Here is a 288,358-nt window from a genome sequence, read left to right on the forward strand (position 1 = left end):
ATGTATTACTCTTCCAGCAGATTGGAATAATCGAGTAGCCCAAGTTGTAAAAATCCTCCAATAGCACCGCATAAGTAAATATATTATATATACTATTTTTTCCTATTTATAACACAAGGCCTTTCAAAAAGCAATAATAATAACAATACTAATAATTAAAAGTGTCAGATTTTTTTTTTCATCCTCTGGGATCTCTGTAGTGCGTTATGATGGCAGTTGACAGCAAGACAAGAAATGAAAACATGAAAAAGACGATTTCTGCATTTCTGGATGAGGTCAGCCTAAACCTAATTCATAAAAGTCTGACTCACTTTCTTTCTTTCTTTCTTTCTTTCTTTCTTTCTTTCTTTCTTTCTTTCTTTCTTTCTTTCTTTTTCTTTCTTTCGTTCTTTCTTTCTTTCTTTCCCTGCATAATATCCTCAAGAATGGGGCAGAATATCTCATCCGAGTTCTGAACTGATGCCAGGGGAATTTAGAAACTAACCCATAGGCTACTACAGATTCTTTATACCAGCATTCTGTGAAATCCAAATAGGGCATAAAAACTGGGATGACTTTTATATTTCCCAGTCTATAATCTTATAGGAACCAAACCCCTGCCTACCTGCGTTATCTTTAATGTCTTTCGTTGCCTAAGATACTCTTCCGAACTGTTGATTGCTGGAGAATTGATTCAGAAAAGACTTCCAGGTAACCAACAAAGATGGTGAATTTGCACCTATTTTAGGAATGAACTAACCGACAAACCCACTCGCTACTTTGATTTGCTTTTCTCAAGGAAAGTAACTCTCTCTCTCTCTCTCCAGAAAGAAACTGAAAACATGCCTAATGAGAATTTTAAAGCTGGTGCAACTTGTGTGAGAGCTTCTACTTCGCTTGCCCGCTTGCTCCTGGTGTTCTGTTACCAATGTAAATTTATATCTGGATCTCAACCCTGCTACAATCAGCCCCTTGTGGCCAAGTTGCAGAGATATTCTGCAGCAGTTTTATGCAGTCCCATGATCCCTTCAAATACTGCAAAGGAGAAACAACCTCTGCAAAACCTTTACTGCGCATTCGGGAGAAATGGGTTTGCAACTACAGGGGAGGAAAAAAAAAAGGCCAGCCTTTGGAAAAGCAAATCCAACCATCTCATTTCTCTGAATATCCCATCAATGTTTCCTCTGAATCTGAAAGGAGCAAACTAGAGAGAAATCTCTTCTGCAAACAGCTGTACATTTATACTAGTCCACGCAGTGCACATCTGTCTTGGGGTACTGCGCCCTGGTGCAATAATTGTGCAAATGCATTGCTATTTGTGTGTCTCTGGGAGGCGTCATAATAATGCAGAAGAGGATTTATCAAAATGATTCTAGCTCAGATGCAGGTCACCCAGTTCACCTGGGTCTGCGAAACGGCCTGTCCCAAACTAGGGAGAATGGTTGCCCCTTAGTGTAAATGGACTTGGGTTAGATGGATCAGCAGTCACATTTTATGAAAAAGCAACTTCCTAAGATCCTATGTATTGGCTAACAGTCATGGTAAACCACTCAACTTCAATGTTAGGTATATATTTAGAATTTAAAAAAAAAAAAATCTACAAATCCGTGGATGATTCCCAGCAAGGCCAAAAAAAAAAAAAAAAAAAGAAAAAAAAATCAATCTGAAAGAGAAAAGTAGCAAAGGAGACTACAGAGGAATTTTCTGTTAAAGATTACTACATCTGGAAATGAGGGATATTAACAGATCACAAGGCTTAGAGTGTTTCCAAAGTTAAGAGGGGGAAAAAAAATGGAGAACTTAAAAAGAGGCAATACCATAGCCCAGTGATGGCTAACCTTTTTGCCATTGCGTGCCAGGAGCGGGAGGAGCTCAGGGGAGGGTCACGCGTGCCCGTGCCCACACCCATAATTCTATGCGCTCTGTCCCCACGCATGCGTGCACGATCCCTCCACACTCCGCCCGCTCCTGGCAAACGATAGCCCAGTAGGCCCGTTTTTCTCTCTCCCCAGGCTCCAGAGCCTTTCTAGGAGTCTGGGGAGGGCGAAAATGGCCTCCCCACCCTGGAGGCCGGAAATGGTCCATTTGCCAACTTTCAGTGGGACCATAAAGTCCATTTTTTGCTCTCCCCAGGCTCCAGAGCCTTTCTAGGAGTCTGGGGAGAGAGAAAAACAGGCCTTCCCCCCCCTCCCAAGGCCCTCCAGAGGCAGGAAACAGCCTGTTTCCCTATTTCTGGTGGGCCCAGAAGGCCCAAAAATCAGCTGGCCGGAGCTGAGTTCGCGTGCCCACCAATATGGCTACACATGCCACCTGTGGCACGCGTGCCATAGGTTCGCCATCACGGCCATAGCCTTTTCTTTGACAACAAAGAAAGGTATAAAAATCACTGGGAATGTAGAAATAGCAATGTCAAATGCTGCCTCTTGTCTCAGGGCTGTAACCCTTAGGAAGGAACCCCAACACTTCATGGATCAGATTCCTTCCTCTTCCTCCTCCTCTTTTTTCTCTAGAACATCTCGCTTTCTCCGTCACAGACAAATTAACAGAATATTAACAGAATTGGAAGGGACCAACCTCTAAACCAACCTCCTTACACTGCAGACAACTACCATTCTAATTCCATTGCTTGGAAAATAATTTAATACCGTGTTTCCCCAAAAATAAGACCCTGTCTTATAAGCGCTTGGCCTTATTGTCATGCGCTCAAAAGCCCAATTGGGCTTATTATCAGGGGATGTCTTATTTTGGGGAAACAGGGTATTTACTCTTTGTTGCAAGCAAGGGCTTTTCCTAGCAGTCTTGCCCGGAGAGATGGCAGATGGAAGTAGAGAAATCTGAGCTGTTGGGAGGATATTAATGGGGGTTTCATTTTTTTTTTTGGAGTTTCCTCTCTATTGGTTCAGGATCCATAAACAACAGACTCAAATGAAAAGCTATGTTCAGTTTGGGCAGGGGGAATGCTATATCCAATCAATCAGGATGGGCAGCATTTTTGAAGTTGGGGAGGCATAATTTAATTTAAGTGTATTTCTGAAAGGGCAAAGGCAGAATGTTTCCCTCCCCACCCCCGACTTTGCAAGGTTTGAGAATTTACCAACAATAAAATAGCCAATAACCCTAACTAAGGGTTAAAGTCATACTGTTAGATGATTCACTGAAACTATGAGTTGGTTGGTTAACTGTTTGATCTATAAACCAGTTGGTGGCAGCCAAGAGTTATAATTTTGGTTTGTCTTGGGTGCCATCTAGTGATCATCTGGTTTTATGCAGCCATTGGGGAAGTGCTGTTGAAAAGCTGGAACTAGAGGAATAGCTATGGGAACTGGTGGAAGAACTGTAAATTATCCCAAGAATTTTCCAAGAAGAGTGGAGAGGTGAGATGTCAAGAAATTAGGGCAACAGCAACTACGGTACTAGCACAGAAATTTTCTGCCAGGACTTTCTCTGACTTAATGCATTCAACTGGAAGTATAAATAAAAAAGACTTATATTTCTCCCTCACAGCCAAAAGGACTGAAGAACAGATCAGGGATTAGATATTAGAGAGTGGTCTCCTAGGAAAACAGCAGAATTAATTGTCCCAAAGGGGCTTTTCCAAAAGGCAGCCGGATTTTCTTTTTTCCTTGAAAATGTTTTGCTTCTCATGCAAAAAGTTTCTTTAGTTCTGATTGAATGCTGGGGAATCCTTCCATTCTCTACCATTCAGTCAGAACTGAAGAAGCTTCTTGGACGAGAAGCAAAACGATTTCAAGGGAAAAAAAGCAAGAAAGTCCAGTTGCCTTTTGGAAAAATACCTTTGCGATCTGGATGATTGAGAATCTCCACAGACAGCAAAATTAATTGCAGCTACAAGACGTCACCAACACTGAATATGTCAAGTTGGGCTGCTCCATTCTTGTGCATCAACGCACCTAAGTTGCCCACACACTGTTTGGAAGCAACATCAGAGGAGAAATGCCTCTTCCAGAAAGAAACATCAAAAGCTGTGAACAGACGGCGAGATACTGGTGTGGCGTGAGCACAAGACCTCTAGAAATCAGGCAAGGCAGGAGGCTGGGTGGATCTGCTCCGTCAGGGGAACGCAAGGAAGCAAAATCACCGACTGTATCCAGAAGTTGATTCATGGCAACTGGACTGCTTTTCTTTTCTTTTCAACATTTCACTGTGTATCCAAGTAGCTTCTTGGATAAGAAGTTAAACTTTCAAACAAACAAACAAACAAACAAACAAACACCACCCTGGAAAAGAAGTCCATTTACCATGACTCAACTTACAGACAACTCTACCTGGAGAATCTTCATCGACATATCACCAATTGTGGTTACTATATAGCAGGGGGTCTCCAAATTCTTGGCAAATTCAAGACTTGTGTACTTTAACTCCCAGAATTACTCAGCTAGCCATGCTGGTTGAGGAATTCTGAGAGTTGGAAGTCCAGGAGTCTTAAAATTGCCAAGTTTGGAGACCTCAGCTCTACCGTGTGAAACATCACAATAGGGTGGAGTCCTGGTAAAAATATAAGGAACCTGGCCTTCAAGTGCAGCACCCTGAGCGTGTTGAAATTCAGACTCTCCATCAAGGGCAGGGAACTTCTGCCCTTCCAGATGCTGCTGGTTAATTCCTAAGCCCCAAGGGACATGGTAGTAATAATCAGTGATGAAACTGCTTGAGGTTCAACACATCTGGAACACCAGTTTCTCAGTCTTGCTCAACGGTTGCCTGTTTTCCACACTGAAGCCACAATTAGAAAGCCTTTGCGAAAGGAGACTTTCTTGGCTTGCCTACGGCCAAAGGTGGGCCCATCTCTTTGCCTAGCTCTGAATGCTTATTCCCAGCCCGCTTGTTTGCTTGAAAAAAGCGACCCAAGCAAAGTCCAAGTGTATTGGATTGCAATGCTTATACTAATTGTAAGATGAGACTTATAATTTAATACATATGAAGAGCACCGAGTTGGGAATGTCTGCTTCAAGACATTTAAAAAAAAAAAAATCAATGCATTTTTCCATCTTTTCCCATGCACAAAGAGCCTTTACTATACAGAAAACTCTTTGTTGTTTGACAAAAGGGAGCTTTTTTTTTTTTCCCCCCCTTCTCTTTCCTCCAGCTTTGGTAACTCAGCTTAAATAAAACTGGTGTGACAAAAGTATCAAATTCACATGAAGCACAGAGCATTACAGTCCTCCGGCAGAATGTTTAAATACTGTTTTCAAAAGTTTTCAAAACTTGTTTTTTGTTTTCAAGTTTTAAAACAAAATCCACACTGTAATGTTTTTGACACAAAGGCTGTTTTCCACATGCAGTGGCTCAGATGGTCGCAAGATTTTTGTTTTATGGAGTACATTAAGATGGGAACATTTCCCGTAATATGGAAGTAAGCAAGCTGGTACCTTTTCTTTATCTTGGACTAGATTCCGCAATCCTTTGCAATGAGCTGCTGGCAAGGGCTGATGGGAACTCAAAAACTCTGATACCTACAGCACTTCTGCTGTTAAATCTTTGTTAAAGGTGGTAAGAAAGGGAGGGCTGGTTATGGATGTATATAGGTAGTCCTTGACTTAGGAACCAAAAAGGACTTACAAACCAGTTTTGAAATTCCCACTGCCTCTTCTTGCAGTCACATGACTGCATTTTGGGCACTTCACAACCTGCCTATATTTACATCCATTTGCAGTGCCCTGTGGGGGGTCATGTGACTGCAATTTATGATGGTTTTGCTTGAAACCGGCATTTACTTCTGGTTTCCAGCAAAAACCGGCCTTTGGAAGACAGTGAGTTTGCTTAAAGACCATCACAAAAAAATTCATAAAATTAGATCTGATCACATGGTGACCCACTTTATGACTGTCATGACTTATGGCAGTAAGTGCCAGACTCAATTGCAGTTGTAACTCAAAAGGACCGCCTGGGTTTCTTTTAAAAAATAATTGAAGTATGAAATAAGCCACCTCACTAAGATTAACACTTGGAATTCTCTTGAACCACCTGTACAAGTCAGGGAAAGAAGGATAGAAAGACCACGATTTGTTCGGGTTTTTCTAGCCAATGAAATAAATGCCTATGTAATTGAAATTCTCTCTCCGGTCTATATATAATTATGCAGATTCTAATATTTTTGAAAACTTAAACCAGGATTCATTCTTATAGAAAACACAGAAGTTACAAACAGATGATAAGCAACAAGCTACTAATAAAAATATTTATATGTGTGAGACCCTTTGTCATTATCTATTTCAAAACTGCAGATTTGAAAAACAAAAAGTAATAATAAAATGCCTGGAAATATAATGCTATCTGGATGGATACATCTTAAAATCAGAGGCACCAGAAGAATAAGCTAAGTCTCCCATAGAAAATGACTGGAAAGTAAAACAAATGAGAATAATAAAAACCACAATACCAGTTATGAAAATTAAAGAAAAAACAAATGTGTGAATAGTTTTAAATGATGGAACAAATGAAGTAACTAAATTAGTATTTTTTTCCCTTGCGTACCCCTAACATCAAGCAGAAAGACAGAAAGGAAAAAATGCAGTAATTGAAGAATAACTAAATAGAATCATCAGGATGATTGTGTGTAAGAATTTGCAAGCAAATTCAGTGTCATGGAGCAGAGTAGCAAATCCTAAATTTCCCCCTTGAGCAAGACATTAAAAAATTCAACATGGAAGGAAACTTTTTTTAAAAAAGTTTTTGAAGTAAACAGAAACTCTCTCTGAAACAGAGAGAAGATGGGGTGGGGGGAATGGGCAGGCTGGTAAGATGTCTATATTTTATATAATTTGTTTCCTTTTTTAAAATTGTTCATCCCAGCATCACACCGTTTATTAGTTCAAATAAATCTAAGCAAAATTATAAGGATCAACAAAATTCAACCTAATTCCTTCTGTCTTAAAAAGTTTGGGGAACTTTTATAACCAAGGGAATGTCCCCATACAATGTGAGAGGTTTTCACTGCCATAAAATACAATTTTGAACAATAGATATCAGTGTGGTGAGTGTGGGCCTGTGTTCGTAACACACATGAGCACACACAGAAAAGAAGAAATCTGAAGGACCCCTATGGTTGGAGCAATTTCTCAAACTTTCGAGACACTAACCAGTAACATAAATGTTAATTACAGATGTCGTTCATCCTACTTTTATTGTAAAACCAAATCTTTTAAGAGTCTGCCATTCTGTGAAAGAAGCTGAACTGATTCGCCTGTAGATTTAAAGCATCTGCCTTTAACCTACCTACCCCCTTCCAAGTCTGGAAATATCCAAATCATCCCTGTAAGCTACTCACATTATTACACATGCTTGAGCCACCTCTACATTCGTTGTATTTCCAATCTATTCCAAATATCAATCTATTCCAAATATCAATCTATTCCAAATATCACAAATCAGCTCCCAAGAGAGAAAAGGGAAGGGCTGAATTCAATTCTTTTTCAATAACTTTCAATAAACCAAGATAGAAGCTCAACAATCAACCTCCCTAAGTTATCGCTGGAAAATTGGGGATGTTACAAAGCAGAAGAAAATGTACTAGAAATCCCCAGCCAATTCTCTTCTCCTCAGAGTCAAAAAGCTACACAAACCAAGACATCCATCTCTCATGGACATTTAACTGCTGAGATAACTGTGTTACTAACTATAGATTTAGCCACTATATGCAGAAGGGCATTGCATATTTGAAACTTCATTTTTGCTTGCATTTACAACTGGAAGACATGTGACAAAACCCATAATGGGAAGTTTTCCTAGTTCAGATTATCCCCCTCACTGCCATGCTAAGAAAGAAAGGAAATGATTGCTTATTATGAGAAAAAAAAAAACCCTCACATTTGCTTTCTACCTCAAATTGGAAAATACTTGGCTGATGCTGGGTCAAAATTCTATTCTTGATTTCTTGAAGAGTATCTGTTCTGCAGTAGGCTTAAAACAGGGACAAGATGCACACAGCCTTCCTGCTGCATTCAGCATTGCCATGGTTTAAAAGCTGCCCCAAAATTTGGGGTCCAGTTATAATTTTGATATAACAGGGGGGAAAAAAATATTAAAACACACAGGAAGGAAAATTGTTAAAACCCACAGGGAATATTCAGATTATACTGCACTACATCTGAATTAAGTCTAATTTAGTTTTATTCTGACACCACTCACTGTTTAAGAAATTCAACCTCTAGCATTATCTATTGTTCGAAGATCAGGTGGAACTTTTAAGATGAGAAATCTTAAGAAGATTCCTGGGAGAATAGGAATACAGGGAGTCCTTGACTTACGACCACAATTGGGCCCAAAATTTCTATTGAGAAGCAAGACATTTGTTAAGTGTTTTGCTCCATTTTACGACCTTTCTTTACGACAATTGTTAAGTGAATCAGTGCAGTTGTTAAGTAAGTAACAAGGTTGTTTAATGAATCTGGCTTCCCCATTGACTTTGCTTGTCAGAAGGTCGCAAAAGGGGATGACATGACCCTGGGACTTTGCAACCATCCTAAAATATGAGTTCAGTTGCCAAGCAACTGAATGGAGAGGCTGCAACGGTCGTTAAGTATGAAAAACAGTCATAAGTCACTTGTTTCAGTGTCGTTGTGAACTCTGGATGGTCATTAAACTAATCGTTGTAAGTCGAGGACTACCTGTATTGTACAATGATCAACTGGATATACGGATATCCAAAATATATGCCTTTAAAGACAAACAGGTTGCTTCACGTTGGGTTGAAACATGATGGTATGGCCAACATCATAGATTACTTATGGCTGGAGGACTCAGGGAGAACATGCAACCTTAACACGGATTTGCAACTGACAGGCAAAAAGACCGTAAACAAACAAAACACACCGCTTGAGAAAGCCTCAGTTTCTTCCACTCCAATGGGTTTTGGCAGGTCCTTGGGGAAAACAAACTAATCTACTCAACCTGTTTTCTGCAGGGTAAAAACAAAATAGATATTCCCCATGTCTTTTACACCAGGGGTCTCCAACTTAGGCAACTTGAAGCCTGGCGAACTTCAACTCCCAGAATTCCCCAGCCAGCTTTGCTGTTTTACACATGACTTTTAGCAATCCTAAAATGATCCTAAGGCTCCCAGCCCAGGACTTCTGAAGGAGGAGCTCTGGAAGAGAGAGAGAGATGGTGCCATAGGACCGATCTCACCGAGATCCTCAGTGTCCCAAGTGCTGTTTCAACCTATTCCTGGCCCGGCCCTGTCTTACTTACATCCGCTTCTTCCAACCTGGGGCTGTCCAGATTTGCTGGGACTGCAATTCCCAGAATTCTCAGCCAATGAAGTTTCTAAGCATTTAGGGAGCTGCTGCCCTCACAACACACCTGAAGGAACCTGAATTTTGGGTGGGGGTGGGGGGCAGTTTTTATAGGAATCTGAATTTGTAAGAAAAATGAACTGAAAAATCCCACTTCGGTTCCCCTATCCCTCCCATGCTCCCATCCATGGTTGGTTTTTTTTTGTTTTTGTTTTTGTAAAAAAAAATGGCATTATACCCCCCACCCCATGCCTCCCCAACCCTTTTTTTCTTTCTTTTTCCCCATTTTCCCCCCCATACACGCATCAAATAGCATGCAGCAACACCTGTGCATTGATCTCATTAGAGTTAATACGTTTTTGTTTTTTTTAGAAGGCAAGGCACATTATGTGGTATAAAACGTATTTTTCTTTGTCTCGTGCAAATTAGGAAAAAAAAATGTTAAGATTTTTTTTTCTTTTCTTTTCTCTTACTTTCGGCCCTCATCATAGATGTGGACTCAAGGGAAAAAGAAGGGGAAGGGAGGGGGTGGGGTGGGGGTGGAGGAAAAGAGCCTTTATGTATAATTGCCATGCACATTCTCAGCCAGCTGATTGGTTGAGCTAGGTCACATGAATTCCTGTTTAAAAGCACCATGCATTTCTATATTGTAAGGGTTAATTCTTTCTTTTTCCTTAAAACGTCGCCTCTTCATCAATTGCAGATTTTTTTTAGTTTCACTTAAAAAAAATAAAATAAATCTGATCAACTTCCCATATGAAGCCCCTCCTTGTCTCCGTGTTATAGTCCCTTGCTTGGAGACATCTGAGGAGGTTGGGCTTTCTGGGATGGAGGGCCTGTAATGGATATTAATTTCTTCTGCCCAATTCCCACGGATGGGTTGAAACATGGCATCACCTATTATTATAAAGGTGCAGAGATGTAAACAAATGCCGCTGGAAACTCCCCCTTCCCATGATGCCAGATTCAATGTGTGTGTGGGGGGTGTATCTCGGAAAGTCTTTTGCTGCCCTTCGTCCAAGGGAGCAGGTCAGAAGGAAATTTTGCATATTGTGAACGCAAGCCCCAGATGGGTACCAGGTAGCCTCTGGAGCCAAATTGCATGAAGGTTAAGATGCACAAAGGAGACAGGAGAGCACAGAGGTGGTAGCTTTTTGACTACAATGGAAGGTTCTGGAACAGAAGATCCACCTGAGAGAGGACTGTAGATCCACAGGAGTCATTGGTTTCTGCCAAAATCCAGGGCAAATGCTGCAGTAAAAGAGCAAGGGGGTGTTATAGTTTCTTCTCTGTTTAAAAAAAAAATCAATTACATGTGTTCCTTTGGACATCATTGGAAAGATCTGGAACATCTTGAGCCTGTTGGGACGCATAAGGAAAAAAAAAAAACCCTACTTCTCCCATCCCAGAAAAATAAAATAAAAATAAAAACCACTCAATTCTAGAAGTGGATCTCCTTTGTACATGGCAACAGGTTCACTTTGAAAGTTAGGAAACAAATTTATATTTGTATATTGAAGTATTTGTTCACATACATGGAATAGGATATGCATTCCTCTTCGAAGTTCGGAGAAATGTATCAAGGTGCAAAGAACTGAAGATTAGTGTTGGTTGTCCAAATTTTTGTCGTCTTTCCATCCTGGAGAAGATTGAAATGTCTTCTTCATATCTCATAGAATACAGTACAAAGGTAACTACAAGAAAAGATGTGAATACTCCCTCAGAGAATCCTGGGACATGTAGTATGAGGGTGAGGAGAATTCCATTAAAAATCCCTCATAGGATTGTAATATCTGTGAATTCCCTGGGAAAAGGAACTGCCATTCAATCATTTAAGTCCGTTGGATAACCACTCCATTAGTGATATACACTAAGTTCCCATCGCTTTCTAAGTAGTAAAAGTTGGCATTGTCTTAGGCCAGAGGTGGAAAACTATGGCCCTTTTATGACTTGTGGACTTCAACTCCCAGAACTCTTGAGCTGGCTCAGGAATTCTGGGAGTTGAAGTCCAGAAGTCATAAAAGGGCCGTAGTTCTCCAATCCTGTCTTAGGCCAACATATGGCTAGGTTAGCTTTACAAATCCATTTGTCTGTGGTTGAAGCATTTCATTTGAAGATACTGATGTTCTCTTGGGTTTTCTGATGAACTATCCCTTGCAACTCATTGGTCTCATTCGGTCTTGACAGATGTCTGCTTTCCAATTCAAATCCACTCCAGGATGTTATCTGGGAATAGATTCCTCTGCCTCGATGAGATTCCTCTGAAATCTTGACAGTTTGGCACAAGGAGGAGGAAATGTTACGAATGCTTTTAGAATCATGGCGGATGGCGCCAGCCCTTGGAGGAAGATTGTCCAGAAGCCAACATGGACTGACCAATTCATCAGCTGTCCACCTGGCCCTCACGGAGGACTTGGAGCCCAACTCTGTCACCCAAATCTTGGCTGGGGGGGGGGGGGTTTCAAGGAAGTCTGATCCGTGGCTTCTAAAGCTTTGGTGTCTGCTAGGAAGAAGGGATGGGGTGGGGGTGGGGTCGTCTCGAAGTGAAGTGGGCGGAGTGCCATTGCTCAGCCTGCCCCTGAACCATGGGGGGGGGGGAGTCTCCACATTACGAATGCCGCTTTCCGTAACTCAGCGAAAGGACTGGAGCATTAAAATGTAGGCACTTGAACCAGTCCTAGATGGCTTCTAGGCTCCACCTTGGGGCTTGCATGTCTGGTGGGGTAGGGGCAAGTAGAATGGAGTTCTCTATGAAGGGGCAATGATGGAAGGGGGCATCTCCCTCCTCTGCTCCTACCGAATCTATTTTTTATTTCCTTCCTCATGTCCTGAAAGGTTTCTGTGTAAGGCCCCACTTTGCACCATCCCGTCACAGTGGATTGGATAGTCACAATAATCCTCTCCACACAAATTACAGATACACTCTAGATTTACCTTCCTTATCCACCCTCCACCCTCCCGTTCCTTTTTTTCCTCTCCCCTCCTCTTCAAAAGTGCATTTCCTACAAAAAAAAAATAATAAATGTGCAATCCGTATTAGCAGTCATCAAAATCATCTCGAAGCTGGTCTACAAGGGCATGCATAGCTCTTTGTACACAAGGTTGGAAGCTCAGGAGGGGGGAGGGGGAGAGAAAGCGAAGCCCTGCTGATCCACTGACCGCCGCGCCCCCCCCCAACTCAACCGTCTTCCTGTCCCCCAAGTCAGAGATTCAACAAGTCACACAGGTCCCTGCTGGTGTTCAATCAGACTGGCTGCCCGCCTTTTGAAGAAAGGATGTTAAAGCTGGGCGGAAGCCATCTTGAAGGGAACCTGTAGGCTGTGGGTGCCATGTCCTCACCCCCCACCTCCGAGAGCAATTCCTTCCCCATAAGAGAACAGGCTGACAAAAGTCCATACAGGCTGAGAAGAAAGAGCCCATCTCTCAGCCTTGGTCCAACTTTAAGGCAAGGGTTAGACAGACCTATGGTCATGGCAGAGTTGCAGCAAGGGGAGTGCTGTTGAAACACAGTGTAATAGCAAATTCTTTCCTGACCCCACCTTTGAAGAAATGCCCACCCGCCCCGTCCCCCCTTTTCCCCCAGAGTTCATTCCAGCCCAATGAACGACACATGCGTGGTTTCAACATTCACAGCCAAGTTCCAATGTCTCCCCGCCCCCAGACAAAAAAAAAAAAAAAATCAAAACCCGCCACCATTCCAAACCATCTGGTTCAGGATTGCACTAAGTCATCAACAAAGTTAAATTTAAGTGGCTTGCATCTGTTCCCTTCTCCCACAATAACAGACTCTTTGTCAAACCAACCCCGCCTCCTTCCCCTTCCCCACCCCACACCATTGGCACTCAAACCCATTCAAAAAAATAAAAATAAAAATAAAAATGGGGGATGTCTTTTTGACACTAAAGCGCAAAGCATTCTGGGAGAGGAGTGCAGAAAACAAGCCACGTGTCCCCTTCTTCTCCACCAAAGAAGTCCTGGCTCACACCACGTCAGTAAGTGAGGGAGACCAGCAAGCCCCCATCTGAAAGCAACACATAGATTTCCGGGGGGTGGGGGTGGGGGTGGGGAGGAGGACAATTTCAATACACTGAAAAGGTGCCCAGCATTTTAATCTTTTCCCTCTCTCTTGAGGGGGGGGAATTAGCTCACGTTGCATCTTGACCTTGGCCCGACTTTAGCTGCTTGACCAGTCTAGATGGCTTGTAGTGCAGTCTCTTGGTCGCGCTGACCCCATTACCAAAGGAGGAGAAGCAGGGAGGGTGTTGAGCGTAGAAAAAGAGAGAGAGGGGAGGGAGGGCTCTGCAGCAGGCCAGATTAAATTCCACACACCCCCCCACTCAACAAGAGATGGAGAAAATAATCAGAAACTTTTGCATATACATCCCTTTTGAGTATGAGACAGACAGGATTTCCAGCTGGCCACCGACTGGCAGGGAGGATGGGGGAAAACCAGGCCCTCTGAAAGGCGTGTAGTGCTTCTGGCCAAAAAGCCTCCCCTGGGAGAGCTGCCTGCTTGAATTTTGCTCGTTTTCAGGAAAGTCGCAGTCGGCATGGCTGGAAAGCAGGGTCTATTTTTTCTTTATCTTTTAAAAAGAAGTTTGAGCTTTTCCCCTTCCCTTCCTTCCGTCCTTCTGTGATGTCTCTTCATGATGTTGATGTTAATCCGTGCTCTTTCTTTTCTTTTCTTTCTTTCTCTCTTTCTCTCTCTCTCCATGCTGCCCCCAAGGTTTGGGCCAGGGGTGGGAGGGCTGCACTGTTCTCCTCAAAGGAAGCCCAAAGCCCGGGGGAGGAAAGGAAGATGATGATGATGATGCAGATGGAAGCTGCAACTAGCCTAGGTACCAGGACTGGAAGAAGATTGAAAACGAATTACTAAAGTGGAAAGGGAACTTAGATCTCCACGTTTCCTCACCCACCCACTTACCTAAGCATCTATTCACAGTGACATCTAAGTGGAATGGGCATTTTGACACTAACTTCAACATTTAGCGAAAAGGGGTTCACCCGTATCATAGCAGCCACCTTCTGTAAGAAATGAAGACCATTTTCCTTGAGCGAGTCTCCCTGCTTAGATATTTATAACGAACTCCCTTCCCTCCATCTGGCTGCTATAGTGACTTATAAGGGGCACTATTTGTAGCTCAGGGTTGACATGAAGGGTTCTTGGTGCTCTCTGAGCCTGCTTGTTTTCTTACAGACATTTCATTACCCAAATTAGGTAACATCATGCTAATCACTGCTAAACCCTGATGATGTTACCTAGTTTAGGTAATGAAACGCCTGCAAGAAAATAACTGAATTCAGAGAGCACCAAGGACTCCTCATAGTGCTTTCTTCTTTCTTTCTTTCTTTCTTTCTTTCTTTCTTTCTTTCTTTCTTTCTTTCCTTCTCTTCCTTCCTTCCTGTCCCACCTTGATTACTTCTATAAATAAAGGCAGTAAACACACATTATATTCCTTCCTCCTCCTATTTTTCTCACAACTACCACCTTTGGCTGAGAGAGAGTGACTGTCCCAAAGTCATACAGCCGAATTTCATGCCTAAGGCAGGACTAGAACTCACAGTTTCCCAGTTTCTAGCCTGGTGCCTTAATCACTAGACCAGACCATAAGCACACCCACAGGTTGGCTTTGATGTCCTTCCCCGCACTTCGATTCCCAGAATTCTCCAGCCAACCATGAGTCTGGAATTCTGGGAGTTTAAGTCCGTACATCTTAAAGTTGCTGAGGCTGGTAAACATTGATATAGGCAGCGGCTCGTGGGGATATTTCCAGAACTGGTTAGTGGACCATTTTGCAACCAAGGAAAGGAGATTGTATGGATTTGCCCACTGCTCCAAATGCAGCAACCCATGAGGAAAAAAAACCTACATTCCCAGTAAATTTTAGGATGTTCCTTATGCCTAGGATTTTCCTGGATGTACTTTGTGGAGAACAGGTGTTGGGACAATATGGTCACTATACTTGCGAAGTATGATGAAGTCCAAAATTAAGGTTAAAATAAACAGAACTATTTCCAACTGCTTTTTTTTTTTTTGTTACTGCTTTCGAAAATGAATCTGCCAAGTCTAGTTATAAATCAAAGTGAAGGAAATTTGGCCACTGGCTGGATGAAAAGGGAAAAATAAACAACTTAGTCCAGGATAAGAGCCAGATAGCAACCTTTGGAGTGTCCACAAAGAGGACACAAATAAAACTTCACTGCCCCCTCCCACCTCCTTCCGGGAATTTAGAGAGAGACTGCTCTGAGAATACAGAATTTATATACTCATTAGAAGTACCAAGTAGAGCCTGGACAAAGTTCAAACTTTGATGATTCCAGCCAGCCATGCTTTTTTCATAACGGATCTCCAGGTTGTCTCGTTTTTCCCAACTGTCAGCCAACAGAATTTGGATGCAAACTACCCCCTCATGGTTAGGATCTAAGACATTCATTCATTAAGTGGCCTTGCTTCCAAGAATCTGTCTGGTCCAAAGCCAACTGGATCTTCTGACCAACTTCCCATTTAGCTACAGTGAGTCCTCGCATCTAAATTGGATAGTAAAAACAATAGTAGGTCAGGACCCCAGGTCAAGATTTTGTCAATGGAAGACTTTTCTTACAATTCTGGCGTCAGATAATTCATAACTCTCAAAGACAGGATGTATTTCATTAAAAGGAAAGGAAAGGAAAGGAAGGCTTCTCAGGAACTAGCAGCTGATGAGTGAATCAGAGTGTACATACAAGTCAGGATTTTGTGAAGCAGCAAACGAGTATAGCGATATTTCAATGCTGAATTTTTAACACTGAATGAAATGGAGGTCAGGGCCCTGGACAAATTTGCCATCTGTTCTGGGGATTTTTTAATCTGGCTGCCAGTTCCAAAAAGTCCTCTATTTACTATCTCCTGAGCAGAAGTACGAGCAAAACTCTTCTCTGTCGGGATTGCAAGCAGCAAAAGGGTTCAGTCTCAATTTCCCGTCAAATACCTCTGCTTGGTAAACAACAAAACAGATGAATGCTTGTAACTTCCCCTCGGCCTTCCAACTCAGTGCTGCCAAAGCTCTAATTTGCTCCTCGGTTTTGCCGAGTGGGGCTTTATAATTTGTGGGATGACTTTGGAAGCAGGAAACTAGAGAGAGTGGAGGTCAACAGATCATGACCGCACAAAGAGGGAAACGGCCCACAAAAGCCACGCTAAGGATGTGCCCGTGAACCAGAGCAGCTTTAGGATGGCTTGAAGAGATCCAACAATAGAGGAGGGATGTTTGGCAAATGTGTGAGGAAGAGAAAGAAGAAATGAGGAAGGTTTGATGGCTCTGAGTCCTGCTTGAAATCAGTGATCATTTACAAGCTGTCCTGACAAACTTTTTTTTAAAAAACTGAATGACAGAGTTGGAAGGGATCTTGGAGGTCTTCTAGTCCAACCCTCTATTTAGGCAGGAACCCCTATACCACTTTGGACAAATGGTTGTCCAAATTTCTCCTTAACTCTAGGTTGGTTCTTGATTAGTTTCCATCCATTCTTGTCCTGCCTTTGGAGAATAGGTTGACCCCTTCTACTTTGTGGCAGCCCCTCAGATATTGCAACACTGATATCATGCCACCCCTAGTCCTTCTTTTCATTAAACTAGATATACCAAATTCCTACAATTGTTCTTCATATTCAGTAGACATTGGATATCAAAACCTGAAGCCCTGAAATTAAAGTGGGCATCTAAAAGCCATGAATGTAACCTTCAGAACATTTCCCAAAATTGCCAATATTGTAACTTTTAATGGGACCAGAAGAAACAGGCTTACTATATTTGAGCTGCCAAAATCCAGATCACCACAAAGTTGCAGGAAAGAGGTATTAGGTATCTCAGTGCTGCTATTAGTGGTTCTCCAGATTTTTGCAGGCCAAATATGTAACCCCCGTGGAAACAAAATCATTAGAATACATGTAATCAGGAATCTGGGAGTACCTTTTCCAATGGTTGCAGCATATGAAATCTTGGGCCTTTTAATAAAAGACCTAGAAGATTTTTCGTTGGAAAAAGTGCTCCCAAGAATCCTATTTTTTTTTCAGGGGTGGGGCGGGGGGTATGATATACTACCATGGTTCTTCCCCTATACAGTATAAAACACATAAGAAGACATCATAACGTTGATATCTTATTACCATTAAATTAAATTATAAAATATTGTTTATGTTTGACTTTGCCCTTCTGGATTCTCTGTTCTTGTCTGACTTTCATTGTGTAATATAGCCCACAACCTAAATAAATATGTTGATTTGGGTGAGAGGTGCCTTCATGTCAGTGAAGTCTGCCTGGACTGATTTTCTTGGCAAGCTTTCAGAAGCGTTTTGCTATTGCTTTTTACTTCCAAGGGTTGATGGAGAGGTAATGGTCCAAGATCTCCCAGCTGGCTTCATATCTAAGACAAGACTAGAACTCACGTTCTTGTTTCTAACCTGGTTCCATAACCACTAGACCAAACTGCCTCTCACATATCACTGAGGTTGCCAAATATGTTGAGCACCCCTACAAATACATCCCTTCCAATGATGCTTTTTTTTCATGGCTGCAGAAAGGAGTTGTGTATGAAGGACCAGTAGATTTTAAACTCCCCCAACCAGTATTGGGTTGCTACTGGTTCTCCATGATCCAGGCGAGCCGGTAGCAACGATGACGAGGTACGAGCGAATTGGTTCGCTCCGACTGTCAGCTGGGCCCTCCCAGCCACCCCTGTGCTACACCTACCTATATTTGTTCGTTTTTAGCCCAGCTGATAGGCGCAGAAGAGCGGATTGCAGTGCCTCAGCTGTTCTGAAATGGAATGTGCTTGTGCGAAGCAAATCACGTGCAAAGTGTGTGCGCAAAGCGAACTGGTGGTAACACTGGTTGAAACCCACCACTGCCCCCAACCTAAATTCAAATTATTCTCCCAAATGAGATTGATTTATCCCTACATTTTCAATTAGTCCTGGGTTTTTTTTTTTCTTGAATGCACCAGGCTTAAGACAACGGGGCCTCTGAGCATATGAAAAGAGCTTGATATATTTCTGTAAAATGTTTATATCCCACCTATACTTTACATAGCTCACAAAATCATAAAAACCCCATATACAACTTGGTTCACCACTTGTTTCAGTAAATAAATAAATTGTTTGAAACTGAATGGTGCCTATAGGAAATTTAGATTTTTCTAACTGGGCAAAGGGAAACCATAATTATACATTAGCAGATTCTGGGAGCTGTTGAATTCATCTGAAATTATAAATAACAATTCATAACAATGAATTTGAGTCAAGCATCTCTTCCCAGATTCTGGTCTCTAAACAGCCAAGACTTCAGAGAAAAAAACATGTAGGATCCAATCTGGGATCAATCAACAAGCCAAAGGTTTTGTCTTCTGAGCTTTCGTACATTATGATAAATAAGTACATACATTCAATTTTGCAGCTACTAAGTTTGTTGGACAAGCAGGCACAAAAACAGCCTTCGGAAGTTGTGGGAGACTTTCAAGAAAAGATTGGACTGCCATTTGTCAGAAATGGTATAGGGCCGTGATGGCAAACCTATGGCACGCAGGCCACAGGTGGCACACGTAGCCATATCAGTGGGCATGTGAGTTCAGCTCCGGTGTGCATGCGCGTGCCGGCCAGCTGATTTTTGGGCCTTCTGGGCCCACCAGAAGTAGGGAAACAGGCTACTTCCCGCCTCAGGAGGGCCACGGGGCAGGGGGAAGGCCTGTTTTTTGCTGTCCCCAGCCTCCAGAGCCTCTGTAGGAGTCTGGGGAGGGCGAAAACGGCCTCCCCCCTGCCCCCGGAGACCCTCCAGAGGCCGAAAATGGCCCGTTTGCCAACTTCCAGTCCCACCGGCACATAGAATTATGGGTGTGGGCCCGCATGCGTGTGACCCCCCCGCCCATTCCTGGTGTAGGGTCTCCTGCTTGAGCAGGGTGGGGTGGTGGGGGTGAGGGTTGGACTAGATGACCTATAAGGTCCCTTCCAACTCTGTTAATCGGAGATCTGACCCAGGAAAGTGATTGAAGCCTGGGAAACAAGCCCTCTGTCAACAAGAGTGCAGATTTACCCCTAGTTTATGAGGTACTTAGGAGGGGGGAGAAGGTTGGCAGCATAAAGAAACAATAGCCAAGGACTTAATACCCAGCCATCAACACTCCAATCTACATCTAAAAAGCTGCACACAACCGGCACCATAGAAATACCATACACAGAATAGCCCAAAGCACACAGAGAAGTTCCCTGAGGATGGGCTTCAGCATGAGTCCGAAAACTCAGAAGACAAAACCTCTGGTCTGGGTCACCAACCCAGATTGGATCCTACAACATTATCCTGGGACACCTATGTTCACCTTCATTCATGAAAAAACTATGCAACTATGCCAAAAGCAAGGGTCGTGCGGGGGGGGGGGGTGTCGCACGTGCCCACACCCATAATTCCATGCGCTCTGCCCCCTGTGCATGTGCACGCAACCCCCCCGCGCTCCCCCCGCTTTTGTCATATGATGGCACGGTGGGCCCAGTAGGCCCGTTTTTTGCTCTCTCCAGGCTCCGGAGCCTTTCTAGGAGCCTGGGGAGGGTGAAAATAGACTTCCCAACTCCCCCAGGCCCTCCGGGGCAGGAAACAGCCTGTTTCCCTACTTCCGGTGGTCCCGGAAGGCCCAAAATCAGCTGGCCAGTGCACACATGTGTGCTGGTGCTGAGCTCACGTGCCCACTAATATGGCTCTGCATGCCACAGGTGGCACGCGTGCCATAGGTTCGCCATCACGGACTTAAGGACTCCAGAAGAGACTTTTGCTAATGTAACAAGGCCAAGGACACCAAACACACACCTAGCAAGCCCTGAGGTTCCAAGAGAGACAAGGTAATATTGTGGATAGTTTCCTATAAAAGCTCGGCAGCTTGTATGCTATTTTTGTATTTTCTCAAGGTAGCATGGCCAGAGACAGGATCTCAAGGAAATGTAACTTAGTTCAGCCTTAAAAAGACTTTAATTAGAATTGGAAACCAGATAGGAATTGAATGTTGGCTACTCTTCATGTCTGGCTATCAGCAACTATGGTTGGAAGGTTCCGTACATGTTGTAATTTCAAAATTCCATGAATTAATTGAAGAAATATTTGTTGGATGGGTTTTTTTGTTGTTGTTTTTTTGCATACTTATTTCCAGCAGGGGGCAGTACAAGCTTCTCCTTGTGCTTCTCTCATTTGGCTATAAATTTAGTTTCTGGGTTTAAGTCACTACAGTACTGCTTGCACATGCCATGAGGAAGCATAAATTTTTTTTTTTAAATGAACTGTTGTTCTGGGCACATGCTAAATGTTCCTAACAACCCATGGCTTTCTTTTCTTTTTTTAAAAAATAAATTAATCCCAAGAAAGATTTCTGTTAGAAGAAATCCTTCAAACACCCTCAAATATTTCTAGCCCATCCCTAGCAGTACCAAAGCCAGAATTCTGTAAAATAACCCAAATCATTTCATTGTTTCCTAAGAATCTCATTTTAAATTTGAAATAATGAAGACTTGATGAATTATATAGCATACTCTTGACATGTATGGAATATATCTGTTTTTACATATGCATTGTTTTTTATGTGCCACTCAAGGTCATGTCTTGTGAGATGGACAGCTACATAAATCTGATTAATACTTAAATCTAGAATCATAAGCACCCCAAGTGTCAAACCTTTTTTCTCCCCAGTAGGTATATTCTACTGATCTTTTGGATTATGAGAACCAGAAACAGTTCTACACTGCAATAAATGAGGAAAAGAAACATATCCATAATACTTTTTGGATAAAACATAGGATTAAAATAGATTAGTTTTCATTGTGTTTCTTTCTGTCTCTTTTCCCCAACATTAGCTGCATTTAGAGGAGTAAAGAGAATTGACTCCAGATTGGCCAAGTGAGCATCAGGATTGATTAAAGGAGTTGAATCCAAATCTCGTTCCCTCATCACTAGAGCTGCACGACCTGCCAGCAAAAATAATTGATATTGGCAATAGAAGATTGACTTTCCTTGTTGTAAAAATGGATTATCTGGGCAGCTAATTATTTTTTAAGTTTTTTTTTAACCCCACCTTTATTATTTTTTTATAAATAAGAAGATGAGCATATATAATACTCCTTCCTCCTCCTATTTCCCACACAACAACCCTGTGAGGTGTGTTGGGCTGAGAGTGTGTGACTGGCCCAAAGTCACCTAGCCAGCTTTCATGTTTAAGGTGGGGCTAGAACTCAGTGTCTCCTGGTGATTGGCCCAAAGTAACCCAGGCGTCTTTCATGCCTAAAGCGGGACTAGCACTAACAATCTCTTGGTTTTTAAGCCAGCACCTTAACCAAAGTAGCTTTTTAATTTGTAATTATTTTTAAAAAATTTTAACCTAGACTATACACCTGTTTATTAAATAGCTGCATCGGTAAATCTGGATGATGCCCATCACAATGGTGCGTGTGTGTGTGGGGGGGGGGGGAGCTACGCTATAATTCTTACAACGCTCAGGCAGCATTTGCAGACTCAGCAGTTCCTCATTGGTGAGATTCTTTCTCTCACTGATCTTTCTGAACTGCACCACCGCAGCCTGAATGCGTCGGCCTTCACTGCTTTGTACTTGCTCTCTCTGCAATCAGAAGTGGGGTGTTTTTTTTTTTTCTTCTTCTTCTTCCTTGGGGAGTTTTCAAACCACACAGCAGATTAAGCGTGCACAAAAAAGGACGCGCAAAGGGAGACAGCGAACACCTGGGTGTCTCCTACCTAGTGAAAGCAGAGCAGAAAACCTTGTGCTATTATTATGATTATCATTATCTAAAGACTTTGTGTGCAAAAGACCGTGTGCATCGCTGATTGCACTTCTCCCTCCATTGAGAAATCCTGTTTTGTTTACCCAACAATTCGTTTTTGAAGTTCATCAACGATGGACAAAAGAGGTGATATGGATTTAGCCTCTTGGTACTTAATTCCAGCACAAGGCTTCATATATCCCTGCAAGGAGCTTCCTACTTTTTTGTCATTATTTTTATTACTAGGCTCCTGTTATTGCTCAATGCAGTTGCTGCTGGTTTACCTTACATCTGCAATCGACGAAGTATGTGAGAAGAAGCAAGAACAAGGAGAAGAAAAGCTATACAACAGTCCAGGGGGTTCTCAACCTGTGGCCCGTGGACCCCTGGGGACGCACAATGTCATCACAGGGGGTCTGCGAAGGCTTGATGCAGTCTAGTGCTTTAAATTTTGAGTTAAGTCTTGGTGGTCCGTGGCCACAAAAAGTATTTTAAAGGGGGCCTGCGATGAAGAAAAAGGTTGAGAACCACTGCAGTGGTCGATTTATCTTGAACTAGCCTCTGAACAGATTGGGCCAAAGGAAAGTAGGAAAAGATATGAAGATGGAGTAAAACACATCAAGACCAGCTAAAACATGAAATGAAGAACGGTTGCAGGAACTGGGTATGTCTAGTTTAATGAAAAGTAGGACTAGGGGAGATATGATAGCAGTCTTCCAATATTTGAAGGGCTGCCACAAAGAGGAGGGAGTCAAGCTATTCTTCAAAGCACCAGAGGGTAGGACAAGAAGCAATGGATGGAAACTAAGCAAGAAGAGATCCAACGTAGAATAACAGCTTGCTGTTGTGGTCTGCCAGCAGCCTGCGGAGCTGGCAGTGGAGTCGGACAGCGATGAGGCCGAGGAAGAACATGGGCCAGTCCTGGAGGCTGGGGAAGGCCCGGATGAGGGCTCTGCGTCGGAGGCAGAGATGGGGCCAGGGCCATCGGGGAGTGATGCGCGGACTTAGGAGCCTCCAGAGGCTGACAGTAGGGAGGCAGAGGAACAGGAGGAGCCTGTTCCTAGTGCACGTATGAGAAGAGCTGCCAGAAGGCAGGAGCAGATAAAGCAGAGAGGACGATTCGGGAGTAGGGCCAAGAGATGATTGGCTCCTCCCATAAGGCTTAAAAGATCAGCAACAGCTTTTGGCTGGAAAACAACAGTTGAGAGATTTCCTTCATGTTTGGATGTATTTCTTTCTTGTCAGCATCTTCTGTTCCTGAACTGTTGTCAAGAAAAGCCTTTGGCAGTTTGCCTAATTATCCCAAGGTCAGAGATAAACTGAAGAATGGTGTTTTGAGGACTTTGCTTTCATTTAATTTGGAATACGCTGAGAATGAGTTAATTCTCAGCTGTTTCAATAAAATCTGCTTGTTTTTTTGGAACTGTTTTGTATTTAATATTAACTACGTGGGCCTGGGTCACAACACTTGCCTCCAGAAGTTATAGGTACTCCAACACTGGAGGTTTTTAAGAAGAGATTTGACAACCATTTGTATGAAATGATAAGGGTTTCTTGACCGAGCAGGAGATTGGACTAGAAGACATCCAGCTCTGTTATTCTGTTAAAAATTGCCAGTGTCAAAATAAAGGAAGAGATGGGCCCAGGCCTAATACCCCTTCAAACCTGGAACCAATATTGCCTTTGATCAAAGATCAATGAGAGACAATGACTGAAGAGAGAAGTTCCAATTTTTTTTAGCAATGACGAGTGTCTCTCTTATCAAGATACGAGTGTATCTTGTCTTTTTATGTACACTGAGAGCATATGCACCAAAGACAAATTCCTTGTGTGTCCAATCACACCCCCTTGTGATCAATATTGCCATTGATCAAAGATCAATGAGAGACAATGACTGGTCACAAAAGGGGACCTCCTTTTCCTCTTATACAGGGAAGTGTGTATGGATATATGAGGCAGGGATGACAAAGGGAAGTTTCTCCTCCAACTGTGGATCCTAGCCTTGCTTACTGATATTAAACAATTCCTTGCCATGTCCAAGCAACAACTGGGAAAGGGGCTTAATACCTAACACTAAAAATGGGTCTGGTAGATAGCAGCTAAGAAATGAAGTTTTAACCTTCCCCTCCAATTCATGATTTTTTAAAAAATAGATAATCTATTTCACTTTCTCTCAGCCTCAGTCTTTTTTCCCTGCAACATGGGAAAAATCATTCTAGCCCAGGGATGTCAAACTAGCGGCCTGTGGGCCGGATGAGTCATGCCTTGGCCATACTAAACCAGGCCTACCATGTCATCGCGAGATTTTTTTTTATTTTTTAAAATTTGATTTGTATGCCGCCCTTCTCCGGAGACTCAGGGCGGCTTACAATGCGTTAAGCAATAGCCTTCATACTTTTGTATATTTATACAAAGTCAGCTTATTGCCCCCACAAACTGGGTCCTCAATTTACCTACCTTAGAAAGGATGGAAGGCTGAGTCAACCTTGAGCCTGGTAAGATTCAAACCTGCAGTAATTGCAGGCAGCTGTGTTAATAACAGGGTGCTTTAGACCACTGTACTACCAAGGCTCAGAGATTGATACCTCTGTTCTTTAAAAAAGGTTATTTTCTCTGAAAAATGAGAATTACCTAGGTCAGTGATGGCTAACCTTTTCCAGACTGAGTGCCCAAAAAAGCCTGCACGCACGCACAAGAATGCACACGCGTGCCCAACCCCCCAAAATGCAATGCACGTGTGGCCCCAGTGCATGTGACCCACCCCTGCACATGTGCGAGTGGCCTCCACGCATGCACCACGCCCCCCCACGCATGCACAGCAGAGACCCGATGACCAGCTGGCTGGTGGGAGGTGTATGCGCATGCGCGGCAAAATTGAACTGGGACGACGGCTCGCGTGCCCACAGAGAGGGTGCTGCGTGCCACCAGTGGCACGCGTGCCATAAGCTTGCCATCACGGACTTAGGTAATGCATAGAAACTTACTAAAATGCCTGAAAGCTCTATCTAAAACGAGAAGAGACTACTTCAGATTGACTGAATTTGAACACTATGGAAGAAGAAGAAGAAGAAGAAGAAGAAGAAGAAGAAGAAGAAGAAGAAGAAGAAGAAGAAGAAGAAGAAGAAGAAGAAGAAGAAGAAGAAGAAGAAGAAGAAGAAGAAGAAGAAGAAGAAGAAGAAGAATTTCCTGACATTGACAGCAATTAATCAATGGAACAGCTTGCCTCCTAGAGTTATAGGTGCTCCATCACTGAAGGTTTTCAAGAAAAGACTGGGCAACCATTTGTCCGTGATGGTAGAATTCTCCTGCCTTGGGCAGAGGATTGGATTAGAAGACTTCCAAGTACATTCTAGCCCCGCAATGGCGAACCTGTGGCACGCGTGCCAGAGGTGGCACGCAGTGCCTTCTCTGTGGGCACATGAGCCGTTGCCCCAGTTCAGTTCCACCACACATGCGCGCATGCCTCCCGCTGGCCAGCTGGTCTTTGGATCTCTGCTGCGCATGCACGGGGGGTGGGGGCTGCATGGACATGCGCAGGGTGCATGCACAGGGCCGCACACACATTGCATTTTGGGGGTTCGGCCATGTAGACATGCATTTGTGCACAAGGGCCTGGTGGCACAGTGGACTAAACTGCTGCTGTTAAAGTAGTACTTAGCTGCCAGCTGCCTGCAATTACTGCGAGTTCAATTCTCACCAGGCTCAAGATTGACTCAGCCTTCCATCCTTTCGAGGTAGATAAATGAGGACCCGGTTTGTGGGGGCAATCAGCTGACTTTGTATAAAAAAGAACACCACTTAGGGGGGGCCAAAAAGCCCAACTAAGCAGGTATATTACAAAAGTAAGAAGGCTATTGCTTAACGCATTGTAAGCCGCCCTGAGTCTCCGGAGAAGGGCGGCATATATAAATTGAACTAATTAATAGATAGATAGATAGATAGATAGATAGATAGATAGATAGATAGATGATAACTAACTAACTAACTAACTAACTAACTAACTAACTAACAAATAAATAAATAAATAAATTTGTGTGCGCATGTGCTTTGGGCCCTCAGTCCAGAAAAGGTTACCCATCACTGTTCTAGCCTTATGATTCTAAGAAAGTAGCTTGAAATTGCTGAGGTTTTATTGTGATGCATTCTTCTTTTTTCAACCGAAGCGTTAACCCACTAACAATAAGCAAAGAAGCAGGGAAAGAGAAGGGAGTTCCTTTCAGTCCTTCTGTTTGTTTAAGTCCTGCTGCTTTCAAGAGCTGGACTTTTGACACCCTCGTCCTCTATTTTGCAGCCCCAAAGATTTATCAAGCTGCCAAGGCTGGGTCAGGCTCCCGTGTTCAGCTCTGCAGGCCTCAGGTTTCGCAGGGCCAGATTAAAGAGTCAATAAATTAGCTGCAAACCCAACCTCTTCCATAGAGCACCCCCCCGCCCACCCATGGAATTTGACAATCTGGTGTCATATTTCTTACACCTTGATGGTCAGATCCCAGAGAGGGGGAAGGAAAGAAAAGGCTAATCCCAAAATAATCCTTAAACCCACTTGCAGAAGGACGTACACCCTGGAGTTGTTATTCCTTGTGGGAGGTGGAAAGGGGTGGGGGGAAAGCCACTGTCTGTGATACCCGGAAGTCTTCGTCACGGCTTCGGCCAGAGCTGCAACTAATGGCTGATGCCAGGCTCCGACAACGCCAGAGGGGAAGGAAAAGGAATCCCATTGGCCAGGAGCCATCATGTTAAGCACACCAGCCAACTGTCTCTTAAGAGGCCAGGCAGAGGGAGGGTAAGGAGGAAAGACCGAGGTTAGCTTTGGCCTCTGAACTTGCTCCCTGTCAAGGCTGTGTGTGTGTGTGTGTGTGTGTGTATGTGGGCGCGCGTGCGCTTTGTTGTTGTTGTTCCAGAGGCATGCAAAAGTAATTGTAAAAACCACCGAGAGTTTCCCCTCGGGGCCTGGGAAAGTGCCAGGCGGAATCCTGGCAGGATTGATACCGGAGAAGCCAAGTAGACCTCAACTTGGAGCCAAGATACAGAGGACAGCATCAGAGAAGAAAAGGGACTGTAATTTGGGAGTGAACCATACTGAAAGGCCAGGATAATGACCTCCCCCACCCCCGGAAAGAATGGCAGTAACAACACGGAAGGCATGACGTGATTTTCCAGAGGACATTTTTAACCCATCTTCCAACTTTCACAAATAAGAGTTCTGGATTGCAAAGACATGTAAATCTGAGAGCCACCAAAATTTCCTGTTTTGTTTTTAGAGGCTTTTAGTAGGCTATGTCAGCAGCCACCAAACGTTACACCGAGAAATAGATCCTCAGCCTGAGAAACAAATTCTAGGATAACTAATCTGTCCCGGTATAAAATCTGACAATATTTTCCCCAAACCCACCTGGAGAACCCCAAGTTGGGGTGGGTGCAGTCTGATGAGATTGAGAAAAATAATATTTCTCAACTCTACCTGAATAAGTAACATCTGCTCTTAAGAAGAACTTCCAGATCTCTGTTTCTCCACCTTAGCAACTTTAAGATGTCTGGACTTCAACTCCCAGAATTCCCCAGCTAGCCATGGATGGCTGTGGAATTCTGGGAGTTGAAGTCCACACATCTTGAAGTTGTTACGGTGGAGAAACGCTGCTCTATATTCATGGATGTTTTTGCTGAAAATGGATACAGTTGAACTGGATTTTACTTATTAAAAACGGCTAAATGTGGGAAGAAGGAAATGACATTTTATAATTTGGGAGGGCAGAAACAGGATTAATTCGGTTTGTTTCTATTGCAAAGTAGATTGGGAACCACTTCTTTAAATACTGTTTTCTTTCTTTTTTCTTGATCTATTCTGTTGTTCACTCTTTTCTCTATCTATCTTTCCTTTTTTTCTTTTATATCCTTTTCCCTACATTGTCTTTTATTTTTCTGTAGCTTTTAGCTATAATTATTCTGTAGATTTTAACTATAACCTCTGTATTCAGAGATATTTTGGCACTTTTTTTTTTTTTTTAAATTGATTTATATGCCGCCCTTCTCCGGAGACTCAGGGCGGCTTACAATGCGTTAAGCAATAGCCTTCATACTTTTGTATATTTATACAAAGTCAGCTTATTGCCCCCACAAACTGGGTCCTCATTTCACCTACCTTAGAAAGGATGGAAGGCTGAGTCAACCTTGAGCCTTGGAGAGATTCGAACCAGCAGTAATTGCAGGCATCTGGTCTTAATAACAGGGTGCTTTAGACCACTGTACTATCAAGGCTCTTAATAGGAATAGTTATTGGGGCATGGAATAGCAATAATAATAGCATTTAGGCTTATATATGCCCCATATTGCTTTACAGTAAGAGTGCCAGTCCGTGGACTAGCAGAGCTGCAGCATGCCAGAAACTGGGCCACACAAACAAGCGAAGCCCCATCCATGGGATGCAGATAGCGTGCAAAATCACACACATCCTGATCCATGGAAAAACCTCTCTCTACAGACAGGTCCCTGGTGCCCCAAAGGTTGGGGGACGCTGCTTTACAGCACTCTCTGGGTGGTTTACAATGTAGAAGCATTATTTGCATATTGCCCCCAACAATCTGGGGCCTCATTTTATCGATCTCGGAAGGATGGAAAGCTGAATTAACTTTGAGCCTCATCAGAATTGAACTCAAGGCTGTGGGCAGAATTTACTTACAGTACTGCATCTTAACTACTGCGCCACCAGGGCTCCTCCCCAGGAAGGTGTTACCTTTTGTTCTGTATGGCTGCCACTGGAGGCAAGTTTGACTGTGCCACTCCTTCCCAGCAAGTAAATTATTGTAGGCAGGTTATTAATACTCACCTGTGCCTGATAGATGCTGCCAGGATCCCGTGGTCCTAATCCCACGAAGCGGTTCGCAGGGGGTGTGCCTGGGGTGGAGTAGGCTGGGGAAAAGGTGAAGGAAGAAGGAGGCAAAGAAAAGAAAAAGAGAGAGAAAGAGGACAAGAGAATATTCTTTTTAATATCAATCCACTGTTCCGATCAACAGTTCTCATCTCGAGATGGGATCTATTCTCTGCCCCACACTCCAAATATCCTCAGACTTTCTTTCCTTTGCAATTACAGGTAGCCCTCAACTTACGACCAGTTGTTTAACAGCAAAAACATGCCCATTCGGGAGAGTGGATTCAGACTTACGACCAGGAGTGCTATTCAGCAGGTTCTGACAGGTTCTGGAGAACCGGTAGCAGAAATTTTGAGTAGTTCGGAGAACTGGCGAGTATCACCTCTGGCCGGCCTCAGAATGGGGTGGGAATGGAGATTTTGCAATATCCTTCCCCCAGGAGTGGGGAGGGAATGGGGATTTTGCAGTATTCTTCCCCTGGCGTGGGGTGGGAATGGAGACTTTGCAGTATCCTTCCCCTGCCACGCCCACCAAGCCATGCCCATAAGAACCAGTAGTAAAAAAATTTGAATTCCACCACTGCTTACGACCATGAGATTTGCTTGACAGACGATTGAAAAAAATCAGGTCCGTTTATGTGGTGCCTCGACTTATGTCCACAATTATGACCAAAATTGTGGTCCCAATTGTGGTTATAAATCAAGGACTACCTGTCTGTTTCTTTTCAGCCGTTAACTTATTCTGAATATAGAGCTGACTTCAGTGCAAAATACCCATTGGCAGGAAGGCCAGAGCAACACATCAAGGGCTACTTTTCAAAAGGGGTTTTGGTCCTACCTGATACACCCATTTTCTGCAGGGGACGGAAGAATAGAGCTAAGAGACAAGAGTCAACCTATGCCTGGAGTCTGGAGTCCCCTGCCTGGAAAAGTCAGAAGTTTTCGTATTTAATTTTAAAGGGTGCAACAAGGTCCTTAAGTATACGCATGGCATTTTGGGGAGCAGCAAAGGAGAAAGGGCACACATTTTGCATCTCTGCTTTAAATCCTGGAATGATTTAAGACCTCTCCTGGGGCCTCAGCCAAGTCTGGCTAAAGAGCAAACTGGAGAATGGCCATTGTCAGAGATGATCTAACTGCATCTCGCACTTGTATATCCTGTAGTGAGTAACAGGTTGAACTACATGGCCTCCAACGATACTTTAGTGGTACAGGTAGGTTCCCTTACATTAGAAAAATAGAAAGCTGACTCAAACTAAGTCAGATCATTGGCATATTTAACCCAAGAGCATCGGCACTGAATTGATAACTTCAGGAAGAATATTTTTCAGCCCTTTTCGATACTCCAGGATTTCCTCCTGAGGCCTTCTACCTCCCAAAATGGTATTCCCGACTCTAGGGGGCGGTGCTCATCTCTGTTTCAAAGCCGAAGAGCCAGTGCTGTCTGAAGACGTTTCCGTGGTCATGTGGCCGGCATGACTAAATGCCAAAGGCGCACGGAACGCTGTTACCTTCCCACCAAAGGTTGTCCCTATTTTTCTACTTGCATTTTGTTACGTGCTTTCGAACTGCTAGGTTGGCAGAAGCCGGGACAAGCAACGGGAGCTCACCCCGTTACGCGGCACTAGGGATTCAAACCGCTGAACTGCCGACCTTTCGATCGACAAGCTCAGCGTCTTAGCCACTAAGCGGTGGCTCAGTGGCTAAGACGCTGAGCTTGTCGATCGAAAGGTCGGCAGTTCAGTGGTTCGAATCCCTAGTGCCGCGTCCCTATATTCTCCTACTGCTCTATAATGGCCATGGCTGGAGCAACAACATCAAGCTGGAGTAGATCAGAACTGGAGAAGCTTCTCAAAAACTCATCCTAAGCAACCGATACAAGTCACAGAAATGTAATCTGGAACTGTGCAGTTTGAACTTTTAAGCACGGGTAGCCCTCGACTTGCAACAGTTCATTTAGTGGCCATTCACAGTTGCAACAGCACTGAAAAAAGGGACTTACAACCGTTTTTTCACACTTACGACAGTTGCAACATCACCAACGGTCACATGATCAAAATTCAGACACTTGGCAACTGACTCATGTTTACGACGGTGGCAGGATCCCGGGGGGTCTTGAGATTCATTCCGTTTTGCGATCTTCTGACAAAAACAAAGTCAATGGGGGAAGACGGCTTCGCTTAACAACTGGGTTAAGTGCAACCGTGTTACTAACTGCGGTGATGTGCCAGACAACTGTAGCAAAGAAAGTTCGTTAAAATGGGGAAAGCTCATTTAACAACTGTCCCGTTTAGCAACAGAAATCTTGGGCTCAATTGTGGTTGTAAGTCGAGGACTACCTGTACAATTGGAAGCAAATCCAGGACATAAGCCCAACCCAAGGCCTGTTCAGCAGCAGCATCTCCAGCTGAAAGGATTCAAGCTCACACTGCTAGAAGGAAGAAAACCCACTCTGCCACCCTCAAGGTCATAAACCATAACCCTGCCCTGCCCCCATGAGATTACTGGAACCTTGAATCTTCCCAGGGAATCTATTTCCAATGCTGAGTTAAAAGAAATAGATCGATACACCTTTGTTGTACTTTGTTTCTGGCATACAGAAGAGCCCGATGTTACACAGCAGCGGAAGAATAAATTTACACCTTATTTGCTGCAGCAGACAGCCAATATATACTGTTTGTCAACATCTGGCTCAGGTTTCTTTTGACAGCGAGGTTAAGGAAGAAGATATTCCAAGAGAGGCAACCAGGTTTTCTGGATATCTTTTGCCTATGATGCAAACTTACCTGGATTATTTCCCCCCCCCCTTTTTTTTCTTTAATTTAGTAACATATATGATTTATAGGATTGATTAATTGACTAATTTAGAGCTGTATAAATTGAAATGTTATATATTATTGTATGGGTGCGTGTACATGCACACAGACATACATGTTGAATATGTAAACACACACACATACATGTTTACACATACACACACACATATACATGCATGCATATATGCTCCACTATTATTTTTTGTTTAACTAAACACGCATAAATACTATTCCTGTACGCTGTGCTCCTTATATAAATGCTTTCTTTCAACAGACTTAAAAATGCTTACTTGCAAAGTGGTGTGTGCCTGGATGTGCTAGAGGCAGCTACTGGAAATATTATTCCAGAGGATTTAGGCTTTGTCCCCGTGGATACCTCATCATAGCACATATATGCTGTGAGACCTCTTTCTCCTTTAGCATTCCATTGAAATCGCCCCTATCTCATCCCCAGACCATTTGGGAGACAGGATTAATGGAGAATATACACATAGCTCAGAGCTGAATGGTGAAATCCTTGGTGCTCTCTGAGCTTGTTTGCTGTCAGACATTTCATTACCAGACTAGATAACATAATCAGTGCTTCTGAGTGTGTACTGCTTGCTTTCTGCTTATATAGAGTAGCTTGCCTTGCCAATCTTGGTGGGGTGTGGTTTTTTCCCCCCCTTGGTATTTTCTTGAACGATCAAGCAGAGAACAATACCCTAATCAAAGAACTGCGAAGGAGAAAACCACACCACCACCCACACCAACCCTGGCAGGGCAACCTATTGTATATAAGCAGTAAACAAACGCAACACTCACCAAGACTGATGATGTTACCTAGTCTGGTAATGAAATGTCTGCCAGCAACAGCTAAGCTCAGAGAGCAGCAAGGACTCCACAGAGAGAATTAAGATGCCCTTCATTACCCTAGTGATAAAAAGGCATTTCCCCTCTTACTTCAACACCATTGAAGGCCGCTTAAAGTGTGCCAAACCTGTTAGATTTTCTTACTTTGGATGGAAGTCAAAGGACTAGCAGGAATAGTGACTGAGAAGGGAATTAATCAAGGCAAAAAAGGAACTGCAATTGGGATAGCCAATTTCAGCTGGCATCATTTTCTGCTAAGTCAAGGATGGGTAGATAACACTATAACTCAGAGGAAGCACTATGGGGAAAAACCTGTAAAAACTGTGTTTTTTAGAGCATTACTATATCTTACTGATAAATTGCGCAGCAATTACAATGGGTCCGTCCCCACAAACCTCATAAATTATTTTCCCCCCTCTGCAGTATGTACTATATAATGATAAGCAAATATTTGCAAATAGGCATAACCACAGCACCTACATGATTTGCTCAAGATCAGTGAGAAGGGAGAAGTTAACTTAGGTCTCATTTGTTACCCATGTAAATTCAGTTTGTTGGAATCTGGAATTCTGGGAATTGAAGTCCACAAGTCTTAAAATTGTCAAGGGTGAGAAATAATGGTTCAGAGTAGACCACATGCGAAAGAGGAGGAAGGCATCAAGAATGGGTAACTTTGGAAAGCTGAGGAGGAGAAGGAGGAGGAGGAGGAAGGAGAAGGAGAAGGAGAAGGAGAAGGAGAAGGAGAAGGAGAAGAAGAAGAAGAAGAAGAAGAAGAAGAAGAAGAAGAAGAAGAAGAAGAAGAAGAAGAAGAAGAAGAAGAAGAAAGAAAGAAATTTGTGAAAGACTGAAATGTCAGTAAATTGGAAATATCAGTAAACTGGATGAGTAGAAGAAGCTACATCAAAGCTGATGATATAAGCTCCTAGGAAGACCTCCCATTCTTATTAGAAGAACAATATGTTTTGCTAAGGAACCCCCCTCTTCCCAGCTATTAAGAGCACAGCAGAGGTATTTGCAAGACTTTTTCTCAGCAAACTGCAAAAGGCAAAACAAATTACACCAAATACACAGCCCTTAAAAGCGACATTTGGCTTCTTCCCTGCAATTAAAGAACAATGAGCCAAGGCACATGACCAGTCGAGTTCCAATCTATTAAGCCTCTAAACAAAAGTTTACGCCACTCCTCAGTTTCCAAACAGAGCATTATTGTTTTGTAGACATTTAGGAATATTATCTGGAAAGAAGAAAATGACATGCTATGTATTTTTATTAGTTTGCCTGATAGATTGGGAAAGTGCTAGGAATTGGATTAGGGAGTTTCAGTTTACATTATTTTTTTCCCAGATCAGCAATATTAAGGAAACTGGTTTGATGTGACATCTGACTGCACTGCCAACTAGACAGTAGAAGTCAACAGCCATACACACACACACTGGAATCAAGTCTATAAGCTTCCATTAAACCCAGTAAGATGCCTAGGTAAAGAACTGGTGAAGCATGGAGGAAAATAATAGTATTTTACCAGTAGGTACTAGAAAAACACAGCTTTTTCGAGATAAGGAAAATAAATATCCGTGTTGTTTGACGGAATGATTAAATAGAGAGGATTTGCATAATCAAAGTCATTATAAAGATTAAGAATGAACAAGGCTTCCCTTTACAGTAATTATTATTATTTCAGAGTGGGCTATACTAGCATTAATATTTAGATCATAAGCGAGCAAATTTTCAGAAGGTAAGGAAAACACTTGCCCCTTTTATACAGGATGGGAAATGGAAGATGATATTGTATGGGAGAGCAGGACTAGACAGACAGGGACAAAATCCCAACACTAAGACTTTTTAAAACCCTATCAAAATGTTCCCCAAGTTATAAGCAACATTCTACTTCAGGAAAATCTTGGGAAAACGCTATACCCAGTCATAATGTGCTAGGAATGGGCAGTATTTCAAATTCATTTCCTAAAATTGTCTTCAGAGCCCAGAGTCTCTCTTCAAGGGATTAAAGCAGCTACATCTTTTTCTGAGATTGAACAGCAGGTTCTTGGGAAAAGACACAGCTGCTTTAAAAAACTCAAAATGCTGGAGTTATGCTAGTGCCCCTATGTGCTTTGAAGGACCTTTTTGAAATCAAAATAGATGTTCTGTGGCTCAGTGGCTAAGACACTGAGCTTGCCGATCAGAAAGGTTGGTGGTTCGAATCCCTAGTATAGGTCTCCTGTGTGAGCAGGGGGTTGGACTAGATGACCTCCAAGGTCCCTTCCAACTCTGTTACTGTTAAAATGATGTCAGGGGAAATAGGATCCAGGGCAATATTTTTCCAAACTTGGCAAATTTTAACTGGCTAGGGAAGTTTATGCTGGCTGAGAAATTCTAGAAGTTGAATCTGCACATCTTAAAATGGCCAAGTTTGAAAAACACTGTTCTGGAATCTGCGCAACGCCACACAAAGTTGCATGGAGGCTGCTTCTCAGAGACCCCAAATTTAGAAGGCCAATCGGAGAGCATGGCTGATAAACTTTTATGTCTGCCATGTAACTACCACCTTTTGCTTCTGGAAAGTTTGGGATACCCTATAATTTTCAAGGAATTGGTCTTTTTCAGTGTCCTTAAACATGTAAAGAAAGAGCCAAATGGAACAATTTCATTCCACAATTGCTCTCTTAAATTCGAGCTTCACTTTGTACGACAGGCATGCAAGGTAGATGATTAGAGGCCTTGGATTATGTTCTACGGAGCTACAAAGGCTGTCTTTATCTGCAACCTGGCATGTTTTATGGCAGCATGCATGTTTGCATGGGTTAGCATGCATGTTTGCTCAGTTTTTTTTTTTAAATCACTGATTTAAATCAATGGCCATTTCTGATCATTTAAATGAGTGATTTGAACTTCTGTTTAAATCCATGCACCCTGCTGCCATCTCATCTCAAAATCCTCTCCCCCAGAATGGCCATCCTCCTCCTCCCCCCCCCCGCTTGCCCCAAAATCACAAGGCTGCAGAGCAGTCTGAATTGGTGAAAATGGCCAGAGGGTAGGGAAGAAGAATTAGTGACAGATGGCAGACAGGTGGACAAGGCCATTTGGGAATGGGTAGGTGCAGGAATGGTGAGTGGGCTTGCTTACTGGGAGACGTCGGCGAGGTGGTCCCTCCCTCGGAAGTTGTCGTGGTAGATTTGGTGTCAGGTGAGATTGCCAGGCGGGGCATACCTGGAGGTGGTGGCGCCAACATCTGGGTAGGAAGGTAATGCCCGGGTACCTTCACTTGACCACCTCCATTTAACTAGGGACACAATATGAAAAAAAAAACACAGAGCAAGCCATTAGCACTGTCCACAGGAGTCACCTGCCCGCCCAGAGGAACCTCCCCCCTCAAAATGGGGACAGTGGGCGGGCTTCACTGGGGACCCTGGGAATCTTGGCCAGCTCACCTGACTGCAAATATGGAAGATCTATTCAATTGTCATGACTAAGAGTAAAATGTACCCTCCATGTATAAAAACTCTTTTACAATCTCACCTAAATGGTCTAGCTCAGGGGTGGGGAATGATGGCCCCTTTACGACCTGTGGATTTCGACTCCCAGAATTCCTGAGCCAACCTGGCTCAGGAATTCTGGGAGTCGAAGTCCACAGGTCGTAAAGGGGCCAACGTTCCCAACTCCTGATTATGTGGCCACACTGGTTTCTAATAAATCTATCAAGCGGCTTACTGTGACACTGTGCTAACAAGCTGCATTTTCTGTGCTCTTTATTACTCTTTAGCATTGCAAATGTAGGTTTATATTTTGCGATTTTTTGCGCAGATTGCCAAAACTGAATTTATAGCCACAGCCACACAAATAACCCAAAATGCTTCATAAAATATCACAAAAAAAGCAACAGTGCTATTATGATATGTGCAGTGGCATCAAAATTCTTTTTCTCATGATTTTTATGTATGTACCTGAATACTGTATATATGTTCGTGGATGTTATCAAAACATTACGGTACACAAAAAGAATCTTGATACATTCATACGTGATCACATAAACTGCTCTCCTATAGCATATTATTTTTACAGTGCCAAAAAGGAAAAAATAGAGAAAGATACTGTCAATTGTGGACTGAATAACATTTGTAAAGTAAAAAAAAGAAAGGAAAGAATGACAAGAATGTTAAAAATTGGGAGGAAATCCAGAGGAATATATTTGAAAAGCATTCTTAGTGCTCCCATTGCAGTTAGCACAGTATTGCCTATATCAGTGGTTCTAAACCTGTGGTCCCTGGACCTCTGAGGTGAGGCCCGCTATCATCACAGAGGGTCGGTGAAGGCTTGAAGAAATGTTATGATTTAAATCTTAAATCTTGGGGGTTTGTGGCCACAAAAGGAATTTAAAGGGGGTCCCTGGTGAAGAAAAGGTTGAGAACCACTCGCCTATGTAATATCATTTTCAGCCAGGGGTGGGCTGCTGAGGGTTCGCAGTGGTTAGGGAGAACCTCTAGCTATGATTCTGTGCAGTTCCAAGAATCCCCAAATCCCACTCCTGGCTGGCCCCGCTCACCCCTCCCCGGAGCTCCCACGCAGCCTGTTTTGGATGCAGGTAAGTGCAGGGTGCGTGTGGAGGCTCGGGGAGGGCGAAAAATGGGCCTACCGGAAGTTTGGGAAGGCCGGAAATGGGCCCATTTCCAGCCTCCAGAGAGCCTTCGGAGCCTGGGAAAGCCGTTTTTGCCCTCCCGGAGGCTCGAATAAAGCCTCTGGAGCCTGAGGAGGGCAAAAAAGCCCTCCTCCCACCCAGCCGTGGTGCAGCTTTAATTAGGAGAACAGTGAGAATATTTACTGTTCAAGCTCTCTCTCTATGACTCTCCACCACCAATCACCACAATCAGTGGAACAACTTGCCTGCAGAAGTTGTGAATGCTCCAACACTGGAAGTTTTTAAGAAGATGTTGGATAACCATTTGTCTGAAGTGGTGTAGGGTTTCCTGCCTAAGCAGAGGGTTGGACTAGAAGACCTCCAAGGTCCCTTCCAACTCTGTTATTCTATTCTATTCTATTCTATTCTATTCTATTCTATTCTATTCTATTCTATTCTATTCTATTCTATTCTATTCTATTCTATTCTATTCTATTCCTATTCTATTCCTTCTGGTCTGACAATTTATGCTACTTTTTCTTTTATCTTATTTAACCTGATAGCTCTTTCAGAGGGGCAGTTGGCATCTTCAGCACATACATAGGTAGTCCTCGACTTACGACCACAATGGAAACCCAAAATTTCTATTGCTAAGTGAGACGTTTGTTAAGTTATTTTTTTTTGGGGGGGGTCCCATTTTACGACGTTTTGTGCCACATTTGTTAGGTGAATCACTGCAGCTGTTTAGTTAGTAACACGGCTCTTTAAGCGAATCTGGCTTCTCCATTGGCTTTGCTTATCAGAAGGTCGCAAAAGCTGATCACGGGACCCTATGACACTGCAGCCGTCATAAAGAAGAGTCAGTTGCCAAGCCTCTGATCACATGACCATGGAGATGTTGCAATAATCATTAAGTGTGAGAAATGGTCATAAGTCACTTTTTCCAGTGCTGCTGTAATTTCGAAAAGTCGCTAAATGAACTGTTGTAAGTCGAGGACTACCTGTACAGTAGCTGTGTAGGTGAGGCAGATCCTACTACTCCATCTGAGGATCTCAACAGTTTTGTCAAAACTTTTCTTTGATCCCATCCTAAGCATCCTCCAGGCCCCGAACCGGGGCAGTGTCACAATCTATTTCCTTCTTGCACACGTTCGCAGCACGAAGCCTAAATGAGTGTGAATTCATTACCTCTTCACTAGCATTGCTCCGCCTGTGAAAACAGCACGCAAATACAGGGCTTCTCGATCTCACTTTGATTATTATTTATCTAGTCCAAGGAGGATTATACCGTATCTTATTTCAAGATGTACAATGCGACTGTAAGCTACATTTTCCCTTCACTAAACCCTTTACATACCTTTGGTACAAATGGCATTGGGCTTTGTGAACTTGCCTGAGGCATGCTATGCAAATTACAGATAATTACCATCAATGTTTTGAAGATCCGAGGATTTAATCCTCCTCAAACGCACACGTTTTTTTGTGTCCTGTTCAAAACCCACATACGTGCAGGTGGCACTTAACAGTTTAAAAAGTCCTCCATTCCTGATGTACGTGTCCTTGAAGGTTTTTATTTCCCCTTGGTGACAATACAGTCTTCCTCCATGATGGGTTTGGGTATTATTATTTTTTTTAACTTCACAGTCTAACTTAGAGCCATGGTCTCGGATAACTGTAGTATTATTTGTTTATTTGCTTGTTTGTTTGTTCATTAAATTTCTATGCTGCCCATTTCACTGATATAGCAACTCTGGGAAACTTACAATATAATAAAAAGTTAAAAAAAAATACTGAAAAACAATTAAAATTAGAAAAACTGAATAGAAAAGCTAAATGCCAAAAACTAAGATGATGGGCAGCTTAGAAGTGGAGATCTTGAAATTTCATTCCCAGAAACATATAAGCCTTGATCATCAACCTCCAATGTAGTAAGCCCCTCTCAAGACCCCAGGCCAAGCGGCAGAGCTAAATTTTTAGGCTCTTCCCAAAGATCAGGAATGTGAGGGCGGACCTCACCTCCAACGGGAGAATGTTCCAGAAGGTGGAGATCATAGCAGAAAGGCTGTCCTCCTGGACCCTGCCAGCCAAAATTCTTTGGTCAACAGGCTCCAAAGTAGGTGCTTTCTGCAGTAGTAGTAGTAGTAGTAGTAGTATACACTAACAGATCTGACCCTGCTTCTCTCTGTTCAGCCAAGATCAGATGCTGCCTGCTAAGGCTTAGCTGTTTTACAAATGAAATTTCAAGAACAGAAGGACGAATCTCAGCCCCAATAACCATCCTCTGCCCCAATGCCAAGTGTCATCGTTTTAAATTTATTAAGAATAATCGCTTAGAACCAAGCTATGTCATTTTAAAAATACTTCAGGGCATTATGTGAAAGTAAAAATAACTGATGCCAGGACCAAACACAACACAACACAAAACAAAACATAAGAACAATGGTGAGCATTTCAATCAAGTATGAAAGTGGAAATGTGGGTCCAAGATTGAAATGGTACAATGTGGCTTAAACCTTTTTTTTTTCTTTTTACATTTGGCAACTTCAAAATGAATGGACTTGACCTCCCAGAATTCATGGTGGCTGTTGAATTCTGGGAGTTGAAGTCCACTCGTCTTAAAAGTTGTCAAGTTTGAAAAAACACTGGCTTAAACTTTGTTGCTTAGGGAGTCTGGAAGTCCCAACACATTTAGAGAACACCAGGTTGGAGAAATCTGGCTTTAAGTATAACAGTTAGAAAATATATAAGTATTTTTTTCATGACGGATCAAAAACACTGAAGAGCTAGAGGAACTGCTCGGTTGCATGGGTATTCCAAATAAACTGCCATGCCGTTCCTCCTTGGACTCAGGGAGTCATGAACTAGACCAGGGGTCTCCAACCTTGGCAACTTTAAGCCTGGCGGACTTCAACTCCCAGAATTCCCCAGCCAGCAAGCTTGCTGGCTGGGGAATTCTGGGAGTTGAAGTCCGCCAGGTTTAAAGTTGCCAAGGTTGGAGACCGCTGAACTAGACTGAACAGAGAGGCATTAGGGACTATCCACACCACAAGACAAAAGGCGACAGGAGTTATAACCCTGGCAAGTTCCTTACCGGTCCTGGTTGTTGATTGGATGGGTCACAAGCCAATGAGACGAGGTCTTTCAGAGGGTCCTGTGGATTCAGATGAGGCGGGTACCTTATGGCTGTGTGCTGGAAGTAGGTGGAGGCCGCCTGGGGCAGGATCGAAGTGGTGGGAAAGTGCAGCGCAGAGGAGGGGTGGGGACTTCGAGAGATACCTGCAGAGGGTGAGAGAGAGAGAGAGGAAACTGGGCGGCCTTCATCAACAGCATGCACCCAGACCCTCCTGCTCCCGAGCACCTCTGCCGAAACGATTAGAAGGGCCTTCCTCCATCTTCCTCCTCCTCCTTCTGGAGCAAGCAAACTTCCATCTCCTTTCCCCTCTCCAACTTCCCTGGGCAAGTCAACAAACCCTACAGGAATCTCTCACTCCCATTCATCTTTAGATCATGTTAAGGGGCCAAGCACCACCAACACTATCCTCTGGGGGGCAACATCTGGCCTTTGGCCACACATCCAAAACTGTACTCTGATCCCACAAAATTTCACTGCTAGCTTCAGAAAGGCAGCGGCACCTCCCTTGACTTACCGCATCAGCACTAATTCCCAAACTTCCTAGAATTCTGTTAAATCTTTACAAGTGTGGCTCTGCTGGCCTAAATTTTTAAAACCTAATCTCTCTCTCTCTCTTTTTTGCTTTTTGCAAATAAACCACATGCAACTTTTACTGGGAAATTTTCAAGAGAATTTGGGTTGCTTGATACACTGAACTATTTTTTCTTGACTTCCACAATTAATCGTATTCTGAAGAATTCTGGAAAAAAAAAAGCTGAAATGATCTGTAAAAATCCAATTCTACCCTATCCTGTGCCAGAAAGCTTCCTTCCCTAACTTGGTGCCTTACAGATTACCATGTTGATGGGAGCTGTAGTCCAACACATCTAGAGGGCACCAAGTTGAGGAAGGCTGCCTTTAATTTGAGCAATTCATCTGAGTTCTATAATAAAAACTATCCACTTGGTCTTGTTCTGGTCCGCCAGCAGCCTGAGGGACTGGCAGCGGAGTCGGACAGTAAGGAGGCTGAGAAAGAACATGGGCCAGTCCTGGAGGCTGGGGAAGGCCCAGATAAGGGCTCTGCGTCAGAGGCAGAGATGGGGCCAGGGCCATCCGGAAGTGATGTGCAGACTCTGGAGCCTCCAGAGGCTGAGAGCAGAGAGGCAGAGGAACAGGAGGAATGCATGAGAAGAGCTGCCAGAAGGCAAGAGCTGCTAAAGCAAAAAGGACAACTCGTGAGTAAGGCCAAGAGATGATTGGCCCCTCCCATAAGGCTTAAAAGATCAGCAATGGCTCTTGGGCTCTTTGTTGGAAAACAATGTTGATAGATTTGTTTCTTGTCTTGCTGCATTTATTTCTTGTCGGCGTCTTCTGCTTCTGAACTTTTGCCAAGAAAAGCCTTTGGCAGGTTGCCTAATTAGACCAAGGTTGATGATAAGGCTGAAGAATTGTGTTATGAAGAATTTGTTTTGAATTAGTTCGGACCAGGGGTGAAATGCTCCCGGTTCGGACCGGCTCGGGCGAGTAGGTAGTGATGGCGGCGGGCAGTTCGGAGAACCAGTAACAAAAATCCCTGCCCCCGCCCCCCATGTTCTTTTTTTAGACCTAGCCATTTAAAGTTTAGGAAGTTTTAAATTTAGCTGCTTTTATATAAAAATAAAAATAAATTAAAATAAAATAATATTTGTGCAGCTTTCTGAGATTTAGTGTGTTTCTGTAGTGTTTCACTCTAACTACACAAACACACAAAATCTCACAAAGCTGTATGTGGAATTTTGTGTGTGTAAAGTGTGAAAGTTGGTTTTTGTGGCTTTTTGTGGCTGTGTGAGGTTCCTGCTTGTTGCAGGGGCCATTTTGGGTCTAGCACAGCTGCTTTTACATTGTGGGTGAGCCAGTTGTGTTGTGTTGTGTTGTGTGTGTGTAAAGTGTGAAAGTTGTTTTTTTGGGCTTTTTGTTGCTGTGTGAGGTTCCTGCTTGTTGTGGGGCCATTTTGAGTCTAGCACAGCTGCTTTTACATTGTGGGTGAGCCAGTTGTGTTGTGTTGTGTTTTGTACGTTAAAAAGAGGCAAAGAAGTGACATTGACTTGGCCACGGCCACCCAGTCACCTTACCACCAAGCCCCGCCCACTAATTAAGCCACGCCCACAGAACCAGTAGCAAAAAAAAATGAATTTCACCCCTGGTTTGGACTACGCTGAGAATGAGTTAATTCTCAGCTGATCTAATAAAGTCTGTTTGTTTCAAACTGATTGCGTCTGATAATACCTACTTGGGCCTGAGTCACAACAGGTCTGCAGACACAGTTAAATTCAAAAGATGCTGAACAAATGTAATATTATAGAGAGAAAAGAAAAAAATTGGATGTAACGCAGAATCATAGAATTGGAAGGGACCTTAGAGGTCTTCCAGTCCACCTCCCTGCCTCAAATAACTAAACTACCAGAATTCACTCATTTCTGCAAGAGAGATCCAGTTTTCTTCTCACAGCTGAAATGTTAGATGCGTGTACAAGTAGTCCTCAATTTACGATTCTTCATTTAATAAGGCTTGAAAAAGTGATCTGTTCTCAATGTTCTGACCGCCACATTACCCTGATGGTCATTTGATCATAATTTGGGCCCTTGCCACTGGCTCATCGTTATGATGGTTGCATTGATTGTGGTTTCCAACTTTCCCAACCAGCTTCTGACAAGTGACATTAATTGGGGAAGCCAGATTTTGCTTAACATCCATGTGATTCACTTAACAACCACATGAATTGCTTAACAACTATGGTAAAAATTACTGTGAAATCATTTTGTAAAATGATGACTCGCCTCACGACCGCATCGCTTATCAACCAAACTTCTGTCCTGTTCCCAACTTCATAAGTTGAAGACTACCTGTATAAGCAGTGGAGGAATAGTTTAGCTAGCAGTCTTGCCCTCTTCCTATAGTTCATAATGGCAATTTTCTCTTCATTTGAAATGTTGCATTATGTGCACGTTCATCGCTTGCTTTGAGGTTTCATTTTCATTTCTTTATTTTGCTTTTTAAGTGCAAATAATTCTGGAAATTGAGAAAAGGGTGGTTCCCTGAAGACATAACAAGCACCTACCAGTCAGGGCTGTGTGCACAGCTGGATTCTGTTACAGAATTCTGGGATAATTTCTTCCCAAAGTTAGACCCCTGAGAGGAATAGCTACATTTTTGCTGATTGCAGCAAGGAGGCTTCCAAAGCAATCTTTTCCTCTAATAAAGTTATATTTATCTTAACTCAGGCAGTTTCCTTTGATGGGGGCTGACCTATGCTAGCATTAGCTGCTGAATCTAGTGTATTTTTGAACTCTTCCAGAACTATTGAATCTTCCATCCCATCTCCTAAAAGCATTCTGGCAATTGTTGCTTAGGAAGATTAATAGCAACTCTCCCTTGGAGAACTTCTGACAATGCAGCTTCTTCTCGTCTCTTCCCACATGTTGCTGAACTGCCATTCTTAGGAAGAAGGAATTACTATGAAAAAGAATAAGCAAGCGACCTTTTTATAATTAGATCTTTGAGACCTATGCCTACCCACAGGCTGTTCTAAAATTGGCAAACAGGCAGAACGAAAGGAAGGAAGAAAAATGAAGGTTTTGAATGCTCCCCTAAATGAGGAATTCTTAGAAAAGAAGCACAATAAGAAGACACTCGTGTCTGATGCGCTCGTTTTTCCATGGAGATATTTAAAAATAAGTAACATTATTAAAACTATCAGAATCCCCTCCTCTACACTTGAAATAGTAAAATAAAGATTCTATATCAGATCGGCATAATAGCCATAATCATCCTTGCCCCTCGTAAAGCAGCTTACATACCACTGTGTACGGCAATGACAGGACGGTGATGCTGAGTAAACAGCCGGGGTGAAGTGTCCTGCGGAGATGGGCTGTTGAAGGGAGACTTATCCATTTCTGTCTTTTTCACAGTTGGAGAGATGCCTGGAGAAGAGATGGGAGGAAGAGGCGTGTTACAATGTCATTGAAATAGTTGGTTGCTGGCATCACTATGCCCTCCAAAACAGTGTTTCTCAACCGTGGCCACTTCAACCACGGACTTCAACTCCCAGAATTCCATAGTCAGCATTGTTGGCTGAGGAATTCTGAGAGTTGAAGTCCACCCACCTTAAAGTGGTCAAGTTCGAGAAGCACAGCTCTAAATCGGGGAAGGTTCCCAATCTTGGCAACTTTACAATGTGTGGATTTCGACTCCCAGAATTCCCCAGCCAGCCATGGGTGGGGAATTCTGGGAATTGAAGTCCACATGTCTTTAAAAGTTTCCAAAATTGGGAACCCCCAGTTTAAACTATATTTCTGTTCTTTCTGTACAGCTTGGAAACCATCCTTTAACGACAGCATGTTTTTCAGAGATCCAACCAACGGAAAAATGTTAGCTTTTCCTGAGTCGTTAGTATCATTTACAGCAGTGCCCTGGACTTCCCAACTATAAAAAGGGACCAGGTGTTTTTCATGCAGCCCAGTTCATGTATGTGGCTTAGTTTTATTCATTTTATTTATATTTATTTATAATTTAATTTATATACCGCCCTTCTCCCAAAGGACTCGGGGCGGTGTACAGCCAATTAAAAACACAAGGTACAAACAACAGTTTTAAAATAGTTAAAAGTATTAAAACAATTTCGGCCCGAATTTAAAACCCAAAATTTAAAACACCCAATTTAAAATCATTTACATAGATAGCCTGCCTGGCGGAACAGCAGGGTCTTAAGGGCACAGCGAAACACACGGAGGTCGGAGATCTTGCGTATTTCCGGGGGCAGTTCGTTCCACAGGGCAGGAGCTCCCACAGAGAAGGCCCTTCCCCTGGGTGTCGCCAGCCGACATAACTTGGCCGATGGCACCCTGAGGAGTCTATCGAGCATATCTTGTTTTTTGTCACTTGGCATTATCCTTTCCAGTGGTGGGTTTCAAAATTTTTTACTATCGGTTCTGTGGGCGTGGCATGGCTTGGTGGACATGGCTTGGTGGACCTGGCACGGGAAGGATATTGTAAAATCTCCATTCCCGATCAGCTGGGACTCGGGAGGCAGAGAATACATGGGGGCGGGTCCAGTCAGAGGTGGTATTTACCGGTTCTCCGAATTACTCAAAATTTCCACTACTGGTTCGCCAGAACTGGTCAGAACCTGCTGAAACCCACCTCTGATTTTTTTTCCCATGTCTGTGTAGCTCTCTCCTTATGGCTCATCGGTGCTGAGCCACTATGAGCCACTATTCCCGGATACTGTTCAAGATTTACCTGTAGAAGTTTTTCTATTTTAATTTGTGACACATTGATGGAATGGAGCTTGCTCCTAGGTGGTTGTTTGGAGAATCCTACAAATGGGCTTCTATCCTTTCCTATAAATATCAAAGCCCACCCCTCCCCCATATGTGTGCATGTCTGCAACAGGATGCACTTAATCTCCTCTATCTGCTGGCTCAGATTTATCTGGGCCAGTTGGTTTAGTCCATGCCACTAAAAGGTTTAGTCCTTTCTCAGACACTCATTTGGAAGGATTTTACAGAACATCCAGGACAGGATTGAAATTAAACCTCTTCTTGCAAAGCATTTTAAACATATTTCTACTTAGGGAAAGAATAGGTGGGCATATTCCCCCCTTTTTTTAATTCTTTGCCTAAAGGCAGGCAAATAATAACCACAATAATATTGCAATGTTTATTGAATTAATTGTTAACTGATTATTTTTTTAAAAAATCCCTTTTGAATGAGTAAAAATAAAATAAGTTTTTAAACTAAATTTATTATTATACTATTTTAACTAAATAAATAGTTTTATTTTTTTTAAAAAACATTTAACATCTATATATGTTAAAACATTTATAACATCTGCAAATGGAAAACATTTTCTCAAATGAGCACAGAACCACCGAAAAACCAGATTCACTTAATGACTACATTGATTCTTTTAATAACTATGGCAAAAAAGGCCATAAAATTGGGCTCAATTAACTGCCTTCTTTAGCAATGGAAGTTCTGGCCTCAACTGTGGTCATAAATCAAGGACTACCTATAGATAGCTTTCAGAAGCAGCCCTGCTACAATCAGAGCTAATAAGTGTTGATCCCCAGGATTTCCATGCATTGGTCCAACCAAGGGTGGGTTCTAAATTTTTTTATTACCGGTTCTGTGGGCGTGGCTTATTTTGTGGGCATGGCTTGTGGGCATGACAATTCTTTAGGATTTAGCAGAGGTACTGGTCTACCAGGCTTTTAACTGCTTGCAGAGCTGTACCAGTGTACCCATTTGTTTTTGGAGGCACTGGTCTACTCATTCGTTTTTGGAGGCACCACACTGCCTTTTAACACTGATCAGCTGTAGGGCGGCCCTTTGAAGCCCCACAGCAAGAGTTTAAACAGTTTTTTTTCCTTCTAGCCTATCAGCTGGGACTCGGGAGGCAGCAATAGATTGGGGGTGGGGTAAAATAAAATGTAAGAATAACGCGGGGGGTGGGGGCAGGGGGGTGGGAGGGCCCAGCTCCCGAACAAAGAGAACCAGTTTGGTGACGTCATATCATCACTACTACTGGCTCGGCCAAACCACTGGGTCCAACCCTTTTTTGAAACCATCCAAGCTGGTAAGCAGCACAGCAATTCATCAGCAATATTTTCTCAGTATGCATCAGTTAAAATATTACATATTGAAAATAATCTTGATGTAATCATATTGTATGCATAATCATATAAAGATAGCTTTCCCCCTCTTCTGTATACATATATGTATATAAAACGTGGGTGCTGAGAAGGGAAAAAAACAAGTGGAAGTTATATACATTAAATTAGTAACTCTCTGATTCTGGAATTTAGTCTCGATATTATTCTACTTGATTCAGAATTAATCCTGTATTGTTAGTGAGACTGATTGTGCCCTCCTGCAGACTGTGTTTTTTTAAAATGACTTGAATAATCTTTTATTGTTTTTAAACTATTATTGTGGATAATTTTGGTTATTACATTTGCATGGTTTCATGTTTTTAAATCTGTATGCAGCTCAGAGTCACATGCGCGAGATGGGCAGCTGTATAAATGTACCAATAATTATATAAAAATTAAAATACAGTAGATAACACATTCCCAAACAATATGGTAATGGAATTAGAAAAAAAAATTAATTTTCCTCACTCTTCAAAGAAAGTTGTAAAAATCACAATGATTTCTTGATTTGACGGCTAAGTATTTCCTAGTTGTTATCTATCAATACAGTATTTCCGGCATATCTCTATATTCAGTAGTTCAGACAGATCTGCAACAATTACACTGAAGGTGTCCTTGGTGCTGTCTGAGCTTGGTTGTTTTCTTGCAGACGTTTCATTACCAAACTAGGTAACATCATCAGTGTCACCTAGTTTGGGTAATGAAACGTCTGCAAGAAAACAACTAAGCTCAGAGAGCACCAAGGGCCCCTCATTTCAACCCTGAACTACAAATATTCTCCTTTATGGGTACCAATTACACTCTTCACATGATTGATGGCAGCTCCTGGGGGCCTGGGATGCTGGCCCTGAAATAGGAAAACAGGAAGCCAGTGAAAATGCTAAATATTCTGCAAAATGTCTCACAGGGTGCTTTTTTTCCCCCCAAAAGGCAACTGGACGGTTGTTGTTTTTTTCCTTGAGGAAGAAGAAAAAGACATTTCTCTTCCAAGATGGTTCCTCAGTTGTGACTGGATGGTGGGGTGATGGAAAGATAGGAAGGACAGAACTTATCCTTCCAACATCCCTCCCCACCCTCCCGCCAACACCATCATCCAGTCACAACCATCACAGCTTCTTTGATGAGAAGCGAAATGCTTTCTTCTTTCTTCAGGGAAAAAAAAAATAGTGCAGTTCCCTTTTGGGGACAAAAAAAAAACAACACCTCTGAAACAACTATGATCTGTATGTCTGAGGAATCTCCATGGACATTTATTCTGCAAAGGCATTTACCGTATTTTTCGGAGTATAAGACACAACAGAGTATAAGACGCAGCTTAGTTTTTGGGGAGGAAAATAGGGGAAAAAAAATCTGCCTACCAGGTATTCATCTGGCTAGCGTCCTTAGTCTGGTCAGCTTCAGCACATTAGTTTGCTGGTTTTTATCCCCTGCTTGGGGATAAAGAACAGCTTCTAAAGAAACAACTGATCTTTGGAGAGAGAAGCAATGAGAAAAGCAGGCAAACTAGGGAGATCGCTTCACTCGCTATCGCCTCGTTAGGGCTGAAAAAAAGCTTCACAGCTGAGAGTCGGAGGGAGCAGGCAAAGCAGGGAAGCAGAGATCGCTTCACTCATTGCGCCACATTAGGGCTGAAAAAAAGCTTCACAGCTAAGAGTCGGAGGGAGCAGGCAAAGCAAGGAAGCAGAGATCGCTTCACTCATAGCGCCACATTAGGGCTGAAAAAAAGCTTCACAGCTGAGAGTCGGAGGGAGCAAGCAAAGCAGGGAAGCAGAGATCGCTTCACTCGCTATCGCCTCGTTAGGGCTGAAAAAAAGTTTCACAGCTGAGAGTCGGAGGGAGCAAGCAAAGCAGGGAAGCAGAGATCGCTTCACTCGTAGCGCCTCATTAGGGCTGGAAAAAAGCTTTGAAAAATTTTCAGCCTCTTTTTGGAGGGAAAAAAGTGTGTCTTATACTCCGAAAAATACGGTAAACTAGCAGGGAGACCAGGCCCATCTCCCGCAGACTTACTCCCTTCCATGTCCTCCGTCCAGTTGCGGCTGCTACTTGTGGGAGAGCTAGGGGAGGTGTAGTATTCGCCCCCAGGGCTGGTATCCAGATCATCCTCCATGGATCCTGACTTGTGCCGTTTGCTCCTTATGGGAAAAAAAAAGGAGAGACATGGTTTTAATAGCAATTTAAAAATCTAAGAACAGTCTCCTCTAACTACATCATTGTCTCTAAAAGCAGAATAACCCACTGCAATCCTCGACTTACAACCCCAATTGAGACCCACATTTCTGCTGTTAGGTGAGGCGTTTGTTAAGTGAGTTTTGTCCCATTTTATGACCTTTCTTGCTACAGTTGTTAAGTGAATCACTGCAGTTTGATAAGTTAGAAACGTGGTTGTTAAGTGAATCTGGCTTCCCGCATTGATTTTGCATGTCGAAACATTGTAAAAGTTGATCACATGACAGCAACAGTCATAAGTATGAGCTAATTGCCAAGCGTCTGAATTTTGATCCCATGATCATGTGGCTACTAATGGTCAGGTCACTTTTTTCAGTGCTGTTGTAACACTAAATGAACTTTGTAAGTCAAGGACTACCATGAAGGGCAACGGCTATCACAGAAGCTAAATTTTGAAAGGAACTTCCTCCTTTTTATACTTCATTGCTCTGGGTAATAATTCACTAAGTCCAAGAATTTAGGATTGCTCTGAGGAGCTTTACATGGTGAAATATGATTCCAAAGAGAGGCAAACGAGGTAAGAAGATCGAGACAAAGTAAACAAACTGCAACTATTCCCTTAACACAGTCCTAACATTATGGTGGAAGGAAAAATAAAGAAGAGAAGAGAAAATGGAAGACGTTTTGAAGAACAGGTGTTTTAGTAGCGAGCCTAGCACAAAAAGTAAAAGAAGAATTGTTTTAAGGGATAGGAACAAAAGACAGAACAATGATATATTGGGATATGTCAGTGGAATAATAAAAAGAAAAAAGGTAATGGAGGATTTCATAGGCATCTAAGAGCTCAAGAACGCCAAGATGGCAACCGTGATCATGTGACTGAAGTCCCACCCTTTTTTTCTCTGAAAGTTTGTGGATAAGGATTAGGACAGGGGTCAGCAACCTGCAGCTCCGGAGCCGCATGCGGTTCTTTGGGCCCTCTGCTGTGGCTCCCTGTCAGGTGATCCCACCACTGGCTGCCCCCCCCCTCACTCTCCCCTCCCAGTCACTCCTCGCCTGGCCTGAGAAGGTAATGGCAATGGCGGCGGATGGAGAAGTGGCCAGGGTAGATACAGAGAGATACACAGAGAGAGAGAGAGAGAGAGAGAGAGAGGGGAGAGAGAGAGAGATGTCAAAAGGATTTTGTGGTTCCCAGTGTTTTTTAACAACTGGTTCTCTGCCTTAATGACCAGCTGGGTAGGTGTGGATAGGGGGGAGGGGGTCATGTGACTGGTGGAAGTGAGTGACATTGAGTTGGCCATGCCCACCCAGGTTTTGTGGCTCCAAGTGGTGTTTTCTTTTCTGTGGGAAATGGCTCCAAATGGCTCCTTGAGTATTTAAGGTTGCAGACTCCTGGATTAGGAGTTTGTGCAAAGTCTGGTGGCGAGTAGCAAACCAGGCAGGGAGTGAAGGAATTATAAAAGGTAAGAGCATATCATCCCCCCTAGTTGAACATTGACTAATCTATTGCAACAATAATAGCTTCCCCACCCCGTGCAAAGCAGGTCTAGAATGTATAACCTTCTACCTCTAGGATCCCTCCCTAGATGTCTTTTGGTCTTTTTAATTCACTTTTTTAATGCTCTTGTCTAGTTTTGTTTTGTCTCTGTTAATTTTTCTTTTCTTTTTTTATTTTAATCGTCTAAATAAAAAAAAAATCGATTAAAAAAACAAAAGGTAAGAGCATTCACAGCAGATCATAGCTACATAGGAAAGAATTCCCCCCCCCCTAATTAAAAGGTGATGGAATTTCTAAAGGTTGAGATGGTAGCATTTTTGGCTCATAAGAGTATGTCACCAGATGATCACCTTTACAATTTCAGTTCTGATCCTAAGAGGACAGTAGAAGCGGTTGTTTCAATGATACGGAAAGAGCTGTCAAAGATTCCACCTTCCACTTTCTCAAGCAATTTGCATCCCAGATGTTTGAGACATGTGGATGTGATGTGGTTGAATAAGTCAGGATCATGATTCAGGTTGTTTCAAAAAGTGAGAAAGGAAGGAGAAAATTGGAGCGTGAAACCTACAGCCTTCTAGCTTGAAACCCTACCTTTTACCTCAGTTAGAAGAAAGACTGCGTTAAATCAAAATCAGAAAAAGAGAATAACCGAGTTGGAAGGGACCTTGGAGGTCTTCTAGTCCATCACCCTGCTCAAGCAGGGGATCCTATACCAGTGATGGATAACCTGTTTCTCTTTGGGTGCCAAAAGAGCATGCAATAACGCACACATGTGCTGGCACCCATAATGCAATGCATGCACCACTGCGCATGCGCGCATCACCCCCCACTCCTCCTGCACATGTGCAAGTGATCCCACCGCATCTCCCGTGTATGTGTGCAAGGGGTGGGATTCAAAAATTTTAGCAACCTGCACCACGGCAGGGGGCTGTTTTTGCTCTCCCCAGGCTCCGGAGGCTTTTCTCAAGCCCCCAGGAGGGCAAAAATGACTTCCCCAGGGCTCCGGAGGCCCTCCAGAGACTGAAAATAGGCTCTTTTCCAGACTTCTGGAAGGCCCGTTTTTCATCCTCCCGAGGCTTTCCCTGAGCCTGTGGGAGGGTGAAAAAGGCCTTCCCCTGGGCTCCAGAGGCCCTCTGGAGGCCAGAAATGGACCCGTTTCCGCATTTCTGAAATGTGCACGCCGCTCCTCCCCGCAACCCACGTACATCTCCCGCATGCATTCCGCCCCCTACCCATCCCAAAAGTCAGCTTGCCGGCAGGAGGCGCGCATGCGCAATGGACCTGAGCTGGGCGATGGCTCGCATGCCCGCAGTGAGGGCTCTGCGTGCCAGCTGTGGCACGTGTGCCATAGGTTCACCATCACGGTCCTATACCATTCCAGACAAGTGTAATGTAAAAATCATACATTGACTGCAAATACAGGAAATCCTTGACCTACAGCAGTTCGTTTAGTGACCGTCTGAAATTACAGTGGCACTGAAAAAAGTTACTTACCACTGTTTTTCACACTTACAAACTTTGTAACATCCCCATGGTCATGTAATCAAGATTTGGATGCTTGGCAACTGGCTCATATTTATGACGGTTGCAGCATCCCAGGGTCATGTGATCCCCTTTTGCGACCGTCTGACAAGCCAAGTCAATGGGGAAGCCAGATTCACTTAACAACCTGGTCACTAACTTAACAACGGCAGCGATTCATTTAACAATTGTGGCAAGTAAGGTCATAAAATGGGGGTAAAACTCACTTAACAATTGTCTCGCTTAGCAACATCAATTTTGGGCTCAGTTGCGGTTGTAAGTCACGGACTATCTGTAACTAGAAAATAATTTCTAGTTGCAAGGAATGGCTGGATAAAAATCCTAATTCTTGAAGACCCCCTTCTGGATATCCCCCAATTTTGTGTGACCTGGCATCCTTCCTATTCCATCCCTTGAATCCTCAGTGGGGTAAAAATTTTATTCCATAAACACACACACACACGTAACCCATACAGAAGGAGGGAGGGAGGGAGAGGGGGGGAGAGAGAGGGAGCACGCAAATGTAGACTTACCCACTGGAGGAAGTGCTGGGGAGCGTCCGCCTCATCCCTGTACTTGAGGGATTCAGGTCGTATGCTAAGTGCCCTTGCAACTCTCCCAAAGAGAAATTTGGACCTGTGCCTGTCACCACTGGTGCTGTGAATGACAGAGGGAGAAGAACCATCAATTATAGGAAGGGATAATGAATGATTCATAAAACAATGATGCGGGATGGACTTCTTTGCTTTCATCAGTGGTGCTCTGTCAGAGAAGATGGCATTGTTTCTCAACTTTTTACTTTTACTTTACTTTTATTTGATTTGTATACCGCCCTACTCCTGAAGGACTCAGGGCAGTGAACAATCAATAATAAAATACATACATACAAAATTTAAAAAGCAGAAATAAAATCGAATTAAATAGTTTGGCCCAGACAGATTAAAACCCCAATCAATTTAAAACCAATTTAGACTTTAAGTATTCAAGATATTAAAAACGTTAAAATATTAAAATTGTTTAAAAGAGGGAGAAACTATGGCAACTGTAAGATGTGTGGGCTTCAACTCCCAGAATTCCTCAGCCAATACAACTGGGCTGGGAAATTCTGGGTGAAATCCAAACATCTTAAAGTGGTTGAGGTTGAGAAACACTGAATTAGACGGTCAAGTGGATGTGGGGAATGCTGGGAGTTGAAATCCACCCATCTTAAAGTGGCCAATAGAAACACTGGATTATGGAGTGAAGTGACGTGGTATAATGAAATAACTATACAGTATCTATAAATATGCACTATAAAAATAGGCCAATATACACATATATATCAGTGGTGGGTTGCTCCCAGTTCTGTCCGGTTCTTGTGAACAGGTAGTAAAAATGGCGGAAGGCTCCGCCCACCCGCCCGGGCGTCATAATAGATGATCTGCGCATGTGCAGAAGCTTCTGTGCGTGCGCTCCCATTGCAAACTGGTAGTAAAAGTAAGTACAACCAACCCTTGATACAGGGGTGAAACCCAGCAGGTTCTGGAGAACCGGTAGCAGAAATTTTGAGTAGTTCGGAAAACTGGTAGCGGAAATTTTGAATAGTTTGGAGAACCAGCAAATAACACCTCTGGCTGGCCCCAGAGTGGGGTGGGAATGGAGATTTTGCAGTATCCTTTCCCTGGAGTGGGGAGAGAATGGAGATTTTGCAGTATCCTTCCCCTGCCACGCCCACAGAACCAGTAGTAAAAAAAAATTGGATTTCACCACTGCCCTGATACATACACACACACGTATGTATGTATGTATGTATGTACGTACGTAACAGTTAGAACTGAAGAAGCTTCTTAGATGAGAAACGAAACGTTTTCAAAGAAAAAAAAACAAGAAAGTCCAGTTGCCTTTTGGAAAAAGGCACTTTTGAGACAACCATGAACCTGGATGATTGAGAATCTCCATAGACATCAGATTCTCTTGTCTATAGATTGCATGGAATAAATTCGCAATGCTTTTGAACTCTATCTGGCTCCTGGTTTCGTGTGCCTGAAAGTAACTCCATCTTGCCTGGGTTCAGATTCAGCTTGTTTCCTCATGCAGAACCCAACAGATGATAGACAAAATTTCAACACTATAGCCATCTTGAGCATCATCAGAACCAACAGATGACTTTTCCCAGTAGCTGGGAGATAGATATTAAAAGTAAAAATACTGTAATTTTTACAGTATTATAATGGGGAAATGAAAATAAGGAAAAAGAATGGATTATATAAACAGTGTGGAAAAATTAGCAAATCCTACTCATGCCTGCATTTCAAACAATATAGCATAACTGACAAAAGTGAGAATTAAATAGGGAAAAAAAACTAATAAGGATACAAGTTACTCACTCCGGGAAACTTGGATAAGTTCTGTGACACTGAACACACCTGACGTAACAAAATTCTCTTGAAAATCTGCTGCATCTGCAAAAGAGATTTTGGACTCATTCAGAAACTGCTACAATAATCAGGTTTTTTTTTCTGAATTGTTCAACGTTTTCAGTGTCAGGTTTTGACTTACAGAAAGAAACTTCTTATACTATAAATCAGGTAATTAGCATTTAATCCTAAATATTCCAGACTGGATACTTTTTAAACTCTTTTCTCCCATTTATCAATTTTTTTAGACCAGAAAGAACAAGAGTCTGTGAAAGCAGCCAGCCAAAGAAGTTTGACCATAAAATAATTTAATATTTTATAACAGCCACTGGTTATGTCAGTTTTGGATGATGGAATAATAATTTTAACAGCATGAGGTTGAAGAAGGCCTTTATATAAAAAGTACCAAACTGAAGTAGTTTTTTTACAAGCTGGCTGTCAGTCCCCTTCTGAAACTCATTAGATGTCTGTATTTAACAATGACATGATTGGCTTTATTGATAGGTTTTCTCATTTGTCTCTTCCTCTTAAAAGTTGACCAAAGTTGAGAAACACAGATTTAGAGACTTGCTGACCGAAGCTGGTTGAAGATGTTCATTCCATGTTATCCTCAAGGCTGTGGTGGAATCTGATTTGGTTTGAAATAAATCAGTTTTTTGTTGTTGTTGTTTTTTTACTAAATTGAGAAGGTGGGAAGAGACAGAACAGGACTCCAAACCAATCCTATTTCTAAGCCTGCCTTGAGGTGCTTCTCCATTACTAATTCATTTCCTGATTGGCTTAACCCTTGAGAGAATCCATCCTTCCATCAGTCGGTTCCAGAGAACCATCCCACCTAATTCTTTCAGGATTTGTATTGGAGGTCCAGGGAACCACAGACCGACAGCTTCATACATTCACCCACACCTTTCCTCTGTCCTTTTTTTGGTGTTGCTCACCCAGCGTGATTATGGGTTTACTATCCTCCTGGTCAGAACCGATTCCCGTCCTGGGACTGCTGCTTTGATCTGAATCTGAAAAGAAAAGAATTGCGCATTACATTTTACAGCTCTACACAACCGGGGTCTACACACATACGCTTGTCTTCTTTTTGGTATTTGGTGTTGTTGTTTTTTTCCTTTCAGAAGTTGCTTTCCATAACCAAGAAGTTTAGAGCAGCATCCAAGGCTGGCTGACCAAAACACAATGTCAGAATTTCTTTAGGCAAAGTGAAGTGGCTTTTTCCCGACAGCCACTCATTTTGGGAGGCAAGAACATGAGTTAGTTTTAATATGATATTTTTGCTGTAAGGGAAAAAGATTTGTGTAAAGTTGGGGAGGGGGTCGGGTCTCCTGCCTGGTCATTCTCATATAACTTGTGGGATTTTAATATTAGACACATTGACTTAAAACACAGAACATAGAATCATAGGGCTGGAAGAGACCTTGGAGGTCTTCTAGCCCAACCCCCTGCACCCTTATACCATCCCGGTCAAGTGGTTGACTAGTCCATTTTTGAAAATCTCTAGTGATGGAATACCCATAACTCCAGGAGGCAAGCTATTACATTAATTGTTCTCACTGTCAGAAAATTTCTCCTTACTTCCTAGTGGACAACCATTTAGATATGAGCCAGCAGTGGGCAGTAGCTGCCAAAAAAGCCAACACAGTCCTAGGCTGCATAAACAGAGGGATAGAATCAAGATCACGTGAAATGTTAATACCACTTTATAATGCCTTGGTAAGGCCACACTTGGAATACTGCATCCACTTTTGGTCGTCACAATATAAAAAAGATGTGGAGACTCTAGAAAGAGTGCAGAGAAGAGCAACAAAAATGATTAGGGGACTGGAGGCTAAAACATATGAAGAACGGTTGCAGGAACTGGGTATGAAAAGAAGGACTAGGGGAGACATGATAGCAGTGTTCCAATATCTCAGGGGCTGCCACAAAGAAGAGGGAGTCAAACTATTCTCCAAAGCACCTGAGGGCAGGACAAGAAGCAATGGGTGGAAACTAATCAAGGAGAGAAGCAACTTAGAACTAAGGAGAAATTTCCGGACAGTTAGAACAATTAATCAGTGGAATAACTTTCCTGCAAAAGGTGTGAATGCTCCAACACTGGAAATTTTTAAGAAGATGTTGGATAACCATTTGTCTGAAGTGGTGTAGGGTTTCCTGCCTAGGCAGGGGGTTGGACTAGAAGACCTCCAAGGTCCCTTCCAATGCTGTTATTCTATTCTACGTGGGATCTCTCTTTGACAAGCTTCCACCCATCACTTCTTGTCCTGTCCTCTAGTGCTTTGGGGTCAAGTCCCTCTTCTCTGGGTGAGCCCCTCTTGGGTGATGGCAAAGCACGGTCAGTGGCTGGGTCATCTCAGGCTACTAAACGCACCTCTTGGCAGCAACCTTTGCTAAGACCCTCAGTCTTCCTTCATCAAGGTAATGATGAACAGAGGCCGACCACAAGTCCAGGCCCTACTAGGTTGCTACAGCAACCGCCAAACACTAATGGGTGCTTGGAGTAATGTAATTTTTGCAGTAATGGCTGCCCTCCTCCCCATAATCAGCCCTCCCTTGACAGCACTCACTTGGCAGCCCGGGTGGGTGATTAACGAGCCTCCAATGCAGATGAGGCGTCTCCCTCCTCGGCCTCCCTTCCCTTCCTCGGCTCTCAGCCACGCAGGCAACACCTGACCTCAGAACTCTGTTGGTGCCACTAAAGCCAGGCATGTGATGCCACTAAGGATCCTAACCCCGTGCTGTCTATTTGAGCATGATGAAATAAACATTGCCCATTGATGCAATCCTTCCCCCTTAGAGATGGGGAACACATGGGATGGTCTTTGGCTGTATTTGCTCTTCTCCCTGCAAGGTTGGGTAGAGATAGATTCTGTTGGGTCTCAAAGTAATTTGGTACAGGGCAGCAACAAAATTTCTGACTCTCCTTTCAAGACCAGCAATATCCAAGAATCCTTTCCCGGAGAAATCAAGTTGCTGAAAAGGAATGCAAGAACTGGAGCTTGCAAAGACTGAGTGGCTGTGGTTTCCGACGTCCCGATATAGCCAGTTGACGCCATCACTGACTATTGGGGGCGAATCATTGGCCCCCACGGAGAGGGCTCGCAACTTGGGCGTCCTCCTGGATTCACGGCTGTCTTTAGAAGAGCACTTGACGGCCGTGACCGGGAGGATTTTTTATCAGGTCCGCCTGATTCGCCAGTTGCATCCCTTTCTGGATCGGGACTCGTTACGCACGGTCACTCATGCCCTCGTCACCTCCCGCCTGGACTATTGTAATGCTCTCTACATGGGGCTCCCCTTGAGGAGCACCCGGAGGCTCCAACTGGCGCAGAGTGCAGCCGCGCGGGTGGTAATGGGAGCGACATGGCGCTCCCATGTAACACCTCTCCTGCGCGAGCTGCACTGGCTCCCGGTGGTCTTCCGGGTGCGCTTCAAGGTTTTGGTTACCACCTTTAAAGCGCTCCATGGCTTAGGGCCTGGTTATTTATGGGACCGCCTACTACCACCAATAGCCTCCCACCGGCCAGTACGCTCTCATAGAAAGGGACTCCTCCGGGTGCCGTCAGCCAAACAGTGTCGACTGGCGGCCCCTAGGGGGAGAGCCTTCTCTGTGGGGGCACCTACCATCTGGAATGAGCTCCCCCCGGAGATACGGAGGATCCCGGATCTGCGTTCCTTCCGCCGTGCTGTGAAGACCTTTTTATTCCATCAAGCGGGCTTGGCCTGATCTCTTCCCTTTTTAAAATATGTAAATTTTAATCTGTTTTTAAATTATTGGGGTATTTTAATTTGTCTGGGCCAAAAAGTTTAATTTGATTTTATCGGGTTTTTAAATTTTGTGTATTTATGTATTTTATTATTGGCTGTTCACCGCCCTGAGTCCTTCGGGAGTAGGGCGGTATACAAATCAAATAAAACCTAAACCTAAAACCTAAAGAGGGAGGGAGAGAGACACCAGAAAATAATTTTTGTGTAAAGGAATTTGTGTGGGCTCTTCGGTTCTGATTGCGCTGAGAGATACTTTTTTCTGAAGGCTCAAATCATGGATTATTCCACGGGCCACTTTGGGGCGATTCCTGGAGTGCCGGTACTATCTCCCGCTGTTCCTAGTGTCACCTTTCAGCAGAGTTGATTTTTGTAGGGGCATCGCAGCCTGAAATCTCAAATTGCAGGACTTTAATTTTGAATTTTGATACTCCCAAATTCCATAGAGTTGGTGGAAACTCCCACTTGGAATCGCCTCCCTAGTTCCGTGGCTCTTTTTCCTACTCCACATGGCAATGCTTTCAAAACGCCATAAAGTTCTCATAACTGCACGCCAGCGATTTTGGAGTGGTTTCTGCCTCTTCCCCTCCCCCAAGGCCCCCTCTCCAAAACCTGATGGACGTTGAAAAAATGATGAGAGACGAGGGCCATTTTTTAGCACACTTCTACGTGTGGCTAAAGGGAGAGCCCTTGTTATTAGGGCTGTGGTGAGTACGATTGGAAGCTGTTGAGAGAATAAATGCAGGGTTCACAGAGTGATGAGTGTGGCTGTGTAAAAATGCCCATACAGGTAGTCCTCGACTTACGATCACAACTGACCCTGAAATTTCCATTGCCAAGCAAGGCAGTTGTTAACTGAGTTTCATCCTATTTTATGAGCTTTTTTGCCACAGTTGTTAAAGGAATCACTCCAGTTGTTAAGTAAATCATGCAGTCGTTAAGCGAATCTGGCTTCCCCCTTGACTTTGCTTGTCAGAAGCCGGCTGGTAAGGTTGCAAATGGTGATCTTATGATCCCAGAACAGTGCAACTGTCATAAATGCATGCCAATTACCAAATGGACGAATTTTAATCATGTGACCAACAGGATGCCGTCACGGTTGTAAGTGTGAAAAACGGTCATAAATCTCTTTTTTCAATGCTGTTGTAACTTTGAACGGTCACTAAACGAATGGTTGTAAGTCAAGGACTACTTGTAGTCTGCTATCTGAGCCACTGTTTTGCAGCAAGAAACTACAGTCTGAGAAGACTGTAGTAAAGAACAAAAGAGCTTCTTGTAAGTTTGAAACTTGCTGATTACTCAGATGGTAGCAACTGAGTAACATGCTGGCTGGGGAATTCTGGGAGTTGAAGTCCACACATCTTAAAGTCACCAAGTTTGGGTGGTTTAAACGCACCAGCGTGCCTACTGTCCCTGTCCTAATGTTTCCTTTTATTCGTATCCATTTCATGTATTTATAATTATGTTTACACTTGTATCTGTCATAAAATACATGCTTGATGAAATAAAATAAAAAAATCTGCATGCAGTCTTCTGAATGAAAAGCATAATTTCTCCTCCTAATCTAGCAGCATTCGCATTGCATCATTCTTGCAGAGATCCTGCTCTTAACCCCGTCCAGCTAGTTCCCTTCTCAAAGGAAATGCACTTTGCACACAGTCAGGTGCCCTTTTTGCTCTCTGTTTTTAAGAACTTTTTTTAAACAGAGGGAAGAAATGCTGATGCCGGGGGTCGTACCATCAAAAGGTACTTCTATGACCCTTCTCCAAAACCATCCAGAAATTGGCAGACTTAAGACTAGGGGAGGTGATTAGATCACTCTGGAAGTTCCTTTGAACGTGACCAGTTTTGAATCAAAGGCAAGGGCTGAACCTCTCGACTTGAGGGAAGAGCCAGAGGGGCTTCTGCAGACAGCAGGAGCGAAGGCCACCCTCCTCTCTTCCACCCTTCCCACCTCCTGCTTTCCCTTCCCTCATCAGAAATACAACTCACGCCTCACATGGGCTGCATCCCAGAACTCCTCGTTCTCTCTCTCTCTCTCTCTCTGCTTTTCATCTTATCTAAAAATAATCAAGCTCTTTGGGCAGTCGGTGCAGACGCTGAGGTCAGCACTATAGGTTCCTACTAGCATCCTGGATTAGCCAACCCACCACCTCCTCCTTTCAATTGAGTCTCTTTTTACTTTCTCCCCATAGCACGGACACACATACACACACACACTCACTCACACACAGAGACATCCCTCACTTTCTTATGCAGCAACCCTTGGCTAGAATCCACACGTCCCTGAATATCCTTGATGCAGCCAGGAACATTTTAAAGTGTCTTTTTATTATCTCCCCCCCCCTCCCCAAAATGTGTGTGTGTGTGTGTGTGTGTGTGTGTGTGTGTGTGTGTGTGTGTAAAGAGAAGAGAGAGAGATGCATGAGCTGCTCCAGTTCACCTGACGCAGCCAATTTTCCTAAGACTCCGGTACTTGTTTTATTACTATTCTTACGATCTGCTTAAGGTATAATAACAGCAAAGTCATTCTACCTGCACAGGTGGTCCTCGACTTCTGACCACAATTGAGCCCCAAATTTCTGTTGCTAAGCAGTTGTTGAGTTGTTTGCTCCATTTTATGACTTACTTGCCACAGTTGTTAAGTGAATCACTGAAGTTGTTAAGTTAGTAACACGGTTAAATGGATTCGGCTTCCCCAAATCTTTGCTTGTCAGAAGGTTGCAAAAGGTGATCCATATGATCCCAGGATACTGCAATCAGCATAAATATGAACCAATTGCCCAGTGTCCAAATTTTGATCATGTGACCATGGGGATGCTGCAATGGTCGTAATTGTGAAAAACAGTCATAAGTCACTTTTTTTCAGTGCCGTTTTAACTTTGAGTGGTCACTCAATGAACTGTGTTGTAAGTTGAGGACTACCTATATAGACTTGCATATTTGCCAAATGGAGCACCAGCAGGAATATCATTATTCAGTTGTGAAGGTGGGGCGGAGGGGAGGAGAAGGTACCCCACCAGTAAGAGATAACTGTGCACAATGACCACAGAATCATACCAATATGTTACATGAAGAGTGTGGATAAAAATATAGTTGGTGAATTGTAAATTAAAGTATTCCTTGTTTAGTAACAACAATTGGGACCAGCAACGTGCATTATGTGAAGCAGTCGTTAAGTGAAACCATGATGTGCTTATGATTTTACTTCAGTTTTCCTTGGCTTTGCCGATCTGCAAACATTGTAAATGCAAGGACTGGTCAAAAAGTTATTTTTCCATCACCATAATACAGTAACTGCGAAGGTTGCTATACAAGGCAGTTGCTAAATGAGGACTATCTGATTTATACCATTGATGAGCCTCATTGTAGCTTTTTAAGAGTTCTTCTCTTCATTGCACCATAGAAATTCAGTAGCCCTTCTTTTTTCTCAATTTATGAAGACAAATAAAGCCTTTTAATGTAGTTTAGGGGGGGACTCCTTGTCCAATTGTTTACTTTTTAATTGTTTTCTGCTCTGCCCCATCCACAATAACGTCATAGTGCTCTTCCTGGCCAGAAAACAACAACAGTGTTGTCCATAAGGCTCTGGAAAAAAAGCCAACCATGATTGAAAACCCACTTAAATCCCTTACTATGGAAATCTATAAACATTATACAGTAGTGATATAAAAGCGAGATCTTAAAAGAAGCACTAAACAACCAAGCAAGCAAGAGATGCTAAAATCAAGATCGTAAACAATAAGCTTGGATAAAATAAGTAAAACGAAGAAGGATAAACAATCCCTTGATCCAAAAATTAGGGCAGGAGAAATTACTGAAAAACTGTATTGTAGCAATATACAGATAGTCATCTACTGAAAAGAATTCATTTAGTGACCTGTTTAAAGTTACAACGGCACTGAAAAAAGTGACGTATGAACATTTTTTACACTTACAACCACTGTAGCATCCCCATGGTCACGTGATCGAAATACAGATGCATGGCAACTGACTCATATTTGTGAAGGTTGCAGTGTCCTGGGGTCATGCAATCACCTTTTGCAACCTTCTGACAAGGAAAGTCAATGGCAAACCCAGAGTCACTTAACAGCCGTGTTAGTAACTGAATACCTGCAGTGATTCATTTAACATCTGCGGCAAGAAAGGTCATAAAAAGGGGCAAAACTCACTTAACAGCAGAACTTTTGGGCTCAATTATGGTCGTAAGTCGATAACTACCTATATCATGATTTGGAAAATGCTTCCCATTGTGATGTGAGCATTTGGAATACTAAACTATACAAGGAGCCTCCCAGTTTCCTAAATTATGTTCAGCACAGAGGAAGCAGAATGAATGGAGGTCCCTTACACCCCAGTTTCCCTATTTGCATGAGTAACGCATGAAGCATTCCTTTGCTGTTAGCAATACTCCTACGCCACTCAGGCTAATGCCTCCTACTAAGGCAGCATTTGACATCCAGCTGCCTGCAATAAGTGCGAGTTCAATTCTCACCAGGCTCAAGGTTGACTCAGCCTTCCATCCTTTCTAAGGTAGGTAAATTGAGGACCCAGTTTGTGGGGGCAATAAGCTGACTTTGTATAAATATACAAAAGTATGAAGGCTATTGCTTAACGCATTGTAAGCCGCCCTGAGTCTCCAGAGAAGGGCGGCATATAAATCAAATTTAAAAATAAAAAATAATAATAATAATAAAAAAAATTCCCATCCAAACTAGCTGCCAGCCGGCCAACCAAGGGCATTCAGTTTTCTTGCACAACTGCAGGTGCCGAGCAGAACCCACTGCCACCCGTTTCTGAACTCTTCCCACCCATGCGATTGGGGTGGGGCATGTTATTACAGTTAGCAATGACGTGATAGGATCTCAACAGCTCTGTAGTTAATAAAAATGTTGACCAGTACCATGATACTCACACACCCCCTACATTCTTCAGCAGATAATTTTATTTATTTGTTTGTTTGTTTAGCTGCCTACTTTATCTCAAGGTAACTCTGGGTCAGTTTGCAATCATAAAATATAAAAACTGTATAAACTAAAAACACAGATATGTTAATCCAAAAGCCAAACATTGTGGTCCAATTAAAAAATTGGGAAAGCAGCAGCAGGATTTGGGGTGGGGGGACGGACACAGACGTGGGATCTGTTGTAAACCACCTCCACCAGTGGTGGGATTCAAATTTTTTTACTACCGGTTCTGTGGGCGTGGCTTGGTGGGCGTGGCATGGCTTGGTGGGCATGGCAGGGGAAGGATACTGTAAAATCTCCATTCCCTCCCTACTCCAGGAAAAGGTTACTGCAAAATACCCATTTCCTCCTGATCAGCTGGGACTTGGGAGGCAGATAATAGATGGGGGCGGGGCCAGTCAGAGGTGGTATTTACCGGTTCTCCGAACTACTCAAAATTCCCGCTACCGGTTCTCTAGAACTGGTCAGAACCTGCTCAATACCACCTCTGACCGCCACTGTAATGCTTGCCCATTGGAGCCCTAAGACAACTGGCACAGCCACGTCTTTAGGCTCTTACTGAAGGTTGGGAGGGTTGGGACCAACCGAATTCTGGGGGGCAAAATGTTCCAGGGGGCAAGTGTGATGGCAAAGAAGGCCCTTCTCCTGGACCCCGCCGTCTTAGGCTGACGGGACTGCAGCATTATTCCTTTGCCAACCCAGGTGGGACGAGCCAACCCCACTCTTGACCAAATTTACTTGGTCAAGAGTGATGCATTAATATTGAAAGGGAGGGGCACTACTTTGCCAGACAACCTGTCATGGATAAGTCATGGGCAGGAGACAATATGTGCAGAGGAGGAGATTCTGTGCTTCATATTTCCATCACAAATCATAGGCTTAGGACTCTGGTATCAATCAACCTGATCTCTTGGCATTCCTGATGCAGAATTTGATATGATAGGGGTGGATGGGGGTATAAATGCATCTTAGAAAGTTAATGGGGTCTGCTTAGGTCTAGGAATAAAAAGAACTACACTTTTTTTTTTTAAAAAAAAAGATGGCTAAGCCTGGAAGACAGAAAAATGCACGCATCTACAGTATCATTTGCTACCTCTTGGGGGTGATGGATATTGTAATCCAGCACCTCTAGAAAATGCCAGATGGGCAAATATAATACTGTTTTTAAAGAGAATTTTGGAGGGTAATGTTTGTTTTAGAGGATTATAGTTTCTCAACGTTGTCCATGTAAAAATGGCAGGGAACCAGGGTGACTCTCAGTTTTCAACAGTCAAGGCCAGTGAGTTCTTCACCTTTTCTCTTGGATTGCAACTCTTCTCCATTGACTTTGAGACCAAAACAACATTCATATTTTTCTTTTCTGTGCTAAATTCTGATTTAAGTAGTTCAGGTCATTTTGCTGCAAATGATCTGTCAAGGCTCTCCATTTTTCAAGGTCTAGGAAGGCACTTTCATTTTCAGATTTTATTCGTTTAGCTTGCCCTTTTTTAAAGACGGCTAGATGGCTTAGTTTAAAAGTTTAATGCAATAAGAAATGTGATACACAAAAAAAATTCTTTCTACTTGAAAGGCCAAAATGACCATGTTTATTTGTATTACTGTGTCGTTCTTTTGCTTTAATTGCAAGCTGCTTGCAGTTATTAGCAAACAGGTAGGTCTCGAAATTTAAAGGAAGGAAGGAAGATCAAGAAGGGGGAAAGTAGATTAGTAGACAGCAATTTTGTGTTGGCTGGACCTAACTTAAAAAAAAAATTGCATTGCCTCAGCAACTGAAAAGTCATTTTACCGTATATTATTTGCAGGAATTAGTTCCTCGCCTATCCACTGATACACATACCATTGTGTATGAAAACACAAAATCCAATCCTTGACTTGCCAAATATGCCTCCTGTCAGCTTCTCCCTGCAAAATCCTTTGGTGCATTTATTATTATTATTTTTTTAAGTAAAAAAAAATAAGACAGGTGGTTCAGAAATGTTGTTGAGGCGAAGGAGTCCCATGTTCCTCAGCCAGCCAAAAAGGCCTAGCTTAGCAATGGCGGCTGTTCTCACCCGTCCTTTAAAGTCTGGCCCATATTTTCCTTTATCCGAGCCGATACTTGGCTGCAGAAACTGGGCCCAAGCCAGGTATCTGCATGCCAAATACTTTTCCCCTGCCATCTTTCTCTATCACACACACACACACACTCCTCCTGTCCCTTGCACGGCCATTGCTCTCTCTCCCTGCTGCCAGCTCGGCCGTTGGCATTTCACTCGGCTGCCTCTGCCCGATCTTCCAAACCGAGAGTCACCCCAGTCAAAACAAGAAGCGGCAGCCTTGCCAATCAGCCTGGCGGCATTTCCACATTCCCCCTCTCGCACACGGTTCCAAAAGAGGAATTTGGAAGCACACTTTTTTTGCCGTGCTGCAAAGAAACTTTCGCTAAGCTAGGAGCTGGCTTTCGGTCAGACTGCCCCATCACGCAAAAGAAGAGAGCTCCGTGCCGAAGGAATTTGTCCTCCATTTCATTGGGGGAGGGAGGGGGAATGATCATTAAAACCCACCAAATGAGGATGATCTTAGAGAAGAATTTCAGGCAGCACCTCCCCAGTTCATGTCACTAAGCAGGCGCGGCCATTTTGTGTGCCCCCCACATGCCAGTCTTTCCCCAATGCGGCCATTTTGTGCCGAGTTAAGATTCCCAGGGTGGGAAGCAGTCAAATGGAGCCTTGAGGCTTGCAGGAAAAACAAAAACTCTCTGAAAATGTTTCTTCAGATATGTATTGCTCCCACCAATACATATGCACAGAGTTAAAAAAAATTACGTGCTTGTTATAGCAAGGCTGGGGGGGGGGAACCCATCCTCCACCCCCCCATATAATTTTCCCCACAACCTGAGGAAACTTCCCCCCCCCAAAAAAAACTTGGCTTTCCACTGGTCCTGACATAAATAAGCAAACAAATAAATAAGGCATCCACTTGAAATAACCGAAAGCATTTCTAAAGCAATAAATGCATAATATTCTCTGTTTTTCTGGGGCCCCTTCCACACACACATTTTGCAATCCAATCTTTTCGTGTCCACGGCAAGTTGGAAATCAATAATTGTTTTTAAACAGAAACAGGAGAAGAAAAAAAAAGAAAACGAGACGGGAAGAAAAACGCAAAGTTTGCAACAGAATGCACCAGAAAAGAAAAGAACATGCAGTTCACAGGCTGTTTACTTAAGTGGAATTTTGGCTCTTGCAAGCTGGTTTTGTTTTGTTTTTTAAATAAATTCTCTCCAGGCCCCCCAACCTTCCCCGCCTGCTCCTTTTCTCCAATTTCCCCTCTCCACGCACACTTCCATTCCCCGGCGGCCATTTTGAAGGCAGAAAAGCACAATTATATGTGCCGCTTCTCTTGCTTCAAAAAGTTTATTTTCCCTCCTTCCCCTCTTGGCAGCCATCTTTTTGAAAAAGTGCCGTGAATTTCTCCAGCTGTCCTGCAGAAAAGCGGCATAGCAGCCAAAGAGAGGAAACGGTGCCAGGGCAGGGGTGGCGAATCTTCCCTCCTTTATCCTTCTTTATTTTTAAATTTAGCACGGAGCCACTATCTTTGGCAAAGAAGGAAAGCACACCTCCCAGAAGTGTCTGTGAAATGGGAGTGAGTTGTCTTGAGCTCAAAGAGAAACTGAAAAGCCTGCAGGAATGGATTAAGACAAGAGAGAGGAAAAGGCTAGGAAAACTTCCCTGTTGTACTTCAGTGCACACAACAGGCGCATTTTTGCTCAGGCTCACAAAGTGATTTCCTCTCCTTTCTCCTACTGCTATTTGCAAAAGTTTTACTTACCCCCTCTCCCAAACCAACTTTTTCACCAACTTGATTTTCAGAAAATTGTTCACAATGGAAATCAGCCGTAACACGCAGTCTAGTTTTGGGATTGGTGCAAAAGAGTATACAGTAAACCAGGAATTGAAGATTTTCAATTTAAGGATCAGGGTACAAGCTTTGATTAGAGGTCTGAAAATCTCCTATGGGTAAAAGAGTTGACAGGATCACACATTTATCTATTTCTGATGCCCACAAATGAGTAAGAGGCCAGTAAGATCACGTGCATTAGGCATGAACCATCCATGCTGACATATGTATTATTAGTACGGGTTGCAGGGTAGCGTGAAAGAGTAATGCACACACACACACAAATGTATGCATCTACCATTCATTCCTCTATATCACTTCCATGCCATGCTTTACAGAGCAGCTGCACGGAAGGACACGTGGCATTTACTAAACATTTTATCTTCATCTTTTATGTTCTATTGATTTCATTATAATTCCTTTGTTTGATGGCTGTGAGTTGTCCTGAGTCACTGAGAGAAGGGTGACATATAAGTTTAATAAATTATTATTTTTATTATTACCTCCTGCACCCCAACCAGGAGTGTATTACTCTGGGAGTGGCTATTAGATTAAGAGAAGACCCACCCACCCCACTGCTCCCAATGTGCATCTTGCTCTCTTCCTCGCCATCTTTTAATTATAAATTATTACGGTTCATTGCATGCTATTATTATTGTTATTTATTGTGTAATGTTTTACTGGTTTTTCATTCATAAGAAAGGCAGCATACAAGTCTAATAAATGAATAAATAAAAAAATAAAAATATACAAAATATTAATCTGAACATGATTGTGAGAAAGGGACATTAAGGAGACAAGGTTAAGGAACTAAAAAGGTTCTGGTTTGAACTTCAGATTCAAAATTGGAATAAAAGGAGATAGAAGAAAGTAAAATCATTCTGCCTCCCCCCCCCCAAATCAATTACACAGGAGTAGCAAGACAAACTATCTAGAAGGCTTGTAAAAATAATTTTCGGCACAGTGCCTGGGATTAATGCTACCTTTGCAAATTATGATTGCCAGATAGATCCTGGGGAATAAAAGTGTAGGCGGCTGGTAAATTCCTGATAAACCTTCTTGATCATATATTATAAAAGCCAAGGACAGGTGAGAGATAGATTGAGATATATTAAAATATTATTTTCATTATATCCACAGGATCAGTGCTTCTAATGATTGACATTCACATTTTTGTTTCTGACGTGAGAATTAATCTAAATAGGTTTCCTGGGCTGTATACAGCAAATTCCACTTTTCTAACTAGCAAAAAGAACTCTTAATCTAAAACATATTTCATATCACCCGCTTCAAGAAAAATCACATGAATATATGTTCCATTTTAGAGTCTGTCTAATAAGCAGCTTGTTTTAAACCATGCCGGTGCCAAATTTCAGCTGTCTTGCTCAAATGAGAAGCATACACACTCACAAACACACACGCTGTATATATATAATCATAATCTCACAAACATACAACTCCAAAAGTAGCGAGTCTCTATAAATATTCCACCAGTTACAAAGAAGACGGAACTTATCTACCACCAACATCTTGCTACGGTGTTCCTGCTGTTTGAAATAATCATCCTGTCCTCATTAGATTGATACAGCAAGAAGCATTGGACAACACAGATGTTCAATTTATTCATTAAGACCCTCTTAATCCTTCACTGTCTGCAATATTACAGGGATAGTAGTCTTCCTGCTAAGCAGCCAGATTCTTTGTGTGCATACTCTCAGAAAGGATGTCCATTACTAAGTTTATCATCTATACCTTAAATCAGGCGCTAATTTAAACCGCGATTTGTTAATACAAGACAGTTTCATAAAGTAGTTAAGTTTAAATTTTCTGGAAAGGTTGAGTTTTAATTTGTTCCCCCTTGATCATGGCAATCACTAGGTGACATTGGGCAAGTTATTTTAAGGACAGAACAAAGCAAGACCCCAAGTCTATGCTGAATGAGCAAACGTGGGAGTTAATGCAGCAAATAAATAAATTCAAGAAGTTAAATATTCCTTCTTGCACCATTCCTAATAAAAACTATGGTTATTGAAAGATATCCTTATCCACAGGGTCACTCTTAATAACCCAAAGTCTCTAAATGTCCTTTTAAAAAAGAAAAGAAAAAAAAATCACTCTGGACCTTGCTAAGTGTAAAATATGTGGATTTCATGGTCAGTTGGGGAATTCCGGGAGTTGAAATCCACATATCTGAAAGATCCCAAGGTTAAAGGACATGTAGTCCTCTACTTACAACCAGTTGTTTGGGAACTGAACAGTTACAATGGCACTGAAAAATTGACTTACGAGTGGTCCTCGCACTTATGACCAGTGCAGCATCTCAAAGTCATATGAACTCCGTTTGCAGCTTTCCTGCCTGGCTTCCGGCAAGCAAAGTCAATAAGGGAAGCTGAATTTACTTAAGGACTATGTGATTCACTTAACAACCTTGGCAAAAAAGACTGTAAAATCTAGTAGGACTCATTTAAGAATCACTTTGCTTAGCAATGAAAATTGCAAGCCCAATTATGGTCATAAATCAAGGACAACCTGTATGTATGTGGAAGGCAGGGGTTTCCATGAAGCTGTCTGGGGCAAAATAATTATTTTATTGTGCTGGAGTTGAAAGATATTTGGCTGGTTGGTTTTATGGTGCTGATGCTCTCTTTAAACAATTGTTAAGCTGCAGTTGTTAACTGAATCATGTGATCATTAAGCAAATCTACCTTCCCTTATTGACTTTGCTTGTTTGAAGCTGGCTGAGAAGGTTAAAAATGATGATCACATGACCCAGAGACAATGCAACTGTCATAAATATGAATCAGCTGCCAAGGGCCTGAATTTTGATAACGTGACCATGAGAATGTTGTAACGGTTGTAAATATGAAAAACTGTCATAAGTCACTTTTTTCAGTGCCGTTGTAATTTAGAACAATCACTAAATAAATGGTTGTAAGTCGAGGACTATCTCTATAAAGGATTTGAGGCAGGACATCACTCCCTACTGTCATTTGTACATTAATTGTATACAAGCAGCATTATACATAGAATTAAAAAAGAAGCACATGAGCAAATTTCCCCACCTTTTATTTCCACACTAGGACAATTGCCTCTTGCTAAATTTCCTCAATGTCGCCGTGATGCTCTCTCCCTTCTAAAACTCCCCACCCCTATTTGGCTTGAATAAAGCTGAAGGAGTCCATATGCCAACCTTCAGTGGCAGCAGGAAAAGGTGGACGAGTGCACAGAGAGCAGGTGTTCATCCTGGCAACTGCCATTTTTCTTTTTTGGAGGGGTGGGCAATCTGCAGCCTGCAAGCCCTGGAGTCTCCTCTGATCAGAATTGTGCCAAGTCAGCAGTGGGACTGCAGTCATTTTTAGGCAGGAAATAGGAAAAATGGGCTGTAACCTCTGTAAGGGGTTTAAAATAGTTTAAATTAAAAAGGTCTGAAAAGCTCTCCGAAACCCGTGAAAAAAAATGCCCAAATCTTGGCATACCTGTTTGCAAGATCTCCCACCCATCCATATACAGCAGCATCAGACCCTCAGTCATTGCAGCCCATCTCACCAGAAATTCTCTTGAAACAACACACCCTCATCAAAATAGTTCTGAGGGACTTCTGGGGAGAAATAGCAATGGACATATCAGGACACTATTGCACCTCCCGAATTTATTAGCCCTTTAGGATAAATTTTTAGTTTGGCTTTTGTTTAAAAGTACACACTTTTTTAGTTGTGGATTATGATTATGTGCCATCAAATCATTGTCGACCCTTAGCAACCACAGAGATATTCTGGACATGCTTATTATCTATTTGCAGTCAGCCAGATGTTCAGACTGGATTTGGCATTTTTGTCTGCCTACTGAGTCCTTCCCATGGACCTGGGACAGGAAGATGTGGATGTCTGATGGTGTTTAGTGGTATTGTTGTAAGCTGTCCTGAGTAAAGCTGCTTTTTGAAATTGACTGATGGTGGTTTTGTCAATGCCGATGGTGTTCAAGTGGCACTCCAGTTGTTTTGGGATTGCACTCAAGGTGCCTATGACTATTGGTACCACCTTTGCTTTCTTTTGCCACAGTCATTCGATTTCTATTTGCAGATCTTTGTATTTTGTGAGTTTCTCCAGTTCTTTCTCGTCTCTTCTGTTGTCTCCAGGTGTTGCCACATCCACTACCCAAACTTTTTTTATATTTCTTATTCACAATTGTTAAGTGTGGGGGTGTTATGTGGTAGGTGCTTGTCTGTTTGAATGTATTATCATTATTTTTAGTATTACCACTACCAATATAATCTCTTTTTCCTCTCTCTCCCAAACAAATCATAGTGAGAACTCTTTTTTAAACCAAGCCAAAAGAACCTACCTACAGACTCCTTCGGGACAATTTCCCATATATAGTTGAGGAATCTAATTTTAAATCCACTGATTAAGTAACTCATTAGTGCAACAAACCTCGACATTATTATTTAGAGGTAAATTCCACTGAGTTTAACCGTGTTGCACTCCAAGCTCTATCCTGACACAGAAGAGCAATCTCCACTTCCATAACTCTGAAGAAAAAAGGTTTTTCTTAAAAAGATAATAGGACTTCACAATAGGTGTCATCTTAAAAAAAATTACTTCCAGATGGACAATATGTGCTTTGCAATGCTTTCCCTCTGCAGTTGTTGTAAATACCTAATTATTTTAATTCTAAAAAAGCTATTGCTCTTTTTAAAAAAATTGGTTAAAGGTTTTTTACATTCAGTCATCTAACAATTTCACTTTTTTAAACAGAAGTCTTTCTTTCTTTCTTTCTTTCTTTCTTTCTTTCTTTCTTTCTTTCTTTCTTTCTTTCTTTCTTTCTTTCTTTCTTTCCCTCCCTCCCTCCCTCCCTCCCTTCCTTCATCCATTATCTGTTTACAATATCTGGTAGTTCTATTAAAGTAATTCCAAGATACATATAAAAAAAATAAAGAATAATTTTAAAAAACCTACTACAGTACTAGGTAAATAAAAGATCAGAAACTATACATGTAAAAAATTATCATGCGTATGGAGTACACCAGATTATAAATTATTATGAACTGTGGATTAGTGAAGCCTCTTTAATTAAAAAAAAATCACAGATAAAGTAATGAGATTCAGAAGCAGGAACCATGATTTTATCAAACTGAGTTGGCTTTTATTATTTATCTTAATAGCAATAGATTATAACCATTTCACTAATGAAGCAGTTCACTGCCTGTTTTCCTCTGCAGTAACAAATCCTAAATTCACTTCTTCCACTTAATGAAAGTAGTACAATAGTCCAATTGATCTCGGGAGAAACAGGACTACATAGATGGACCAAATATAATCTTTCTGGAACATCTCACTGATTTTCTCAATTTCAGGAAAAAGGAGACAAATACTGCATTTTTCCAGTAAATTGGAACAGGTCTTGCCAAGGCAAGGAATTTCACATCCTAAGTACTTCAATAGAAAATGGCTTTTGTGTGTGTGCGCGCGCGCGGATTCCTGCTAAAGATTTCAGCGAAAGGTGCAAAAAGCCAAATTATTTTTTTCTAAAGGAACTGGCATCTGTACCCCTGGCAGATACCCAGCCCAACAGCAGGAAAAGGGTTAAAAATAAATCACCTGAAATGTTATGGGGAAGGATGGACAAAGGAATATAATGGATATAAATGACCCAGCCAGCAAAATCAATAGGTTGTTTCTTCAATAAGAACAGGAATAGTGGGAGGTAGGGGAAAGGAGGGTAGGGCATAGTAGCTTGCCCAGGCCTGCTTCTTGTGACCTGATCCATCAATTGGCAACACCAGGCGCTTAGCAGCAGAAAGAGCTGTACACTGCAGCTCCGTAACCAGCACAGACCTGCCCTGCCATTCTGAAGCCCATCTCCACCTCTTTCTTCTCTGGCTTGTTGAAATTTGATTGCCCCACTTGGAATGGAGAAAAAACAGTTTTGTGCTGCTCCGTTTCCTGATTGGCAAGATATCTAGAATGCCAGTGCTCGGTAAACCCTGCTGGGCCTGGAAGCGAATTAAAAGAAAACCAGGCTCTTAAAGTTGGCAGCCAAAGAAATATTTCTTCATTAGATTTACGTGCCAAATTTCTTCCAAGCCATTCCTCCAATTTTAACTTTACAACAGCGCTGCCAGGTAGGTTATGGAAAGAAAAAGGCAGAAAGCTCAAACACGCAACACTATTGGTGAAAGTTTATCTTCTGGGTCTTTAAACTTAGAATTAAGTCTGATCCTGTAACTCAGCATTTTTCAGACTTGGCAACTTTAAGACATGTGGACTTCAACTCCCAGAATTCTCCAGACAGCTGTAACCATTGCACTGCATTACACTCTGTCTGCAGAAGTATGTCCCTTGAATTGTTGGATTCCAAATACTCAATCCCATAATTGTCTATGGGCTACAGCTATAGCGGGAAGAAAATCTGCAGTCTCAGATTCTTAAATTTAACTTTGTTAAGCCTCTGGTTTCCTTTAACCTGTAAAGTTACAGCAGTGTGCAAGTCAGATTCTATCTGACATCTGACTAAGAACAAAGCTTGTTTCTTCCTTCCAATACTTTGATGCTGATGAATGACTACTATTTAGAGCAACGGGATAACAGACAAGCATTCGTTTCCTATTTGAATGTATATAGCAAGATTTAAATTGTATGAATAGGAGGTGCAATTAAGTTCTTTTCAAACTTGTTAGGTAACCGGTACTTATGTCTCGCTGTTGTGTGATGATTTTCTTATTTAAAAAAAAAGTTTCTGATGACAGACCTCTAAGCTCTCCTTCGAAAGCGAAACACTGCGTACGTTCTGAGCAACCTGCTTGGTTATTAACATCTGACTCACGGATCAGAGTCCAAAATGACAAGCTCTTAAGCTTGGAAAGCAAGGAAACAAAGCTGCCAGGTTGTCATCGTGGCTTTTTGCAAAGACAAAGAAACCGGGGTTTTGCCACTGGGGGAAGAAGAGGATTCCCCTACCGGAGACAAATTTTCATTGTTTGGCTTTTTGCCCATGCAATTACAACAAACTGGGTAGCGGTTACCAACACAGCATCTGGGAGAGGCCCATAGAGAGAGAGAGAGAGGCGGTTTTTAAGGTCCTCTGATCTCTTGACTTTGGCCCTGGGAATGAATGCCAGTTATAAGAGGAAAAATAGTTTATGATCCTATTAAAGCAAGTAATCTACCCAGGATTGCTTTGATGTAAGTCCCAGAAATCTTCCCATCAGCTGGATTCTTTTAACAGATGGCGCTGGGGATCGGAGCGATGACATGCAAAGGGACTCTTCTCTTACAGAGACAGTGTCCTCTCTCCTATGCGCATGTAGATATGGCTGCTGCAGCATATGGAGGAGTGAACATATTGCAGAAGCAGGCTTGTATTTTTGATGCCAGGGATTACACCTTTGGCCTTTGCGAGTCACAAGAAATGGGGCTGCCAATAGCAACAGCCCTTAGACTTATATACCGCTTCACAACCCTCTCTAAGCGGTTTACAGAGTCAGCATATTGGTCCTCATTTACCAACCTCGGAAGGATGAAAGGCTGAGTCAACCTTGAACCTGGTGAGATTTGAACTGCCAAATTGCAGGCAGCCGGCAGTCAGCAGAAGTAGCCTGCAGTACTGCACTCTAACCTCTGCGCCACCACGGCAATGTTATCTGCATCGTTTGTATTTTTCATGATGTCTAATGACCTCCCTACCTTTCTAATGACCACCTCAAATTCTCTATTTAAAGGAGGCTTGAGAAATGAAGTACAGGTAGTCCTTGACTTACGACCACAATTGAGCCCAACATTTCTGTTGTTAAGCGAGACATTTGTTGAGTGAGTTTTCCCCATTTTACGACTTTTCTTGCCATAGCTGTTAAGTGAATCACTGCAGTTGATAAGTTAGCAACCCGATTGTTAAGTGAATCTGGATTCCACCTTGACTCTGCTTGTCGAAAGGTTGCAAATGGTAATCACATGACCTTGGGACATAGCAACAGTCGTAAGTATGAACCAGTTGCCAAGCATCTGAATTTTGATCACATGATCATGGGGATGCTACATAGCTGTGAAAAACGGTCATGTCACTTTTCTTCAGTGCTGTTGTAACTTTGAACGGTCACTAAATGAACTGTTGTAAGTCAAGGACTACGTGTACTGTACTATGGAGGTAGTCCTTGACTTATGACCAGTCACTTAGCGACCATTTGAAGTTAAAACAGATGCCAAAACGGGATTTATAGCCTGGATCTGACATCCAGCCCACCCCAAGTGGTCATGTGACTGTATTTTGGATACTCAGCAACTGCCCTGCATTTATTTTATTTTTATTTTATTTGTACCCACATCTTTATTATTTTTAGAACAACCCAAGGAGTGGGGGGAGGGGGGGGAGCGAACCAACACACCTTTCTTCTTCTATTTTCCTCACATCAACAACCCTGTGAGGTGGGCTGGACTGAGAGAAAGTGACTGGCCCAAAGTCACCCAGCCGCCTTTCGTGGCTAAGGCAGGATTTGAACTCATGATCTCCTGTTTTCTATCCTAATGCCTTAACCACTAGACCAAACTGGCTCTTTACTGCCATTTGCAGTGTCCCGCAGTCATTGACCGCAATTTATGACGTTTTGCCAAAAGCTGGCATTTACTTCCATTTTCCGGCAAAAAAAATGCCTCATTGTGAACAATAGGTTTGCTTAACAACTAACTACAGCATTTGCTTAACATCCATTGCCTTCACTCAATGACCATAGCAAAAAGGATTGTAAAATGGTGACACGCTTTATGAGCATCACAAATTATGACCTAAATTGTGGGCTTATTTATGGTCATGAGTGTAGTTCTTACACTGAGGAAACACATCACAAAACTACAAATAAAAATAACCTATCTTTATATTTGTAATAAAGCTGGCTTACTAAAATAAATGAATTGCATGAGGCTTGCCTCCACAATATGTCTTTTCCCCCCCACAAGATTCTATTTATTTAACAATCAGTTTGCCCTTGTCTGTTGGGAAAGAATAAGCTAATTTTATTCACAACCTTAAGGTGGCTGGTGCTATGCAATAAATAAACCTCGCATTCTTTAAAATGCTCAGTTCTCACAGATCGAGCTTTTTCAAACTTTCTTTCAAAGAGGATTGGTAAAAGTCCCATGGATGGAATATTTAGTTTTTGTCTTTATTTAGTCGCAAGGTGTGACCAGGTTTTTTTAATTTCAAATGTTCTATCATTTATTGTACCATTCCTCCTATGGGACTTTTCGAGACTGGAAAATGTTGGTGACCACAGATGCTTCTAAAAGATAGAAAGCTACATCTCCAAAACAATCGTTATCTCTGGTGCAGCGTTTCTCAATATTGGCAACTTTAAAATATTCTGGCTCGGGAATTCTGGGAGTTGAAGTCCACATATCTTAACTTTGCTATGGTTGAGAAACACCGCTCTTGTGGTTGTATTTTCCACCATTTGCAACAATAAAACCAGGTCAGAAACACCCCAATCCAAACATGAGCACAATTTTCCAGTCTTTTCAGAAATACAGGTAGTCCTCGACTTACAATCATTCGTTTAGTGGCCGTTTCAAATTACAATAACTCACTTAACAACTGTCTTGCTTAACAACGGAAATTTTGGGCTCAATTATGATCATAAATCAAGGTTTAGCTGTAAAGAAAAACAGAATCCCCTCTTGTAGGAGAAGAAAACATCCCAAGAAAGTACAACATAATTTTTGGCACAACATTGATGACAACAGATGGTCCCCAATAACGTTGGATACTCTGGTAGCAGAATTTGAGAGAACACCATTTCAAGATGCAAATGGCACAAAGGAGAAAGTCTCTTTTATTTATTATTTTAATGCTTCCTCCACAAAACTGGGACAGGAATTTAAGCAGGGAGGTGCCTTGTGGAAGGGAAAATGGCACAATTCGGTGCCCCCAAATCAAATCTCCATGCTAAAGAGTTCTAGGCCTCAACACATTTACAAAGAATAATAAGGTGCTTTACCAAAAACATAGAATAGTTTCATTTGTGTAATCCTCTGTTATATAAGAAACCCGATGAAACAATTTGTTCTTGCTGCAAATCCTATCTGAACTTGCAGGAACTGACCTGCCTAATAGTCCTAAAGATTGATAGGGAGGGGGAGTCAAAGAGAGGGCAATATTATCACTACACAGCCAAGAATGCTCCTATGTCCAACAGCATCCAATTTCTGCACAGTCAATGCTAAACTGCTCAAATGTCCACAACAGGTGGCACACTGAACTACCAGTAGATACCTTAAGGCAGCAGTGAAATGCACTTACCTTCGCTACCGGTTTGGGAGTGTGAGCACACGTGCCTTGTCTGCGCATGCGCAGAGGTGGGTTTCAGTAGGTTCTGACCAGTCCTGGAGAACCGGTAGCAGAAATTTTGAGTAGTTCGGAGAACCGGTAGTAAAAATTCTGACTGGCCCTGCCCCCATCTATTCTCTGCCTCCCGAGTCCCAGCTGATCGGGAGGAAATGGGGATTTTGCAGTATCCTTCCCCTGGATTGGGGAGGGAATGGAGATTTTACAGTATCCTTCCCCTGCCATGCCCACCAAGTCATGGCACGCCCACCAAGCCGCACCCACAGAACCGGTAGTAAAAAAAATGGAAACCCACCACTGGCAGAGGGTCAAAAAGAGGACGTAATGATGTCCCGGCGGGTGGGCGGAGCCTCCTGACGGCGCTACCGGTTCGCACGAGCCAGATAGATCCAGCCGGATTTCACCGCTGCCTTAAGATCTTCACCATCCCCAATTGGTCCCTTTCTGCCCAACCCAGGAGGCTAACCACTGTATCCCTCTATCAAAATGTTTCTCAGCAAGCTGCCTGGGGAATTCTGGGAATTGAAGTCCACACCTCTTAAAGGTGCCAAGGTTGCAAAATGCCACTTCATAATTTTGCTTGACATGGGAAGGACAGAGAAGGATGTGCTGCCAGATTTGGTATGCAATCACTCTTCATGCATCTTAAAGCAGAGCTAAGAATGTTAAGAGCCCTGTTTAAGGGTTAAGTAACTATTGATAGTCCTTGATTTACAATCATTCATTTAAGTGACCATTTGAAGTTCTAACAACGCTAAAAAAAAGTGACTTACGGTTTGGCCCTCACCCTTACGACTGGGGCAATATCCCAAGGGTCACATGATCAGAATTCGGGCACTTGGCAACCATTATGTATTTACGACAGCTGCAGAATCCCAGGGTCATGTGATCCCCATTTGCGAACTTCTTAGCTGGCTTCTGACAAGCAAAGTCAACAGGGGAAGCCGGATCTACTCCCATGTGATTCACTTAACCTGCAGTGATTCGCTTAACAACCATGGCTTAAATGGTCATAAAATCAGGCACAACTCACTGAACCGCTTTCCTCAACAACAGAAATTTTGATCCCGATTGTGGTTGTAAGTTGAGGACTGCCTGTAGTTTATCTCACCCAACACAGTTTTGTATCAACCAGGAAGCCCACAAGCTGTTCTCAAATGCTTTTAGTAGAAAAACAAGGTTGATATAATATTAATAAATAATAAAGAAGGCAACAGCACATTCTCATTCAGGCTTCCCAGTGAGAAAGGCATACCATATTCAATCCTTGAAAACATAAACACAAAACAACTAACACAATCTCTTTTGTGGTTCTGTTACATATCTGAATGGGTTGGATCACTGGGCTTGTTTTCTTCTATCAACAGGTACTCTTACAACATGTAGTGACCCACCCAAAGAGTGGAAATGAGCAGTTTTCTGGATGGCTAATCATGTCCCTGACATGCTAATTTTTGAGCAGAAATTTGGAGGAAAAAAATTCCATGCATTCTGCAGTTATACAGAAGAATAAATAAATAATAACATTTTCCCGACAAAGGACTTGTTGGCTCAAGGTCTCAACAGATATTGGTACGATATTAATATCTACTGTAAGCCCTTTTCCACATGAAATAAACATTTATTTTGTAATGACTTACCCTGTCCAGATTTAAAACAAAGGTGTCCACTAATCAGTATATGCTACCAAGTAATTATTATTTATTTATTATTATTAGTTTGATTTATATGCCGCCCTTCTCCGGAGACTCAGGGCGGCTTACAATGCTTTTAAGCAATAGCCTTCATACTTTTGTATATACCTGCTTAGTAGGGCTTTTTGGCCCCCCCTAAGTGGTGTTCTATTTTATACAAAGTCAGCTTATTGCCCCCACAAACCAGGTCCTCATTTTACCTACCTCAGAAGGATGGAAGGCTGAGTCAATCTTGAGCCTGGTGAGAATTGAACTCGCAGTAATTGCAGGCAGCTGCAGGTAAATACTATTTTAACAATAGTTTAGTCCATTGCGCCACCAGGCTCGTAAGCACCTGGTGCAGAATGCTGTGGTGTCTGTAACTTAGCACTCACCAGAGTAAACTCATCTTAACATCTCGGCTTCCTGAGCTGCACTGGCTCCTGATAGGTTTTCAGATACAATTCAAAGTGCCAATTATCATCTATAGCCGTGATGGCAAACCTATGGCACGCAGCGCCCTCTCTGTGAGCACGCGAGCCGTCGCCCCAGCTCAGCTCTGCCGCACATGCACCTCCCACTGGCCAGCTGGTCTTCGGGTCTCTGCCGCGCAAGCACAGCAGGCACATGTGGGTGGCAGCATGCACATGGGGGTAGGGCGCAATGTGTGGGAGTGCATGAGTGGGGGGAGCATGGGGGCCCGTGCGCGCATGTGGAGGGGCGGGGAGCATGCGTGGGAGCCATGTGTCCATTGCATTTTGGGGGTTCAGGCATACACGCTCGCATTTGCACATACGCGTTTTGGGCACTCGGTCCAGAAAAGGTTAATCATCACTGATCTATAGGACTTGGTTATTGGCAGATGACCCATCTTGGATTATCTCTGCCTATCTCATCAGATCTGGCAGGACAGAGAAATCCTGCATTCTGGATCCAGCTAGATGACCTTGTTTCACAGAAGGGACTTGGAGCAGATCTGTCGTGCCATAGGATCCCTCAACGATTCAAATGGCCTTGATACCATTAGCATTCTAGAAGGCCAGGATGTTATTGAAAACTTATATGGGTTGTACTGAGATATGGTATGGTTTATTAGGAGCCTCAGTTGCATCATATTGTTTATTTATGTTGTGCTTTTTTATGTTTTATGAATCGTTAGCTGCTCAGACCTGATAGAGTGAGATGGCGGTCATAAAAATTCTTTAAATAAATAAATGCCAGAGTGAACAATTGTCCAAATACAAACTCAATAACTATAGCGTGTGAAAAGGCTGTCTGAATACACACACATTACCAAATTCAGATTCCTGCACAAGTGAGCTCACTGAATAGTCTTATTCTAGCCCACCTCGCAAGGTTGTTGAGAAGACAGAATGAAAGCAAACTATCTTAAGCTTTTTGGAAGAAGGGCAAGATTCGTGGCTCATTTCTTACAGTTTTTAGAAAGCAATGAACATTTAAATGAATGTAGAATTATACACATGCTGAAATTCTCAACCAGGGGAACTGGTTGAGAATCTAATCTAAGCATGTCCTTAATTTACAACCATTTGTTTAGTGACTAATCAAAGTTACAACGGCATTGACAAAAATGACTTATGATTGGTTTTCACACTTACGACTGTTGCTGCATTCCTATAATCATGTGACCAAAATTCCGGTGCTTGGCTACTGCCTTATATTTCTGACAGCTGCACTGTCCCAGGGTTGTGTAATCACCCTTTGCCATCTTCCCAGCCAGCTTCCAACAAGCAAAGTCAATGGGGGAAACCAGATTTGTTTTAACGGCTGCATAGTTCAAACAGAATATGTCTGAAGATGTACACCGAAATGCAGAGCCTGAGATGCAATTGTCAGATTCTTAGTCGAGGAAGATTCTCAAGTCATCCAGGTAGAGTTGTCTGGAAGTTGAATCATGGCAACTGCACTTCTTTTTTTCTTGGTTTGTTTGAAATGTTTCACTGCTTATCTTACATGTCAAACCAAAAAGAAAAGAAGTCCAATTGCCATGACTCAACTTCCAGTCAGATTTCTAAGTGAACACCTGGGCGCTCAGTCTGCTAGGCTATCCTGAAAATAAAAAGGGACAGAAAACAATGAATTTTGTCCCATGCTTGTGCTTGATGTAAAAGCATAGTAAATCAGTGCAACAAGACCAGGCAGAGACCCACGCCTTCAGAAAGCCCATTTGCCAGAACAGTGACAAGCAATCCAAAGTGCAAAGAAGAGCAACTAAGATGATTAAAGGCCTGGAGGCTAAAACATATGAAGAACGGTTGCAGGAATTGGGTATGGCTAGCCTACAGAAATGGGACGCAGTGGCTTAGTGGCTAAGACGCTGAGCTTGTCGATCGAAAGGTCGGCAGTTCAGCGGTTCGAATGCCTAGTGCTACGTAACGGGGTGAGCTCCCGTTACTTGTCCCAGCTTCTGCCAACCTAGCAGTTCGAAAGCACATAAAAAATTCAAGTAGAAAAATAAAGACCATCTTTGGTGGGAAGGTAACAGCGTTCCGTGCGCCTTCGGCGTTTAGTCATGCCGGCCACATGACCACGGAGACGACAGCGTTGGCTCTTAGGCTTTGAAACGGAGATGAGCACCACCCCCTAGAGTCGGGAACAACTAGCACATATGTGCGAGGGGAACCTTTACCTTTAGCCTACAGAAAAGAAGGACTGGGGGATGAAGACACAATAGCAGTATTCCAGTATTTGAAACGCTGCCACAAAGAAGAGGGGGCCGACTTATTTTCCAAAGCACCAGAAGGCAGGACAAGAAACAACGGATGGAAACTAATCGAGGAGAGAAGCAACCTGGAATTAAGGAGAAACTTCCTAACAGGGAGGACAATCAACCAGTGGAACGACTTGCCTTCAGAAGTCGTGGGTGCTTCACCACTTGGAGGTTTTTAAGAAGAGACTGGACAGTCACCTGTCTGAAATGGTATAATTGTCTCCTGCTTGAGCAAGGGGTTGGACTAGAAGACCTCCAAGGTCCCACCCAGCTTTATTCCGATTCAAATTCAAACTGGGACCGTGCTAAACAGAAAAGGCCTGGCCACTGTTTTATGCCAATATCTTTCTTCCCAACTTGTTTGCTGGGGCGCACTTTTCCTCCCCTCTGAAGAAGCTCTGCTCCTCATTTAGAGTCAGGACGGGTGGGGAGTGGAAGCCAGAGAGAGGTTTGGGGTGGGGTGGGGGGAATCACATGCTAACGGTTTCCTCTGCACAGCTCCGTGTCCGTCGTGGGGTGCGCGCAGGCGCAGACTGTGTGTATGTGTGTGTGTGTGTGTGTGTAGAGGCCCCACTGCAGGGAAGTCGACCGAGTGCCACGTCAGGGCAGCAGTGACGGAGAGCAGATCCTGTTGGCCAGACGAGACTATGTTAAGTGGGGAAGGGAGAGAGAGAGCCAAGCTGGGCAAGGAGGAGGAGGGGGGGCGGGAAGGCGGGGGCGCCACTGCGGCTGCTGCTGCTGCTGCGCCTTTAAGTGCGCTGTCTGCCGAGCCTCGTCCTCGGTTGACCCCTGGCGCATGGATGGCAGCAACCGCAATTCTTCCATAGGCAGGCCTGACCCACATTCCTGGCCAGGGCGAGGAAGCTAAGCGGGAAAGGAGGTGGAAAAAATGAGCCTGAGGATCAACAACACAGAAAAGAGAAGCAAAGCAGAAAGAATTAGTGGGGAAGAAAAAAGGCTTCTCCTTCCCCAGAGATACCCTCAATTGTTGTTTATTTTTGGGGTGGTGGTGGTGCAGGGGAGCCACTTGGGCTGTTTCAAGAGAGACGCCCTCAAAATCCTTTCGGTACTTATTTCTACACCAGGACATCTCACTTTCCATCCCTCCCTCCCTCCCTCCTGCGCTTGCCCACCCTGAACGTGGCAAAATCTCAAGGCATTTTGGAAAGAAAGAAGAAAAAAAAAATCCAAAGCAAGTGAATGAACAAAACATGCCAGCAATTTCAAATTCTAAGAAGGAACTTTTGGAAGGAAATTCGAGTTTTGTGGTAGAGTTGTCAAAAGTTTGCAATATTCTACCCTTGATTCCGTGGTCTCAACTACTTAACTTCCATAGTTTCAATTCCAACTTGATTTCTGTGGATTTTACCCCATATTTAAGGGGTCCTTGTGTAAGTGCACTAACGTGCTTGCCCACGGTACTCTGTTAAATTTTAATTTTTTTTTTAATTTTGCTTATTTGTAATTTTTGTTTAATGAATAAACATTAAGCAAACTTGAAGAATTTCAGGCCTTTCTACCTGAAATTAACCCAGTCTGGTACCTGAGGGAAGCATATTCCTTGTAACCCCAGAGTTTGTACATAAGACTCTCAAAAGACATCTTCTAAGGTAGATAACCGTGCTTACCTTAGGAGTCAGGATCCATTAGTCCAGCGTTTCCCATCCTTAGCAACTTGAAGATGTATAGATTTCAACCCCTGGAATCCCCAAGCCATCATACTTGCCAGGGGATTCTGGGAATTGAAGTCCACATCCTTAAAGTTGCAAAGTTTGAAAAACGCTGAGGTACTGTAGATTCTTATCAATATTTATTATTCTCTTGCATCACTATCATTTTTTATGGATTATTAGCACACCTAGTCCTGGTGAAATCTAATAGCACAAATCTGAAGTATATGTTGGAAAATATAGCATCAACTTTTAATGGTATTGAAACAGTTGTGCCTCCTTAAAAATAGGTTTATATTTCAAAGTCCAACCTTTGTTGTATAGTCTCTGAATATGCTAACTTTCCTGACAGAACAATTAATCAGTGGAAAGACTTGCCTCCAGAAATTTTGGACATTTTTACCTGAGGTTTTTGAGAACAGATTGGACAACCATTTGTCTGAAATGGTATAGATTTTTCTGCTTGAGCATGGGGTTGGACTAGAAGACCTCCAAGGTCCCTTCCAACTCTATTATTTGGTTATTAATAGATTGAGGTTTATAACAGTCAATACCTGATTGCATCCTGTAAATCAATGGAATTTTACACAGTTTACTAATCCTATTTACATCCTGCTCTTCCTTTAATGAGTTTTGGTTGCCATTTGGTTGTCTGAGTTTATCTCCCTTCAATATTTTCTCCTCACTACAACCCAGCTGAGAGAATGTAACTGATTCAAAATGGACTGCGTCAGTACTCTTGAATTATTTTTCATAGCATTTGAAAGAGGGCATGCAAGGGAATGCAGTATTTGATAATGGATGGGAGGGAGGGAGGGAGGGAGGGAGGGAGGGAGGGAGGAAGGAAGGAAGGAAGGAAGGAAGGAAGGAAGGAAGGAAGGAAGGAAGGAGAGGTTAAATCCTCTTTGATGATACCAAATGCCCATAAGTTGCACATCCTGTTTGCAACAGTGGCCAAGAACAGTTGTTTCCAAGAAAACTCACAAGCAGCTGTCCCCTGTTGTTTATCTGCAGTTCTTTCCTTGCCCTTCTCCTATTTCTCCAAGTTTGCTTCACTCCTTTCAAAGCCAATTAGGCTTAGTGGCCAGCAAACCATCTGATGCCAGCCAATGTCATAAATTAAAGACAGGTTGTGTCTACAGTTTATGAATGCCTTTGGGTGACTCAGCGTTCTAGCATTTTTTAAGAAAAGGTCCCTCTTGCCAGCCAATTTTCTCCAGTCAATGCAAGATTTTGTGGATCTGATTTATTTTTTTCTCCTCCGGACCCCACACCTCTCTAGAGTAGCACAGGATGAGGAGAAAATCCAAAATCCTTCTGAAAGGATCCTATGAGCTATCATTTTTCAGATGAGTTCTTTAATATAAAAACAGTGGAAACTAATCAAGAAGAAATTTCCTGACAGAACAACTTCCCTCCAGAAGTTGTGAATGCTCCAACACTGGAAGTTTTTAAGAAGATGTTGGACAACCATTTCTCTGAAGTGGTGTAGGGTTTCCTGCCTGAGCCCTCTTAGGGGGTTGGACTAGAAGACCTCCAAGGTCCCTTCCAACTCTGTTATTATGTGCAAGCTTTTGAGTTCTCCAGAACACTTTTGTCAGGTTCAAAGTTTTTTAAAATGCAGAGAAAATAGGAGGGAGGATAATGAAATGATTTAAAAATTAGGCTGGGTGTTTATTGGCACAAGACTAATTTGAGAGAGTAGTGTAAGTGGATTCCATTCCACTGACTGGATTTACATAGCTGGAATGACTTTTTAAGCTGAAGTAAGGAAGCTTAGAGACTTCACTCACTCTACGGCAAATTTGCTTTACACATAATTTCGAATCCTGTCTCTCTCCCACACGAAACGACAAAAACAACAACAAAATACAACACTGTAGTGTTATCGCCCAAGGAGGCCACAAAAGTCCTTGCCAGTTAACAGTGGGCAGAGTTGCCCACAGCTGCCAAGAAGCCATCTGGAGCCCACTCCCCATCCCCAATTTCCTTCCCCCCCCTCCTCAAATGAGGCACCGTACTATTCTCTCAACACCCAGGCCATTTCTTCCTGTTCGGAGCTGGCTTTGGGGCGTATTGCCACCTGCCTGCCCATCTGCCCAAATGCTGGCATTGCCATCTGCTCAGCCTCATCACCAGGGTGCCCACAAGCGCCAAGGAGACAGCTGGTGTCGGGTTTTCCCAGGCCGGTGGCGATGCCAATGCCGAGGGTTGCTCCAAATAGGAGCCGTCTGTCTGCCTGTTTTGTGGTATAAAAAGAGCTTAGTGGCAAGCAACGGATTCCCTTTTATTCAGATGGAGAGGAGGGGTCTCCAGTCCTGCCAGGGGTGGGACAGGTGGGAGGGGGGCACTGTAAAGAGGTTTTTGTGATGGACTGGGCAAGGCAGAGAGCTAGAAAACCAAGCCATACTGTAGTGCGTGCCTTTCAGATGTTATTTTTTTTATTATTTATGAAGCCTCCTTAAATTAAGAAAGTAAAATAGTAACGCTCTGGAATCTCACCCCTATAAGTCTGATCATACAATTCACATTATTCAGATATCTTGCTTTTGTATGTATTTTGGATTAGATCTTTTAATTGTTTTTTTACTGTTTTAATGCTTTTTACTGCTTTTATCGTTTTAATTTTTTTATTTTTATTTTAATTGCAATATATGTTTTGAATTATGAGCTGCCCAGAGTCATTTGCTGAGATGGACGGCTATAGAAATCAAATAAATAAATAAATAATGCATTATGAAAGGCCCAATACGATACAGATTAAATTCTTCCTCTAAAATAATATCCTTTATCATCTCTGCATTCCCTCATTCCCAGACATCTATGCCATTCCTTTTTAAGATTTGTTTCTGTGAAAAGCATTTGTTGCTACACAATGGCAATTTTTTTTTAAAAAGGGGTGTATTCATTGGATGAAAATGAACAAATTCATAACAAAATTGATGCATCCTGCAGTACTAGATAGTTGTCTTATTCCATTCTTAACCTCATTTTTATATCACTGAAGAGCTGACCCTCCTGATATAATTCACAAATAAGGCTAAAAGTATAAGATCCAATAACATTATCTATTACGCAAATCCAATTCAAAAGGGCTATTGAATAAACTTAAAGGAAGCCAACAGTAAAAGTGTAAAAAGGTCATTTTGAAAGAAAATGAAGGAGAATGGAAAAAAGCTTTCACCTGGCCTCGAAAAGAATTCAATGTAGGCAGCCAAATATGAAGAAAGTATTTGTGAAACGAGTGGTAACACCGTAATTGCTGCCTTTTTACTTATTCTTTACATTTTTATTAGTACCAAGAGTACACACAAAAAACCATCCAGGATAAAATGAGCAGAATGATAAAAGCAAAGCAAAATTAGTTTACCAATTTAATGTGGGCTTGTGTGTTTTGTTATGGTGGTCAACAGCTCCTTTTTATCATTTTGATATGAAATACATTTTCCAAGTTCCAGTAGGATGCGGACTCCCCATCTCCCAGGTAACTTAGATTTTTCGAAACTTAACTGTATAGTATGTTCCTTTAAGAAAACCAAATCCCTTTTTATTTATTTTTTATTTTATTCAATTTATATACCGCCCGATTCCCGAAGGACTCAGGGCGGTGAACAGACACAAGATAAAAATACATCATACAAAAGTTAAAAAACCAATTAAAAGTACATTAAATAATTTTGGCCCCAAAAAAACAAATTTAAAAACACCCAATTTGTATAAAACTAAAAGCAAATTAAAAGGGAGAGTCAAGCCAGTCCAGCCTGCTGGAATAAAAATGTTTTGAGGGCGCAGCGGAAAGTGCGTAAATCTGGGATCCTCCGTATCTCCGGGGGGAGCTCATTCCAGATGGCAGGCGCCCCCACAGAGAAGGCTCTCCCCCTGGGGGCTGCCAGTCGACACTGTTTGGCCGACAGCACCCTGAGGAGCCCCTCTCTATGGGAGCGTACTGGTCGGTGAGAGGCTACTGGTAGCAGAAGGCGGTCTCGTAAGTATCCTGGTCCTAAGCCATGGAGCGCTCTAAAGGTGGTGACCAAAACCTTGAAGCGCACCCGGAAGACCACCGGGAGCCAATGCAGCTCGCACAGGAGGGGAGTCACATGGGAGCACCACGTCACTCCCATAACCACCCGCGCGGCTGCATTCTGGACCAGCTGGAGCCTCCACGTGCTCCTCAAGGGGAGCCCCATGTAGAGAGCATTACAGTAGTCCAGGCATGAGGTGATGAGGGCATGAGTGACCGTACGTTAACGAATCCCGATCCAGAAAGGGACGCAACTGGCGAATCAGGTGGATAAAAAGTCCTCCCGGCCACAGCTGTCAAATGCTCTTCTAAAGACAGCCGTGAGTCCAGGAGGACACCCAAGTTGCAAGCCCTATCCGTGGGGGCCAACGACTCGCCCCAATAGTCAGTGATGGCACCAACTGACTATATCGGGACGTTGGAAACTACAGCCACTTGGTCTTGGATGGGTTGAGTCTGAGTCTGTTTCTCCCCATCCAGATCCGCACAGCCTCCAGGCACCGGGACATCACTTCAAGGGCATCATTGGGGTGATCCGGGGTGGAGATGTACAGCTGAGTGTCATCAGCGTACTGGTGGTACTTCACCCTGAAACCACGGATGATCTCGCCCAGCGGCGTCACATAAATGTTGAACAGAAGGGGCGAGGGGACTGATCCTTGTGGCACCCCACATACAAGGGGCCTCGGGGTCGACCTCTGCCCCCCTGTCAACACAGACTGCGACCGGTCGGAAAGAAAGGAGGAGAACCACTGCAACACAGTGCTTCCCACCCCCAACCCTTCCAACCGGTGCAGCATGATACCGTGGTCGATGGTATCAAAAGCCGCTGAGAGGTCTAACAGGACCAGGACCAAGGAGCAACCCCTGTCCCAAGTCCTCCAGAGATCATCAACCAATGTGACCAATGCCGTTTCCGTGCTGTACCCAGGCCTGAAGCCCGACTGGAACGGATCTAGATAAACTGATTCATCCAGATACTGAGGCAGTTGTTGCACGACCACACTCTCAACAACCTTCGCAACAAAGCGAAGGTTGGAGACTGGACAATAATTAGCCAACACTGCCGGGTCCAGGGAAGGCTTCTTGAGGAGAGGCCTCACCACCGCCTCATTCAAGGCGGGGAAAACACCCTCACTCAAAGAAGCATTTATAATCCCCTGGAGCCAGCCTCGTGTAACCTCCCGAGAGGCCAGCACCAACCAGGAGGGACACGGGTCCAATAAACATGTGGCCACACTCAGTCTGCCCAGTATCCTGTCCACGCCTTCGGGAGTCACAGGATCAAACTCTTCCCAAATAGTATTCTCAAGACCTGCCTCCGTCATCCCACCTGGATCTACCCAGTCAGAGTCTAGGTGTTCCTGAATCTGAGCGATTTTGTCATACAGATATTGTACAAAGTCCTCAGCCCTACCCTCCAAGGGGTCCTCCCGCGCCCCCTGAAGGAGCAGGGAGCGGGTCACCCTAAACAGGGCGGCTGGGCGATTATCTGATGATGCAATAAGAGCGGAAAAATAATTACTCTTCTCCGCTTTTATCGCCACCAGGTAGGTCTTAATATAAGACCTTACCAGTGTTCGGTCGGATTCAGAACGACTAGCCCTCCAATTGCTCTCTAGGCGTCTTTTCCGGCACTTTATCTCCCTCAGCTCCTCGGTAAACCAAGGAGCCAGGTGAGACTGGCGCCAGGTCAGAGGCCGCAAAGGCACGACCCAGTCCAAAGCTCCAGCGGCTGCCCTATCCCAGGCGGCCACTAGGTCTTCAGCCGAGCCGTGTGCCAGAGCCTCAGGAAGTGGCCCAAGCTCCGTCTGGAACCTATCTGGATCCATCAGGTGCCTAGGGCGGAACCACCTCATCGGTTCCGCCTCCCTGCGGTGGGGTGTGGCGGTTCAAAGGTCTAAGCGAAGGAGGGAGTGATCTGATCATGACAAGGGTTCAATCGCTATATCCCCTATCTCAAGATCACTCAACCACTGTCCAGAGACAAAAACCAGGTCCAGCATGTTTCCCCCCGTGTAAGTAGGGCCATGAATTAACTGGGTCAGGTCCATGGTCATCATGGAAGCCATGAACTCCCGGGCCGCTTCAGACGCCTGTCCGACGGATGGCAGGTTAAAATCCCCCATGACCATAAACCTGGGGGTATCAACCGCTACCGCGGCTATAAAATCGAGCAGCTCGGGCAGGGCCGCTGCCACGTGGCAGGGAGCCAAATACATGACTAGCAGGCCCATCTGCACCCCATGACCCCACTTCACAAGGAGGGACTCACATCCGGCCGTCTGAGGAACAGTGGCCTCCCTCGGACTAAGACCCTCGTTAATAACAACCGCCACCCCCCTGCCCCTCCCCTGTGACCTTGGCTGATGAAATGCACAGAAACCGGGTGGGCACATCTCAACGAGGGGGACTCACCCCTCCTGGCCCAACCAGGTCTCCGTAATACCCGCCAGGTCCGCGCCCCCCTCTTGAATAAGCTCGCAAATCAGGGGGGCTTTATTTGCCATGGACCTGGCGTTGCACAGCATCAGCCAAAGGCCCAGGGCCCGAGGATCTGTGCAATCTGGGGAATGAGAGGAGCATTGGAGGCCGGAGCGCGCCACCGCTTGAAGACAGCGAGCACGCACTCCCACAACATGGTGTGGCCTCCTACTCCCGCCATATCTGCCCCTCCCACCTACAGTATCAATGTCATAGCCATCCGCACCACAAGCTCTAACCCCCTCCTTGATCCCAGGACCTGCACCCCCCATGCCGCGCTCCTCAGTTAGACTAGGCACCCTCCCCCGTGGGTTCTCCCCCAAACCCACACAGCCCACCCCCCTCCCAGAATCCTTTAAAACCTTGTTCAAAAACTTCCCTAAAAAAACCCACAGTCCTCTTTTTGCAGCATGCCATCTCTCAGGACTCCAAAGTCCGTCATCGAGATAGGCCCTCGATAGGAGTGGAGGGCCAAACCTGCGAGAGGGGGGAATCTCGCAGGGCAAGGAGCTCAAGCACTGAATACATCCGCTCATTAGGGTGAAATAGTCCATGGTCGGGAGACCACCGAGATATTATAGTCCACAAGGGAAAGTTCCAATCCAATTTTCCTTTATTCAATGGGATTTGAACCCAGATCTATCTATTTTAAACCGTCTAAAAGTTTATATGTTATGTAGGATGAGGTGGTAGAATTCTAAACCTCATTGCTTCTAACTACCAGCAAACCAAAGACTGAATGTACCAAATTTTCTCCGCAAGGAAAACAATCTATCTCCTTGCCAGTGGAAAAATAGCATAAAAACAATAAAGGCTTACAGATGATCTCTGCCTGAAGTGCTAGTTTTCTGCCTGAAGTGGAATTGGAATTGGAATATTTTCTGCTTTGCTGTACAGTCTGATGTAACAAGCTTTGAGATTCTAAGTCTGTCCCATGGAGTTCAACAGCAATCTTTATTTTGGTCAAATACTAGTATAAAATGACAAAACTACAGTAGCAATGAACAAAGACGCTGATGCCTGGATAAGATTATTATTTGGTCCAATCAATTCGGACAATTTTAAAATTGTTCTTGGGCTTTAAAGACATGAACCGAAAGGTGCTATTGGGAAGTCAAGATGCTTTGTAGCAGGAGACAGAATTAGAAAGTTGAAATAACCAGGGAGCTGATTTAAGCTAAGCAATAGGAGAAACATACGTTTTAAAATCACTTTAGCATGCAGAAAAAGGATCCCCAAAACAATAAAAGGAAGAAAAAAAATCAGTTTTTAGACACAGTATTAAATCTTGAACTAGCTAATATTGATCAGTCTTTCCATTATCTCAATAAAGAACCAAGTTCATAAACAGAAAGTGACCACAGATCATCAATCTGAGATTGTAAAATTTGGGGTAGCATTATCTTTCATTTTAATTATTATTTATTTTTTCTATATCCTATGGTTTGTAAGTCTGGATTTCTTCTACTAGCCCAGGGGTGGGGAACCGTGGCCCTTTTACAACCTGTGGACTTCAACTCCCAGAATTCCTGAGACAGTCAAGGACAGCTCAGGAATTCTGGGAATTGAAGTCCACAGGTCATAAAGGGGCCATATTTGCCCACCCCTGTACTAGCCTAATTCCAAAGTTTCTGATGGACACTGAAGCCAACCCAGAGTAATAATAGGACAAATTGACCCTCTCCACCATTTTGTACTTTGACACTTGAGGGCCAACAACCATCCTTCATGAACATTCTCTGACATGTCCCACAAAAACAATTCTAGCAACACTGAACGTGTAGTCTCAGCCTTTAATCTATTCATTTAGTGACCGTTCGAAGTTACAGTGGCGCTGAAAAAAGTGACTTAAGACTTTTTCATGCTTAACAACCTTCGCAGTATCCTTAGAATCATGTGGTCAAAATTTGGACGCTTGGCAACTGGCATCTGTTTATAACGGTTTGTGTCCCTGGGTCATTTGAACCTTTTGCAAACTTCTGACAGGCAAAGTCAATGGGGAATCCAGATTCACTTAACAACCATGCCTTTGGCAACTGGACTGCATATTTGTTTGTTTATATTTTTATTATCTTTTTACAAATAAGGCAGTGAACATATCCTTCCTCCTCCTATTCTCCTCACAACATTAACCCTGTGAGTTGGGTTAGACTGAGAGAAAATGACTGGTCCAAAGTCACCTAACCGGCTTTCTTTGTTTATGGCCATTTGCAACTTGACTACTTGATTTGTGATGTTTTTTGCCAGTTTTACTTCAGGTTTCCAGAAAAAAAAGAACTTTGGGTTCATTTAACGACCAGCCTGTGTACTTAACGACAATGGTATTTGCTTAACAACCACAGTCTTTCCTGAATGACTGCTGCAAAAAAGGTCATAAAATCAGGTGTAGTGACATGGTGACCACTAAATGACCAGCACAACTTACTACCGTAATTCTGAGCTCAATTACAGTCTGTAATTAGGTCCTAAAGCACTCTAAATAAAGTTATCACTTTAGATAAGATTTCCCTTTTTTTGCTCAGCATGCATCCAAAACAAAAATGAAGGCAATGGGGGATGTGCTATTCAATTTTTAAAGAGAACGAGGTGCTAGTGCTTAAATCGATCTGTGAGGTGGTGCTCTCCTCTCCCTCTGGGAAATAAATATACTCTGCACATTCTCAGAGACATTCTCTCCTAGTGCTGCTGCTTTGTAGATTCCAAGTCTGAGCACCAGTTCTGGATTTCAATACAGGAAAACAACAATCACATTTCAGCTAAAAAAGTTGTGGAAATACAATCCTGAGTTAGTTGTTCTCTCTCAACCTAATCTACTTTGCAGAGTTGTTGTGTGAGTAAAGGAAGGTGAAAAAAATAATAGGAAACCTTTCCAATAAAGACTGACATTGTTTACATAAAATTGGTTTAGGGAAAGAATGTTTTAAATTATCCTTTCTGGGAAGGGCAGCGGATACATTTTAAAGGAAGTATTTCCCAACCTTTGCCATTTCCCGGGAGGCGAACTTCAATTCCCAGAATTCTACTGACAGTCTGGCCATTGATAAGAATTTCGGGAGTTGAAGTCAACATGTCTGGAAGTCACCTATTTTGGAAAACATTCCTACAGCCAACAAAATTAATGGATTAGAAGGGTCATAACTAAGTCTAAGTATAAATTACAACATACTTGTATTTTGTCAACTAAAAAAAATAATTGTGAGGATTCCTAATAGTGACTGAGGAGTCTCAGGTACTGCTATCCCCAAACATTTGGAGATTGACTCTGTGTGTGTGTGTGTGTGTGTGTGTGTGTGTGTGTGTGTGTGTGTACGGGTTTCTACTGGTTCAGGCAAACTGGTAGCGGCGGGAAGCTCCGCCCACCCGCCCGGACATTATCACGGACTCTCTGCGCATGTACAGAAGATTCTACACATGCGCAAAAGCACCGTGTGCGAGCTAACAGTTCCGAACCGGTAGTGAACGTAAGTGAAACCCACTTTTGGGGTGTGTGTGTGTGTGTGTGTGTGTGTGTGTGTGTGTGAGAGAGAGAGAGAGAGAGAGAGAGAGAGAGAGAGAGAGAGGAATGTACACAGGATGGTGTACATGACACCCTTTTTTTCATTGATCCCACAACAACCTTGCAAGGAGGACCAGGCTGTGCATGAGAGACTGGTTCAAACTCCCCTAATGAGAGAGTGTTTCAAAGTTATAAATCTTCCCCAAAGGAGGCCAGCATTGTTCAACATCTTTTGGGTCAACTTTTGGAAGGAACAGGATGCTGGGCACAAATAGCCATTCCTCTCATCCAGAAAAAGGGTTTTTGTGTTTCCTTTGGATCTACCTGGGGAATCCCTCTCTGCACCCAGCCTCACCCTTTTCAGCTCCTCGAGCCCTTCCCAAATGTAGATCCCTTCCCGGGCCTCCACCTCCACAAACCCCCGCAGCTGGCAAGTTTGGAAAGCGGTGTCCCCAGAGACAATCATTGCTGGCCTCCTTCTGTCTGCCAAAATAGGCCGAGCGATTCTAATGGAGTTCCTGGCAGAGGAACTCGGTGCGAGAGAAGGGTTGGGGAGGGGAAGGGAGGGGAAGCACCGGCAGCTGCCGCCATCGTGGCACTGAATGAAGGCAGGCCTGCTGCCAACCGGGTAACTGCAAACCCATTAGAGGGCAAGGAGTTTGCCAAAGCGGGAAGGAGCAGGGGAGGGGAACAGGTGTGTGCCAGATTTCCCATTTCATCTTTAATTCAACAGCCACAAAGAGCGAGGGAGCAGCTGAGCGGCATTCCCTCCCACACAACCTGGAAGCCATGGGTCTCCCAGTGACAAACGGCCTCTTGCTCCGGGCCTTGGCTTGCCAAAGGTCATTGCCCACAGCTGTCTGCACGCTCAGACCCATGGTTGGCAAACAGCCCCCTAGCCTACAAATTGGGCATCAGAAACTCCTTGCCAAGCTTCCCTAGAGAGAATATAGCCAAGGAAATTTTATTTTATTTATTTTATTTTATTTTGTATTTTTCGTCAAGCATGTATTTTATGACAGATACAAGTGTAAACGTAATTATAAATACATGAAAAGGATACGAATAAAAGAAAACATTAGGACAGGGACGGTAGGCTTAAGCACGGCTCTTATGCTGAAGAATCCTCAGAGCCCACCTCCGGCATTAAAAACATCTCAACAGAGCATCAGAAAAGATGCACTTCTATAGTTATTATTATTATTTTGTTGTGTTTTTATCCGTTCCACTCTTCTAAAAGAATTACGACGGAAGTTTATAAAGTTACAAAGGCACAAGTCTGAAAAGGAAGGCACTTTCTTCCATCCTTTTTAAAGAAAATGACAAAGTGTTATTGGTGCCCTGTTAATGGAAGGAAATCCCTGCCACAAGGAAAGTCAAGTGCTACTTGCTTCAAGAAGAGGAAAGGAAAGGAAAGGAAAGGAAAGGAAGGGAAGGGAAGGGAAGGGAAGGGAAGGGAAGGAAGGGAAGGGAAGGGAAGGGAAGGGAAAGGAAAGGAAAGGAAAGGAAAGGAAAGGAAAGGAAGGGAAGGGAAGGGAAGGGAAGGGAAGGGAAGGAAGGGAAGGGAAGGGAAGGGAAGGGAAAGGAAAGGAAAGGAAAGGAAAGGAAAGGAAAGGAAAGGAAAGGAAAGGAAAGGAAAGGAAAGGAAGGGAAGGGAAGGGAAGGGAAGGGAAGGGAAGGAAGGGAAGGGAAGGGAAGGGAAGGGAAAGGAAAGGAAAGGAAAGGAAAGGAAAGGAAGGGAAGGGAAGGGAAGGGAAGGGAAGGGAAGGAAGGGAAGGGAAGGGAAGGGAAGGGAAAGGAAAGGAAAGGAAAGGAAAGGAAAGGAAAGGAAAGGAAAGGGAAGGAAGGGAAGGGAAGGGAAGGGAAGGGAAGGGAAAGGAAAGGAAAGGAAAGGAAAGGAAGGGAAGGGAAGGAAGGGAAGGGAAAGGAAAGGAAAGGAAAGGAAAGGAAAGGAAAGGAAAGGAAAGGAAAGGAAAGGGAAGGAAGGGAAGGGAAGGGAAGGGAAGGGAAAGGAAAGGAAGGGAAGGGAAGGGAAGGGAAGGGAAGGGAAGGGAAGGGAAGGGAAGGGAAGGGAAAGGAAAGGAAAGGAAAGGAAAGGAAAGGAAAGGAAAGGAAAGGAAAGGAAAGGAAAGGAAAGGAAAGGAAAGGAAAGGAAAGGATCAGACAGAGAATTCACAAAGAACTCTTTCGACTGATATTAACTGCAACAGATTATTATCTACCTTTGGAATGATCTGCGAACTCTGTTAATCCAAAATGAGATTGGGTTAGATTATTAATTAGACTGTTAACTGTGACTAATCCATATGTCAATGCACCAGGCATTAGTTTAAGTCTGGACCCTTGTAATCTGGAATATCAACTTTAACCCTTGCACGGTTTAGTGGCTTGGAACCAGGCTCTCTGAAAACCAGGTCTTCCTCGGTTGACTTAACCAAATCCAGGGTTACCATCTCAGCCATACTTGAGTGGGGCTCCCACAATGCAACGGAAGGCTATTAGAGAGAAAAAAAATCTGGGGGGATGAATATGGCAGCCGCTGAAAATGTAAAAAGGGAGCAGGATTTCAACAGCAAGGTTGGGGCCCCTGCAGGTACCCCTGTACCCGTAACCCTTTCCCTACTGCCTTCTGCAGTCCCCTACTGTATCTAAATGATTTTGTTGTTGTTCAGTGCCAGATGGAAACATGTCTCCTCGCCATGAATTTTAGGAGGCTCTGGGGGAGCTTTCAGATTTTTGTACTTTTCTCTTGGCTTTATCCCATGATGTTTTATGAACCCAGAAGAATACTGGGCAGTATAAACATGCAGTAAATAAATACGTAATTTCATCAAGTAGATCCCCATGAGCCAAGGCACTCTGCCTCCACATATCAAAGAATGGAATAAGCGATTTGCCTTCCTAAGTTGCTTGTAAACTCTTCAGAGACTGTCCATTGCTGGAAGCCATATGCTGCTTGGGGTCCAGACAAATTTCTCCTATTTTGGACAAGTTCTGGGACACTCAAGAGCTTCCTCTTCCACTGACTCAGAGGAGGTGGACTCAGTTGTACAGTAATAGTAACCCAACACATAGCATTATGTTGATCACATAATTAGAACAAAGTTCCAGAGAAGCTCATAGCTCAGGCGGCAGACTGGAAGCTATTATACTCTTTCTGTGATAGACAGCTATGCAGGCTTCACTTCTCTATCCCCCAGCGGAGAATCCCAGTTCATCTGTGTCCCCAAAGGCCTTGCATTACTGGAAGGTATCCCCTTAAATTTAAGTACAACCCAGATCCCCATAATCTTCTCCCATTTGTTCCAATCCCACTGAATTTCAAGAGGGCACGTCTTCTCTCTCTTCTTCCCTACACCACTTCGGAGAATGAAAGAGAGCGATCAGTCTTTCTCTAACTGTCCAAAGGGCCCATGCTTTTCTCTCCCCACGATGGGGTTGCCAGGCATACAATAAACTCGGTATCCTGATCTCCCTCATCCTGGATATACTCCATCGCATCAACATTCTCCTTGTAATCTGGAACCCAAACCTGAGCACGGTTTTTCCAAAATGTTTGCCTTTCATCATCAGCATATAAATATTCTGAACGCCCACATCCGTGACGAGGTTTAGAGGTATCACCATCTGAAGCCAAATTATGCCCGGGAATTGTCACTGGCGAAAGGGGTCAACTACCAGCCCTCCAAAGCCATCCTGTGCAGAGGTCTTCACACTTGGCAGCTTTAAGACTTGTGGACTTCAACTCCCAGCTATGCTGGCTGGGAGAATTCTGGGAGTTGAAGTCCACAAGTCTTAAAGCTGCCAAGTTTGAAGACCTCTGCTGTAAGGCTTCAGTGGAAAACCAGCAATGCAGCAAAAACTCCCACACACACACACAGAAATACAAATGTCCTGGAGCCTTGTGGTCACTACTTTCTCACCCAGGACAATAAATAAGTAATCGGCTTAAGATTGCAGTCTGTGGCTTTCGCTAAAAACAAAGCTCAGAGAGAAGCAACATAAATGGCCCCAAATATCTGATTGCCCTTAGTCTACCGTTCCCTGCAGTGATAGTTCTTTTATTATAATTATTATTTTTTTTGGTCTAATGTAGGATGACCAGATATATCCAAATGCAGAAAAATGGTTTTCAGGAGCCCAATCCACCTGATCAGAGGGAAAAAGCAGAGTGAAAAGCAGGAAATTTTAATGGCCAGGACAGGAACAAACTTGCTACCAGCCTGGGGGGTCAAAATCATGTTGACCATTGATTGCATCAAGGACTATAAGTTCAGGACTGCAAGATTCTGGATGCCAACTAGTCAAAAGCAAAGAGAATTAGTGACATATCTTTGCTCTTATCAGGCCCTAATTACCCTACTTGGAACACATTGTGCCAAAAATCTAGCTCTCTGGAGGAGTCCATAATGTTGGGAAAAGGTGGAAGGAAAGAGAAGAGGATGGCTAGCAGCAAGGTGGATGGACTTAGTTACAGTAACAATGGGGGAACTGTTGAAGGACTGAAGAACGGGATAGATTATCCTGGAGAAAATCTACCTCTGTGGTTGCTAAGGGTCAACAATGACATGGTGGCACATATTCTATCAATCTTTGCTCCAATGTAGTACAGACGTCCTCGAGTTACAATGGCAATTGGGATCAGAACTTCCATTGTTAAGTTATTTGGACATAAAGTACGATGTCACACAACTGCATCACTTAGCGATGGAAATCCTATTGTTGTTAACCAAATCCATTGGTTGTTAACTAAGGACCCATCCCGATTCAAGTCATTCCTGGCTTGGTCCTTCCCAGCCCTGAGCCTTGACAAAGTAAGAGATTGCTTTCTCTTTCATTCCCCCACACTTGCCTCTCTCTCTCTTTCCCCCCATCCCAATCTCTGCTCTTGGCTGCCTTGCACTCTGCCACTTCTAGTGGCCGGGCCTCCCTGTGCTCACTGACCTTGTTGCCCCTGTTGGCCATGACTATGTGGCCAAGGGGACTGTGAAAACGTCATAACTCTGGAGACTAAGCATAACTACCATCCATTCAGCACCACCATAACTTCCAACTGTCAGCCCTGGAAGCTGTAGCTGAATAGCTGAAGAAATGGTTGTAACTTGAGGACTACCTGTAGTTATCTGGATTTTTTTTAGAGTCCAGATACAGTTATCCTAATTGCATCTGCATCAGTACTTGAATTTATAGATTAGCTTTAATAAATATGTACATTTATACAAATCAATGTTTCTCCATTTTTATTTTTGGGCCTCCAATGGGCCATTTTTAGACAGCTCTGACATATCTTGAAGCAAAGGCAGATACTAGATAGCATCACAAAGTAGATCCAAAGCACTTCTGCAACTGAAGAACCACTGAGGCACAGTGGTTAAACTGTTGGATTAGGATCAGGAAGACACTCGTCCACTCTTAGCCTTGGAAGCTCACTTATTGGTTTAAACCAGGGGTCTCCAACCGTGGCAACTTTAAGACTTGTGGACTTCAACTCCCAAAGCTGGCTGAGGAATTCTGGGAATTGAAGTCCACAAGTCTTAAAGTTGCCAAGGTTGGAGACCCCTGGTTTAAATAATCACTTTCTCTCATCGTAACCTATCTCAAGGGTACGGTTGTTATAGGGAAAAATTACTCTCCCTTAACTTCCCGAATTAAGCTCCTACATTAACCTCCTGAAGGAAAGTAGAATATAAATCTAATTAGTAAAATCAATAATTCAAAATTATTCTTTACATCTTACGCATCCTCATTGATTGATTGTTTCCAACAACATTTAGATATTTTCGCCCAGCAGATACTTCCGGGGAATGAATCTCTAGATTGCTTCTAAAAAAATTTCAAAGAGTAACTCTGGCAAATAGCCTACAAATCCAGAGGAAATCTGAACAAATTATAACATGTGAAATTTAGTAGAAATTTTCCACTTGCGTAAGGCATTCCTGGGCTGTCTTTTCAAATAAAGCTCAAAAATCAAAATTGATATCAGAGAGAATCACTGTGGGATAAAACAATGTTGGGGAGTTTTCAAGAACTTGAAAAGATATGATAACGTTTTGGGTGTGATGGACATGCTGTACTCTGAGATGACATTTCAGGTGCCAAATAAACATCTCAGAGAGCTGGAGAAAATGGATGTAATCTAAAAAACCACAGCCGAATTATCAGCAGCCAAAGGCCGTAGCTGAGACAATCAGCCTCCCGCTCCCACCTTGCCTCCAATATAAGCAAGGGAATGGGTAGCTTTCTCGCCTGCCCGCTGAGCTGAAGAGATTGCAAAGCCCAAAAAACCCAACTATATTGGCACTGGGCACCTCCCTCCACTGGGGAAGAGTGGGCCGCCCATGAGCTTGGCACGAGAGGATGGCACAGACGCAAAGCCTGGCATATAAACAGAAATTGGCAGATTGTGGCCATCTGCTTGCTTTTCATCTTTCCGGGGGTGGGGATGGGATGGAGGAGTAGACCTCTTGCCAATTTGAAGAGCAGGAGAATGATGTACAATAGGTGGCAATTCTCCAAAGCTGAGTTTCTCAACCTTAGCAACTCTGAGATGGGTGGACTTCCACTCCCACAATTTCCCAGCCAGCCATGCTGGTTGGAGAATTCTGGGAGTGGAAGTCCATCTATTTCAGAGTTGCCTTAGTTGAGAAACTCTACCCCAAAGTCTTATGTATGTTGAGTTAAAGCTAACCTAGTGGTTTGGTTGCACCTACTGTGTTTCCCCGAAAATAAGACCCTGTCTTATATTTTTTTTGAACCCCAAAATAAGCACTTGGCCTTATTTTCGGGGAGGTCTTATTATTTTGGTGCGCGTGGAGCAAGATGGGGCTCCTCTTGCCGTCTTACCTGATTTCCAGCTTTGCTGGAAAGGGAGGGCTTATTTTTGGGGGAGGCTTATTTTAGCACATGCACTCAAAAGCCCGATTGGGTTTATTATCAGGGGATGTCTTATTTTCGGGGAAACAGGGTACCAATTTCTTACAATGCTTATGCACCTGAAAAGGAACCTGTACACCTTCCTTACCTGCTCTCCCAACCATGACTCTTGCCATCAAAGTTATAGTTTCCTGAACAAGTACAAGTTTTGCCATACTATCTAAAACGTTCAACCTTTCCACATTGTTTGTATAGATGGGAGACTCTACTTTAATATCCAGAGGGCAACATTTCTGGAAGCCCCTTTCCTCATCTCATTCCTGCAGCTGCTTGTCATTTTGGGGCTATTTTTGCAGGTGAAAATGTTTGCAGGGATTTCTTTTTAGGTACGCCTACATACATACATAGGTATATTACTCATCACACCTTTTCATTTCAGGGTAAGCAACATAATGCAAGGTGCTGAAATGAAGAAAGAAACAGTAAGTTAAAGGAAGTGAAGACTCGAGAAAAGCAAATATCGCTAAATTTGCTTTACACCAACACCATTTGCGCTACAACTCACACTGTTGTGTCTGTGCAAAACCACCACATCCATATTATTATTATTATTATTATTATTATTATTATTATTATTTATTAGATTTCTATACCGCCCTACTCCCGAAGGACTCAGGGCGGTGCACAGCCAAACAATAAAAACACATACAATACAAAATTTAAAAAATAGAATAAAATCAAATTAAATAATTTTGGCCCCGACAAATTTAAAACCCCAAACTTTTAAAACCAATTTAAAATTGAATATATAAATACTAAAAGATTCCACTTCATGCATTGCTTTTGTTCTTTAACACCCTGAACCCTCCTCTTTTTTTAAGGATCTCATTACTTCTACTCAACCATGACCTTCTGGTGATCCCATTTCTTTCAATCCATTCACTCTTTCTTCCTATATTTGATTTGCAATGTGATCCTCACTTGTTATTTCTAAGAAAGCCAGTTTGGTGTAGTGGTTAAGGCATCAGGCTAGAAACTGGGAGACCATGAATTCTAGTCCTGCCTTAGGCACAAAGCCAGCTGGGTATCCTTGGACCAATCACTCTCTCTCTCTCAATCCTAGGAAAGAGGCAATGGCAAAGCACTTCTGAAAAGCCTTGCCAAAGAAAATTGAAGGGACTTGTCCAGAGAGTCTTTGAGAATCAGACATGACTGAACAGAAGGGGGAAAAACCTTTATTCTTTCTACATGACCAAATCATATCAAAACACCATATTCATTCATTTAGCACCCCTTCGTTCTTGACCCTATACCTCCGTGATGCCAAACCTATGCTGGAAGTGGCACACAAAGCCATCTCTCCAGGCACACCAGCCGTCTCCCGTTGCTCTTCTGGGTTCCGGCATGCACATGCGCGCCAGCCAGATGGTCTTCACGTACACAGGAGTGCCAGAAACCGGAAGGCCAGGTGACTGGCTTCCATGCGCATGCCAGAAACTCAGCATTCCAGCACTGGGGAACTTCTCTTCCGGTTTCCGGTGCTCCCATGCGCACGTGCTCCCATTTCCGCACTCAGTGCCGAAAAGGTTCGCCAACACTGCTATACCTTATGTTCCATAAACAGTTCTTAAATATCCCATGCCCTCTGTTCAAGTTCTGTTTTATATGGAAGAGAGACCCAACTCTCACTTCCATGTAAAAAGTAGGCAGGAAAACACTCTAACACAGGCTATTTTTTGTTTCTCTCAATATTCATTCATCCCTCGTAATAGGCCACATCCAGGGGTGAAATGCTCCTGGTTCAGACCGGATTGCCCGATCCGGTAGCGATGAAGGCGGGTGGTTTGGAGAGCCGGTAGCAAAAATCCCTACCCCCTCCACCCCCCATGCCCAGCTGAGCCGCACAATCATCAGAGGCTTTTTTTTTTACTTTTAAAAGCATTTTTTCTACAACCCCTTCAGCCAAAAAAATGCTTTTAAAAGTAAAAAAAAAAAAGCCTCTGAGGATCACGCGGCCCAGCTGGGATCGTCAAAGGCTTTTAAAAGAAAAAAAACCTTTTTTTTCTTTTAAATGCCTCTGACGATCCCAGCTGAGGCTTTTAAAAAAACTCAGCTGGGATCGTCAGAGCCTTTTGAAAGCATTTTTTTACAACCTCTTCCCCGAAGAGGTTGTAGAAAAAATGGTTTTAAAAGTAAAAAAAAAATATATGGCCACATCCACCCAGTCACATTACCCCCCCCCCACCTAGCCACGCCCACAGAACCAGTAATAACAAATTTTAGATTTCACCACTGGCCACATCCCCTACTTTTCTCCAACAGTTTTACATTTCAAAATGTCTCTTTTGTATCCTCTTTAGTAAACATTATATCAAGGTACACACATTCATCTACCTGCCCTGTTTTTCACCATCTATGTATTCCATTTTCCCTTTCCAGAAGGATATTGATTTTCTGATCCAAACTCTCTGTTGCATTACACAATCTTTCTAACGTTCACTGCAAATCACTCAGGTTCTCAACCAGTTACCGAACGTTCTCTGCACGGAAAATTAACACGCACGTTCCATCTCCTCAACCAACACACCTCTAATATTACACCACAAGCGTTCCTACGCTTTCATCCACAAATACGTTAAACCATGTGCTAAGCATTCTATTTATTCTCACACATGCTTTATTACCATCACATATTCTCTTAACACATTGAGGAATTCTATCAAAACATTCCATCATGCAAGGCTCTCCCCACCCCTCCCCAAATCAACAAAACATTCTTTCTTGGACTCAAGATTATTTCTCAATGACCTGCGGAAGAGCCAAATCTGTTCTGCCCACATTCAGCTTGGCATAAAAAGCATGCCGTATCTCCCAAATTTTGCTCATTGGCACCTTTTGCACCTTTTCAATCAGAATCCTCCCAAACACATTCCTAAGCAGACTTAACAAACGAAGCCCTGTAGTTTTCACATCGTCTCTAGCACCTAATTGTCAGGCACAGATGTCATCTTTGCATGTAGGTTACACAGGTGTACTCTTCTATGAATGCATGCCAAGCAAGCCAAAAAAACCTCTGTGTGTGTGTAGTCCTTGATTTACAACAGTTCATCTGAAGTTACAACGGCAATGAAAAAGGGACAATTTTTCACACTTACAACTGTTGTGGCATGCCCGTGGGCATATGATCACAATCCAGGTGCTTGTCAAGTGACTCATATTTATGACAGTTACAGTGTCCTGGAGTCATGTGATCATCTTGTCTGACCTTCTGACAAGACAAGCCAGATTCATTTAACAACCGTGGCAAGAAAGGTTGTAAAAGGGGGCAAAACTCACTTAAAAACTGTCTCACTTAGCAACAGAAATTTTGGGCTCAGTTATGATTCTATATTGAGGACTACCTGTATATAGGTAAGATGGCAGCAAGATTATAGACACTCTCCCCAACGTATCTACCTCTTCAAAATTTGTTGGGTTGCAACATCTATTGTCTTTCACCATTGGCTGAACTGATTAGACCCAGTTAAAATTGTAGCTTCTTAAAAAGTAGAGGACCACACCAGATTCATCCCTAAGTTAACATGCAGGTAATCCCCATTCAATGACCCCAATTGGGACAGGCAACTCGGTTATTATATGAAGAAGTCACTAACTGAAACCACCACTGTGCTTATGATTTTATTTCAGCTTTCTTCTGCTTTACAGAGCTGTGAAGGTTGTAAATGTGAGGATTAGTCATAAAGTTACTTTTTCATCACTGTCGTAACTGCCAACGGTTGCAGTTATTAAACAAAGACAGCTTGTTGCCTAAGTGCCAAAGTGGCATGGTAACTGTTTTTTTTGCATTTGCACCATAGCGTGGGAAGTAGAATCTTATTTATAATCCGCCTTTCTTTTAACAAGAGTACCACAAATTCGAAGTACCTGGGGTTGGTAATCTCCCCCTGTCAATCACAATTTTATCCATGCAACAATTCCGTGGAGTAGAGCAGGTTAAAAAAAAAGAATAATTGGCCAAAGGCCACTAGGGAATTTCTTGGCCCAGTGAACATTTGGACTGAATTTTCGTGAACATAATGCCAAAGTCTAGCCCAATGTTTCTTAAGCTTAGCAATTTTAAGGACTGTGTGGACTTCAACTCCCAGAATTCCCCAGCTGGAAAATACTGGTCTGTGTCAGGATGCTGCTGACCCCAGAATAAAAGAAGGACAATGGTCACTTCACCATCTAAGCTCAGCCCCCAATTTACAGGGTTGGGAAGATCTGAAGAGCCCCCCACCCCCAAAAAAGGGTCCAATTTGGGCCTCAATGGAAAGAGACTGCTTCATGTACCCGGTTTGCCCCCATCCTTTCAACGGGATCCCCTAGAAAAGCAATCTCCCAACCAGTTTTATCCCTAGCTATCTCTTCTCAAGCCAGCCGTCCAGCCGAAGACGAGAGTCCCAGCTTCTGTGCCAATTCAGCAACTTTTCGCATCATGTTTTGGCCTGCCTCACACACCCCCCAGCCGCAAAAAAAATAGCTACCCCCTCCTCCTCCTCCTCCTCCTTTCCTCCCCCACACCAACACGGATGGACATTTTCTTGCCAGAATGCTGAGCCGAGGCGAGATCCAATTTGATCGATGGCGAGAGATTGATTACTATTACGCTGCAATGGTTTTGACTTTCAGCACTGACCTCCTATTGTGCAAACTGGGAGAAACCTCCCCCCCAACACACACACACATACCGCCACCATCCCCTCCTCCCTTCCCCCCACTGCAGTCTCAGCTTAGGTCCTGTGCAAATTACTGAGGATGCTGGTAGAGTTGGGGGAGGACAGGAAAAAAAAATGGGGGGGGAGAGAGGTGAATAGAATGTTCACATTTTCCACATTCTTTACACCGGCTCTATCTGTTTGGGGTAGAGCTAGGGGTGTCAAACTCAATTTCACTGAGGGCTGCATCAAGGTTGTGTTTGACCTCGGGGAGGGCAGGGTAGGTGTGGCCAGAGTGGGTGTGGCCTCTACGATGTCACTTATATCGGGGGCGCAGGTGGCAGCCTGAGTGCTCTGCCAGCACGCGGCCCTCCATAGCTCCGTTTCCGCTGGCAGAGGGTTGCAGGAGGACATTGCAGCCGGAAACGGAGCTCGGGAACCCGTTTTCACTGGCAGAGGCACCACGGGCCGGTCCTTCACTGTTTCCAGGGTGGCCCCGCGGGCCAGATCTAAGCATCCCGCTGACCGGATCCGGCCCGTGGGCCTTGAGTTTGACACTCCTGGCCTAGAGAGATTATTACAGCTGGGATCTTGGGCAGAGATGGGGGCAGCCTTGCCCTCGTAGCAAAAGCAAGGGCTTGACTAAATGGCCTTCTGGGGTCCCATCCATGCCTTTTTTTAAAGACAGGTCCCCATGCGGAAGGAGTGGTGCCTGATTGAGATGCTAAGCAGCAACGAGGCTTCAGTCTGGCATAGACTTTGCGCCTGCTCCAGCAGTGTGGCCGTTGCGGAGGAATAGGCTAAGAATTTTTTTTTTTTGCTGACGCTGGAGAAAAAAAAGGCATTATCACAGGGAGGGTGGGGGGAGAGGCTGCGACTGCTCCAGACTGATAATGTCAGAGACAAACGGCAGCAGCATCTTAACAACGGCGAGGCTGCCAGCTCGCCTCCCTCTAACCATGGAGTTACTTGCCTGCAGTGATAAGTTTGGGGTTCAGTGTCCGCTTGCTGACAAGCATGAGGTTCAGAACTTTTCCAGCCTCCGTTTCTAATGGAGACTCTGGTCTAATGCAGACATCTTTTTCCAAATCCAAAAAGTTTATCTCCACTGGGTGCGATGAAACCTGGTGCAGTTCAGGCTAATAAGACAGAGGTGGTTTTCTACATGGATGCTCAAAACTGAAAAACGTCAGCAGCTCCAAAGCCACTCACTCCATTTTTAGGAAGTTCCCTCCGATGGTTTGTTTAATTCCTGATTAGCTGGGCGGCTGTGTTATCCTCCCCACTAAATATTATCCTCGCTCTAAATGGTCTTAATTTACTTTTAGTGGAATCAGCACATGCCCACCAATTTAGTTGGCTTTAAAAAGGCATGCAGTAGATTCATGGAAGATTAGGCTTCAGGGCCTGCTACTCCTAATGGTTATGCCTTATCTCCAAGGTCAGAGTCAGCAATGACTCAATGTCACCCATTGTGTGTATGGGGGGGGGGAGGGGGGACAGCAAAAAGCGAACTCTTTTGAGCATCAAAACACCGAGCAGAGTTTTGCAGAAGCTTGGTTGCCGTGGGGGAAGTTTATGATATCTGCAGGGCATCCAGTGTGAAGGCTAGAGCAGATCTGGCTGACAATGTGCCATCAAGTCAGTGTTGATCCTTACCGGCCATACATGATCACGGCAAAGGCATCATTTCACATTGTGCAGGAGGGGGCAATGGTAACGTCCCGTATTTTACCATGTACAGGTAGTCCTCAACTTGTGAGCAGAATTTCCATTGCTAAGCAAGGCAGTTGTTAAGCGAGTCACATACAATTTTATGATTTTTTTTTTTACCATGGTTGTTAAGTGACTCATTGCAGCTGTGAAGTAAATCAGGTATTTGTTAACAGAATAACGAAGTTGGAAGTTGGGACCTTGGAGGTAACAGCAACAGTACCAGTAACAGAGTTGGAAGGGACCTTGGAGGCCTTCTAGTCCAACCTCCTGCTCAGGCAGGAGACCCTAAATCAGTGATGGCTAACCTTTTTGTGATGGCATGCCAAAAGCAGGGAGAATACGGGGGAGGGGGGGTTCATGTGCGCGTGTTCCCATACCGATAATTCAATGCGCCCCCCCCACGCATGTATGCACGACCCCCCCCCGCTTTTGGCATGTGATGGCACGGTGGGCCCAGTAAGCCCGTTTTTCGCCCTCCCCAGGCTCCAGAGGCTTTCTTGGAGCCTGGGGAGGGCGAAAACGGGCCTTCCCCACTGCCCCGGAGGCCGGAAACGGCCCATTTGCCGACTTACAGTGGGCCCGGAAGGCCCGAAAATCAGATGCGCGCGCCGGAGGTGAGCTAGGGCAACACTCGCGTGCCCACCGATATGGCTCCGTGTGCTACCTGTGGCACGCGTGCCATAGGTTCGCCATCACGGCCCTAAATCATTCCAGACAAGTGGCTGTCCAGTCTCTTCTTAAAAGCCTCCAGCGATGGAGCACCCACAACTTCGGAAGTGGATCCGTTAATCACTGAGTAAATCCGGTTTCCCAGATTAAATTTACTTGTTGAAAGCTGGCTGGGAAAGTTGCAAATGGCTATCACATGACCCCTGGGATGCTGCCGCCATTGTAAATCCATGCCAGTTGCCCTGAATTTTGATTCAGTTGATTGTAGGGATACTGCAATGGTCGTAAAGGTGAGGCTTGGTCAGAAGACATCTTTTTTTTCTAGTGCTGTTGTAACTTTGAACGGTAGCTACACGAAGACGATGATTATTTGCGGACTAAGCTGGGCTTTTCTTATTCCTAAATCTATTCATTTAGGACCTTTATATGCCCTTTCATAGGTGTTGCCAGTTTTCAGTCTCTGTGCATCATCACTGTGAGGTCAGCTGGGACTTTTGTACGTCTATAAGAAGAACAATCACTTGGGGAGCCCTGACTGGCTGGCACGACTTAAAAAGAAACAAAAGGTGGTAAAAATAAACTGGTACACTACCACAGGCCTCTGCTACAAACAGCCACGACATGAAGAGGATGACACGTGCGTCAGGGGATCACAATGCGAGCCTCGGCTCCACACACTTGCATCTTGTCATTGCACACATGTACGTCAGTCACATGATTTGCACCGTGACATTGCAACACATCCTTAATCATTTCTCCACCCCCCACCCCCCACCCCCCACCCCTCCGCCTGTGCCTTTCCTCCCTGGACATCCATGCCCAGAAGTCAGTCAGGGGACAGAGCCAATGTACACAACATCTATTTAAAAGAAGAGGTAGCTGCTTTGAGGTTAAAAGCAAAATTGCTTTGGAAGAGAGTATTGCAAAAGAACTGAGCATCGCCGCATTGTTAGCGCAAAGGCATTAAGGCAAAAGGTTCGCAGCTGGCTGAAAAACCATGATTCCAGCAGTGTAAATTTTTACGCTTGGATAAAGAGCCCGAGAGTTCAAAAACAAGTACCGGTAGTCCTCCACTTACAACAGTTCGCTTAGTGACCGTTCGAAGTTACAACAGCACTGAAAAAAGTTTGACTTGCAACCATTTTTCACACTTATGATCATTGCAGCATCCCACATGGTCATGTGATGCACATTCAGTTGCTAGAAAAAAAACTGACTCACATTTATGACGGTTGCAGTGTCCCGGGGTCCTATAATCACCTTTTGCAACCTTCTAACAACCAACGTCAATGGGGAAACCAGATTCATTGAACAACTGTGTTACTAATTTAACATCAGCAGTGATTCACTTAACAAATTTGGCATGAAAAGTTGTAAAATGGAGCAAAAGTCACTTAACAAATTTCTCACTTAGCAACATAAATTTGGGGCTCAATTGTGGTGGTACGTTGAGGCTTACAAGTACTCCTCGACTTACGACCATGCACCTAGGGACTGTTCCGAATTTACAACAGCATTGAAAAATATAACTTGCACTTATGGCCATTAGTATCTCCATGAGATCAAAATTCAGGCACTCAACAAATGGCATCATCAATGGAGGAAATGAATCATCATTTGATTCATTTAATGACTCTGTGATTCACTTAACAACTGCAGTGATTCAGTGAACAGATTCGCTTCACAATGGTTTGCTTAACTATAGTCTATGACAGTGATGGCTAACCTTTTCCGGACCGAGTGCCCAAAGTGCACATGTGCATGCGCGCACGGGCACTCAACCCCCCAAAATGCAATGCATGCACCCCGCCCCCATGCATGCACAAGCAGGCGCTCTGCACCCACCTTACTCCCCTTACATGCACGTGGGGCAACCCCCGCATGTGCCCTGCCCCCCCGCATATGCGCACACGGCCCCCCCATGTGCCCCACCCCCGGCGCATACGCGGCAGAGACCCAAAGACCAGCTGGCCGGCGGGAGGTGCGCATGCATGTGTGGCATAGCTGAACTGGGGCGATAGCTTGCGTGCCCACAGAGAGGGCGCTGCGTGCCACCTCTGGCATGCATGTGATAGGTTCGCAATCACGGGTCTATGACAACATTGGCTAAATGGGCACATTCTTCTAAGCCTGAGGGGAATGCATCTCCTAAGCTTTCTTTCACTGATGTCTTTTACTGTATTTTCTAATATGTTACAGTCCTCATTACTATTCTGTATTTTAAAATTTGTATTTTGACATGGCCTAATGGCTAATCAGTACATTCTTATACACGACAGAATAAAATCCCAGCTGTCAGTTTTCTCTAGCTGGCACTGGCCTTCATTCACATGGAGTTCTTCTCAAGAACCTAGGATGTTGTAATGCAGGGATCACCAACCTTTCAAACCTCAGGGACCACTAAATCCATAATTTTAAATCCCACAGACCTCTAATACGATCTGCCTAATGACCAGCTGGGTGGGCATGGCAAGGTGGTCATGTGACTAGGTGGGCGTGGCCAACTCGATGTCACTCACATTGAGGGGTGCTTTGCCAGCCTCTACTCGCTACTCCTCTCCTGCCCGCCCGGGCTCCTTAGGGCCCCAAGAGGAAGCAGTTGCTCAGTTCAAATTGGATCTGACCGAGAAGGAGGCTCAGCGGAAGCACCTCACTGAGGACTACGAGCATAGGCTTTCTAAGCAGAGGGAAGACCTGCGGGAATGCAAGGCCAAGTACTGGAGCCTGGAGGCTCAGCGGGATGAGATGGTCAGCCAGTTCCAGGACATGATGCAGTCCCACTGGAACGAGGCCCTCCGGCTCCTTGCCACCAGTGGTGCTTCCCCCCAGCCTTTGCCCAAAGCCCCGCACCAGGAGGCTGAAGCAGACCCCAAGCTGGAATTTCTGCCCCCCTCCGACCCACACAGAAAGACTCTGAAGGGGGAAACTCTCTGCAGCAACACAAACGTTCATTGAACATATCCAGCCAGGGGCCGTAGTTTGAGGACCCCTAATTTAGTGCAATATAAAAAATGCAAATAATTTTTCTGGGGACCACCAAAATTTTCTCACAGACCACCAGGGACCATCAGTTGGGGACCTCTGTTGTAATGTATTGGTGTAGTGCATGTGCGGACCCAAAGCATGTTGTGGCCCTTTGTAATTGACAGATGGAAATATTGTCAATGCCCAGATTTTTTTTAAAGTGCCATCCAAGATTTTTTATATGTTACCCAGTGTGTCAATAACCACTGGGACCACCTTGGTCAGTTTATATCATAAACCGTATAAGATGATGGACAGCCAGTTTGAGCAGTGGTTAAGACATCAAGCTAGAAATTGGGAGACTGTGAGTTCTAGTTCCGCCTTAGTTGGGCCGGTCAGCCCTAGGAAGGAGGCAATGGCAAACCTCTTCTGAAAAACCTTGTCAAGAAAACTGCAGGGACCTTATGGAGGCAATGTCCTAGAATTGGACACAATTAGATGAGGAGGAGGAGGTGGAGGTGATGGTTTACCTGGGATTTCAAAGTGCTCAGAGAAATCCAGAAAAGGAACATTCTGGCAAGGAGCTAAACATAAGAATTCACACTCTTAAAACCTTCCTTTTCCAGCAAGCCGAGCTGGCCTAATTTTTTAAGTGTTTTTAAGTGTTTTGTTTATCGTTTTTAATTAATGGGGCCAAATTTATATATACTTTTAATTGTATTTTAATATTTGTACTTGATGTTTTTACTTGGCTGTTCACCGCCCTGAGTCCTCAGGGAGAAGGGCGGTATACAAATTCAAAATAAAATAAAATAAAATAAAATAAAAAATAAAATTCTACCTTCAAATCAGGAATCTGGCAGCAGCTTTTCCGACTAAGAAATTTAATTAAAAGGCAGCAGCTTTCTCAAAATGTTTGCCACCACAGATCCACACAGCAATCTCCTCACAGCCTACCTTAAATAATACTAAGGAGCCACCTTAAATAATAGGGAAGGAGGGGGAAGAAAACTCAACCACAACTCTGCTCAGCCTGGAGAAAGTGACAGCTCCTAGAAACCTTATCAGCTGCCTATTTACTACCAATTAGAGGGATCAGGTGATTTCAAGGCTGCCTGCAGACCCACACAAGGGGGTCAAGGTCAGGAGGCAGCCTTGAAGAGAAGAGGCCTGCAAGGCCTCAACAAGCCAATAACCTCCTAAATTCTGTCTAAAAATAAAGTAGAAAAGAGGCAGGTTTTCCTCCTCTCCTTTTCTTCCCTTAAAAAAGTTATTTTTAAAAAAAAGTTTTTTATTTCTATTTCTCATAAACACATTTAAATGTACAGTCATTTCCATCATTTTTCATTCATCTTTTCTTTTACCTTTCATTTTTCATTTTTACTTTTTCGGGGCTGCTCTTTTACCCTTTACTCCAACCTTTCTTCTTCTCCTCCCCTTCTCTTCCTTCCTGTTTCTCCTCCTACTTCCTTCATTCTTCCTCTCTTTCTCTTTCCTACTTCCCTTTCTCTTCCCCCACTCCTCTTCTTCTCTCCTTCTAACCTTCTCCTCTGCTCCTCTTTCCCCTCCCTTTTCTTCCTCTCCTTTTCCCTTTCTTCTTTCTCCTCTCCTCTCCTCTCTCCTCCCTTCCTCTCTCTCTCCTCCTTCCCCTTTCTCCTGTTGTTTCCCTTTTCAACTCAATCTACAGTGGTATTTGAGCAGCCCCGATTTTCTAATTATCTTTATTCTCATTTCAATTTCTTATTCAATTATTATTTATTTTTATTTCATCATTTGCGTACATTTTTATAATATCTCCCCTTAAAAGTTGTTGTTCCTCTCTCCTTTATTGTGTGTGAGTTGGGTGAGTGTGTGGGGAAGCAAGAAGAGGAAATGCTGCTGTCTCCTTCATTCTGTCCTCCAGATGTTGCAGAGAATTCTGAAATGTCATTTTAAGAGAAAGCAGGCAGGGAAGAGGCATTGCAAACAACCACCACAGTAACCACAAGGTCAAGCTTTCCCAACCTCCGGCTCCCCAGATAGGCTGGATAGCAACGCCCATCAGTCTCAGCCAGCATTTTGGTTGGCAGGAGAGGAGTAGGAATGCTGGATTGAGTAGCCCAGCCAAATTATTGGAGGAGGTTTGGGGAATTAACTGGGTGAAGCAGTTTTTTATACTTTCAGTGTCTTAGAGGCACTCAGCTTCCTCCTGTGATGTGAGACTATTTGTCCTTTCACCCCAATCAGATGGTCCAGTTTTGGTCGCCGTGATATAAAAAAGTCTGTACTACAAACTAGGTCATACAAAACTTTTGCCAGACCAATCCTTGAATACAGCTCGTCTGACTGGAATCCACACTGTATATAGGACATTAATACAATTGAGCGAGTCCAGAGGTATTTCATAACAAGATTACTCCACTCCTCTGCTCGCAATAGAATACCTTACGCCACCAGGCTTGAAATTTTGGGCTTGGACAACCTTGAATTGCACCGCCTACGGTTTGACCTAAGCATAGTACACAAAATTATCTGCTACAACGTCCTACCTGTCAATGACTACTTCAGTTTCAACCGCAATAATACACGGGCAAACAATAGATGCAAACTCAAGGTAAACCACTCCCAACTCGATTGCAGAAAATGCGACTTCAGCAATAGAGTGGTCAATGCCTGGAAGACTCTACCTGACTCCGTTGTTACATCCTCAAACCTCCATAGCTTCAACCTTAAACTTTCTATCGTGGACCTCACACCATTCCTAAGAGGTGTGTAAGGTGGTGTGCATAAACGCACCAGCGTGGCTACCGTCCCTGTCCTACTGTCCCCACTTATTTGTATTCATTTCCTTCGTTCATGTCCATGTTTATACTTATACCTGTTATCCTGTACATGTTTGACAAACTAACTAAATAAAATAAATAAAATAAAATGATTAGAGGACTGGAGGCTAAAACTAAGGAAGAATAGTTGCGCTAATTGGGTATGTCTAGTTTAGTGAAAAGAAGGACTAGGGGTGACATAATAGCAGTGTCCCAATATCTGATGGGCTGCCACAAAGATGAAGGGGTCAACCTATTCTCCGAAGCACCTGAAGGCAGGGACAAGAAGCAAAAGATGGAAACTAATCAAGATGAGACTGATTTAACAGATTAACAGAGTTGGAAGGGACTTTACAGGTCATCTAGTCCAAAGCAGGAGACCATACACCATTTCTTACAAATGACAGTCCAATCTTTTCTTGAAGGTCTCAAGTAATGAAGCTCCCACAACTTCCGAAGGCAACTTCTGTTCCATTGGTTGATTCTTCTCACTGTCAGAAAGTTCCTCCTCATTTCCAGGTTGAATCTCTCCTTGGTCAGTTTCCATCCATTATTCCTTGTCTGGCCTTCAGGTGCTTTGGAAAACAGCTTGACCCCCTCCTCTCTGTGGCAGCCCCTCAAGTATTGGAAGACTGCTATCATGTCTCCCCTGCTCCTTCTCTTCACTAGACTAGCCATGCCCAGTTCATGTAACCATATGTTTTAGTCTCCAGTCCCCTAATCATCCTGGTTGCTCTCCTCTGCACTTTTTCTAGAATCTCAACATCTTTTTTATAGTATGGTGACCAAAACTGGATGCAGTATTCTAGGTGTGGTCTCACCAGGGCTTTATAGAGTGGTATTAGTACCTCACTTGATCTTCATTGTATCCCTCTGTTAATGCAATTTAGGATTGCATTGGCTTTTTTGGCTGCCGCTGCACACTGCTGGCTCATATTTAGCTGATAGTCCATTAAGACTCCAAGATCCTTCTCACAGTCACTGCAATTAAGCCTGGTTCTCTGCAGATTTCCAAGGTTAGCATCAGCATCAACAATCAAGTAAACAATACCCGAATCAAGAAACTGCCAAAGAGCCAACAGTAAACAGCCCAACCAACACAGACAGGCAAGCCAGAATATAACCTGACAGCAAACTACACTCCTCACTGTTAGGAAATGATAATTACCTAACTTGTTGGGTTGGCAATATATAAAACCTCAATATAGCTTTAAGACTGTATTGCTGTATTGCATCATACTGTGTCCTGATTGGTTAGCTCTGTAGCCAATGTCCTTAAGAGGGAGCTTGAAACATGGTTAGTTTCTTTCTGCTGCTCTCTACTACTCTTTGCTGAACTGTTACTGATCGTTACTGCTATTTGCTGTGTTTGCTACTGTTTTGCAACTGTTTATTGTGTATGACTACGACGACTGGTAAGAAGACTTACCAGTCTTCAACCTTGAGCCTGGATAGCTCAACAGACAGAGCTCTGTAATTTAACACCAGCTGTCTGCAATTAAAGTAAGATCGAATCTCGCCAGGCTCAAGGTTGACTCAGCCTTCCATCCTTTCTAAAGTAGGTAAATTGAGGACCCAGTTTGTGGGGGCAATAAGCTGACTTTGTATAAATATACAAAAGGATGAAGGCTATTGCTTAACACACTGTAAGCCGCCCTGAGTCTCCGGAGAAGGGCGGCATATAAATCAATTTTTTTTAAAAAAAAGACTTTGTTATTGGAATATCCCTGGACTATTGTTTACTATCTACTGCTTTATCTGTGTATGACCTGGACTGTTTATTGGACTGTGCCTTATTGCTATTTCCTAAAAGTAAACACAACTCAGCGTATCTGTGCGTTGGCTGTGATTATTTGCAACTGCTCTCAGTCGCTTTCATGTGCACACCCTTGCTACTCTAGGGTTGCTCTGCGAATTCCTCAACACTCACTAGCACTGATGATGTTACCTAGTTTAAGTAATGAACCGTCTGCAAGAAAACAAGCAAGGTGAGAGAGCACCAAGGACCCCCTCATGTCAATCCTGAGGTACAAATATTCTCCTTTATTACTAGGACAAATATCTGTCTGAAATGATATAAGGCTTGCTGCTTGAGCAGGGGGTTGGACTAGAAGACCTCCAAGGTCCCTTCCAACTCAGTTATTCTGACTCTCCAGGATACAAAGTGGCTTCTCCTTGTCTCCTTTCCACCTGGAGAAGCTGGGGACCAAACCTAAGACTTTGAGGGTAACATAAATTAAGCCACCATTATCCAAAGAGGACACCTCTATCTTACCTACTAACAAAGTCAGATTGACTTTTTTCACATATTGTGATATATCCAATGGCATTGGGAGGGTTAAATTCAGCAGGAGTATCACAATGCAAGCCCTGCCCCCTTTTAAATGATGCATGGACATAAGGGGTGGGGTTTGACACTCCATGACGCTCCATTCACCCCCTTGTTGTTTCTGACCACTAATGCTCCCTCCAACACCTGCAGGTGGTAAGCAACCTCATTAAGACTTGAAATGTTGGTTTGGCTTCATGCAGCCGAATACAGAATAATAGAGTTGGAAGGGACCTTAGAGGTCTTCTAGTCCAACCCCCTGCTATGTCAATAAGTAAGGCAGAAGAGTTCTTGATGAAAGCAAATGCGAAGTCCTAATTTCTATAGGCACTACGCTGAAAGGAGTCTGAGTGGCGTAGGAGGCTAATGCCTCCTACTAAGGCAGCATTTAACATCCAGCTGCCTGCAATTACTGCGAGTTCAATTCTTACCAGGCTCAAGGTCGACTCAGCCTTCCATCCTTTCTAAGGTGGGTAAAATGAGGACCCGGTTTGTGGGGGCAATAAACTGACTTTGTATAAAATATACAAAAGTATGAAGGCTATTGCTTAACGCACTGTAAGCCGCCCTGAGTCTCCGGAGAAGGGCAGCATATAAAAATAAATAAAAATTAAAAAAAATGTGACCCAGTACCCCTTTCTTTTATACCGATTTGCAAATTCTAAAGTAAACGCCTGTCTTTATTTAGAAGGCTTTAATGAACTTGGGGCAGTTTGCTTATAAAACCTTAGATCTGCACTACTTAGATGGTTTTTTTAAAACCGAGAAACCTTGGTTTTAATTCAGTTATGGCCTTGATGAGTCTCATGAAGCCAATTTGCATAAGGGCAACTGAAAGGGATTTGATTCCTGACATAAATCCAGTAGCTTTCAAATATTCTTACCTTGAGACCCAATCCCACAATTAATTATCCACTGCTATAGAACTAATCTCAGCACTAAGTATTCTACAGTATCATTCTCTTATGAAACTAACCAAGTATATTCAATTTCTTCTGCATGTATCCAAAATACTCCGCAATGCGTACAAACCACTGCACTGAAGTTGCATGTTGTTATTATATCCTCTCGAAATATCCCAGAAATGACGATAGTCCCCCACCCCAAGTACGGTGCTACAAAAAAGGGATATTCACCCGGACAGAAAAGTCTTCCACTGAGGTGCCTTTTACAGGTAGTCCTTGATTTACGACCACAATTGGGAGCAGAATTCCTGTTGCTAAGCAAGGCGGTTGTTGAGTGAGTCGTGTCGGATTTTACAGCCTTTTTGCCCCACTTGTTAAGCAAATCATTGCAATGAAGGGAGTCATATGGTCGTTAAGCGAAACTGGGAAGGTCACAAATGGTTGTAAGTCGAGGACTATCTGTAGAAGGCCACCGACAGGGTAGAAAGCAAAGGGCCGCAACTGTATTTCATACTCAGTACCTGTAAGTAAGAGACACAACCACTAAACGTGACAGTTCTTTATGTAACCATCATGGCTTAATTGCCATTGTCTTCCATTAAAAGAACCTTGCTGGCTTAGACTACTGAACCCATCTGCTGCTTCCAACCAATCAGTGGTGGGTTCCGCCTGGTTCGGCCGAGTCAGTAGCGGTGATGGTATGACGTCACCGAACCGGTTCTCTTTGTTTGGGAACCGGGCCCTCCCGCCCACCCCACCCACCCCCGCGGTATTCTTACCTTTTATTTGGCCCCGCCCCCAATCTATTCGCTGCCTCCCGAGTCCCAGCTGATCGGCTAGAAGGAAAAAAACTGTTTAAACTCTTGCCGCAGGGCTTCAAAGGGCCGCCCTACAGCTGATCAGTGTTAAAAGGCAGTGTGGTGGTAGACCGGTGCCTCCAAAAACAAATGAGTAGACCAGTGCCTCCAAAAACAAATGGGTAGACTGGTACGGCTCTGCAAGCAGTTAAAAGCCTGGTAGACCAGTACCTCTGCTAAATCCTAAAGAATTGCTTGTCACATGACCATCAAATCACGCCCACAAAATAAGCCACACCCACAGAACCGGTAGTAAAAAAATTTAGAACCCACCCCTGCAACCAATGATCAATGTGGTACCCACATGGAGACCCCGAAGGGGGACACAAAAATATCTTCTCTGGATATGCTTCTTCTTAGTTTCTTATTCAGCAGCAGACTACCTCTGAACCAAGAGACTCCATTACCAAGTTTCATGGCTAATAATGACAGGATGATAACTAGATTTAGATTTGACTCATGACGCATGAAACCAAACTTCTTGCTTTTCACAATGTCAACCACATTCTTCTGGGCCTCATCCAATATTACAGAGCTGCCCTGGTGGACAGGCAGTCCTTGAATTACCACCTTTCATTTAGCGACTGTTCAAAGTTACAACAGCTCTGAAAAATGTAATATGGCCGTTTCCCCCCCCCACTTATGACCGAATATAAATTTTGGGCTCAAATTGTGGTCGTAAATCAAGGCCTACCTGTATTAATAGTGCCCTGTCCTCTGAATCAGTAAGTTCCCTTCCATGTCTGTCAACCGCCAGGGAAATCAGGCAATTCCAGCGGTTCAAACGAGTATAGTTATTGCAAGCTTCAGCGCTCTATAAGAATTGGAGCTACAGACAGTCCTCAATTTACGACCACAATTGAACCCAACGTTTACGTTGCTAAGTGAGAAATTTGTTAAGTGAGTTTTGACCCATTCTACGACTTTTTTTTTTTTTGCCGCATTTGTTAAGTGAATCGCTGCAGTTGTTAAATTAGTAACACGGTTGTTAAGGGAATCTGGCTTCCCCGTTGACTTTGCTTGTCAGATGATTGCAAAAGGGGAGCACATGACCCCAGGACACTGCGACCATCATAAATATGAACCAGCTGTCAAGCATCCAAATGTAAATCACATGACCATGGGGATGCTGCAATGGTCGTAAGTGTGAAAAATGGTCATAAGTCACTTATTTCAGTGCCGTTGTAACTTTGAACGGTCACTAAATGAACTGTTGTAAGTCGAGAACTAACTGTCAAGGCAAATGAGCAGGAATTAAGAAGGTATTCAAGGTGGGCTGGGGTTAGATCTCTTGTGGGCACGCAGGGACTCATGACTGATGATGCGTTTGACCCCTCCATCAGGCTCCTATAATATCATAGATAAGGATTACTGAGAAAAACTCCCTCCTGAATGGGCCCAATCCTAAGTGACAACCAGCTTGGAAGCCTACCTCTCTCGCGGACAAAATATGCCAGGTAGAGGTCAAGCTCCTTGACCGAGACACTGATGTGGTGTGGCTGGACACAGAGGACAGGGTTGGTGCACTGTGCGGCCTTGACAAGGCGTTCCCCATCGGTGCTCTCCAGGGGGATTCCTTTGAAGAGGATCACCATGACGAGGTCGAGGCGCCAGACTTTGTCAGCCTGGCGGAGACAGTCGATTCGGCGCATTTTGCCCTTCTGATCGGGGTTGGAGAGGACGCAGCACGAGGGCTTCTTCCCCGTGATGGAGAGCACAAAGTCCTCCCGGTACTCGGGGCGGATGTCCTTGCGCAGCTTGGCCAGCAAGCGCGAAGCCCACTTCTGTTTCACTTCCGGCTTCTCGTTGAGCAGCTCGTCTTTGACAGCCCGCTCCTCATCTTTCGTCATCCGTTTCTCGTGTTTCTTGAAGTACTTACGCTTCCGGGCCTGGAGGTTGAACCAGGTGTAGGCGAAGGCCCGGACATGAGGGAGGAGGGCCTCAATGAAAGGATGGAATTCATCCTGAAAGTAAGAAATTAAGAAAAAGAAAGAAATAGTGGTCAGGCATAAGCTGTGCTTGGAAATCTTGTTCTATTCCTATCAAGCTAACAAAAGGACGTATGTTGAATTGCGGGGTTCATAGAAACCTGCCTGATTTTAGAAACAGACACCTGGAGGCCCTACTCTTCATCCTGTCACCTTACAGATAGACTTGTGATTGGTCGCTTAACAACTGTTTGAAGTTTGAACAAACCTACTTATGGGGCATTTATGACGTGGATTTTAAGTTTTGATGGTCACCCCTCCCTCCTTGATCACATGACCGGACATTGAGTGCTCAACCACTTGATCATGGAGGCAAGCGCCGTGGTGGCACAGTGGTTAAAATGCAATATTGCAGACTAACTCTGCCCACTGCCAGGAGTTCGATCCTAACTGGCTCAAGGTTGACTCAGCCTTCCATCCTTCTGAGGTCAGTAAAATGAGGACCCAGATTGTTGGGGATGCTGATATTGTAAACCGCTTAGAGAGGGCTGTAAAACACTGTGAAGCGGTGTATAAGTCTAAGTGCTATAGCTATCACTCCAGAGCATTGAAAGATATACGCTGCCTCTTTCAGGGCTGAAACTAGGCCTATCCACCTATTTATAGAAGGAAATGTCAATGCCCAAGGATGTTTCTCTACCAGGCAGCCTTGGGGTCATTCCTGGGACTACTGTCCCCACTTGGTCTTATTATTCATTTGATTAAATTTGACTAAAATCTTTTGATGCCTGTGCAACTGAATGACAGTAGCAGCAACAGCAGCTACACCGGTCCTTGACTTATGATCACAATTGGAACCAAAATTCCCATTGCCTAGCAAGTTGATTGTTAAGTGAATCACACTATTTTACCTTCTTTTTTCTGGCATGGTTATTAAGTGAATCATGGCAGTTGTTAATTGAACCAAGTGGTCATTAAGCGAATCCAGTATTCCCCATTAACTTTGCTTGTTGGAAAGCAACTGGGAAGGTCACAAATAATGATCACATGGCCTCAGGACACTGCAACCATCATAAATACATGCCAGTTGCTAAGTGCCCAAATTTAGATCATGTGACCATGGGTAGGCTGTGATGGTCATAAGTATGAGGACCAATCATAAGTCACTTTTTTAACTTTGAACAGTCGCTAAATGAATGGTTATAAGCCTACTGTACAGGCACAGTGCACAATAGTAAATATCTTTGAATATTTTTCTTATCATAAAAACCACCTGATGTTCCATACTATCTTTCTTTCCTTCATGGAATTCAGTGTATTAAAACTCTGTGTTTCATACAAGCACAGAGGACAAATTGCTCCATTTTCTTTTAAGGAAAATCTGCCTCAGGAGGCTCCACAGTTGGACAGATACTGCCTGTCAGCCATTTTTCCAGCTTGAGCAGAGATATTGTCTGTCACCCTAATACCCTGAGGAGTCGATGGGTCATGGATTCCATTTGCAGGAACAAAGATAGCCATGCTTGGACACCAGGTTATCTCTGTCCTAAGAGAAGAGGGGACACAATGCACCAGATTCAGGGCTACCAGCAAAAATTCAACCTAACTATAAGTAGGTCTAGACAGGGGTGTCCAACCTGGCAGACCTGTGGACTTCAACTCCCAGAATTCCCACCTGGCTGGAGAATTCTGGGAGTTGAAGTCCACGGGTCTTACAAGTTCCCAAGGTTGGACACCCTGGTTTAGAAGGAGGGGAATGCCCCTGTAAGCATCTGCCCCGATCTCCACAAGGTTGAAACCCAGGAAGAGATGGATTCTCCAGCTTTTGGCTTCAGCCAAGCTTCTTGGCAGTTGTCCCACGTGCTTTGCTTCAACTGAAGAAACAGAGATTTCCCCAGTGAGCCTTCCAACCCCAGCGAGAGAGGATGGTTAAGAGTTTCCTTTCAGGAAAAGGGAAAGGAAACGAAATGGGCTGCAACAAATCGAGCTGGAAGGTCTGAGTAAGAAGCAGCTGAAAAGACAAACAACAGTGACACTCTTATCCAGAAAACGGATTTCAGGGAAAAGCGATGAGAGGAAATGGAACCACATGCTGGGCACAGGGGCATTCACACACACACACACTGAAAAAGGCAGCCTCATGGGGTCAGCATGAAGTTCACTTTGGAGATGGCTGCTAGATTGAGAGCGGACTACCATCTGCTTCACTCACGCACGCGCCACCTCCGTGCAGAACGTCAAAAATGAGACGTGATGACGTCCGGGCAGGTGGGTGGAGCCTCCCGCAGCTGCCGCTACCAATTCGCCCGAACCGGCTAGAACCGGCTGAATGCCACCAGTGGCGTGGCCTGCGCATGACGTATCTGGTCCGCAGGCCACAAGTTTGACAGGTCTGGGTCACAACGACCCCTATACAAGAGCACATCTCTATGCCAAAAATGGCAGACAGGGAATCATGGCTTGCTCAGTGGAGCACTGAGTAGATATGACACACATAAAAATCAAACCTTTGATCCCTGTAGGCCAACACTGTTTACAGGTAGTCCTTGACTTACATCCATTTGTTTAGTGACTGTTCAGAGTTACAATGGCACTTTAAAAAGTGACCTATGACCGTTTTTCACACTTACAAACCGTTGCAGCATCCCCATGGTCACGTGATCAAAATTCAACTGGCATGTATTTATGACGGTTGCCATGTCCCAGTGTCATGCGATTATCTTTTGTGACCTTCTGACCAGCAAAATCAATGGGGGAAGCCGGATTCATTTAACAACCGCAACTTAACAACTGCAGTGATGCATTTAACAACCGGGACAGGAAAAGTTGTAAAAGGAGGCACAACCCACTTTAACAACCGTCTTGCTTAGCAAAAGGCAATTTGGGCTGGATTGTGGTTGCAAATTGAGGGCTCCCTGCACATGAACTGACCTCCCTGCACCTGGTTTCAATCTGGAGGCCTTTCCCAGCTGAACCAAGAGCTATCAACGATCAAATCTGGGACCAGTGTGTAAAGCAAAGCAAGGCCTCCTCAAAACTCTTAGCTCTGTCTTCAGAGTTTTGCCTGTCTAAAAAGCTGGGTTTTGTTCAGATACAACAATGCCATACACTTTAAAAGTTTATTCACAAGGTTAAAATTAAAAAAAAAAATTAAAAAAAAAGTAAAATTGTGCACTTGGACAGGCTATGTAACTCTCTTGTGTTCCTGCACCACACCCAGCCCTGCCCTCCCTATAGCAAAGGATGAACTTCTACAGCAGGAAGCCTGTTGCCCTAAGTTGTTCCCAGTATGATTTACAACTAGGTCATTCTGTTTAAATTATGGTGAGAGTCCATGTGAGTACAGCGGTTTTAGTCTGACAGATATTAACTTCCAACGCCTACAAGATGCTATGATAACGTTGGGAAATTGTGTCATGCCTCAGCATCCCTATCTCTATCTCTATCTCCATCTCCATCTCCATCTCTATCTATCTATCTATCTATCTATCTATCTATCTATCTATCTATCTATCTATCCTGCTATAGTTCTCATAGCGATTATCTGATTTATGGTATCGGCCCAAACTCTGCGTTATTTTTTGCAACGATTTTCGAATCAAAGTACCTAAAATCCACCAACTTAAAGAACGTGTAAAAACAATCCAGGACCCGTGACTCCTGTGGAATTGAAACTTCCATGATCTTCAGACCAGTTTTGTTGACAAAGTTGTGGCCATTGATGAATCCCTGCGATCACGTGATCACAATTTCGGATGCTTCCTGCCAGCTTCCCACAAGCAAAATCAGTAGGGGAGACAGCAGGAAGTCAAAAGTTGGAATTATATTGACTAATGTTTGTTCGCCATTACAACTGTTTTCTTATTGAAGATATACGTTCTTCTTAGATGATCACAGGACTGCCCTACATTGGGATTAAAAAAAAAATACGGCCAGCTAAAAATTAATGTTCATTTTGATCATATCAGACTGCACTACTTTTCTCTCAAAGGATGACCCAATGGGTATATATACTACTAAAAACAAGATTGTGTCTGTAACCCTTAACTGGACAAAACTCTGAATTGTGAGGCAACAATTTTTGAACCAAGGTACTCAAATGGGCTAACTTACAGAATGCAACCAAAATCCGTGACCTATTACCCTGTTGGGTTTTGAAATTTGACAAATTTGTAGGTGCTTTAGTGTCATCATGCAATTGGGCCACTGGTTAACCCTCCAGAGGCCCAGTAGACCACCCCTTCTTTGGTTGCTGAAGATCAAGGAGAGGAGACCGGTCCCACCCTAGTCTTCCAGAGCCTACGTCCTTGATGGCGAACCTATGGCACGCATGCCAGAAGTGGCACGCAGAGCCATCTCTCCGGGCACGCGAGCCATCACCCGTTGCTCTTCCGGGTTCTGGCACGCCGGCCAGCTGGTCTTCACGCATGTGGGAGCACCAGGAACCAGAAGATCAGCTGCCTGGTGCGCATGTGCGTGCCAAGAAGATGATCTTCCTGTTTCTGGTGTGTGCGTGCGCACCAGTCAAGCTGGTCTTTGCGTGCACATGCGTGCCAGAAACCGGAAGATCCGGTGGCCGGTACGCAGGTGCGCTCTTGTTTCGGCACTCAGTGCTGAAAAGGTTCGCCAACACTGGGCTACGTAGACCAGGACTACGTAGACTGAGATAAGGAAATATCTCCCTCGGGTTGTTTAGAGTGATTCTAAAGCCAAGGAATTCAGAGCCTAAGCAGGGTCTCTTTGAAGTTTCTCCGTGTGAACAGATAATCAAAAAGCAATGGCCACTGGTCAAGAGGACGTTCCTGCTGCTGTTAACTTAAAATCTGGTTCTCCTTCTGAACTCTTGAAGGCATTCCACCAACAGCCAGCATTACCACTCCACCCCAGTGCCAAAATGATTTGGCCTCTGCAAAGAGTTACTTGGCACAGCTGGCTTTCTCATGCAGCTGGAGATAGCAATCAAAGGTCAATATGACCCTGCTTTCCGCACCGAAAATCTACTGCTTATTTACAGTTGCACAACTGGCAGTGATAGAGCTACCATGAATTAAAAAAAAAAATCCATTCTGAGATACAAATGTAAGAAAAACCTCCCTCCCCTCCAGGCTTCCTTGCTTCAAGGGTAGTATTAATATAAGAAAGGTTGGGAAGAAATGTTTTATTAAAAACAATTTCACTCTCTGGATCCGTGTTTTCCAAGCTTGGCAACTTTAAGCTGTGCGGACTTCAACTCCCAGAATCCCCCAGCCACCACGAGCATTCTGGGGGTTGAAGTCCACACGTGTTATAGTTGCCCAGTTTAAAAACACTGTTTTAGATAGAAATGCCAAGCCATGGACTGAATGAGATCCCAAAGGATCCTGAGATTATTGCACCGCTGAATTTTGGCTGCAAAATGGCCGGTTTTTTTGCTTTTCAAAAACTAAAGGTGGAGATGGAAATATTTAGGAGACTTCCTACTTCCACTGCAAACCTTAATACCCTTAAAAAAAAATCAACAAGTCACTGAAAATTGGAGGCCACAATTCTGCCACTTGAAAGTTTCCTTCTGCCTTCCAAAATTTGGAAAGCTGAATTAGTTACAACCACCAGCCCCTCAGATGTTTTCCATTGCTGACTTATTCCAACTTTAAAATATTAATGTAACCACTCTAACCAAAATTGAATTTTGCAAAAGGGCTGGATTATATAAATTAAATGAAACATGAATTTTTCATTTCCAGTAATCTCCGGTTAGGTCTTTCAAACGGCAGGAAAGAGCTGATAGACTCATCTCACAATTCCTGTAACAAGACGACATAATTCTGAGTCCCCAGATGTACGGTATGTTGTGCACAAATGTAAGCAACGGTTGTTGAGTAATTCAAAAAAGTCCCTTTTAAGAAGGCAAACCCGAAAGAAGAAAACATACAATCCAATGTTTCTCAAACGTGGCCACTTTAAGAGGTATGGACTTTAATTCCAGAACTGAATTCTGGGAGCTGAAATCCACACATCAGAAAGTTGCCAGGTTTGAGAAATATTGATTGACCAAAAGCAATCAAAAATTTTAGTAGCTTCTCCTTACTGTCTGAGATTTTAACGGTGGAATAACATAATGTTTTCAATCCCTATTGGTTTGTATGAGAGGCTAATCTGGAGGAATTTGTTATTCCCCACAAATAAAAAGTAGGGGAAAATTTAAGTGTTCCACTAAGTGTAATGTATCTGTATTTATGCTGCAGCCGTGTAGGTTTGTATATATACGAATTAATATGAGAAGAAAACAATTCCAGTCTGTATTCCCTGTTATTATCCATACTGACGATGCATTTTTCTTCATTATTATATTCTCTTCCTGCCTTTCTCTTAGCATTATATTAAACGTGCACTCAATCTGGAATGTGAGATATGACGCAGCTTCTATTTCATTGTTCCATCACTTTTCTTTCTTTTTCTTTTTGACATCCAGCCCAGAAAAATTTACCAGCAGATTTACAATACAGGTAGTCCTCGACTTACAACAGTTCATTTAGTGACCTTTCAAAGTTACAACAGCACCGGAAAAAGGGACCGATGACCGTTTTTCACACTTGACCGTTGCAGCATCCCCAGGGTGATGGGTCACGTGATCAAAATCCAGATGCTTGGCAATTTACTCACATTTATGACGGTTGCAGTGTTCCGTGATCCCCTTTTGTGACCTTCTGACAAGCAAAGTCAATGGGCGAGCCAGATTCACTTAACAACCGTGTTATTAACTTAACAACTGCAGTGATTCAACTCAACAAATGTGGCAAGAAAGATCGTAAAATGGGACAAAGCTTATTTAACAAATGTATCATTTAGCAACATAAATTTTGGGCTCAATTGTGACTGTAAGTCGAGGACTATCTCTACCGCCCCCTCCCCCCGCTTTTTGTAGTTACAGTTAGTCTTCAACTTACAATCATTCATTTAGTGACCATTCAAAGTTACAATGGCACTGAAAAAGGTTAATTATAACCAATCCTCCCACTTAACAACCGTAACAGCATCTCCATGGTTACACAGTCCAAATTCAGGTACTTGGCAACCAGCCTGTAAATAGGACAGTTGTAGCATCCTGGGATTATGTGATTGTCATTTGTAACCTTCCCAACAGACTTCCAACAGGCAAAGTCAATGGGGGTAGCAGGATTCGCTTAACAACAGCATGATTCACTTAACAACTGGAGTGGTTTGCTTAACAACCGTAGCAGTAAATGGTCATAAAATCAGGCATGATTCACTTAACAACTGCCTTGCTTTGCAACAGAAATTCTGGCCCCAATTGTGGACATATATAGGACTACCTATATAGTAAATGCGTATTAATAAACACATCAAAAAGTCTTGACATAATCTTCTAAGGAGATGCATTAAAGTTCTTTTCGTATGCCGATTGTCAATGAGGTCCTTCATGCAGGTAAGCAACTTATTGGGAAAAAATGAGGGATTTCACAGCATCCCAAAGCCCAACATGTATTATGGTATCAGCTTTCACAAACTACTCCCAATGCATTAACCAAGATGGCACAAGACATTTTGTTATTTTTGCTCAGTTACCTCTCTGAAAATGCTACCAAAAATAATCTTGATGCATTCAGACCAATGATTGCATCAATGTGTTTTTCTGCTGAATGTTTTATCAATCCCCATTATTTATTTACTTTCTATAGCTATATACGGCTGCCTGAAAGCAATTTCTGGGCAGTTCACAATGCCAAAATAAAAGGACACAATTAAAAACATGATTTTCAAGATATTACACACTGTGAATGTAGAACAAGGGCCTGTAAAAAAAAGAACTGATAGAAGCTCAAAAAAGGAAAAGATTTGATTGTGTTCACACCAGGGGTGAAATGCTCCCGGTTCGGACCGGATCACCCGATCCGGTAGCGATGGCAGCGGGTGATTCGGAGAACTGGTAGCAAAAAACCCTGCCGCCCACCCCCCACCCCACGCCCATCTGAGCCGCACGATCATCAGAGGTTTTTTTTTAAAACTTTTAAAAGCATTTTTTCTACAACCTCTTCCGATGAAAAAATGCTTTTAAAAGTAAAAAGAAAAAAAAGCCTGATGATCGCATGGCTCAGCTGGGATCATCAGAGGCTTTTCAAAGCATTTTTTTCTGCAACCTCTTGGCCGAAGAGTCTCTGACGATCCCAGCTGAGCTGCCTAATCGGCAGAGAGGCATTTTTTAAAAAACCTCTCTGACGATTCCAGCTGAGTTGCCTGATCTGCAGAGGCTTTTCAAGGCATTAGAAAAAATGCTTTGAAAAGTTTTTTTAAAAAAAAGTTGGCCATGCCCACCCAGTCACATCACACCCACCACCACCAAGCCACGCCCACAGAACCGGTAGTAACAAATTTTAGATTTCACCCCTGGTTCACACATTGTACTAAGTCAGTGATAGCGAACCTTTTAGGCACCGAGTGCCCAAACTGCGCACGCACGCATGCCCAAACTGAAAAGTGTGTGCGTGCATGCACGGACATGCATGAACATGCACATGCACGGACATGCTCACATGTGCAGCAGAGACCTGAAGACCAGCTGGCCGGTGGGAGGCGGGGCATCCCAACATGGGCAGGGCGACAAGAGGTAAGATCGTTTTCTTTCGTGAGCTTCTCTTTCGTCATTTGCAGGGAAACAGAAGCTCACGAAAGAAACTCCACAGAGATCTGACCTGGGGTGACCGCATACATGCCAGCAGAGAGGGCTCTGCGTGCCACCTCTGGCACACATGCCATAGCTTCGCCATCATGGAACTAAGCCAATGGTTTGGCTGGTTGTGGCTTAATGTATGTTATGTGCTGGGCAGGAGATGGAGCTTTAATTCTCCACTTTTCAGAGAACCAAAGGCTGGAAATGACCCCAAAACAGATAGCATCTCTCTATCTTTGGCTACCTCAAAAAGCTAAGCAGGTTCAGAGAGATTAGGACCTGGATGGGAGATTATACCAGTGTTATAGACTAGGCTGGAAAGTTTTTTTTTAAACGAACAAAGCGTGAATTACTACTTCTGCATTATCATCAACAAAGCTGCATGGAAGGGTCCATAAAATCACCAATGTGTCATCAAAGGAGGCTTTCACTTTGAGCTGCCGTAGTTAGCTTTTTTTTTTAAGGATATTTTTCTTGCAGATTTATGTATTTGGGGCAAAAATAACAAAAAACAAACCCCACAGGTTGGAAACATTTGGTAGTTAACCATGGAGCAATGCAGAATCTCCAATGCACCAATTTGAATGGTTCCATGTGAAGTAGATCAGGGGTGTCAAACTCAAGGCCCGTGGGCCGCATCTGGCCCATGAGGTGCTTAAATCTGGGCCGCGAGGCCACCCAGGAAACAGTGAAGGACCAACCCGCGATGCCTCTGCCAGCAAAAACAGGCTCCCGAGCTCCGTTTCCGGCTCCTGCAACCCTCTGCCAGCGAAAATGGAGCTCAGGGGGGAGGGTTGCAGGAGGCCATTGCAGCTGGAAACGGAGCTCGGGAGCCTGTTTTCGCTGGCAGAGCAGTCAGGATGCCACAGGCGCCCCTGACATGAGTGACATCAAGCAGGCCACGCCCACTCTGGCCACGCCCACCCCAGCCCCTCGAGGTCAAACACAACAACCCTGATGCGGCCCTCAATGAGATCAAATTTGACGCCCCCTGAACTAGATCCATTTAGCAAATAGGAGAACAAACGGAAATCACCTCCCTCTTCTGTCACCATTTAGTCTGTTTCTCTTCTTGAGGTTACATTGGATAATCAAACCATCCTGTCTAATCGGCACAAATTCCCAGTTTGGGCATGTCTGTTGCTGCTAAAATAGATTTCATTCTGCTAGGCAATATAGGCTTGATTTGAATTTAAAATAATGATCATATTTCAGATATGTCGCCAAGAAAGAATCTCTTAAACACACTGTGTGGATTCCGAATGGCTAGGCTGGGGAGAGAAATTCAATTCCAAAATGTACACGAGCGATACGCTTCTCAAAAGCATACATGCCTTCTAATAAAATTTGTTAGCTCAAAAAGGAGCTACACAACTCCTGATTTTTCAGCAGCGGCTCCCCCCCCAAAAATTCAAACATGGCTCCCTCACAACGAGAAGCACCAATTAATTTTGAAAACTGTTCTCTTTGGACACTAATCCCACCCTTTTCGTTTCTTTGCAATCTTTCCTGCCCTTAATTCAGGCTATTACATTCTCTGGTCAGTGTTGGAAAGGTACAGGGTCTGCTATTAGAGACCACTGCGCCACCACAGTATAGAGCAGGGATGAGCAAATGTGGCCCTTTTACAACCTGTGGACTTCAACTCCCAGAATTCCTGAGACAGCCAAGCTGTCTCAGGAATTCTGGGAGTTGAAGTCCACAGGTTGTAAAAGGGCCACATTTGCCCACCCAGGTATAAAGCAATGGTTAGAATGCACAGGTAGTCCTCGACTTACAACACTTCATTTAGTGACTGTTCAAAACTACAACGGCACTGAAAAGAGTGACTGATGACCGTTTTTCACAGTTACAACCGTTGCAGCATCCCCATGATCACGTGATCAAAATTCAGATGCTTGGCAACCGGTTCATATTATCGACCATGGCTGTGTTCTAAGCAGTGGTGAAATCCAATTTTTTTTACTACCGGTTCTGTGGGCATGGCTTGGTGGGCGTGGTGGGCATGGCTTGGTGGGCGTGGCAGGGGAAAGATACTGCAAAATCCCCATTCCCACCCCACTCTGTGGCCAGCCAGAGGTGGTATTTGCCAGTTCTCCGAACTGCTCAAAATTTCTGCTACCGGTTCTCCAAAACCTGTCAGAACCTGCTGGATTTCACCCCTGGTCCTAAGGATATGTGATCCCCTTTTGCGACCTTTTGACAAGCAAAGTCAATGGGGAAGCCAGATTCACTGAACAACCGTGATACTAACTTACCAACTGCAGTGATTCACTTAACTGTGGCAAGAAAGGTCGTAAAGTGGAGCAAAACTCACTTAAAAAATATCTCACTTAGCAACATAAATTTTGGGCTCAATTGTGACCGTAAGTCGAGAACCACCTGTTGTATTGCAGGGTAATTCTGCTGAAAGCCAACAGTTTGGCAGTTCGATTCTCACTGGCTCAAGGCTGATTCAGCCTTCCATCCTTCTGAGGTCAGTAAAATGAGGACCCAGATTGTTTGGGGCAATATACTGACTTTGTAGACCGTTTAGAGAGGGCTGTAAAGCCCTGTGAAGCAGTATAAACGTCTAAGTGCTACTCCTATTGCTATTTGAGCAGGGGGTTGGACTAGATGACCTCCAGGGTCTCATCCAACCCCATATTATTCTATGTTCTAAAAGAACAACCCCTGGGTACAAAAAGCTGCAATTTCCACAGCGAGGTCAGAAGAGGACACCATTCCACAAACACCATGTAAGGTAAGAGGAGGTCAAGCCAGGTGAGGTCTTTGCTGGGAGTAATTCATTAGCCCCAGTGTACATCTGTGTTTGGTCTCGGATAATCCCTGATTGGATTTCAACCTTCCATGTCTGTACACACCCACCCTAGCTTTGTGAGCAGCCCCCTCCCTTCCCCTCTTTAAGCTTTCCCCAGCTTCAGCGTGATGAATGTCCTTGTTTTCTGTGATCCCGGCCAACTGTAAATTGATAATATACCACTGCAAAAAAAGAAAGAAAGAAAGAAAGAAAGAAAGAAAGAAAGAAAGAAAAGAAAAAGTAAAGAAAAAAGTACCAAAGTCCAAACTCCAGATAATCTAGAAACAGGAGCAAAATCTAGACTGCCAAAAAAAAAAAAAAATCCCAGCTAGCCTTTGTCAAAAAATCCTAGTCTGTAACAGGGCAGCATCTACAGTAAAGCAATAATATGGTTAAGGAACATTGCTTAATATTCATATGGATCTTTCATGCACTTGCTTACTAGCTGCTTCACCACATTTGAGAATAAATCACGCTTGTTTTCTTCATATTACCAATATGGAGCTGGAGGAGGAGAGCTTGTTTAAAACCATTTTGTAAGTCCATGGGAGAAGTGAAGTTTGTAACTGGCGTCTTTCTAATCCACCATTAACAACAAAGCTATGCCAGCTGTAGACGTAGGGAATGACTGATGATATTTCAGATTTAAAATGATTGCGGTCCTACATAAGGCAGTGTTTCCCAACCTTGGCAATTTTAAGATGGGTGGACTTCAACTCCCAGAATCCCCCAGGGTTAAACTCCACCCATCTTTTAGAATAGAATGACAGAGTTGGAAGGGACCTTGGAGGTCTTCTAGTCCAACCCCCTGCTTAGGCAGGAAACCCTACACCATTTCAGACAAATGGTTATCCAACATCTTCTTTAAAATTTCCAGTGTTGGAGCATTCACAACTTCTGGGGGCAAGTTGTTCCACTGATTAATTGTTTTGACTGTCAGAAAATTTCTCCTTAGTTCTAAGTCGCTTCTCTCCTTGATTAGTTTCCACCCATTGCTTCTTGTTCTACCCTCAGGTGCTTTGGAGAATAGCTTGACTCCCTCTTCTTTGTGGCAACCCCCGAGATATTGGAACACTGCTATCATGTCTTAACATTGCCAAGGTTGAGAAACACTGGCACAAGGACAATATTTGCGGACAGATATGCAGTAGAAATGGCTGGTTTACTAAGTTGCAGCAAAATGAAAAATAAAGCAGATGGAACTTTATAGCTCTCTTCTCTGGTCTGCACATGTACAAAGATATATTGGCTGTGTGAATGCTGGAAATTGTAACCCGACTGCAGCTGGAAAGTTCATGGCTCAAAAAAGCTGATTTAAAGACTTTGAGGAAGGAAACGTGGGAGACTGAAAGACCATTAAAAGTCCAGAGTCTAAAACCATCCAAGCGATCCTGATTGACATTTTGTCTCCTGGCCCTTTGCTTCCTTCCTTGTCTTTTCTTACAATTTGCAAAGAGACACTAAATCAGGGATGAAATGCTCCCGGTTCGGACCGGATCGGCCGATCCGGTAGCGATGGAGGCGGGTGGTTCGGAGAACCAGTAGCAAAAATCCCTGCCCCCCCCCATGCCCAGCTGAGCCGCACAATCATCAGAGGCTTTTTTTTTTTTTACTTTTAAAAGCATTTTTTCTACAACCTCTACCGCTGAAAAAATGCTTTTAAAAGTAAAAAAAAAAGGCCTCTGATGATCGTGCGGCTCAGCTGGGATCGGCAGAGGCATTTAAAAGAAAAAAAGCCTCTGCCGATCAGGCAACTCAGCTGGGATCGTCAGAGCCTTTTGAAAGCATTTTTTTACAACCTTCGCCAAAGAGGTTGTAGAAAAAATGGTTTTAAAAGTTAAAAAAAAAGTTGGCCACGCCCACCCAGTCACATTACCCCCACCACCAAGCCACGCCCACAGAACCCATAGTCACAAATTTTAGATTTCACCACTGGACTAAATGATCGTCTTTTGCTAAATTATACAGAAAAGGCAAAAAGTTTGGCACTACAGATTTAAAACATCCAGGTAGCCCTTGATTTATAACAGTTTGTTTAGTGACCGAAGTTACAACAGCACTGGAAAAAGTGACTTAAGACCATTTTTCACACTTACGACCTTTGCACCATCTGCATGGTCATATGATCAAGATTAACATGCTTGACAGCTGACTCATATTTATGATGGCTGCAGTATCCCCTGGGGTCATGTAATCACCTTTTGCAGCCTTCTGACAGGCAAAGTCAATGGGGAAGCGAGATTCACTTAACAACCGTGTGACTAACTGAATAGCTGTAGTGATTCACTTAAGAACTATGGCAAGAAAGGTTGTAAAATGGGACTTAACAAATGTCTCACTTAGCAACAGAAATGTTGTGCTCAATTGTGGTCGTAAGTCGAGGACTACCTGTACTATTTTTACTAAATTGTTTCAAATCAGCTTTTAAATGATTGCTATTTCACACCTGCTTTTATTGCTTCAGGTTGGGGGCAAAGTAAAACATGAATGTAATGCAAGTAGAATAAAAGCATGAACAATCCCAATGCAATGGCATCCACTGTCTTTAAGCAGAGATTTGTGTTGAGGTTAATGCCAAGAACCAGGATAGTGACTTGAAATTTGAAAATGACTAAGAACTGGTTCACACAGAGCTTTATATGTCCGGCAGGCAGGTTTCATTCCACAAATAGGAAATTGATATTGATTCAATGGCAGTAGATTTAACACCCCTTGGAAGCAGTTCAAACCCACCCACCACCCACTCAATTCAAAACCAATGCTCTCTTCTAATATTTGTCAGCCGTGACACCTTGAAGAAGAAGAAGAAGCATGCTGGCTGGGAAATTCTGGGAGCTGAAGTCCCCACCTCTTCAAGGTGTCAAGGTTGAAAACCACAGCTCTATTCAGCTAACATCTGTAAACTCCTAGGGCCGAGATGGCGAACTTATGGCACGCATGCCACAGGTGGCACGCGGAGCCATATCTATGGGCACACGAGCATTGCCCTAGCTCAGTTCCAGTCACTTTTTTCAGTGCCGTTGTAACTTCGAAGGGTCACTAAATGAACTGTTGTAAGTCAAAGACTACCTGTACTTGAAAATGAATACTCTGGAAGCAGAGTTTCCATAATTTAAAAAGAGTGCAAGATAAAGACTCATGTTCCAACATTGTTTTCCAGAAATAAGAGAGGTAAGTCCAATCCATGTTGGTAAAAAAGATAATTCAAGGCAGCTGGTTGGTGTTTGATCAAAGAAAGGCTGAGTAAGACAGGAGCCACGAAAATGTGAAGTAGCTCCAAAAATATATGTGGGATAAAAAGAACACACCCAATTTTAGGATTTTTTAACAGCTGGGTCATCAATCCCCAACCACATCCCTGCTGTAAAGATTAGATGGATTTTCCTGGTTTCTTTCCATGATTGTTTTACTTATTACCATATTTGTTGCTGGCTTCTATTCCACCTTACCGGTAATTTTTTCTCACAAGGAGAATACCTGCAGAGAACTCCTTACATGCAAAGTCCTACAAGTTCATTACTTCTCCCTCTAAAGAAATCATCATGTTATGCTTCTATACACATTGATTTTTCTGCAATGGTTCATTGATGGAAATAGAAGCACAGTCAAAATGCTTTTTGCACTGCAGTTTGCTAATCTACAAATGGAGCCCCAAATACAGGTAAAAATACTATTTGAAAACAATTATTATTGAGACGAATATTTTGTAATCTGCGTTTAATAGTGAAATCGGTCTGTAGTTTTTTATTTGTGTTGTATCTGAATCTTCTTTTGGGATCAGGATGATGTAGGCCTCTATCCACGTGTCTGGAATTTTAGCTTCTAGTAGGACTTCATTATACACCTCTAACATTGTCAAGCTTAGGGTGTCTTGCAGTAACTGCAACAATTAAAACGTATGGAATTTGGCGAAAAATTTACGAATATGCTCAAGGCAATCTACACGCAACAGAAAGCTAAAGTGATGGTAAATGGAGATGTGACAGAAAGCTTTAATATAAAAAAAGGAATGAGACAAGTCTGTCCGCTATCTCCATTATTATTTATTTTAACCTTAGAAGTACTAACCAGAAACACCAGACAAGATCCAGAAATAAAAGAAATGGAAATTAAAAAGGAAAAATATAAACTACAAGCATTTGCTGTTAGTTTTTATATTAGAAGAACTGGCCCCAAACTGATAGGGAAAATTGAGGAATACGGAGAGGTGGCGGGGTGAAAATAAACAAAGAAAAAACCAAAGTAATAGTTAAAAACTGTACGGATAAACAAAAAAAGGGACTGACAGAGAAAATAGGGTTGCAGATAGTAAAGAAGGTTAAATATCTAGGCATTTATCTAACAGCAAGGTGTGTGACAATCAAAGATGACAACTACATAACAAATTAAGTTGGATTTGGAAAAGTGGAAGAATTTACAATTATCTATGATAGGGAGAATAGCCTCTGTAAAAATGAATATACTACCAAAATTACTCTTTCTATTTCAAACGATACCAATAAAACTAGAGAAGAATTTTTTTGATGAATTAAATAAAATAATTTTGAAGTATATATGGCAAGGTAAAAAAGCGAGAAGAAAATTAAAAATGTTGCAGGAATCCAAAAGTAATGGGGTTTTGGACTTCCAGACTGGGAACTATATTATCAGGCGTCAGTTCTTACATGGATAAAAGAATGGATAAATCTGAAACAAAGAAGGTTGGTATTATTAGAGGAAAATTATCTCCAACTAGGTTGACACACTTTTTTTTTGGTACGGTAGGAGTACAGTGTACAGATACTTTCAAAGGCACTATGTGAGGAATGCGTTGCTTCATATATGGGAAAAAATTAAACTACAACATTACATGAAAATACCAGTCTGGCTCTCCACAATGGAAGCATTAATATATCCAAACCTTATCAATTTGGAAAAAAATGTATTCTATAAAGATATTCTGAATGAGAAAGGTGAGCTTAAATCTAGATAACAACTACAGAACCAAGGGGTGGATTTAGCTTGGTGGCCATATCTCCAGATACAATCAAGGTATGAGAAAGACGTTAAAACATGGGGTTTAAATAAAGAACCAGCAGCATTTGGTAAGATTCTAATGGGGACAGATGAAAAATTGATTAAAAATATATATATAATTACATACTGACAGTTAAAATGGAGGAGGAGCAAGTCAAAGAAACAATGATTGTATGGGCAAAGTATTTTGGGTATACTATTGAACTAGAGAAATGGCAAAAACTTTGGGACAGGAATTATAAATTGACTATGGCTTCGGCATATAAAGAAAACCTTTACAATATGTTTTACAGGTGGCATTTACCATCAGCAAGATTGGCAAAAATGTTCAGTAATCTGTCTGCCAAATACTGGAAATGCAACCAGACCCCAGGTACCTATTATCATATGTGGTGGATGTGTACAAAAGCAAGAAAATATTGGGAGAAAATACGTAGCTGGCTGGAAAAGATAACTAAACTGAATATAGACCCGAAACCAGAAATATATCTTTTGGGAGGGTTTTGACAAAGGGACCACATATTTAGTTTTACATATGTTTAGAGCAGCAAGGATTATATTTGCTAAATACTAGAAAAATGCGAACACCCTGACAGATGAGGAAGTAATTCAAAAAATTTTGGACTGTGCTGAAATGGACAGGCTAACTTTAAAAATAAAAGATAAAGAAGACACAGAATACTATTCGATATGGAATAGATTTTTTTTTCTCTTTCTCTTGTAAATGGTATACTCTCAATACACTGTATTCAAAAATATTTACGAATAAAACAATAAAAAAAGATTGATAAAGAAATTGTATAATTACTTACTAGGTATAAAGTTGGAAGAGGAATAAGTAAAGGAGACAATGATAGCATGGGCCAAAAAATTTGATAATTTGATAGAATTAGATAAGTGGCAGAAACTGTGGGATAGGAATTATAAATTAACGATGTCGACTGCATACAAAGAGAACTTGTATAAGATGGCACCTTGCACCGGCAAGGTTGGCAAATATGTTTAAAGATAAGTCAGCTAAATGTTGGAAGTGCCACCTGATATCTGGATCTTACTATCATATGTGGTGGACATGTGTAGAAGCACAAAAATATTGGACAAAAATAAGGACATTGTTGGAAAAGATGATAAAACAAAACACATTGATTTAAAACCAGAAATATTTTTGTTGGAGATTTTATCTGAAATATATAATAAAGAGAGTACCTATTTAATTATTCACGTATTAATTGCAGCTAGAATTGTATTTGAACAACACTGGAAAAGTGAAAAGATTCCTATTGATGAGAAGGTGATCAGGAAAATATTAGAATGTGCAGAAATGAATAGATTAACACTAGCAATTAAGGAGAAAGAACAAACGGAATATCATATGATATGGGAAGTATTCTATCAATGGTTAGAGAATAAAACGGGAAATTGGAAATAAAAGAAGATTAAAGAAGAATTGAAAATATGTAAGATAGAGGTATAAATAGAATAACTGTTAGTATTATGATGATGAGGATAGTCATGTTTAATGTTATTATTGAATTGTTATTAGAAGATACGTTAAGAGAAAATTGAATAGGTTTATGTTTAATAGTTTAACATATTTTAATTTTGATTGGAGAATTAATATTAATGTGAATGATGTTGTATATGCTGAAGGCGGTTGCACAGAAATATCTGTACCCAGATGACACACTGTTTAAGGAAAGATGGAATGTTTATATTTTGGAAAATAAAAAAATAAAAAATCTTTTATAAAAGAAAAAAAAAAGAAAATTATTATCTGATTGAATACAGTCATATCAAGACTCCTTTTGTGCTTTTCATATCTTAGAACTGCAACAATAATTACAGGAAGGGAAAATTACAAATGAACTAAAAGCAAAGGCAAAATATACATGAACAACAGTGGTTTTCAACTTTGGTAACTTTTAGACGTGTGGATTTCAACACCCAGAATTCCTCAGCCGGTGGGGCCGAGAGAGTTCTGGAAGCTGAAGACTACAAATCTTAAAAGTTACCAAGATTGAAATACACTGCACGTAATGCGAAACTGAAACTGGAATAAAAGCAAAAGCATGCGAGGATTCCTATGCTTCATTTTAATTTCTGAAATAAACCAAAGTTAGAACTCAAAAGTCTAGGGAGAAATTAGGAGGAGTGAATAACAAGAGATATTCTCACAATGCAGATTATTTTCCCTAGAGAGGAGATACATTATCAGGGCAAAGAACTACACTCAAATTGCAAGGCAAAAAAACCTGGAATAAATATAAGGAAAGCTGATGGACACACAATGGAAGAAATTCACTTAAAAAACCCGTCGGCTTTCCTTTGTCAGAAATTTTAAGCAGAGACTCTAATAGATGCTATATTAATTATCATACCTTAGTAGGGTTGGTCAGATGATCACTTTTGAGATTCCCTCCTGTCTCTAGATTTTATCTCTTTCTCCAGCTCTAGAATTCTACTATGACTTTCAAATGGCTCCCTAGAATAACTATTTAGGATCAACACTAATTTGAAAATCTAAAAAAAAAAAACCAATCTACTGTTGGAGGGAGTCATGATGATGAGAGGTGAAGGAAGAATTTTGTGCAGATTAAAATAAGCACATCCTGTTCCCTTACATTTTGATATTAATATAATACCTGTCTTTTCCCATTCCTCCACCTAATGTTATTTCATGTGATGTGCCTTCAAGTTCATCTTGACTCTTGGCGTGTGATCTGGACAAGTCCCTGCAGTTTTCTTGACTAATTTTTCAAAAGTTGTTTGCCCTTGCCTTCTTGACAGGCCTAAATTCATCCAGATGGCTTCATGCCTATGGTAGAACTAGAACAGTCTTCCTGGTTAGCCTTCAACCAACTACAGCAAGGTACCTACAAATTATTATACGCTAAAAAAGCGAAACCAGAATAAGTATGTTATGCGAAGTATCTTTTTCTCCGAAAGTGTACACAGGCGGTCCTCGAGTTACAACAGTTCGTTTACTGACCGTTTGAAGTTACAATGGCACTGACAAAAAAAATGATGTATGACCGTTTTTCACACATAAGACTAGTGGTGAAATCTAAAATTTGTTACTACCGGTTCTGTGGGCGTGGCTTGGTGGGGTTCAGTACGCTAATGACACTCAGCTGTACCTCTCCACCCCGGATCACCCCAATGATGCCCTTGAAGTGATGTCCCGGTGCCTGGAGGCTGTACGGATCTGGATGGGGAGAAACAGACTCAGGCTCAACCCATCCAAGACCGAGTGGCTGTGGTTTCCGACATCCCGATATAGTCAGTTGGTACCATCACTGACTATTGGGGGCGAGTCGTTGGCCCCCATGGAGAGGGCTCGCAACTTGGGTGTCCTCCTGGACTCACGGCTGTCTTTAGAAGCGCATTTGACAGCTGTGGCCGGGAGGACTTTTTATCAGGTTCGCCTGATCCGCCAGTTGCGTCCCTTTCTGGATCGGGACTCGTTACGTACGGTCACTCATGCCCTCGTCACTTCCTGCCTGGACTACTGTAATGCTCTCTACATGGGGCTCCCCTTGAGGAGCACCCGGAGGCTCCAGCTGGTCCAGAATGCGGCCGCGCAGGTGGTTACGGGAGTGACGTGGCACTCCCATGTGACTCCCCTCCTGCGCAAGCTGCACTGGCTCCCGTTGGTCTTCCGGGTGCACTTCAAGGTTTTGGTTACCACCTTTAGAGCGCTCCATGGCTTAGGACCGGGGTATCTACGAGACCGCCTTCTGTCACCAGTAGCCTCTCACCGACCAGTACGCTCCCATAGAGAGGGTCTTCTCAGGGTGCCGTCAGTCAAACAATGTCGACTGGCGGCCCCCAGGGGGAGAGCCTTCTCTGTGGGGGCATCTGCCATCTGGAACGAGCTCCCCCCGGAGATACGGAGGATCCCGGATTTGCGCACTTTCCGCCGTGCCCTCAAAACATTCTTATTCCAGCAGGCTGGCTTGGCCTAACCTCCCTTTTAATTGCTTTTAAATTTGTTTTATAAATTGGGGTGTTTTAAATTTGTTTTGGGCCAAAGTATTTAATGTATTTTTAAATGGTTTTTTAACGTTTGTACTATGTGTATTTTATCTTTTGCCTGTTCACTGCCCTGAGTCCTTCGGGAGTAGGGTGGTATATAAATTTAATTAATAAATAAATAAAATAAATAGTGTGACTGCCGAAGAGGTTGTAGAAAAAATGCTTTTAAAAATTAAAAAAAAAAAGGCTCTGATGATCGCACGGCTCAGCTGGGCATGGAGGTGGGGGCAGGGATTTTTGCTACCGATTCTCCGAACTACCCGCCTCCATCGCTACCGAATCGGGCAATCTGGTCTGAACCAGGAGCATTTCACGCCTGTTTAAGACCCTTGGAGCAACCCCATGGTCATGTGATAAAAATTTAGATGCTTGACAACTGACTTATATTTATGACAGTTGCAGTGTCCCAGGGTCACACAATCCCCTTTTGCGACCTTCTGATAAGCAAAATCAATTGGGAAGCCAGATTCGCTTAACCACCATGCTACTAACTTAACAATTGCAGTTATTTGATGAACAACCTTCGGTAACCTATGTTAGGAAAAATCGTAAAACAGGGCAAAAGTCACTTAGCCAATGTCTTATTTAGCAGCAGAAATTTGGGGCTCAACTGTGCTCGTAATTCGAGGACTACCTGTAATCGATAATGGTTAACCCAGTTTGCACCTCAAAAGTTCTTTTGTTCCTAAATAGCCAAAGAAGCTTGTAATATTTTTGATAACTGTATTCAAGCGCAGTTGGTTGTCTTTGTAATGAAATCTACCTATTTCATTTTATGCATTTAAGTACATTTAAAGTCTGTACGTTTCAGCTCAATCCCCCTATGCTGAAGAGAAAAGTTTTCAATCAGTTTTGTGCTACCTGCTCTAACATATGCCGGTGAAACATGGACACCAATCTCATAATCGATATAAAAGCTACGAGTGGTGCAAAGAGCCATGGGAAAGATACATGCTCAGCGTCACAAGGCAAGATAGAAAGACCTGCACATGGATTAGAGAACAAACGAAAGTATACAATATCATTAAGAGAGTAAAATGAGGGCATCAGCAAGTATTGGCAAAAGAAACCTCAGGACGGTATTGGTTGGAAACAGGCAGAAGAGGTCTTCATCCTGCAGCGGATAGACAATGGCTAAAATGATGATGATGAAATGATGAAGTTTCAGCATATTCTCAGAGGTCAGGATTACCTCTTCTACCATAACCATGTCTGCAGACACACGGATACACTGTCCTCTCACATGCGAAAGCAATCCTGTGATGATTGTATGCAAGATTGTAGTTGTGCAATTTTACTAAAATGCATGTGTGTACCAGCAAAACCCTACACAGAGCGAATCTTGATGCAATTACTCATTTGATTATGTCACAATTGCCAAAATGCAGTTGCAGCAAGAGAAGTAGCGCAATGCACAAAAAGGCACGCACGAGGCTTCAGGAAGACGCTCCTGAAACAGAGCGGCCTTGTTTGAAAAATCAAACAACAATTCCGTGTTTGATTATCATCACAATAATATGTTATCTGTGAGCACGTGTACAGAAGTAATAAGGAGAAACGGGGGAGGGGGAGAAATGCAAATGACGGAAGACAATAGCTGTGCGTGCACCAATTCGCACATTAATGTGACTGGTTTTCCCAGTGTCACCAGATAATTCAACAGGTGTAGATGTCAGGACCGTGAATGATAAACCCATTTTACCAGAAAGCAATGCGTTTGGGAACCGTAGTGAAAAACAAGCCTGAAATATCTGAACAGTGAATATTTCAATCGGATTCATGTCCAAGTTCTGGAAGGCAACATGGTGGTTAAGCTTTTATTAAATGTTGCTGTTCTGCATTATCTACCCTGACCTCCGGCAACTGCTTTTGTTTAATTAGGTCTCACCACCTGCATCCATTTTTTTTTCAAGGAGAGAAGAGATCACAAAAGAGCAGGCAGAATATTTGAAAAAACAAAACCCTTCTTCCACTATGAACCACTTATTTACATTATTCGTAAGGCTATATATCAAGTCGAGTCTAGCCATTACTTAGAAGTTTTGATCGGGAGTTGAGAATTCTCCAACCCAGGAGGCCAGTTTAGCTCCTATCTAGTCTCGAAGATGGTTTTTCCAAAGGCAACCGGATTGTTTTTTTTCCTCGAGGAAGACGTCTCGCTTACTATAATTTAGAATAACAGAGTTGGAAGGGACCTTGGAGGTCTTCTAGTCCAACCCCCTTGCTTAGGCAGGAAACCCTACACCACTTCAGACAAATGGTTATCCAACATCTTCTTTAAAACTTCCAGTGTTGGAGCATTTACAACTTCTGGAGGCAAGTAGTTCCACTGATTAATTGTTCTAACTGTCAGGAAATTTCTCCTTAGTTCTAAGTTGCTTCTCTCCTTGATTAGTTTCCACCCATTGCTTCTTGTTCTGCCCTCAGGTGCTTTGGAGAATAGTTTGACTCCCTCTTCTTTGTGGGAACTCCTGAGATATTGGAACACTGCTATCATGTCTCCCCTAGGCCTTCTTTTCATTAAAGTAGACAAATATGTTTTAGTCTCCAGTCCCCTCATCATCTTTGCTGCTCTTCTCTGCACTCTTTCTAGAGTCTCAACATCTTTTTTTACATCATGGCGCCCAAAACTGAATGCAGTATTCTAAGTGTGGCCTTACCAAGGCATTATAAAGTGGTATTAACACTTCACGTGAGCTTCTCATCCCAGAAGCTTCTTGGATGAGAAGCGAAACATCTTCCTTGAGGAAAAAAACCCAGTCCAGCTGCCTTTTGAAAAAGCACCTTTGAGACAAGTATGACCTGGATGACTGAGAATCTCTACAGGCTCCTTTAGATTGCTACCCAATAAAGTAAAAGCCCCAGTTTTGTTTAGCACAGTGTTTTTCTCAATGTTATCAGCTTTTGAGATGTGTGGAATTCAACTCCCAGAATTCCCTTAACCATGCTGCTGGCTGGGGAATTCTGGGAGTTGCAGTCCATGCATCTTAAAGTTACTAGGGTTAGAAACACTGGTCTAGTGATGAGGAGGTCGGATAGAACAGGGAGACCCGGTTTCAATCCATACTCAGCAATGATATCCCTCTGAATCAGTGGTGGGTATCAAAAATTTTTACTACCAGTTCTGTGGGCGTGGCTTGGTAGGCGTGGCTTGGTGGGCGTGGCAGGGGAAGGATACTTTAAAATCTCCATTCCCTCCTCAATCCAGGGGAAGGTTATTGCAAAATCCCCATTTCTTCCCAATTAGCTGGGATTTGGGAGGCAGAGAATAGATGGGGGCAGGGCCAGTCAAAATTTCTGCTACCGGTTCTCCAGAACTGTCAGAACCTGCTGAAACCCACCTCTGCTCTGAATGGTCTATTGAACACTGTTTTATAGTTTAGCCCAGTGTTTCTCCAACATGGCCTCTTTAAGATGAGCGGACTTCAACTCCCAGAATTCCCCAGCTGGTTGGTCAGAATTTCTTGGCCAACCAAGGCTGGCTGGGGAATTCTGAGACTTGAAGTCCATTCTTCTTAAAGCTGCCAAGGTTGAGAAACACTGGTTTAGTCTATCAAATACGTTTCCTGGTTTTGGAATTAAAAAGGAAAGGAAAGGAAAGGAAAGGAAAGGAAAGGGAAGGGAAGGGAAGGGAAGGGAAGGGAAGGGAAGGGAAGGGAAGGGAAGGGAAGGGAAGGGAAGGGAAGGGAAGGGAAGGGATAGATAGATAGATAGATAGATAGATAGATAGATAGATAGATAGATAGATAGAATTCTTTATTGGCCAAGTGTGATTGGACACACAAGGAATTTGTCTTTGGTGCATATGCTTTCAGTGTACATAAAAACACAAGAAACACTTGTCAAGAATCACAAGGCACAACACCCAATGACAGCCATACGGTACAATAAGCAATCAAATCATACTAGGAAACAATATCAATATAAATTGCAAGGATACAAGCAACAAAGTTACAGTCATGCAGTCACAAATATAAATCAAAAGAGGATAGAAATAAATAATACCAAGATGAAGTTCTCTAATCTCCTAGCCCATTTCTTTAAGGAACTTTACTTTTTAAAAGGCTACAATTTTAAGGCCCAATTGCTTTATGACTCCTTTGAATTATAGGCAATCCTTGTTTAGTGACAACAATTGGCACTGACAACTTGGTTAAGTGAAGTCGCTAAGTGAAACCATGACTTTGCTTATGATCTTCTTTCAGCTTCCCTTTGCTTTACAGAGCTGTGAAGAGGTTGTTAATTGTTTACATTTCTCTCAGTGACCTAACTGCAAATGGTTGCTAAATAAGGATTACTTGTAACTTGATTTTGTATGTTGTTTCAAATACTTATTAAACAGAGAAACTTACTTTCCAGGGAAAAAAAAAAAATTCAGCAAACCTTTTACAAAAAATTATCTACTGTAAAAGTCAATAATACCTTGTTTAAATGCAAAAGACCTCAGGTTCAAATCTTAGCTTCTATTATGTAAAAGGGATCCAGTAGCATTCAAGGGGAAAGATCATATTTTATTTATTTATATTTACTTATTTATTTGCCGCTCATCTCATTTCAAAGCAATTCTGGGTGGCTTACAGCATATAAGCATAAAAATTGTCGAAGACAAATATTCCTGACAGAATAAAATGAATGTATCATCAAAGTTTCTTCAATACAATATGGACAATCGGCAGGCGTGCATGGATTCCCATTAGGGAACTGTGCGAACCAACACCCCCTCCTAGAAGAATAAAATGTTTTGAGAAATATTAAAAAAGGCAAGATAAAATATTTCCCCTAAAAGAGAAATAAAAATCTTAAGGGAGACAGAAACTCAGAGCCTCAGCTCCCTGCCCCTCCCCCCAGCAGATACTGAGCTGAGGCAGCTTTAGAAATGCAGATTTGGTCAGAGGTGGGCATCACATACTATAACAACCTGTTCACACAAAGCCGAAAATGTGCATACATGCCGTCCACGTATATGCACAGCATCAAACACACAGCAATTAAATAGGATGGCATAGTGCTGGGGCAGGAGGGCAGGGCCAGCCGCTGGTCAGAACTTCCAATTTGCCCAAATCTGTCTGAACCGGCAACAGCGCACCTCTGGATTTGGTAATCCATTACTGCAGGGGTGTCAAACTCAAGTTCATTGAGTTCATCAGGGCTGTGGTTGACCTCGGAGGGCCGGGCATGCATGGCCTACTGGGTGGGTGTGGCCATCTTGACACCACTCACTGGGCGTGGCCGACCAGATGGGCATGGCCGACTGGGTGGACATGGCCATCTTGACGCCACTCCCCAAACTGGCATGTTTCCTCTTTCCATTGGGTAGACTGGGACGAAGCCACGCTGGCCCGATGTTTCCTCTTTGCATTGGGTAGACCATGCCAAAGGATGGCCCCGTGGGCAGGGTCCGGCCACATAGCGGGTCACATCCAGCCCACAGGCCTTGTGTTTGACACCCCTGCATTACTGCCTGCAGCAGTAGGTCTGGCTCTGAACAAAGGTAGGTTAGCCTTCAGCCACAATAGTAATTGCCTAATAAGCCCCTTCATTGCATCACCCAGCAAACTTCAACCAAACGTGACTCAGACAAACATGACCCCACATGGCACCATGGGAGTCGGACAACAGCCAACAGAATACATATTCTTGCACAGGAACAGGAACAGTGGTGGGATACTGCTGTTTTGGACTGGTTCAGGCGAACCGATAGTTCTGACAATCAGCTGGCCTTGCCTACCCGCCCCCGCCCTATATTTCCTTATTTCTGGCTCAATTGATTCACGCGGCAAAGCTGATTTCCGCACCTCCATTGTTCTACTTACTGGAGCTGCCTTAGAAGGTAAGCAGCTGAGCTTCAAATTGCTGTATTTTGAATGCTGCGCTCAAGTGCGTTAGGCGCGTGCACAAAGCGTGCACTTACCGAACTGGTTGTTAAACCGGTTGCAGCCCACCACTGAAGAGGAAGCTCAAGTTCAAAGCCCAAGAGAGGGTATAAAAGCCACTCACTGTCAACTCTCAATGTGGTTAGCTGCCCAGAAGCACCCATATGCTTCGACTTCACCATTAAACCATCTTTCCAATCAGCCTCCATGTTTCCAGTGTCTTTTTCCCGGCTTGGAACTGAACCCAGATGGATATTTCTCCCAACAGAACAATGGTCAGCTTTTAATTCAAATTCTTATATGAACTTTTTCAATCTATCCAGTCCAAAATGTATGCAAAAAAACCAGAAAACATTGGTACACCTACCCTTGCAGTTTTTCCAGAACTTTGCAATGATGCACACAGCTCAAAAATACACGCACCAAAAAGAGAATGGATGTGATCCTAAAAGTGCTAAGAACTTATCCATACAACAATATGAAAAGCTACTAACAAAAAATAGTCATCAGCAGGTCAAAAAAATATGTCTCTTAGAAGAAAAAGTCAGTGGGTATGAATTTTCATACGCCTTTCTTTTCTTTTTGCCACATTTATTTAAATTTGCCAATTAATTTGGAAACTGGATTTAGTTCTGGATAATGAGAAGCAAGTGAAATCTAAATGGCCACATTCACCCATCTATATTCTTGCCTACTCAGATCAATATCATAATCTGACAGCCTGTAATTTAACTCTACTCATCCCCAACACAAAATAGGTTGCAATCCAATGAAAACTAATGGAAGGGGAAAAAAATTGGAATGATGGAATGGTTAGGGCAATATTTCTCAGTCTGAAGCGCTTTAAGATTTGTGGACTTCAACTCCCAGAATTCCCCAGCCAGCCATGGGGAATCTTTAAATTGCCAAGGTTGAGAATTATTAGTTTAGGGCAGGGATGTCAAACTGGATTTCTTCGAGGGCCAGATCAGCATTGTAGTTCTCCTCCACACTGAGGTAGAGGGGGTAGAGGGAGGGACGGGAGGGACGGATGCCTCCTGCAGCATCCTGCAGGTGTCAAATTCAAGATTAAAACCCTGTGCCCCGTTTTGGCTGGCAAAGTGTTGCAGGAGGCTGTTCAGGCTGAAAATAGGGCGTAGGGATGAAATGCTATCGGTTCGCACCGGTTCAGCTGAACCGGTAGTGATAAAAACCGATCTGAACCCATATTTCCGACGATCAGCTGTGCCATGCAATTTATATTTGCTAGAAAGCAGGAAATCCTAAATCTAAATCGTGTGGCACAGCTGTTTGTCTGCCCCCCACCCCCGCTGTTCTACTTACTTTGTTAAGCCTTTTTTCCGTGCGCAGCATGTGTCTGGCACACACTGCACATGCGTGCACCATGCATTTGATGTGCACTGCGCATGCGCATGCAGTGAACCGGGGGCAATCCGCGGAGGATTTCACCACTGGCAGGGGGCCTGATGCGCCCCCCCCCATGCCCGGTTTTGGTTGCTAAAGGCACTACAGGTCGGGCCAGGCTATCTTCGAGACCGCCTTCTACCGCATAGCTCCCAGCGACCGGTAAGATCCCACAGAGTTGGTCTCCTCCAGGTCTCGTCAGCTAAACAATGCCGGCTGGCGGGCACGCGGGGGAGGATCTTCTCTGTGGCTGCCCCAACTCTCTGGAACCAGTTATCTCCTGAGATCCGGACTACTCCCACCCTATTGGCCTTCCGGAAAACGGTGAAAACCTGGCTTTTCCAGCAGGCCTGGGACCATTGATCTCGCTGTTGCAATCTTGCGAGATCCGGCCATGAATGGTGTGCATGGGCTTTTAATGTTTTTAAAATGTTTTTAAAATGTTTTTTAATAATTCTCCTATGTTCTTTGTCATATTATTTTTTGCTGTAAGCCGCCCAGAGTCCCTTGGGAGTTGGGCGGCATAGAAATTCAAAAAAAATAAAATAAATAAATAAATAAATAAATAAATAAATAAATAAATAAATAAATAATATATTTTCAGGCTGGCCCCACAGGCCAGATTTAAGCACCCCATGAGCCTTGAGTTTGACAACCCTGGTTTAGGGCATTGAAATAAGATCTGGGATTCAAGTCCCTTCTTAGCAATAAAACCTCATCGGGCAATTCTGCCTCAGTTGCTCTTTCCCAACGCAATCTACTTCACACGGTTGTTGTGGGGATCAAATTACTGGAGGAAACATTGTGTTAATACTGCCTTGCGCTCCTGAAAGAAAGACAGAATCTTAATCTCAAGAATAAATAAACCAGTAGAAAAAAGGGAGATTGGAAACCTAGCAAACAAATAAAAGTCACTTCAGATAAAGTCACTTGTTTAGCAGCTGCCTCGTTTAGTGACCGTCCAAAGATACAATGGTCATTTTAAAAAGTATCTCCACGCACTTACAACTTTGCAGGTTTGTAAAGCAAAGGAAAGCCGAAGAAAGATTGTTAAACACAGTTGCGGTTTCATTCAGCAACCAGTTCACTTAACGCCTTTGTGTTAAATGATGAAATGAATAAAACACAACACAACTTTATTTATTTATTTATTTATTTATTTATTTATTTATTTATTTATTTATTTATTTATTTATTTATTTATTTATTTATTTTTCAGATTTCTATACCGCCCTTCTCCTTTCGGACTCAGGGTGGTGAACAGCCAAGATAAAATATTTGTACACAAAAGTTAAAATAGATTTAAAATAATTAAATAAAGTTTGCCCCATAATTTAAAACATTTCAATTAAAATCAATATCAAATTTTAAAAACCAACCATAAAATCAGGACAGCCTGGCTAACTGAAAAAAATAGGTTTATAAACCTATAAACTTTATAGCCCTCCTTACATTTAGTTTAATGGGAGTTGCTATAATTGTCTTCCTGCCCTAGTTATGTAAAAACTTGAGTACAGAGATGGGTCAGCTCAGATATCCTGCCTCAGTTTAGGGGAAGTCATTGTTTTATCAATTTGGTTACTAGTCCTCAAGAAAACATGAAACAATCTAATCCAAAGCTATCTAGTTAATTGATCTTCCTCTCTCCTGCCAAAAAACCCCAAAAAACACCCTTTTGGTCTTCTGGGTGTGATTCAAGGTGCTGGTTACCACCTTTAAAGCGCTCCATGGCTTAGGACCTGGGTATGTACGAGATCGCCTTCTGCCACCAATAGCCTCCCACCAGCCAATACGCTCCCACAGAGAGGGACTCCTCAGGGTGCCGTCGGCCAAACAATGCCGACTGGCGACACCCAGGGGGAGGGCCTTCTCTGTGGGGGCACCTGCCCTCTGGAATGACTTCTGGAAGTTCGTATGATCCCCGACCTTTGTACCTTTCGCCGTGCCCTTAAGTCCCTTTTGTTCCAACAGGCCGGGCTGGCTTAGAATATGAATTTTAAACTGGGTTGTTTGTCATTTTTAACTTTATGGGCCAAATTTTATATATTCGTTTTAAACTGTTTTTAAATTTTGTGAGTTCATGTGTGTTTTAATATGGCTGTACACTGCCCTGAGTCCTTCGGGAGAAGGGCGGTATAGAAGTTTAATAAACTAACTAACTAACTAACTTTCCCAGATGCTGCAATGGGACGCTGTGCAAAACCCAAAGCAGATGCTCAACTCCTGAGCTGCGGTTTCCTCTCCCAGAGCAACGATAATCTCACATTTTTTTACTCTCTTAGAATTAAAGGTTTTCCTCTGAACACAGAGAGTTGGGATAATTTCTGCCAAATAGCCTCTCCAATCCCTTGCAAGCCAAGGCCTTTCAGGAAGAGAAAGTGTTTTTGTATTTGCTAATCCATGTGGTTCCTTGGAATTAGGATCTAATCCAGGTCAAGCCCCACCCTTCCCTTTCTTTCAAGGACTCAATCCGGTCACTGATCTGTAGGCAAAGTCTGCCTTTCTGACTGCCACAGGCAAAGCATTTGAAATCGGCGTCATCTGACAGGTGCTGATAACCGACATTTCCTGGTGGTGCTCCTTGCATGACTGTAATTATGGGGCAGAGAATCCTCAAGTTGGAAAACATCAGGGGCCATCTAGTCCAGCTCCCTGCTCAGCACAGGATCCACTACAGCAGTGTTTCTCAATCTTGAAGGGCAGGCTCAAGCTTGAAGATGTGTGGACTTCAATTCCCAGAATTCCCCAGCTGGCAGTGTGTGTCTCAACTTTGGCAGCTTGAAGATGTATGGACTTCAACTGCTGGCTGGGGAATTCTGGGAGTTGAAGTCCACACATCTTCAAGCTGCCGAGGTTGAGAAATACTTCCGGCTGGGGAATTCTGGGAAATGACGTTCACACATCTTCAAGCTGCCCTACAGCATTCCTGACAGATGGCCATCCAGCCTCTAGCAAAGGAGAACTCACGATTTCAAGTGGCAGCCTGTTCCACTGGCAGAACCTTTGTATAATCAAGATGTTCCTCCTGACAAGAGAACCTCTTTCCTTGTCGTTTCAACTGCCTGGATCTAGTCTTGCCATTCAGACAAGTACAATCAACCTCTTCCGGGTAGTACAGATAGTCCTCAAATTAAAACCATTCGGTTAGTGACTGCTCAAAGTTAAAAGTGCACTGAAAAAAGTGACTTGTCAGTGTTTTTTACACTTACAACCCAGTGGTGAAAGCCAAATTTTTCTACTACATGGCTTGGTGGGCGTGCTTGGTTTGGTGGGCATGGCAGGGGAAGGATACTGCAAAATCTCCATTCCCACCCCACTCCAGGGGAAGGATACTGTAAAATGCTCTCCCTCCCCACTTCTGAGGGAAGGATGTTGCAAAATCTCCATTCCCACTCCACTCTGGGGCCAACCAGACGTGGTATTTGCCAGTTCTCCGAACTACTCAAAATTTCCGCTACCGGTTCTCCAGAACCTGTCAGAACCTGCTGGATTTCACCCGTTACAACTGCTGCAACATCTCCGTGGTCACGCGATCAAAAAATCTGGATGCTGGCAGCTGGCTCCTATTTATGACGGTTGCAGAGTCCCGGGGCCATGGGATCACCCCTTGCGACTTCCTGAGAAACAAAGTCAATGGGGAAGCCGGGTTCACTTAACAACCATGTTACTAACTTAACGGCTGCAGTGATTCACTTAACTAATGTGGCAAGAAAAGGTCATAAAATAGGGCAAAACTCACTTAACAACTGCCTGGCTTAGCAATGAAAATTTTGGGCTGAGTTCTGGTCATAAATTGAGGACAACCTGGAACAGCATTCCCAAGAGGCCCGGTTGATCACACCTAGAGTCACACTGAAGGGCCCTTTCTTGGACCACTCAAACTATAAAGATCATCTTTCAAAGAGCCAAAGAGGAAAAAGCACTAGGATTCTTCGACAGTATGTGATTCAATCCAGAATATAAGCATAAAGTTTTTGCACTGGACTGTCAGTTTCATATATCACCCTACAGTTCATAAGGTTTCCTAACTTTGTGGAGATGGGAGGGGATGGCAGTGAAATGGATAAACATCACAAGGTCTTAAATTAGTACACACGGTCCTCAAGTTACAACAACTCATTTAGTGACTGCTCAAAGTTACAACAGCATGGGAGAAAGCGACTTACGACACAGTTATCAGAGTTATGACCATTGCGTCATCTCCACCAATCAGGATTCAGGTGCATGGAAACAAGCATGTTATTTATGATGGTTTGAAAGCATCCTGGGACGCTGGGATTGTCATAGGGAGTTTCTGACAAGCAAAGTCAAGGGGGGGGGGGGAACCAGATTTGCTTAGTGACCGCAGGATTCATTTAACAACCGCAGCGACTCGCTTAACAACCATGGCATAAATGGATCATAAAAATGGGACATGACTCACTTAATAATTGCTATGCTTATAGCAGTCGCAATTGTGGCCACAATTGGGGTTGTAAGCCGAGGACTACCTGTATTTGAGATTAATAATCAGGTTCAGTCAAGCAGCAGTTGACTGTTCTTCTTACGTACAACACACACACACACACACACACACACACACACACACACACACACACACAGAGGACAGGAATGCGGAGACAAGTTTAGATTGGCACCAGTCAACCAAGTCACAGAGGAAAACAGAGGTTATGAGGAAACACCATTTACATGCCAAGCTGTTTACCGTTCTGCATCAAAGTTACCGCCTGGCTAGTTCCAGCAAAACTGCCATCACTCACCCTTTGTGCCCTTACTCAGCCTCCGCAGAGCCATCTGTCGCCCAGTTACTCCCCTCACCCCAAAGCAGCCTCCATGCAAGGGGAAAATTAAGACCACTAGAAAAGTCGCAATTCACAGTTTAAAATGAAGCCCAAGTTGTTTTCCATAAGGAGTAAACGAATGGGCAAACTCCGGACTGGTGAGAGACCACTAATCGAAGCCAGAGAGGTGAAAAGGTCTAATAGGAAGGAAGGAAGGAAGGAAGGGAGGGAGGGAGGGAGGGAGGGAGGGAGGGAGGAAGGAAGGAAGGAAGGAAGGAAGGAAGGAAGGAAGGAAGGAAGGAAGGAAGGAAGGAAGGAAGGAAGGAAGGAATTAATTCAAGGTCTTCTGAGCATGCATAGCTGAACAGAGTGGCTTAGAAGGGAGGGGAGAGTGAAGTTTGGCTGTGTCTGCCCTTTTCCTTTCTTGCAAGTCAAATTCTTAAAATTTAAAAATACTCCTACCTGGTATATGACGAGATTTGCAAATCTTTGTCAATATCTTTTAAGAAGCCAGTCAGGCAATCAACCTGAAAAATTCTCAGGATCTACAAGTAATCCTCGATTTACAACCACAATTGGGATGAGAATTTCCACTGCTAAGCAAGGCAGTTGTTAAGTGAGTCACGTTCAGTTTTATAAAAAAAATTTGCCACTGTTAAACGACTCGCTTTAGTTGGGAAGTGAATCATGCGGTTGGTAAGTCAACCCAGCTCCCCCCATTGAGTTTGCTTATTGAAAGCCAGCTGAGAAGGGTGCAAATGGTGATCATATGACCCCAACATCACTGGCAACCATGCCAGTTGCCAAGCACCCAAGTTTTGATCACCTGACCGTGGGGATGCGGCAAAGTGAGTTGTAAGTGCAAGTTGTAACTTCAAATGGTTGCTAAATGAACAGTTGTAAGTCAAGGACTATCTATACACTGCTCCCATTCAATAGATACAATTATTTGTAGCTGGGACATAGCTATGTTGAATCTGCTAACTCAAGTGTTATTAAAAAAGAGGAGGATGTCATAAACAAGAGAGAGACAGACAGACGTGGAACAGTAATTCAACACCATCAATAGGGCTGAATGCAGTAGTGGGTTTCAATTTCGTTCGCTACCTGTTTGCTCGTGGGCACGCGCGCATGCGCAGAGATGTCCGGGCGAGTGGGCGGAGCCTCACGCTGCCGCCTCTACTGGTTCGTCCCATCTGGGGCGAACCAGTAGCAACCCACCATTGGCTGAATATACAGAGAAAGGTTCAGACTTTCAGGGACAAAGCTTTCAAAACTCTTAGTCTGGGATGGACTCTCTGTTTGTGCAAGATCGATTGGAAAATCTAGGGGAATAACTTCCTCATTTTCCCACTGGCAACATTTGCTGGAGTCGTTGGCAATTGTTTGGTTTAGAAGGTTTACAGCAGGGATGTCAAACTCGATTTCATTGAGGGCTGCTTCAGGGTTGTGTTTGACCTTGGCGGGGGGGTGGCAAGTCGCTGTCACTCGTGTTGGGGGCTCCTGTGGTGGCCCGAGCACTCTGCCAGCGAAAACAGGCTCCCGAGCTCCGTTTTCGGCTGTGACGGTCTCCTGCAACCCTCTGCCAGTGAAAATGGAGCTCAGGAGGGGCCAGTCCTTCGCTGTTTCAAGGGCGGCCCCGTGGGCCAGATCTAAGCACCCCGTGGGCCAGATCCCTTGAATTTGACACCCCTGGTTTACACTGTCAACGGTGCCAATTAATCAATCTCTAGAATTTGTGATCTTTTAAAAACCCTGTATTTTTCTGCCCTTTGATCCAAGCTGATATATATACGCCCATCCTTTGATTTCTTGACCCAAATCAAGGCTTTGCCAGAAGATTTTGCCTTGTTGTCTCAGATTCTGGTTGAAACAGATTTTTCAGGGCGAGTCCTTGATCTATCTTCATTAAAGAGATTTAATTTTTTAAGAGGAGGCAAATGGAGTCTTGATTTGGCAAACTGTGGTTTCTCACGTCTCTCTATATCATCATCACTTTGGCCCAGAGAAGGCCTTAGTTGGACTGAAACAAAAGATTAAGAATTAAGATCTTCCAAAATGTCTTAGTCTTACGAAGGAGTGGCTTGCAGGTTCTTCACGGGAAAACCTCTAGATATTCTTTATAAAATTCCACACAGTCCTCAGAAAAAGCTTTTACACCTTGGTTCGAATTGGCACACTACCAGTTGGATCTATCCGGTAGCGCCAGCGGCAGGAGGCTCTGCCCATCCGCCGGGGCATCATAGCACGTGCACGCTCCCGTTCCCAAACCAGTAGCGAAGGTAAATGGATTTCACTACTGCACAATACCCATTATTAAGACAATAAATGAACACTAGTGTCCCATTCTGTGTGTGATCAGATATACAGCTCAAGTCAGTAACTTATGTACTGCTAAACTGTCTCTTGTACTATTCACAGTCGCTGGCACTTATAAACCTAATTATCAAAAATCTTAGTTGTCTCTCTGATCAAGAGGATGCTAACCTCCTTCAAACGTGGGCAACCATCAAAAAGGTTGTCAGGTTCATAGCGATAGCTGTAATTTGGCCAGATCAGGTGGTAACAGCACCTCCCTTTCATGACTAATTGCTTGATTTTCTTGAACTTTGAAGTAGCTTTATTTGTTGTTTATTGGCCTGGTACTGGAAAATAAAGTAAATAAATATGAATCGTAATTCTGAAATGGTCTACAGGTAGTCCTCGATTTACGACCATTCGCTTAGTGATTGCTCAAAGTTACAACGGCATTGAAAGAAGGTCCTTATACTTATGACCATTGCAACATCTCCACAGCCAAGTGATCAAAATTCAGGTGCTTGGCAACTGGCATGTATTTATGGCAGTTGCAGCATCCCAGGGTCATGTGATCACTATTTGCGACTTTCCCAGCCAGCTTTCGACAAGCAAAGTGAATGGAGGAAGTTGAATGGAGGATTCACTTTAAGAACCGCATGATTCAGTTTCATTACAGTGGTCTGCTTAACAATCATGTCAAAAAAAAAAAAAAAAAGGTGGTACAACTGACTGTGGCTCACTTAACCACTGCTTTACTTAGCAATGGAAATTCCGGGGCTATGTGGTCATAAGTCAAGGACTACTTGTAATTTATTCAATGCAGGCTGATCCTGTAGCTCTCCCGCGGGGTTCGAGCAAATCATGAATTCTGCATTTATATTCCGACTAACTGAAACATTTTTACTTGGGCCAGGGACTTTGCCTTCGACATGCCTATTGCCCAAGCATGTTCTTGCTTGAGATGGGGCAATGCAGGTGTGAACACATTCTACAGAACCGCCGACAGGGTGGATAAAAATCAATGATTTTTTTAAAAAAATCAAAAAAATCAGATTTTTTTGATTTAAATCGGATTTTTTTTATTTTTATCGAATTTATTTTAATAAAAAACTTTTGGGGTAAAAATCTATCGTAAGAGTTTTCTATTTAAGATACATAAATAATTTAGTTTATTCAGCATGAAATGGAGCTTAGTTATGTCGCATGAGGCTGTATATTCTGCAACACTGGGACTATCGGTGAGTCAACAGTGGGTCAAAGGAGTAGCAGAGATGACAGTTGCTCTTTAAAAATTATGATTTAAATCGAGTTGATTTAAATCAAGCCTTTTTACTAGTGATTTAAATCATGATTTAAATTGTGATTTAAATCAACTCGATTTAAATCAAATCCACCCTGACCGCCGACCAGATAAATGAACAATGCTGTAGGATCTGATATTTGATTTGGGATCTACGGGCACTCTCTGGCAATTTGATTACCATACAGAAGAGCAAACCAATGTTTTTAAGATTCAAGTTCAGCCTTTACCCCAAGCTGGAACAAACTGTCTGTCGCATAGCAAGGACAAAAGCAGAGCCTTAGCAGAAAGTCAGCTGAAACGGATCAGTAGCTTTATGAGCTGGGAGTTGTTATTATTATTGGGACAGGAGGGGAGGGGATATATATCACAAAGAAAGCATGAGAAGTTTTTGGAAAGCCATGATGCGGTCAAAAAACACATCGCCATCGAAACCTTGGTGGCGCAGCAGATTAAAGTACTGTTAAGTAACACCAGCTGCCTGCAATTACTGCAAGTTCGAATCTCACCAGGCTCAAGGTTGACTCAGCCTTCCATCCTTTCGAGGTAGGTAAAATGAGGACCCGGATTGTGAGGGCAATAAGTTGACTTTGTATAAAAAAGAACACCGCTTTGGGGGGGGGGGGCAAAGACCTACTAAGCAGGTATATACAAAAGTATGAAGGCTATTGCTTAACGCATTGTAAGCCGCCCTGAGTCTCCGGAGAAGGGCAGCATATAAATTGAACCAATAAATAAACCAATAAAATAAATAAACCTCTTCCCCACCCAAAAAGTATCTAGAGTCAGATAAAATCAGGCTGAGACGGGGACGGGGTGAGTACTTCCCAAACCTGGGTAAATTAAGCAGGTCAGAGTCACCTTGAACCACGAGATGGGTGGCAAATAAATTTGATAATAAAATACAAATACTTGCAAATAGAAATAGAACCACTGTGGCAAGAGAGAGCAAAGGTTAAACCAATAGTCATAGGCACCTTGGGTGCAATCCCAAAACAGCTGGAGCACCCCTTGAACACCGTCGGCATTGACAAAAACCCCATCAGTCAATTGCAAAAGGAAGCTTTTTTTTGGAACAGATTCCATCCTGTCACAATACCCGTAACCGAATTAAACATCCATATTTGCCCATCCCAGGTCCTCAGGAAGGAGTCAATAGGTGGACAAAAATGCCAAATCCAGTCTAAACATCTGGCTGACTGTGTGAACCATAGTAATAAATTACCCCAAATTGGGTAAAAGTTCTTTGAGTAACGACACACAAACCCATTACCCATCATCACAATAGGGACATTGAAATTGATTTAAAGATTGCCACATGGACTAAAATATATTTGAAAAGCTCCCAAAGTATTCCTGTCGAGACAAAAATTGATCAAATTACCAAGGGTAATTGGTTGACATGACATAAAGATCATTCAAGGGTATTGTTTTTTAAAATACAACTAGTCCTCAAGTTACGACCGTTAGTTCAGCAACCATAAAAAGTTATGACAAGGCTGAAGGAAGGGAGTTACAACTAGTCCACAAAGATCATTTCTGATAAGCAGTATACCAAGGGAAAAAAATTGGAAAGCTCTATTTTAAAGTAATTTTTTGGAACCTTGGCAACTTGAAAATACGCGGACAAACCCCCAGAATTCCCCAGCCTCTTGGCTAAGGTTGAGAAACTCTGCTCTAAAGAGAGTAAGATTGGGCACAAACGACTCTCAGATTTCAATTGAACAAAAACCTGGTTGTAATTATGAAGGAAAACCATTTCTGAGCATGCCCAGAGGCGATCAGCTGTTTAGAAAATAAATAAAAACGTCCCACAAAATTTGGCTGTTCTGCCTCCCTCTCCCGCCCCAGCCCTATCCATCTGACACCCAGTTCTAGGGGAAAGAAACTGCCGTCGGTAAACAAGAGCTGATCATCCTTCCTCATTTTCAAATGCCTAGCCTGCCTGGGTCAACCGAACTTCAACATGAAATAATCCAGGGATGAAATGCTCCCGGTTCGGACCGGATAACCCGATCCGGTAGCAATGGAGGCGGGTGGTTCGGAGAACCGGTAGCAAAAATCCCTGCCCCCCTTCCCCCCCCATACCCAGCTGAGCCGCACAATCATCAACGGCTTTTTTTTTCCTTTTAAAAGCATTTTTTCTACAATCTCTTCCACTGAAAAAATGCTTTTAAAAGTAAAAAAAAAAAAGCCTCTGATGATCGCACGGCTCAGCTGGGATCATCAAAGGCATTTAAAAGAAAAAAGCCTCTGCTGATCAGGCAACTCAGCTTGGATCGTCAGAGGCATTTAAAAGAAAAAAATGAATATTTTCTTTTAAAAGGGTTTTTTTCTTTTAAATGCCTCTGACAATCCCAGCTGAGTTGCCTGATCAGCAGAGGCTTTTTTAAAATAGCCTCTGCCGATCAGGCAACTCAACTGGGATCGTCAGAGCCTTTGGAAAGCATTTTTTTACAACTTCTTCACCAAAGAAGTTGTAGAAAAAATGGTTTTAAAAGTAAAAAAAAAATAAATGGCCACGCCCACCCAGTCACATTACCACCACCAAGTCACGCCCACAGAACCGGTAGTAACAAATTTTAGATTTCACCGCTGAAATAATCCTCTTGAAAACTATCACCAAAAAAAAATCACAAATCTAGGATCCGCCAGGGACCAATAGACTGTTTTGTAACTTGGATTGTAAGCCAGTCTTGTGATCTCGGGGCCAAACAGGCTTGGAAAGAAGAGGAAGTTTCACCAAGGGACCCCCCCCCATCATCTGTGGTCTGCAGTTTCTTTCTTAGGTTTCTTAAGTGCTGACTCTGTCTCTCTCTCCCCCACCCCACCCCAAGTGACATGGTCTCACCCCTGGATGCTCACAGTGCAGTTTTGTTTTTTTTAAAATTTGATTTATATGCCGCCCTTCTCCGGAGACTCAGGGCGGCTTACAATGCGTTAAGCAATAGCCTTCATACTTTTGTATATTTATACAAAGTCAGCTTATTGCCCTCACAAACTGGGTCCTCATTTAACCTACCTCAGAAAGGATGGAAGGCTGAGTCAACCTTGAGCCTGGGGAGATTCAAACTTGCAGTAATTGCAGGCAGCTGAATGTTAATAACAGGCTATTAGTCTGCTGCGCCACCAGGCTCTGTGGTGACTCCACTCTGCAAGCATCTGGGCAAGGGAGGGTGTTACGAGCGCTTTGCAAAATGCTTTTGAAGGCCAGCTATCTATAGCCATGAGCTGAGCTGCAGCTTGCTTTTTTCATGCTTAAGAAGCCAGACTTAGTTATGTGATTAAATGATCTGGGCTGGTCACAGAAGGATCTTCTGATCCCTTTTCGCCGGCACCATGCAAATATCCTTGCATCCAGCCTTGAAAGAGAAGGTACAGGTAGTCCTTGACTTATGACCATGGATTTAGTGACCATCCAAAGTTACAACGGCACTGAAAAAAGTGACTTATAACCAGTCCTCACACTTACAAATGTTGCATCATTCCCAGTGATGTGACCAAAATTCAAATGTTTGGCAACCAAGCGTGTATTTATGACTGTTGCAGCATCCCAGGGTCATGTGATCCTGTGGTCATGTGATTTTTTTTTTGATTTTTTTTTTTTTAAATTTGATTTATATGCCGCCCTTCTCCGAGACTCAGGGCGGCTTACAATGCGTTAAGCAATAGCCTTCATACTTTTGTATATTTATACAAAGTCAGCTTATTGTCCCCACAAACTGGGTCCTCATTTCACCTACCTTAGAAAGGATGGAAGGCTGAGTCAACCTTGAGCCTGGTAAGATTCGAACCTGCAGTAATTGCAGGCAGCTGTGTTAATAACAGGGTGCTTTAAACCACTGTACTACCAAGGCTCTTTGTGGCTTTCCCAGCTGGGGAAGGTCAGACTGCTTAACGACTGCATGATTCACTGAACAACTATAGTAATTCGCTTAACGACTGTAGCAAAAACGTCATAAGGTAAGGGCAACTCACTTAAACAACTCGCTTGCGTAGCAACTGAAATTCTGGTTTCAATTGTGGGCCTAAATCAAGGATTACCTCTATGATGGAGAAATGACTGGTGTTGTTTGCCCTGACATCTGACATGAAATGGCTAGGTGGCTCAGTGGCTAAGACGCTGAGCTTGTCGATCAGAAAGGTCGGCACTTCAGCAGTTCAAATCCTTAGTATAGGTCTCCTGCGTGAGTAGAGGGTTGGACTAGATGACCTCCAAGTTCCCTTCCAACTCTTACTGTTGTTATTATTATTATTATCATTCTGAGGTAAACTGCTTGTAAAAATGGAGGATTTCCTTTAACTACTATCAAACTCACCCATTTTTTTTCTGTTTATTTTTTCTAATTCCTAAAAAGCAAGAACAACAGCAACCTAGTTATTTGCCTAGAACAGTGTTTCTCAAACTTGGCAACTTGAAGATTCTCCAGGTTTGAGATCTTAACATCTTAAAGTTGCCAAGTTTGATTTCTCAAACTAGCCTGGAAACCTAACTTAATATTTTTTTTTTCCTAAGAGGTATTGAGGGCAGGGGTGAAATTCACTTACCTTCGCTACCGGTTCGCAAATGTGAGCGCGCGCCATCTCTGCACATGCTCAGGGCCTTCCGTGCATGCGCAGAGTGTCAAAAATGCGACATGATGACATCCGGGCGGGTGGGCGGAGCCTCCAGAAGCCGCCGCTACCGGTTCACCCAAAGTGGATAGAACCGGTTGAATAGCACCACTGGTTGGGGGTGAGGGACAGCTTCGGTGGGAAGACATACTTTGCACATGGTTACTGGCACTCATTTCTTCAGGTCATGGGGAGACAGAAGGATGTTTTTAATGTAAGAACACTGTGAGATTATGCGAAGTCCAATAAACATCTCTGGCATTCCTTGCCTATTGAAATTGTTAAAATTCCTTTAGACATACAGTATAGGGCAGTGATGGCTAACCTTTTTGCTGTCGCATGCCAAAAGCTGGAGGAGCGCGGGGGGGGGGGTCGTGCGCACGCATGCCCATACCCATAATTCAATGCGGCCCCCGGCACATGTGCATGAAACTTCCCCACGCTCCCCCTGCTTTTGGCACGCAATGGCCCGGTTGACCCGTTTTTTTGCCCTCCCCAGGCTCCAGAGACTTTCTTGGGGGGGGAGGGGACCGGAAGTCGGGAAACATGCCATTTCCGGCCTCCGGAGGGCCTCCTGCGGGTGAGGAAGGCCATTCTCGCCCTCCCCAGGTTCCTAGAAAGCCTCTGAAGCCTGGGGAGAGTGAAAAACGGGCCTCCCCCCCACCCCGAGGCCCTCCCGCTGGAGCTGAGCTAGGGAAACACTTGCGTGCCCACTGATATGTGGCAAGCGTGCCATAGGTTTGCTATTACGGGTATATGGCATATACGGCAGTGGGGGATCAACACTTGATTTATACAGGAAAGAATCGTTGAGGATTGTTGTAGAAGCTTATTAAGATCAGAAATAGGAAGGCCGTTGACCCTGAACTTGTTCCACTGAGTTCAGCCCATGAACTCCAGCTAGCAGCTGCCCAGACGGGTGGGAATTCTTCTCCCCATCGTTTGCTTGCCAAGATTGTTTTTTTATGGGACATATTGGCTTGAGGTCCTTTGACACCACAAGCAGATGCTTTATCCCTGAACAAGGAGTGTTTCTGGTGGATCTACAACAGGCCTGTATGCTGACCTGGTTTACTGGGTTCCTACAGCACCCTATCCTGGATAACAAGCCAATTCCTATCCCAAAGGTGCTTTTTCAAGAGAAAACTGGACTTTCTGTTTTCTCTTTGAAGACGTTTCACTTCTCATCCAAGCTTCTTCAGCTCTAACTGAATGGTGGGGAATTTCCAGTCATTCCCCACCATCCAGTAAGAGCTGAAGAAGCTTCTTGGATGAGAAGCGAAACGTCTTCAAAGAAAAACCAGAAAAGCCAGCTGCCTCTTGAAAAAGCACCTTTGGGACAACCATGACCTGGATGACTGAAAATCTCCATAAACCCAATTCCTAGTTCCACAGAACAAGAGATGTCCAAACAAACCAGCCATATTATACTATAGCTTTACCTGGTGTCCTGCTTTCCATAAAAGTAATAGCTGCCTTCCCATCACGCTAAACGGCAAACTATCCAATCTCATTGCAGGAACTGGGTATGTCTAATTTAATGAAAAGAAGGACTAGGGGAGACATGATAGCAGTGCTCCAATATCTCAGGGGCTGCCACAAAGAAGAGGGAGTCAAGCTATTCCCCAAAGCACCTGAGGGCAGGACAAGAAGCAATGGGTGGAAACTAATCAAGGAGAGAAGCAACCTAGAACTAAGGAGAAATTTCCTGACAGAACAATTAATCAGTGGAACAACTTGCCTCCAGAAGTTGTGAATGCTCCAACGCTGAAAGTTTTTAAGAAGAGATTGGGCAACCATTTGTCTGAAGTGGTCGTAGGGTTTCCTGCCTAAACAGGGGGTTGGACTAGAAGACCTCCAAGATCCCTTCCAACTCTGTTTTTCTATTTTATTCTATTCATTTTAGCCTAGCTTATCACATTCTGTGACCAACCGCCAAGTCCATGGTTGCTTGGTTTAATGATCATTTCAACCCAGACCATGGCCAGAATGTGGTCAAGGTAATCTTCCTAGTGACACTTTTAACTATAGCTGAGTGTGGGGTGGGCTTAACCAATATTTAGCTAGTCATCTGAAGAAGAGCTACTGCCTGTCTTATGGTTTAGAAGCCACCACTCCACAAACAAGAGGTGGAGTGATGAGAAGCAATAAAATAGACCTAGTTGTATAAAAACACTTTGCTACTCCTGCTTTATTTTAATCCCTGCACAGGGGGAAATAGTAGGAAGGGTAGGACAAATTTAACACGCCCTAGCTACCTACAGAGTGCCTCCAACCCAATCATTGTCACAAAACCTGTACAGGAAGTCCTCGACTTACAACCATTCATTTAGCGACTGTTCAAAGTTACAGTGACATTGAAAAAAAATGGCTTACGACCGATCCTCCCACTTACAACCGTTGCAGCACCCCTGTATTCACATGATAGAAATTTGGCAAACGGCATGTATTTACAATAGCTTCCTGCAATGTCCCAGAGTCATGTGATTGCCATCTGTGATCTTTCTAGCGGGCTTCCAACCAGCAAAGTCCGGGGGGGAGGGGAGCCAGATTCACTTAATGACCATGTGATTCACTTAATAACTGCAGCGATCCGCTCAATAACCATAGCAAAACAGATTGTCAAATCAGTCGCAACTCATGAACAACCACTTGCTTAACAATTCTGATCCCAATTGCGGCTGTAAGTCGAGGACTACCTGCAGTGTGGTCTACTAACACCTCTACAACCCCCCCCCTTCAATTCATGGTTAATTACTCAGGGCAAAAGCTCCTGGGATATCAAGCAGCACGGAAGAAAGTAAGATACTACGAGGTGCAGTGGCCTCTGACACGCTCTGTTGTAGAAGTACTTCACCCACAATTAATGCTCATCCATGTTCAATGCGTTGTGCAAACAAGCTCACTGAGTCAAGCCATCGATTTTTCTAGGCCAAGATTACCAACCTCGGAAATGCTGTAGGGATGGGGTGGGAAGTGAGGTGCCTCTTTGGAAAGTCTCCAGGATGTTGGCACGGGGAAGGGAATTCCTTTCCCTTCCCAGGAATTCCCACCAATCAAAACTCATTTGGGGGGTAGCCCCTACAGCAGGGCCCCAAGGGATAATAATATTACTGTATACAGGTAATCCTTGACTGACAATTACAATTGAGCCCCAACATTCTGTTGTTAAGTGAGACGTTTGCTAAGTGAGTTTTGCCTCATTTTACCACCTTTCTTGCCCCGCTTGTTAAGCGAAGCACTGAAGTCATTAACTCAATAACTAGGTTGTTCAGTGAATCTGGCTTCCCCACTGACTTTGCTTGTCAGGTCGCCAAAAGGGGATCACATGGGACACTGCAACTGTCATAAATGTGAGTCAGTTGCTAAAATACTTTAATTTTGAGCACATGATGATGCTGCAATGGTCATAAGCATGAAAAACAGTCGTAAGTCACTTTGTCGTCATTGTAATTTCAAATGGTCACTAAGTGAAGTGTTGTAAATCAAGGGCTATCTGTATCGAAGTCAGATTCCTCTGGCAGGAGTTGATCTTTGAAATATGCTTTTGCTGAAGAGATTTCTAGGACAGGGGTCTCCAACCTTGGCAACTTTAAGCCTGGCGGACTTCAACTCCCAGAATTTTTCAGCCAGAAAAGCTGGCTGGGGAATTCTGAGAGTTGAAGTCCGCCAGGCTTAAAGTTGCCAAGGTTGGAGACCCCTCTTCTAGGACACTTCTAGGAGAAAGGGGTATTCAGACCTTAGGGCCAAGAGAAGCATTTTGGTGGCTATACAGGTAGTCCTCCACTTACAACCATTCGTTTAGTGATCATTCGAAATTACAACGGAACTGGGAAAAGTAACTTGTAACCAATCCTCGCTCGTACCTCTGTTGCAGCATACCCACAGTCACACATGATCAAAATTTAGATGCATGGCAACCGGCATGTCTTCACAATGGTTGCGGCATCCCAGCGATCGCAATCTGCAACCTTCCCAGCCATCTTTCAACAAGCAAAATCGGGGGTGGGGGTGGGGGGTGGGGGGGTGGTTAGCCAGATTTGCTTAACGACTGCCTATTCACTTAATGATTGCGGTGATTTAACCACCATGCCAAAAAGGGTTGGAAAATTGGCTGTGACTCAGTTAACAGCTGCCTTACTTAACAACGGAAATTCTGGTTCCTATTGTGGTCGTAAACTGAACCTGGACTCCTGCTATTAAATCTTGGCTGCCAAAATCTGGGCGTCCACAAGAGGGCAGTAATGAATGCCTTTTCTCCGTTTCTTTTCTCCTCTCTAGTGGTTGACCTCATTTTTCCTCAAAACCTATCACCCTAGCTGAATATGTTTAGAGGGCTGAAGGTCTTTGTATTTTAAACCTCCCGTAAGCCTATTTGAGGATTTACATAACAGTAGCTCGGTCCCAGATTTGCAGGGGAACCATTCTGTTACATCTCAACAATCCTGTTTAGCCTAGCACAACATTGGAAAATAGAGACCTTTCCCACAATATCTGCATGGGAAATTAAAAACCGGAAAATATCCCACAAAATGGCAAAATTGATAGAATATACCGGTATCTACAACGTGGAATAGGGTTTTTAGGACTCAGAAGCCAACAATTACTAATGTTTGATGCAAAGTTCAAATATCTAAATCGGTGTTTCTTAACCTTGACAACTTTAAGATGGGGGGGCAGGACTTCAACTCCCAGAATTCCCCAGCCAGCATGGCTGGCTGGGGAATTCTAGGAGTTGAAGTCCCCCCATCTTAAAATTGCCAAGGTTGAGAAACACTGATTTAAACCATGACTGGTTAGTTGAAGACAGAAATGGAAAGAGAGGGAAAGATGTATCACTAAAAAGTACCTTATTTTTTTTTCTTTTTTCACTACTTTTTTAAAAATTCAAATGTAGCAATCTATTTTTTGCATCGTCTTGCTATTCTTCTTCTATTTTTTTTTACTTTCTCTGTATTTTGGTACTTGCCTTTTTTTCCTGCTTTCTTTGTATTTCAATGTCTTCCAGTAAGCCAACAGACTTTAAAAAGGATCCTGTTAAGAGGGGCTCTGGGGATAAATGGCCCATGGCCCATCTATGCCAGCTCTGTTTTTAGGATTTTACAGATGAACACCAGGCCTGAACTGGGCCTAGAAACAAATCAGAAGCCAGAGGAATGGAGATAAGATCAGTGTAAAGCTCTTGCTGGAAATCCATCTGGCTGCTACACGTCATCTCAATGGCCGTTTCCAAGTAGTGTCATCCCTCATGGCGCTTGCTTGTTGTAATTTAATCTAGGCCTGGCCAAGACTTGAGTCACGAGGGCCTTATCCATTTCTCAAAGAAGGAGGCACCAATCCAGCCTCAGCAAAGGCAAAAATCCTGCTTAGCGGGGTGGGCCTTCAGAGAAGCCTTGCTGGCAAATACACAAGTTCTCCTGAGCAATTCCAGCCATGGAATATATTCAGATAATCCTCGATTTATGACCGCAAGGGAGTCCAAAGTTTCTGCTGCTAAGCAAGACAGTTAAGTGATCTTTGCCCCATTTTGCAACCTTTCTTTGCAGCAGTTGTTAAAGAAATCACTGCAGTTGTTAAGTGAATCTAATTTTACCGCTGATTTTGCTTGTCAGAAGGCCACAAAATGTGACCAGATGACCCCAGGATACCGCCACCGTCATAAATACACGCCAGTTGTCAACCATCCTAATTTTTGATCACATGACCACAGGGATGCTGCAATCATCGTAAGCGTGAAATGGTCGTAAGTCACTTTTTTCAGTTCCATTGTAACTTTGAATGGTCACTAAACGAATGGTTGTAAGTTGAGGGCTACCTGTATATCTCAGATGTCTTTGAGAAAAACAGCTTTCTTTTCCCAACCCTCAATTTACAATCCAACGACAATCCAATTACTACAACCGTCTCTCCCTTTTCCACATGTGGGTTGTATTGGCTCCTGCACAAGGCTTTCATTCATTCCTTGGCTATGTCAACACAAGTTACCCCAGGTGAGCTCAACACAATTATCAACACAATTAGACCACAAGCAGCACTGGGCCAACCCAGTGGCCAGCCCAGATAACTTAGCGTGGTGGTTTGGTTCACATAAGACATGATTGCCCTCAACAACCATGTTCTGTTAGGGCTTAATTTAGTTCCCACAACATGCTACAACAGATTTATTTATTTAATTGCTTAATGTGATTGACTCCAAATCAGCTCTGGTCAGCCACAAACAGACTGAGTCACAAGCAACCCATCCTTAGGCCAGTGTTGTGGCCTGTACGCGGCCTGTGCAGCTAGTAGCTGATTCCGACAGCGAGGAGGCTGGTATGGTGTTGCGCCAGCAGCCTGTGCAGCTGGCACTCGAGTTGGACAATGAGGAGGCTGGAGAAGATGTGGTGCCAGAGGCGAGGACTCAGCCAGGGCTTCGCTCCCTTAAGTGAAGAGAACGAAGAGGAGGAGCCTCTTCTCGATGCACTGGCATGCAGAGCTGCCAAAAGGCAGGAATGGCTCCTCAGGAGGAGGTCTCCTCGAGAGTAAGGCTTGGGGCTAATTGGCCACTCCCTTAGCCTATTTAAGGAGGAACGCCGACTGCAGCAATTTGCAGGGAACAACTTCGTTCACATACCTTCATGTCTTGTCTTATCTTATCAGCTTCCTGCAAATTGCTTCTGGGCATTCTGCCAACCATAGTAAGCTTTCAGTTATTATTCTTTGAATTCTTGACGGCTGTTAATGCAATTAATTAACAGCCATTGTAAAAGACTGGTTTATTCAGTAAACTAAGGTTTGAACCGACTTTGTGTGTGCTGCGTTCTTTGGGGTCTGTAGCCGGGGCAGAACAGCCAGGGGTGTCAAACTCGATTTCATTGAGGGCCACATCACGGCTGTGTTTGACCTCGGGAGGCTGGGGTAGGTGTGGCCATAGGGCCGTGATGGCAAACCTATAGCACGCGTGCCAGAGGTGGCACGCAGTGCCCTCTCTGATGGCATGCAAGCCGTCACCCTAGTTCAGCTTTGCTACGCATCCGCGCACGCCTCGCACCAGCCAGCTGGTCTTCGGGTCTCTGCCGTACATGCGGGGGGCACGTGTGGGGGGCACATGCAGGGGCGCACGCACATACACAGGGTGCCTGCATGGGGGTGGGCTGTGTATGCATGTGCAGGGGGCACACGCACATTGCATTTTGGGGGTTCAGGCACACGCTTTGGGCACTTGGTCCGGAAAAGGTTAGCCATTACTGCCATAGGTGTTCTATTCAATGCTCAATGTCACTCATGTCGGGGGCGCCTGTGGCAGCCCAAGTGCTCTGCCAGCAAAAACAGGCTTCGGAGCTCCGTTTCCGACTGTGACATCCTCTTGCAACCCTCTGCCAGTGAAAACAGAGCTCAGGAGGGCCGCAGCCGTCGCAGTCGGAAATGGAGCTCGGGAGCCCATTTTTGCTGGCAGAGGCACCACGGACCGTCCCTCACTGTTTCCAGGGCAGCCCCACAGGCCAGACCTAAACACCCTGCAGGCCGGATCCAGCCCACGGGCCTTGAGTTTGACAGCCCTGGTCTAGACTAACATACTGTGGAAATCCCACCACTTTGTTATGGGCTGAACTAGGATTACAGGTTGTCTTCATTTAGCAATTGCCTCATTTAGAGACTGTTCCAAGTAACAATTGTGATGAGAAAGTAACATGCCAGCCAGTCTTCTCATTTACAACCTTCACAGGTCTGTAAAATACAGATTGTCCTCACCTTCTAACAGTTCGTTTAGTGACCCTTCAAAATCGCAATGGCACTGAGAAAAGTGGCTTATGACCGATTTTTCACACTTATGACCTCTGTAGCATCCCCATGGTCGTGTGATCAAAATGCAGACATTTGGCAATTGACTCATATGTGCGACAGTTGCCATGTCTTGGTGTCACATGATCCCCTTTTGCGACCTTTTGACGAGTCAATAGGGAAGCCAGATTCACTTAACAACAGTTTGATAAATTTAATGACTAGAGTGATTCACTTAACAACTGTGGCAAGACAGGGCATAAAATGGGGCGAACTCACTTAATAAATGCTTCACTTAGCAACAGAAATTTGGGGCTCAATTGTGGTCAGAAGTCGAGGACTACCTGTAAAGGAAAGCTGAAGTAAGATTGAAGACACAGTTGCGGCTTCAATTAACAACTGCGTCACTTAATGACAGAGTTGCTGGTTCCAACTGTGGTCACTAAACAAGGATTACCCCTATACCTATATACTAACATAAGCGTGCTGCTTGTAGAAGAAACACAACCATTTCTATAAAAAGAATTGCTACCTCCTTTCTCTGAACATTTGAATATCTCTGAAAATCCTGCCATCAACACAAACAATGCCAGCTCTATGGATCAATGGACTAACTCAAAAGGCAGCACATTCTTATGGCTTAATTTTAATTGGCCCTTTATTTTATAACCTGAAGGACTAGGTTAGGGATAAATTGTCATTGAGAAAATCTATCTATATGATTGCTAAGACCCGACACTGACTTGTTGGGACGTAATCAATCGATCAATTATTTTATATTGTGTGTTCACAAATGCCCTTATGGGAATCAATTTTACAAGCACATGGATAGGACAGCACGACATTATGGAGACAGTTGAGTACTTGCAATGAGCCCTTTCAGTCTTAGGGCTTAAAAATTCCTCACCCCCGTTTTAGAATCATGAGGAATGCAAACCCACTTTATTATTAAGGAAGGGACCACCGATCAGTGGTAAAGCACCTGCTTAATTGGCAGAAGACTTCAGGATCGATCCTTAGCAGTTTGAGGGACACAGCCCATGACGCAAACATGGTCTGGCACCATCTCTTCTTGCTGGGTTCCTGTGGCATTGGCTGGAGGTTTTTAAGAAGAGAGTGGACAACCATTGGCCAGAAATGGTATAGGGTGGTGTGTCAAACTCAAGGTCTGCAGGCCGGATTCGTGCTTAGATCTGGCATACAGGGGTGCCCTGGAAACCGCGAAAGACCAGCCCGCGATGCCTCTGCCAGCAAAAACGGAGTTCGGGAACAGCCCTCCCGAGCTCCGTTTTTGCTGGCAGAGGGTTGCAGGAGGACGTTGCAGCCGAAAACGGAGCTCGGGAGCCCGTTTTCACTGGAAGAGTGCTCGGGCCACCACAGGCACCCCTGACATGAGTGATGTCAAGCTAGCCACACCCACTCTGGCCACGCCCACCCCAGCCCACCCCCAACCCTGATGCAGCCCTCAATGAAATCAAGTTTGACATCTCTGGTATAGGGTTTCCTGCTTGAGCGGGGGGGGGGGGTTGGGCTAGAAGACCTCCAAGGTCCCTTCCAACTCTGTTATTCTTACCCTTAACCGATAAGATGGAGACCTAATCAAGTTTGCCTTCGCTGCTTTGGCTTAAAGCAAGGTCTTCCCTTCTTCTGACATCACCCCTGGACAATCACGAAGTCAGAAGATCATTTAAGGGTTGTCACCCATCAGCTTGGAGGGAAGTCAGGAAACTGGCAATGGCTGGAGACAGAAGCTGGAGTGATTGGAGGGGGATCTGCCAGGATGACAGACAACTTCAAGCTGGCACTTTGGTGCCAACTCAAGAATGAGGGTGGAGCCCTGCCAACTTTCACATGAAGAACAAGAGTGGGAAGAAGCCACCAGTAACTAACTGCAAGCAATCCTGAACTACACAAGCCTGCTGATTGATTCGTATGGGACCAGAGGCACTAAACAGATAGTCCCTGACTTACAACCATTCATTTAATGACTGTTCCAAGTTACAAATGCACTGAAAAAAGTGACGTGACCATTTTTTTTACACAGCTGTTACAGCATCCCCATGGTCATGTGATCAAAATTCAGGCGCTTGGTGGCAGAGTCGTATTTACGACCATCCCTGGGTCGTAGGATCACCTCTTACGATATTTCTGATAGGCAGATTCACTTAAGGACTGCAGTGATTCACTCAGCAACGGTGGCAAGAAAGATTGCAAAATGGGGCAAACTTAGCAATGAAAATTTTGAGCTCAATTGTGGTCGTGGGTCGAGGATTACCTATATTCCTTCAACTGTTTTGCCCTTGATCCTATGGAGCAAGATATGTGCAGGGTTTCTGGAGAAAGTATCTTTCCCCGCAGTTCTCCTTCAACTAAAAGCACTTGAGAGAGAAGGAAACTCTGAATCTCCTTGTATACAAAGCACAGCCTTTTCTACTAAAGCCTTTCCTCCTTTAATAATTAGGGGTTTGATTTCTGCCCTCCTCTAAGAAGGTCACAAAGGTGAATTTAAATATAGGAAAGTAAATGTTTAGAAAATATCTTTAGTAGGATTCTTGAGTGCCACTCTATACACTCAGGTACCTGCTCCTGTAATGGGCAGGATCTCCAAAAGATTTTAGGGAGATCTGTAAGGAAATTACAGCTTGATGTGTTATTTAAAAAAATATTTTATGGGAAAGAGCTGAAGTTGCTGATCTCTTGATATATATCAACACAAATGTTATCAGTATAGGTCCTCAACTTACAGCAGTTCAAAGTGACAACAGCACTGAAAAAAGTGACTTTACGACCATTTTTTCACAATTACACCCTTTGTAGCATTCCCCACGATCATGGGATCAAAATCCAGATGCTTGGCAACCGGTTCATACTTACGACCATTGCTGTGTTCCAAAAGGACACGTGATCTCCTTTTGCGACCTTTTGTCAAGCAAACTCAATGGGGAAGCCCGATTCGCTTAACAACCGGCTTGCTAACTTATCAACTGCAGCGATTCCCTTCTGGCAAGAAAGGTCGTAAAATGGGGCAGAACTGACTTTAACAGATGTCTCACCTGACAACAGAAACGTCGGGCTCAATTGTGTCCGTAAGTTGAGGACTGCCTGTACATCTTTATTTTCTAAAGGTTTTTGGAATCAGATGACTCATGTGGTTTGTACTTCTAATGCTAACTGCGTTCAGGAACAGGAAAAGGAGTGGTGAAAGGCAGAGTGAGGTGAAAGAGGCAATTCAATATTAATGCACTTTTACTGCACCAAACACTTAAGCTATCTATTTGTGGTACAAAAGCATTGAGGCCTGTATGGATCCTTAACACTCTCTGTACAGGAGATTCCTTCACGGTGGATGTAAACGCATTAGGGCTGATGCGTGTTACTGATCCTTCCTGTAAAGCCATCCATTCAGTCGGTGTAAGAGAAAGAAAGAAAACAACGGAACCGGCTGCCACAAGCTGCAGACATGAAAAGGAGCTTAAACAGTGTTAAAACTGCCTTGGCAAATCTGGAAAAATAATAATTCGACTCTTCACTTTGTGATTGTTTAAAAAAAAAAAAAAGCATATACCCAGGATATAAATTTTACAAATGGATACATTCATTACAGGGAGTCCTCGTTTAATGACTGTTCCAAATCACAATAGCACTGAAAAAAGTGACTTACGGCCGTTTTCCACACTTACGACCATTGCAGCATTCTCATAGTCACCTGGTTAAAATTTGGACGCTTGGCAACTGGTTCATATTTATGTCGTTTGCAGTGTCCCGGGGTCACATGATCCCTTTTTGCGACCTTTTGACAAGCAAAGTCAATGGGGAAGCCAGATTCAGTGAACAACCCGAGTTACTAATTTAACAATTGCAGTGATTCACATAACAACTGTGGCAAGAAAGGTCGTAAAATGGGGCAAATCTCACTTAACAAATGTCTCACTTCACAACAGAAATTTGGGGCTCAATTGTGGTCATAAGTCGAGGGCTAACTGTATGGTATTGCACAGGCAGATAAGGTTAGGTGTGTGCAGATAAGAAATATATGCTTCTACAGTATACATCAACAACTGGCTGTTATTCATGAAGTACAAACACAACTACTGTCTTAAGAGGCTGTCAATCTCCGTTTGTTTGTTTGTTTGTTCATTGGATTTGATTATACAGCTGCCCATCTCGAAGATGCAATTCGGGGTAGCTAACAACACATTAAAAACAACAGCACAACAATATTAACAGGACATTTTTAAAAAACCTTCAACTTACGCATCTCATTTGAGGCCCAAATGACCAGACTCACATCATCCTACTCTGGACACATTATGAGAAGACCTAACTGTCCGGAGAAATACATAATGCTGGCAAGAAAGAAAGGAAAGAAAAGATGATGATGACGGGGGAATGGACTTTACAGTGGTGTTGGAGACACCATTGACTTGAAAGACGAGGTTAGGAATAGATTGTTATGGAGAAAATAGACATATGTGGTTGCTAGGGTTTGAAAATGGCTTGATAGTCCAAAATCAATGAAATAAAAACCCTACAATGGTCACCCAGAATAAATCCAGGAAACATTCAACAAAGCAATATCATTTCATGGGCCATCTAATGTCCCAATCTGTATGGCATGGAATACAACCAGGTCTCCAGTATTTTGTAAAGAACTAACAGGATTGGGACGAGTCTGAACTTCCAGGAGCTGTGACAGAAATAGTCCATTTCCTAGGTCCCATTAGATGGCATTCTTTAAATGAGGGGACTAAGAGTATTGGACTCCAGTTGGACCTGATGAGACAGGTATCAACAACCGTTTCCACTGAATGGAGGGAACAATTGGAGAACAGAGCAGTCCCTCTAGGCCAGTGCTGAGTTCTAGTCCTGCCTTAGGCACGAAAGCCCCCTGGGTGACCTTGGGCCAGTTATTCTCCCTCAGTCCAACTCATCTCAAAGGGTTGTTATAGGGAAAATAGAAGGAACGTATACTGGATATGTTTGCCACTTTGGGTTATTTGTAAAAATATTAAAGGCAGGATACAAATAAATAAATACAATTTTCTAGGAGGGTATAGATTTTAACTGCCAGAATCCTTATCTGTGGCCATGCTGGCGAGTTCAAATCCACAAATCCAGTTATCTCCAAGATTGGGAGACACTACTCTGGACTGCCAATGTGGAAAACAGGATGTTGAATGCCATCTGGTCCAGCAAAACATGTTCTTTAAAAAAAAAGAAAAGTGCTTAAAAAATCCCCCCAAAATCACATTTCTCAGCTTAACATTCTACCTCTGGCCTAGCATTAAAGGACCGAGCAAAAGTGGCTTCCTGAAAAATCAAGCTAAGCCATGGCACCACTTGTTTGTTTTCAGCCTTAGAGTGATGTGCAAAGCAATTCGTTATGACTTGCTCAGCAAACCCTTGTTAAAAGATCCTGGCTTGGCATTATGGGTGAGCGGACATTACACAAGATCACATTAGGCTGCAAGGGGAGCACCTAAGTTCACGTTTAAATGTCTCCTAAAAAAAAAAAAAACCCGTTCAGCTTAGACTAATCGCTCCTATGCAGCTTCATCTATCAGAGAGTGGCTTCGGAAGATAATGGGGGAAGGTAGAGAAACCACAGAGAGGTCGTTGAAGAAAACATGGGATCAAAATGTAATAAATATTTGTGTTTTCATTGGAGAAAGACTGAATGGATGTTCTTGTCCTTTGTCACAAATATGACCAATTCTTGTCCTTTGTCACAAATATGACCTAGAAGGAACCAAATTTGACCATTTACATCTAAAAGGTGGGTTGAAGGAGGCAGAATTACACGGTTGAGGTTTCTTTTTAAGGCTGAAGTAGCTATCAAAGGCTACTTCTGTTGTGGGTGGTTACACGAGAGCTTTTTCTTCTTTTTCTCTTTGCCGTTAAGAATATCTCCCTTTCTCATTGCCCCAGCTGGTTCTCAAAGAAAAAGAGAGGGGGGGAAAAAAAACACTGCCTCAAATTTGGCCAGGATGTATGGCGTGTGGAAGAACAGAAAAGAAAAGAAAAAAGGGAGAGAGGGAAGATAAGATTACACATTTTTTCAGTGTTCCTGTCAAGTACTGTGCATTGTTGAAAGAAAACACTGGGCCCTTTCTTTGCAAGTAACCTTCCTCGTGCGCACGCTCTATCTCAGATACGGAGAAATATGTTCTTCTCCGTTTGCAAACTGCCCTGCTTACTTGCACATACATTCGGTTTTGGGAAGGGTGACCAGGAGGAGTTCAGCCATCTTGGTTCTAACATTTCACCTCTGGCTAACTGCAAATGAAAATTAATATGGAGTTTTCCTTCTTGGGTTGCATTTTCCTTTTAAGCCAGTGTTCCTGATTTGATAAGTTGAAGAGATGTGGATTTCAATTCACAGAATTCCCCAGCCAGGCAGCACAGCTGGCTGGAGGATTCTGGGAGTTGAAGTCCACACATCTTCGAGTGGCTAAAGTTGAGAAACACCGTTTTAAATGGTAGCTTTCACTGCAGAGAATGAAAGCTGATTACTTAGCAGCCACGATTAGGAATATTTTACCCAAAAGATCTGGGAACTAGTACTGTAAAGTCTTCTGCTGTATAGGTAGTCCTCGATTTACGACAATTGAGCTCAAATTTTTTGTTACTAAGTGAGATAGTTGTTAAGTGAAATTTGCCCCATATTACAACCATTCTTGCCACATTGTTAAGTGAATCGCTGAAGTTGTTAAATTAGTAACCGGTTGTTAAGTGAATCTGGCTTCCCCATTGACGCTGCTTTTCAAAAGTTTGCAAAGTGTGATCACATGACCTCAGGACATTGCAATTGTCATAAAAGTTGCCAAGCACCTGAATTTTGATCACATGACCAGGGCATGCTGCAAAAGTCGTAAGTGTGAAAAACAGTCATAAGTCACTTTTTTCACTTTTTTGCCGTTGTAACTTCAATGATACAAAATGCAGAAATCTTCTCAATCTCAGTAGCTTTAAAACGTGTGTACTTCAACTCCTAGAATTCCCCAGTCAGTATTTCCCTGGAATTCCCCAGCATTCTGGGAGTTGTAGTCCACACATCTTAAAGCTGCTGAAGTGGAGAAATAACAATCCAAATAACCTCTAGGGGGCAGGAAAGGGAGGCCACACACATTCTTTGCTGCCTCCTATTGTTCAATCAGATTTTTACAGTCAAGACCCCCCCCCCACACACACACACACAATCATTCCAGGTTTAATGAGACCCTGAGAAAAAACTTCAAATACCGTAGTTGATTGAACCAGTGATTTTCAATAATCTCTCTGCCTTGAAAATTGTGACAGGGCAACCTCAATGAACTCACTTTAAGAAGTAAAGATACAATTCATATTTTAATAACTTTAATGCTGGGGACTTTGGCTTCTGCATCCATGCATCGAAAAAACCTTTCTGAATAGAAAATGCAAAGACCAGCTCCCTTGGCCTTTATCCTAGATATTGTCATCCTGTTTGATACATTCTGTTTGATAATGTACTCTGAGTTCTTAAAAGAACATGCTTGATCAAGAACAGGGACAAATTCCAATATTCTAAACAGTTTGGCAACTTTTTTGCAAACCCACTGAATTCAGGGTTGCACGCCAAGGGTACTCCGATGACCATCGTTTGTGAGCCTCTGGAATAAACTGTTCTAGTCTGGGAAATGGCAAAAACTCTTTTTCTAATATATTGGTGTTATTGCCAAAATAAATTCCTGGTCACAATGCCCACTCCTGAAATTAATTTATATTCTACCAAGTAGATTCATTTTCTTTGCCTAAGGGAGAGATGGAAACATCTGCAGACAGAAGAAAGAGAATGTGAATATTTCGGAGAACTGCAAAATGGGCAGTGGGAACAATGCTTGAATTATTGGGGATCGGAGAACCTGCCCCCCAATATCCCCAGGGTTTATATTTATAAGAGACCATTTTTGACAAAAAAAAGACATTGACAGCATTGGTGGTGAATACATTTCATCAATCCTCCCATTCACTCATTTTTGAATAATAGAGTTGGAAGGGACCTTGGAGGTCTTCTAGTCCAACCCCCTACTCAAGAAGGAGACCCTGGCCTATACCATTTCAGACAAGTGACTGTCCAGCCTCGTCTTAAAAACCTCCAGTGATGGAGCACCCATAAATTCTGAAGGCAAGCCATGCCACTGTTTATTGTCCTTAGTGTTAGGAAGTTTCTCCTTAATTCCAGGTTGTTTCTCTCCTTGATTAGTTAACATCCATTGCTTCTTGTCTTGCCTTTTGGTGCTTTGGAAAATAGATTGAAACACACACACACCCCAATCTTTTGCCTTCCAAACTCACAACCACCCCAGCAGCTGCTCGATATAAATCAAAAACTCCAAAAGGAAGAAGTAAAGAAAATTGGAGGGTTTTTTTTGTTCCCAGAAGGGAAAAACAGCCAGGGAACCATAGCAGAGCAGACAGCAAGTCTCCAGTTGAAGCAAGAAAGCGAGGCTGAACGGAGATGGGAAGAAAGGAGAGTCCTGGAGTGGTGAGAAGCAGCCAGGAAGAGAGGAAGAAAGAGAGAGAGTGAGAGAGAGAGAGAGAGAGAGAGAGAGAGAGAGAAGCCGTCAAGGACCTGGATACAACTCAAGCAGGTCACTCTAAAGTCCTGGCTAGGAGTGGCACAAAGTTTGCCAGGGTTATTTTGAGCTCTTGGGATCACATTGGGAAACTCCTCCAAGCTACAGTGGCACCAGCAGCTGCTGTAGCCACCTTGCCAGGAATACGGATGTTCCCAAATCCACACTGTGCTTGTGCTCGCTCCCAAAAAAACAGTTTCAAGAGAAATACTTGCCAGGGTTTTAATCTTTAATTGGGGAACTGCAAAGCGGGAGAGAAAGAAAAAGAGTTGGGGGGGGGCAGAAACCCCCCTCCATGCCACTCTGAATTCACAGAGAAGCAGATTTATCTCTCAGCTGGATGGTGACATTCTGTGCATGCCTGGAATAGAGCAGAAGCAATTTTGGGGTGACAGCAAGGGGGAAATTTCAAGCAAAGATTTCTTTTCAGAACTAAATCAACCATTTAAAATCCCCTAAGGGTATTTTTCCATAAAGACATACAGCAAAATTATAGCTAAAGAACCATAACTCCAGTTGTTGAAAACCTCTCCCAACGAATTCTCTGAATGCAAAAAAGCTGGGCATTTCCTCGGATGCCAGCTCTTGTTTTTGAAATTCTGGGGTTAGGAATTTAGCGACTAGTTTTCAAATAAAACCCAATGAACGACAGAATGCCTGATAAAAACAAAACAAGAGGACTCAGATCAGCAGAATTTTACAGATGGAAATCAGTGCTTTAAAAAGTCTATGGAGATTCTCAGTCATGCAGATCAGTGTTGTCCCAAAGGTGCTTTTTCAAAAGACAACTGGACTTAACAGTTACAATTACAACAACACAGTCCTTTCAGAAAGAGTGCTAATGACCAGATGACTGCAAGGAACAGAAATCCTTCCATTCTCTGCCATTCAGTCAGAACTGAAGAAGCTTCTTGGATGAGAAGCAAGACCTCTTCAAGGAAAAACAAAGGAAGTCCAGTTGCCTTTTGAAAAAGCACCTTTGGGACAACCACAACCTGGACGACTGAGAATCTCCATAGACAGTCCTTTTATAGAGAGTTCCACCCCACCCACCCCCATCTGCATCATTCAGGTGACCCTGAGGGCACAGATAAACCTCCAGGCGGCCTCAACGACTCTCAGAAAGAGTGCTAACAACCAGATGCCTGCAAGGAACAGAAATCCTTCCATTCTCCTCTATGTGCCACTGATGGTTCTCAAAGGTGGGCAGCTCAGCCTTTCAGATAATTTAATCGCAAACAAATTTGGTTGGATTTATACAACAGAGTGTGTGACTAACCCAATAAAAAGTGTTAGGAAATTTGCAATTCAGCATGTTGTGAAAACCCAGCCCTTGATATCAAAGGTTATATATGAACCAGGCCACTACTTTAAGCCACGATATGGTTTATTAGTTGGCAGTTGTGATGCTGTTTGTTTGCAGTTTGCGGCTGCAATATGTTAAGTTTTAGAGTTTACGTATTATAGGAGCTCCTCCCTTAAGGCTGTATAGCAGCACTATGATGACACTTCCAACCTGTTCTTTTTGTTTCGGTTTTGTGGTTCCCAAACCTACCCCTCACCAGGGTATCTGGAAGTCCATGGCTTAATTGCTTGCTATTTTGTAATGCATGAAAGGCAAGATGTAATGTAAACCTTAGCTTAATATACCTTTTAAATAATTAAGAATTTATTGGAAACTCCTCTCCATACCTAGGATTCCTAGGAATCGTGAATCTTCTCATAAGTATCACATAGCCACACCCAGCCTACGTCTCATCCTATCCATTCCAGTTTTTATTCCCCCCAAAATGGATTCAAGCAGCTCCATGTAAAACATAATGGAAAAGTCATCTCGACACATGGGAATCTTGAAATGGGTGGCAAAGTAAAGAAATATGTGCCATGATGTCATTACATACCTGGTGTCAGATGTCATCAGGCAAATATTAAGCTGCATTTTTTTTCCCATGATGACATCCTGGCATTTTGAATCCTCATTGTGATGTATTGTGGCTTGTTACAGATGTCACTGCCCAGACATCGCCGGCCTAAGAATTCATGGAGAATTTGGAAATGGAGAGTCTAGAAAAGTGCTTATTTATTTGAAGCTATTGTTGTTATTGTCCTTAGGAAAAAGATACCTGACTTATCAGTTATCTTGGGGGGAAAATATTTTATTTAATGTGGAAGCTTTTGTGATCCCAGTCGCTTAAAGCCTCTTTTATAGAGTCAGGATTGCTATATTTACTTTGTAAAATGGTAAGATTAATAGAAATTTTGATTAACAGACACATGCCTCCAATTTAGACAGTTAAATTTATAAGAAATGTATCTTGAAGTGTAAAGGACATATTTTAGCATAAATATTTGCTTTTTGATCTGCAGATGGAAAGAAGGCAGTAGCTTTAAAAAAACATTTTTTTCACTCTAAGAAAGGAAGAGATAGGACACATTATTTTAGAAGAGACAGAAAAAGGGGTGAAATACTACCGGTTTGCTCCACTTCAGGCGAACCGGTAGCGATAAAAATTACCAGTTCAGGCAAAGCGGTAGTAAAATAAAAGTTACGATCCAACGATCACCTGTGCCGCGGGGTTTAGCTTCTCTAGAAAGCAGGATTTCCTGCTTTCTAGTGAAGCTAAACTGCGCGCCATAGCTGATCCCACCCCCTCACTGTTCTACTTACTTTCCCAAGCCTCCTTTTGGTGCGTACTGCGTGCACGTGCACATTTGGTACACACTGAGCATGCTCACATAGCACGCATTTGGCGCACATGCACGCGTGCAGTTCATGCTTGGCGCGCATGTGCAGCCAATGAACTGGTAGCAAACCGGTTCAGATTTCACCCCTGGGTAGAAAGAAAAGGTTGTGATATAGTAAGAAAAAGTAGGACTATTTCTAAAGTGACATGCAGACTTACAACCACAATTGAGCCCAAATATTCCATTGCTAAGATACTTGTTAGGTCAGTTTTGCCTCATTTTATGACCTTTTCTTGCCATAGTTGTTACGTGAATCCCTGCAATTGTTAAGTTAGTAACACAGCTACTAAATGAATCTGGCTTCCCCATTGACTTTGCTTGTCAGAAGTCATGCAATTGGCAGTTGCCAAGCATCCAAATTTTGATCACATGACCACAGGGACATTGCAATGCTCATGTGAAAAACACTCATTAATCACTTGTTTTCAGTGCTGTTGTCACTTTGGACAGTCACTAAGTGAATGGTTGTAAGTCGAGAATGTAAAATCATGTCTAAAATTCAAAGTTTTATTATCTTCCCACATATTAAGTATCCCCCCCCCCATTTTCATTCACCAGACAAACAACTTAACTCTCTTGTGATTAACTGCCATGAAGAACCTTGTCTAACCAGAAGATGGACGTTATTCAAAGACAGGTTTTAAATCTATTCTTTCCACGTGGCCGTTTTGAAATATAGGTGCCTTAGGACAAATTAAGCTGAATTTGCTTATTAGACTGATGTTAATCAAGGTGGATGTGAAGCTCGGGAGAAGAACTGAGTGACACATCGCGCAGGGGCGTGCAACGACTTCCTTTGGGAGAGAAAGAGCTGAGCTTGTCACACAACCATTGCTATGGAAGCAGCAAGTGAGAGTGGCACCTGGCCTGCAATTGGGAAGACCCAGGTCAATAACCCTTGAAGCTTCACTTAATATGCTATCTTCTCAACTCAGCCTATTCCACAGAAATAGGAGGAATATTGAAATGAAAGGAGAGGAAGATGCAATTAAGGGAGCATCTCCTGCTGAGCTTTTTTTGCTCCTGGGCAGTGATGGGATTCAAATAATTTAACAACTGGTTCTCTGCCCATATGACCGGCTGGGTGGGCGTGGCCAGGGGGTGTGACAGGCAGCACTCGGCCTCCTGCACCCCCCCAGGAGCAAAACTGGACCGCGAAGGGAGACGCACAGACCCCCACACCCTGTTTCGGGCCTAGGCCTCCCTGCACTTACCGGGAAGCCAAAATGGGGCGCGGGGGGACTCCTGGAAGGGGAGGGGAGGGGCCAGCCAGCAATTTAACTACCAATTTGCCCAAACTGGCCCAAACCAGCTGAATCCCACCACTGCTCTAAGATAACTCCCATTTTACCACCCTATAATCCCTTCACTCGTGAATTTCCTTAAAAAGAAATCCTCTCCAAGCCTGCACCTCTGTTCTCCCATTTAAAATACAGGTAGTCCTCGATTTACAACCACAACTGAGCCCAAAATGTCTTTTTGCTAAGCAAGACAGTTGAGTTCTGCCCCATTTTATGATATCTTTCTTGCCACAATTGTTAAGTAAATCACTGCAGTTGTTAAGTTAGTAACACAGTTGCTCCCCTTTGATTTTAATTGTCAGACCGTCACAAAAGGGGATCGCATGATCCCGGGACCTTGCAACCATCATAAATACACGCCAGTTGCCATGCATCTAAATTTTGATCACATTTATTTTTATTTATTTTTTATTTTTATTTAATTTCTATACATGACCATGGGGATGTGGAAAATGGTCATAAATCACTTTTTTCAGTGCCATTGTAATTTCGGTCACTGAAGAAACGGTTTTAAGTAGAGGACTACCTGTGCTGATGCCTTCCTAGAGTTAAGGGACTCCTCTCAAGTTCAGAGGCCTCCACGAGCATACTGCAGACTGTTAAGGAAGAAAATGAGTGGAGAGAAAAATTCAATCTCAGAGAGAAAAAATGTTTGAGGGCTCAGAGGAGCCCCACTTACGCCTCAAGTAGCTTGTTGGATATTATTGCATTGAGCAATAAGGTCTCAATTTTGCTTATGGATCAGCACAGATTTCTTAGAGAAATTGGTCTAGGGCAGGGGTGTCAAACTCAAGGCCTGCAGGCCGGATTCGGCCTGTGGGGTGCTTAGATCTGGCCTGCGGGGCCACCCTTATAACAGTGAGGGACCAGCCAGTGGTGCCTTTGTCAGCGAAAATGGGCTCCTGAACTGTTTTGGGCTGCGACAGCCTCCTGAAACCCTCTGCCAGCGAAAACATGGCCCTCCCAAACTCAGTTTTCACTGGTAGAGGGTTGCAGGAGGCCGTCGCAGCTGGAAACGGAGCTCGGGAGCCCGTTTTTTCTGGCAGAGCACTCGGGCTTGCCACAGGTGCCCCCAACATGAGTGACATCAAGCAGGCCACGCCCTCTCTAGCCCCGCAGGTCAAACACAACCCTGATGCAGCCCTCGATGAAATCGAGTTTGACACCCCTGCTCTAGGGAAAAGGAGGGGGTATTTCATTATGCACCAGGTCAAGAAACAGCTTGATACAATATACAAGGAATCATCTCCATTTGTCTCATCGAATTATCACGTGGCCTGGAGCAGGCCACGTTTTCTCAGTTTCCCTGACCTGTGAAATGGGCACAATCTTCGGCTACTTACAAAGCTGCCTCAGGCCAAACGGTTGGCTCATTACATTTCTATTTCTTAAAGAAGAAAACATTTCCCACACTCGTGGATCCCTTATTATTTTTTTAAATCTTTGTGAATATTTGGGGGCGGGGAGGGAATTCTTAAGAAACTGATTTTGGCTAACAGAACAAACCTTTTCCTCTTTTTCCCAATCTCTAGCCTACTGTGACCACAGATATTTGGATTTAGAATTCTGAAATGAACTGTGGAAGGAAAGAAATAGGACTGCCAGGAGTTCGATCCTGACTGGCTCAAGGTTGACTCAGTCTTCCATCCTTCCGAGGTTGGTAAAATGAGGACCCAGATTGTTGGGGGCAATAGGCTGACTCTGTAGACTGCTTAGAGGGGGCTATAAAGCACAGTAAAGCGGTATATAAGTCTAAGTGCTATTGGGGAAGCCAGAATCCCCCCCCCCACAATCTTAGAAGACTCCTATGGGCCAGTCCTTCTTTGTTAGCCTAGCTCAGGGGTCTGCAACCTTAAATACTCAAAGAGCCATTTGGACCCGTTTCCCACAGAAAAGAAAACACCGGGAGCCACAAAACCTGGGTGGGTGTGGCCAACTCAATGGCACTCACTTCCACCAGTCACATGTCCCCCCATAGCCACGCTCATCTAGCTGGTCATTAAGGCAGAGAACCGGTTGTTAAAAAACACCAGGAACCACAAAATCCTTTTAACATATCTCTCTCTTCTTCCCTCCCTCCCCCCTTTCTCTCCCTTTCTCTTTATGTCTTTCTCTCTCCCCCTCTCTCTGTATCTCTCTGTCTCTGCCCTGGCCACTTCTCCATCCCCTTACCTTCTCAGGCCAGGCGAGGAGTGACTGGGAGGGGAGGGCAAGGGGCGGGGCCAGCCAGTGGTGGGATCACCTGACAGGGCACCACAGCAGAAGGCCCAAAGAGCCGCATGTGGCTGCGGAGCCGCAGGTTGCTGACCCCTGAAAGTAGCTTACCACAGAGGGTGGCTTTTGGAGGGAATAATAAGATCAGGATGTATTCTGGATTGATAGATGAATCAAATGTATATAGCCATCCATGTCCCACAAAGGGGGATCTGGGCGGTGCACAATAAACTAAACAGCCAAAATAAAACAGATCAAAATCTAAAAGCCACAGTAGCATAACAAACATACCACCTTGTTTGAATTCCAGATAGAAGCATAATTCGGAGACCAAGAACTACATGACCTTAAGGGACCCCATTCTGGATCTCAGCAGAGCACACCTCTGAGATGCAAAAGACTAAATTTCAGAGAATGCACTCAGCTTGTTCTGCAACCCTCTCCAAATTCCATTCTTTCTGTTTATCGGAATATTTTTTTACGCGATGCAATCGTCCTAGATGAAGGATTAACTACTGTACACATTGTCTAATGGGAGAAAGTTTAAATGTAAACTCCTCCACATTATAGCAACCACAGTAAAGAACTTTTAATAAAATGGGTCTTTTCAGCAGAAAACGGCACCTGTATCACACGGCTGGATAACTATTGGGCTAGCAAAAATATGGTAGCCCTTGCATTTGATATCGGCGGATTACAGTCCTTTGCTTTTTTTTTCTTTTTTCTTTCTTTTCAAAATATTGGCTTTCCTTACAGAAAAAGAATTTTTCAGGCAGAAGTTTAAAAAGTCAAAATGGCGGCCAGAACCGTGAGATTCAAAGCTCTCTTTTTTTATGTGCTTGCAGGACTTTTAATTGCCAACTTCAGCTTTGTTTGAGCATACTTTCTATACACCTCTGTTTTACAAGTCTGATTTAAAATAAATAAACAAATAGATCTCATGATTGTGCCTAGAGTAATGTCATTTGTTTTCCAGTTAAGGCCCTTTCTCAACTAAGGGCTAACTTTAAGGAAATACATTGTTATTTTTAAAAAGCCCTTCCGTATTCATTCAGAAAATTAGTGCTTCCTCAGGGTGACCGTGGAAAGTAAATTGTAAAAAGGAACCGTTCAGAATTCAAAAGTTTTACATTTCAGCTGAGCTTTGAAACTGGACTAAGCATTCATTGAATTTCGCCAAATAATTCTACTCCTCTGCCACTCTCAATCACTCAAGCTGGGGTATGCCAAGAGTTTGGGAAGGCCCTCATCCTTTTTTAAATGGCCTAAATGCAGCCTTTCCCAATGAAAAAAAAAAGAAAAGAAAATTGCAATCAGCCCCATTTGCTTCCCACTTCCAGTCTTCAGCCTGCCCAGAACTAAGGAGCTGAGATCCTTGAATTTTGGGGAGATCCCTGTATTTTGGAGAGAGATTTTTTTAGAATGCACTTTTCATTTGCAGTAAGGAAGGAGTTACACTGCGACGAGGAAAGAGTCTTGGTGTTCAATAATTAAATAAAATATCAGGAATCGATAAGAGCGAGAGAAAGAACAGCCTGCCACGCTCCAGGGGACATAACTATAGAAAGTCCAGAGTGAGGCTGTGCCAAGTCAAAATGCGCCTGCTCAAATATTTGACCCACCACAACATCAGGCACGCCTGCTACAAAACTTACAACAGGGAAAAGAAGGAAACCCACAGAACGAGAGAAGAAACTGCAATGCCAAACCAAGGCAGAGGTGCAAGGTGCCCTAAGTGGCACATGGGAGCTGTAGTCCCCAAGCCACAGCAAAAGAAAGGCCACTGATGGGAAGGTGTGCTCCAGGCCATGTACTTGTTAACACAACTGGCTTGCTCTTCACAGTGAAAGTAGACCCAATCTGCAGTAGAATTCATGGCTTATCTACGTCCCATGAGCGTTAATACATTTCATTTGCTATTAATTCAAAATGCAAAGGACAGAATCTAAGCCAAGACATTGTACGTTTTGTGTGCATTTTACAGAATATATTTGACTGAAACTTTTCGACAAGCAGTGAACGCTCCGGATTCATAGTTTAGCAAATCCGGCTGACAACTTTCTCATAAAACATACCCAGCATGAGGTGTGAATATTTTAAGGCATGAAGGAGCAGCACAGTTGTAGGAAATAACTACGCGCACACACACATACACTTGGGATTGAACAAACGGCAGGACACACACTCTTCCCTCCCATCTGGCTACACACTAGCACCATCTTTCACACATGCAACCCCGACATTTTTACACACACATACACACACACTGAAAGAGCATGCAAAAGAGACCCATATGCTCAACAGCTCCAAGAAACCTTCTCACTCTGGCAGCTGCACTCCACAGCCAGCTGCACACATTTTTACACACCTTTTCTAGCGCAGGCACATTTTTTCCCCCTACAGGTCTTTGCTTTCCTGAATGCTGGATGGTATGTAGATGTAGGTATAGGGCCTACAATGCAAAACCCCTGAGTGCATTCTTAGATCCAAACCCCAAGAGACCAGAAACCCATTCCCACACATCCTGGGCACTCACCTTCTCTAACACTGTCTAAAACACTGTTTTGCACACACGCTTGTTTTTACCTTGGATTTTCACTAAGCAATCTCTACTCCCCTCACACTTCCTAAATCTCTCTAAACTCAGGTTGCAGAAAAGGGGTTGGGGGGGGGGGAGAAAGAAGTCCACCCATTCCTGTTTAACCATCTGTCTGGCTCAAAAGGCTGGCAGACCCACAGGGGGATTCCCACGTGCACCTGGAACAGAAAGAGCCACCAAAGCCAAACCTGCTTCCTTCCAAACCTTCCAAGTTGTCAACGTGGGATACGGAGAGTTAACATCGCCCCCCCACCACCACACACACACACACACACACAGACAGACTTATGTTCACCAAAGACCATCCTGAACCCTCAACCCAGACCGACCCTTCTGCCCCCCGCCCCCAACCTCATATTCGGCGGGCAAAGACCAGTCCGCGCGCGCGCGCGCGAATGCTGTGGAGAAAAAAAAAAGATATAACTGTTTCGGAGTAAAAGCGGGGAGGCGCACCCGGGGGGGGGGGGAGAGAGAGAGGAAGGCGGGTGGGAAGGAAGCTGGCAAGCGAAGAACAGAAAGTAATTAGCAAGGATTAAAACGACCTGCCGGAAAAAGGAAAGAAAAAAAAAAAAGAAGATCTGACGGCTAGTGCAGGCTCCACCGGAGGGGCTGCAGAACACAACGCCAGTCCTGTCCTTCCTTTCCCCAGTCTCCCCGCACACACACACACACACACACGCCGACAGATATGCACGCACACACTTTTTGCAATTGGCACAACTACGGGTTTCTTTCTTTCTTTCTTTTTTAAATTAATTGCTGGCGGACGCGTGGGGGGGGGAGGAGGTGGAGAGAAAAGAAAAGGGAGAGAGAGAGAAGCGGGTACATAAAACCGAGCCACCTCGCGACCACGCAGGCAATCTGGGTGACAAAACTGCAGGGAGAAAGCAGGAAAAGCCGAGGAGAAAGCAACAAAAAAAAAAGAGTGAGACGAAGCGCGGCAGGGCGGGAAGGAAGGAAGGAAGGAAGGAAGGAAGGGGGGGTGCGAAGGAGAATATTTGGGGGGGGGGTTTGAGAAAGCTTTTTAATTACCTGGGCGAGGCAGAGGGGTGAAGAATACATCTCCGAGCTTTAGCGGAACAAACGGTGGTGGTAGAGGAGGAGGAGGAGGAGGAAGAGGGTGGCGATGATGATGGGGGGGGGGGAGGTTTGAAAAAGCAGATCCAAGCGCAAAAGTTACTGAGTCATTTCGGCGGCGGCTGGAACAGTTTTCTTGACTCCCTCCCTCTCTCTCTCTCTTTCTCTCTCTCTCTCACTCTCTCTTTCCCTGGCGATGGATCGGTGCGGGAGGGGGGGGAGAGAGGGAAGGGAGGAGACGGCGAGGGAGGGAGGGAGAGAGCAGAGGGTGGGACCAAAGGGGGGGGGAGAGAAATGCATTTAAGAGGAGCGGATTTAAAAGAGGTGGGGGGGTTAAAAATAAATCAATTAAGGGCGCGCGAATCGCATCAAACCGCCGGAAGAATTACGCGCGGGCATCAGTATAGACGCAGAGATCAGAAGTCATAATTTTAAAATTCTTTTAATTCGGTGCAAGCGGGTCGGGACGGGGAGGGAGGGAGGGAAGACAGCGAATGACACGCAGCCGTGGAAGTGTGACCCGGGAGGTGTCCCACGGAAGAGTTGGAAGAGACTTAGTCCCGAAGAAGCGCGCGGATACGGCCGCAAGTTTTCAAAATGGGGGGGTGGAGAAGCAATAAAAAAACAACAACAAATGGAATAACACTCGATCGCTCCGATAACCTCCCGGGAAAAGAAGGAAACGCTGGATCCATCCTCTTCCGAAGAGATCCGTCGGATCCGGAAGGGATATAAGATTCTCTATTTTATTTTTATTATTATTACTACCACTACTACTCAACTAAGAGTTGAGGGGAGAAAGAGAGAGGGTTTGAGACTCGCTCCCCAAACTCTTTTTTTTAAAAAAGCGGCTGGAAATAGCCCTTAACAAGTTGGAAAACGCAGGACAAAAATAAGTCTCTCTTTTAAAAGTTTTCCTAGGAAGCCCCCGGGGGGAGGGGGGGAAGCGGCAATCAAAGGCCTAAAAGGGAATTTGAAATAAAACAGCGCAGTTTAAAGGAGGAAGGCTAAAGCGTAAAGCGGTTCGGCTCGTAAAGAACACATGCAGACAGGCAAGGCTGACCTCGTTTTCGGAGGAGAGGGGGGGGCGCGCAGGAAGACTTCTTGGGCCTTACTTCCGAGTAAGCATGTACAGACTCGGGGAGATGAGAATTTGGAGGAAAAGCAACTAAAGTTGTCCTTGAAAAAAGTAAACAAAAAAAAAAATCCCCAGTGAAATGTTAGAAAGAAGAAAGTGGAATTTTAGAAGCAACCTGTCCAGAGGCAGAAAGGGACCAGGAGGGAAAAAGTGAAAGGAAAAAGGAGAGCAAAAAACGCGACCGACCCGAGTACGGGTTTGATCCCCGCCCACCCCCCGTAAAATCAATTCCAAGTTCTCCCTTTTTGCCTATGAGGTGGGGGCGACCTCATCTCCTGTAAGGTAGGAAAAGCTAATACAAAATGTTAAGACATCAGCAGCATGAAACTTTCACATGCGTTTTTCTGCAAGCAAGTAAAACAGGTAGACAAGGCTCTAATTTAGAGAAATACTTTTCCCTTTTTATTTTTTTGCAAGAACCACCATCCTTAACCCTTTTTAATCTCCCATCTGCAAACATATGTAGTTTTTAAAAAGGGATACAGGCTTGCCCCTTTTAACATGTCAGTATCATCCACCGACCTCAGGGCAGGGATGTTAAAAACTTCAAGTCCTGGTCTGCCTCCCCTTCACCAAGGGTATTATAGTACAGCTCTATCTCAGTCTGCCTGATGCGGGGAAATCAATTTAAAAATCGTGTTCACAATAATAAGATGCTGTCTCTCTGGACGTGTATTAAGACTAAGGATAGTGGGGAGAGAACTGTTAAGTTTTTCCAGCCACGCATAACCTTAAGCAACTTTATTCACCAGTCCCCGTGAATTCGGTGGAAATGCTCAGCACGAGTGTGCAGTATTAATGGAATTTAGGAAACCAGGTTTAAAAAAAGAGCAAGTTGAATCAATTACCCACTCAGTAACTGGAGGTGGAAAAGTGTGAGTGAGTGAGTATGAGTGTGGGGTAGTATTAAAATAAAAACAGAGCCAACACGTTTTCTTTCTCCAGGACTTTCCAACTTCCTATCTTGGAACAGGTTTCGGCTGTCACTGCTCCAAAATAGGGTTTGAAAAAGCAATCTTAATGTAGATCTCCAGACGCTGGAATTCTTAGCTCTGGGAAATCTAGCCCCCTCCTTGATATTCGGGGCGTTTGTTGCTAGATAATGAGGTTTCTATGCCTCCCACTTCCAAAACACGGCCAGGCCGTAGCGCCAGGCAGTGGAATGAATGGAGAGAGAGGCCGAGAGTTTCTTTCCTTCTCAAATCCTCTTTTCCTCCAGTTATTCAGCCCTCCCCACACTGGAAAGCGAGGAAGAAGGTTAGCCATCCTTTCTGGGAGCAACTCCTTTCTTCCAACGGTCAACCAGAGCCCTGGGGGCGACACCACTAGGCGGGCCCACCCGAAGAAAATGCCCAGGGCTCAACTTCGGAAGCGCAGCCCTCTAGTCTTATTTTTCCGACACATCACCAGTTTCTGCACAAAGGTGGGATCGAGATAGAGAAGCGAATCAAAGGAAACTGGGGAAATAAGAAGGGCACCTCTAGAAAAGGGGCAACAGGGTGGGTAGCAGAAGAGAAAATAAATGTTTCACTGGCAAGGCTACCAGTTACGCGTCAAAAGCCGCAACTCCTCTACCGCGGTTAGACAGGCGCTTCATGGCAAACCGGCTCAAATTTAGTGACAGTCTAAAGTTTTAAGAAGTCGTGTTATTAAACGTGGCCGGCACTCAACCTTCATCATCTCTGGGCCGCTGGAGATTTCCCCTGCCCCAAAAAAAGGAACTTTAAAAATGAGGTCACCATGAAGCCTAGGAAATTGTCGGCTTGGGGAGATCACCCGCCATCCACCCACCCACGCGCACCTAGACAAAGCAAATCACACGCCAAGATCTATGGAGTCCCTTGAGGCCCTTTAATCTGGAATTAAGGCCACTAAAAACAAATGGGATTTACTTTTGAACTGGGAGAGCCGGGAGCACGCTCTTAACGCGGACAATGTGCGCACGCAAATCGCACGTGGATTTATTTAGCATCTTGGAGGATCTAAATAGAAAGTGAATCTGGGAGGGAGGGGGAGGAATAATCATCAATAATTTTTACTTTTTTTTTTTTGAACAGTTGACTGAGTAATAAATAAGTCGGTAAATAAATGACAGTTGCGCCCAAGGCTATCACGGAGATAATTGGTGGCTTTTGAAAATGGGCCCTCTCTCATCCAAGCCATTTAGAAAAGACCTTCTGCCCACCTACCAAAATGGCATGAGATAAAAGAACAGAAGAATAGATTCGAAATTATTCGAGAATAAGGATTGGCCTAGTGACCTCAAGAGGAAGCGGTTGCCTAGGTCTTGGTTTTTATCTTGGCAAGGGTGGATATTCTCCCGTAACAAAAAGAAACCCCCCCCCCCGACATCCTGCACGCAGAAACTCGACTAGGCAGGGTTGGCGCTTCCAGACATTCTTTCTACCAGCTAATCTTCCAAGTGGGCCAGAAGCTCTTTTGTCACAAGATACCCGAGGCAAGATATTTAAGAGACCAGAAGCACCTTCCCCGGAACCACAGGCGCTAAATATGCAAAGCGAGAGTCCACATTTGTAGTCAGAAGTCTGAACTCGGGCCACGGCCGATCCCAACAGGCCGAACTCTTCAAGCCATTCACCTTTTACAGAATTTGTCCTTTGTGGTTCCTGGCAGGTTTCCTTCTCGGTACCTTCTTGATCTATTGGCACAGCCATGCTTGGAAGACGCAATCTTTGCCGTGCCTCAGTGGGGTCCTGACTTGTCCCAAGTTAGTACACCTCTTTCTTTTTTTTCTTTTTTTCTTTCTTTCTTTCTCTCTCTCTCTCTCTCCCTCCCTCCCTCTCTCTCTCTCTCTCTCTTCTGGGATGTCCTTGAAATTTTTACTCCCACCTGGCCGACCAGAAAAGCTCATTCCACTCTCTGGATTAAAAAAAAAACAGAAATTCCGTCTCTCCTGGTTGACAGGTATTTTCACTCGGTTTGAGTCAAGGTTACATGAAAGCACCGTTGCTCCTGCCGCCCAGCAAAGTCGGAGGGAAATTGTACAGTAATTGACGGGTCAGAAAGAGGGGGGGAGAGGTAGGTAAGGGTGTGTGTGTGTGTGTGTGTGTGTGTGTATGTATAGTGTACATAACAAAAGCAGCCTGGTTTAAATGAGGCCAAGACAGGCCGCGCAGAGGATCTGAGGCGCAAACTGGGGGCTCAAGAAAGCAAAACTTTTCTCTTGAAGTTACGAGTCGGGATGTTCCGACGAACCCGGACACGGGCGCCTCCTCACTTCTCTGGAGTCAGATTCTCTCCTCGTAAAAAACCTTAGGGGCAAGATTCCTCGCGCAAAAGGAGAAGGGCCAATTCCGGACCTATTCATATTTATTTGGGGGTAACTCCCAGTGACTGTACTTCGGATTGACTCCCCCCTCTTTCTCCAAGGCGGAGAAGATCTACGCGGTTAAACAGGAAACAATCCCGGCCGAGAGAGAGAAAAGGCGGCCGGCGATCTTTACTCAAGGAAAGAATGACATTAGGTCTTCTTACACCAGCCGGTCAATTCACCGCCCCTTCCTTTCCCCAATCATCTTTAGCCTTTCCAATGGGCGATCCCAGAGACCTTTTACCCGGGAGAAAGCGCCACTGACTTTAACTTCTGAGTTTTGGGGATTGCCCCAAGCCTCCTTTTTTTTTTTTTTTTTTTGCACGGAGGGGTGGGAGACACAGACACACACAGAGTCCGGCGGGCGCAATTCGTCCACCAGAAGGGAAGGCAGGAGATCCGTGCAAGGAAGCGCCATCCTGTTTTGCTTTGACGCAGCAGAAATCGGCCTCGGCCCAGAGGAGCCCGCTTGCTCCGCGCGGAGGCTCCGGTCTTAAAAGGCTGCAGCTGAGGAAGGACCGGCGGACGCGGGACCCGCAACGAGCACAATAAGACCCCCCTCTCCAACATTAAGGCTGGGGTTTGTGAGGCAGCTTCCCCAATGGGTATCTATCTGTATATATATGGGGATGGATTCTGGTCGGATGAGGGGGAAGGAAAAGGTCGAAGAGCAAGAACTGGGTGGAGGGGGAGGAGGAGGAGGAGGCCCGCTGCCGCAAAAGCTGCAGCCGAGGCGGCGTGTGTGTGTGTGTGAGCGCCGGGCGGCCGCCTCTCTCCCCCCCCCCACCCCGCTTGTCCAGCCGGTGCTCCGCAGCGGCACCTCGCAGCTTCTGCTGACGAGGCGGCCTGCCTCCTCCTGCCGCAGGGCCCAGCTCGCTTCGCCCGCGAGACAGCGAATTTTGACGCGCAAAGGGCTGGGGCACGGCGAGGCGAGGCGGGGCCGGGTGCGGCGGGAGAGCCGCTCTGGAGAGGGAGTTCCTGCTCGGCCTTTCCTGAGCTGGGCGGGGAAGGCGGGGGAAGGGCTGGAGGCTCATCTGGCGCAAGAGAGGCCGGAGGGAAAGGCAGCCGCCGGAGCAGCCTTGGCGTTGCACAGCCGCGGTGGCTCTCCCTCCCCGCTGGGCGTCATTTTCAAGTTCAGCTCGGCTCGCCCGCCCGCCCTCCTTCCTTCCTTCTCCGCCCCCCTCGCCAGAGCGGCCATTTTCCGCTACCTCGAGCCTGAGCTAAGCCTGGCTGGTGCCGAGAGCGAGCGAGCGTGTGCCATACTTTCGCCCCTCGCCTCCCGCCTCCTGTACAGATCTTACGCATTTCCCCCCCTTCCCCAATTCCATGCGTAAAAGCGCACCGGAGAGAGGAGAGCTATCCAGACACTCCGCAGACGCAGCTCGCCTTGGGTCTCCGCTTCTCTTTTTCCTCCCTCCCCCCCAACTCTTCAATCTCTCGTTTCACCCCCCCCCCCCGCATTAAACTGTGACACTAGCAGCACTTTGCGGCAACCGGGAATAGGGGGGTGGGGGTGGGACGGGGAGAGACAGGGGTCTTCTTCCCCTGGAGGGGGCACAATGGTTAAGAAGTGCACCGAATCGCCGGCGCACTCTTGCAAGGGAGGGGGGTCCCCCACTTAAACAGAACCCATCACCCCCCCCACTCCTCACCCTACGGGCGGTACAATCCCCCCCACACACACACACCTCACACACACATACACAAGGTTTCCAGATCTCAGTTCTTTCCTTCTTGTTTTCGCTCCCGGCTAAACTCCCCTCTCTTTGCCCCGATCCACCTGCCGCGGACTTTCTTCCTCCGCCCTCCAAGAAAGCCCATAAACTTCTCTGGGCCCCCGCCAAGCAAGCCCAAAGATTGGAAAGTGAGACGAAACTTACCATCACCCAAACGAAATTGGTCAGGGCGGAGGAGCGGATTGATGCCAACGGAAGCGAAGCTGGGGGCAAGGAAGAGTGGGCGCTTTTTTTTTTTTTTTAAGGTCCCACCAAGTTTTTTTTTTCCTTTCTTTTTTTTGTTTTTTTAAAAAAATATATATTTATGGAAGTCGAAGGGGGTCAAAATAGTGCAATCTTCCGTCCTTTCAGCGTTTGATCATCTCTCGGGCGCTTTCATCAGAGGGATTAGCATCTTAAGGGGAGGCAGGCAGGCAGGCTCGTGTTTTGGTCCCAGCTGGCGCCGTCCCCCAATGGAAAAAGGGGCTAAGGAGGGGTGGGGGGGCGATGATGATGTCCTTTCTGTGCAGCCCCCACCCTCTTTTATCTTCAGTTGGGGTTAGTTGGTGGATCACTTCGAGGATTAAATTCTTCCCGGGTTGGAGAGGGCTTGGTGGATGCTTGTAACTCTAGAGAAACGCACATTCAGAGGTCTTAATAAGGAAGAGGTGGTAGCTGGTGAAACGGGGCAAGAGAGTAGTGATGGGGGGGGGGGGAAGAGTGAGAAGAGAGAGAGAAAGAGACACCTCACTTTTCCTGGGACGCCCCACCCTCACCGGGGAGGGAGAGGGAAATGGCAAAAAAAATAAAATAATATTTTTTAAAAAATCTCTTCTTTCGCTGCCCCGGTGCAGAAGCTGCTTATCAAAGCAGAGGTGATGACGGTTTGATCAGCAGGAGAGGGAAAGCACCACAATCTCTGTTTTTTTTTCCCCTTTGCAAAGAAAATCCCGGGGGGGGTGGGGGCAAAGGGGGGGGGAGGTAGAGGACACCCTCACATCTCCCCCCTCCCTCTCCGGGCTAGCACGGCTCCCGCGGCACCCATGACCGACCTCTCCCGCTCTCTTCCTCCCCGCCCTCCCCAAGTCGCTAGTCTCCGCCCCTTTCTCCTCCTCCTTAACCGTGTGGGGGGGGGGCGGTGAATTACAAGGCGGCGGGGTAGCGCTAGCATTGCGAGGAGGGGGGCGAAGTGGTCTGGTTAGCGAACCTCCCCTGCCGCCTTCTGTTGGCCCGCAAAGGTGATCCAAGGATGGGGCTTGTAGGATGCCGGGCGGGGGGGGGAGAGATAAAGGATGCATTCCCCCCCCCATCCCGAAGATCTAAACCGGGGATGGTACCCAGGCCTTATGATCAAAGGAGGGGGGGGAGAGGAGAAAAAGAGAGGGAGAAAGATAAGGTCTCCCGGTTGGAAAATTCTGTGCACCCGCTCTTTCCATTCGATTGAAATTGCATTTTGTTTCAAAAGGAATCCTATTAGCGGGTTTCAGAGGATGCTATAGCCACCCCCCCCCTCCGCTCCACAGCTAGCCACTGCAGGAGATATCTGCAGGAGATGACCCCTGTGGGGGGGGAAACCAGGGGAGAGCACAGCTGTGGAAGCAATTAAGGGAAGATTTGGGTGGGGGAAGCAAAAGGAATCCACTGGGTCTCATTCAGCAGAATAAAGCCAGAGAGGCTGCAAGGATGCCCTTCCTATTTGAAATAAGTGACATTATTTTCTCAAGGGTGGAGGACTTCTTATAAGCACACCCTTTCTCAGTACAGAAAGAGTTAAGTGTCCTGCTGTACAGGTAGTCCTCGACTTACAACCATTTGTTTAGTGACCGTTTGAAATTTGAATGGCTCTGGAAAAAAGTGACTTCATGACCGTTTTTCACACTTGCGGCCATCGCGGCATCCCCGTCATCACGGGATCAGAATTCAGACTCCTGACAAACTGACTCATGTTTATGACGGTTGCAGTGTCCCCCGGGGAAATGTGTGATGATTCCCTTTTGCGACCTTCAGACAAGCAAAGTCAATGGGGAAGTCAGATTCATTTAACAATCATGTTACTAACCTAACAGCTGCAATGATTCACTTAACAGCTGGGGCAAGAAAGGTGGTAAAATTGGGCAAAACTCACTTAACAACTGTCTCACTTAGCAACAGAAAATTTGGGCTCAATTGTGGCCGTAAGTTGAGGACTACCTGTACAAAGTATGGGCTGTTAACTCTGTCCTCGGTTGTCTGAAAAATCTCTATTCTCTACACGGGAGTGTGGGGGTGAACTCTGGTTTTACCAGTAGTCCCTGAACATGTTTACACAGCTTCACTCATAATTTGACCCTTAACCTCTGAACCGGTATTAATAATGTGAAATAATACTGGAGTCATGCTGCAACTAGAGAGAAAGTGAGATTCATTCAACATTTTATGAAAACACGCCTCTCATTCTTACGGTGGACAATTTTATGCACAGGGCTTTAGAAACGTGGAAGGGAGATAACTGTGTGTTGGCAGGGAACAGGAAAATAATGTCTCTATTATGGGGAATAATACGGTATGACTGAGTTGCTTTTATGTTGGGCTAAGGACTTACAAGAAAGGCATGATTTAGATGCTAAGTTAAATAGGAATGTGTATGATCAGGAGGACAGATCTACTAAAGTTCAGCAGTGACAAAATATTTATGCTTTAATCCACCCATTCCTTCGGAGAATTGATATGCTGTTCTCGGAGCAAAAGAGGTATATTGCAATATATAATTGAGAGAGCAGAGGGAACTCCTGAGATCATATATAATGTTTACAAATCTGGCCTGTTACAATCCTCTAAGTCACTGGTTCTCAACTATGGCAACTTAAAGACATGTGGACTTCAGCTGCCAGAATTCCCCAGCCAGCATGCTGGGAATTGAAGTTCTCACATTTTTAAGTTGTCAAGGTTGAGATATGCTGCTCTAAGTCACATTGTGACAAGGTTAGTGTGTGTCCCTAATGCAGGGGTGTTAAACTCAAGGCCTGCAAGCCAGATGCGACCCACAGGATGCTTAGATCTGGCCTGCAGGGCCACTCTGGAAACAGTGAAGGACTGGTCCACGGTGCCTCTGCCAGAGAAAACCTGCTCACGAGCTCCGTTTCCAGCTGCGACAGCCTCCTGCAACCCTCTGCCAGCAATAACACTCGGGCGGCCCCGACATGAGTGACACCAAGCTGGCCATGCCCACTCTGGTCACACACACACACACACACACACACACACACACACACAAAAGGTCAAACACAACCGTCATGCGCCCCTCAATGAAATCGAATTTGACACCCCTGCCCTAATGAGTAGTATAACCAGAGGATAACTAAACAGAAAGCCATCGCTACCTTCAATAACCATAGCTTGTTTTAATCTCCAAACCACAGTTTCCCATATTGCTGAAATTTGGATTAATAGTGATTTATGTTTTAAGTCACAGAGGTGCATGACCTGAATCCAATTAGATTCAAAGGTATTCGGAAGATCAATTCTATTTGATGTGGACATCTGATTTAAATTGGCTCATTCATCTGAATCAGATCCAGTTTCAAGCCATCCAAACGTCCATATGCAGAAACTGTCTTGGCTGATCAAATCCATTGAAGTACATTTCATTCTGATTGGTGAATCAAGTCAATCCCTCCGTTCAATTTGTGGAATTGCTAGTAGGGAAGAGAACATTTACTCAGTGGTATCAAGCAGGCCTCTTGGAAAACAATGCAGAAATTACTGCAAAAAAATAATAATAGTACAAAGCAGAATTTTCTCTCTGGGTCCTGAGAGCTCATATACGCAAATACATATGTGCATTACTGAGAATTCTAGGGGGAAGTTGACACACATCTCGTAGTGTATGTGTGTGTGTATATGTGGGAAACTAGACTAAAAAAATGTTTAGATTTTACCCCACGTAGACAGTAGCTGATCTGGGTCAGACTACTGTCTAAAGGTGGTCCTTAACTTACACCAGTTCATTTAGTGACCTTTCGAAGTTACAACAGCACTGAAAAAGTGACATGATTATTTTTCACACTTACGATCATTGCAGCCACCCCTATAGTCATGTGATCAAAATTCAGACGCTTGGCAACTGATTCATATTTATGACGATTGTCATGTAGTGGGTCACGTGATCCCCCTTTGCGACCTTCTGACAAGCAAAGTCAACGGGGAAGCCAGATTCACTTAACAACCATGTTACTAGCTTAACTGCAGTGATTCACTTAACAACGGTGTCAAGAAAGGTGGTCAAATGGGGCAAAGCCCATTTAACAATTCTCGTTTAGCAACAGAAATTTTGGGCTCAATTGTGGTCCTAAGTCAAGAACTACCTTTACTTGTCAGATAAGAACAACAGGAAGTGCTGCCCAGCCCTAAAATGCAAAGGTGACTTGGTATTGGACAGGGAGAACTTGGGGGCTGGACTAGAAGACCTTCAAGGTCCCTTCCAACTCTGTTATTCTATTCTGTAATTGCTTGTGCTGCAGAAAGAGAATATGTTCTTTACCATGGATAACTAAACAAGGTTTCCATGTTACATGGAAACCTGCCCGTAATTTATATTCTATATGGCATCTGCTTTCAGATCACACCCTTTAAGAAGGAGTCAGAGGAACTTGGATGGGTTAAAAAAAAAGGAAGAAGGAAAATCAGGAGACTGGAAACTAAGCCTTACAGAGACAGATGGAGGGAACTGGGAGATGGGTTAGTATGGCTGCCAGCTTGTGGGATTCAGTCTCCCAACTGTGCTTGCAGGAAGCTAGGATAATCCTTGTGCTCCTGCATTTCCAAAGCACTGCTTTTTAAAAATACTTTATTGTTATTCATACATATATTTATTTTTATGCAAGGAAAAATGAATGGGTATTCAAAGGTATGGTCAAAAAAGTCAAAATGCATCACACAGGTAAAATGGGAAGCGTTTCAATTAGATCGCAATAAATGTTATCTTGACTTTTTTGACCATATCTTGTAAGGAAGGAAGGAAAGCTGAGAGAGGATATGATAGCTTTTGTCAGATATCTGAAAATATATCTCATAGACAAAGGCAAAGCCACTATCATGCCAAAGTGTCCGATATGAAGTGCATAGACTTAAGTAACAGGGAGGCAGGTTTTGATTGAATAATACATCTGCAGGGTACCAGATTATACAAGGTTTGGCCTATATAGCATTTCTGCCCTGTGCCCAGAACATTTCAGTATCTACAGGTTGCCCCATTGTATTAATTAATGCAAAATTAGAGTTAGTGTCTTACTTTAAGGGAAGGGAGGAGGAAATATAAAATTAGAACTATTTGGTTTCCTGTCTATCACTAAGCTACCATTTAATTACTTGCAGCAATGAATCATCCCTAAAAAAGGACATTAAAAAGTTATACCTAAAATGGGAGCAATGATGTCAAAGTTTTGTTGAACAGATCTTAGCATTTCCTTCTGAGCAGAACATAACCAGAAAGAAAATCTGGATCACTTTCTGATTTTCATCAGGTCAGGAGTTCTACAACACAGGTAGTATTTGACTTATAACCATTCATTTAATGATTGAATCTTTAGATTCAATCTTTAGAAAGAGTGCAGAGGAGAGCAACAAAATGATTAGGGGTCTGGAGGCTAAAACATGAAGAACGGTTGCAGGAACTGGGTATAGCTGGAAGAGAAGGACTGGGGTGACATGATAGTGGTATTCCAATATTTGAGGGGCTGCCACAAAGAGGAGGGGGTCAACCTATTTTCCAAAGCACCGGAAAGCCAGACAAGAAACAATGGATGGAAACTGAACAAGGAGAGATTCAACCTAGAAATAAGGAGAAATTTTTTGACTGAAAACAATCAACCAATGGAACAGGTCACCTTCAGAAGTTATGGGTGCCCCATCACTGGAGGCTTTCAAGAAGAGACTGGGCAGCCACTTGTCAGAAATGATAAAGAGTCTCCTGCTTGAGCAGGGGGTTGGACTAGATGACCTCCAGTGTCCCTTCCAACTCTGTTATTCTGATTGTTTGAAGTTACAATGGCTCTGAAAAAAATGACTTACAACTGATCCTCGCATTTATGACTGTTGCAGCATGGTCACGTGATCAATATTTTGGCAACTGCCATGTATATACGACGTTTGCAGCACCCTGGGGGTCATGTGATTGCCATTTGCGACCTTTCCAGCTGGTTTCCAACAAGCAAAATCAAGGGAAGGAAGTTCAGATTTGCTTAACAGCCACATGATTTACTTAACAAGTGCAGGTATTGATTTAACAGCCATGGTAAAAAAAAAAAAGGTCATAAAATCAGATATGACTCATTTAACAACTGCTTCGCTTAACAGTGGAAATTCTGGTCTCAATTGTGGCCGTACGTCAAGGACTACCTGAATACAGATTTTTAAAAAAAAAAAAACTAACTGACATGTCCCTGCAACATGTTTGTAGGGTAGCGATATGTTGATAGCATTCTCCATCTCACACTGGGGGCAGAGCCCTCCAGACACCTGCAGTGAGAGCACCGACACCTGCAGGGTCTATGCATGGTCCTTGGCCCTGGATTCTCCGTGAGTCAGAATCCCCATAGAGTTGGGCTCAGGCTTGTACAAGTAAAACATCTGTGCAAACCCTCCCTTAGGACAGACATTTGTGCTGCACAAGTGAAATCCAGAAAATGGGGCCATTTAGATCAGATTATGTTCAGGCAGAGCTGTTTGATGCCGTTACACTCCAGGCTCACAATTAGCATTAACACCTTTAAATATGCCCCAACAAGAGCAATATATCTCCTTCCCATTCACTCCCACATATCCTACTCGTTCACCTCCTAGAGAAATCCAAATAATTATAGGGAAGACTTTTAGAAAAAATAGAGTTTGGGCTTTGTTATCCTAACTCCCCAAATTAAAAATAAGAACCTTGGAGAGTTAGGAGTCAACCCTCTGTTTCTATGATATAGGAATTATTTATAAAATGATTGTGTTGTTGTTTTGTGGGGTGCCTGCTAAGTGGTTGCCAGTATGGATTCACCATCTACATTTGCAGCCGTAGGACCAAAAAAAAAAAAGAGGGTGGGGACAGATTTTCTTTACATTCCTTTGTTCTGTGTAATGGGAAATTTAAAGGTTCTCAGTTCCATTGGAACACAGCATATTTGCTTGTTTATTTATTTAATAGATTTATATGATTATCCAATTCACACACAATTGGAAAGAGTTGTGTCAGCCTCTATTTCAGGGGTGTCAAACTCATGGTGTCATGGTGGCATCACATGATGTATCGTGACTTTTTCCCCCGGATGTGGGCGTGGCCAGCATATGATGCATCCAGACCGCGAGTTTGACAGCCCTGCTCTATTTGGTTGGAACATGAATTGACATGTTGAGTTTTATTCCATTACAGGTAGTCCTCAACTTACAACAGTTTGTTTAGTGACCATTCAAAGTTACAATGGCACTAAAAACAGTGACCGTTTTTCACGCTTACAGCCATTGTGGTCACGACGTGATCAAAATTCAGATGCTTGGAAACTGACTCATATTTATGATGGTGGCAGTGTCCTGGGATCATCGCGACCTTCTGACAAGCAATGTCAGTGGGGACCCAGATTCATTTAACAACCGTGTTACTAACTTAGAGAGAAAATGTATTATTATTTTATTTTATTTATTTTATTATTCCTATTTCTATGCCACCCACTCTCCGAGGACTCTGGGCGGCTTACACCAAAGACAGTATATTAAATAGCATATTGCCCCCAACAATCTGGGTCCTCATTTTACCCACCTCGGAAGGATGGAAGACTGAGTCAACCTTGAGCCGGTGAGATTTGATCCGCTGATCTGCTGAACTAGCAGTCAGCTGAAGTAGCTGTAGTACTACACTCTAACCACTGCGCCACCTCGGCTCTAAAATTCAAGACAATCTTGTCAGTACCATGTATCTCTACCCACAATGTATCATAAATCTGACCAATATGGGTTCTTGCCTGACCCCAAGCATCTTATCCAGGCCTCAGCTACCAAAAAGAGTGGTTCACTGCTGTGCAGAAGGCAACATTTAGCTTGAAAGTAGCAATGAAGAAATTAGAAACGGCTGAGCTATGAATCCAACCATTGCAAATTGGATCCAGTGTTTCTCAACCATGGCCGTTTAAGATGGGCGAACTTCAACTCCCAGAATTCTCTAGCCGGCATATCCACCATCTTAAAGTGGCCAAGGTTGAGTGCATACAGAATTATGAGCTATCTCTGAGTTTTTATGATCAAAACGCATCCAGACAGGGGTCTGTGTTATGAAGGGGAGATGTGGATTTATTCATCTATCAATATCCTCCACCAATTAGTTAACCACCAGATTAATCAACTCCCAGTTTCTTGAAGTACAAAATGGCTGTTCTCCATTGTCCTCCGTGGAAACATATGGCTACATAAAATGTACCAGGTTGCTCTGCTTAGAACAAAAGAGCTATGCTGGGTGAAATGAGACATCCATCTCATGCTTCCTGGTTCCAAGAATGGTCAGCCAGGTGCTTTCCAAGATACACATTAAATATCTATTAAAATGACCATTAAATCAATGAATTAATTAATTTACCCTGCTGCCCAATTATTCAGACTCCTGGTCTCCTAGAACAAAATAAAACACAATAAAATATGGTAAGAAAAAAAAATATAATAATAAAATATAACAAACAGCCAGAAAAAGAAATGAATTTTTTTTTAATAATTTCAATTTTACTCCACAGCCTTCATTACAGGTAGTCCTTGACTTATGACCGATTGCATAACAACCATGGGACTGCATTTTGAGCATTTGGCAACCGGCTCACATTTACCCTGCAATCATGTGACTACAGTTAACAAGTTTTTTGCCATTTTCTAGCAGAAAATGGCCTGAAACACCGATTAAATACACTGGATTTGCTTACCTACCACATTATTTGCTTAGGAACCATGTGATTTGCATGTTGACTGAGGTGATTTGTTTTATGACCATCATAAAAGTGGTAATAAAATTAAGGCCAGTCAAGTGGTGCCTCAAATTACAACTGTAATGACTTATGACCAAAATTCCATTGTGATTGTAAGTTGAGGACTACCTGTACAGTAAATACTGAGCCCCAAACAACTCTAAAAAGCCAAATGAATAAAAAAATTGAAAAATGCCACAGAAAACAAATGTTCATGGTATTCCTAAGCACCCAAATTATTTTTCTTAGCAAAGTAACAAGATGACTTGGTTCTTCCACCCAGAAGAAAAGTAGAAAGAACAAAAATGCAAGCCAAGCGGAGTATTTTTGTTCCTTCAGCAACTAGTCTGCATCTGGGTTTAAACCAAAAAAAAGACTGAGGTCCAGATCGGTTTGTAAAAAACTTCATTTAAAAAATAACCATGGCGAGAGAGAGAGAGAGAGAGTAGAAGTTTCAGTTTTATTTATGGTGACACAAACCACTTAGCATGAACTTTCAAATCGCTGGACTCAGCAGAAATGCACACAGTTATCCTTCAAAGCGTCACCCGATTCTGCCGCCTGGGAGAGAGAAATCTTAACACAATCACATTAGATTTTTACAAGCTAATTTTAATGCAGGCTCCCTCTCCCCCTTCCATGCAGATCAGACCAAAGGTCCATCAAGCACCCATTTTCCAATCGCATTCTGATAAATGCCTCCAGAAAGCCAAAGACAAAGCCCAAAGTCAACCATTTATCTTATTTCCCATCGATAATCACAGGTAAGCTGCCTCTGCACATGGAGGATTCATTTGTTGGAGAAAATAAGAGCCTTCTGCTGTTTTTGAGTCTTTTCTCCCATCTAATTAAAGTAGCAAACTCTCTCTCTCTCTCTCTCTCTCTCTCTCTCTCTCTCTCTCTCTCTCTCTCTCTCTCTCTTTCCTCTCCTCTCCTCTCCTCCCCCCCCCCTTATGCTGAATCAAATTCATTGTACGGCAGATTCCCAAAGGCAATGCACAGAACTCTTTTAACAGTTTTTCAACAATTGCACTTGGATTAAACACTTCCAAAATAATAATCACGGCATAACTATAAGCATCATGGAACCCCAATTGTTGTTCTGCTGTATTTGATCAGTGCAAAATTGTGCCTCAATTAAATACAGGGCACAAGGTATCGCATTACAGTCATTTGCACAGTCAAACGTCACATCTGCATATCTACAAGCATTCTGACACATTTTTAGCCCCCTCTCAGTGGCTCATTGCTAAATGTGGATTTACAACTGTCATTCACCAAATTTGGTGCCAGCCTCAGAAATGTCCCCGGAAACCGTACCCATGATTTTGAATAGTTATGAGAAACCTTATGGCCTCAGGTTGTGTCTCTCTTTGCTAAAACACATACAGAATTTAGAATAGCTAATAAACTACTAAAATGTAGATTAGTACTCAGTACTCAAGACAGCTAACATGATAAAATCTCCAAAATGATTCAAAATACAATTGATTTAACAAGTGAGGCTCAGAAGGAACTGACATATTCTAGTTTGCTGATAAAAGGCCACTCTCTGCCAGTTAAAATACTAGAGAAATAAAAGAAGTGCACCTCACATGGTGATAAGGAAGGAATTAATGGGGAAGATCCAGGAAGACAAAAACTCAAAGCCGATTGAACTCAAGGAAATCCATAACCCTTATAAGATATTGACGAGTGACGCTGCCAACAACTTTGGTAACAAAAGATTGAGAGTAATCCAAAAGAATTTTCCACAGTAACAAATAACTCTAATGGCTATTTAATGGTATAAGGCAGGTGTGTCAAACTCAACCACATCTGGCCTGTAGGCCTTGAGTTGCTTAGATCTGGCCCATGAGGCCACCCTGGAAACAGCAAAGGACTGGCCCGCAGTGCCTCTGCCAGTGAAAATGGAGCTCCATTTTCGGCTGTGACTGCCATGACAGCCTCCTGCAGCCCTCTGCCAGTGAAAACAGACCCCATTTTCGCTGGCTATCTGGCTATCATGGAGATGGCTAGTTGGGGAATTGTAGGAGTTGAAGTTCACAGTTGGACTTAAAGTTGCTGAGGTTGAGACACATTGGTCTAGATTACTGTGAAGTACTTGACATGTCATATACCAGGGGTCTCCAAATTTGGCAACTTTAAGACTTATGGACTTTAACTCCCAGAATTCCCCAGCCAGCCATAGCCGAAGAATTCTGGGAGTCTGGGACCCCTGTCATATCCAATTGAAACCAGAGACTTTGCTTTTGGGACTGACAGATAAACATATGACAATAGCAGTGAGACTATTATATGCACAGAGGTGAAAACATTCGAGTTTACCCACAGTGGAAGAATGGATGGTGGAAATGATGGAACTTTCTGGGATGGTCAATTTGACTGCTTTAATTAGAGATAGGACTCTGCCTAAGTTTAACAATGATTGGAGACTACTTACTGATATTTTCTGGGAATCGGGGAAAAAATGAAGTCATTATATACCAGGATTAGAATAAAAATAATAGACCATGGAAAAAATGTAAACAATGCTATAGTACTAGAATAAGAGGCTAATTGGAAGTAAGTTCTTTGTCATCCTTCTCTTCTCTTCTCTTCTCTCCTCTTCTCTTCTCTTCTCTCCTCTCCTCTCCTCTCCTCTCCTCTCCTCTCCTCTCCTCTCCTTTCCTTTTTTCTTTCCTTTTCTTTGATTACTGCATTTTTATTTTTGCTCTTTTCATTTTTTTCATTCTTGTTAGTTTTTATCCTGTATTCAGAATTCTAATAAACTTTATTTTTAAAAACTGTACACTGTGGGCCTGTTTTTTATGTGTGTGTGTGATTATTCGGAAACTTCAGTTGCTGCAGAAGAGGACAGTGGAAACATTGGCAAAAGGGACAGGGGGTTATTATTACAGCATGTATTCTGCATTATCCTTCGTGTTTCCAAGCCATTTTTATGATGTTCATTTCTTTATAAGGATTGCGGCTAACTTTTTTGAAGGCCCACCTTCTTCTGTTTTAGACCACCTGTCCTTTAAAATTGGGGAATGTTGGGCTTTTCTCTCATGTCCTTTTTGTTTGCTATTAGAATGGCTAAAACAAGGGCTTTTTCCATCAGGCTTCTCTCTGACATACTTTAAAAAAAAAAGATTGTTTTAAATCTTGTCCTGCTTTGGTTTTAATGCTGAGTTTTATGAATGTTTAATGTTCTCATCCATTTATAAGTCACCTTGGAAGAATTCTGCCCTTAGACCCAGCATAGAAACAATTTAAAGCAATCAATATACAAGATAAAATAGGGGAGGAAGGGAGGGTACCAAAATATTTCTTTTGGTTCCCTCTATGCCCCATGAAAGAAATAACATCTGGATGGATAAGATGCAGAGCTGGGACTATCCCTGCATGCTGCATTATTTTGTTACTCTCTACCTGTGGGGTGCCTGGCTAGGTGGCAGCACCTAGCTAATTTTGCTTACCTTCAAAAGCTAAACTGCACCAGATTGGTTAGTACTTGGGTGGGAGACCACCAGGAGATCTCAGCGCTAATAAACTAGGCAGGGAAGTTTTTTAAAAAAATTACCAAAGAGTCACTGTCAAACTACTTTCATATGATTCCCCCCCCCAATCAACATGGTTCGTCTATGTAATCATCAGAACTCAAGCTCAATTCAAACAATGCAACACCTTTTTAAATCTTCTAATTTCTCGTTGGATGGTACAAGGGCTGTGGAGAAGGGATGAGTAAGGCAGTGCCTTGGTTTTCTCAGATTTAATCAGTTTTAGAAGTGGTGCTAAGGGTTGAAGCTGATGGCAGCATTGCTCAAGCCAGAGCAAGCTGTAGGGTAAATCTTAAGAAAATGCATTTCAGTATCAAGACTGGAAAATTTGGAAAGAGGGAAGGGAAGATAGGAGGCTTAAGCCAGTGTTTCCCAATCTTGACCACTTGAAGATAAAGTAAGAAAAGTAAAAGTTCTACGTTTAGGCGAGAAAAACAAAATGCACAGGTACAGTATATGTGGTACCTTGCTCAATAGTAGTAACTGTGAGAGGGATCTTGGAGTCCTAGTGGACAACCATTTAAATATGAGCCAGCAGTGTACAGCAGCTGCCAAAAAAGCCAATAGTTTTAGGCTGCATTAACGGGGATAGAATCAAGATCATGTGAAGTGTTAATACCACTTTATAATGCCTTGGTAAGGCCACATTTGGAATAATGCATCCAGTTTTGGTCGCCACGATGTAAAAAAAGATGTTAAGACTCTGGAAAGAGTGCAGAGAAGAGCAACAAAGATGATTAGGGGACTGGAGGCTACAACATATGAAGAACAGTTGCAGGAACTGGGTATGTCTAGTTTAATGAAAAGAAGGATTAAGGGAGACATGATAGCAGTGTTCCAATATCTCAGGGGCTGCCACAAAGAAGAGGGAGTCAATATATTCTCCAAAGCACATGAGGGTAGGACAAGAAGCATAAGGAGAAATTTCCTGACAGTTAGAACAATTAATCAGTGGAACAACTTGCTTCCAACACTGGAAGTTTTTAAGAAGATGTTGGATAACCTTTTATCTGAAGTGGTGTCGGGTTTCCTGCCTAAGTAGGGGGTTGGACTAGAAGACCTCCAAGGTCCCTTCCAACTCTTTTCTTCTAAATTCTAAAAGATGTGTGGACTTCAACTTAGAATACTACATCCAGTTTTGGTCACCACATTATAAAAAAGATATAGAAATTCTGAAAAGAGTGCAGAAAAGAGCAATAAAGATAATTAGGGGCCTGGAGGCTAAAACATATGAAGAACGGTTGCAGGAACTGGATATGTCTAGTCTAGTGAAAAGGAGGACTAGGGTGACATGATACCAGTTCCAATATGGTATAGGGCCTCCTGTTTCAGCAGGGGTTTGGACTAGAAGACTTCCAAGGACCCTTCTTCTTGTGACATATCTGTCATCGGACGTTGGCGATCATGTTGGTAATCCTATTTTTATCAACAGCCGCACGAAAAAGTGCTGTTGAGTTTTGTCCAAACCAGTCCCTTAGATTTTGAAGCCATCATGTTCTTCTGCCTGAGCCTCGTTTGCCTTCAATCTTTCCCTGGAGGATTAAGTGAAGTATGGCGTATTTTTCTGGCGCATCACATGTCCAAAATATTCTAACTTTCACTTTTTTATGGTTTTGATGATTTCCTTTGGCTTTCCCAGGCAGCTTTCCCAGGCGGCAGCCCTTACAACCCTTACAACTCTGTTATTGTCTTATTCTGCAAACAGAGTTTTCCTTTTCCTCCCACCAACCACCTTTGCAGTGGGTACAAATCAGCACACAGATCATTTAGCTCAGTGTTTCTCAATCTCAGCAAATTTAACACCCATGGACTTCAACTCCCAGAATTCCCCAGCCAGCTGTACCTCACATAGATCAGTGTGGCATTCCTCAGCTGCAATTACATCTCACTACTGAGCACAACGTGACTTTCACTGTGTAAATTATTCCTCTTTCTTTATTCTCAAATGTAAACTTGGAAATAATTTTCAGTCAGCCTTGGGGACTAATAATTGGCAGTATAAAATCTCCTCCTGCCAGGGTTAGTTCTGAGATTTTGCAGAATTTTCTCCCTATGGTTTAGTGTCCAATGTTTTTATAAGTATGAAAACCTGTTAAAGCCATACTTTTTCAGCAGATGCCTCTGGCTTCTAATCTACCTGTTAATTATATTATCTGCTGCTCTTGAAGCATCCATTATATCTACTGTATATCTTCATCATCCATCTATCCTCCTTTTCTCTTTCACTTTACCTTACAGTATCTCTTTACACTGATGGAGATTCAGGAAACTAAGGTATGTCTTGAAAATATTGTCTTCTCTTTTCAGTCATTATATCACTATCCCAAAACTACAGTGGTGATTTCAAAATCCCTTTTCTCACATCAGCATTTATTGCATTGTTCTGAATTGTCAGTTTTGGGTAAAATAGCATATTATGAAGAACAGTAGGAGGAACTGGATATGTCTAGTTTAATTTATTTATTTATTTATTAGTTCAATTTATATGCCACCCTTCTCCGAAGACTCAGGGCGTCTTACAATGCACTTATAGCAATAGTCTTCATTCTTTTGTATATACTTGCTTATTAGGGCTTTTGACCCCCCCATAAGCGGTGTTTCTACAAAGACACCTTATTGCCCCCACAATCCGGGTCCTCAATTTACCTACCTCGGAAGGATGGAAAGCTGAGTCAACCTTGAGCCTGGTGAGATTTGAACTTGCACTAATTGCAGGCAGCTGGCAGATAAGTGCTACATAACAGCACTTAGTCTGTTGCACCACCAAGGCTCCTAATGAAAAGAAGGACACGGTAGCAGTCTTCCAATATCTCAGGGGCTGCCACAAAGAAGAGAGGGTCAACGTATTCTCCAAAGCACCTGAAGGCAGGACAAGAAGCAGTGGATGGAAACTAATTAAGGAGAGAACCAACCTAGAACTAAGGAGAAATTTCCTGACAGTTAGAACAATTAATCAGTGGAACAACTTGCCTCCAGAGTTTGTGGGAGCTCCATCACTGGAGTTTTTTAAGAAGAGATTGGATAGCCATTTGTCTGAAATGGTAGGGTCTCCTGTTTGAGCAGGGCTGGACTAGAAGATCTCCAAGACCTTCTAACACTGTTGTTTTAATCTATTATAAATTGCAAAACAGTCACCATATTGGTTTTATTCAAAAGCAAACCCTGACATTCTTACACGTATGTATTTTGCAGGAAAGGGAAGGAAACAGATTAACTGTACAATCCTATATGTGTATAATAAGGCGCAACGCTCTCCAGATCCGGTGAATTTTAATCCCAAATAAAATGAATATGAAAATTATAATCGATAAAATGAACCCCCAAAATAAAATGTGCGCACGTGGTGAAAATATTTCACAAAACAATTTCTTCTCACCTTCAAAAATGTTTGATTTCTCATTAGCATCTTCTAAAGGGGGAGGAACTGAAATATTAAAAGCAGCCAAGAACTATTTTAATATTTAATCACTTTAAAATCCATCATTAAATGATCATATGTTTAACACATATCCAAATTAATAATACCTACAAGCATTCTCAAATGTTTAAAAAGTACTTCCAGATACAATCCCTTCTAATAAGCTCAACAGGCTTTAGAAGATCCAGTACCTCAGAATTATTTTCCCTATTTAGAGGAGGGGACAGTTGAGGTAGTTAAGTGAAAACAAGAATTGCTTTCCTAAGGCCTTTGGGCAAATTTCATGTCATTTCTTTGCTGTCCCACTTGTCCTTGGAGATATCTCAAAATGTCTGACATTGGAAAAAGTCCCATTTTGCAGGGGGATTTTAGGCTGCATTTCCAAATTGGGCTCCAGATTTTGGCTTACCTAGGCAATTCTCTCCCCCAATAGATGAGCTCAGTTGTGGACAAGAGTCAATGAGCTGCGAGAGGATTACACTGAGCCATGACGATCAAAAAGGAGATAGGATTCAGACACAATACCATGAAAATCAATGTAGCATACTGGCTAAGATATTAGGTTAGAAAAAAGACCAAATTCAGTTCCATCCTCAGCTATAAAATCTTTCTCGATTATTTTTGGGCCAGAAACTCTCTCTCAGCCCAGTCCAGCTCTCAGAGCTATTGTTATGGGGAAAGTTTGGAAAACTTTCAACTTGGAGTCTTATAGCAGTCCAAGGCTAACCTTTTTGCCGTCGCGTACCAAAAATGGTGGGACTGCAGGGGAGTCGCACGTGCACATGCCCACTCACATAATGCAATGCCCCCCGCACACCATGCCCCCCTGCATGCACGCATGACCCCTGCGCTCCCCCCCCACATGCATGCATAACCCCCCGCAGCCCATTTTGGCATGAGGGGCGCACTGCTCCCCCTGTGCTTCCCACACCCCCACACTTGCGCGTGAGACCCCCTCCTGCCCCCAAACATGCACGCGAGACCCTCCACGCATGAGCACGTGTCTCCCGCATGCACCCTGCCCCCGCACCAAAGACCCGAAAATCAGCTTGGCTGGTGGGAAGTGCGCACGCATGCGTGGTGAAGCTGAGCTGGGCGATGGCTGGCGTGCCCGCAGAGAGGGCTCGGCGTGCCACCTGTGGCACGTGTGCCACAGGTTCACCATTGTATAGGATCCAATCTGAATTTGTCACCAGGACCAGAAGTTTAGTCTTCTGAGCTCCCAGATTCATGCTGGAGCCCATCTTCAGGGATCTTTTCCCTATCTAAACTCTGGTCCAGTGTATCCTGCTGTCAGTGTTCCAGAAAACCCCCCAACTCCAAGTAAAGACTCTGAAGCAAGCATTTTTCAAAGTTCTATTTACTAGAATAGGTAAACTAGCACATCTGGGAAAACCCGAATCTGAGAGGTCCAGGTTTTCCCTCAGTAAATTAAAAACCCCCAAAACCATCCCCTCACTCCTCAGTCGATCACATGCTCCAATCAACCGCCGTTCCATCTGGAGACATCACTCCGACCACTCCTTCTCCAGTTGCAGGATCGGCCTGACCTTGACCGACGGGAAGAATGCTATTATGTCTACAGACAACCCCTCTACTAAATCCCCCCTCCTATTTTCCCACACACGAGAAGGTGGCAGCATGGAGGCTTCCGGCCTAATATGGCTTCCAAAGCTGACACCTGCAACGTTATCCTTGGACATGTATATTCGCCTTCATTCGACAGAGTGTTATGTATGCCACTTTGCTCTTGGAGGGAAAGTGGGATATAAATCTAACAAATAAAGCATGTTTTGCAATCATTTCCAATGGGAAGAAATTCAGGTAATTTGTGTAGCAAAATGCATCTCCTTCTTTCAATGTCCTTGTAAACTGCTCTCAGTCTGTACAGAAAATACTGGCTAAATCTGTCAAATAGCCTCAATCTGATCAGGGACGGTTCACCATTTCCAGTGTGTTTTTACGAATCTGGTTGCTAAACTGAAGAGATGTTGTAGAGCAGGAGTGTCAAACTCAAGGTCCAGGGGCCAGATCCGGCCCGCAGGGTGCTTAGCAGTGGTGGGTTACCCCCGGTTCGGACCGGTTCACAAGAACCAGTAGTAAAACTAGAGGGAGGCTCCGCCCACTGACCTGCACGTCCTCATAGGTGATCTGCGCATGCGAACCGGTAGTAAAGGTAAGTCGAACCCACCCTGGTGCTTAGATCTGGCTCGCGGGGCCACCCTAGAAACAGCAAGGCACACGGTGCCTTTGCCCGTGAAAACGGACCTTAGGAGGGCCGCAGGTCAGCTGCGATGGCCTCCTGCCGCCCTCTGCCAGTGAAAACAGAGCTAGGCGGGAGGAGGCTGTCGCAGCTGAAAATGGAGCTCTGGAGCTTGTTTTCACTGGCAGAGCGATTGGGCCACCACAGACACCCCTGAGTGTATTGTCAAGCTAGCCACGCCCACCCTGGCCACTCCCACCCTGCCCCGAGGTCAAACACAACCCTCATGTGGCCCTCAATGAAATCGAGTTTGACACCCCTGCTGTAGAGCAAAAGCAGCCGAGCATCTCTTGATAGATGCTAGGCTCCTTCTCACCCTTAGCCAAGTAATTGCAATTCCAGCCGTTTGTAGAGTTGAGTCCCACCCCCAGATGTGCATTGTTAAACAAGATGAAGTAACTAAATGCATAACGCCTGGCTTTTTTTTTTTAATTTTTTTTGTTGAGCAACCCAGAGGTTGTTGTTTAGCAGATGTTCTAATTGTGCAAACTCCTGGAACATTTTCTGTAGCACAAGGAGTTTAGGAAACATAAAAACCCGTGCATAAGAACATATTGTTCCAGAGTTAGGTACAGATGTTTCCCAAATCAAATCTCTGGCTTGATCAGAAAGAAGGCACAACACTGGCAACAATGGACATCGTGAAAGCCTCAGGTGAGTCAACCAGTGCCAGGGAGAATATTACCAGCTTCCTTAAACTGGAGGCCAAAGCAGATGGGTATAGCAGCCTTTGCTCATCGAGAAAGCAAAATCTTAATGCTCATATCAAGCCACTGGCACAATCTGGCTGATTTTCCATGAGATTGTCTTATTGTACGTGATAGGGGAAAAAAACACAGAATTAGTCATTCTAAAGTAGCAGGTAGCAATCAAAGGGCCACTGGTTTCTCGAAACCTTCTCTGGAGTACCCTGATCAATCGGGCAATGTAAATTTCTAAACTTTCTTTCTTCAAAAAAGATGCAAGGGCCAAAAAAATGAATTTATTCAGCTTTGCAGAGACCTAAGACACTCATTGCAACTCTTAAAAAAAAAACACCTCTAAGCTCTTAAAATTTTTCAATCTAATTTTTCTTGGGGATTTCAAAGGGCTGTGGGGTTCTCTTTAGACCTTCCAAGATTTGAGCCACCTGTTTCTTTTCTCACTTAAATTTCCCTTCCAAAACCTAAACCTTATTATAAGTGTGAATACATCAGCTGTGCCTAAGTGATAATATTGGCCACTCTCTGCCCCCAATGGACCCCAAGCAAGCTATGTAAAATTCAAGTGGAGCCCCCCCCCACCCTCAGTCAAGTTGCTTAAAATCAGTGTAATCATTGCCCCTTCTTCACATATAATTTTTAAAACGGTTGTTGATTTCCCAAAAGTAAATTTGGTGCTTTTAAAGTTGGATAAGATGCAAGCTGATGGATGTATGGAGGAAGAAGGGCAGAATCCACTTAAGAGCCGCAAGTGAATGAGTATAAGAAACATGTGCTTTTTGACTCTGGATTTCTTTATTTTCTACTTTAAGCATTCTGATTTTCTCCTTGCCTTGCCGCTAGTTACTAGATGGAGGGCATCAGAAACACCAAATTCTCTCTTTGTTGCCATCTAATGGCTGCTTGAATTTTTGCTGCTAGGTTCCAGTTGCCCTATGCCACGGGTGTCAAACTGGCAACGTCATGTTGCCATCATGTGATGTTTTGCAATGTTTTTTCCCCTTCACGGAGCTGGGGTGGGCATGGTCTGCGTGTGACGCATCCGGCCCGCAGGCCTCCAGTTGGACACCCCTTATGCTTCCCCCACCTACGTACATATAGTCCTCAACTTTCAACAGTAATTGAATCTGGAATTACGGAATGTGGCAGTCTGGAAACACAACACACAAATAAATAATACAATATTTGTCATCCCTACCACCACCCAAAAATTGAGAAATGGAACCATTATTTTGCATAAATTGCTATTTTCTTTTGAACCACCCCAAAGGGTACAAAATAATTTAAAACAGTTAGTCCCCCTTTAATAATTCAAACAATGCACTTAAAAAATGAATGTAGATGCAAGTATTTTGTATTGACTCGTCGGTACCAAACTTACAATAACACGGTTAAAAATGACATAGACCATAAGGTCTAGCGAGAGCGTTAGTTAGACGTGTGACGTATGCGGAAGCCAGCGCATGACCAATCTTTTGCCCACAGAAGGCGTAGATTGACATACAGTTGTTTCTGCGCACACAAAAGAGGCTTCAATCAATTAACGGCAACCGCTTCGGCGAAACGTTGAAAACAAGAGTTCCTGTAGCGGAGAAAAACTTTGAATGTAAGTGTTTGAATCAACTTGGTGACCCGTAGCTACTATATGTCTCATGATAGCAGAAGAAGGCATTTTGTGGCCATGGTGTGCTGTTAGATTACTCAGTACTGCCTGAACCCACTTCAGAAAGCATTCCTTCATTCTGAAAGCCAGGCACCAGAGGTGGGTTTCAGCAGGTTCTGACCAGTTCTGGAGAACCGGTAGCGGAAATTTTGAGTAGTTCGGAGAACCGGTAAATATCACCTCTGACTGGCCCCGCCCCCATCTATTCTCTGCCTCCTGAGTCCCAGCTAATCTGGAGGAAATGGGAATTTTGCAGTAACCTTCCCCTGGAGTGGGGAGGGAATGTAGATTTTACAGTATCCTTCCCCTGCCACGCCCACCAAGCCACGCCCACCAAGCCATACCATGCCCACCAAGCCACACCCACAGAACCGGTAGTACAAAATTTTGAAACCCATCACTGCCAGGCACCTATCAGTTCTGCCGATGTAATTATTTCTGCAATTACAAACAAATTGGTAAATACAATGGGCTTTGGCACTGATAGATTGCCACCGTGTTATTGTAAATTTGGTACTGACGAGTCAATATGAAATGCTTGCATCTACCGCTGTTCGTTTTTTAACTGCGTTGTACAAAACAATTGGAAGTTTGTTTGACTTGCTACATGGAAATTCATATTCTCTTAAACCCAACATAGAATAGAATAGAATAGAATTCTTTATTGGCCAAGTGTGATTTGTCTTAGGTGAATTTGTCTTAGGAATTTGTCTTAGGAATTTGTCTTAGGTGTATATCAAGGGCAGTTTTCAAAACCCGTCACTACCAGTTTGCTCATGGGCGTGCGCATGCTCGCGCTCGCATGCAATGCTTCTGCACATGCGCAGAAGCTTCTGCACATGCGGAGTAGCGTCCAGGCAGATGGACGGAGCCTCCCGCCACCGCCGCTACTGGTTCGCCTGATCTAGGGCGAACTGGTAGCAACCCACCACTGGTGTATATGCTCTCAGTGTACATAAGGAGAATAAAATACATTCATCATGAATAAAAAGATGCAACGCTTAGTGATAGTCAAGGTTACTAATAAGCTATCAAATCGTACTATAGATTTTCAAAAATTTGTGTTCTTTGAAGAACATCTTCTTTGAAGAACATCAAGAACATCAAGTATTATTAGGGCAGTGTTTTTCAACCTTGACAACGTAAATGTGTGGACTTCAACTTCCAGAATTCCCCAGCCAGCCATTCTGGGAGTTAAAGTGCACACACCTTAAAGTTGCTAAGGTTGAGAAACAGTGTATTAGGGGAATCTCTCTGTTGTTCATCACACAAATATTTTTGGAGATATGAAGTTTCTCCTATTAGAAGGAATCCAAGAGGTATATAAGCTGCAAGCCAGCACTGCACCCATCTCCCAAATTCCTCCCAAATCAGCCTTGGTAACTGCCAAAAGTAGAAGGGAAAAGAGTTTGGTTCTTGCCTGCCTGCCAAAAGATAGCCCGCCCCAGCTCAAAGATATCTCATCATAATTTAACAAAATTCTCCACCTGTACTATAAATTACTACTAAATTCCTGGAATTTGACCATGATATGGCACGCACAAGCCCTCAGGTTATCTGACAGAGAGCAGCAAGCTTAGACAACCTGTGGCATTTGCCTCTCCCTTCCCCACTACTCCTCCCTTTGCCATGTTCCTCATCCTTGATCCTGGCTAGTGCAAGATCCTCTGGATAAAAGGAAACTTGCTTCCTTTTCTTTTCTTCCCTGCCTGGAAGTGGAAAGTTGTGGAAGGCATCTTAAGGTCAGTTCAGGCTTGTAGGCCTGGTGCCCCTCACTGATTAATAGTAAGGCGTCATAGAACATAGATTAATAGGGTTGGAAAGGACTTTGGAGGTCTTCCAATCCATCCTCCTATGCCAGAGGTGTCAAACTCAATTTCATTGAGAGCCGCATCAGGGTTGTGTTTGACCCTGGGGGGGGGGAGGCGAACGTGGCCATCTTGACGTCACTTGTGTCAGGGGTACCTGTGGTGGCCTGAGTGTTCTGCCAGTGAAAATGGGCTCCCGAGCTCCGTTTTCGGCTGCGACGGCCTCCCGCAGTCCTCTGCCAGTGAAAATGGAGATTGCAAGGGCTGCACTCGGCCCTCCTGAGCTCTGTTTTCCTTGGCAGAGGCAGTGCAGGCTGGTCCTTCACTGTTTCCAGGGTGGCCCCACGGGCCAGATCTAAGCACTCCACGGGCCTTGAGTTTGACATCCCTGCCCTATGTGGAAAATCTCAGTGATGGATCCACAACTTCTGGAAGCAAGCCGTCCCGCTGAATAATTTTTCTCACTGTCAGGAAATTTCTCCTAAGTTCTAGGTTGGACCTCTTTTTAATGATCTTCCGTCGTTACTTCTTGTCCTTCTTGTCCTGTCCTCAGCTGCTTTGAAGGATAAGTTGACTCCCTCTTCTCTGTGACAGCCCCACAAGTACTGGAAGACTGTATCATATCACCTCTAGTCCTTCTTTTTGTTACACTAGACATACCTAGTTCCCTCACTCATTCGTCATACAGTTTAGTCTCCAGACTGTTTATCATCAATGTTGCTCATTTCTGCACTCTTTCTAGAGTCTTGACATCTTTTTTTGTGTAACGGCGACCAGAACTGGACACACTATTTCAAGCAGGTTGAAGATTCTCCACTGGGGAATCATAGTAGCGTTGTCTGGAACTGTAATAGGACCATCGTTGTAGAGAACACAAAGGTGGCAGCTCAGCCAGCTACCCGAGATTGTGAACTCTACACAAGTCTAACCCACTTATTGCCTTAGTACAGGGGTCCTCAAACTTGGCAACTTTAAGACTTGTGGACTTTAATTCCCAGAATTAAAGCATAGCTGGCTGGAGAATTCTGAGAATTGAAGTCCACAAGTCTTAAAGCTGCCAAGTTTGAAGACCTCTGCCTTAGTAGTATGTTATTTACTTATGAATTAAGTAGATTTATGGTGGAAGTATCAAGGTATCTGAGGAGCCATCTTACCAGAGGTGGGTTTCAGCACGTTCTGACCAGTTTTGGAGAACCGGTAGCGGAAATTTTGAGTAGTTTGGAGAACCAGTAGTAAAAATTCTGACTGGCCCTGCCCCCATCTATTCTCTGCCTCCCAACTCCAAGCTGATCGGGAGGAAATTGAGATTTTGCAGTAACCTTCCCCTGGAGAGGGGAGGGAATGGAGATTTTACAGTATCCTTTCCCTGCCATGCCCACCAAGCCATGCCCACCAAGCCACACCCACAGAACCGGTAGTAAACATTTTTGAAACCCACCACTGCATCTTACCCCAATAGGATTGTCCCGTCCCACTTGATCCAGTGTAAGAGGCCTACTCTGGATACTAGTTGCTGTTGTTTTCAGCTTTTTTTTTTATTCTTTTATTTTTTTTTACAGATTGTATTGTTTTTTAATCCTTTTAACTGTAATTTTTAATATAATCAATACAAAAAGGAATGCCTTCTAAATCCTGAATTTAAATGCATTTAAATAATTTTGTTTAAAGTAACATTTTACAAATGTAAATCCGTTTTTAAATAATTATTTTAATTTAATAAGTAGGTCATATAAAGGGTTTAAGTGATTTAAATAAATTGAGTCTGATCTTCTCTCTCCTCAGTTCTAACTCTGAAATGTTGTGGGGCCTTAGCCAGGTTGATAAGACTACTCTCAGTAGTCTTATGGCAGTGATGGCTAACCTTTTTGCCATCACGTCCCAAAAGTGGGGGTAGCATGTGCATGTGCCCACACCCATAATTCTATGCATCCCATCCCCTGCGCATGTGTGCATGACACCCCCCCCCACGCTCCCCACGCTTTTGGCACGTGATGGCACGGTGGGCCCAGTAGGCCCCTTTTTGGCTCTCCCCAGGCTCCAGAAGGGACCGGAAGTCGGCAAACGGGCCATTTCCGGCCTCTGGAGGGCCTCCAGGGGGGTGGGGAAGGGCCTTTTTGCCCTCCCCAGGCTCCTAGAGAGACTCTGGAGCCTGGGGAGAACAAAAAACGGGCCTTCCCCACCTACCCTAGGCCCTCTGGAGGCAGGAAACAGCCTGTTTCCCTACTTCCAGTGGGCCCAGAAGGCCCGAAAATCAGCTGAGTTCGCGTGCCCATCGATATGGCTCCGTGTGCCATAGGTTCGCCATCACGGTCCTATGCTATCAAAACATTCCTTTCTAACTGCTTTCATACCGGTAAGTCCTAGAGGAGATCAACCCTGACTGCTCTTTAGAAGGCCAGATCCTGAAGATGAAACTAATACTTTGGCCACCTAATGAGAAGGAAGGACTCACTGGAGAAGAGCCTAATGCTGGGAAAGATTGAGGGCAAAAGAAGAATGAGGTGGCTGGATGGAGTTACTGAAGCAGTAGGCGTGAGTTTAAATGGACTCCAGAAGATGGTAGAGGACAGGAAGACCTGGAGGAACGTTGTCCATGGGGTCACAATGGGTCGGAAACGACTAACAACAACAAAAGTTGGCTTGGTAAAATCTCTATGCCACATGCTCCTTTGTTGATAGATATCTATCCCAGGGATCCTCAACCCCTGGGCCACGGATCAGTACCGGACTGTGGCCGCTTAGGAACCAAGCTGGAGGTGAGCAGCAGGTGAGTGAGCAAAACCAAAACCATCTCCATCTCTGGTCCATGGAAAAATTGTCTACCATGAAACCAGTCCCTGGTGCCATTAAGGTTGGGGACTACTGATCTATCCCATTTTAAAAAATCACTCTGGTAGAGAGCATAAGCTCATCTGTCTCTTCTCTCTGACCAGAAAGTCCTTGGCATATCTCTCCAGATCCCCCAATTGTGCTACCTGCCCTACCTATGATTGAAATGTAGAATAGAGGTAACCCTCGACTGATGACCACAACTGAGCCCAAAATTTCTTTTGCTAAGCGAGACAGTTGTTAAGTGAGTTTTGCCCCTTTTAATGACTTTTTTTGCCACAGTTGTTAAGTGAATCATTGCAATTGATTAGTTAGTAACATGGTTGTAAAGTGAATCTGGCTTCCCTGTTGACTTTTTTTTTATATATAATTTGATTTATATGCCGCCCTTCTCCGGAGACTCAGGGCGGCCTACAATGCGTTAAGCAATAGCCTTCAAACTTTTGTATATTTATACAAAGTCAGCTTATTGCCCCCACAAATTGGGTCCTCATTTTACCTACCTTAGAAAGGATGGAAGACTGAGTCAACCTTGAGCCTGGTGAGATTCGAACTTACAGTAATTGCAGACAGCTGGTGTTAATCACAATGCTATCAGTCTGTGCTGAGCCACCAGACTTTGCTTGTCAAAAGTTCGCTAAAGGAAACCATGTGACTCCGGGGCACTGCAACCGTCATAAATACGAGCCAGTAGCCAAACACCTGAATTTTGATCATGTGACTGTGCAGCAGTCGTAAGTGTGAAAAATGATCAAAGGTCACTTTTTTCAATGCTGTTATAGCTTCAAACAGTCACTAAACGAAATGTTGTAAATCGAGGACTACCTGTAGTACAAATTTTGATGATTGTCACAGTTATCCATTTGTGGGCCTTTTTTTGCCATTGTTGTTTTTTTGTCTTGTGCTTTTTTGCATTGCTTTTAAATGTTCTGACAAAGGTTCAGATTTGCTGGGAATCAAGGCAGCATATAAATTTAATATAATATTTTTGGTCACATAGTCAGCCAGATGTTTAGACTGCATTTGGCATTTTTGTATGGTTGAAGGATATAAGCTGTTCCAAGTAAAGATGCCATTTGCAATTGGCCGATGGGGATTTAGTCAATTCCAATGGTGTTCAAGTGGTGCGTCAGACGTTCTAAGCCTATTATTATAGATATGATCTTTGCTTTCTTTTGCCATAGTCATTCTGTTTCTACTTTCAGATCTTTATACTTCATTATTTTCTCCAGTTCTTTGTCTTTACAGCTGCTGTTTCCAGGTGCTACAATGTCCATTATTCAGACTTTTTTTTCTTTCAGCTGTATAAGTAGCCATACATTGTGCCCACTGGTGGTATTCAGCCAGTTCTATCCGGTTTGAGAAAACTGGTAGCGGCAACTGTGGGAGGCTCGGACTACCTGTCCAGATGTAATCACATCCTATTTTTGATGCTCTGCGCATACGCAGAAGGGGCTGCGCAAGCATAAAGGTGGCACGCTCACATTTGCGAACTGGTAGCGAAGGTAAGTGAATACCACCCCTGATTTCACAGGTCAGGGAAACTGAGAAAACAGGGCCTGCTCCAGGCCACATGATGATTCAGTGAGACAAATGGAGATGATTCCCTGTATATTATAAAGTCTGGGGTACTATTAAGTATATGATGTTACTCAGAGGTGAGTTTCAGCAGGTTCTGACCAGTTCTGGAGAACCGGTAGCGGAAATTTTGAGTAGTTCAGAGAACCGGCAAATACCACCTCTGGTTGACCCCAGAGTGGGGAAGGAATGAAGATTTTACAGTATCCTTCCCCTGGAGTGGGATGGGAATGGAGATTTTACAGTATCCTTTCCCTGGAGTGGGGAGGGAATGGAGATTTTACAGTATCCTTCCCCTGGAGTGGGGTGGGAATGGAGATTTTACAATATCCTTCCCCTGCCACGCCCACCAAGGCATGCCATGCCTACCAAGCCACACCCACAGAACCGGTAGTAAAAAATTTTGAAATCCACCACTGATGTTACTGTATTATTTTATTATTTATAATTGTATTGGTGTATTTTATGTCAAGTTTTTAGTTTTATTAATTAGAGGCTTGTGCGTTTTTATTGTAATATTCTTTGGCCTAAAAATTTTGATTTGATCCAATAGTCACTTGCTTGTGTGAAGAAACTCAGAAACTCACAGTAGGCCTATCTGTGCAAAGTTTGAAGAAAAGACAGTTTAAAAGATGATTTGTTAGTCATCTTCAAATAGTTGAAGATATGTCGTGCAAATAATGGATCAAATTTGTTCTGGACTTGGAGCCAAACCAGCTGGTGGATTAACAATCAGGATAAGCTGTTTAGATGATTGTGGACTCCCTTTCATTAGAAGTTTTTAAACAGTGGTTGAGTCATCCCATAATAGGGACTCTCTAACAGCAATTTTCTGTTATCAGCAGGGATTTTGACAAGATGTCCACTAATGTTCATTCCAAATTAACGATTCTCAATAAATTGTTAATATCTTACTACCAGAAATGCAGTGTTTTTCAATGCAGTTCAGCTACGTATCCAATAAAATATATTTCCAATAATTGTCCTATTCTAAATTTCTTTTCCATACGAGAGTCTTATTTTAAACATGAAACTGGTGCATTAGAATTTTGCTATCATGCTATTTTTTTATTTCTATACTTGGATGTGGCATGTACATTTTTCCCCAGCTTTCCATCTGTTTCCTCTGTGTATTTTCTCCTCTCCATAAATAAAACACTACACAAAAGCAATTTATCGGATTGCACCTACAATTGTAACATATTTTTTTCATGTGCACGATCTGATACCAATGCTCCGGAGTGCAGCAATGCATTAGGTAAAACCTCACACAAAAGGAATCTCCATGCTCTCATATACACACCATCACACCCAAGGTCCTTTTTTTTTTTTTTTCCTTTGCAAGGTTTTCCACAGGGCACCTGTGAATATCAGTAATATAGAAAAGAAATATATATATATACAGATAAGGACCTACAGGAACATGGCTTCAGTTGACGTACAGATTTCACTCTCCTGAACCTTCCCAATTCTCAGGTGATTCCTCCTTGCTAAGAAGTGTCTATTTTACATGCATCCTTCACCATTTTAGTCATCTTTATGATTTACAAGGAAATTCTTAGGGAATAGTGTGATCTTTTGAAGACCGTCCTCTTACTGTACTGTCTTTTTGCTTTGTGCTGTCTTGCGTCAATACAATATTTTTCTCCATTGCTTTTTCTTCGCTGAAACCTCTAGCCCAGTAACTAGGTTGAAATAAGACTAGGGGCTGCATTTTTATTGATATAATTTGCTGCTCTGCACAGAATGTATTGATCCATTGAATCATTTTCTATAGTGAACTATACATTCGCTAAGACCCCTTTAAGGTGGGCAGCCTAAAGCAATTTATCTCTCCCACCATCCTCAACAAACTTTGAGTGCCTATGGTCCTATGGTTTAAACTACCTTCTATGTCATTTCTTCTTTCTTTCTTTCTTTCTTTCTTTCTTTCTTTCTTTCTTTCTTTCTTTCTTCTATCTATCTATCTATCTATCTATCTATCTATCTATCTATCTATTTTTTCTTAACAGGTTTTTAACAGATTAACAGAGTTAGAAGGGACCTTATAGGTCATCTAGTCCAACCCCCCAGTCAAGCAGGAGCCTTTACACCATTTCTGGCAAATGGCAGTCCAATCTTTTCTTGAAAGTCTCAAGTGATGAAGCTCCCACAACTTCCGAAGGCAACTTCTGTTCCATTGGTTGATTGTTCTCACTGACAGAAAGTTCCTCCTCATTTCTAGGCTGAATCTCTTCTTGGTCAGTTTCCATCCATTATTCCTTGTCTGGCCTTCAGGTGCTTTGGAAAACAGCTTGACCCCTTCCTCTCTGTGGCAGCCCCTCAAGTATTGGAAGACTGCTATCATGTCTCCCCTGGTCCTTCTCTTCACTAGACTAGCCATGCCCAGTTCATGTAACCATATGTTTTAGTCTCCAGTCCCCTAATCATCCTGGTTGCTCTCCTCTGCACTTTTTCTCGAGTCTCAACATCTTTTTTATAGTGTGGTGACCAAAACTGGATGCAGTACTCTAGGTGTGGTTTTACTAGGGCTTTATAGAGTGATATTAGTACCCCACTTGATCTTCATTGTATCCTTCTGTTAATGCAATTTAGGATTGAACTGGCTTTTTTAGCTGCCGCTGCACACTGCTGACTCATATTTAGCTTCTATCATCTAGCTATCTAGCTATCTAGCTATCTAGCTGTCTATATCAATCTATCTATCTACTATCCATCTATCTATCGTCTGTCTGTCTGTCTAGCTAGCTAGCCAGCTAGCCAGCCAGCCAGCCAGCCAGCCAGCTATCCGGCTATCCGGCTATCCAGCTATCTAATTCAATTTTTATAGCTGCACAACTCAACCAAGTGATCTGGGAGGTGTACAACTCTAAAATTATAAAAACATTAAAACAGCCATTAAAATAAATAAATACAAACAGCAGACAAGGTGATTAATCAACTAACAGGAAAGGCAAGAAACAGGGTCCTTAGTACATTCTGAGCCAAGGCCCAGATACAATATAAAACCATATTCTATGAAATTTCCACATTGATAGGCACATTTTTTTAAAATCACATTTTTTTTAATATAAAACTTTCAGTTATATATGCTTTTGGCTATACAACTGCCTTTAATAGTGACCTTGTATTTGCCAGCTCCCCAATACATATATTTTTATTAGCAAGTTTTCTGATATACATATTTCTGAATGTGATTTTTGAGTTGAGAATTGCATCGTGAAGTCTAAAGAAGACTGAGACCAAGTTATGTTGCAGTCCATTCCCGCAAAGAATGAATTAGGTTGTACTCGCTTTCTCTCTCACACACACACAGACACACACAGCCCCCAAATGTTATTTTTGGAAACCTCTAACTCTCCCAAGTTTTAGAATCCTGAAAAATCAGGGTGGGATTCAACCCAGAAAGGCTGTGCTTTCTGCAATAGTAAGGTGCATTCCTTGTATTGAGGCTGAGAAATGTGAAGGAGAAGTCAGTGCCTACATTTATCATTTTTTATGTGCACATTTATTATTTACAACCACTCTTCCTCCTAAAACACTGATGCACAAAACAAGGCTCAAAGCACCATATGCACCTCCCCATATGTTATGTTCTGCCCTCAAAGTTCTCTAAAAATGTTATTAAATTTTATTTTGTTCTGTGACAGGAAGAGAAAATTCGTAAATACATGTCTGAGGAAAGTAAATAGGGAATGCTAACAGGAGTTTGCTATGGAGATCAAACAGGAGGTAGAAGGGAAAACTGATTAATGAAACTGTTTGTGGTAGGGAAGGATTGCTGAGCTGAGTTAGTGCCGAAAGTAGGTCCGTCAATGGTTCCATATCAAACTGATGAGACACATCGAACGGGATGCTATAAAGGTGAGTCTTAGATCCTTGCCTCCAATCCCTTACCTCTTTCCAAGTTGATGTGGATGGACCATAAAGGGAATATTTATCAATTTTTCAAATTGTATGATGTTGGGTGGAATAACAAAACCCCTTTAAGACAATTTAAAATTCAAAAGGGAGCCGAGGCAGCGCAGTGGTTAGAGTGCAGTACTGCAGCTACTTCAGCTGACTGCTAGTTCAGCAGATCAGCGGATCAAGTCTCACCGGCTCAAGGTTGACTCAGCCTTCCATCCTTCCGAGGTGGGTAAAATGAGGACCCAGATTGTTGCGGGCATTATGCTATTTAGTATACTGTCTTTGGTGTAAGCCGCCCAGAGTCCTCAGAGAGTGGGCGGCATAGAAATATGAATAATAAAATAAATAAATAAATAAGACTCTCTTGAGATGTTGGAGAACGGGGCTGACGGTGAACATCATGAGGTTTAACATAGATGAGGGTAAAGGTCTTCAGTTAGAAAACAAACATCAAATGCATGTGCGTAGGATAGAATACCTGATAACAGGATTTCCAAAACCGAAGTATTTAGGGGAGTAGTAGCGGATTGCAAACTGAATAGGAGCTTGCAGCGTAATATTGCTGCAAAAGAGGCAAATGCAATTGTATGCTTTCCAAACCACAGAAAGCAATTTAACTCTGTACTGCTTTGGTTAGACCCATAGCAGTGGTGGGTTTCAAATTTTTTTACTACCGGTTCTGTGGGTGTGGCTTGGTGGGTGTGGCTTGGTGGGCATGGCAGGGGAAGGATACTATAAAATCTCCATTCCCTCCCCACTCCAGAGGGTTACTGGAAAATCCCCATTTCCTCCCGATCAGCTGGGACTCGGGAGACAGAGAATAGATGGGGGCGGGGCCAGTCAGAGGTGGTATTTACCGGTTTTCCGAACTACTCAAAATTTCTGCTACTGGTTCTCCAGAACTGGTCAGAACCTGCTGAAACTTACCTCTGACCTATAGCAAGTTTTTTTTTTTCCCTGTTCTGGTCAGAGAAATTGGAACATTGTCTTCATTACCATTATCAGAAAATCAGAGACTAGAAACTAAATTGAATAAAGAAAGATTGAAGAAGGGAGGGTATCTACAACTCTGAGGAAAAAAAGGACTGAGGGTGAGGGTATGATAACATTCCTCAAATACCTGAAAGGATGTCCTATAAAAGAGAGCTCAAATGCTTCCTGATTCCAGACAAACACATACAAAAATAATGGAAGAACGAGAAGGAGATTTAATGTCAGAAAAACCTTCCTAAGAGCAAGAAGTGGTCAACAGTGGAATCCATTATCTAGAGAATTAGTGGACTCCATTCATTAGATGTATCTAAATGGAGCAAGCAAACTATAATGGTATGTTGAGATCCTAAGAGAGATGCACATCTGAATATCCATCTCTTAGCAATTACAGAACAGCCTCCTTTGCAGTTCACACAGAGGTTGTGAGTAAAAAACTGAAAAAAGTCTCACCTTATCAGCCTGGGAGATAAATTGGGTTCTAATGTGAAAGCTCTCCAGCTGCTGAAATTTCTGAAATGTTATTCTGTTCTCTTCAATCTAAAGAAATTCCAGAGAGAATCTAGTTTGTTGTTCTTGTTGTTGAAATTTGCTATGTGCTGAACAAAGAGGTTAGAGAATTGCATGTGTGGGAAGCTTTAATGTAGGTTCTTTGCTGATCAGGAGGCTGGATTGGATGGCCATCAACTCCCTTTGATGGCCTTCCAACTCTTATGGTTGAGATTTCCGTGGTGCCTCCTGCTTGGCTCAAGGTGTCATGTATGGTATATATCCGTGATGGTGAACCTATGGCACGTGTGCCACAGGTGGCACATGGAGCCATATCTGTGGGCATGCGAGCATTGCCCTAGCTCAGCTCCAGCTGATTTTCGGGCCTTCCAGGCCCACCAGAAGTCAGGAAATGGGTTGGTTCTGGCCTCCAGAGAGTCTCCGGGGGAGTGGGGAAGGCTGTTTTTGCCCTCCCCAGATGCCAAGAAACCTCTGGAGCCTGAGAAGAGTGAAAAACAGGCCTTCCAGGCCCACCGTGCCATCGCATGTCAAAAGTGGGGGGGGGGTTTCATGCGTGCATGAGTGGGGGGAGGGGCGCATTGAATTATGGATGTGGGCACGCACACACAACCCCCCCGCACTCCTCCCGCTTTTGGCACGTGATGGCAAAAAGGTTAGCTATCACTGGTATATATGGATATCAGTGGTCCATATTGCACTGTGAACTGAGGGATGACTTATTCCAGCAATGTCCTGTAAGCATTAAAATAGAAACATGATGGCAGGAAAAGATCCAGGGGTCTACAGAGTCTGCCTTTTGAGTTTTGATGTTTTTGTTTTCTTTACAATTTATGAATTTATTGTTCTTAATTATTATTATTATTATTTTTAAATTTTATTTTTAACTTTTGTTGGAAGATGGACATGTATAAATTCAGTTATTGATGACTGGCCCACTGCCTCCACTGGAAGTTGCTTCCAAGCTTCCACTACTCTTTCTGTGAAATAATACTTCCTAACGTTACTTTTGAACTGTCAGTTTGAAGTTATGCCTCCGTGTTCTTGATTTTTGCTTAATATTGAAAATACTACCTTCTAGAACCTTATTCACACCCTTAAATGGTATATGGGAAAAGGGGGACCTCCAGAGAAGGAAGGATGCCCTACAATTGATCTATCTTCCTCTATTACTGTTAATTTGAATCACTCATACTGTATAAAAAAACAGAATTACTGTAAAAGAGTGCAATGCTTACGGGAAATCCAGAAGCATTTTATACAGATAGTCCTAAACTTGTGACTGCAATTGGAACCAGAATTTCCATTGCTAAGCAAAATCGTTGTTAAGTGAGCTTTTTTTTTTGCCATTAGTTATTAAGGGAATCACATGATTGTTAAGCAAATCTGGTTTCCCCCATTGATTTTGCTTATCAGGTGGCGTCTGGGAAAGTTGCAAAGGATAATCACATGATCCCAGGACACTGCCACCATTGTAAATACATATTGGTTGCCAAGGGCCTGAATTTTCTTGATGTGATCAAACAGGAACCGCGGTGGCGCAGTGGTTATAGTGCAGTACTGCAGGCTACTTCTGCTGACTACTGGCTGCCTGCAATTTGGCAGTTCGAATCTCACCAGGCTCAAGGTTGACTCAGCCTTCCATCCTTCCGAGGTGGGTAAAACTGAGGAGCCAAATTGTTGGGGGCAAGAGGCTGACTCTGTAAACCGCTTAAGAGAGGGCTGTAAAGCACTGTGAAGCGGTATATAAGTCTAAATGCTATTGCTATTGCTATGTGACCATAGGAAGGCTGAAACGGTTGTAAATGCAAGGGCCAGTGTGTAAGTCACTTTTTTCAGTGCCATTGTAACTGAAAGGTCGCCAAACAAATGGTTGTAAGTCAAGCACTACCCGTAGTCCAGCGTTTCTCAACCTCAGTAAATTTCAAATGTATGCACTTAAATTCCCAGAATTCCCCAGCCAGAAAAGTGGCTGGGGAATTCTGGGCAAAGTTGATGCATCTTAAAGTGGCTGAAGTTGCTTCTTTCAATTTTTTCCCAGCCAAATTGCTTATAATTTCTCCATGCTCTTATTCCCCTGCCCCCATGGATCCTATCGGTTTCAGGCAGCTTGGCTAAAAGGTCCCAAATGCATGGACAAATATAACATTGATATAAATACTGAATCAATGAGGGTTGGAGATTTGGGGACCAAGGGATCTTGGGGATCTCTTCATGAGATCATCTAGCTACATACCCCATCCCCAAGAAGGTCATTGAGCTCAGCTATTGCAGGATTCTTCACAACCCTGCACCAAACAGGGTGTTCTGCTCCAGCTACAGACCCCAAAGAACGCAGCACACACAAAGTCTGTACAAACCTTAGTTTACTAAATTAAATCAGTCTTTTTCAAACAAAGGCTGTTAATTCACTTTCTTAACAGCCTACAAGAATCCAAAGAATAAATAATCGTAATCTTACTATGGTTGGCAGAAAGCCCAGAAGCAATTTGCAGAGAACTAAAATCAGGACGCGAAGGAGAGTGAACGAAGTTGTTCCCTGCAAATTGCCTCAGTCGTCGTCCTTCCTTAAATAGGCTAAGGGAGTGGCCAATTAGCCCCAAGCCTTACTCTCGAGGAGACCTCCTCCTGAGACGCCACTCCTGCCTTTTGGCAGCTCTGCGCGCCCATGCATCGAGAAGAGGCTCCTCCTCTTCATCCTCTTCACCTATGGGAGCTTCTGGAGGTTTTGAAGGCCCTGGCTGAATCCCCGCCTCTGGCACCACATCTTCTCCAGCCTCCTCATTGTCCGACTCGAGTGCCAGCTGCACAGGCTGCTGGCGCAGCACCACACCAGCCTCCTCGCTGTCAGAATCAGCTACTAGCTGCACAGGCTGCTGACGGGCCACAACACAGGGTCTGATCAAACAGGGTCTGATCAAACAGGCTCAGAGTCTTGCAATCTGCTGCAGCATTTGAGGAGTTGAAGTCCACACATCTGCAAGTTGCTGAGTTTGAGAAACACTGCTATAGTTGTTGGTGTCAAGGGCCACTGGGATATCAAGTAAGACCAGGACAGGCTCAGGATCCATCCGGACCTTCACAGAGGTCATCCATAAGAATGACCAATGCCACTTCAGTTCCCAGTCTTGGTTACCTGACTGGAAAGAGTCCAGACAACCCATTTCCTTGGGGGTCTTTGAAGTTGAAGGCATCTTAGCATCTTCTCAATAGCCTTTCCTAAAATGGGAAGGTTGGACACATGGAATGCAGATTCATAAGGGAGCCCATGGAAGAGTTGAAACAGACTTGGTTGGGTGTTTGGTTCCTCGTGCAGCTTAAGCCAAAATGGCTACTGATATCAATCTTCATTGACCAGTGAGAGGGTAGAGTTACTAGATGACCTAAAGCATGGGTGTCAAACTCAATTTCATTGAGGGCCGCATCAGGGTTGTGTTTGACCTCGGGAGGCTGGGGTGGGCGTGGCCAGGGTGGGTGTGGCCAGCTCGACATCACTTGTGTCGGGGGTGCCTGTGGTGGTCTGAGCATTCTGCCAGTGAAAACGGGCTCCTGAGCTCCGTTTGCTTCCTGCAATCCTCTGCCAGTGAAAATGGAGCTCACGAGGGCCACACTCGGCCCTCCTGAGCTCCGTTTTCACTGGCAGAGGCACCACGGGCCAGTCCTTCGCTGTTTCCAGGGTGGCCCTGCAGGCCAGATCTAAGCACCCCATGGGCCAGATGCAGCCCACAGGCCTTGAGTTTGACACCCCTGACCTAACATGTCCAATAGGAGCTGGACAGAACCCAACCTGAACTGTCAGTAACCCCAATGACCTGGGAAGTGTGCCCAGCAAACATTGTTGTGGTGGTAAGGCAGTGGAGGGAATCAGCCGGTTCGGGCCGGTTCGGGCGAACCGATACTTAAATTGCTGGCTGGCTCCTTCCCGCCCTGCCTCTTCCAGGAGTCCCCATGTGCCCCATTTTCGCTCCCAGGAGGCTTTAGGGAGGCTTCCTAGGCCCAAAACAGGGCATGGGGGGCGGTGCATCTATCCGTCCCCCCGCAGCCCGTTTTTTCTCCCAGGGGGTGCAGGAGGCCGAGTGCTGCCTGTCACACATCCTGGCCACGCCCACCCTGGCCATGCCCACCCAGCAGGTCATTAGGGCAGAGAACCAGTTGTTAAATTATTTGAATCCCACCACGGGGGTAAGGGAAAGGATTCTCCTTTCAAACTGGAACAGTCAAGGACAACTTTAAATTGGCTAAGACACTGAGCTTGTTGATCAGAAAGGTCGGCAGCTCGGCAGTTCGAATCCCTAGTACAGGTCTCCTGCGTGAGCAGGGGGTTGGACTAGATGATCTTCCAAGGTCCCTTCCAACTCTGTTACTGTTAAGCCTTGGTTGTGAGCTGGGGAAAAGAGGAAGACAAAGTCATGAGGACCTTGAAAAAAAAAATGGGGGAAAAAAAAGGCAATTTCCGAGGATATTTTTGATGCCGTCAAAGGGGAAGTGAGGACATCTCTTTTGTATCTGCAACACAAACCCTTGTGAGAACAAAGCTGCAAATACCCCACAAGGGTGGACTTGTAGCTGCAGGAAGTAGCTTATTAATTCCAGATGACATTTCCTCCCCACCCACCTCCATTTTTTATTTCCTGTAATAGCAGCTTTCAGCACGGATGGGGAGGAATGTTTGTGCGTGGCCGGGTGGAAGTGGAAGGTTTTCTGAGAAAAAGGAAGAAGGAAGTCCCGCAAAGGCAAGCAGTCTGGCAAGGAAGTCTAACTCAGAGAAGAGAGGTTTGGCGGAAACCCTAGAATTTCATTCCCAGAAAAGACAGATGCCTCAAAAATCTTCCAAAATTTTACACGGAGTTGAAAGCCACAGCTGTAGCATTTCCACCATGTGTGGGAATATAGCACTCTGCATTTGCATAAAGGTATTCATCCTGAATAGGTTTGTAAGTTGCTTTGATTGCAAAAGTTCAAAAATAGAGGTTCGTTAGGAGGCATTTTGGAGGCAGACAGGGTGGGAAAGCAGGCTACAAATCAATGAAGCCGGGTAGCGCTGAAAAGCTCTCCGGATGAAATTTCACCAATCTCAGCCTCAGTTTTACTCCATGGGGTTATTTTTAGGGACTTAAAATGAGGGGAGAGGGTCCCAGGGCAACATCGTACCCCACTACCCTGGCTTTCCAACATGTTTGAAAAAGACCATCTGCCTGAAAGGAACCCCTGTCAGGTTGAAAGTAAAGATTAGGCTTTGGTTGCGAGTTGCCAATGGTTAGAATCAGCCTTGCTCAGTGGTGAAATCCAAATTTTTTTTACTACCGGTTCTGTGGGCATGGCTTGGTGGGCGTGGCTTAGTGGACATGGCATGGGAAGGATACTGCAAAATCCCCATTCCCACCCCACTCTGGGACCAGCCAGAGGTGGTATTTGCCGGTTCTCCAAACTACTCAAAATTTCCGCTACCGGTTCTCCAGAACCTGTCAGAACCTGCTTTGATTTCATCCCTGGCCCTGCTCCTGTACATTAGAATCTAGGAGGGATCCATTACTGTGAGGGGAAACTTTTTGCAAGCAGGAGCAGAACCGGAGATCTAACCAGCTTGATTTATTAGATTAGATTTTTTAAAAATCCTGCCTTTATTATTTGTATAAGTAACTCAAGGCAATAAACATTGTTAATTTTCTCCACAACAACAATCCTGTGAGGTGACTTAGGTTGAGAGAGAATAACTAACCCAAAGCAACCTGGTTGGTTTTCATGCCTAAGGCGGGACTAGAACTCACAGTCTCCTAGTGATTGGCCCAGAGCTACCCAGCTGGCTCTCATGCCTAAGGCGGGACTAGAACTCACAGTCTCCTAGTGATTGGCCCAGAGCTACCCAGCTGGCTCTCATGCCTAAGGCGGGACTAGAACTCACAGTCTCCTAGTGATTGGCCCAGAGCTACCCAGCTGGCTCTCATGCCTAAGGCGGGACTAGAACTCACAGTCTCCTAGTGATTGGCCCAGAGCTACCCAGCTGGCTCTCATGCCTAAGGCGGGACTAGAACTCACAGTCTCCTAGTGATTGGCCCAGAGCTACCCAGCTGGCTCTCATGCCTAAGGCGGGACTAGAACTCACAGTCTCCTAGTGATTGGCCCAGAGCTACCCAGCTGGCTCTCATGCCTAAGGCGGGACTAGAACTCACAGTCTCCTAGTGATTGGCCCAGACCTACCCAGCTGGCTCTCATGCCTAAGGCGGGACTAGAACTCACAGTCTCCTAGTGATTGGCCCAGAGCTACCCAGCTGGCTCTCATGCCTAAGGCGGGACTAGAACTCACAGTCTCCTAGTGATTGGCCCAGAGCTACCCAGCTGGCTCTCATGCCTAAGGCGGGACTAGAACTCACAGTCTCCTACTGATTGGCCCAGAGCTACCCAGCTGGCTCTCATGCCTAAGGCGGGACTAGAACTCACAGTCTCCTAGTGATTGGCCCAGAGCTACCCAGCTGGCTCTCATGCCTAAGGCGGGACTAGAACTCACAGTCTCATGGTGATTGGTCCAAAACTACCCAGCTGGCTTTCATGCCTAAGGCAGGACTAGCACTAACAATCTCCTGGTTTTTAAGCAAGCCAACACCTTAACGAAAGTAGCTTTTTAATTTGTAATTTTTTTTAGACCAGTGATGGCTAACCTTTTCTGGACCGAGTGCCCAAAGCGTGCACCTGCGCATGCGTGCATGTGTGCCCGAACCCCCCAAATGCAATGCGTGTGTGGCCCCGGCGCATGCGGCCCACTCCATGCATGCTTGCGCTGCCCCCTGCATGCCCCCTCCCCCCATGCATGCATGTAAGGCCTCCCACACATGCCATGCCCCCACGCATGCACGCATGCCCCACTGCATGTGCCCTGCCCCCATGCATGAATGTGCGGGTCCCCTGCACATGCCCAGCCCCCGTGCATGCACACACAACCCCTACATGCACCCCGCCCCCGAGCATGTGCAGCAGAGACCCGACAACTAGGTGGCCGGTGGAAGGCCCGCGCGCATGCGTGGCAGAGCTGAACTAGGGCAATGGCTCATGTGCCCAAGAGAGGGCGCTGTGTGCCACCTGTGGCACGCCATCACGTGCGACAGGTGGCACAGGTTCACCCTCACGGACCTAGACTATACACATTCCCATATTTATTAGATAGCTGTATCGGTAAATCTAACTCTCAGTCTCCTGGTGATTGGCCCAGACTCATCCAGCCGGTTTTCATGCCTAAAGCCAGACTAGAATTCACAGTCCCCTGGTTTATAGGCCAGCACCTTAATCACTGCACCGAACTGGCTCTGATGCCCAGTGAGCAGAGATTTTCTTGCCAGTTTTGGCCAGATGTATTCTCTGTCTGGGATTAGTGGAAAGTCAGGCCTCAAATGGCCTCGGTCTGTGTGTTTTCTTGCATCTGGATCCATTCCCCACCAGCAGGAAATGTTGCAATGGGGGGGGGGAGAGAGAGAGAGAGAGAGAGCGCAAATGGCCCCCATCATCGCGGTGTTTATTGTCTGCAGGGAGAAGGTTTCTACACAGCTGTCAAGGTTTCCTTGGAAAAAGCCTTCGGAGGGTGCAGCAAGAGGTCACAAACAGCTGGAGGAGGGGGGGAAGCACAGCAGTGGGGCTGACCCCCTGCTCCCTTGTGCCCTCCCTGCCCCCTGGTGCCCTGCCACTCCCCTCTCTGCCATTGGCCCTGCCGGTAAATCAGTGTTATAAGAGAGAGAAAGAGAGAGAGAGAGAGAGAGAGAGAGAGAGCCACTGAATTAAACAAACAGAGGAGAGGCGGTTTATATAATCTGCAGGACAGCTTGTCCTCAAACTCTTGCACGGATTAAAGGGTTGGCTACAGCTGTTGCTCATTAAACAGGCGGACTCCCCTCCCTTGTGCCCCCCCTCCCAGAAGTGGCGTCCACCCCCCCCTTCCCAGGGACGGCTGGTCCCCTTCCAAAAGCTCGCCTTCTCCAGAGGGGTGGGACTGGAGAGCAAAGCCTTCCAGTATTTTATTGGATCACTATTTTTTTTCTTGCCAAGTACTTTTTAACGAGGAACCTTGGTTTGGATGGAGGGGGCGGGAAAGGCAGTTGAATTGTGGAGGTTGTGTGTGTGTGTGTGTGTGTGTGTGTGTAAGCACTCCAAGCTTTGCTTGAGGGTTCGGTAGATTCCCATCAGGAAGTTGAACCCGTGCCAGATTTCAGAGCCTGTGCCCAGTGGCACAGGATATGGGGGGCGGACGGGGGGGGGTCGGGGGAGGAACGCATTCCTGTGCATTCGACCGAATGGAGCAAAGAAAAGATCGGTCTTCTGGCTCTTTCCTTCGCTCTCCCCCCACCACACACACACACTTTGAAACTGGAGGCCTGCTTCATGCTTAGGCAGGGAAATTGGGGGAAGTGGGGGGGGGAGAAATAATTTTAAATGTGCCAAATTGAAAGCAATCTCTTCTTAGGAAAAGCTGCCCACTCCTTGTGAGTTGCTGTTCTGAATTGATCAGAAAGCAATGGCACATGAAAAGGGAGTGGGGGGGGATTAAAAACCAAAGAAACAACCCCCCCCCACCATCCAACATGCTCTGGATCAACAGAGTCCCACTCCCCTCCCTTCTTCAGAAGGAGGGTGAATGAAAGAGGCGGCATTCAGAGATGCAACGCATTCAGAGATATGGCGGTCAGACCCCCCTAAAAAGTAGATTGTTCTGATTTGTTCTTTGGAATATTTAGGGAGCCGAACCAGGGGTGAAATCTAGCATGTTCTGACAGGTTCTGGAGAACAGGTAGTGGAAATTTTGAGTAGTTCGGAGAACCGGCAAATGCCATCTCTGGCTGGTCCCAGAGTGGGGTGGGAATGGAGATTTTGCAATATCCTCCCCCCAGGAGTGGAGAGAGAATGGAGATTTTGCGGTATCCTTCCCCTGCCACGCCCACCAAGCTACACCACACCCACAGAACTGGTAGTAAAAAAAATTGGATTTCTCCACTGAGCTGAACCATGTTGGATGCAATGGTGCAGGTAGTCCTCGCTTAATGACCATCTGCTTAATGATCATTTGAAGCTATGACAGACTCCACAAATTCTACTTATAACCCAATTCCAGAGTTACATCAACTGCACACACACACACACAGAGTCACATGTCTGCATTTTGTGTGTTTGGCAAGCAGCTTGCCTTTACAGCTGGTTTCAGTCTCCTGTGACCAGATTTTTACAATGTTTTTGCTGGTTTCTCATCTTTTCAGCCACTTTTGGCAAAAAATCACTTGAGAATACATCGATTCATTTAATGACCACAGCATTCACTTAACAACCAGTGCAAAAAAAAAGTCATAAAGTTGGGTCTGGTTCCACAGAAGCTTCATCTTACAACGGTCATGACTTACGATGGAAATTCTGGAAGAAGGGAAAAGCTTGTATGCATCTGTGCATTTGAAAAAGTGTGCAGAAACCAGAAAAATTATCCGGCAAAAAATTAATTGGAAGGAAGGAAGATCAGAGCAGGGACTCATGCAGATATGTGACAGGCATCGTTCTCTAGCAAGAATGAAAGCTTTGGCTATTCTTGACGGAAAAGACGAAGTCAAATGGCCCATTTTGCAGATGAGACCAAGGATGGAGAACAGACTCATGCAGAGATACAGCAGGCATCTCCCTCTATTGCAATTCTAGGCACCTAAGAGTATTTGATTATTTAGTTTCTTAACTTCCCAAGTCTTGTTCACAAGTGACTTGCAGAGTAGAAATGAAAGTGGATAACTTATGGGAGAAGCTTAAAAGGAAGAAAAATATTCCGAGAGGCCAGCTGGAATTTGAAAAGAGTCTGGATTTGCCCTGGCATTTTAGACTCCCAAAGTTGCTGCCTGCAAGTTTTACTGTTGCTTGTATAGCATTTTAGATGTTGTGTTGTAAATCCAAATGGATTTGCATACTGTTCACCTGTGCCCTGGTGCAGGGAGTGGGAGCTGTTCCTCTATTTTTTTTTTTAATAAAAAGTTATCTAGGAATATCAGCTCCCATCTACATAAGTTAATTTGTATTTCTTACTCTTGGTTTCTCAACTCTCCTTAAATAGGGAGGAGGTTACTTTCCCCTGAATGAAACAACAGGCCCCATAGTTATTTTTTTAAAAAAAACTCGCACAAAAACTTGCTTTTTGGAATCCTCTTTGGCAGATGTCCTAGTTGCTGCTTAGTGGCACGTCTCCGACCTCTGCCGGTGGCGTTTACTTCCTGCACTGTTCTTCCTTGTTGGCCTTCTCCATGCCCACCTCCTTAATTTGCTCAGCTTGTATGATGCCTGCAGCTCACCGCAAGACCCCAGACCTGTTTGATCAGACACAACTGGTGCACGATTGTGAACTATCCTGCCGCAGCTGAGCCCTCTCCTCTGTAGTCTTGTTTGACATAATGGCAGAAAAGGCCATATTTTTCCTTTGTGGATTCCTTGAATGGATGAAACACCAAATCCCAGGTTACTAAAACCAAAGGACTAATCCAGTAGGACTTTTATTATCTATGCATTATTTATTTATCAGATTTTTATCCTGCCTTTGTTACTCTATAAATAACTCAAGGCGGCAAGCATACCTAATACTCTTTCCTCCTCTTGTTTTCTCCTGAGAGGTGGTTTGCGGAGGTGGGTTTCAGCAGCTTCTGACCAGTTCTGGAGAACCGGTAGCGGAAATTTTAAGTAGTTTGGAGAAACGGCAAATACCACCTCTGACTGGCCTTGCTCCCATGTATTCTCTGCCTCCCGAGTCCCAGCTGATGTGGAGGAAATGGGGATTTTGCAGTAACCTTCCCCTGGAGTGGGGAGGGAATGGAGATTGTACAGTCTCCTTCCCCTGCCATGCCCACCAAGCCACGCCCACCAAGCCATGCCACGTCCACCAAGCCACGCCCACAGAACCAGTAGTAAAAAAAATTGAATCCCACCACTGGTGGGTTGGGCTGAGAGCAAGAGAGAGTGACTGGCCCAAAGTCTGGCTGGATTTCGTGCCTAAGGCAGGACTAGAATTCACAGCCTCCTGGTAATTGTCCCAAGTTGCCCAGTCACTTTTCATGCCTAAGGCAAGACAGGAACTCACAGTCTCCTGGTGATTTGCCCAAAGTTACCCAGCCAGATTTCGTGCCTAAGGCATGAAAGGCAGGACTAGAACTCACAGTCTCCTGGTGATGGGCCCAAAGTCCCACAGCCGGCTTTCATGCATAAGGCAGGATTAGGACTCACTGTCTCCCAGTTTCTGGGCTTTAACCATTAACTATCTCTTTTAGCCTTACTGTTTCCCCTGCCTCCCATTGTTATCCCTCCTTTCTGAAGGACAAGATTTTTGATACCTCACCAGCTAACAGAGGTTTATGAATGAAATCAAATAATCAGACTCTCCACCAAAATGGGCTTACTCATCATAGATTTCCTGGAAAAGAATCCATGTACCGACTAGTATGTAACATCATTAGCTCCTTTTTGATAATCACCCTCAAGTAATCAAGTATAGACTATTCCTGGGCAAGGAGGCTCTATTTAGCTATTCTGATCAATAACCATTTGCCCTAAAAACACACAATAACTGGAAATTTTCTGCTCCAGAGAAAAAGTTGGCTAGGTCAGCTTCCTGCATTGGCCAGCCAAATGTTTGCAGAGTGACTTAGTTGGATGTGAAAATAGTAAATTGGGGTTCTGCCAGTTCAAATATATTGTCTTGCTTGATGGTCAGATGTTTTCTAAGAATTATGTTGCGAAGGGAAAACTCATCAGCTGCTATCAGTGATATTCTTCCAAAGTGATACTGTTAGTCATGCCAAACAAATCTTATTTTATTTATTTATTTATTTATTTATTTATTTATTTATTTATTTATTTATTTATTTATTTATTTTTATATGCCGCCCTTCTCCGGAGACTCAGGGCGGCTTACAATGAGTTAAGCAATAGCCTTCATACTTTTGTATATTTTTTATACAAAGTCAGCTTATTGCCCCCACAAACCGGGTCCTCATTTTACCCACCTTAGAAAGGATGGAAGGCTGAGTCGACCTTGAGCCTGGGGAGAAGTGAACTCTTTGACAATAAATTGAATTTATTCTTTGACAAAGTGACTAAATTAGCAGACCAGCGAAATGCAGTGGATATAATATACTTGGATTTCAGTAAGGCATTTGACAAAGTAGACCACAACCTACTTCTTGGTAAGCTAAAAAAAAATGTGGGATAGACAGCATCACCATCAGATTTGTAAGTAGCTGACAAACTGCACTCAATGTGTAGTACTTAATGGAGCTACATCTACATGGAGGGGAGTAAGCAGTGGGTTACCCCAAGGTTCCATTTTAGGCCCAGTACTGTTCAACATCTTCATAAACAATTTAGATGAGGGAATAGAAGGGGAACTTATCAAGTTTGCAGACCACATTAAACTGGCAGGAATAGCCAACAACCCAAAAGAGAGGATGAAGATCCAGATGGATCGCGACAGACTGGGCCCTATCTAACAAAATGAAATTCTATGTAGAGAAAAAAAAAGGTTTTACACTTAGGCAAGAACAAACAAATATACAGCTACAGATTAGCTGTATGCACGGCTCCTGGATGCACGGCTGTCTTTAGAAGAGCATATGACGGCCGTGGCCAGGGGGGCTTTTTATCAGGTCCGCCTGACATGCCAGTTGCGTCCCTTTCTGGATCGGGACTCCCTATGCACGGTCACTTAGGCACTCGTCACTTCCCGCCTGGACTACTGCAATGCTCTCTACATGGGGCTCCCCTTGGGGTGCATCCGGAGGCTCCAGTTGGTCCAGAATGCGGCCACATGGGGGATTATGGGAGCGACGGGGCGCTCCCATGTGACACATCTCCTGCGCGAGCTGCACTGGCTTCCGGTGGTCTTCCGGGTGCGCTTCAAGGTGTTGGTGACCACCTTTAAAGCGCTCCATGGCTTAGGGCCGGGGTATCTACGAGACCGCCTTCTGCCGCCAATAGCCTCCCACCGGCCAGTTTGCTCACACAGAGAGGGCCTCCTCAGGGTACTGTCGGCCAGACAATGTCGGCTGGCGACCCCCAGGGGGAGAGTCTTCTCTGTGGCGGCACCTGCCCTCTGGAACGACCTACCCCCAGAGATATGCACAATACCAGACCTCCGGACTTTTCGTCAGGCCCTGAAAACTCATCTATTTCATCTAGCCGGGCTGGCTTGATCCCATCCTTTCAGTTTTAATTTGAAATTGGTTTTAACTGGGTTGTTTTAAATTGAGGGCTGAAATTATTTAATGTCTTTTAAACTGTTTTTTAAATTTTATATGTTATGTTTTATCTCGGCTGTTCACCGCCCTGAGTCCTGTTGGAGAAGGGCAGTATAAAAATCAAATAAAGAAAGATAAAGAAAAAAAAAGATTAGGTGAAACCTGGTTCAGTAACAGTAAATGTATGAGGTATCTTGGAGTCCTAGTGTACATTCACTTAAATATCAGCCAGCAGGTTACGGCAGCAGCCAAAAAAACCCCAATGCAATCCTAGGTTGCATTAACAGAGGGTTATAATCAAGATCACGTGAAGTACTAGTATTACTTTATAAAGCCTTAGCAACACCACACTTAAATACTGTATCCAGTTTGGGCCACCATATTATAAAAAAAGATGTCGAGACTCTGGAAAGAGTGCAAAGAGCAACAAATATGATTAGAGGGCTGGAGGCTAAAACATGAAGAGCAGTTGCAGGAATTGGGTATGTCTACTTTAATGAAAAGAAGGACTAGGGGTGACATGATAGCCGTGTTCCAATATTTGAAGGGCTACCACAAAGAAGAGGAGGTCAGCCTATTTTCCAAAGCACCAGAAGGCAAGACAAGAAACAATAGATGGAAACTAATCAAGGAGAGAAGCCACCTAGAACTAAGGAGAAATTTTCTAACAGTGATAGCAATTAACCAGTGGAACAGCTTGCCTTCAGAAGTTTTGGGTGGTCCATCACTAGAGGTTTATAAGAAAAGACTGGACAATCATTTGTCTGGAATGGTATAGGGCAGTGATGGCTACCCTTTTTGCTATCATGTGCCCAAAGTGGAGGGAGTGCAGGGGGGGTTGCACGTGTGCGTGCTCACACCCATAATTCAATGCATCCCGCCCTGCGCATGCACGTGTGACCCCCTCATGTTCCCCCCCGCACGTGATGGCACAGTGGGCCCAGTAGGCCCGTTTTCGTCCTTCCCAGGCTCCAGAGGCTTTCTTGGAGTCTGGGGAGGGCGAAAACAGCCTTTCCCACCCCACTTGAGGCCTTCCGGAGGCCAGAAATGGCCCATTTCCCAACTTCCAGTGGGACTGGAAGTCCCGTTTTTCGCTCTCCCCAGGCTCCAGAGGCTCTCTAGGAATCTGGGGAGGGTGAAAATGGCCTCCCCTCCTCTGGAGGCCGGAAACAGCCCATTTCCTGACTTCTGGTGGGCCCAGAAGGCCCGAAAATCAGCTGGCCAGCGTGCACATGAGCACTGGAGCTGAGCTAGGGCAACGCTTGCATGCCCACAGATATGGCTCAGCGTGTCACCTGTGGCACACGTGTCATAGGTTTGCCATCACAGGTATAGGGCCTCCTGCTTGAGCAGGGGGTTGGACTAGAAAACCTCCAAGGTCACTTCCAACTCTGTTATTCTGTTTGAAGTTAATACCCTGTTTCCCCCAAAATAAGACATCCCCTGATAATATGCCCAATCAGGCTTTTGAGCACATGGCAATAAGGCCAAGTGCTTATTTCAGGGTTCAAAAAAATATAAGACAGGGGTCTTATTTTCAGGGAAACACGGTTTTATTTATACAGCAGTTCTTCTGAATTGTGCTCGTCTATCAAATGATTTGCTCCTTACTGACTAATATTCTGTAGCCTTTCCTCCCATGCCTGACTCCCCATAGGTTGATGATAAGCAAACATCACCTTTGAGACTCCTACCTGCCACTGAACTATTTAAAGATACAGCCTTAAGCATTTGCCTCTTTTCAAATTATTTATATGTTCCTGCATTGCCACCTAGTGGTAATATACCAAACCAGAGACAGAGAGCAATTCTAACTCTTAAAAATATGATTCTTTATATCCCACTTTTTTTCAATACACTACCAAGGGCAGTACGGTAGTGCTTGTGATATCACAACCTGGGATTAATATAACTATTTTGTCTGACTGGTATGAGTTTTAAACCACCCATTACCAAAGTCCAAAGTCCAATTACCGAAGACTTTGGGGGGAAAAAACCAGCGGCAAAGCAGGAATAACAAAATAGCTAAAACATATACAAAATAATAAAATCTTACATTAAAATGGCAATATATTATTACTTTAGTACAGATTAATATGGTACAAGTTTAATTTTGGAGCATGGTGTAAAAAAAAATAGATTTTGTTTAACTTTTATTTCTCAGATTAAAATGCATTCTTTTAACTGCTCTGTTCCAGTTACAACCAATGAATTATCTCGGTTAAGATAGAGTAATTATTTTTTTTAATTTTTAGTTTTATTTACTTAGCAAACGTATATAGCTGCTCCTTTCACAAAATAAAATTCCAGGTGGTTAAAACATAATACAGGGTGATGTCCATTGCCTTATGTTAACTTGGAATTTTTGCCTTGTTTCACTAGACCAGGAGTCCCCAACCCCACCTCCAGTCCATGGACTGGCACTGGGCTGCGGCATGCCAGAAACCAATCTGTGCAAACAAGCAAAGTTGCATCCGTGGGATGCAGGCAGCACAAAAAAACATGCCCCTTCTGGCCCATGGGAAAAAAATCTCTCCATGGAACTGGACTCTGGTGCCCAAAAGGTTGTGGGCACTCTCAGCATCTCTGCCCTTTTTTTTCCTTCGCCCAAGATCTTCAAGGCATGTGATCCTGTTCATCAATAAACCTTTTTTTCCAAGCAGTCTCCATGTTTCCAGTGTCTTTCTCCCTACTTGGAACTGAACCCAGATGGACATTTCTTCCAACGCTTCAACTCCCAGAATTCCTTGGTTAGCTGGCTAGGAAATTCTGAGAGTTGAAGTACATAAAGTTGCTGAAGTTGAGAAACACTGTACATAACAAGTAGTCCTTGATTTACAACCACAACTGAGCCCCAAATTTCCGTTTCAAATTGAGACAGTTGTCAACTTACTTACTGAACCCCATTTTACGACTCTTCTTGCTACAGGTGTTAAGTGAACCACAGCGGTTGTTAAATTAGTAAAACAGTTGTTAAGTGAATCTAGTTTCCCGTTTGACGTTGCTTGTCAGAAGGTCTCAACAGGTGATCCCGTGACCCTGGGACAGTGCAAGCGTCATAATTGTAAGCCATGAATTTTGATCATGCAACCATGGGGATGCTGCAACGGTTGTGTGAAAATGGTCATAAGTCCCCTTTTTTCAGTGCTGCTGTAACTTTGAACGGTCACTAAATGAAAGGTTGTTAAGTGAAAGATTACCTGTAGTAGACAATAGATATAAAAGGGGACTTTTCAGGTGGTTGGAAATGAACCCAATCTTGCTGTTATATGCAAGCAAACTTTTGGGACTTAATGATGGTTATCAAAGCTCTTCACCAAATTTTGTGAATCCTGAATCACCATACAGGAATTTTTCTGTGTACAGGTAGTCCTCATCTTATGACCACAATTGAGCCCAAAGTTTCTGTTGTTAAGCAAGATATTTACGAAGCGAGAGTTACCCCATTTATTATCTTTCTTGCCACAGTTGTTTAGTGTATGATTGACACCGCACCTCGAGGTTTTGTTTTCGTTTTTGTTTTTTTTTTAGCATTAACCAGTGGTGGGATTCAGCCAGTTCGCACCACTTCAGGAGAACCGGTTGTTAACTTTCTGAGCAGTTTGGTGAATTGGCTGTTGGAAAAGATCATTAGGGCAGAGAACCAGTTGTTAAATTATTTGAATCCCACCACTGGCATTAACCCACCCTCGGGTGCATGATAGAAATTTTATCCAATTTAGCCATCAGATCTCTTGTATTTCAATTGTAGATATTTAAATTTTGAATGCCACAAAGCTTAAAGCTTTCCAGAAAGCAACCTTGCTTCTCCAATAGAAGCACAAAGGCAATAAGCATTTATACTGTGGAAATTGCTGGAAAATTAAATGAATGCCTTGCTAGTCTCAATGGTTCTGTCTGCCTCGGGGCGAAACTGAATTGCTCGCAGCTCGCTTCTGAAAAGGGATACAAGAGGATGTTTCAGCAGAACTGGTGCAGATGTCGCCTGGAAGTTCTAGAATTAGGGAACGCGAATCCATAGCTTCCAGCAACCTGCTCCCAACTATGACCAGCTGGATTGGAAGATTGGAGGAGGTAATAGAAAGACATTAGATCACATTCTGTGACCATGATATCTCTTGGGGTTAACAGGCTCCTATCCCACCTGGCTTTTCGTGAATGGATAAGTAATGAAGATGGTGGAATTTTATGATCAATGGAATAGCTTGCTGCCTGGAGTTGTGGGTGCTCCATCACTGGAGATTTTCAAAAATAGGATGGACAACCATTTGACTGGGATGGTATAAGTCTCCTACCTTGAGTAGGGGGTTGGACTAGAAGACCTCCAAAGTCCCTTCAAGACCTGTGACCAGTGGTGGGATCCAAGTAACTTAACAACCGGTTCCTGCCCTAATGATTTCTTCCAACAACCAGTTTGCCAAACTGCTCAGAAAGTTAACAACCGGTTCTCCCAAAGTGGTGCGAAGTGGCTGAATCCCACCACTGCCTGTGAGTCTATGTTCTGCTTGAAGATGTGTGGATTTCAACTCCCAGAATTCCATGCTGGCTGGGGGATTCTGGGAGTTGAAGTCCCCACATCTTCCTGTTGTCAACATTGGAAAAAACACTAGTTTGACAAAGAGGCTGAAAGAAGATAAAATGCCAAGGAAAGTGCATAGATATAAGATGCAAGATGCCTGACATAGTAAAATTCCTAAACTGGGCTGAAGGTTGGATTTGAAGGGCAAAACAGATCCTTCCAGTTCTAGGATTCTCTGCTTCTAGGTTCTGTGATCGAATCCCTGGTGTAAACCAACTATCTAACCTGAAATGGAAAATCAAACTGAAAAGAATGTGTTTGGAAGGGGTTTCTGCATGCATAAAAACCATTTCCTTCCTAAGATCTTGAAAAAGCACAGCACTTTTCTTTATGAATTCAAATGAGACCAAATCAATTGGACCAGAGCCAATCCAAGCCCCTATAATAAATTGTTTTCCTAGTAGTTTTGTTTTATTAAAAGGTGCAGTGGTTAGAGACAGATTGAAGATTCATTTAATATTTAATTTAATTTAATGGAGTTATAAGACCTTCATTTCAAAATGACTCCAGGTGGCAGTTCCTAATAAAGGCTTATGATTATTGAGATACAGATCCAAAGTCCCATTTAGCTTTGGAATTCACTGAATAACTTTAGCTTAATTAGTTGTTTTCAGCCTTGGCTACCTCACAGGGTTGCTGAGGGTATAAAGCAGGAGCCTCCAAACTTGGCAATTTTAAGACTTATGGATTTCAACTCCCAGATTTCTTCATGCTGTCTGGGTAATTTTGGGAGCTGAGGTCCACAAGTCTTGGCAAGTTTGGAGACCCCTAGTATAAAGCAATCAGTTTGAATTCAAATCAAATTAGCAGAGTTTTTAAAATCCCATATATAAGACCAGTCTACCTCTCCATTTACTAATCCAAAACCCGCTTGTTCTAGTTTTATCACTGCATGGGATATTCCTTTAGATCCCTTTGTCAGTTTTGAAGCAACATATTAGGTCGAACATCGACAGAACACTGCCGCGGAGGGTCCCTGCCGTTCAATTATCTTCATTGGTGTGGGGGGGGTGGGGTGGGGTGGGGGGGTACATCCCTCTCTACTGAATTATTTTTTAATGGTGCAAAATAGAAGAGGGATCACTTAGTGTCCTCCTTTCCTTCTCTATTCTTCTGCAGTTGGAATAACCAAAGGCCACTTTGGGACTATACATGCTCCTTACCACAGTATTGTTTCTAGTGGCTCTGGAAAGTCCTGTGGCTTCTGAATGATTCGTTGATCAATATATAATATAAATTGTTATAGAAACTCTCTCCCTCCCTCCCTCCCTCCCTCTCTCTCCCTCTCTCTCTCTCCCTCCCTCCCTCCCTCCCTCCTTCTCTCCCCTCCACTTTTTATCCCAGTTGTGTCCGTTAACTGCTTTTAAGCTTTGTTGACCTTTAATAAACATCATTTTTTCCCTAGCTGAATTTGGTGATATGTCTGACCCGGGAATTCTGGGAGCTGAAATCCACACCTCTTAATGTTATCAAGGTTGAGAAACACTGGTTGCAAGGATTGTCTGGGAATACGCTGGGGACAAAATAAACTGGGAATAACCCACTATAATTTCCCATTAATGATGTCACTGGGCAAACAACATGAATGAACTCCTGACATCATTTGCAAAATGATATCATGATACTCCCAGCCCACCTTTCGGTATCATTGTAGCTTGTAGTTTACGTAGACTCTCCCTTGATATCTTCAATTTTTAAGGAGGTTCAGACACGAGTTCATTTGAGCTCAGCCAATTTTTTGTTCCCAAAAAGCCAACAGTGGATGCAATAATTTGGTTGGGTTATCCAGCCCTGCTGGGACTCAGCAACTCTATTCAAACCAGTGAGGCACGAGGCATGCAGCCCACCCATTGAGACCTCTCCGGAGAGCTGAGATCTAAACAGACCGGCAATTAGAACACACAAACCTTCCTTGCCTAGCAAATTGTTAGCTTCTGTGGCAGAACTGCCAGTTTTCTTTATTTATTTCAATCCCGCCCCTCCCTTGGCCTTTCAGACATCCAAGGAAGCTGCCCCAGGAAACCTTAACCCTATGCTCCCCAAATGCTAGGGCTGCCAGATTGGGGGTTGCAGAAATCTGGATAGCCGCTAGATAGTAGCGATGGAATATAGAAAACTCCAGCCCTTTGCTGCTATGTTCTGAAAATATGAGAACTCAATTAACAGAATAATCACAGAATAACAGAGTTGGAAGGGATCTTGTAGGTCATCTAGTCCAACCCCCCGCCCAAACTGGAGACCTTACACCATTTCTGACAGATGGCAATCCAGTCTCTTCTTGAAAGCCTCCAGTGATGAAGCTCCTACAACTTCTGTTCCATTGGTTGATTGCTCTCACTGTCCGAAAATTTCTCCTTATTTCTAGGTTGAATCTCTCCTTGATCAGTTTCCATCCATTATTCCTTGTCTGGCCTTCGGGTGCCTTGGAAAATAGCTTGACCCCTTCCTCTCTGTGGCAGCCCCTCAAATATTGGAATACTGATATCATGTCGCCCCTGGTCCTTCTCTTCACTAGACTAGTCATGCCATGCTTCATATGTTTCAGCCTCCATTCCCCTAATTATCTTTGCTCTTCTCTGCACTCTTTCTAGAGTCTCAACATCTTTTTTATAATGTGGTGACCAAAACTGGATGCAGTATTCTAGGTTTGGTCTTACTAAGGCTTTATAGAGTGGTATTAGTACCTTATGTGATCTTGATTGAATCCCTCTGTTAATGCAATTTAGGATTGCATTGGCTTTTTTGGCTGCTGCTGCACATTGTTGGCTCATATTTAATTGGTTGTCCACTAAGACTCCAAGATCCCTCTCACAGTAATATAAACAATTATATTTTCTTGTTTTTATTTTCTCCCATAACGTACACCTGGATGCTCAAATTTATAGTATGGATAGTCCTTGACTAATCACCATTCGCTTAGTGACTGCTCACAGTTAAGGTCCAAATTTGGCAACTTTAAGACTTGTGGACTTCAGCTCTCAGAATACCTCTGCCAGCTATGGAAGCTGAAGCTCACAAGTCTTAAAATTGCAACATTGGGCACTCCTGCCATAGGGTTAAAAAAACAAAACATCAAGATGGTGACAATGTGATAAAGGCTCTTTCTGATTTTAATGTACAAATTCTGAGTGGAGTTGAACTGCCTGTGTATATTTTTCCATAAATCATTGCAAGGTGTAAATTCAGAAAAGACATAGAAAAGGGACTCATTTTGTGACATGGCTGATCACAAAGGCAGTGCCAAGAAGAGCAGTCAGAGCAGAAATACAGAAAAGAGAAGTAGATTTCCTCCCTCCCCTGGCCAGACACAATTTACAAATTTAATCAGGGGTCATGCAGAGTTCCAAAAGACATCTTGATCTATGAACAGGCACTTATTTGCATTCCATTTTTTAAAAAAAACTAAAAATAAAATTGTTTAATATTATTTCTCCTCTCCTCCTTGATATTGACTCATTCCTTAACAGAGGAGCAGATCCACTTCCCAAACCCATATTGCTTTGTGATTCCTTAAGGCAGGGGTATCAAACTCGATTTCATTGAGGGCCGCATCAGGGTTGTGTTTGACCTTGCGGGGGGGGGCAGTTTGTGTGTGGCCAGAGTGGGTGTCGCCTGTTCCATGTCACTCATGTTGGGGGCAACTGTGACAGCTCGAGTGCTCTGCCAGTGAAAATGGGCTCCGGAGCTTCATTTTCGCTGGCAGAAGGATGCAGGAGGCCGTCGCAGCCAGAAATGGAGCTCGGGAGCCCATTTTTGCTGGCAGAGGCACCGTGGGTCGGTCCCTCACTGTTTCCAGGGTGGCCCCGCGGGCCAGAACTAAGCACCTTGCGGGCCGGATCCAACCAGCGGGCCTTAAGTTTAACACCCCTGCCTTAAGGGATCTAGAAGACTAAAATCTGGTAAAGAATTTCTATTCTATTCTATTCTATTCTATTCTATTCTATTCTATTCTATTCTATTCTATTCTATTCTATTCTATTCTATTCTCACATGCACATAGGTGTGTAATAGATAGAGCAGATCCAATTGAAAAACATAGAAAAACAGTAGAGGACCTGCTTTGTTTCAAAGGAATGTCTAGGACGATTAACCATCTGCCTTTTAATTATCAGTAATTCTATCATTTGTAACCTTTAAAAAAATGCAGTTTAACAAAATCCCAGAGACACAAATTAGAGAGAAGCAGACAGCAAAAGTCATTATAGAAAAGAGAGTTGCAAATACTTTTTGGGTCCTCTCCTTCTTTTAGCTTTTCTTATTGGTTGAAGAAGGGGAATGTGCATTTCTGAGATGGGAAGCTGCCAGGCGGTTCAGTTCATCCTGAAGATTAGATTTCCCCAAAGAAAATAATGGTTTATTTTGTCTTAATGGGAGCATTAAGTCAACATATTGATCAGCTGGACAGAAAGAACTTACCAGAAAGCCTGCATCCATATGCCCCCTAATGTCCCATTTATTATTTAGTTATCACTCGAAGGTGAAAATACGGTATTTTTCAAGGAAGCACAAGCTTTCGCCAATAAGAACAAGGAACAAGCTAACCCCGAGGGTCTCTCTTGTGAGGGCTGGCAACCTCTGCACTCCTGGATCCCTATCTTGTCATTCCTGGACCATAGCCCCTCCCCAAGAGTTGATCCGGACACTGGGGAGGGGGGAACCATTTTGCATGAAGGATGATAGATATTTCGGGTCCTGACTGCCAAGAAGATAGAATCACCATGTTGCTGCTCTTGAAGGAAGGAAAGTTTTACCCAGCTGTGGTGGGCAAAAATCAGAGGTGGTCTGGGGAATATCTTTTTCCGGCTAATATATTTTATTAAAAGGCCTAAGCCTTAGGCCTTTTAATAAAATATGTTAGCCGGAAAAAGATGCTCCCAGGCTCCTCCAGGGTTCCTGTTTCTACTACCAAATGTGAAAGGAGGGAGGGAATTAAGAGTAAATGATTAGGTTAATATGCTAATCCAGCACATTTATTTTTTGGGGGTCAAGGACCACCGCTTTGTCTCTGACCAAAAGTTCTCTAGAAATGACTGGAAGAGGCAGGACCAAAACCCCCCACCCTTATTATTATTGGAACGGGGGATTATGAGAATTCCAAGATGGAAAATGCAAGAGGTCCTGCCTCTTCCAGTCATCTCTAGATAACTTTTGGTCAGAGACAAAGCGGTTGTCCTTGACCCAGAAAAAAACAACAACCCAGGCCTGTCCTGGATTAGCACATTAATCTAACCATTGGCCTCCCCAAAAGATCCCAGGTATCACCGCCATCTTTAACTGCCCCTCCCCCCCCCATGCCACAACCTCTGGCAGGCTAAAAATTCACTCCAGAAATGGGATCTTCGTTCTGCTGAATTTCAGACAATTATCAGACATTTTGAACTTTTAAAAAAAATTGCTTTATTTATTTTACTTAGTTTTTAAAAAATGTGCTACCTGCTCCCATTTCCAGCTTTGTTTGTTTTTATAGGAGAGGATTACAGCATCAATTTAAATATATCTTTAGCAGGTATATATATGAGTATTGTTTCTACAGTACGTTTCTTAACCATAATGACTTTAAGAAAGATGGACTTCAACTCCCAGAATTCCCCAGCCTAGCCCATGCTGGCTAGGGAATTCTGGGAGTTGAAGTCCACCTATCTTAAAGTTGCCAAGGTTGAGAAACATTGCTCTATAGACTGCTCAGCAACTGGTGCACAAGCTATGATCATGGGTGAGATTCAAAAATTTTAGCAACTGGTTCTCTACCCGGTTGCTGGGTGGGCGTGGCCATGGTGGGCGTGGCCTAGTTAGCCTCCTGCACCACGGCAGTTGGGGGGGCGTTTTTGCCCTCCCTGGGCTCCGGAGGCTTTCTTCAAGACTCTGGGAGGGCGAAAACAACCTCCCCTGGGCTCCGGAGGCCAGAAACGGGCCCGTTTCCAGACTTCCGGAACTTCCAAGAGGCCTGTTTTTTCTCCCCCAGAGCCTCCGCGTGGGCGCTATACTTACCTGGCATCCAAACCTCCTGGGAGGGGCAAGGTGGGGTGGACCAGCCAGTCCTTGCAACTACCAGTTCAGGGAACCAGATCAGAGGTGGGTTTCAGCAGGTTCTGACCAGTTCTGGAGAATCGGTAGCGGAAATTTTGAGTAGTTCAGAGAACTGGCAGTAAAAATCCTGACTGGGCCTGCCCCCATCTATTCTCTGCCTCCCAAGTCCCAAATTTCAAAATTTTGAAACCCACCACTTAACCAGATGAAAAATTAGCATCCGGTTCGCTCAAATCGGTCTGAACCAGCTGAATCCCATCCCTGGCTACGATCCACAGTCTAAGTAGCCTGGAACTAGCCTTTCATCAACTAGCCATACAAGCAAGGTATCCCGGGAATTGTAGTGCTGGCAAACCCACAGATCAAGAGGTTGGGAAGCAGATTTGAGACCTTTTCTTGCTTTACAAATGGTGCTTTCCCCCAATCCCAGTCATGACTCCCAAATCCATCTCGGAGCCTAGATAACATATCTGGACTGGGAGCCTAGATAACATATCTGGACTGGATATGCCCATGGGGCTTCTCCCAGGCTAGAAACCAGGATATTGCAAGTTCTAGTCTTGCTTTAGGCACTCAAGTTGGCTAGGTGACTTTAGGTCTGTCACTTTCAGCCCAACCCACCTCACAGGGTTGTTGGGAAAAAAGGAGGAGGAAGAAGAATTGTGTGTGTTTGCTGCCTTGAGCTATCTATAAAAATAATAGGCAGGAAAGAAAGAAAAAGGAAGGAAGGAAGGAAGGAAGGAAGGAAGGAAGGAAGGAAGGAAGGAAAGAGAGAAAGAAAGAAAGAAAGAAAGAAAGAAAGAAAGAAAGAAAGAAAGAAAGAAAGAAAGAAAGAAAGATAGATAGATTAAATGACTTAGGGCCCCAAATTGGTGGGCTTGATTTGTTCATTAAGAAGCCAATACTAGAACGGTTTCTTAACATTTCTGTTTTGACTCAAAAGCAGGATTTTGGCATCACTGGTTTGGGACCAGTCTGATTCCTTTACCCTGGAAAGGCCAGGTGTAGAATTGAAGGAAATGCAAAGGGAAAAAAAAATTTATTCTCATTTTAGAAAAGTCAGAGCATCTCGTGCTACTTTACAGAGAAAGCAAAAATGAGTGGCTCTCCGTGACAGATTTTCCCTGTCTTATTTAGTGAGCAAAATATAGGAACGGCTCTAATATTTTATTTGTAGTTTTTAGTCCGTTTGAATCAGACTCGATTTCTGGCAAATGCCTGGACATGTTCATGCAATTTTCTTACATCATATTTGGAAGAGATTTATCCTTGCCTCTTTCTTCTCAGAACTGAGAGAGAATGACTGACACACGGTAAACTACCAAAAAAAAAAAAAAAATGGTCGGAGGGAATCCAAACCCAAAAGGGAAGCTGCTTAAAATGTTAAAATGTTCAATCTACTTTCTAAAAGAATTTGCAGGTTTCTGTGATGGTTTTCCCTGTCCTAATGTTCCCTTTAATTGTACTCATTTTATGTATTCAATTCATGCTTATACTTATATATATATTATCTAATATGTACTTGACAAAATAAAATAAATAAAAAATAAAAATGGGAAGGACAAAAAAACAAAACAAAACTTTGAGACATGCCAGGAAGCAGTGGTGAAAAAGTCAAGATACAGTCATCATTTCAACTTGTTACACAAACACAAACACACAAACCTGACCCTGTGCTGGACAGGCTGTTGCATGAAACCACAATGCCACTTTTTTTTGCTTTTAGCGTTGGGTTCATCCAAGAATGATGGTTTGCACGTTGGATGAACTGCCACAACTCTGGTTTGTGGTTGAGTGTAATGTGCAAACCCAGCTGCTGTAGCTTCTTCAACAAATCGTTCTTAAACAAACCCCAGCTTAGCCGATGGCTGGGAACCCACATACTGCAAAGTCGTGACTTATTTTAAGGTTGGCTCGTTATTCAGTCCTAAGCCTTAGTTTGCAAACCATAACACTTAACTTCACCCAGCATGTGAATATTGCAAAGGAGCAATCTACTAGCCCAACCACTGAGTTAGAAAAGTGTTTTTCAGTCTAGCTCTTTATTGTTATATATTGATTTATTTGTTATATGCACACGCAAAACATTACTGGAGGTTTTCAAAAAAAGATTGGACAGATATGTGTCCAGGAATGGTATAAACTCTCCTATTTGAGCATGAGGTTGGACTAGAAGACCTCCAAAGTCCCTTCCAACTCCCTTGTGTGGAGAACATCCACAATCTATCTGGCATGTTTTCATGTGATTTCAATAGAAGGCAACCTGTACTCACTGGCCTACCAGCCTACCTGTTCTACTGTCGAATTGTTTGTATTCTTAGCAAGTGATTTCTAATAGTTAGCCAAAGTCTGCTTCTACATGCAATTTTCTTCTCTTTTTGTGGGAAGATCTATCAATGATTTTGCATGAAACAAGCGCTGTCTAAAATTCCTTTTAAATGACTTGCCTGTCGCATCCTTCCATGTTCTCCTGCCTCATCTGTAGATGGAATGGAGGGGATTTTATTTATCCCATATTCCAACTTTTTTGTAAATGGATACTTAATATGTCTTTATTTTCCATGGGGGTAGCAAGCAAATATTCTGACATTTTTTCATGTGTTTTAAATATAACTAGGGGGAAAAAAATCAAAGTTGTGTTTCTTTCTGATAAGCCACACAGAAAATTTCAATTACATGCTAGCCTTTAAATTTTATCAAACTATACAACTATTTACGTATTACATATATAAATAATTAACAACAGTAAATCAGTCCAGAAACTTTGTAAACCGTAGCATTATTTGTAATGCTCGTTTTAAAGCAGTTGTCTTTATCAGAAGTATATTCATTTTTTATATATTTGTTTTAAATTGTTTTTAAATTTTGTGAGTTTATATGTGTTTTAATATGGCTGTACACCGCCCTGAGTCCTTTGGGAGAAGGACGGTATAGAAGTTCAATAAAATAAAAAAAAATCAAAAAAGTGTTCTTCGGTTAGAGATGATATTTATTAATATGGATTTTCCATTTTATATCTGTGGTTTCTTACATTGTTTTAGCTCGTTGTGTGCTGCCTCAACTCATTTTTGCTGAGATGGGATTGGAAGCTATATAACTTGGATAAATAAATATGCAGGTAGATACCAATATTTTGGGGAACAGATAGAACACCCAAATTTTCCTATAGGTGTCCAAAAATAGCATATATACAGTATTCCTTGATTTAAATATATAGAAAGAAATATTTCAAATATGAAAATTACCATACCTAAAACATAGCTCATATTTTCTGTGAAATTCAAGGGATGTACTTTAGCAATCCCACAAGATATAAACTTATTTTAAAACCAACTGAAAAAGGGTCAGTAGTACTGAGTTGGACCCGATATTTTCATGTAGGAAATTCATTGAAATCAATCTGGCAATTTTATTCTAAAACAACTAAACATAACAGTCTATTGGATTTTGCATCATAACATTTCATCATCCCAGCTATAAAATCTAAGATCTAGTGTAGGATTATCTTTGTTTCTCCCAAGCGCTCTTCCCAAATGAATGCATATTTTTAAAAATAAGATTCTTCTTTAAAATTCTGAAACATTAGTAGACTTTTCCTCTTTGATATAAAACTTTCAAACGGAGACTGTTTTAATCCCAAAGAATTGGGGATTCAGTCTCCTTGAAGCTCCCCAGACCTGACGGCCACCAGCTACTTACCATCCACCAAGTCTTGGCTGCCATGTCATAACACAACTGCCATTTCACTGTGCTCTCTCCAGTCTGGCCAGTTGCCCCACTGGGTCTTGGGAACTCCATTCCACTGGATGACGGTCAGTATGACGGCTTCTCCAATGAACCAAACCAATCCAGGATTACCGTGTCTTGAGGTCACTTTGAACAGCTGGACAATTTTAGTCAGCATCCTTGGGAAGAAAGTCTCCATTCATGACGATCTGGTCCTTTTTCATCCTTTGTTGAAGCAAACAAGCCCTCGGTTGCAGGAAGTTCAAAAAAAAAAAAAGAGCAAAAATGAAATTATACCAATAATGAAACCAGTGATCTTCCAAGGAAGTTTAATTTAATGGCCAATCTTCCAAACTATTTTTTTTTAAAAAACGATCATGTCTCTTAAGAGCTTTTTCTAGGTTTTTTTTCCTTTAAAAAAAACACACACACACCAAACCCAAAGCAAATAACGGAGCAGGTTTAAAAAACAAAACCTCAGTGTCAAAAAAAAGAGACTTCGCGCAGGAACGGATAGAGGCAAACTTGCCCTGGCTTGTGGGTGGCCAAAAATTTCAGTCTGGCTGTGTGACACGGTGGTTGCGTCTCTGGGGAGGTGTAATAACCAAGGGAACATACACCAAATAGCTGGTTTGTGGAATATGTCTCTCCCCTCCTGTTTATATTTGAATGAATAAGAGGGTATGGTGTAGGTTTCGGATGGCACATGAGATGTGGTTTTAGATGAAGGCCGAGATGGAGGGCTCCTTGGGGGCGGGGGGAGGAATGTGGTTTCAAATGCCTCTTTTTGCAATATATAAATCACACCAAAGACATCCTGTTTCTGACAAATAACCAAATGCATGGCAATTGGTGCTTTTAGATAGTCTGTTCCTGAATAGAGAGGTTCCATCCACTCAGGAGTAGGCTGCTGGGGGTTCGGCGGGGTTCGGGAGAACCTCTAGCTAAGATTCTGCACAGCTTGGAGAACCCCCAAATCCCACCCCTGGCTGGGCCCGCCCACCAGGGGTGGGTTCTAAAAATTTTTACTACCGGTTCTATGGGCGTGGTTTATTTTGTGGACATGGCTTGATGGTCATGTGACAATTCTTTAGGATTTAGCGGAGGTACTCGTCTACCAGGCTTTTAACTGCTTGCAGAGCTGTACTGCTATCGTCATATCGTCACTGCTACCGGCTCGGCAGAACCGGGCCGAACAGGAGGAACCCACCACTGCCGCCCACCCCCTCCCAGGAGTCCCCACGTGGCCTGTTTTGGATGCAGGTAAGTGCAGGGCACGCGCGGTGGCTTGGGGAGGGCGAAAAACGGGCTGCTGGAAGTTCGGGAAGGGCAGAAATGGGCCTGTTTCCGGCCTCCAGAGGGCCTCTGGAACCTGGGGAGGCCGTTTTTGCCCTCCCAGAGGCTCGACGAAAGCCTCCAGAGCCTGGGGAGGGCAAAAATATCCCCCACCTGCCGTGGTGCAGGAGGCTGACTAAGTCACTCCCACCATGGCCACGCCCACCCAGCAACCAGACAGAGAACCCCTTGCTAAAATTTTTGAAGCCCACCCCTGCATTCACTGATATGGCCAGCACCTATTTATTCCTTTTCTCTAACAATCATTTGTTTAACTCTTTAAAAACTACCTCTAGATTATTGGCCTATCACCCTTGCATAACGGTGGTGGCTGAAGGAGTGGGTGATTTATTTATTTCGTATGGCGTAGCAAAATTCAAGCACAGTGTGTAAAGTTTACAGAAACAACATACAAAATGGGTATCAAAATATAAAACACCAGAGCAGTGAATTATTTTAAAAGCACACCGTGTGAATGATGAATAAAGTTAAATGAAATGTAATTAAATGGGTGCAATGTAGACTAGCCTCTTTGCAGTACATCCCTGGATAACGTGACTTTGTCGGGGCTAAATAGTCTACACATTCTGGTTTTTCACAAGGATTTCCCAGCAAGAAGCAGCAGCATGAATACTGAAAATAAAAACAATGGCTCTTTTTGGAGTGGGTGATGTGTTAACAGAATAACAGAGTTGGAATGAACGTTGGAGGTCTTCTAGTCCAGTGGGCCTGGTAGACCCATTTTTCACTCTTCCCTAGGCTCCAGAGCCTTTCTAGGAGCCTGGGGAGGGCAAAAACAGCCTCCCCCCCCCCAGAGGCACTCCAGAGGCTGGAAATGGCTCGTTTGCTGACTGGTAGGCCCAGAAGGCCCGAAAATCAGCACACCGGAGCTGAGCTCAACATCACAGCCCTATACCATTTCAGACAAATGCTTGTCCAATCTCTTTTAAAAAACCTCCAGTCTTGGAGCAGCCACTTATTTTTATATTATTATATTTTGCTGTTCCTGATTCATAGTACAGATAGACTTTGACTTAACAATTGTAATAGAGCCCAGAATTTCCATCACAAATCATGACGGTCATAAATCAAGGCACCTGCATAACCAATTTGATTTTTTGCCTTTTTTGGAGAGTGGGCATAAAGTGAACCCTGCGATCATCAAGCAAATGTTGTGGCTGTAAAGTGAACTGCGGTCATCAAGTGAATCAATATCTTTCTAAGGGCATTTTTTTGCTGGAAATGGGCCAAAAAAGGGCTGAAAACAAGCAATGAAATTTTATAAATTGCAGTCAGTGAGCATCGAATGCTACAACTGGCCATAAAGGTGATAATTGGTTGCCCAGGTCTGAAATACGGTCATGTGACCACGGGATTGTGCCATCAGAATTCCGGTACTGGTCTTAAGTAGCTTTGAGGGGATCCATTCAGGGGTGGGCTTCAAAAATTTTAGCAAGGAGTTCTCTGCCCTGTTGCTGGATGGGCGTGGCCATGGTGAGCGTGGCCTAGTCAGCCTCCTGCACCACGACAGTTGTAGCGGGGTGTTTTTGCCCTCCCCGGACTCCAGAGGCTTTTTTTGAGCCTCTGGGAGGGCAAAAATGGCCTCCCCAGGCTCCGGAGGCTCACTGGAGGCCGGGGGTAAGCCCGTTTTTTGCCCTCCCTGAGCCTCCGCGCGTGCCCTGCATTTACCTGCATCCAAAACGGGCTGTGTGGGGACTCCTGGGTGGCGCGGGGTGGGCAGGGCGGGGCCAGCCAGGAGTGGGATTTGGAGGTTCTCCGAACTGTACAGAATCTTAGCTAGAGGTTCTCCCGAACCCTTGTGAACCCCCAGAAGCCCACCTCTGGGTCCATTGTAACTTCAAATGGTTGCTAAGAGAACAGTTGTTAAGAGAGAACTACCTGTATATAAGGCTATCCTTCATGACGGATGCCAAACTCAATTTCATTGAGGGCTTCATCAAGGTTGTGTTTGACCTCGGGGGGGGCAGGGTGTGTGTGGCCAGAGTGGGCGTAGCCTGCTTGATGTCATTCATGTCAGGGGCGCATGTGGCAGCCCAAGTGTTCTGCCAGCGAAAACGGGCTCCTGAGCTCCATTTCCAGCTGCGACGGCCTCCTGCAACCCTCTGCCAGCGGAACGAAGCTCCAGCTCCGTTTTCGCTGGTGGAGGGTTGCCGGAGGCCGTCGCAGCCGGAAACAGAGCTTGGGAGCCTGTTTTCGCTGGCAGAGGCACTGAGGACTGGTCCCTCACTGTTTCCAGAGTGGCCCCACGGCCCAGATCTAAGCACCCAGATCGCCGCATCTGGTTCGCGGGCCTTGAATTTGACACCCCTGCTTCATGATGTCAGATGAAATGTTCATTCATTAGACAAGTCAATGGCAGCACTTTCATTTGCACATATTTTACTTTTACTTTTACTTTTATTTGATTTGTATACCGCCCTACTCCCGAAGGACTCAGGGCGGTGAACAGCCAACAATAAAATACATACATACAAAATTTAAAAAGCAGAAATAAAATCGAATTAAATAGTTTGGCCCAGACAGATTAAAACCCCAATCAATTTAAAACAAATTTAAACTTTGAGGATTAAAAATATTAAAAATATTAAAATATTAAAATTGTTTAAAAAGAGGGAGAAAGTTAGGCCAGGCCCGCCTGGTGAAATAAAAAGGTCTTTAGAGCGTGGCGGAAGGTGCACAGATCCGGGATCTCCGGGGGGAGCCCGTTCCAGATAGTAGGTGCCCCCACAGAGAAGGCTCTCCCCCTGGGGGCCGCCAGTCGACATTGTTTGGCCGATGGCACCCGGAGGAGCCCCTCTCTATGAGAGCGTACCGGCCGGTGGGAGGCTATTGGTGGTAGTAGGCGGTCCCGCAAGTATCCCAAGTCCTGAGCCATGGAGCGCTTTAAAGGTGGTAACCAAAACCTTGAAGCGCACCCGGAAGACCACCGGGAGCCAGTGCAGTTCGCGCAGGAGGGGTGTTACATGGGAGCGCCATGTCGCTCCCATTACCACCCGCGCGGCCGCACTCTGCACCAGTTGGAGCCTCCGGGTGCTCCTCAAGGGGAGCCCCATGTAGAGAGCGTTACAATAGTCCATACAAATTGATACAAATTGAAATAATAAATAAATAAATAAATAAATAAAAATACGTGCTTTGCTTACGGAACTCATTGCTACAAGATATGAGAGTAGTCCATAGATGGCTCGCTAAAGATCCTGTTGCTGAAGACAAGCCTAGCCTGGTGCCTGGGGGGGATCCTTGGTGCTCTCTAGCCTTGGGTTTTTTCTTGCAGACAGTTCATTACTAAACAAGGTAACATCATCTAGCCTGGTGACTGAATACTTATGGCTATGATGGGGTTCAGAAGCAAGCAATGAAGGTTCCTGTAACTTTCAGGTCTTGCTCGAAGAATGTAGCTCTTGACCTCTAAAGGGAAAAGGGGTGCTGGGGCTGGATCAGGGGTGGTATTCACTTACCTTCGCTACCGGTTCGCAAATGGGAGCGCACACGCCACGTCCACACATCCGCAGGACCTTCTGTGCATGCACAGAGCATCAAAAACAGGACGTGATGACATCCAGGTGGGTGGGCAGGGCGTCACGCAGCTGCCGCTACAGATTCGCCCGAACCGGATAGAACCGGCTGAATAGCACCACTGGGCTGGATGGAGTTTTCATGTAATCCAATAGGGTCGCCTTTATGTTTTTATTAGTCATTATAATCAAGAATGGAACCTCCACGTTCAGAGGCAATCTACCTTTGAATATGAAAGTAAGGGGCCAAACTGCAGACGCTCCCCATTTGGTGCATTCTTTGGCCACTTCGTAAAACTTCTGACCAGAACCTGTAATCCTGATGATCCTGATGATAAAGAAGATAATAACTTTAACAGAGAATGGATCTATCACCAGTTTTAAAAGAGGACCTAGGAAGTGAAACTGCCATATTGAAAAGTAGTCTAGCTTAGAGTGGGGGGGGTCTCCAAACTTGTGGACTTCAACTCCCAGAATTCCTCAAGCAGCCGAAGGCTGGCTGAGGAATTCTGGGAGTTGAAGTCCACAAGTCTTAGAGTGAGACCCCTGGTTCAGTGTATCAGATTCTGGGAAGAATACAGAATCTGGCTGTTGTTCTCAATCCTAGTTAATAGGCATTTGGCTGATGGGTATGAATTCCTAGTACAGGTAGTCCTCACCTTACAACAGTTCATTTAGTGACTGTTCAGAGTTACAAGGGCAATGAAAAAAGTGACACATGATCATTTTGCACAGTTAAGACCTTTGCAGCATCCTCCCCCATGATCATGTGATCAAATTTCAAATGCTTGGCAACTGGTTCATACTTATGACGGTTGCAGTGTCCCGGGGTCATGTGATCACCTTTGGCGACCTGACAAGCAAGGTCAATGGGGAAGCCAGATTCACTTAACAACCAGGTAACTAACTTATCAACTGGAGTGATGCACTTAGCAAAGGTGTCAAAAAATGGTCGTAAAATGGGGCAAAACTCACTTAACAAATGTCTCACTTAAATAACAAAAATGTCGGGCTCAGTTATGGTTGTAAATTGAGGACTACCTGTATGCTGAGATCCTTAGCTGGCAGTGCAACTAAGCAACTTTTCTTACAATTGAGGAAATATGGGGACTCGTCTTGTGCTCTGCCTTTTCTGCACCAATCTTGGTACGAGAGATTTTCCTTCCTCCAGTTAGGTGGGAGGTGACAGCCCCTCCTTGCCAGTGTTAATCCAACTGCACTGTTATTTTCCAGTCCTTTGTAATTGTACATAATCACACAGTCCTTTCAATCCTTTAGCTCCACAGTTTGCACGTATCAGTTTTTCTGCGTGCATAAGTATGGAAAGGTTTTAAAAGCTCAGGTTTTAAGGAAACCCCAACAACATATTAAATATATATTAAATTAAATATATAAGTTCCCTTCCAACTCTTGTTATTCTGTATTCTATAACTTGGTGACCTCCAGGTGATTACTTAACAGCCTCATCTGAGTTCCCATGGCCATGTTCAAGAGATAGGATTCGTACTATTTCACTGCAGATCTTCATTAAAAGGTAAAGGTTCCCCTCGCACATATGTGCTAGTCATTCCTGACTCTAGGGGACGGTGCTCATCTCCATTTCAAAGCCGAAGAGCCAGCGTTGTCCGAAGACGTCTCCGTGGTCATGTGGCCGGCATGACTAAATGCCAAAGGCACATGGAACGCTGTTACCTTCCTACCAAAGGTGGTCCCTATTTTTTCTACTTGCATTTTTTACGTGCTTTTGAACTGCTAAATTGGCAGAAGCTGAAACAAGTAACAGGAGTTCACCCCGTTATGCAGCATTAGGGATTCGAACCGCTGAACTGCCAACCTTTCGATTGACAAGCTCAGCATTTTAGCTACTGAGCCACTGCGTCCCATTAGCCATGAACAACTCTTTTTCTCCTTAATTTTGTCCTTTCAATTCTTTGGTGTCTTCTTTTTTTCACTTGATTTTCTGATTGGTTCCCAGTGTGTGTGTGTGTGTGTGTGTGTGTGAAAGTCAAGGTAGTAATTGTGTTCACACAGTTGGGCCACCATATTTTGATTCCCCTCTGTGAACAGCCATGCAAATTTGGGTCAGAGGGTGGGTGGGCAGACACATATTTACAAAATGTGGGCATTTATTTAAAAGGATGGGATATATATATATATATATATATGTTTTCTCAGGTTTTCGCGGGTGTTTGTATGTAGGTCTTTGGTTATTCGGGTCTTCTCCCACGTAAAATTGGAAGTGTCTTGGTGACGTTTCGACGAAGTCTCATTCGTCATCTTCAGGCTGGTGTTCTCGGCTTCGTGCTTCCAGGAGCAATGTTGCATTGCTCCTGGAAGCACGAAGCCGAGAACACCAGCAATTTTACGTGGGAGAAGACCCGAATAACCAAAGACCTACATATATATATATATATATATATATATATATATATATATATATATATATATATATATATATCCAGTTTGAGAAACAGTACTTTAGAGATTCTTCATCCTGATTTAACCTGTGTCACATTTAAATTTTTTCACATCCATATGGGGTAAAAAAAAAAAATAGCGTTTAAGTGCATGTTTTCATATTTTGAAAATATGAATATTTGCGTTTAAAATAAAATATACATTCTGTGAGCCGTTTCCCTTAGAAAATATGAGCTTAGACTCAAGTCTGCTAAAATACACGTTTCTTCTCCAATTTGCAAAATTGCACGGGATTCTGGGTCCACAAGGTGCATTAGCAAAATTCCAAGAAGTGCATAATTCCAAAGGAAACCAGTGCATGCAATCAGAGCCTTACATTAATTCAGGAATGAAGTTGGTTCACTTATGGAAAAATGGATTGATGAAGCTTTTATAGATCAGCCTAGGAATGTTGGGGTCCAAATATGTTTTGTGGTGTGTGTGTGATCAAATGGACCTTGGCATCAGTGGTGAAATCTAAAATTTGTTACTACCGGTTCTGTGGGCGTGGCTTGGTGGGTGTGGGGTAATGTGACTGGGTGGGCGTGGCCAATTTTTTTTTTTTACTTTTAAAACCATTTTTTCTACAACCTTTTTGGCGAAGAGGTTGTAAAAAAATGCTTTCAAAAGGCTCTGATGATCCCAGCTGAGTTGCCTGATCGGCAGAGCTTTTTTTTCTTTTAAATGCCTCTGACGATCCAAGCTGAGTTGCCTGATCGGCAGAGGCATTTAAAAGGAAAAAAGGGTTTTTTTCTTTGAAAAGCCTTTGACGATCCCAGCTGAACCGCGCGATCATCAGAGGCTTTTTTTTTTCACTTTTAAAAGCATTTTTTCAGCAGAAGAGGTTGTAGAAAAAATGCTTTTAAAAGTTAAAAAAAAGCCTCTGATGATTGTGCGGCTCAGCTGGGCATGGGGGGGGGGCAGGGATTTTTGCTACCGGTTCTCCGAACCACCCGCTTCCATCGCTACCGGATCGGGCGATCCGGTCTGAACCAGGAGCATTTTACGCCTGCTTGGCATCCTATTCTTTCCATCACTTCAATATCCATATAAAAGCATTATCATTGGCATCCTTCAGTCTCAAAAGGCTATGGTATCGTGCTCTGGAAAGAGGTCCTAAAACAGCATCAAGTGTGACTAAAAAGGCCAATTCGAGAGTGGCAATCCCTTCCACAGGCTGAAAATATTACACCATTCAAGTGACCTCATTTCTTATCTCCCTACTGATTGGTTGATTGGATTGAGCATCATCAAGTTGTTGTCAACTCCTAATGACTACATAGATTTTTTCCATTATGATTTGTCCCTAATCTGGTTCCCCATCACCACTGCAACTGAATGGTCTTGCTGAATGGTCATCTTCTTTTCCACCTTTCTCATCATTAGAACCTTTTACAGAGAATTAGGACTTTGTATATAATATGTCTGAAGTAGGATAATTTGAGCCTGGCCATTTGTGCCTTGAGTGACAATTACATAAATGAAATAAAAGCAGCAGCATCCAGCCAACTTTGACTGATTAAAATTATAAACTAAATAAAGTCAGGCCTGGTTAGAATTCTGATGCGAGATGGGGGTTCTATGGTGTCAAAGAGTCGAGATGGAACCCACAACGCACGGAACACTTGTTGGCATTCAGCCGGTTTCAACCGGTTCGCCTGAACCGGTAGCGGAAATCGTGGGTGGTCCCGCCCACCCATCCCTGCTCTATGCCATCCTATTTAGGCACGTTTTTGAGGCTGGGCCAGGGGTGGGTTGTACTTACCTTTACTACCAGTTCACAACAGGGCTGCTCACATGTGCGCAGTCTTCTGCGCAGAAGCTCTCTGATGACGTTGGGGTCGGTGGGCAGAGCCTCCCACCAGTTTTACTACCGGTTCTTGTGAACCGGTCCGAACCAGGGGCAACCCACCACTGGGCTGGGCACATGCACTGAAGGCAGGCACGCAAGCAAACCGGGCGCACATGCGTGTGTGCGGCAAACCGGTAGTAACAATGTGAAACCCACCGCTGCACTTGTTGTAGATGACATCTTATAAAGGAATTTGGAGCTGGCCTTGGGAGCAGGGAAGAGAGGAGTGAGATGGTAAGGAGGACTGCAGAAAAAGCAACAAAGTCCTGAGAAAGAGGAGCCTGGATAGCTCTGCAGACAAGGCACTGCAATTTAACACCAGCTGTCTGCAATTAAAGTAAGTTTGAATCTTGCCAGGCTCAAGGTTGACTCAGCCTTCCATCCTTTCTAAGGTAGGTAAATTGAGGACCCGGTTTGTGGGGGCAATAAGCTGACTTTGTATAAAATATACAAAAGTATGAAGGCTATTGCTTAATGCGCTGTAAGCCGCCCTGAGTCTCCGGAGAAGGGCGGCATATAAATCAAATTAAATATATATATATATATAAGAAAGAAACTCAAAATAATGTGGAAGAAACATGGACAGATGTTCAAGATTCTGTTATTCTATCCCGCAATAACAAGGAACCTTTTCCTGGAATTCTTGCTGTGGCTGTTCCTTGATCTACCCTGCCTCAAAATGCTAACAATTTTTCTGCCCAGGGATATTCCGGGACTGTAAGATGTAAAAGTTGAGAGTCATAAATGCCTCAAGGCCCGTATGACTGTTATGTCAACAACCAACAGGTGCCCATCTTCAAGGATAAGAAGCACAATGCAAGGTCTGTTAAACAATTAGGAATGAAGTTGAAGAAAGAAACCCCAGAATTAAAGTATAGTGGATATAAAAAGTGAATTGCTCTTTCATGTTGACAGTAGGTAATTAGCAGATTATTCCTACAATTTAGATAATAGATTTTAGTTGCAGTGTTATCTAGATAAGCCCTGTTGGGCATCTCAGCATCTTAAATGTGCAAAGCTGAATATTTATTTATTTATTAGTTTGGCAAACATGTGCAAGATAGCAGGTATGAATATGAACATGGACATGAACAAAGGAAATGAATACAAATAAATGGGGATGGTAGGACAGGGACGGTAGGCATGCTGGTGCGCTTATGCACGCCCCCTTTACGGACCTCTTAGGAATGGGGTGAGGTCCACGGTAGACCGTTTAAGGTTGAAGCTGTGAGGGTTTGAGGATGTAACAATGAAGTCAGGTAGGACATTCCAGTTGTTGACCACTCTGTTGCTGAAGTCGTATTTTCTGCAATCGAGTTTGGAGCAGTTTACCTTGAGTTTGTATTTATTGTTTGCCCAAGTATTATTGAGGTTGAAGCTGAAGTAGTCGTTGACAGGTAGGACGTTGTAGCAGACAATTTTGTGTACTATGCTTAGATCAGACCGTAGGCGGCGTAGTTCCAGATTGCTCAAGCCCAGAATTTCAAGTCTGGTGGCATAAGGGATTCTATTGTGAATAACATCTGGGGAATTTTGCTAAGGTCTTATCGCTGATGGAAGGAAAGAGAATGAACGACACTAAGGAACTTCATTTATAGCGCCAAGGAAACATCACTGGATGACTTGAAGACAGATCCTCGTGGGTAAAACCATAGATTTGCTAAATGTCAACACTGACTTGATGGTTTATAATCAATCTTGTTATCAAGCCTGACCACCAACTAGATCAGGAAATTACAAAAAAAAATACTCCTGAAAAAGGATGGTGGTATTCCCTTCACAGTCCTTTGAATTCAGATATTCATTGAGTGTGGAACTAAACTCAAGAGATTATTTATTATTGTTTTACTAGATAAACCATATTTTATTGTTGCAATGTTTTCTACTCCCCATTAGGAGGAGCTGCCCCACCACAGAACATGCTGGGCTCAGATCAAAGGTTCCTCCTTAGCCAAGCCTTATGCCTTTAACAGTGGCCAGCCAACTGTTTCTGGGAAATCTCAGAAGTAGGAAGACCGCAACTCCGTCCATTACAATACAATTGAGAGAGTCCAGAGATATTTTACGAGAAGAGTCCTCCATTCCTCTATCCACGATAAAATACCTTATGCCACCAGGCTTGAAATTTTGGGCCTAGACAACTTAGAACTACGCCGACTTCGGTCTGACCTAAGTGTAGCACATAATACACGAGCAAATAATAGATACACTCAAGGTAAACCGCCCCAAACTCGATTGCAGAAAATAGGACTTCAGTAACAGAGTGGTCAATGCCAGGAATGCACTACCTGACTCTGTGGTTTCTTCCCCAAATCCCCAAAACTTTAACCTTAAACTGGCTACTGTTGATCTCACCCCATTCCTAAGAGGTCTGTTAGGGGCGTGCATAAGCGCACCAGCGTGCCTACCGTCCCTGTCCTACTGTCCCCATTTATTTGTATCCATTTCCTGTATTCATAATCATGTTTATACTTTTACCTGTTATCTTATATATGCTTGACAAATAAATAAATAAGTAAATTATTTCTTTGCAGAACACTGAGTTGCGTTCTCCCTCTCTCCTCAAACTTTAGAGCAGTGTTTCTCAACCTTGGTAGCTTGAAGATGGGTGGACTTCAACTCCCAGAATCCCCCAGCCAGCAGCGCTGGCTGGGGGATTCTGGGAGTTGAAGTCCACCCATCTTCAAGCTTCCAAGGTTGAGAAACACTGCTTTAGAGCTCTTTAAGGCTTGTCACACAGAACAAACCCACAGACAAAGAGAGAAACCTGTAAGTGTGTGGGTTCCTCCGTTTTCAGATGTGGGTTTGTTAGACTGTCAGGCGGGGTAGAAATCTAATAGGTTAGATCACTAGCACTATTGTGCATTCAGAAAAAAAAATAATAACGAGCTGCAAAATATTCTGCTGAATGATTTTAATATTTTTTTATCAGAAGTTTTAGCCAGTTGTGAAAATCACCCAGAAGCTTCAGTTGGTTCAAAAGAAAGTGATCTGTATGGTTTTTGCGGGCCTAGATGTGCACATGTGTTATCTCTCCTGTGGTAGTTGCACTGGCTGCCAATTTGCTTTTAGGTCCAATTCAAGATTCTGGTGCTGATTGTCACCTTTAAAACTGTTGTGGCTCCGATCCCCGAGCCCATCTTATTGGAAGAAGAAGGCTCCGAACATGAAGGAGAGGAGCCGGCCAGGCCTCCCTCTCCAGGCCCCTCCTCTCTGGCAATGCCTCAGGTGTCTGCCGAGGGAGAGGAGATTGACCAGAAGCCAGGTGTCTCCGATGACAGCGATGAGGGTGATAAGTCGTTCCTGGATCCACGCCAACGAAGGCGAGATAAACGTTTGCAGCAGATGAGGAGGCGTGCCAGGGATTAAGCTGAGTCACTGGACCACACCCCACAGGCTATATAAGAGAGTGTGGTGGCCATTTAGACTCTGTGACGGACAAAGCTAACTTCTGGCTAATCACTTTGTACAACGCCTGATCTGCTGAAGGTTTCATGTTTGAGCTGGACTGTTTTGAAAACTGTGTGTATTAGTTGGTGTTATCTGGTGGAGGAACACTCCCTCTTCTTGTAGTAAAGCACTTGGCAGACGGTTATCGTATTGCTGCCAAGTTCCTGATAACGAACCTTGTGTGTGCCAAGTACTTCTTTAACCCCCGGCTGGCTGTTTGTATGTGTGTGGGGACGGGGACAGAACAAAAACTCTGGTTTGGATTGGGACCAGGTTATTTGAAGGACCATCTTTTCCTGGTCCCATCCAGTGGTGGGATTCAGCCGGTTATTGGTTCAGCAGAACCGGTAGCTATTTTTTGGTGCAGTTTGGCGAACCAGCTGAATAGTGTCCCATTTCAATTCCTCTGGCCTGTGATGCCTTGGCCTGGCCCACGGGGCCTGTGTATAAGGCGGCAGCCCAGGGCCGAAGCACCGGCAGAGCACCAGAGGGTTGGGGAGGGTGCTGAAGCTGGCTGCCCCTTCCCGGCCAGAGCTGGAATGCCTCCATGTTTAAGTGCAGTAGATGCCGACCTTCCCTCTGGCGGGTCTGGGCAACTGCTGGAGAGGAACAGGCCTATTTCAGTGCCTGATGCCCAGATGCTCTTGTTTCCCCCAAGCATTTCTTTGCCTACCTGATTTCCAGCTCCGTTGTGTTTCTCCATCGCATTTCTCACCTTCGTGTGCAGAGATCTCTCAAAATTGGAATTGATTGATTGAACTTTTTTTTTTTAATCCCACAAACTTTTCTTTCCCTGCACATGGAGGCGAGAAACATGGCGGAGAAAAGCAATGGACTTGGAAATCAGGTAAGCAAAGAAATTCTTGGGGGAAGCGAGGGCTTTTAGGTGCCAGGCGCTGAAACGGACTCATCTCTCTCCTGCAATTGCCCAGGCCCACTAGAGGGAAGGCTGGCATCTACTGGCAATTAAACGCGGTAGCATGCCAGCTCTAGCTGGGAAGGGGCATCTGGCATGGGCGCTGCAGGCAGGATGTGGCAAGTTACGCGATCCTCATTTGGGGCTCAGATTCCCAGCATCAAAGTCTTAATCGTACTATTCGCTTCAAAAGGTCTATTTAATGGTAGTATTGGATGTAAATATTTTTATTTATTTGTTCATTTTATTAAATTCATATGTGGCCCATCTCACTGTCCAAAGTGATCCTGGGAATCTTACAATGCAATAAAAATATAAATATATATATATAAATTAAAATTACAAGAGTTAAATAAAGGCGTAAAACCAGAGGCATGCGGAGGTGGTATCTTCTCTATCATTACACCAACCAATTTCAGCCTAGAGCGCCCCCATCAGGAACCCAGGCCAACCAACAGAGCCAGAGCCAACAAAGATGATAAGGGCTTTGAAGGCTAAACCATATGCTGAACAATTGAGGGAACTAAGTATGTCTAGTCAAAGAAAAAGAAGAACTAGGGGTAATACAATAGCAGTATTCTAGTACCTGAGCGGCTACAGAGAAGAGGGGATCAACCTGTTCTCCGAAGCAACTGAGTGCAGGACAAGAAGTAATGGGTGGAAGTTCATTAAAGAGACATTCAGCCTAGAACTAAGGAGAAACTTCCTGACAGTGAGAACAATTAAGCCTGGTGGTGCAGTGGACTAAACTACTGTTAAAGTAGTATTTAGCTGCCAGCTGCCTGCAATTACTGCGAGTTCAATTCTCACCAGGCTCAAGGTTGACTTAGCCTTCCATCCTTCCGAGGTAGGTAAAATGAGGACCCGGTTTGTGGGTGCAATAAGCTGACTTTGTATAAAATAGAACACCGCTTGGAGGGGCCAAAAAGCCCTACTAAGCAGGTATATTACAAAAGTATGAAGGCTATTGCTTAAAAGCATTGTAAGTCGCCCTGAGTCTCCGGAGAAGGGCGGCATATAAATCGAACTAATAAATAATAAATAAATAAATCAGTTGAATGGTTTATTTTCAGAAGTCGTAAGTGGTCCATCTGGAGCTTTTTAAGAAGTGAGTGGACATCCATTTGTCCAGAATAGTTGAGTCTCCTGCTTGAGCAGGGGGTTGGACTAGAAGACCTTTGGGGTACCCTTCCAATCCTACGATTCAGAACAGAACAGAACAGCAGAGTTGAAAGGGACTTTGGAAGTCTTCTAGTTCAGCCCGCTGCTCAGGCAGGAAATCCTACACCATTTCAGACAAATGGTTGTCCAATCTCTTCTTTAAAACTTCCAGTGTTGGAGCATTCACAACTTCTGGAGGTAATTTTTTCCACTGATTAATTGTCAGGAAATTTCTCCTTCGTTCTAGGTAGCTTCTCTCCTTGATTAGTTTCCATCCACTGCTTTGGGGAATAGGTTGACTCCCTCTTCTTTGTGGCAACTGTGAGTATTGGAACACTGCTATCATGTCACCCCTAGTCCTTCTTTTCATTAAACTAGACATGCCCAATTCCAGTAATCGTTCTTTATATGTTTTAGCCTCCAGCCCCCTAATCATCTTTGTTGTTCTTCTCTGCACTTTTTCTAGAGTCTCAACATCTTTTTACACTATGGCGATCAAAACTGGATGCAGTGGTCTTACCAAAGCATTATAAAGTGGTATTAACACTTCACGTGATCTCTGTTAATGCAGCCTAGAATTGTGTTGGCTTTTATGGCAGCTGCAGCACAATGCTGGCTCATATTTAAGTGATTGTCCACTAGGACTCCAAGATCCCTCTCACAGTTACTGCTATTGAGCCATTCTATGTTCTATGTGTAGCATCGTATCCCCCATGATATGCCTATATAAACACTGTTGCTATGTGAGCTGCATTATTTATTTATTTATTAGTCATATTTCTATGCCACCCACTCTCCGAGGACTCTGGGTGGCTTACACCAAAGACAATATACTAAATAGCATATTGCCCCCAACAATCTGGGTCCTCATTTTACACACCTCGGAAGGATGGAAGGCTGAGTCAACCTTGAGCCGGTGAGATTTGATCTGCTGATCTGCTAAACTAGCAGTCAGCTGAAGTAGCTGCATTACTGCACTCTAACCACTGCGCCACCTCGGCTCTTATTGGGTTCTACATTGGGTTCTGCATTGGGTTCTAATAGGCTTCTGGACACAATGCAAGATTTTGACTGTCACCTTTAAAGCCAGATGTAGCATGGGACTTTGTGATTTGCAGGACTGCCCAATCCAGTGATAACTGTCCATCCTAATAGGTCCACCAGATTGGACATGTTCCAGGTATCTTCAGTGAAACATTATCACCTGGAGGACCTAGGAAACTTACCTTCTCTATTATGGTGCTTACCTTATACAATGGCCTCCCTCCAGATGTTTGAATGACTTTAAGCTTGTTGGCTTTCTAGAAGACCATAAAGACACGGCTTTTTCCCAAGGCACTGCAACCAGAATGTTAACTGAGCCCAGCACAGACATGTCAGGTAAGTGGATAAACGATTTATTATAATGCTTTGATTTGGTTCTTTTAAAATGATGTTTGTTTCTTGTTTTCATTTATTTTTTTTTTTGGTTCACCCTTCAGAGTTTCAGGAGTAGATAGGCAGCCATGTAAATTAACTGAATAAATAAATAAATAAATGACATCCACGCCTCAATCCTCCTTTTTTCCTGACATATTTTTTACCATTGCACAGTTCACGGATGCTGAGGTTATGGATGAAGTTAGGAATGGTATGTATTCCGCTTTTACTGGTATTATAGACCCACCTCTTCTCTTCCAGTCACTAAGTACTGTCCTCCATAGGCATTTTGGCTTTAGTGCAGAAGAGATAAGAGACGTGGCTTTCACAGAGGCATCTGCCCATGTCCAGCACTTTTTAGTGCAGTGTTTTCCAAACTTGGCAAGTTTTAAGATGTATGGACTTCAACTCCCAGAATTCCCCACTCGGCCACCTACCACCCAGCTGGGACTTTTAGGCACGAGCCTTTCAGGGAACTTAACTACTTTGTCAAAGTTTAACAATTGATCAGTTTCAGATGATGGAACGAAAAGAATCCCAATTCCAACAAAGACTTATAAAATGATACCCATTTTATAAACTTCTCGTTCTTTTTCCATGGGGGATTCAATCTGTTGGTCCCTGCTTTGCAAATCTGTTTATGATTCTTCTGTTTAGGACATTTTAAGTTACAGATCGATACACAAGCCTTTTTAAACCACCAAATTTTGGGATAGAGAGCTTAGGCAGATGATTCCTCTGAATGGAGAATCAAGTCCTTCTGCATTTGAGTATCATTCACCCTGGATGACAGGTTTTCAATTTGTGTCCTCTTCACCGAGGCTGGGAAGATTCCTCTGGAGCTCATCAAAGCCCATTTGTTTCTTCACAGATTGCCACCCAATATGGCCAACTCCTGAGCCCCAAGCAGATTTTTTCTTTCCCATTTATTCCTATTTTCTGTTTTGGGTTGTCCAATCAGATGCAGGTCAATCAGAAGATTTCTCCTGTCATCCCACAATCCAAAGTTTCTCAACTTTGATAAGTTTAGGATGGGTAGACTTCAAGTACTAGCGTTGCCTAGCCAGCATAGCTTACATGTTGCCTTCTTGCTTGACTCTAGTATTTGGGCAGAATATTTCAGTTAGTAAGTTACAGTCAGGAAGAAGCCTAATGAAGACTCAACAAGTCTCACTTAGCAGAGCATTGAGATGCATCGAGTTACATCTTCAACACAAGAACTTTTCATGGATCTTTAGAAGTGGATTTATAGGTTCTTCGAGCAGAGGCCATGAAAAATTCCAATATATTTCCAGGCAACCTCCTCCAGAACTTATCGGTGCTCCAACACTGGAGGTTTTGAAGAAAAATTGGACAACAATTTGCCTGATATAGTAAAGAGTCTTCTGCTTGAGCAGGGGGTTGGACTAGAAGACCTCCAAGATCCCTTCCAACTCTGTTATTTTGTTCTGTTCTGAGAAATTCTCCAACCACTTCTAAGGGCAGAACTTCCCCCCTTCATGAAAAAACCCAATGGGAGGCATTTCCTCCAGAGATTTTCTCCTGGGATTTAATGCAGCACAAGGAAAAGTTGCAGACTGTTGGAGAAATGGCTGTGCAATGAACTGTAAAACATTCACACCCACCCATTACCACCTTATAATTAAAGAAATTAAAGAATATAACATTCACCCACAATAATTTCTTTTAACTTCTCTTTCCCTTGGAAAGTACGTTTAATATTTATATTAAATTCCCTTGCATTAAAATGAATGAGAAAATTTAAAAATAAATTGTCGGTGAATTTTTCTGACCAGCACTGATTAATTTCTGTTTTGGTCCAAAGACAAAAGATTTCTTTAGACAAATATTGCTTTATACAACCTTAATAAAACCACACTTGGAATATTGCATCTAGTTTTGGTCACCACATTGCAAAAAAGATGTTGAGACTTTGGACAAAGTGCAGAGAAGAGCAACTAGGATGATTAAAGGCCTGGAGACTAAAATATCTGAAGAACAATTGTAGCAGTGGTGAAATTCAAATTTTTAAACTACCGGTTCTGTGGGCGTGGCTTGGTGGGCGTGATGTGGCTTGGTGGGCGTGGCTTGGTGGGCATGGCAGGGGAAGGCTACTGCAAAATCTCCATTCCCACCCCACTCCAGGGGAAGGCTAAGGCTACTGCAAAATCTCCATTCCCACCCCACTCTGAGGCCAGCCAGAGGTGGCATTTGCCGGTTCTCCGAACTACTCAAAATTTCCGCTACTGGTTCTCCAGAACCTGTCAGAACCTGCTGGATTTCACCCCTGGATTGTAGGAACTGAGTATGGCTAGTCTACAGGAAAAAAAGGACTGGGGGTGGCATGATAGCAGTATTCCAATATTTGAGGGGCTGCCACAAAGAACTTATTTTCCAAAGCACCAGAGAGGACAGGACAGTAAGCAATGGATGGAAAGTACTCAAGGAGAGAAGCAACCTGGAATTAAGGAGAAACTTCCTAAGAATGTGAGCAATTAACCAGTGGAATGTGGGTGCTTCCTCACTGGAGGTTTTGAAGAAGAGACTGGACAGCCACTTGTCTGAAATGGTATAGGGGGTTAGACTAGAAGACCTCCAAGGTCCCTTCCAGCTCTGTTCTGAATATATAATATAGACCAGTCAGGATTGTGCATTTTATTTTAAAAGTGAATGAAAAATGAATCCAATAACCCACATAGATTCAATGCTCTTTCTCAACCTTGACAACTGTCTGGGGAATTCTGGGAGTTGAAGTCCGCCCATCTTCAAGCTGCCAAAGTTGAGAAACACTGGACTATACAAAGAGTTTCCATTTTAAATTTTATACAGATGCAGATTCACACCCTCTCTTAACTTCTTCCTTTAGATTTTTTGTGGTCTGGAGGTTCTTCTTGAGTTTCAAACCCATTTCACTCCAAGAGCATTGAATCAATGCTTTCTTTAGAACTCATTCATTTGAATTCCATTTTATTTCTATAACGAAATGCAGCTTATTGGATTCATTTTTCATTCATTTTTAAAATAAAACGCACAAACCTGATGAAAATGGGACATCAGTGGAATACTTATCTTCACACATTATATCTCCCTAGCTTCTCCTCACAATTATGAAATGGAATTGATCAGATGGAAGGTCTTTTTCACAAATAATATCATTCATTTATGGAACTCACAGTCTCAGGATATGGCAGTGGATCCCAGGTTAAATTAAAGAAGAGAATGTCAATTCATTGGGAAGAGGCATCTTCACGTTCAATGGCAATATGTCTTTGACCAGACTTTGTCTCAGTGTACAGCTTAGGAGTTTTTAGAAACATATAGCTGGTCTCTGTGGACAACATAAATGTTGAGTTTAACAGAATGACAATAACAGAGTTGGAAGGGACCTTGGGGGTATTTTAGTCCAACCCCTTATTCAAGAAGAAGACCTGTGAGAGGGATCTTAGAGTCTTAGTGAACAATCAGCTAAATATGAGCCAGCAGTGTGCAGCGACATCCCAAAAAGCCAACGCAATCCTAAATTGCATTAACAGACGGATACAATCAAGATCAAGTGAGGTACTAATACCACTCTATAAAGCCCTAGTAAGACCACACCTAGAGTACTGCATCCAGTTTTGGTCTCCACACTATAAAAAAGATGTTGAGTCTCTAGAAAAAGTGCAGAGGAGAGCAATAAGGATGATTAGGGGACTGAAGACTAAAACATATGAAGAACGGTTACATGAACTGGGGATGGCTAGTCTAGTGAAGAGAAGGACCAGGGGAGACAGGATATCCGTCTTCCAATATTTGAGGGGCTGCCACAGAGAGGAGAGGGTCAAACAATTTTCCAAAGCACCTGAAGGCCAGACAAGGAATAATGGATGGAAACTGACCAAGGAGAGATTCAACCTAGAAATGAGGAGGAACTTTCTGATAGTGAGAACCATCAACCCATGGAACAGAAGTTGCCTTCGGAAGTGGTGGGAGCTTCATCACTGGAGGCTTTCAAGAAGAGACTGGACTGCCCTCTGTCAGAAATGGTGTAGGGTCTCTTGCTTGAGCAGGGGGTTGAACTAGATGACCTATAAGGTCCCTTCCAACTATGTTAATCTGTTTTGTTAAAAAAATCTGTTTTAAACCTTATACCATTTCAGGCAAGTGATTGTCCAGTCTCTTCTCAAAAGCCTCCAATGATGGAGCATCCAGAACTTCTGAAGGCAAGCTGTTCCACTGGTTTATTTCTCTCACTGTTAGGAAACTTCTCCGTAGTTCTAGGTTCTTCCTCCTTGATTAGTTTCCATCCAATGTTTCTTGTCTTGACTTCTGGTCCTTTGGAAAATAGGTTGACTCCCTCTTCTTTGAAGGACTGCCACAAAGAAGAGGGGGGGTCAATCTATTTTCCTAAGTACCAGAAGGCAAGACAAGAAAAAATGGATGAGAACTAATCAAGGAGAGAACAACCTAGAACTAAGGTTCTAGGTTCTTCTAGACCTGGATAATAATAATAATAATAATAATAATTTTATTTCTATACCGCCCTTCTCCCGAAGGACTCAGGGCGGTGTACAGCCTGTTTAAAAACACAAAGAAAACAACAATATAAAATTTAAAATAATTAAATAAGTGGCTCAGATTTAAAACCCCAATAAATTTAAATATCCCAATTTAAAAACTATTGTGTTGTTAGTCCGGCCTGGCGGAACAACAGGGTCTTCAGTGCGCAGCGAAACGCCCGGAGGTCGGAGATCTTACGAATTTCCGGGGGCAGTTCGTTCCACAGGGCTGGGGCTCCCACAGAGAAGGCCCTCCCTCTGGGCGTCGCCAGTCGACATAACTTGGTTGACGGCACCCTGAGGAGACCCTCCCTGTGGGAACGGACTGGTCGGTGGGAGGCTATTGGTGGCAGAAGACGGTCTCGGAGGTACCCGGGTCCTATGCCATGGAGTGCTTTAAAGGTGGTAACTAACACCTTGAATCGCACCCGGAAGACCACTGGGAGCCAGTGCAGCTCGCGCAGGAGGGGTGTCACATGGGCACAACGAGTTGCGCCCATAACCACCCGCGCGGCTGCATTCTGGACCAGTTGGAGCCTCCGAGTGCTCTTCAAGGGGAGCCCCATGTAGAGAGCATTACAATAGTCCAACCGGGAAGTAACAAGGGCATGAGTGACCGTGCGTAGGGCTTCCCGATCCAGAAAGGGCTGCAACTGGTGAATCAGGCGAACCTGATAAAAGGCCCCCCTGGCCACGGCCGTCATATGCTCTTCTAAAGACAGCCGTGCATCCAGAAGGACACCCAGATTGCGAGCCCTCTCTGTGGGGGGCAGAGATTCACCCCCAATAGTTAGCGATGGCACCTGCTGACTATATCGGGGCGCCGGAAGCCACAGCCACTCGGTCTTGGAGGGGTTGAGTCTGAGCAAGTTCTTCCCCATCCAGACCCGCACGGCCTCCAGGCAGCGAGACATCACATCAAGGGCATCGTTGGGGTGGTCTGGGGTGGAGATGTACAGCTGAGTATCATCAGCGTACAGATGGCACTTCACCCCAAAACCACGGATGATCTCACCCAGCGGCTTCACATAAATATTGAACAGGAGGGGCGAGAGGACTGACCCTTGCGGCACCCCCCATGTAAGACGCCTCGAGGTCGACCTCTGTCCCCCTGCCAACACAAACTGCGAGCGGTCGGAGAGGAAGGAGGAGAACCACCGCAAAACGGTGCCCCCTATTCCTAACCCCCTCAACCGCTGCAGCATGATACCATGGTCGATGGTATCAAAAGCCGCTGAGAGATCTAATAGGACTAGGACAGAGGAGCAACCCCTGTCCCGAGCCCTCCAGAGATCATCCACCAACGCGACCAATGCCGTTTCTGTGCTGTACCCCCGCCTGAAGCCCGACTGGTACGGGTCTAGATAGATAGCTTCATCCAGGTGTTGGGAAAGTTGTCGTGCCACCACGCTCTCAACAACCTTCGCCACAAAACGAAGGTTGGAGACTGGACGATAGTTAGCTAATTCAGCCGGGTCCAGGGAAGGCTTCTTGAGGAGGGGCCTCACCACCGCCTCTTTCAAGGCGGCAGGAAAGTCACCTTCACTCAGAGAAGCACCTATAATCCCCTGGAGCCAGCCTCGTGTAACCTCCCGGGAGGCCAGTACCAACCAGGAGGGGCACGGGTCCAATAAACACGTGGCGGCACTAATCTTACCCAGAACTCTGTCCACATCCTCGGGAGTCACAGGATCAAACTCCTCCCAGATAACATTCTCAAGACCTGCCCCGGTCTCCTCCCGTGGACTCATCCAATCGGAGTTCAAGCCATCCCGAATCCGAGCGACTTTATCATGCAGGAACTGCACAAAATCCTCAGCACGACCCTGCAAGGGATCTTCCCGTACTCCCCCCCGAAGAAGGGAGTGGGTCACCCTAAACAGGGCAGCTGGGCGGTTCTCTGCAGATGCGATAAGAGCGGAAAAATGGTTAGATTTTGCCGCTTTTATCGCCACTAGGTAGGTCTTGATATAAGACCTCACCTGTGTCCGGTCAGAATCGGATTGACTAGTCCTCCAAATGCTCTCTAGGCGTCTTTTCCGACGCTTCATCTCTCTCAGCTCCTCAGAGAACCAAGGAGCTAATTGAGATCGGCATCGGGTCAGAGGCCGCAAAGGCACGACGCGGTCCAAAGCTCCAGCGGCCGCCCTTTCCCAGGCGGCCACCAGTTCTTCAGTCGAGTCGTGTGTTAGAGTCTCAGGAAACGGCCCAAGCTCCGTCAGGAACCTTTCGGGATCCATCAGGCGCCTGGGACGGAACCATCTGGTTGGTTCCGTCTCCCTGCGGCGGGGGAAAGCGGTAGGAAAGTCTAAGTGAAGGAGCGAATGATCTGTCCATGACAAGGGTTTGATGTCTAGGTCCCCTCTACCAAGATCATTCAACCACTGACCAGAGATAAAAATCAGGTCCAGAGTGTGTCCCCCTATGTGAGTGGGGCCTTGAACTAACTGGGTCAGGTCCAAGGCCGTCATGGAAGCCATGAACTCCCGAGTCACCTCTGACGCCCCACCTGTGGATGGGAGGTTGAAGTCCCCCATGACAATAAGTCTGGGGGTATCGACTGCCACCCCGGCAATGACGTCGAGTAGCTCGGGCAGGGTTGCTGCCACGTGGCAGGGAGCCAGGTACGTAGTCAGCAGACCCATCTGCACCCCACGGCCCCACTTCACATAAAGGGACTCACATCCGGCTATCTGAGGAACAGTGGTCTCCCTCGGATAAAGACTCTCCCTAATGATCACCGCCACTCCCCCACCCCTCCCCTGGGCCCTTGGCTGATGAAATGCACGGAAACCTGGCGGGCACATCTCTACGAGGGGGACCCCCCCCTCTTGGCCCAACCAGGTCTCCGTAATACCTGCCAGGTCTGCACCCCCCTCCGAAATAAGATCACAGATGAGGGAGGCCTTATTAACCACTGACCTGGCATTACATAACATCAGCCGTAGACCCTGGGCATGAGGCTCTACACAACCCAGGACACGAGTCACGCATTGGGGGCCGGAGTGCGCAATCGCTCGGAGACAGCGTGTGCGCACTCCCGACACTTGATATGACCCCCTGCGCCCGTCATACCTGCCCCTCCCACTCATGATTTCAATTACACAGCCCTTTCTATCGTCCCCCTGTCCCCCGGTTAAATTTCCTTTCGCGACCCCTCTGCTGCAGCTAATTAACCCATCATCCCGTGCAGTCGCTATCTGGACCCCCCCAGGTCCACATATAACTGAGAATCTCCATAAACCTAGAACTAAAGAGATTTGACACAAGTGTTGGACTTTTCCAGTGGACAAGTAATATTTCCTTCATCCTTGATGTCCTTTAATTTATTCACTGAGTGGATCAATGAATTGGAATTAGCTGGTAATTATTTGCACTGTGATCTGACAAGCTTGCAGGGGGCACCAAGTTGGAAAACTGCAGCTTAAGGTATGGGTAGTCCTTGATTTACAAGCTCAGTTGGGACCGGAATGTCCGTTGTTAATCAAGGCAGCTGTGAAGTGAGTCCCACCCAATTTTATAACCTTTTTTGATATGGTTGTTAAGCAGATCATTGCAGTTAAGTGAATCACATGGTCATTAAGCGAGTCTGTCTTCCCTCATTGATTTTACTTGACGGAAGTTGACTGGGAAGGTCCCAAATGGCAATCACATGACCCTGGGACATTGCAACTGAGAAAAAGACATTCTGGTTGCCAAGTGCTTAAATTTTGATCCAACCATTGGGGTGGTGTGATGGTTATAAGTGCAAGGACCAATTGTACATTATTTTTTTCCAGTGCTGCTGTAACTTTGAATGCTTGCTAAATGAATGGTTGTAAGTCAAGGACTACCTGTACACCATCTCTGGACTATCAGGATTGTGCAACCTGCTGACACTGGAAAGAAAATCAGTGATGCAGGAACTAGCAGAATGCTTTGTTTTCCAAGGTGTTGGGTTTAAGAATTAGGCCATCCATCCACTCATTCTTCCACACGGTTAATGCTGAGAGATTTTGCCATGTTCTGCTGCATGCAATGAGTTTATTGATGAACTCAATAAAATTATATCAACAATAATATTATAAGAGCCTTGGTGGCGCAGCAGACTAAAGTGCTGTTAAGTAGCACCATCTGCCTGCAATTACTGCAAGTTCAAACCTCACCAGGCTCAAGGTTGACTCAGCCTTCCATCCTTTCGAGGTAGGTAAAATGAGGACCCGGATTGTGGGGGCAATAAGCTGACTTTGTATAAAAAAGAACACTGCTTAGGGGGGGCCGAAAGCCCTACTAAGCAGGTATATACAAAAGTATGAAGGCTATTGCTTAATGCATTGTAAGCCGCCCTGAGTCTCCAGAAAAGGGTGGCATATAAATCGAACCAATAAATAAATAAATAAACCTGCTGCCACTGGAAAGAAAATCAGTGATGCAGGAACGAGCAAAATGCTTCGTTTTCCAAGGTGTTGGGTTTAAGAATTAGGCCATCCATCCCCCATTCTTCCACACTGTTAATGCTGAGAGATTTTGCCATGTTCTGCTGCATGCAATGAGTTTATTGATGAACTTTCTTGATTTAATCCAAGGAGCAAGTGGTCCAACTTTTAGGTTTTGGGCGTCTCTCTCCCCACCTAAGTGTTTGTGCACATGAATTAGACACTACAAAAAACGAAACAAAAAAAACACCATGATGTGACTGAGGGCAGGATAGGCAGATCGATCGATTGCTTTTTGTGTGTGTTGTGTCTGCAGGTCATTCATGAAATATTGTAGAGGTGGGGGGTGAGAGAAAAAAGCATCAAACCAATTTGTCATTATTATTATTATTATTATTATTATTATTATTATTATTATTATTATTTGATTTATATGCCGCCCTTCTCCGGAGACTCAGGGTGGCTTACAATGCGCTAAGCAATAGCCTTCATTCTTTTGTATATTTATACAAAGTCAGCTTATTGTCCCCACAAACTGGGTCCTCATTTCACCTACCTTAGAAAGGATGGAAGGCTGAGTCAACCTTGAGCCTTGGCGAGATTCGAACCTGCAGTAATTGCAGGCAGCTGGTCTTAATAATCAGTTTAATAACAGGGTGCCTTAGACCACTGTACTACCAAGGCTGCTATTATTACTATTATTATTATTATTATTATTATTAGAATTTATATACCGCCCTACTCCCGAAGGAAGCATCAAACCAATTTGTCATTATTATTATTATTATTATTATTATTATTATTATTATTATTTGATTTATATGCCGCCCTTCTCCGGAGACTCAGGGTGGCTTACAATGCGCTAAGCAATAGCCTTCATTCTTTTGTATATTTATACAAAGTCAGCTTATTGTCCCCACAAACTGGGTCCTCATTTCACCTACCTTAGAAAGGATGGAAGGCTGAGTCAACCTTGAGCCTTGGCGAGATTCGAACCTGCAGTAATTGCAGGTAGCTGGTCTTAATAATCAGTTTAATAACAGGGTGCCTTAGACCACTGTACTACCAAGGCTGCTATTATTATTATTATTATTATTATTATTATTATTATTATTATTAGAATTTATATACCGCCCTACTCCCGAAGGAAGCATCAAACCAATTTGTCATTATTATTATTATTATTATTATTATTATTATTATTATTATTATTAGAATTAGAATTAGAATTAGAATTTATATACCGCCCTACTCCTGAAGGAAGCATCAAACCAATTTGTCATTATTATTATTATTATTATTATTATTATTATTATTATTATTATTAGAATTAGAATTAGAATTTATATACCGCCCTACTCCCGAAGGAAGCATCAAACCAATTTGTTATTATTATTATTATTATTATTATTATTATTATTATTATTAGAATTAGAATTAGAATTAGAATTTATATACCGCCCTACTCCTGAAGGAAGCATCAAACCAATTTGTCATTATTATTATTATTATTATTATTATTATTATTATTATTATTATTATTATTATTAGAATTAGAATTAGAATTAGAATTAGAATTTATATACTGCCCTACTCCCGAAGGACTCAGGGCGGTGAACAGCCGAATAAAATACATATAATATAAATGTTAAATGTTAAATGATGAAGCAATCTCCTTCTCCCTCCTCTTTATCCAGCATTTTACCTCTTCCTGGGTAGGCATCATTCACGCCCAAAGGGAAAGGCAGAAAGGTAGAAAGAAATGCCAGTGGCAGGAACAAAATTTAAAACCGGAACAGTGGTGTGGAGAGTCCCACCTTATCAATTCCACTCTGGAATCAGAAAACTGGGGTGGGGGTGGGGGGAAAAATCCTCCATCTGGATTGAAATGCAAAAGATGAGGATTTTGGAAGCCGCCTTAAGAGAACCGAGGCTTGGAGATCGCCTCCTAGTCGACAGAGAGAGTTTGCGTCTTGAAGATGCAAACGCTCAGCCGATCCGGTGGGCCCCGCCTTCCCCCCCCTCCCCATCTCTCTCTCTCTCCCCCGCCCCCCGCTCTGTTTTTTTTTTCCCCTTTTTTTTCTCATCATCCTGACGTCGGGAGCTCTCCACGGGCCGTGGTGCTGAAGCAAAATGGCTGGCTCCCACTAAGGCACGAGAAGGAGGAGCAGTCGGCGGCCCTTCGGAGAAGGATGCCATTTCGCAACAACGCAACACACCCTTCCTTTTCCCAAGCAGCTCCACGCGCTGTAAAGCCAAATCTGCTTTAGAAGAGCCGCCGCCTTGAAAGAGAGAGAGAGAGAGGAGAGGGAGAGCGCCTATGCCATGTCTTTGCTTTGCGTTGGAGGTAAGGCAACCTGACTTCCATCCCATGCACGTTTATTTTTATTTTTATTTATTTTTTAGGTTTGAAGGTGTCATTTTTCTGCAGGATAGAGGTAGAAATATATAGCTGTCGATGAAGCGATGGGGAGGTGGCCATTTCTGAACTAGCCTCGGTGGAAATACCAAGGCATGGGACAGTGAAGGCATGTCCATGATGCTGAGGCGGGATGGGAGGGATGGAAATGTTCTTCTTCTTAAGATTCCCGATGCTCCCATCTAGCAAAGAGGTGTCTAAACTTCACCTTTGAAGCAAAAGCTTCTCTCACCTTGTTCTCTTCTCTCCTAATTCAATCCAGCATTTTGGGGTGTGGTGCAGGTTGACGGATTTCAGGCTTTCTCTATGTCAGTGTGTGTGTGTGTGTGTCCACCTTCCATGGGGCCAGCTCATGCCGCTTTTAACAATTTCATCATTTGGTTTCACACGGTACTTAGATGTTGGATGGGCTGACGGAACATGGGCGAAACCTTTTCCTTTCCTATCTTTCTCATGGACTGATTGAGACGCTGAATTAATTTTGCAACCTCCCACCTCCTGTTAGCAGAGGAGGGTGGCTTTGCACTTCTTGATTTTCCAAAGGCAGAGGAGGAGGAGGGGGGGGGAGGAGGAGGAGGAGGAGGAGGAGGATGAAAAAATGAGCAGTCTTGGTTTATCTTTTCTCTATGCCACCCTTTGCTCCTCAGCTCTTTGAATCTCAGCCCCTATAAAATGAAGTTTTAAAAGTCCTTCTTCCCTTCCCAAGACCACCTTGGATGAAAGATATAATGGGCACAGCATAATAATAATATTCTGTAGTATTCTGTAGTATTATTTCATATTGTCTGAGTTAGAACATTACTCGCTACATGATGTTATGATGGGCAGTTTTTTAGGGAAAGCCTAAATGCAGGAGAGGGTTATTAGCCAAGGTTCTTGTGTGGATCCTCCATAGCAGATGCAGTATACCATCTGATGGTCAAATACTGCACATAAACAGGAGCTGGCTCTGCACAAACCCTATTAGTGGGTTTTCTGGCTAGCTAGGCTTGGGAAAAGAATGGTGTTTTGGACTGATATTTGGATCTGGTCCCAACAATCTTGTATGTAGTTCTCTATTAAGAGTAAGACATGATAGCAGTCACCATTATAAGCCTCACATATAAAAAGGAAAACCTCATAGAAGATGGAATTGGTCTTTAAGGGATCTTATTTCTTAAACCCAAACAGAATCCTCATAAGAGAAGCTGTCTATTTCTTAAAACCAGGTTGATTCATTTGTGATTTTTTTCTTCCTTCCTTGTGAACCCCTCAACAATCCTGCATGGTTAGATTCATAGTTGAGCCAAGGTCACTTGGCAGGGTTCAGAGCTGAGTACAGATTTGAACCCACTTCCCTGCCTTGATTCACATTCCACCTACAACATAAACCTCACTCTGGGAATGGAAAGCAAGAGGATGGTGATATCTTCATGCCCCATTTGTGGGCATCTTCAAAATAGCAGGTTGTCTTTGGAAACAAAACTTGATGGTGTCTGGTCTTAACTGGAAAAACAATTCTTAGGCTGCAATTTCCAAAATAAGGGAGGGAGAATTCATTTAGAGTGAGAATTTGGAAGGTGTATGTCTGCTAGCTTTACACAACACACTCGATTGGAGTGCGGGAACCCAATCATTCTCACAGCATGCTGCAAAAAAGCAGGCTATAATGTGAAACCAGAATGCAATGCATTACTTTGCGAATGGCATGTTGTGCTAACCCAGCCACTGAGAACATGCTAGTAATTACAGGGAGACCAGCAAGGATCAAAAGGCCCAGGTTAATTCCCAGCATGGTTAGTACTGGGTTAAAATACTAGCCATTTCATAAGCCCAGAATCTGATCTATTGCTTGGCAGTTTAACCAAGTCTTTCCCTTTGGGTAAAATGTTTAGCTCCATGTTAAACATTTGCTCTGTAAATATGCATGTGTGTGTGTGTTAAAATTAAAAAAAAAAAAAACGAGGATGCAAAAATCCTGCTACCTTGACAACAATGTCTTCATTAGCTGATCCCTTCAAAGCACTGGAGGGAACAACATTGGCTCCTCACAATTCCCAAGGCTGTCTTCATTCACAAAAGTGGGCCTGTTAGGGAAGACTTGTGGATGTTAAAAGGCATCACATGGGGCAACCAAACCATGGCATGAACCATCAATGAAATGATAACTAAAGATGTCAGTGAGGACAATCAATCTTGCCTCCAGAAGTTGTGGGTGCTCCATCACTTGAGGCTTTTAAGAAGAGATTGGCTATTTGTCTGGAATGGTAGAGGGTCTCCTGTTTAAGCAGGGGGTTGGACTAAAAGACCGCCAAGGTCCCTTCCAACTCTGTTCTTTTGTATTCTCTATATAAGGAAGCTTACAAAATGATGGGCACGAGGGAGCCATTGCTGTTTTAAGCTTAAAACGCCTCCCTCCATTTTTCCCCTGCCCCTCATTTACTTCCTTGCAGAAAGATCTGTTTGCATTAAGGGGGGGGCAGGTAATTGGGGTCATTTAAAGAACCCCACAAGCTCCGATTCTGGATTCTCTCTCAAAATAAAATAAACCAGCTCCTTCTCCATTGCCTTGTGAACCCCAGAGCTAAGCTCTTCGTCAGCGGAAATGAGACGGGGTGAACCCCCTCTTTTTGACTTCCTCATCATTGGACATTTGCAGTGCTTGGTCCTGATTTTCAGCCGATGAGTGCTCTGTCGATCAGGCACAGAATGGCTTTGGATCACATTGAGAAGGTGGTGAACCGCAGGCCGAAATGTGGAGGGTTGAAGAAAATGGCTTTCTTGCAAAGCTCGGTGGGGCAGGGGCTAGGTTTGTGAGATATGTGGGGCCAAGCACGCACAGCAAGGTTCCAGCTCCTTAGCATTCATCACAGTTGCAAAATCTATAAATCAGAGCTGTCAGATGAGGTTAGGTGTGTCGCAGCCTCTGGCGACAGGCGCTTTCTGGGAACAATTTATGAATGAACGAGTGGTGGAGGACTCTTTCCAGAAAGCCAGCAGCTATATCAGTCTTGGGGAAAGAAGCACAGCTATTGGGAAATGATGACTCCATTTTGGCTCTTTTTAAAGGATTTAGATACAGTATTCCCATGCTATCCTTTTCCCTTCTCCTCTTTTTAAATCTGAAACCTTAAAGAGAAAATGCTACAAACAACGCTGCAAGAAAAAAAAGACTACTTAGAAGAGGGGGTGTTTTTTTGCCTTAATTTTCAAAAATTGATTCATTTATTAAAATAGCGGTAACGTAACCTTTCCTTGAAAAACTCCCAACCCTTAAATTTGTTTTAGATGTATTCACGTCTGCAACAGGAAACCTGATATAATGCAGTTTTGAAATAGGTAAATCTCACCTCCTACCATTTTTTTAAGCCTTCTTTATTCTCGTGGCAGATACTTTTTTTATTATGATCCTCATCCTCCACCACTACTACCAGACAGTTGATGGACACGTAAGGTTGGATAACACTGTTTTAAGCCACGAGAGCCTGGGGAAGGGCTAGGTGGGGTGGATGGAATTGGGCAGGCACAAAAGCAGCAACATGCATTTCTGAAGGAAGAAAATATAGAAGTGATCTTTATTTCTCCATATTCCAGATTTCTGAAAAGAGAAGTAACACTCTATTGCATATTTACTCTCAATTCTTTTGAGGTCATTTCTGCAGTAACATTTTTTTTTTACTTATTATTTGAGTAAGGACTGTTAACTCTTTTAAAAATTCATATCTTATTGTTGCTACAACAAACTAGCATTTTATTTATTTATATACCACCTAACAGTTTAACAGAATTGGAAGGGACCTTGCAGGTCATCTAGTCCAAGTCCTACCCAAGCAGGAGACCCTACATCTTCCTAGGATCGAACTCATAACCTCCTGATTGTGAGGCAAGAGCTCCACCTCTAGGCCATACCAGTATTATTATTCATAAATAAAACAAGTGGCAAACATATCAAATACTCATTCCTTCCCTTATATACCCTACTACAACAACAACCCTGTGAGGTGGGTTGGGCTGAGAGAAAGCGATTTGGCCCAAAGTCATTCAGCCAACTTTCATGCCTAAAGCATGAACTAGAACTAGTCTCCTGGTTTCTAGCCTGGTGCCTTAACTATTAGACCAAAGCGGCTCTCTAATTGTTGCTCTTTGCTAATCTATTAAAGCTCACTTAGTTTTATGACCGTATTTAATTTCAAAGTTATGATGACTTAGTCTTAAGAGGCATATATATATTTTCTCAATGGTAAATTGTAACATAAAGCTGATTTCATTTGCCCTTTAAATATTGGCCAGGGAACGAGACCTCTCTACTGTGTTGCTAAGTAGAAAATCAGCAGATAGATTTCTTTGGCTTGCAAATGAAATTATGGAGAAACTTTACACTGTGGCTTGTCCACTGTGTGGCTTAATGTTGGAGACTCTCCCCACCCACCCATAGTTAAGTGTTTGTTTGTTTGTTTGTTTGTTTATTTATTTATTTATTTATTTATTTATTTATTTATTTATTTATTTATTTATTTATTGGTTCGATTTATATGCCGCCCTTCTCCGGAGACTCAGAGTGGCTTACAATGGGTTAAGCAATAGCCTTCATACTTTTTTGTATATACCTGCTTAGTAGGGCTTTCGGCCCCCCCTAAGCGATGTTCTTTTTTTATACAAAGTCAGCTTATTGCCCCCACAATCTGGGTCCTCATTTTACCTACCTTAGGAAGGATGGAAGGCTGAGTCAACCTTGAGCCTGGTGAGATTTGAACTTGCAGTAATTGCAGGCAGCAGATGTAAGTGGATGTTAATTAGTCTGCTGAGCCACCAGAGCTCAGAACTTGCACTAATTGCAGGCAGCTGGCAGCTAAGTGCTACTTAACAGCACTTTAGTCCGCTGCTCCACCAAGGCTCAAGGGTTAGCACCCTTGCAAGTGGCAGATTTGCTTAGAAGGAAAGCAATTGGTACTTCATCGTTGAATGTATACAATTAAAAGAGACAACTGGAGGAGGGCTTTCACAGAAGATCTCAAAGCACAGGTGGGTTGATATGGGAATAGATACTCCCTTAATAGTTGGTTCCCTTGCTATTTAGGGATGTAAGAACTAGCGCTTCGAACTGGATCCCAAACCAGAGAAAACAATCAAGCAGAACATCTGTAGCTCAGGGTTAAAATGAAAGGTCCTTGGTGCTCTCTGAGCTTGGTTGTTTTCTTGCAGATGTTTCATTACCCAACTAATGATGTTACCTAGTTTGGGTAATCAAACATCTGCAAAAAAACAACCAAGCTCAGAGAGCACCAAGGACCCCTTAAACCAGAGAAAGCCAGAGGTTTCCTTTTTTTTAAATGGCAAGATGTGCATGCACTTCACTGGACCAATCAAAATTATGGCCAAATAGTACCACTTGAAATAACAGAATAATAGAGTTGGAAGGGACCTTGGAGAACTCCTATCCCGTGATGGCGAACCTATGGCACGTGTGCCAGAGGTGGCACGCAGAGCCCTCTCTGTGGGCCCGAGCACTGTCGCCAGCTGCTCTACTGGGTTCCATCATGCACATGTGCACCAGCCAACTCCTCTCTTCGGGAGCTCCAGCGCGCACACACGCACTCCAATTTTGGCACTCGGTGCCGAAAAGGTTAACCATCACTGTTCTAGTCCAATCTCCTGCTCAGTCAGGAAATCCTATACCTGTGATGGCGAACCTATGGCACGCGTGCCACAGGTGGCACACGGAGCCATATCTGTGGGCACGCGAGCATTGCCCTAGCTCAGCTCCGGCGCACATGCACGCACCAGCCAACTGATTTTCAGGCCTTCCGGGCCCACCAGAAGTTGGGAAACGGGCTGTTTGCGGCCTCCGGGGGGCCTCCGGGGGGCCTCCGGGGGGGGAGGGAGGCTGTTTTCATCCTTCCCAGGCTCTTAAAAAGCCTCTGGAGCCTGAGGAGAGTGAAGAATGGGCCTTCCGGGACCACCGGAAATTGGGAAATGGGCCATTTTCAGCTTCCGGAGGGCCTCTGGGGAGTGGGGAAGGCCATTTTCACCCTCCCCAGGCTCCAAGAAAGCCTCTGGAGCCTGGGAAGGGCAAAAAATGGGCCTACCGGGCCCACCGTGCCATCACATGCCAAAAGCGACGGGAGCAGGGGGGGTTGCGCCTGCATGTGTGGGGGGGCAGGGCACATAGAATTATAGGTGTGGGCACACACACACGCGGCCACCCCGCATTCCCCCAGCTTTTGGCACACGATGGCAAAAAGGTTAGCTGTCACTGTCCTCTACCATTTCAGACAAATGGTTCAATCTCTTCTTAAAAACCTCCAGTGTTGGAGCATCGACAACTTCTGGACTGGAGGCAAGCTGTTCCACTGATTAATTTTCTTACTGTCAGGAAATCTCTCCTTAGTTCTAGGTTGGTTCTCTCCTTGTTTAGTTTCCATCCATTGCTTCTCATCCTGCCTTCAGGTCCTTTGGAGAATAGGTTGACCCCCTCTCCTCTTTGCAGCAGCCCCTTAGATATTGGAACACTACTATCATGTCTCCCCTAGTCCTTCTTTTCATCAAACTAGACATACCCAGTTCCTGCAACCATTCGTCATACGTTTTAGCCTCCAATCCTCTAATCATACTTTGTTGCTCTTCTCTGCATTCTTTCCAGAGTCTCAACATTTTTTTTTAATATTGTGGTGACCAAAACTGGATGCAATATTCCAAGTGTGGCCCTACCAAGGCATTATAAACTAGTATTATATTATATTGTATGACCTTGATTCTATCCCTCTGTTAATGCAGTCTAGAATTGTGTTGGCTTTTTTGGCAGCTACAGCACACTGGTGGCTCATATTTAATTGGCTGTCCACTAAGACTCCAAGATCCCTCAATAGTAGTAACTGCATTAAACTACCAAGATGTCTTCAAGAACGGAGTCACAAACAACATTTTGCTATTAAGAGCCCTATATTCCGTTCAAAGCCTTTTAAACTTGTTGCTACCATATCTGTTTATGGCCCTATTCATCTTAGTTTGGATAGCCAGTTGGATAATGCAGGTCTTAGCAATATCCTCCAACATGCTCGTTAATGTCTTCCCTCTTGTATCAAGTGTCATTGGATAAGTCTTCTTTACATGATGCTGAAGGATTTGAAGAAGCCTCCGTCACATCCTTTGAGGCCAAAAAAAAAAAAAAAAAAACAGAGAGAGAAGATGATATCTTTTCTGTGCTATAAAGAGACATTACTGTAGAAGAACGCAGCTGTTCTTGAGATCTGTTCCCAACAGTTTAAAATGAATGCGTGAAATAACAGGAGGTTCATATGCACATAAATGCATTGCAAATTGCCATGCCTGGCATTAAAGAAGAGGCACGTCCATCACTGGTGAATATTAAGGAAGAGCTGAGACTTCAAGAAGGGCTAGAACTGTGTCCTTTTTAAACCATGGTTTTCCTTGAGGGCAAATACTGGGATTGTAATTTATTTGGCTGGTATCAGGGGTGAAATGCTCCCAGTTCGGACCGGATCGCCTGATCCGGTAGTGATGGCGGCGGGTGGTTCGGAGAACCGGTAGCAAAAATCCCTGCGTCCCCAACACCATGCCCAGCTGAGCCGCACAATCATCAGAGGCTTTTTTTTTAACTTTTAAAAGCATTTTTTCTACAACCTTTTGACGAAAAAATGCTTTTAAAAGTAAAAAAAAAAAGCCTCTGATGATCGCGTGGCTCAGTTGGGATCATCAGAGGCTTTTCAAAGCATTTTTTTCTGCAACCTCTTGGCCAAAGAGGTGGTGCAAAAAATGCTTTGAAAAGTCTCTGATGATCCCAGCTGACTTGCCTGATCGGCAGAGAGGCATTTTTTAAAGAGCTTCTCTGACGATCCCAGCTGAGTTGCCTGATCGTCAGAGGCTTTTCAAAGCATTAGAAAAAATGCTTTGAAAAGTTAAAAAAAAAAATGTTGGCCATGCCCACCCAGTCACATTACCCCACCACCACCAAGCCACACCCACAGAACTGGTAGTAACAAATTTTACATTTTACCCCTGGCCGGTGTCATAACATGAGAAGTTGGAAGTTGGAGCACACATTCATTTGAAATGGAAAACCAGCATGGCCAGTCCTAAAATGTCCGATTGAGGTTGATCATCTCAGTCACAAGGGCAGAAGCTGAGAGAGGTATTCTAGTTCAGATCTATGTATGTCCCAGTAGTGGGATTCAAATCCCGATGCTACTGATTTGCTATTGGGAGTGCGCAGGTGCGCACGCTTGCTTTGCGAGCGCATGGCGCTTCTGCGCATGCACAGAAGGTTCTGCACATGCGCAGAGCATTTTTGATGACCTCTGGATGGGTGGGTGGAGCCTCCCGCCTCCGCTACCGGTTCCCCAAACCAGGGTGAACCAGTAGCAACCCAGTCCTGATATGTCCCTTGGCCTGCTTTGCACATTTCTGTGTCAATTGGATTCTAAAGGACTGACTAATCCTAGTCTCAGTTCAGCATCCCAACCAGGGGTGAAATGCTCCCGGTTCAGACCGGATCGCCCGATCCGGTAGCGATGACGGCGGGTGGTTCAGAGAACCGGTAGCAAAAATCCCTGCGCCCCCCCTCATGCCCAGCTGA

At 43.7% G+C, this 288,358-nt stretch overlaps 2 protein-coding genes across 8 annotated transcripts in view; one reads left to right on the plus strand and one right to left on the minus strand.

Annotated features, from left to right (window-relative positions):
* Positions 1-13,313: 13,313 nt before the first annotated feature.
* NFIC (nuclear factor I C) lies at positions 13,314-193,206 on the minus strand. 7 transcript variants are annotated; one of them, XM_060694518.2, is made up of 12 exons: positions 192,725-193,003; positions 118,797-119,328; positions 117,287-117,343; positions 55,474-55,548; positions 54,506-54,580; positions 52,673-52,796; positions 48,962-49,086; positions 44,099-44,221; positions 40,242-40,426; positions 35,662-35,818; positions 28,829-28,911; positions 13,314-14,077 (listed from the first exon to the last, which is right to left on the minus strand). In XM_060694518.2, exons 1-12 carry the CDS (start codon positions 192,725-192,727, stop codon positions 14,060-14,062), a joined length of 1,557 nt encoding a protein of 518 aa, XP_060550501.1. In that variant the 5' UTR covers positions 192,728-193,003; the 3' UTR covers positions 13,314-14,059. The 7 variants fall into 7 exon arrangements, with proteins under 7 accessions (XP_060550501.1, XP_060550500.1, XP_087750211.1 ...); XM_060694517.2 differs by lacking the exon at positions 192,725-193,003 and adding an exon at positions 186,331-186,725; XM_087894085.1 differs by lacking the exon at positions 117,287-117,343 and having other exon boundaries at positions 192,725-193,206.
* An 86,221-nt stretch (positions 193,207-279,427) lies between these two features.
* The window catches only part of UNC13A (unc-13 homolog A), a 136,883-nt gene continuing 127,952 nt past the window's right edge, over positions 279,428-288,358 (plus strand). Inside the window, exon 1 of the mRNA XM_087894016.1 lies at positions 279,428-279,714. Within this exon, the coding sequence (XP_087750142.1) occupies positions 279,693-279,714 (22 nt within the window). The 5' untranslated portion in view covers positions 279,428-279,692. The remainder of the gene's footprint in view (positions 279,715-288,358) is intronic.

The sequence above is a fragment of the Pantherophis guttatus genome, chromosome 1 (assembly GCF_059756535.1).
Source record: "Pantherophis guttatus breed Tessera chromosome 1, ASM5975653v1, whole genome shotgun sequence".
Taxonomy (NCBI): domain Eukaryota; kingdom Metazoa; phylum Chordata; class Lepidosauria; order Squamata; family Colubridae; genus Pantherophis; species Pantherophis guttatus.

Coding starts and splice junctions, on each gene's coding strand:
- NFIC (XM_060694517.2), bottom strand. CDS start 186,360: ATGTATTCTTCACCCCTCTGCCTCGCCCAG. Junction 49,087..52,672: donor CCCAGCACTTCCTCCAGTGG/GTAAGTCTACAT, acceptor TTTTCCCATAAG/GAGCAAACGGCACAAGTCAG. Junction 44,222..48,961: donor GACGGAGGACATGGAAGGGA/GTAAGTCTGCGG, acceptor TCTCTTCTCCAG/GCATCTCTCCAACTGTGAAA.